Consider the following 262,675-nt stretch of genomic DNA (forward strand, 5'->3'; position numbering starts at 1 on the left):
AGATTGTGGACTGTGCTGCTCAGCTTATGTTCTTCATGTTTTAAATAATTAGATAAGGAGGACAAAAATGAAACCCTTGCAATTAAAAACAAAACAAAACCTTGAACCTAGCTATAATAGTAGCTTTATTATCCCAAGGATTTCTCAAGGTATGAGGGCGAAACCAAAACCCTATTAGTCTCAGATTTTGATGTCGTCCCCCCCAATATCCCAGAGAGCAAAAAGTGCCATAATTACATAGGCCATTTTGTAGGGATGTTTGAGGAACTTGGTCTTTGTGAATTCCTATTCAAAATAATCCGATCCGTTCCTCTTGAACTAATATCTACCTGTCCACATTGTCTTGATGTTCTGAGGTGGTTTTCAGCCATTTATGCATACCAAAGCATCATTAAATACATATTTTGAGAGGAAGAACACATTTAAATGAGTATTTAAATATGTATTTTGAGAGGACCAACAAATAAATAAATCACAGATTGGTAGAGGTAGGTGTCTGTGTGTTGGGTGAATGTGTCTCCACCAGCTAAGCCATTCTCCTGCAGGCCCACATTAATGAATTGTGGCTTCAATCTGCAGGTGCAGAACTTCCTATTCCACCTATTAAACATGTGGTCAGGTGGAAGTGCTGCCAGAGCAAAAGACCATGTTTCATGGTGGGCATGGGCTGAGTCAACCCGGGATCCATTTGATCCTACAGCAGCATCAAGGCCAATCCAGACCAAATTGCTGTGTCATCTCCATGTATAGCAGGGCAGCAAGAATTGGCAGTAGCACCACTGCTTTGTAAAGCCCTGCTGATTGGAAGCTGGGGTTTGGTTACTCCCTAATGCAGAAATGGAACTGGACTGTGAATAGATGCATGTGAAAGTACAGTGGTACCTTGGGTTAAGTACTTAATTCGTTCCGGAGGTCCGTTCTTAACCTGAAACTATTCTTACCCTGAAGCACCACTTTAGCTAATGGGGCTTCCTGCTGCCACCGCGCCGCCAGAGCACAATTTCTGTTCTCATCCTGAAGCAAAGTTCTTAACCCGAGGTACTATTTCTGGGTTAGTGGAGTCTGTAACCTGAAGCATATGTAACCTGAAGCGTATGTAACCCGAGGTACCACTGTAAATAGATTTGTCATGTCATCTACCGTTTTGCAACTTTCAGCTACTTTGTGTTAGCAACTGTTAAGTATTGACACCATGTTCTATTATCAAAATAATTCACCATGTGTGTGTGTGTGTGTGTGTGTGTGTGTGTGAGAGAGAGAGAGAGAGAGAGAGAGAGAGAGAGAGAGAGAGACCAACCAGAAGTTGCTGGACTACATTTCCTATCAGTCCTGCCAACAGGGGTTGCTGGGAGTTGAGATTCAAGATCTGAAGACAACCATGTTGGCTAAGCCAAAGGTTTAGGAAATGACACTCATTGACACTATGTCTTTCACAGATGGTGTTTTTGAAATGGCAGGTTTTAGGCTGGAAAAGCTAGTTAGCATGGATTCTCAATACAGTTCCTCAAGTAAAAACATTTCTCTTTGGTATGGTACCTGAGAAAAGCTATGCACTATAAATCAAGAAAATTACTTTGTACGCAGTATCTTTTCAAATGAATTCTGTTGAGCATCTCAAGAGATACTACAATCCTAGAGGTGAGTTGCCAGGGTAGCACACATATATTCTTAATATATTAAAATATATTGCATTCTGCCTTGAAGCTTCTGGATTGGGCAGACCTAATATAAACATAATGTAATGGTTGTAAGGGGTTACTTGTGCATACGTTGCCTGCTAGTTGTGTCCGATTGCCTGGTTCACCATGCCTTGGCTGACAGCCCATACTCCGTGGCCGGTCAGTCGCTTGCAGAATCTGTCAGTGGGCGTTTCTTGAACCTTTTCCAGCATAAGAGCTGTTTGACCCCAAGTCTCCTCCTATTTTCCCTGCGCGGAACTCTTCTGCGCAAGTAAGGGGAAGGCAGGGGTGTGCCAGCACTCTCTCCACTAGTCTCTGATGCAGGGTCTTGGAGACCAGTCTCCAATTCCTCCATCTCCCTCCCTTCTCTACTGGTGTCGCGCTGAATTCCTTCCCCCCTGCTGGTCCCCTCTCCGGCATCGCTCTGGAGCCCTGCCTCCGCCTCTCACTCTGATGTCAGTTCCCTGACACATAAGGAGTCACTGTCTGCCTCTGGATGCGGAAAGGAGCAGGGCATTGTGCATTTCCTTACCCCAGGAACTCTGTAGAAGTCCCAGAACACAGCCCTAGCTTCGCGCAAACACAAAATTCCACTCTTGTAGGTGATCTCACACTTGCCATTTAATTTCACCGATTATATCAATGCAGCGGGATAGATTTCTGGAGCAGCTGCTTGTGTTTTCCACCTTCAGAATGCCTGGATTTAGTTGATCAGAGCGCTACTGTCAAGGATTGGACTCAAGAGCATGAGAAAGAGGAGGAGGAATGGTGAAGATCACCACCCCATCTCCTGACACTGCAGGAGAAGAGGAACGCAGCGTTGCTTTACAGCAGGGGTTTGAGGGAAGTCAAAGCTCATAGATAGGCGAACAGAAGAGTTGGGAAGTGTTAGAAGAGGAGGGGAACTATGGCGGTCCAGCCAGTTGATGCGCTGCCACTGGAGAGTCTTTCTGATCCCCCCTCTCCCAGAACTCGGCGTTCGTTAAGAGCGCAGGAACAACGGAATCAGACATTTGACCATGAGTAGTCACCGTAAGGGCAGATGCTGCTGCTAGGAAGGAAGGAGGAGGAGCCCAGTTTGGAGCAACGCCATGATTAGGGTAGACAGTGTTCTTTTGTCTCTCTCTGTTATGAATGAATAAACTCATTAAAAAGGACTTATCTTGTTTCTCTGCTTCTTACTGCCAATGGGAAGGAGTAGAATTCCTGAAGCCCTGACAGCTACACACCCTTGTCTATGTTCATTTCTTTTACCATTAAACTCAGACCCTGGACCATGCGCTCTGGTTTCTGTCACAGTGTCCCATTGCTCTAGAAGCAGTTTAGTCATGCTGGCCACATGACCCGGAAAGCTGCCTGTGGACAAACGCCGGCTCCCTCGGCCTGAAAGCGAGGTGAGCGCCACAACCCCAGAGTTCCCTTTGACTGGACTTAACTGTCCTGTCTCATTGGTGAAGGGTAGTGACACTTGCACTTCTTCTGATAGGAAATGCTCTGCGGAGGAGAGGGGCAAAAACGGAGAGGGTCAAGGAAGGTCAGTTACGGGGGACTGAGAAATGTCCCTATTTTCATCTGAGGAATGTTGGAAAGTATGCAAAGGGACACAGCTTTCTGCTTCTCCCAGCACACCTTGCTCATCCTTCATTTTTTCCTGCAAATCCCCAAGACTGTATCTCACATCCCACAAATCTGCTCCACTTCCCAGTGGGGAGGAGTTGCGGTGGACCGTGTGGCCACCCACTCCCCACCAGGGGTGGGGGACTTTGTCCCCCGTTGCCTGGGGGATCCCGGCCATGTCAGAGCCTGGCCAGCCAACCCGTTGGCTGGGGGGGGCGTGGCTGGGGCCGTTTAAATGGAGGAGCGAGCCAAGAGGACTTCCTCTTGGCTCGCTTCCTCAATCACCCGCCCTCCCTCCCTATTTTGCAGGTTAGGCAATGGCCTTGCTAGGGACTTCGGTTGGTCGTCTTGGTTGTCCGAGGGGCCTGGTAGGAATTTTTCCACTTGGCAAATTGGCACTGGCTACTTGGTTTTCGCCTACCTCGTAGCAATTGTCACAACTTTGTTAGGGTTGCGGTTAGGCATTGTTTGACCTTGTGTGGAGGAGGGGAGGTGTGGCCATCACCTGCCCCTTCATGCTTAAGGGTATTCCCTTAAAGGAATCTGGGGGTGTTGATCTAATCCAAAGCCTGGCTGGGGGGCTAAGGCCTTGACACAACCCCGATGGGAACACCAGGGGGAGCTTGAGTTGGTTCGCATCGACAGGGCTCCCCCTACCGGTGGCTTACCCTTACTGGACTTCCTGCACAATGGGCAGGAGTCAGATAATGTCAGGTCGAATCAATGCCTAAGCCAATACCGCTCACATTCTGTAATTCAATAAAGTTGTGGCCAAAATTTGCCCAATAACATAAACCTAATATCTGTGTCCTTGTGTGAGTTATTTCCAATGAGGGGATGGCTGCGGGGTCTCGACACGCAATCCCTGAAGCCCTAACAGTTGTGTGCTGGTACTTGAGCCCCCAGATAAGACACTGCAGTGACAAATAGTGCCATGAGGTGAAAGGTTCCACGTGCCTCTCACATTCAACTTGTGTCAGCTAGACTTGTGCAGCTATGCAAACACCTTGTGTGTTATCACGCAGGTACTACAGCGATCCGTTTTTGGGAAACGAAGCCTCCCTAACGTTGCTGCATGTAAACCTGTGTTACAAAGCTGTTTCTTTAATGGGGGGGAAAGGCTGAAAAGGGTGAGAGAGGTCGAGACTTTCAGACATCTAAGCGGTGGACAGACAGATGAGACCATTTGAAAACTGGGCATACTGTATTGTCCTTGAGAACGATGAGTCATCCCCTACATTTAACAGTGGTATCAGGGCAGCAACGCCAGGCAAAACATATTGCTGAAGGCATGTGAAGGAATAACTTTTCAGCTGAGTGTTTTTGCCAAATGGCTCTGTTGTTCAGGTTATCTGCCCTCATGGTATTGTAAACATGAAGTCAAGGTGGAAATCGTGTTCTTTTTCATTCTATCAGTGAGCGATAGAGCAAGGCAGAAACTGTTTGACAGTGGAAGAGTCTCCCTCAGTAGGTTGTGGGTTCTCCTTCCTTGGAGGTTTTTAAGGCAGAGATTGGATGGCCATCTGTCATGGATGCTATAGTTGAGATTCCTGTCTGTTGGACTAGATGACCCTCCCAACTCTACAATTCTGTGATTCTACAGTAAGACAAGATTGAAATATTTCCCATGCGGACTTTGCCTCTTCAAAGTGTCTAGCACTAGATGCAAAGTTCAAGCTAGGGCAAGCCCACCATTTGACATGGGCTAATTCAAGCACCAGATGACAAAATACCATGACAGGGCAGCAAATTGGTTTATTCAGTGTTATGTATACAGTGGTACCTTGGGTTAATAACTTAATTTGTTCTGGAGGTCCGTTCTTAACCTGAAACTTCTTAACCTGAGGTGCCGCTTTAGCTAAGGGGGCCTCCCACTGCCGCTGCACCACCACCGCATGATTTCTGTTCTCATCCTGAAGCAAAGTTCTTAACCCGAGGTACTATTTCTGGGTTAGCAGAGTCTGTAACCTGAGGCGTCTGTAACCCGAGGTACCACTGTATTTTCATGTACAGTGGTACCTTGGTACTCGAATGGCTTGGCTACTGAACCAATCAGCTCCCGAATGCCGCAAACTCGCAAGTTAGTGTTCTGGATTTGCGAACGTCAGAAGCTGAACGTGTGACACAACTTCCGTGGCTGCAGGAAGCTTCTGCAGCCAATTGGAAGCTGCACCTTGGTTTCTGAACAGTTTCGGGAGTCGAACGGACTCTCGGAGCAGATTAAGTTTGAGAACCAAGGTACCCACTGTATATATTTACCCTCACGGAAGAGGGTCACAATTTGGATTCTCTGCCTCAGGTATCAAAATGCCTTGATCAAACACTCTCACTATATGGTCTTTCTCCCTAAACTCAGTTCGCTTTGCTCACTCAGTTTTTATAGGGCATCTACATGATGTTGTTTTCAAATCATTGCCCTCCTTTATTTTTTGTTCCTTTCAACTTATCTTGGATTGCATAAAATTCAACGTTTTGAAAATAACAGAACAATATCAATTATCTCTACAGCTGTAGATCACCTTAAAATACACTTTACTGTATTCTTTTTTTAAAAAAAAAGGTGTGGCTTTGTTGAGTGCAGTGATATTTTATGCCAGTGAACCTATCTTTACCAGCATAACTTTATTATTGCTTTTTTGGCCAGGCACTATTTTGTCACCATGCTTAATTTTGAATCCACCTTGTAATTAGAACAAATTAAAATGTTAATTTTTAAAAGACAGTATTTAAATAGGCACACGATATAAAAACTTTATGCAAAGAAGTGTATAGTACAGTGGTACCTCAGGTTAAGTACTTAATTCGTTCCGGAGGTCCGTTCTTAACCTGAAACTGTTCTTAACCTGAAGCACCACTTTAGCTAATGGGGCCTCCTGCTGCCGCCGTGCCGCCAGAGCACGATTTCTGTTCTTATCCTGAAGCAAAGTTCTTAACCTGAAGCACTATTTCTAGGTTAATGGAGTCTGTAACCTGAAGTGTATGTAACCTGAGGTACCACTGTACTATCTGCAGATTGATTTAACATTTTTAAACTATCGCCTTTCTGGCCACTGAGATTTTATCCATCTATTTATTTTTGCCCTAGAACACTTTCTGATATTTTACATGGTTTTACGTATAATGCTCTAAAATGCACATGATGGGAGTAATCTATTAAAGCAGAGATGGGTCTTATGTTGTTGAATTCCCATACCCATCAGCCCCAACTAGCGTGGCCAATGGACAGCAGTGATGAGGGCAGGAGCCCAACAATATCTGATAGGCTACATCCTCTATCTCTGTATCACGACTCTCTTACTGTGAAATCACAATTCATTTTAAAGGCTCTTGCCTGATAATGCACAGCAGAAGAAGCCTAGTGGGTGGTTTTATTGCTCAATACTTCTGCGTGCTACCAAAATTCCCACCCTAAGAACATGCTAGGGTGTTATTTAAAGAAGAAATGCCCAAATAATTCTCACTTGACTTGAATGTGTATTGTTGTTCACATTCACACAGCCCCCTCCTACTGACCTATTTTCCTGGCAAACACTAATTACTCATTTCTGTAATGTAACTTTTGGGTGTGGAAGTAGGATGCTGTAATTATATAACTTTCCATGCCAAGGCACTTAGCGGTGCAATCTTTCGCTCACAACCCCAGAAACACAGTTGTGCACTAAGAGAGGCTGATTCTGAGAGTCTGCGGGGACTCCCTTCCTTTGCAGTTTTGGCAACTGAAGGAGATGGCCAAAAGCAGCATGGCAGATCCTTAGTTAGAAAGGAGGCTTTGCATAAAGTAAAAACAATCAGACCTTTTAAGTGTCCCTATAAAGCGAGATGAGAGCCGCAACCCCAGAGTCGGCCCCGACTGGACCTAATGGTCAGGGGTCCCTTTACCTTTACCTTACTTTCCAGGGACAGTCCCGGATTTACAGAAGCTGGCCCGGTTTCTGATTTGATCCTAGAATGTCCCTGTTTTCCTTAAAGGTAAAGGTAAAGGTACCCCTGACCATTAGGTCCAGTCGCGGATGACTCTGGGGTTGTGGCGCTCATCTCGCTTTACTGGCCAAGGGAGCCGACGTTTGTCCGCAGACAGCTTCCGGGTCATGTGGCCAGCATGACTAAGCCACTTCTGGCGAACCACAGAAAAGCCGTTTACCTTCCCACCAGAGCGGTGCCTATTTATTTACTTGCACTTTGACGTCCTTTCGAACTGCTAGGTTGGCAGGAGCAGGGACCGAACAACGGGAGCTCACCCCGACATGGGGATTTGACCTGCCGACCTTCTGATCAGCAAGACCTAGGCTCTGTGGTTTAGACCACAGTGCTACCCACCCCTGTTTTCCTGAGGACGTCCTTATTTTCATTGGAGAAATGTTGGGAGGATATGGAGTTATGCGACACCCTGAGCCAAGGATATAAGTAACTATACAACCTTTAGAAAACATCTGAAGGCAGCCCTGTATAACTTTATTATGTTTTTATGTATGCTGAAAGCCGCCCAGAGTGGCTGGGACAATCCAGTCAGATGCACAGTGCAGAAATAATAAAATTATTGTTGCTGTTGTTGTTGTTGAATAGGATGTCCCTATTTTCATTGGAGAAATGTTGGAGGGTATGCTTTCACTTATTCTAGCCATGGATCTATGTAGTATTGTATGCCTGTCCTTCATCTCTTCTAACTTCTCATTTGACACTCTCAGTTTCCCTTAAGTTTACCCCGTCCCCGCAACACACAAATAATTCAGTGTTTGCCTCCAACAACCTTGGGAGCCTAGTACTGTGGTCTTGTACCATAGCCATACCATGTCTCTCTTCCTCCAAAATAGGCACAAGTCAGCAAGAGATTACGGCCACATGTCTCATAGGCGTATCATTCAGCTAGGTTGCTACTGGCGCTGTCAACAGGGATAATTTAAGCACATACAAATTGGAGGGGACTAAAATAAAACACATCAGGCATGCTTTGTATGCCTCAACACGGATACTTCAGATATATCCAACATCTAGATTGAAATGGGCTGCTTTATTAATTCCCAGTTGTTGGTTTTTGTACCAGGGCCAGTTCTGTCAATTTTTATGGGGTGATCAGCTTTTGTATTATATGGATAACTTGCTGTTTTTCTTGCATCGTATCCTGCATTTTGTATACCCTTTTTTCTTATAAGCTGCCTTGGATCTTTTTTGATAAAGGATTCAAGTGACATTTAACAGCAAATTATTTGCATCTCGCCCGTCAATAGCGAATCATTGTGCATTCGCATAAAAATAGTGAACTGTTATTAGTCAAATAGTTTGATCGCTATTTAGTTTTCTATATTAAATGCCATGTTGCTCCCTTTTTCCTTTGGATGCTGTAATTGCCTTGTTTAAGAATTGAACATTTTATAGTGAGGTGTTCACAGGCGGATAAAGAAGTGGCAAAGCTAGGTCTAAAGGGATTCCATGTGAAGATCGTAAGAAGGGAGACTTCCAGTATCCTCCTAGACCCAAGAATCATGGGAACAGATCATGCCCAAATATTGGTGTTTTCTTTTGTGTTTTATTTCTGGTTTGGGTACCAAGTGTTAGATGTATTAATGCTTAGAGCTGGAGTGGAGTCCGAAGATCAGGTTCAATTTTTATTTTTAAAAAAGGAAATAAAATATAACTGCATTGTAGGATGGATATGTGAAAATATACAGAATTTAATTGCAATATGTATTGAGAGAGGCAGTTATTTGTATCACAGGAAGAGAACAAATTTATATGGCTTCGTGGGGGAGGGGAAGGGAAGGAATGTTGGTGCCAAGGAACCACGAGTGAAACTAAGTTTGTGGAGTTTGTGCAAGAGTTCACACAGTGCTATAAGGGGTTAACACGTTCATGTTTTTGAAGAACGTATCTGAATTTAGTTTCACTTGCCTCACACAACATGCAAGAAAGCTTCTGGATCCAAAGCCACAGTTCACCGTTCTGGCATCCTTATGGTTACTCCAAATTTAACTTCCAAGTAAATGTGTTAATGTCTGGATTCTGCAAATTACGGCAAATGTAGGTCCCTTCCATAAAGATCATACTCTTTGTAGAGGATATAGGCTTTAAGAACTGGCGGAACGGGAAGCCTGTTCATGGACCGCGGCTTCTGTGTCCCCTCCAATCCCATACATTTACGTATTTTCAGGCGGCACAAATGCTTTAGCGGGCGAGGATTCTCTGGAAGACGGAAATGAAACAAAAGAGGGAAATGCAATGGAAAATATGTCCCATGAACTTAGTGACTATCTAGGAGGCAAGGGGAGGGTGATCAGTTCACACTACAAACAACTAGCATAGCACATAGCAAATACGATGCCAGCACAACCTAAAAAATACGTCTATTTAACAATATGTTCAGTATGTTTTTCCTTTAAAGGTCCTTATAGTTAAAGCCATGGTTTTCCCAGTAGTGATGTATGGAAGTGAGAGCTGGACCATAAAGAAGGCTGATCGCTGAAGAATTGATGCTTTTGAATTATGGTGCTGGAGGAGACTCTTGAGAGACCCATGGACTGCAAGAAGATCAGACCTATCCATTCTGAAGGAAATCAGCCCTGAGTGCTCACTGGAAGGACAGATCGTGAAGCTGAGGCTCCAATACTTTGGCCACCTCATAAGAAGACTCCCTGGAAAAGACCCTGATGCTGGGAAAGATTGAGGGCACAAGGAAAAGGGGACGACAGAGGACAAGATGGTTGGACAGTGTTCTCGAAGCTACAAACATAAGTCTGACCAAACTGCGGGAGGCAGTGAAAGACAGAGTGCCTGGCATACTCTGGTCCGTGGGGTCACCAAGAGTCGGACACCACTAAACGACTAAACAACAACAACAACATGTTTTTCCTCTGCCCTCCCTGTCCCTTTCCCCTTGTGTGTTGTTTTTCTTTAAGATGATGAGCAATGCAGGCAGGGACTGTCTTGTTTTAACTGATTGTAATGTAAGCCACTGTGGGAGCCCTTTTTTGGCTAAAGAATGGGGTGCAAATTCTCTAAATAAATAAAATTAATAAATACTGCTGTTTTTGCCACTAATACCCATTTCTTAGAATACATTATGTGCTGCTGTGGCATTAGGGCTTAGGGCATATGTCTTAGCGACTCTTTAATACCTTGCCCATTCATGCATGATACTATAAAAACTCATGATTATGCAGGTCAGGTGAAGCATAGAGCCGGAAAGGGGGGTTTGTCACCTAGTTCAACCCTCTGCAATGCAGGTATATATCAACACGCAGTCTCCCATCCGATCTGAAACCATACCGGACCCTGCTTAGCTTTGCAGATATGCCAGCAGCTTTATCGCTGCACCACTAGGAAGAAAGCAAGCTTTTCTCGCGGCTCACTGCCTTTACCAATAGAGTTTCTAAAGGGCCATATTCAAATTAAACCACATTCACATATGGATTACCACTAGTGCACTGGGATTTCCACCCCACTCATCCCCCTCATGCGCCCTGTCTCAAATCTGCTCAAGGTTTTAGGGAAACTGCAGGTGGAGATCATTCCGTTGTGGAAGGAGAAACCCCTGCACTGATGGAATGCGTACCTTAGCACTATGCTGAATGCAACCCATAATATTTCTTTTCTTTTCCACATCAGGGGTTACAAAGCAAGCTCTCTCCCTTGCTACATCCACTCTGACAATCCCACACATCCCAAGACTCATCCCTCCATCTGAGTTCTTATCTTTTTTTGCTGGGCAGAGTATTACTAGACTTCCCTCCACTATTCTCCTGATTCTTAACACATTTATATGGAAGTAAATCCTCTTTATTCTAAGTAAAAATGCTTAAAATCAGGGGATATATAATCCCTCGGAAATAAATGGGGCTATTGACAGAACGTATTCAAGTGCCCGAGATGCACACTTTTGGATCTGCGAAAAATGTGGTCCAGCTATTATTTACAGAATTCAACAACATGCATATTTCCAAGCCAGGACTGCACATTTACCTAATATCTGCTGGATCTCTGCCCATTCTTTCTGGGTCTCCAGGACAAACTTAAGCTTTGTGCAAAGGGGAACATAATCCATGTAATCTATCAAAATACGAACGATGGGTCCTACTAAATGTTTCATCCAAGGTACGGTGATAAAGTCACAGAACTGAAACGAAATATATCCAGTGTTATTTTTTTAAATCTCCCAAGGTATATGTCCTTGCAATAAAACTGTGCAGAATTCACAAATATATCATGATAAAATACAATGCAATAATCCAAGAACTACGGCACTTTGCTTTAAGAGACTGAAGAGAATTCTAGATTCAGGTAGGTAGCCGTGTTGGTCTGAAGCAGTCAAAATAAATAAATAAAATATCCAGTAGCACCTTAAATGCCAACTAAGTTTGTTCTGGGTATGAGCTTCTGTGTGCACGCACACTTCTTCAGATACACAGAGAATTCTTAAAAGATAAAAATGCCATCTTTAACTTCTACTATTCTGCGTGTCTTTGAGAGATATTGGGATGCTACATTCTGAAATGAAAACAGATACATTATTTGACATATGTTTGTGTTTGCCCTGTGAGCAACCCAATCCACAAAGCTGTTAAACTAGTATTGCCTTTCATACTGATTAACAAGATTAATAAGATTTCCTTTAGCTGCACAGCACTGTTGTAGTAATGTTGATTTCTTATGACAAGAAAAGATGGCAGAGGTAAACAAATCTATCACTTGTTCATATATATTTCCGTTAATCTAGGAACTAATATAAGGTCAGCCAAACACAGGACAGACCTCTTTGCACCTAGCTGGTCACTTCCAGCTTCCACTGATACCACCTTAATATTATTTTACATTTGAGCTATCTTGTGTCTGGGACAGCTTTGTTGCCCACATAGCATTGCACATAATATTGGTGATGTTCCAGCAAAAGTTCTTCCTAGCACCATGCGCCTATTGAATGTATATCATTTGTTCATGGAGTATTCCTTTTACCAATGGGTGATAAGATCAGGTTCCTATGAAGTCAGCGTCACTAAATCAGCTGGCTTGGATTTACGTACTCTGGCCTAAGTGATTTTAAAAAGCTAGACCAATGGGCCCGTGTTATGTACGCATCCCTAAGCATCCTTATCAGCTGAGGAAAGAACACAAAACATGTGCCAACGTTTTCTTCCTACAATAGCCCTTAGCTAGCAGCATCAGCCTCACTCTATACTTGGACTTTGTTATCATGGCTAAAAATAGAGGAAGGGGTGATTATTCATAAAAATCTATCCCCTTTGCTCCATTATCCATTGGAAGCAGGCACTCTAGTAATAGTGAAATGCTTACAATCTTAACTATAACAGTAGCCAATATAAAACCCTAGATTTAAAATGTTAATTAAGAGTAAGGTAAAGGTAAAGGGACCCCTGACCATTAGGTCTAGTCGTGACTGACTCTGGGGTTGCAGCACTCATTTCGCTTTAATGGCTGAGGGAGTCGGCGTACAGCTTCCGGGTCATGTGGCCAGCATGACTAAGCTGCTTCTGGCAAACCAGAGCAGCGCATGGAAATGCCGTTTACCTTGCCGCCGGAGCGGTACCTATTTATCTACTTGCACTTTGACATGCTTTCGAACTGCTAGGTTGGCAGGAGCAGGGACCGAGCAATGGGAGCTCACCCCATCGCGGGGATTTGAACCGCCGACCTCCTGATCGGCAACTGATCGGCAAGTCCTAGGCTCTGTGGTTACACCACAGTGCCACCCGCGTCTCTTCAATTAAGAGTAGTACAGAGCAGAATGGAAAATCCTGGAAGGTGCTTACTGGATTATCTTTAATGACACAAGATGTCCATCCTGGTAACACCTCTTCCTCCGGAGTTGACCATACGAAAGAATTTCCAAAGATGTCCCCATGCATGCAGTCAAAACACAGATCCACAAGGTATCCATGATTCAGCAGCAGCCTTAGCATTACTTCATCATTCAAGGCGTACTGAATAGCGCTGGGGAAATGGGTGTCATTCACAAGGTTAAAGTAGCAGTTGACGTTTGCTCCGTAAGAAAGAAGCAACCTGACGATTTCGTGGTTGCCAGCTCTCACGGCCACGAGGAGGCAGTTGAGAGGGTCTTTATTTGGGTCTGCGCCAGCTTGCAGTAATACTTCGGTGGACAGAATGTCGTTGTTGGAAACGGCAAAGTAAAGCGCCGTTTTCCTTTCGTCATCATAACTTTTAGAAATGTGCTCTGCCAGGGTGGCGTTGACATCAAAACCATTTTCAATGAGGAGTTCCAGGCACTGTGGATTTTGTCCATCTGCCGCCGAGTGCATGGGACTCTGCCCGCTTTTCCGGATTGCAGTTTGGGATGTCACAGAAATGAGGAATTTCAGGGCCCTAAGGGGAGAAAATGAACTTAACGGGGAATCTGAAAAACACAACAGGCTGCCACACTTTTTCTGCCATCAGGAAAGCAACCCTTGTTTCACTGCTGGAACAAGGTGTTGTGCACACTATTATTTTGCTACTTTTTCAGTTGTGGGCTTTATAGTATGTTCTGAGAACTAAAGTCCACTGTGTTAAAGTTATAATTACAGTGGTGCCTTGCAAGACGAAAATAATCCATTCCGCGAGTCTCTTCGTCTAGCGGTTTTTTCATCTTGCGAAGCAACCCTATTAGCGGCTTAGCGAATTAGCGCTATTAGCGGCTTAGCGGCTATTAAAGGCTTAGCGTCTAAAAGGCTATTAGCGGTTTAGCGGCTTAGAAAAAGGGGGGAGCGAAAAAAATCGCAAGACTTGCAAGATGTTTTCGTCTTGCGAAGCAAGCCCATAGGGAAATTCGTCTTGCAAAGCGCATCGAAAAACGGAAAACCCTTTCGCCTAGCGGGTTTTTCGTCTTGCGAGGCATTCGTCTTGCGGGGCACCACTGTATACTTACAGCTTATCACTTGACTCTTTATGGGAGGACCTGTAGCTCACTGAGGTCGTAAAGTTCAGTTCTAGCATTTCCACTTGAAAAGGTCTCAAGGTAGGAAAACACATTTACCTGAGGGTTGGACTTCTGCTGCTACCTGGAGCAAACAGAACAAGACTGGATGGACCCAGTGGTCTACCACACACACACAAATTGTTGGTTTCCACTTAATCTATGACATGGGTAGGCAAACTAAGGCCCAGGGGCCAGATTCGGCTAAGTCGCCTTCTAAATCCGGCCAGCGGACGGTCCAGGAATCAGCATGAATTTACCTGAGTAGAATGTGTCCTTTTATTTAAAATGCATCTCTGGGTTATTTGTGGGGCATAGGGATTCATTCATTCCCCCCTCCCCCAAATATAGTCCGGCCCACCACAAAGTCTGAGGGACAGTGGACCGGCCCCCTGCTGAAGAAGTTTGCTGACCCCCTGATCTATGAAATGGGTGTCTAGCCTACATAATCTTCACTACGGCAGAGGTTCACTGTTGTTGTACTGAAAAAGTGCTCCGGTCTGAGAAGAGGCCTTTCCTGCATTTGGAAACTCTGTGTAGATAACAATACCAATGTATGACTGATGTGGTAGTGCAGATCATCTGTGACTGGAGGTAGTTGTGCCCACACCTTTCCAACAGCACTGTGGATTTCTATATGCTTTATTAGTACAAGGTCAGACCGTCCAAGTGTCCCTATTTTCCAGGGACAGTCCTGGATTTACAGAAGCCGTCTCGATTTCTGATTTGATCCCAGAATATCCAGGTTTTCCTTAGGATGTCCCTATTTTCATTGGAGAAATGTTGGAGGGTAAGCAAGGTTGGGCAGCTTGTGACCAAGGCTCCTCTAGCAGATATGGTTTTTTTAAGGGTGTGTGTGTAAATTTGTAAGGAGAGCACAATAATTCTCAAAAGCCCTGAGGCACACCAAGTTCACGTCTTGTTATGTACTGTATCTACCTGTAACTTGCAGCCTTAAGAAAGTTAGCACAGTGTCTTTCAGTCTAAGCCTATTTTGCAAAGCAGTGGGAATAAAGTGCAATAGGAGTACACTGTAACCAACCTGAGCTAGGCCAGGAAACACATCTTATTAAAGAAAAGCAAGTGATTTTCAGTGAGTTCTATGCAGAGCTATTTTTTTATATAGAAAAGATGTGCAGGAACCCACCATGACTGTCTCCCTTCTTCTCTTAGAATGGCAATGGTGCCCACCTGAGAGGTGCCAGAACTGAGCTCCGGTGAGCTCCAGCTGAAGAAAGTCTTTCTATGCATGTTTACTTAGAATAAGGTAAAGGGACCCCAGACCATTAGGTTCAGTCACAGATGACTCTGGGGTTGTGGCGCTCATCTTGCTTTATTGGCCGAGGGAGCTGGCGTACAGCTTCCGGGTCATGTGGCCAGCATGACTAAGCCGCTTCTGGCGAACCAGAGCAGCACATGGAAACGCCGTTTACCTCCCCGCCGGAGTGGTACCTATTTATCTACTTGCACTTTTGACGTGTTTTCGAACTGCTAGGTTGGCAGGAACAGGGACCAAACAACGGGAGCTCACCCCGTCGTGGGGATTCGAACCGCTGACCTTCTGATCAGCATGTCCTAGGCTCTGTGGTTTAACCCACAGCGCCACCCGCGTCCCTTTACTTAGAATAGTTTTCTTAAAATAGAAGTCCCCTGTTCACTTGGGCTTATTTCCTGGGTAAATGTGCATAGGGTTGCAGCCACAGACTTTAAGCTCATTTGGGCAGGACCCTGGCACCTTCTTTGGCTTATATTATATTGCTATGGTGTCACATAGTGGCACATACGTACCAAAGTACTGTACAACTAAAATCCAAAACGAAAACATTTCTATTCTTTTCCACACAAATATATGTGAGCCAGGAGAGCGAATGGAAGAATACTCACAAATAATGCCCCTCGTACGCTGCTCTGTGTATAGGGAGCTGCCCTGCCTTATTAGGCAAATTACCGTCTCCCCCATATTCCAACAGCAAAGTTATGCAGTCTGGATTGCCACCTCCAGCTGCTTCAAACAATATCGATGAGCCATCATCAGCTGTAGCATAAACATCGCCACCTAGCGGAGGAAGACAAACCAACCATTTAATTCAAAACCAATATTAAGTAAATACTCGCATTAAAAAGGGCAGTAATTTCTTCTCCTGTTTATTATTTTCTGAATTCCAAAATGGCCTCAGAGTAGAACAGAACATTTGAAGAGCTTAAAGAGATATGTTCTTCTTTAAGTGACAATCACTTGCGTTTTAAGGGTGAGCACATTTTTTTTTTTTTTGCAGAATTTGACCACCACTTCTATGCTGACCCATACATCTCAGAGACTGATTTATTTGCAATTGTTATCGGTATACTTGGAATGGAATGACTGCAACTCTTCCAATTTTATATAAGCTAAAATCTTAAATGCCTCTGTGGTGTGCCAGGGAGATAAAAATATTCTTGTGATTCTCTGTTGCAGGCACAAAAATCAACCATAAACAAAAATAAATCTTCGTTATCAAGGTGCTCTGTGATAGAATTGTCACATCAAACTTGGCAATTGCTCATTTGTGTCTTCTAGTTTCCTGTTTCACTACATGTGCCTAGATGATTTACAATTACAGCAATTATTAGGACTGAAATTGAATTTAAACTCAACAACAGTGGGAATCAAAAAGGAAAACATGCAAGCCAGCCCAGGTTAAAACCAGACAGTTGCAAAAAGAATAGTATGTCATATTTAATCAAGGCAGAAACTGTCATGCTACTAGGTTTTAGAGAATAGGAAATGGTTCATCAACGATGTTTGGGTTATTTCATTTTGGCCTATGATCTGCATTAAAATTACATTTTTAAATTACATTTTTATTTACATACCACCTTTCCTACAGAGAGTTCATAGTAGCATGCAAGGTTCCCACCCTCCTCATATTATCCTTACAACAATGTTGAGAAGGAAGTAAGCTGAGACAGTCATATGGTCAAGGTCACCCAGTGAGCTTCACGGCTCTGAGAAGATTTGAATCCTAGTCTCCCAGGTCCTAGTCCATCATTCTAACCACTACAGCATACTGGTCCATGACAGGCATGATGAGCTTTTTATAGGCTTGGGGGTTGGCGGGACCTGTCCTAAAACTTTACCAGAAGCAATGTAATCAGCTTTAATTTGAGGTGTACTTTAGGGGCTGAGCTAAAGGTCGAGAGCAGAGGAAGACGATATATATTTTATATCTTGCTTGCTTTTAAAATACCCCAAGGAGTCTTTTCAGATGAGAAAGGCTACAAATCGAAATTAATTGCGGAACAGTTGGTTGGGGACAGTGCTTCAGTACAAAATACTTGAAAGAGTCCACTGCTCCTGACTATAATGAGGATTCGGGTATAGAGAGCAAAACCAAAGAAATGAGGTTTTGTGCCTATGTGACCTTGTACTTCCTTATACAGCACAATATTTAAACACCTGTGCAATGCCACATCTTAATCTCAGTGTCGCAAATTGTCAAAGCACTATTACTTTTCTCTCTCCTCGGCATTTTATGAACAGTTAGCGTGGTACAAAGAGGAGATTTCTACAGTTGGGTTTTTCCAATTCTTTTTGTATACTGCTCTTACTTGAAGAAATGCATAGATAGATAGATTATACCATTATAAACTCAGACATAACCCTGTGAGGGAAATTCAGTGGCATGCCCAACGACAAAGATGTTCAAGGCTGAGCCAATAACTGAACCCAGGTCTTCCCAGTCTGACCAACACTCTATATCATTACACCAAACTACTTTTTTTTCTGGCTAAATAGAATGACAGGGACATGGGTGGCGCTGTGGGTTAAACCACAGAGCCTAGGACTTGCCGATCAGAAAGTCAGCGGTTCGAATCCCCGCGACGGGTTGAGCTCCCATTGATTGGTCTCTGCTCCTGCCAACCTAGCAGTTCGAAAGCATGTCAAAAGTGCAAGTAGATAAATAGGTACCACTCCAGTGGGAAGGTAAACGGCGTTTTCGTGCGCTGCTCTGGTTCGCCAGAAGCTGCTTAGTCATGCTGGCCACATGACCCGGAAGCTGTACGCTGGCTCCCTTGGCCAATAAAGCGAGATGAGCGCCACAACTCCAGAGTCGGCCACGACTGGACCTAATGGTCAGGGGTCCCTTTACCTATACTTAGAATGACAGTTTGACTCATCTAAGGCAGCTACCTATGTTCCTAAATGGAGTTTAGGCTGGCTAAGCACAGAAGTGGACTTGAATAGATTCGGGCTACGCCCTCAGAGATCCTGGCTAGGTTCTGCTTGTGGACTTCCCATGGGCATGTGGTTGGCCACTGTGAGAACAAGATGCTGAACTAGATGGACTGCTGGCCCAATCCAGCAGGAATCTTCTTCTATTAGGGTTCATTTGAGGTATAGTGATACCAGGGGCAGCCCAAGCCAGACCCATTGAAATCAATGAATGCAAGTTAATCATGACATAGATACCATCCTAGGTTTCTGTTTCCTGGACAGATGTGGCCTGAAAGGAGCCCCTAAAGGCCTTGAAGGAGATGATGATGATGATGATGATGATGATAACAATAGTACCCCACCCATCTGACTCAGTTGCCCCAGCAATTCTCGGAAGCTTCCAACATATATAAACATAATAAAAACATAATAAAACATTACATCCCTATAAAGGGCTGCCTTCACATGTCTTCTAAAGGTTATAAAGTTACTAATCACCTTGACATCTGATGGGAGGGCGTTCCACAGGGCAGGCGCCACTGCCGAGAAGGCCCTCTGCCTGGTTCCCCGTAGCTTCAATTCTCGCAGTGAGGGAACCGCCAGAAGGCCCTGGGAGCTGGATCTCAGTGAAGAATGGGGGTGGAGACACTCCTTCAGGTATACAGGGCCAAGGCCATTTAGGCTTTTAAAGGTCAGCACCTACACTATGAGTTGCGCTCGGAAACACGAGGGCCTTGCTGCAGCATAAACTGCTACCTGTTGAAGTACAAACCCACCTTTATGAATGAGATGCTCCAGCACATCACAGTGGCCGTATTCAGCAGCTACACCTAAAGGAGTTACTCCAAATCCATCTCTTAGGTGCACGTTGCCACCGTTCTTCAGCAGCAGAGCAATGATGTCATTGCGACCCTGTTTCGCCGCTTCGTGCATTGCCGACCAACGTTTTACACACGGCTGATTGACGGTGCAATTGAATTCAATCAGAATGGAAGCCATTTCATACGAGCCCTGTTTTGTTGCTTAATTGAAACAGACAGAAAGAAGAGATGAAACAATTTAGATACAGTGGTGCCTCGCAAGACGAAAAGAATCTGTTCCGCGAGTCTCTTCGTCTTGCGGTTTTTTCATCTTGCGAAGCAAGTCCATTAGCGGCTTAGCGGATTAGCACTATTAGTGGCTTAGCGGGCTTAGCGGATCAGCTGTTAAGCGGCTTAGCTGATCAGCTGATCAGCGGCTTAGCGGCTTGGGAAAAAGGGGGGGAGGGGAAAAAACCGCAGGAACTCGCAAGACATTTTGGTCTTGCGAAGCAAGCCCATAGGAAATTCGTTTTGCGAAGCACCTCCAAAACGGAAAACCCTTTCGTCTAGCGAGTTTTCCGTCTTGCGAGGCATTCGTCTTGCGGAGCACCACTGTATTGTCCTTATTCTGCACTCCTCGCAACCCTACTAAGTTCAATGAGACTTATTCTAACGTAGGTGAGTATAGCAGAGGCAGGAAATCACTTTTGGTCAAGGGGCAAAATCTGATCCCAACCAACCTCTTGGGAGCAGTATTCCAATGATGGCTACAGCAGAGCAACAAAAAAAAAATAAACTTTATGGCCAACGATACATATGCACATGCAACAGTTCCAAAAAGCATGCACACCATTCATCCATATTTGCAAAAGTTCCCTCGTGACCCTCTTACCCTTCCCCCAATCCCTTCATAAAATATATTCAAAATTTATATTGGCAGAGTAGGGCTTCCTCTTTCTTTCTGTACCACTTCTGAGACAGGATATGGGATACGGGGCAGGAATGTACATCCTTAGAAACAGAAGCTTTCTGCTGCTTCTTACCTGGGCATTTTGATGTTAATTTGAAGGGTTTAAAGTACTTGTGGCCTCTTCCAGAGGGGCAAGACCTGTCTTTTTTTCCTGTACAGATGGTTTGTTTGTTTTTTAGGTTTTTATTGGTAGTGTTTATTGTAATTGGTTTTAGTGTTCATATTGTGTGGCATAAAATGTGTTCATTAACATAGCTGTCAACTTATAGATTTGAAAATAAGGGACCAGCAGCCTTGAAAATAAGGGACCAGCAGCCAAAATAAGGGACCTGCAGCCTCACCTGTCCCAGGCACTCCAGTCTTCCTGTCCTCCTGCAGTCTGGTCAAACTCATGCTGGGTAGCTTCGAGAACACTGTCCAACCAACTTTGTAACCAGAGGTTCAACTGAATAGAATCCGAATCACATGCACCACAAGGCCTATGCAGCCTCAACTTAAGATGGCTCCCCGGCCTAGCAAGGTTTGCAGCAGCACGTGCAACAAAATGGCGTCCAGCATTCAAAAACCCCCTCAGCTTGCATTAACTAGCCACACACACAAGGCATGCAAGCTCCACCCCCCAGTCGTTCTTAGACTTCTTATTGGGTGAGCAACACAGCCAAGCAACACAGTTGGAGCCTCCCTCCTCCCTGGCTGGCAGGGAGGGAGGGAGAGGAGCTGCTTCTTTGAAATTTAAGGGACATCATTTAAGGGACATTTAAGGGACATCCATCAATAAGGGACAGCAGTGGGACATGGCGCTGGAATAAGGGACTGTCCCTTCAAATAAGGGACACTTGACAGCTATGTCATTAAGCTGGGGGGGGGGGGAGGGCATTCTCTAGCTGCATGTCCAGTTTCCAGGGTGACCAGCCTTTGATTCTACATGAACTAGCAGCAAGCCCAAACACTGCAAGCCATTAATGAAGCAATTACCAATCAGAAGAGGAGTCTCTCCTTTCCGGTTAGTGGTATTGGGCCAGACCCCCTTTTCCAACAGTGTCCTGACATTTCCTACATGGCGAGATTTGGCTGCCAACGTCAACGGTGTCTCTCCATCGCATGTTTTATATTCCCACATTGCTTTATAAGACGCTAGATTTAATTTTTTTTAAAAAAACAAGCAAACACCTGTATCAATGCCACATTTGTAAAAATGCACAAATATTTTAAAAATTAAACAATACAGTGGTACCTCGGGTTAAGTACTTAATTCGTTCCGGAGGTCCGTTCTTAACCTGAAACTGTTCTTAACCTGAAGCACCACTTTAGCTAATGGGGCCTCCTGCTGCTGCCACGCTGCCGGAGCACGATTTTTGTTCTCATCCTGAAGCAAAGTTCTTAACCCGAGTACTATTTCTGGATTAGCGGAGTCTGTAACCTGAAGCGTATGTAACCTGAAGCATATGTAACCCGAGGTACCACTGTAGCTTGCTTATTAATTTGTGTCTTATGAGAACATGCATGTATTTAATACATGCTTTCATCTTAATCCAAGCAGGCTCTTCTGTACAGCTTCTGGATAAGATCTTGCCTGAGTAGCAAAATGCTACATGAAGGGAAGGGAGCTAGAGAGCATAAATCCTGCTTGTGAGCTTCCCATAGGCAACTTTGCGAAATAGAGTAATAGAAAATTTGATTTGACTTATTTCCATTCATTCAAATGAATCCCAAAGTGGCTTACAAGCAACAACAACAACATGATAGAACATAATAGAACATCATAAATACAGCATCTACCTGTGTTCTCCCTGATGCTGCATGGAATAATGCATGAACCAGACCTTTGAATTTAGTAAGGAAAGCCTCTTAAACTTATTTAAAAGTGTGTGGTCTGTTCATTGCTAGAGGCATAGAAAGAGGCGGCAAACATTTTAAGGCAGACGAAATGGGATATGCAAAAGGGTTTAACAACCACACTACGCTGCTGGTTAACTCTTAGAGTGTTTTAAACACTGCTGGGAGCTCTCTCCTGCTGGAGAGTGTGCAAAACCCCATGTTTTGAATCTAGGCACACAGTCAATACTTTTTGTTAATTACACACACATCTATTTCACCTCCACAACAATATTTTCCATCTCTGCTAACCTGTGCCAACTTACCATCCAAGATTACTTCAAGTATCTGCTGAATCGGCTGAGCAGCAGCTTCATGTAAAGGAAACCAACCTCTCTCATCAGCCTCATCCAAAGCATATTTGTATTTCACATAGTCTTGAAGCTCAGATACTCGACCTCAAAAGAAAAATAATAATCCAGCGTGAAATAAACCCAAAGGCTAACTCCATGAAGAGCAACGGTCATCTTTCAAAACCAGAACATCTTTAAGCTAAATAATTTAGTCAGGATTAATTGGCAAAAAATACAGTGATGCTCTTTTGGGGTAGAAGTCTACAGCCCCACTCAGTAGAGTAGGAGGGTGTCTGTTAAGTTGTGGGTGAACATATCAGACGACACAGCAATTCTTCAAACAGCTCTTGTTTATTCACAGGCCAGAACAGAACTGAACTGAAGGGTTCAGCCAGCCTGCTTATATAGAGCTCCACTACAATGCAACTGTAACCACTTTCTGTAACTATCCAATCACTGAACGTCACTTTCAATCCCTTATTTGCAAATGTGGACCTGAACTATCTACAGTATAACCCCTGCTGGCCCAGGGTGAGAACTTCAGTACATAACAGTGCCCAGATGCAGCATAGCTTTACCACAGTTTGAAGTAATACATATAACCATTGAAGGAGCTCCCTCCCATTAGACTATTAAGTTCTGAGTCTACACTTACCCAACTGCACCACCATTCACAACAATAACTGATGGTAATACAACCATCTTAACAGTGATGTCGTTTAGTACTTGTACCTTCTCTTATAGCAGCTACAAGCTTTCTGTTTTGATCACTGACTGGTAGAAACCTAGTGGAAAAAATGATAGGAGAGACAAGGTATAAATAATATCTCAAGCTTTGGGAGTGTTTGCTGCTATCTCATTGCATATATCTGCTACTTCTCCAGCCTAAATCATTGTACCTGTGGTTCTGGTTAGAGGTACATCTATGTTGAGCAACACAAAAGGACAGAAGCATGCAAAGGAGTTGCTAATTTCTCAGCTCTTGGGCTCAGCATGTTTCCTAATCCTCCCATATTTCAAAAGTGTTGTAAGAGCTGCCAGATGCAGTTGGTTTTGGTTGGGCCAAATAAGGATTGCCTTTGTAAGAACTGACTGAATGCTATCACTCTTCAATAGACTGCATATTCTTTTAGGTTTATTAGTATCCATGTCAAACCATTGAAAACAGGCCATAAATTTAAATTATAAACAACTCCATAGGATCCTACAGCTTACTCTTCCAGAATAACTAGAGATTGTAACCCAACGGTCAGAGGTTCAAACCAATTAGGAGAGATATGGGGGTGAAATATTGACATTCAGGCGCCAGACATTCAGACCTGGGCTGAAAGATTGCTGACATACCTCGCTTCATGATCAGGGGAAGAAGTTTGCTGGCTCCTTGCACTTTCAAGGGACTCCTGGATGCTAAACTGAACAGCATAGCCAGTGAGATGATCTTCATCAGTGCCCTCATTTCCTTCCATCTTCTTGGCTAGGGTTTATGAGCTGTTCTCAAGCCACAAAATAAACGAGAGGTCATATCTTGCATGACTTGTGCTGAAAAGCACTCTAATTGTTTAAGTACAGTGGGGTTAATGGTTAAGCAGAGGTATATAAGAAAATATAGTGTCATAACTCTACACAGTAGTAGGGGAAAAACAAAGTTAAAGAATGACTAGCTCCTATGCCAAAGTGCTCTTAGGCTTCACTTTCCAGTCATCACTAGAATGTACCTCCACATTTAACTAACACTCATATGGCCACCCAAATGAATGATTTTATGTAACCAAACTGATCAACTGTGGCTCTCTAGCAAGACACAAAGCTTCCCTGTTCAGCATTCATGTTCAAGATTTGCACAAAATATGAATTGATAATTTTCTCGGTCCTTTATTCTAAAGTGATTACGTATGTGAGATTCTAAGCTAGCTCTTCTAACTCCATATGTGGAAAAACATCACAATTTATTGTAAAAGGACTTGATGGCTTTCTTATTGGTGGCTGTTTGCTAGGTGGTGGCCCCAAACTGAAAAACTGCTAATAACTTGACACCACACTTTTGGCTACAAAAGGCTAGCATGACAGATGTAAGCACAGAATAGACACACAGACTGATGATTTTGCTGAAATCTTGTATTGCTTTATTCAATATATAAAAGAGAGAGAAAACAATTGAGAGATCCTCCCTCCACCCACAGGCAATTATAGAATGACCTGTTAAAATAAGCAATGAGAAAAGAGATCACATTCAAAAATCCCATGAATTAGACACATTAGGTTAAGCTCACCTGCGACAAAGTGCTAGACATTCAAGGAAACACAGCAGGGTGGAAGACGGTGTTATGTTAATGTTATATTCAATTTTATCTTTTTGGTGATATACTGGTCAAATGATCTGAATTGGTATCATAATGGATTGCGTGGACAGGCGGAGTCCCCAGATCCTGCGCGGTCCCCCCGTCATGTGGAATAACGACTCAAGACAACGTGCTATGGGATTAAATTGGCCACAACTTTATTAAATTTCAAATGTGGGTAGACCTTGGCTCAGGCATTGGGCGTTCTCCCTCCCCAGTCCCCAGCCGGGGACCTAGGGAGCATCAGGGTTATCCAGTGTGTGTGGGGGGGATGGGCCGGCTCTGGAGAACATAAGTTCAAGCAGAGATAGCCGCCCCCGTAACGCCGCCGCCGCAGGGGAGAGCAATGACGACCTTCCGGCGTACGGTCAAAGCCTCCCTTCAGAAACCCCTTTAACGGGGAACCCTGGTATCGCCGCCGCAAAGAGGAAGATGGACAAAAGGATTCCGCCCAAGGCCTGATACTGCCAAAGTTGTGACGTTTTGCTACGGGAAAGGCGAAACCTGCCAATGCAGGGAAATTCCTTTCCGGCCCTTTAACAGCGACCTTAACGTAGCAGCGCCCGCATACCTGTGAAGAAAATTAACTTGCAAAACATGTGAGGAAAATTAACCTGCAACATAAGACATTGACTGAGGGTGGGTAGGGTGGGAGAAGCTCTGGAGCCAAGTGAGAATTCCCAGGTAAAATCCTCCCTCCTTTGTGTGGGCAGGTAATCCCTCCCCCACCTGGCCTGGTCTCCTTGGCAACCCTTTCCCCCAGGTGGGATTGGACAACTGACTGAGGTAGGCGGAGACCTCCAGGTATCCCACCTGAGGGATGGCATAGCCTAGCCTATGCTGTTGGAGCCGCTCCAGGTCTAGGGGCTGCACGCGTCCACGCAAAGGGTGCCCCCCGTTTTAAGCGGGGAGCGGTCATTGTGTTAACAGTTCATAAATTAAAGCATATTTTTAAAGTTCTGCCTTCTAAGAAATTAATAAAGTTCCAGTGGCATAGCACTGGCAGTTTCCTTTGGAAGGAAGTCAATGGAAGCTTATTGGTGCTTTGTAACATTTGCATTTATTTACAAATATACAGGTTGAAAGCACAGCTGAAACATTCCAACAGACAGACAAAGCTCACTGATTACACACCAGATCTTCAGGGAGATAGCCAGCACCCTAAGATGCTTGCAGAGCCCAGATTCTGCTTTGTGTCTCCTCTGTCATACTCAAACTGTGTATTTTTCCATATACAGATATGAATTTTCATACAGAGAATGGGGGAAGGAGAATATTCAGATGAATCATCTCTTCTGACCATCCCCTAGCTTCTTTGGCTCCCACTGAATCACGTCACCAGAATATAATTGGCTATCAACACTATGTCATGTCCATATTTTTATTTATTTATTCGAAGTATTTATATATTGCTTTCCATCAGAAAGTTTGGAAAGCAGTTTACAAAGTGGTACAAAGTGCCTTAGGGCAACCCACACCGATAGCCCTACTCACAGAAAACGGATAGAAAACCTGCTGTTTTGTTTCAAGCTTTTTAAATAAAGAAATAGGCAGCATAATTCCCTTGTGCATTCTCAAGTTATGATTCAGCTAAAAGCTAAGCACTTCAAAGTCAGTAGTTTTTAAGATATTTAAATATTTTTGTTCTCCAAGAGTAGTGTTTTTCCATAATGATTTTTGATGCTCACAAACATCCCTAGCAACCATGGTTTTATTAATATTAAGCACACTGGACAGGTGTTTAATATTATGTGGATAAAAACTGTAAATTGGAGTTGATTAACACATAAACAATCTAAGTGCCCTTAGCTTTCCTCCCCAAAACTGAAGAAGAGGACAATAAGCATGCTGGCTCGGATTATTCAAAGCAAGATAATTAATCGCAACCTATATTTGGATTTATTCCGAGTTTTAAGATACCGCTATAAGGTTAATTGACAATCTATAGACAAAGGGAGCTTCTCACCTTTTCAAAATCTTGCCATTGTTTCATTGGGCCCTGAATTTCAAGCATGCAAGTATAGGCCTTGCAAATGGCTAGGTCATGTGGCGTTTCTAAAATTAAGTACACAGTTGGTAGTTAAATTAAGATCTGACCTTATCCAGCTGAAACACAAGCGGTCTGCAGCCTGCAGGAAAGTATGACACATGATAGCTCCTAAAGCTCATCAAAAGTAATCCGAGGGCTGACTGGTATAATAAGATTATCTGCAACCTGATTGGCTCAGCCAGACCACTTTAAGAAAACAAATGAGCTGTCATCTTACATTAGCATTGTAATCCCAATGAAAGTGATCATTAACATTCCCATTAAGTGTAGTCAAGGGTCGCACCTAGATATCAGATTCTAAAAGCTCTGCTATGGACAGGGGTCCAGTGAATTTGAGGGAACTGAACTATGATAGCCTCAACCATGAGCTGGTATACTTTTGATCTGAAAGCATCTTAACATATGCCTATGAGGCATACAGAAAATGCATCGATTCTACTGGCAGCACTGCTTGGCAAGATGCCCAAACGAAGCTCACCAGTTCATAATGGTGACAGCTACTGTTATCTGTTTATTTCATTTCCCCTCTCAGCATCTGTTCGTTACTAGAAGTACTGCTTCCATTCTGAACAGGAAGGCAGTGAGTCTAGCTATCTTGACTTTCTGCCAAAAACATGGGTCAAGGTGATGTTGATTCTGGTAAGTTAGGGAGTGACATTTAATAGAACGTGATGCACCATGCTTCAAAATTAAAGGCCAATGAAGTTTAAATGATAGCTCAGTGCTTCTTTACAATCATTGACATATCTTTTCTGTGCACCTGAATGTAAATTTCCTTTGGCCTCTATGCTTGTTTTTCCTGTGATATTATAGCTATTCATATTGCTTCCTCCCCTTCTAATTAGTGGGATTTTCAAAATGTGGGAGGACTATACTGTTTTCAGTACAGTAGACCCTCAGGTTACATTACAGTGGTACCTCGGGTTACATACGCTTCAGGTTATAGACTCCACTAACCCAGAAATAGTACCTCAGGTTAAGAACTTTGCTTCAGGATGAGAACAGAAATCATGCTCCAGCGGCGCGGTGGCAGCAGGAGGCCCCATTAGCTAAAGCGGTGCTTCAGGTTAAGAACAGTTTCAGGTTAAGAACAGACCTCCAGAACGAATTAAGTACTTAACCCGAGGTACCACTGTACTCTCAAGTAACGTAAACTTTCGGTTGTGAAAGCAGCAAACCTGGAAGTATTTTTCTGAGTTTCGCCACTCGTCTATGCACAGAAGCGCTCTAATATACTGCAAGCGTGTACAGAAGCGGCGCCTCTGGATACAATTTTTTTGGGGTGCACACGGACCCCTGGAATGAATTAAATTTGTATCCAGAGGGTGCACTGCAATGCCAAACATGCTGACAAGCCCATTGTGCAGCAATGCAAATACAATCCACTAACTGCTAGGCTAGGGATGCGAGTGGTGCTGTTGTCTAAACCACTGAGCCTTGGACTTGCCGATCGGAAGGTCGGCAGTTTGAATCCCTGCGATGGGGTGAGCTCCCGTTGCTCAGTCCCAGCTCCTGCCAACCTGGCAGTTCGAAAGCACATCAAAGTCCAAGTAGATAAATAGGTACCGCTCTGGCGGGAAGGTAAATGGCGTTTCCGTGCACTGCTCTGGTTCGCCTGAAGCGGCTTAGTCATGTTGGCTACATGACCCGGAAAAACTGTCTGCGGATAAACGTCAGCTCCCTCGGCCAGTAAAGGGAGATGAGCACCGCAACCCCAGAGTCCTTCATGACTGGACTTAACTGTCAGGGGTTCTTTACCATTACTTTTAAACTGCTAGGCTAATTTTTAAAAAATAGAGTGGAAAGCAGCTAGGGAAATACTTGTATGGTTGCTGGCTACAAAATAGTTGGGAAGATGTCCTTGTTTAGTTCAGTACAGGATGGTAATTATTAATTCATTTGGTAGGAAGGCAGGCTTCTACAAACAGGTAGCTCTCCTCTTACACAGGGGTTATGCTCCTGGCTATCACGTTTAAGCAAAATCCTGCAAAGCCAGAAGAACCCCTGCAACAGCTCCACCTGCTTGAAGCCAGTGCCCAACTGTCCTTGCCATGCAATGTGAAAAGCTTTTAAATCCCCAAGGCTCTGAGAAGGTTGCAAGGGGGCTCCCACAAGATCTCAGAAAGCCAGTGTTAGAAACTGAGATATGAAAGCTAGCAGCTAAATGGCACCTTGAACCTAGGTTATGGGCGCAACAATGGAATGTCTAGTCACGCTTGTTTTTATAACAAGAATGCAAAGCTGAAAATGAACTGCAGCTGAAATATTGTGTTCATTTTTCACATGCTCTAGTCCTTCCCGTAATATTCTTAATATCTGTTCTCCAGTCCTCAGAGAATAGCTGGAAGTGGGGAGGCAGAAAAAGGTCCGCCTTTCCTTCCATTCTGCAGTTTTAATCTGAAATCTCAGGTGCAGTACTGCACCCAGAGCTCAGAAACTGCTCATGCTAATAAAATTCCCTGTCGTAATATGCGCCTAGAACAATGGGAGTTTCGAACACTTCAGACAGCCCTAGGAGGGCAGAATTTCTCACTCTCCTACTTATATATGCATGTTACCCATGTAAAGCTGGGATCACAGGATAGCTGGGATAGCTCCGTTGGTAGAGCATGAGACACTTCAATCTCAGAGCTATGGGTTTGAGCCCCATGTTGCAGGGGGTTGGACTAGATGACTCTTGTGGTCCCTTCCAACTCTACAATTCTATTATTCTAAGTAAATAAGCGTAAGATGTGCGTTACCTGTACATGTGTGCACACAGAACACAGGAGATTAAACACAATTATCTGAGGTTTTTATTGGAAGCATCTTACTGAGTCCAGTGGGACTTATTCCCAAATAACTGTACCTTTGATTGCAATCTTAGGCCACATTCCAGTAAAAGCACTTGATTATTGAGCTGGCAACAACATGAACGGGGTACGGTGGAAATGCTAATCATGAAATGAAATTTAGTGTGAGCTCCTTATACTAAACTTGGATTTTAACAGGTATAGAACTCATAATTTCAAGCCTTTTCTTTAGCCACTTTATTATGTTGGATCAATATGCAGCGGGCCAACTGGCTATCAGGTGACCATAAACCGTGTTCACCTTATTGCCAACCCACGCGGCACCTTCATATGCAGAAAATTAAGTTTAATGCAAGCATACAACAGATGCAGTATGCTTTAAACCGGGGCAGTGATGGTAGTTTGTGTATGGAGGGGTCAGTCTTCTTTCTGTCAAGCGCAACGTTTCCTTAGCAGCCAGCGATCCCTGTGGGAAGGAAGAAGAGAGAGGAGTTAAAAGCAACCTCTAGGTCTGCTCCAGCTGGACCACTTGCACAACCAACTTTTATTTCATTTTACTTGATTACTTCAGTATTTTGCAATTGCAAACCACCTTGGGCGTCTTGGCAGAAAAGCAGCCTATAAAAGCAACAAGTTAAGTAATGCAATGGTCCTTTGAGGGGACCATGCTGGAGGCAAAAAGAGAGCGCGAAGAACCAAATATGTGTGAACAACCTGAGGGAGAGCAACAGAAATTAGGAATTTGTGCAGCGCTTCAACATATTCAAAGGCACTTTTCAAAACTACCTCAGCCGTCCACCACCGCTATGAAAAGGTAGGGCGGTAGCGCTAGCTCCGTATTTTAGGTGGGAATTTTTGTTTTAAACCTACCGAGAATTTACCCTAGAAATCCCAAACAAATATAAAATATTTATAAATATATATACTGTATATGTATACGTATAAATATAAAATATTTATAAATATATATAAATATGCATATGTATAAATATAAATATAAAATATGTATAAATATATAGAGTGCTATTTTCCTAGAAAAAGAGGTGCCAGAACTCAACATGAACGCCTCCCTCGTTCTTTTATAATGGCAATGGCGCCCACTTGATGGGAGCCGGAACTGAGTTCCGCCTTGAAAATTACCCTGAATATATTGTTTAAACTGTGCGCGCGCGCGACCATTGACCCTCCTTCCGAGCACGAGCCACTCGGGTGCAAAACAACCTCTCCCGCAACACGCCCCGCCCTCTTGGAGAAATATGGAGATCAGCGGGAGGAAACCAACCAATAGCTGCTCGGAGCGACTAAGGCCAAGCGCTTCCCGTTTTAAAACCTTCGCTCTGCGCATGCGCATCCTGGCTTGGTCTTACGGGCATACAGAGATGTACATCTTAAGTCTCTGACACGGAAGCGACCTTGCGCGACGTCTCTGACGCAGAGCCCTTTTGCGCATGCTCACGCGGAGGTTGCCTGTACGCTCCGCCCGCCCTGTCATGTGATCGAAGCGCTGGCGTGCGCTCCTCCGCCCTCGGAGGCATTGCCTTTCCCTACAGCCGGCGGCTTGCGCACGCGCGTCGCCTTCACTGGCTCGCCGGCTTCCGTAGGTTCTCCGGATTGGTCTGTTGTTGTTGTTTTTTGTTGCCCCAGAATCCCTTGCGCGCGGCAGCTGACATATAGTAGCTATGGCCGGAGTCCTGAAGAAGGTGAGAGGGTTGAGGTCGGTCGCGGGGCGGGCGTCGTGCGGGTCCCCTCGTACGGGTTGCTTAACCAAGGGCGAAAGCTCGCTTCATAGGACGAGGGGAGGCTGCTTGTGGCTCCCTCAGTGGGGACGCAGCCTGACCCCTTGGCTGCGAAGATACCAAGGATGAGGCGAACCCTATGCGTGCTGCCATGAACGCGTTAATAATAACTTATGCGTGCTGCCTGTCTGGCAGGGTTTCCCGATGTGAGGGACATAAATGTCACCAGAGACTCATCACTTGGTGTCTTGTGGCAGCTCCCCTGGTAAAAGGGCTGGGTTGTTGTAGTTATCCAGTGCTTTTTTTCTAAAAAAAAATTTAGGGGTACTCTCATTTTGACTCAAGAAAATCACAATTTTATAGTTCAAATCGGGAAAAATAAATACAGTAAATGGACGAAAGGCTGCCATTGGGGGTAGCAATGGAACTGACGATCCACCGCAAAAGAACTGATGATTCACCGTGCTAGAGAAGAAATTTTTTTTTAAAAAAATTAATTTCTTCTCCCATTAGATTCACAAAATGTTTAGGGGTATGTGTACCCCTGTGTCCCCAGGAAAAAAAAGCACTGTAGTTATCCTTTTTTAAACTCTGGTCCATGCAAGTGAAGCTGCTCGCCTCAAGTTTCCAGTAGCTTTGGGGTAATGTCCTGGGTGTGTCAAGGATCAAGATGATCAAGGATCTGGAAACCCGTGCATTGCAATGGGTTTTGGATTAGATGACCCTCGTGGTCTCTTCCAGCTCTACAGTTCTGTGATCTTCCAGTTTGGGATCCCAGCCTCATGAGGAATGGTTGAAGGAGGTGGGTGTCTTTAGCGTGGGAAATAGGAGAACTTCCTGACAGTAAGAGCTTCTTTGACGATGGAACAGACTCTGGGAGGTTGTGGACTTTTCTTCGTTAGAGAGTTTTAAGCAGGTGTCGTGGATTGAGATTCCTGCGTTGTAGTGGGTTGGACTAGATGACCCATAGAATCTACAATTCTGTGATTCTATGATGTGGTGGATGTGTTGCTTGGTGCAGCATCCAAACAACAAAAGCATTTTTTGAGCTTCAGAAACAATATTTTTATACACACGCAAATGTAAAACTCATCTTAAAACGATCCTTAATTAAGGATACTTATTAAACTTATCTATTTTTAAATCTCTGCAGACCACTGGACTAGTTGGGCTAGCTGTATGTGAGGCACCACATGAGGTAAGTATAAAGCATTTGCTCATTTGTAATTGAAGAAAACATGAGGAAAGTATTGCTTACCAGGAGCATATTTCATCTTAATAAGTTGAGATATGAAGAACTGTTTTGACTGTGCACATAGCCAAGAAGTAAATCAGCAGTCTTCCAATAACTAGAGTTTTCCATGCTTCTGAATGTTAAGTTGGCTCATTTTATATGTTGCATTAGATTTATTAAAGTAATTAATCTTAATGTTCTAACTACCTTAACATGCAATTTCTCCAGTATCTTGAATTTGAGGTGGTTAAGATTCTAATAGTTTTGCAGAATTGTTCCCTTTGCTACTGAAGAAAGCTGTGAACTTTATAGTCATTTTTATTACAATTCTTAGTTCACTGTATAGACTTTTATGGTTCACCTTAAATTAATGTTTGCTATCTGATCTTTTCAGCGCCTCCGGGTACTCTACTCAAAAATCCTTGCTGCTCTGGATAGTATGCCCAAAGATGCATCATATAGGAAGTATACGGAGAACATTGTAAATGAGCGGTTTGATATAGTAAAAACAGTAAGTATGTCATACATTTTAAGCATCTCAAATTATATTGTTCAAGTGGCCTATTGTCCCTTGCTTCACTTACCACATTTGCTTTTTGAATGCTGTCCAATAGAGATGCATCATAAACTGGCACTAGTTGCCATGGGACTGGAGAGCTGAACAGAAAGGCCACTCTGGCCTCTCCTATCAGCTGTAAAATCTAGGGCAGCTGGGAGGCTGCACACATACACACACCCTTTCAAGTAGGGTATTAAGGCAAGGTGGTCATCCATTGACCTGAGAAGGAGCAGTAGCAAGTTTGCTTCTCTCAAGACTGCAGAGCTGAAGGAAAACACACTTTGGCATCACCATCATCATTATTATTAGATTTATATACCACCCTTCATCAAAAGATCTTAGGGTGATTCACAAAATAAAAATGCAAGAGGAAACCACAAATAAATAGTTATAACAGAAGCAACAAAACATTAACCCCTCCCCTCTCACCCAAACACTGGACCAGGAACTAAGGGCTACTGGGTGTGTGGATTCCTTGAGGATCATTCATTCAAATGTTTCCAGTGAATTCAGCAGGGCTTATAGGATTGCAGCCTTGGTTTTAGTTTCATCTTGCACTCATCCCAGAAGAACTGTTATAGGTTATACAGTGCATTTGTTTTGTATTGTATAGGTTTGTATGTCTGTGTGTTCTCTGGAGACCAGAATAAGAATAGTCTACTTACCTAATGTCTTTTAGCAAGTTTGTCAATATCAGATCAAGATATACATTTTAGTACTCCATCATAACTTAATTTCCACCCCCCCTTGAATGGTTAAAATACCAACATTATTTATTTATTTATTATACCCCGCCCATCTGGGTGGGTTTCCCCATCATATCTGATGTTTGAAAAGCCTTAACTTTTCCATAAGGGTAATCTGAACTACTACTTGCTTGTTGAATTGAAAGGTTGTGGACATATGCAGCTGGCAACCTATGGCTTCATATTCCTTTTGACATTCTGAGAAAGAACTACTATTCTAGATTATATGCCACTTTTGGAAAATACTCATTGTGTTAGATATAGTTAAACATCAGAGCACATCTGAGCCTTTCACTTGTTCTTGAACTTGCAGGAACCTGATGTGCAAAAACTGGAAAGTAAAATCAATGGTGGACAGATAGAAGAAGTGATTTTGCAGGTAATATCTTCTTTGCAAATATCTAATTATTTAGCAAATATAGTACTTGCCAAATATGCAACTGTTTCTTATAGGCTCTTCTGGGAAAAAAAATGAAAGGAATCCAATTATCTGTTTAAAATGCTGAATTCTGAAAGTGAGACATTATTTTTTTTGGGGGGGGGGGGGTCCTCTGTAAAAAAAATGTAGTCTGTTTGATGTCAATATGGAGACCAGCCTTTACTGCAGCAAAATATGAAATGTTAACTGTCACTATAAAAAAAACCACAATGCAATCCTTTGATTACTTTTAAGTAAGTCTCACTGAATCTCACCAAATATAGTGTTATTATACATGGCAAACTAAATTTTGCTGCTGAATAGAAAAAAAAAAATTCCTAGCAATGTAGCCGATCGCTTAACCTCTCATGTCCTAATAAGGCAGATATAAAGACGAGTGCGACAGCATTTGCTACACTGATGGAACCTTTTCTAACATAACCTTGTCTATACTGCCCCTCAAAACTATGGTACTCTTTGAAATATTGGTAGCAAAAACCCTTATTACAAAAATGTTGAGGCCTGCATACAACTAACTAGGCATGCAATCAGGAGTCAGTGCAAGGACTCCTGCTAGCACAACAGGGAATGATTTCCCCACCCTTTATACCCCTCCCAATGGGCTTGGGGAGGGGGTGCCTGGAAAACCCCCAAAACAGCACGTGGGGGTAGGAGAGACCATTCCATTGGGCTATCTGAAATATTTGGGAGGATGGGACTATTGAAAGAGCACAGTGCTGACTTCCCCCCTTTGTTTTCTCTGTTACCCCATTACGGAGCTCTAAGCAGGCTTTACCAGACTATCTACTGTGTACATTGCTGTTTGGTGCATTGACAGTCAAAAGACTTGGTCAGAAGATATAAAGTGTTTATGTATTCCAGTGCTGTACCAATTAAATTGTTTAATAAAAATCAGTGTCAACAAAAATCTGTATTTTAGTATGTAATTAGTGGATCTAGTGGATAATTGTCTATCTTAGATGCAGCAACTTTGGGAAGGCTGGTTTTTAATTTTTTTTTTTTTTTTAAACAGGCTGAAAGTGAGCTCAGCTTAGCCAGGAAAATGGTGCAGTGGCGACCCTGGGAGCCTTTGGTTGAAGAACCTCCATCTGATCAGTGGAAATGGCCAATATAGTTAATGTTATTTGTAGCTTTTGGAAGTGAAAAAGATGTAATCAAATGTATGCTGGACATGAATGAAAAATATCTTAATTCTACTCCTAAGATTTGTTTGCTATAATTATTGGTTATATATCCAAGTAAGCTGTACTCAAAGCAGACCTGTTGAAATTAATGGCATGTTAGTTCAGTGCATCTTCCCTGAATATGACTAGCATTGATTACAACCCATTAGTTGGAAGATCACTGTGAACTTGCCACCAGGTGTGACTGGTTCTCAACAATTTAACTGTTATAATCTTAAATTCTATAGACACTTGCATGTATGGGAATCTGTATAGGGCATATAAGAACCTTCTTCCCCCACTCTGCCACCAACAACCCAGCGCATGGGTTCCAACCCAGTGCATTCTTGAACAAGCAGATGGGCTAGATGAGCATTTGGAAGAAATGAACAGGCTTCCTGTTCCTTGGACTGCTTTGGTATAGTACCTGTTTGAGTCTCCATGCTTGTGGAAGGGGAGGGAGCGCAACCCCCCCCCGAACTCTCTTATTCCCTGCTGGATTTCTTATGTGCACAGGAGAAAGACTGAGTCTATTAGGTTCTAGAACAAGCTGCTAATAACATAGGCTGTATTGGAGGAGGAGGTCATCCATGGATTACCTCCACTCTCAGAGGAAGAGGAGAAGGGCTTAGTGGCAAAGCATCTGCTGCCTGTTGGAGTAGACAACATTGATCTAGATTACCAATCCCTTGACTCTATGAGGCAGCTTCCTATGTGCCAGAGCTATCTAAGTTTTGTATCCCTGTGGAGGAAGGAACAGTTCTCAATTTCCATGCTGTTTCCATTGGCAGAGCAGAGCTGCCTGCTTTCTCTGGTTCATTAGCCTTTCCCCCCAAGTAATACAGTGGTACCTCGGGTTACAGACGCTTCAGGTTACAGACTCCGCTAACCCAGAAATAGTACCTCGGGTTAAGAACTTTGCTTCAGGATGAGAAAAAAAATCTTGCGGCGGCAGCAGGAGGCCCCAATAGCTAAAATGGTACCTCAGGTTAAGAACAATTTCAGGTTAAGAACGGACCTCCGGAACGAATTAAGTTCTTAACCCGAGGTACCACTGTAGTTGACCTTGTTTTCTTTTCTAGCTTGGGTAGGATGAAAAAGGGAAGCTTTCAGAAGTGACTTGGTGAGTTCATTTTGTGGCATGGGAAGTGGCAGCTTCCCAAACAGCAAAGATTTGCTCCTTCCTATCTTACCAGCCAAAGTGATGCCACCAGGGCAAGAGGCTGCTACTGATGAGTCTGGGGATAGCAAAAACCTGTGCATGCAACAATAAAACTTTTACTCTGTATGACGCGGGTGGGGAGCCTGTGCCCGTTAAATGTTCTTTAAGTCCCATCAGTTCTGACCATTGGCCATGCTGTCTGAGATTGAAAGAAACTGGAGTCCCAACAACATATGGAGGAGCCACCCCTGGTTTTATGCTTTACTGACATTTAAAGCTGATTGCTGCTCGCTTGGAAATATATTTTAAAGTACTGTAATTCTTCAAATCACTGTGACTGAAGAATGCTTGGTGTTAGATGGCACCTGTAAACACAGTTATTTGCTATCTTGTAAAAAATACTGTGTTTTAGAAGGAAAGCCACTAGAGGGCATCAAGTGTAACAGTGTGGTAAACGTTAAATACAGAAGGAAGGGTCACAACTGGATGAAGATGACTATGGTAAAAAGAAACATAAAATCAGTGCAACACAAATGCTCTTGCAAATTTCACCAAGATGAAAAGCCTGTATCCTTGTGACTAAAACTTGAATTTTCTTATTGGCTTCAAGCTCCTTTCCTCACTTTTTGTGAAGGTGGCTAACTTCTTGTGTTAATTTCTGGTATGTTTGAACATTGTTTCGCTTATCAAATATTATACAGTTACCATGTTCTCCATAGCAATCTAAACTGAATTCCATAGAATTCCAACTAGTAAAAGAAAAGAAAGGCAATATAAGAAAAAAACAATGAAAATACAGTTAAATTTGGATCGTTAATGTTCCATCACATGTCAATCACAAATTCACAGGCTCACCGTGGCGTGGGACCACCTGAGTGATGCTACTGGACAGTTGATGGTCCACGGGCCACAATTTGGCAAGCCCTGACATAGAGGGAATAAATGCCATGTAGCTTTCCCGGAAGTTGTATTGTGGTGAACTCATACTCTGCCGTAGTGTGACACTGCACTTCTATGCCCCTTTTAAAACAAAATGAGTGTTTATAAAGGCAGCCAATCATTCAAACCTGTAAAGCTTTTACTTCCAATTTAGTGTGCTTTAAAGTTTAGAATGCAGCTTTATGCACCTAGTCCAAGGTACAAAATACACAGGTGTCAAAGAGGACAGTGCTGCCTTTAGTGTGGAGAGGGATCTTCAAGAGGCGCAGCTGCAAAAACAACTCTCTTATTGGGTTAGTGCTATCATTAGATCAGCTAGGCAACTGTCTGGGATGCAGATCTCAGAGGGCAGCTTTATACCCATTAGTTTTTGTTATATCTTTAAAAATTCTGATATTTTACTTTTATATGTTGAAGCATTTTATCATTTTAAAGTCAATTCATACATTAGAATTAGTTTTTCACAAAATGAGCGTCATCTAGTCCAACCCTCTGAAAGGCAGGGAAAGCTCAGCAGCAAGCAAAGCAAGGTTTTTGTGCGCCTGAAACTTGACACTCTGAAGAGACTTAAACTTTTACATCACAATTCAGAAGATGTTTTTGTGCTAAAACATTTTCTTTTGTATTTGAGGAAGATAATCAAAGGTTGTGGTATAACTTATTCCCCCTCCCCAACATCTTTGTTAAAAGTTAAAAAGTACATAACCATATGTGCACTAAACATTGAGAGAATAAAAGAGAAACAGCACCTGTAGAAGGGAAAGTAAGGGGGGGGAACCCCAAAACTGTATACTTTACAAAATCGTGATTGTACTTCACCAGATCTTAACCTATTACGATACAATACGATATATCTTTATTGTCATTGTCCCATGCAGGACAATGAAATTGAAAGACTACATAACAGTATTTGTAAGAATGGATTCCAAAAACCATTGAATTTGTCCATGGCAATTCTGCGTTTATATGCAACTTGTTCATATGTTGCGAGTTTGTGTAAGTCTTCAATCGTTGAAGGGAGCTGCATTTTTATTTTTCCAATTCATCAGTATTCTTGCACGTTAGAATAAATGGAACAGTTTCAGGTTTTGTGCTTTTTTTCTGCAAGGCATTTTTCTGCAAAAGCATTCTTTTTGGGGTTGTGTGCAAGTAGTGAGCCTTGCCTAGCGCGCAAAATAACAGCCTGGCGATGGTACTGACAGCCCCGCTTGCACCGCACAGCAGTCAAGCGCCTGCACCCTCCACCTCGCCAGCCCCGCTGTATGGAAAACTCCTGGCATGCAAGAGTGTGTCGCGCATGCGTCCCCTTCAGCTACACATTGATTGGCACGCTTTGTCCTTCCTCTCGCGAGAGTTGGCGGCGCCGCGGTTGCTATGGATACGGCGACTCTCCGTTCCCGCTTGGAGGCGGAGCGGGTCGGGCTGATCCAGCGGCCGCTTCGGGGAACTTACGCGAGGACCTAGCGCTACGGTGAGCTCCTCCGCCTTTATTAATGGCGTCATTAATATCATTATCATTATTATCATTATTAACCACCCGGCGTGAGAATAACGCAGAGAAGCTGGAAGGGAGCAGGAGCTGAGGCGGAGCCGCCATGACGTGAAGCTGAGCGCTGTACTACAGTTCCCGACATGCTGTGCGCGAGGGCTACGTTTAAATGGCGTCATGGCGGCGGCGCAAAGCACCTCGGGACAAGTAGTCGGTTGGTTTTGAGCGGGTTAATTGAGCAGCGGGTTTTCCTTGTCCCCTCCCTCCGCCTCACATAAATAATGATGGCTAGCTCGTGTTGCATTCTGGGAGCTGTAGTTCCTGTGCGCGTCGGGCACTAAAGACGTGGTACATGTGATACCACTTGATTTAATTGATGATAAAATAAAAAAAATAAAAATTATAATTAAAAAATAAAGGTGCTGCTTGCTGATTGCTGCTGCTCCTTAAACAACATTTTTCTCTTTTATTCATGCTTAACTTTCCAAATGCAATCATTTCTGTGTAGTCCAAATAGTTTGCATGTGCCCCCTTAAAATGTACCAATGTTGATAGATGGGAGATTAATTTTAATGAGTAGATTCACTAGTTAAGAAACCTAATTTCAATGACAAGTTTTAAAATGTAGATTTCTTTTAAGTCCTTCAGCATAGAAAAGTAGGAGTTGTAACTGGACAAAGAAGAAAAGCATGCTGTTCATTTAGTGTCCATGGGATATGCTCTTAACTAGTCTCTAAAGTTGCATTCTGGAATGTAAAAGTAGTCGGCCCCACAACACAGCAAAATTTTATAGTTCGTGTATGCGTAGTAGGATGAGGTCCATCCACCCAGCAGTTGTGTTGTACAACGGGCAACCAGTTATTCAAGACAAAGGACTAAATGTACTTTTTTGTTCACATTTCCCTGTAAATTATGCTTTCAGCTCATGTGAAGGTTAAAAAGGTGTACTTCTTCTTTCAGGAAAATGGCTGATCCAGAAGAAAAGGAAGGTGGCCTGGCTGAAGCAGAGGCTGAAATGCAAGTTTTAGAGGAAACTTCTGAAACAAACCAAGCAGAAGAAAGTGCCAAGACTATAGGAACTACACAAGAGCAGACAGGTGCAACACAGCAGAATGAAACAAACCTGCCTATGGAGCAGGAACAAGGCCCAGAATTAGCAACACGTGAATTGGGTGAATCTGAGGAACCACTACAGGAGCTGACAGCTACTGAGGAACCAGCCGCTGCAGAGGAACCGGCTGTCATGGCGGAAGTAGCCACTGCTGAGGACCCAGCTGCCACTGAGGAACTAGCCGCTGCTACGGTACCGGCTGCCACTGAGGAACTAGCTGCTGCGGAGGAATTAGTAGAGGGGCCAAGCATTGCTGGGGAACAGGACCAGAATCTTCCTGCAACTGAGGAACCTGGCGTTGCTGCAGAAGGGGTTCAGGAGCCAGCTACTGCAGACGGACTGACAAAGGGTTTGGAAGTGATAGAAAAAGAAGAGGAAGCTCATCCAAAATCCCAGGATGTGGTCCCAGGGTTTCAGGAAGCTATTCTAGAGGTCCAAGATCTTGGTGTCAAAATCGAAACACCTATAGTTGACACAGATGCATCTAATATCACAGTTGCTGCTGATGCTGCTTCTGTTGGTGCTGCTGAAAGTTTTTCTGAAAGGGCGGCTGATTTTGCAGCACATATGCATGCTGCAAGTGCTTTGTTAACAGAAGCGTTAGCATCTGAAAGAGAAGAGTCTGAAGCAAGTACCGAAGAAGCTACTGTAACAGGTGGGCAGTTATCAGATACTTTATATAGCTTCTGCCTTTACTACTAAGAACTGTTACTGATTAGATGATGTTAATAATGTTAATGACTGAAATGCGTCATTTGCTTAGGTCCACTAAAATCACTTCCAGCTAGTGGCTCCTTAGTAAATAATTATTAATAATAATAATAATAATTTATTACTTGTACCCCGCCCATCTGGCCTGGCCTCCCCAGCTACTCTGGGCAGCTTCCAACAGTATATTAAAAACACCATAAAACAGCAAACATTAAAAACTTACCTAAACAGGGATGCCTTCAGATGTCTTCTAAAAGTCAGATAGTTGTTTATTTCCTTGACATCTGGTGGGAGAGCATTCCACAGGGCAGGCGCCACAGCCTGGTTCCCTGTAACCTCACTTCTCGCAGTGAGGGAACTGCAAGAAGGCCCTTGGCACTGGACCTCGGTTTATATGCTTCTTTCCCACAAATTGAGCCCAATGAAGTGTACAAGGAGGATAGTAAAATAAATCAGCAAATAAATCTAAAAACAAAAACTAAACATTGTATAGCAACCACCAATTTACAGAAAAATGACAAGAAAAAAAATGCCGAAAGCTGCATGGAAGAGTCATGTCTTGCAAAATCACTGTGATGCAGTTTGCTGAAGCTATAGAGTAGGAGAATGAATGCTACCATTTGGGTCCCTCAACTGAAAAGGGTCAGTTTCAGGAGCTTGCCAAGCCTCCATGGGTTTGGCAACAAATACTTACATGGTGACCTCAACCAAGTTAGGCTCATTCCTAAATGTGGCTTTTGATATTCAGTAAGCATGCCTAGAATTGCACTGTCAGATTTGTATGTGGGAGAAATAATTATTTTTTTGTATACATGTACTCCAGCATTTGTACAAAAGCTGTCCATATGAGCAAAAGCTTCCCAATTGATTTCAGTGGTCTGGGTCCTGCACACCCCGTGCAAGTGAAATTAAGTTTTGTTCATATCTAGAGACACCACTCTGGGTACAAGGTATATATTGCTGGTGTGTGCATAGAGTAAATTGTTGCTGCTTCTGATCATTATAACAGCTAAAGGATTATACATCATTGTCTCTTTTCTGTATGTTTTTATTTTAAATGGTGTCATAGTTATTATTCTATAATAGCAGATCTTGAAATAATTACATTTAAAAGAAGTAGATTATAACATGTCACATAATCTGTTACATTAAAAAAAAAATTCTACCAAGGCCAGAAGAGAAGGAAAGGTAAATTCAGCAGTAACTTGACTTAATTCATCTAACTAAACAGTACAGTTTTTAGAATCTGTCGTTGATGAAATACAATAACAGATCTTTTGTTTTTGTTTTTCCAGTTCGATTCATGCTACATCCTGCTATCCAGGTTTTCACTAAGTCTTTTAACATTAACCAAACCGTGGAGCAAATGAAGAAGTACTTCGCAGGACGCTTAAAAGTACCACTGGATATTTTACAAATTATGTTGCTAGGTATGTATAAACCACTAGTGAGAATTAGAGTGAGTATTGATCAAGGTTTGCTTATGAACAACAGCAACAGAAAAGTTGTAATTTGCTAGAGAGAGTTCGTATTTTGCTGTTGTCTTATTTAGTTTTCAATTTTTGTTTGGTCTATGTCAATTTGTCTTGATGTTAATTTGAGTCATTCTCATAAAGATAAGTAGTTCCTTTGTTAAACTCTTGCTTTATAATAGACGAACTAGATAGAAGATGGATGTGGAGAAAAAAGCTTTGACTGGGATATCAGTTGGGACAGCATTGCCACAGGCTTCCCCTAAGTTTGGTTGCATTTCCAAAACCATCCTTAATTTTCTTTTCTAAAAAAAGAAAATGTTGATCTTTTTATTTGATGTGAAATATTAATAATCACTGTTTACTTTTAGGGCGAATAACTGACAATAGTGAAACACTATGGAATCTTGATGCTAAACCTTATGGGACCATACAAGTTGATATGTTCTCCCTTGATGAAGAAAACTTTCCCCTTAAAGCATCTAAACTCCTAGAGGAATACTACATGCCTGATGTTATAACTTTTAAAGTGCAAACAGGTAGACAGCAATGTTGCAACTTGCGCTCTAGCTCATTCTGGTAAGGTATTACTCTGTAACATCCTCTGTATAATTTAATAATACTGTTTAATCTGAACAGATGCAGAAACATTTAAGGAAGTAAACGTGTCAATTAAAAGGCCAAATTTTCAGAAACCGTTTTTGGGTGGATATAGACATAAAGAAACAGGCACAGAATATCATAATGCGGGATCACAGACAGACCCCAAAAAACGTCCAGACAAAGGCTATGAAGAGTTCTGTAGGTCAACACAGGTATGTTTACCAGAGTACAAAATAAAGCACTAATATGAAAATAATCGTATAAAGTGATTGGAAAGCTAAGTAGCTTCTAACAAATTAGAATCCTATAATTATATGAGTTGTTTCTTCATCCATTTGTAAATGTGCTTTGTAGTCATTTTAATTTGTCCCATGTTTCTAGGACAGCCTCTCTTTATTATGTGATCATTAAAATGAATAATTTTATTTCTAGACAGTTGTTGAGAGGAAAAAGCTGCAAAATACGAGAAATTCAACTTCCACTCAGATGACCAAAATTGGTGTCTATATTTCAAATGTCACTGACAGATTGATAGAACCAAAAGGGTATGTGACAGCTGATGAATACCATGCAAGAAGACTTCAGGCAGTAAGTACTCAATCCATTGAATTATCATCTTTAACCCAGCAGATTAAAAGACCCTGCAATCCTATTACCTGAACCCACTTACCTGAAGAGAAGTCCTATTGATTAGACACCTATAACATTAAACTGCAAATCCCAAATGTGATAAGTGAAATTTACATTTAAAGGGGACTCACATTCATCTTAATACATTATGAGTCACACACAGTGCTTCAAGTGGAGTTCCACTCACATAACAGGACTCTCTCTTCATCTCCTTCCTTGCACAAATCTTCTTTGGAGGGTCCCCCCGGCCTGTGGAGCAGATTTTCAGGGTGGGGAGGAGCTTGCACCAGTCAGGAGTGGAAGGGGAAATTGGTTATGCAAGTGGAAGTCTGTTCCGTGAACAGAAAAGCAGCACTGGATGCAAATTTATAATCTTTCTTCACCATATCCTGGTATGGAGAAGGCACATAACTGTTTGTTTCTTTTTTGAAATGCATATTCAGTATAAATAGTATCTGAAGCCATTCTTCACTAGCTTTGGATTTGATAGTCAAACAGCAGAATAGTGTGTGTCTCAGAAGTGAATTCTTATCAAGGCAAGTCCGTAGCTGTCAACTTTCTCCTTTTCTGGTGAGGAATCCTATTCGGAATAAGGGAATTTCCCTTAAAAAAAGGGAAACGTTGACAGCTATGCAAGTATATGATAAAGGCTTGTTTAAGGCAAGTGTTAATTCTGTAAATTGTCAAAAGTTTAAAAATGAAGAAAGCTTGCTCATTTCTCCCCACTTCAATGATTCTTAAATTGTGGTCTGTAAATCACCAGTAGACCTTCCAGAAGACCACAGCAATCAGAATAAAACAATCTATGACTTTTCCTGGGCAAATAATGATGCATATGAAATAAAACCCCACCTTTTTCTTTTCATATTTATCATTTTTTTTGCGCTCTGATATGGTTGTGTTGAATATGTGGGATTTGTCCACGATCCGTGTCGCTGAGATATTTGTCAGTCAAGTCGCTATCGCTCAGGGCCTCTTCTTACATTGCAGTCATTGGCCTCAGTAACAAGGAACAAACCCAAATCAACAATGCATATATGGACTTCCCAGCAAGTCCCCCATTCCTCCCTCTCATTCATTATTTTAGTTAGTGTTCACTGTATGGCTCAGGGATGAGGAATCTGTGACACTCCAGATGTTGCTGAACTACAGTTTCCATCATCCCAGACCACTAGGCCACTTTTGCTGGGCCTGATGGGAATTGGAGTCCAACAACGTCTAGAATGCCACAGGTTCCTCAGCTCTGCTAGAGCTGCATTAGATTGCAGAAACCATCTGTTCTAAATCTAGAAGCATTCTAAGTGGCCTCTATACTTGAATTGCTTCCACCTTAAATTGTGGAACAAACAAATCAGAATAATGCAACAAACTGTAAGAGCTGCTTAGCTGTTCTGAAAGGGATCTCTGCTGAACACAGTGGAGCTTGTGTTTAAACATGTTTAGCATTAGTTTCTAAGGGTATGTCTGCCGTTGCATTTCAAAGCTTAATTTCTGCCCATAGTCACAATTTAAACAACCATGTATGCATTACACATTTTAAAGAACTCTTTATAATAAGGGTCAATTCATCTATTGCTTCATTTAAAGATGTGACATTCTGGTTTGTAAATTACTTACTAAGAAAGCTAGCGAATTTGAAACGTATTTTTCTCGTAATTGCCAAAACATATAACAGATGCAGCAGAATATTGCTTTTTTCTTTCCTGCTATCTCCTATTCCTGTCTACAGGTAATTGTGATACAAACATATTTTCGGCGATGGCTAGCTAAGACTTTAGTAAATAAACTAAAAGAAGAATTGCGTTTGAGACTGGAATGGGAAGAACAAGAAGAACTAAGGAGGCAGAGAGAGAGGGAAGAAAAACTGCTAAGGGAGTATAATCGAAGGCTGAATCCTAGAACAAAGGATGATTTTGAATTACTCTATCATGCTTTAGAATGTAAGAGAATGGTGTGTTTTTTGTTTTTGCATTTAAGAGATGCATATTTTTGGAAATTCTGAAATTTGCTTGGTCAAATACAGGATATAACCATTGGAATTTTTCCTGGGAGGTTTTACACCAAACCACACTGGCTATCATGAAATCACTGTTGAAATGGGATAGCTCATGCAGTTTTTCAATAAAACCATTCCAAATGTCCGTTCAACTTCCAAAATGTTTGGAAACTAAAATGCATCCCTGTCGGATGTTCGGCTTCCAAAAGAATGTTCGAAAACCAGAACACTCACTGCTGGGTTCGGGATCCACGGTACGACTGTACAATCAAATTTCAGCTCCCAAACGCCTCCGTTTTGGAATGTTTCTGCTCCCAAATACCAAAAACCCAGAAGGAAATGCTTCGGTTTTCAAACATTTCAGACGCCGAATGGGCTTCCGGAACGGATTACATTTGACAACTGAGGTTTGACTGTAAAGTGTTTTTTCTTTGCCAATGTAGCTGAGTCCAATGTTAACTAATGAAATGAACTCAAGACACTCATTGGCTGCATAGACATCAGGTTTCATGTAAATTGTGGGCTGGTTTCCAGGAGTCAGAATTTGTTTGCTGCTGAAGATGGGGTGTGTCTTTAATTCCCGTGTGAACTGAGCTAGGCTGTCATGTTGCAGAAGCTCTTGGAATGCATGCTCACTTTGTTCTAGGAGAACACCTTGCCTGAAGAAGTTGAGTGTAAGCCTTGATTGACTCATATGCTGCTTCTGGCTTTAGATGGAACAGCTTCAGATTGTGTTGTCTCATATCGCTGCCTTGTCTGCCAATAGTGTAGTCCTGCCCTGTTGTTTGCTTCTATTTCTGTTTGTTGTTGACTGGTTGCTTCCCTGCAGTGGCTGCTTTTCATCTTCATATGGGAGCTTAGTGATTCTAGGAAGCGTTGTTTAACTTGCTAGTAGAACTGCTTTCACATTCTTCCACTGTTGTACTGAATTGCTGAGACAGCGATCCACTGAGTTTACTGTCCTTTGGAGGTTTGCAAAGGGCATGCCTATTGATTACAGTGATGGGAGATTTTTACTTAGGAGATTTTTACTTAGGAGCTTGCGAAATATATAGTTTGATTTCATACCAAAAATGAGTCGTTCTATTAAAACAAGAAAGGCATTAAATAAAACTACACTGTTACCTGGGGTTAAGTACTTAATTCGTTCCGGAGGTCCGTTCTTAACCTGAAACTGTTCTTAACCTGAAGCACTACTTTAGCTAATGGGGCCTCCCGCTGCCGCCGTGCCGCCGTAGCACAATTTCTGTTCTCATCCTGAAGCAAAGTTCTTAACCCAAGGTACTATTTATGGGTTAGTGGAATCTGTAACCTGAAGCGTATGTCACCCAAGGTACCACTGTACATGGTTAACAAAGGGTTGTCCTACTCAGAGTAGACGCGTTAAAGTTAATGCACCTAAGTTAGTAATATTTATTAATTTGAATAGGTCTTCTCTTGAGTAGGACTAGTGTTGGCTGCAACCCAAGATGTCTTGCAGCTTCCTTATCCTTTCTGAAGCTGGTACTGTGTTAGAAAGATTTCCTTCCCATCTCTATGCTTGAGAGAAGGTTGGAGGAAATCTTACTCAGCTCACACTTTACCTTTCCAAGCTAAGAGCTGGAGCACAGGGAGAGATGAAGTCCTGTAGCCATACTGGACCAATGCTGAGGCAATGGTGGACACAAATGCTGAGTGGCTACCAGAGCTACCTAGAATGTGTGTCACTCTGATTATTATTCCCGTGTTGCGGACCAGAGGTTGAGGACAGAAAGTTGCAGGAGGGCATTAGCTCAGTGGAAGACCGCATTTGTATAAGGAAGGTTGCAAGTTCCATCCCCAACATTTACAGGACCAGGAAACTCACCAAATCCTCATGAATAATACTGAGCTGAATGGGCCAATTGCTTGACTCTGAAAAAGGCAGCTTCCTATGTTGGTTTAAAAGTACCTAATTTCATGGCAGAGGTAAAATTCAGACAAATGATTTATGGCTTACACAGCCACTATGCTACGCCAGTTCTCAAAGCAAGTGAAAACTGGTTTGCATATAGAGCTGCAAATTAAACCAGCTCCAAGAAAAATGTTTTGAAAAATCATTTTCCGGAAGCAGGGAAGAGTTTCTTTTCTTTGCTTTGGCTGCCCCCTCGTGGGTCCTCGAAAGCTGTGTAGACTTTGCTGCATTGATTTGAACAGCGGTGGCAGCTAACCAAATAAAAAAGAATAAAGCTGAAATATTCAGTGATAAAAACATGATCTTGATAGCCCTCTCCTCTGTGCTGTTTTTTTATATCCTGGATGTTTTCTTCCTCTCGTTCGATTGAGATACACTAATGGTTGTTACTCATTAGAATGAAAATGTTTGAGGGAATATTCTATAACAGTTTTTGAATTAGTATTTTCCCTGAGCTTTTCAGAAATATGTAGAGAGCACAATCTTGATGATCTGGTGCTGTGATCCAGAGGACATTGTGTTCAACTGGTACATTTGTTCACATTTTGGCTTTGTCGTGAATTCACTTGGGCGGTCTTGGAAAAATTGCTTATTCCTCTTAGTCCCCCATCTGTTAAATGGGAGTAATAACCCACTTCACAGGGCTCGGTGAAGACAAATAAGAAAAGGATTTATCGGGAACTTTGCACAGGTTACGTGCCATGTACCTTGTAAAGCAATATCTAAAGAAAAAAATGCCTAACTAAAAGCTTCTTCATAGGTCTTCTTGTAATAGGGCTTTGCACCACACACTGAATTCTGCCTTCGTATATACCTCAACCACCTTGCAGTGTGTCAAAAGCTGGATTCAGTGCATTGAAGCAGAAGAACATGGCAAGTCTGCTACCCACTGGGAGCAAGTGGCCATTAAAACAGAGCCACTAATACACTATATAACAGCGAGAATCTACCTATATCAGGGGTCAGCAAACTTTTTCAGCAGGGGGCCGGTCCACTGACCCTCAGACCTTCTGGGAGGCTGGACTATATTTTGGAGGGGGGAAGGAATGAATTCCTATGCCCCACAAATAACCCAGAGATGCATTTTAAATAAAAGCTCACATTCTACTCATGTAAAAACACACTGATTCCTGGACTGTCCACAGGCAGGATTTAGAAAACACCAGGCAGGCCCCACAAATAACCCAGAGATACATGTTAAATAAAAGGACACATTCTACTCATGTAAAAACACGCTGATTCCCAGACTGTCCGCGGGCTGGATTTAGAAGGCGATTGGGCCGGATCCGGCCCCCGGTCCTTAGTTTGCCTGCCCATGACCTATATCATTGGAAAGATAACTAATGGTGATAGCAGTGACTTAAAGTCAAAGTAGACCTTGTATGGGAGTTCAATAATTGGAGCTCTTCAAATATTTTTCAAAAAGCAAGCACAGGTGAGATGTGAGATTTTTGTCTAGCCAATGGAGACGGTGGAATACAAATTACCCTCCTGAAGCAGTTACTATCCCCTAAGGAGAAAACACTTGATGCCTGTTTGATTTTTTCCCTCCATGCTTCAGCTGGACAGGGGATTTGCCTGGGAGAATAAGTGCTCCATGACCTCATCTAAATCACTTCCATTCCTTCCAGTGAATCAGTCATTCTAATCATGACAATGGTCGTGAATAACTGGGCAGATGTAGTAACCCACATAGGTAAGCCGTAAGGATCCCTAGATAAAAATATAAATGGAGATGGAGATGTTTATCCAATTTGCAGATGACTTTGTCTGCAAATTAACAGCGCTAGGCGAAAACTGACAAAAAAAATTTCAACAGAGATAAGTATAAAGTTCTGCATTTAGGTGCACCTGGCTTGACATCCATTTGTACATGTGAAAAGGACCCTAGGGCCTTAGCAGATCACAAGCTAAACAAGAGTCAGTAGTTCAGTGCAGCAGCTAAAGAGGCCACTGGATTTCTAGGCTGTGTGGACAGAAGTATAAAGCTCAGATTGAGAAAAATAATGGTACCACTCTGTTCTGCTTTGGTCAGATATCACACAAAGTACTGTGTGCAGTTCTGGGAACAAGAGTTTGCAGAGGATATCAACAAACTAGAACACATCCAGAGATGGGCAACAGAAAAACAGAGATAGTGATGGGCCTGAAGACCAAGTCCTATGATGAAAGATTAAATGTGTTGGGCATGTCTAGCCTGGAGAAGAGACAGCTATTAGGCAATCTAACCAGCTTCAAATATGAAAAGAGCTGTTATATAGAAAATGGAGCAGATTTGTTTTCTTCTGCTACATGGGGAAGGGCTCTGTTGGTTCAGATTACAAGAAAAAGCACGGGCTTAATGTAAGGAAGAGGTTACTGACAATATGAATGAAACAGACCATGGCCTTAGAAGGTGGTGGACTCTCCTTCATTAGGGTTTTTTATGAATCATCAGGAAGTTGGATTACATGACCTTTGAGATCCCTTCAAATTCTGTAATGCTATGATATAAAGAAGTCACTGAACTAGATCCATAAGGCTTCTCAAGCATTTACAGAGCAAAGTAAAAGATCCTGTAATTTAAAAAAGAAAGGCTTGTGAGTTTTATACACCAATAACCACATTAGATGGATTATGTGTGTTGTAACGTAATTAGGGACGCGGGTGGCGCTGTGGGTAAAACCTCAGTGCCTAGGACTTGCTGATCGTATGGTCGGCGGTTCGAATCCCTGCGGCGGGGTGAGCTCCCGTCTTTCGGTCCCAGCTCCTGCCCACCTAGCAGTTCGAAAGCACTCTTAAGTGCAAGTAGATAAATAGGTACCGCTTTATGGCAGGAAGGTAAACGGCATTTCCGTGTGCTGCCCTGGTGCTGGCTCGCCAGCTGCAGCTTCGTCACGCTGGCCATGTGACCCGGAAGTGACTTCGGACGGCGCTGGCTCACGGCCTCTTGAGCGAGATGAGCGCACAACCCTAGAGTCGGACACGACTGGCCCGTACGGGCAGGGGTACCTTTACCTTTACCTTTTAACGTAATTAGCATCAAGGCTACTTGGTTGTAAATGGTTCTGAATGGTCCATGGTAAATCAAGAGCCTTCTGCTCAAAGTGAAAATCAGAGGAACACTGTAAACCCAGTACACTTCAGCACCCCATTTAAAGACTTTCCCCCAAAGAGACAGAAATAAAAGATGCATGCTTAGTATTCCTATCAGATGGCAGTAGCTTTACATTTCTGGTCACATCCTGAAAGAGTAAGTTGAGGGTAATGAATACTGAACTTTTGGATAACCCACATGCCTATAAGACTGATGGAGAGCTTTCTTCATTGCTTCAAGATGGAAGAAATATTATCTTCCCACTTGCCCTGCCTTATTGTTAGAATGCCTTCTTCGGGGATCAACTATAACTATTAGCCTGTGAAAATACAAAATGAAGGGAGAGAGGAAAGTTCATCTCCTTCATTTTGTATTATAATAAAATAGCTATAGCTGATCTGAAGAAGAGCAATACTCGAGAAACATTGGGATTACCATACTTTATTCCATATTCTTTTAGGTGCATGCATATATATATATATTTGTTATGCACCTATGTGAATTTCCATATTTTCTTCTTTTTATCTTGTTATGCTGATTGGGGAGGGAAAAAAGGGCTCCAATAAATCTCTCAAGCACTTGTAGCACCAGGAGGCTCACTGATTTCAATTTGGATAGCTATGCATATAGCTGTCTATATAGGTACCAAAATTAGTTCTTGTTGCTAGAGCAGAACTGTACTGCCAGGAGTAAAATACAATCTAGTCTTCTGAGCCAAAAAAAATTCTGTTTCACCTGAGTAGCTTGAATTTAGCTAGAGTTTATCATACAGTTCACAGCATTGCAGAACTGAGACTATTACATTCTTGTTCCTACTTTAGGAGCTATTAAAAATATGCACATCCCGTGTTTCTGTCTCCCACTGCTGCAGTTTCTTATGTAGAATAATAACATCTTCGGTTCCTAAGGAGATTATTAACCCTGGCACAAAAGCCTAATTGGATAATTTATGGTTTTGCTTGAAGTATTTGTCTCCTTTGCTAATGCTCCCATAATAGAATGCTGTGTTCTCATTTTAATGCACATTGAAAATACTATTATATAGTAAGAGCAGGCATTGGAATGCTGTATAGGATGACGTTCAACAGATGCAGGTTTTTAGTTACAACATTGTAACTGAATGCCCGTATTTTAACAATACAGTTTTTATAAATTTCAGCTTACTCACTTGATGTATTTTAAATAGCTGTTTGTGTAATATATTCAGTGAGTGGCAGTCAATATGCCAATATGCAATGATACAAGATGTAATCTGCTTAATTCTTATGTTGAGTAGGAACCTTGAAAAACGTCAGGGGGTTTTGTCTGTTTTTGTTGAATAAATGTGCGTACGTACATCAGACCTTCTCTTCTTGCATTTCAGTGCCAAAGTGACAATTGAAGAACTCTCTCCCAAAAGAAATTCTGAAATGGCAAAGGACAACTGCTCTCTAGATCTTAGCATGGGTATATCACACAACTTGTACTGGCAGTGACTAATACATTGGACTTGTGTATTTCCACTGCCATATCGTATACGGGGGCATGAGACCCACAGGTGAAAGAACTGCAGGAATTAGTGTGCTTCATAAGCACACACAAACCCTGTAGCAAGCTTTGTGCAGATGCCCTTTTCGCATAGTTTCTCCATCCTTGCTGATCTCTAGTACAGTGGTACCTTGGTTTTCGAACAAAATGTGTTCGACTCCTGGAACCATTCAAAAACCAAAGTGCGGCTGCGGAAGCCGTGCTGGCTGTTCGGCTTCTGAAAATTGTTAGAAAACTGGAAATCGTTTGAGAACCGGCTTCTGGAAATCATTCGAAAACTGGAACACTCACTTCCGGGTTTTGATCGTTCGGGAGCCAATTTGTTGGGAGGCAAGGCATTCGGCTTCCAAGGTACCACTGTACTGTATGTTAAAGACAGAAGCAAAGTGGGCATAAATGCATAGGTACAAAACACCAGCTGGTATTGGAGAGATGCAGGAAAACAGCACACTAAGGCATGCTACCTATGCTCCTAAAAACAGAGTACCAAAATAACAAAGCACAATCCCCTTTCACCGCTGATTAAAGCACCTGGCTATCACATTTCCTATTCATAGCATGTGAAGGCTAAATCAAGAAAACAAGAGTTGAAAAAAAAATCAATAATATTGTCTTTTTGTTGATGTAGTATGGAGGCAAGAGGAGCTTGAGAATATCAACAGCACTCTCACTGGAGCCGAACGGAAGGCAGCTCTCTGTGGACTGTTAGAAAAAGAGGCCCAGCTGATTGCTACCATCGGGAGACACAAAATAAACGCATATGAGGAGAACACGCACCAAGCAATCCTGTCCTTCTTGGAAAAGGTCAGTGAGATAATTTCTGTCTGAACACTGAACGCACCCAGAGTTCAAAAACCTGAATTAACATTTACAAAGTAGCAGCAGACTGAAGAAAAGCACAGTAATTAACTTGACCAGTTGAAGATATGATTTGTGGGTTTCATGCATGTCTGGCAGTAAAATTGGCTCATTAGGTACAGTTATTAAAAGCCTTTTTATATACGCCTATAAAACTTGATGAGTGCTTCTTTTCACCTAAGCACAGAAAAACCACCACTTACATCTTAATTTACTTAATTGTGCCGTCTCATTGGAGATGATGAGTACCATGCCCTGTGCAACCCTCAATTAATGCTACATTAGAGGCACAAGGAACTCAGTGTATTACGGTAGTCTCATTCATACTTCCCTGAATGTACATTCTAAGAAGATTTGCATGGATGGGCCATTCTTAGAGTCTTGGAGGATCCAGCAGTTTGATGCCATCACAGGGAGATATGTGGTATTCCAGATTTTGTGAAGAGTAGCTATTAAGAGTGGTTGTTTGGGGTTTTTTGAAAGACTTGAAATCTGTTGAGTGATGCCAGGTCCTCCCTCATTAATTATGGTCACAATCTTGTTCTCTCATATGGACGGAAGAGTAGAGTGGCACCTTATGCCAATTCCCTCTGTCTTCTGATGATGCTCCCGTGCAGGGTGTATGGCTGTGCTGGGCACAGCAACATGCCAGGCAATTGATGGCATAGCCTTTCTAGGCCTCACTTTTTAAGCATCCTGTAGTCCACTCTTTTCTCCATGCTTGCATGCCTTGGTGAGGAGAGACGCCTGCAAGCCTGAGTCTCAGGGAGAATACTTTGGATACTTCAGGGTGAGGCACTGGAAGGTTTTAACTTGCCATGAACAGCTTGGCAGTGGTATTGGCATGCCCAGAGTGATATTAGCAGTGCGTGGAATAGAAAAGCTGTGCTGCAGTTCCTTGAGTGGATGTTGCTATCTGCACACTGAGAGAGAAGAATAGCAACCCGTCTTCCCCCTTGATCTGTTCTGCTGTATTCGGTATGCAAAAGCTTTTACCAGAATCCATCTGATTGTTTGGATGTGCGTCCATATGACTGCAGACTGTCTAAAGTGGCTTGAGTAGTGATATGATAAGCTGTGATATAAGTGCATGGAGCAGCAGTTGGAGGGCTGCTTTGCTATGGGTGCCCTGATCACCAGAAGCGAACAATCCCTATCCTGCCCCTTTCAAGGTGTTGTGCAAGTGGTCCTTGTAGTGGCTTAAGCTTAGAGCAGTGGCTTAGTAGACTGGTCAGTTTCTGTAAAAATTAGATGGCCATAGACCTCTTTCAATCAAACTGCTGACTTTATAGCTGGATTTCAAGTTTTACGTTGTTATCCTCCATAGTGCTCTACTGATGCAAGCCTTATCCAGCAGTTGTATCCTTCAAAGAGCAGCTGCATCACTCAAAATATGGCCTGAAAACAGGAGGGTTTAATTTCTACTCTGTTCTTATAATTCTGGTTTTGCAAACCAGAAGGGTGGTTTCATCATACTTCACCATACATTTTAGACATAATAAGAATAGGACTTCAAAGGTAGGCAATATCTAATTCATCTCTCCTTTTGAATAAAATAAGATAACCATGAGAATAGTGTAGTGGATAAGCAAAGTTGGCCAATTTATCATATGTCAGAATGGTCCCCCCCCCCCCACAATAAATATGTTAAGTTTACTTACCCACCACCAGATGTCACTAGCAGCCACTATAGTAGAAATAAATGTGGAGGTTTTGAAATTTCAGTATGTACAGCAACACTTCATTTCTCGCCTTTAATGTCAGGTATAGGTGAAGGTATGATGGCTTAGGAAATGCCTTTTGAAGGAAAATGGATATTGAAGAGCAATGTGAAGGAGTGGAGCACTAGAGTAAAGAATAATAACAATTCAGCCACCATTCAGCTGTTGTGTTGTTATTGTTGTTGTTCCAAACTCCACTGGAAGTGCATATGGTGAAAAGCAGATTTTCAATCTGGACGGATTATCATGGAGGCTCTGAACGAACTAGTGCCTCCATGTACTGAAATTTGTACAGTTTCTGCTGCTCAAAAACGGGCTGCAGGTACAGTCACACAAATCATGGTGGGCATATATACAGTCCCTACGTTTTAGTGGTGATTCATGATTCTGGCATTTCCACATGTTCCTAGCTGATGGCCCAGCGCCAGCCTGCTTCTAGGAGATTAGGGATGAAACAACTACTTAACAAGGCTTCAAGGCTAGCAACTGGACCTTGGTACACATTTATTATAGAAGTGAATTCAGCGAGATATTTCATAGAGATAAGAGAAGCAGAAAAAGGAAGTAGCTTTTGGAAATGAAGACTAGTAAGAAGGGGGAGGGATTGGCAGCTACTTGGTTTGGAGAAAAGAGCAAAATGACCCTAATTGTGCAAGCCCTAGACAAATAAGAGGTAAGTGGCTCTACTCTTGGTACTGTAGTATTCTTGGCTTAAGCACGGGAATTACTTCCCTGATACTGGTTTTGAATTTTTTGTGGATCTTCTCCTTCTTGAAAAAAGCCACTTGATTTGGAATGATGCTTTTAGATAACCATTTTCAGTTTCAATGCAGAAATAAAATTTGCTGAAAAGAATTCTGACCTCCCCTCCTTGAATCAAATGTCCCCTCTGACCATGACTTAGGCTTTAGGCACCAAAGAGACTTCCTTGACAAAATTGTTCCATTGTGGTCTTTAAGACCAACTGAAGTCACCAATTTGGATCAAATGTGAATGTGTTGAACAGATATGATGCATGCATGATGTAGACATTAAGGCCAACATCACAATTTACAATTTTTTAAATTTATTTTATATCCACCCTACCTCCAAATAGTAGGAATGTAGCTACATGTGAAGGGATTTAAAATGAGATCTTGGCTGTCATTGGAAAGAGGAAAAAGGGGGTAGTAGGTTATCCACTTTCTGCCAATTTAATATACAGAAATCCCCTACCTCCACAAGCTATTCAATCTCCATGACAGTTGAGAGAATCCTGACAGCTGCTCTAGTAAATGTATGTACTCTGGAAATGAAATGCTTTGGGGCAGTAGTAGGAGAACTGATCTTCCTTCTTGCACTAGCTATTCAATTGAGATCCTGTCCTAAATAGCATCCTCACTAGCCTGAACAAATGGTCAGCTTTGCTAATAGCACCAGATATTTACTCAAAATATTGGTTCATAGAAGTTTTGCTGTTTCCTTCCCTGTTTGTCTTTATTCTCTGCAGTTCTTCATTGCATCTCCTCCTGTCTCTCCCTGCGCAAGTTGTATTCCCCACCCCACCCCCTGGCAACACTCTGTGCAGCTTTCATGTGGTGGCAACTGGAATGCAGTTTACAATAGACCTGCTCTCTGAAGCAATTTAGATAACAGGATTATTGTAATTTCCATGTTGCAGCCAGCCAACTAAAAAAAGCAGAAGACAGCTGGCAAGAGAAAACTGGAGATTCAGAATTTCTTGCACCAGTTTTGAGCATATATCTAAAAAAGCCCAAAAACAGAATTTGAGTATGGATAAAAGGCCTTGAGGGGACACATTCTTTGGCAAAGAATGAACACATTTTATTTAGAAAATTATATGTTCTTATCATAACTTATGAAAATGTGGAGTGAGACCCTTCGTTATACATTATACATTTAGTTTACTATATAAATTAAAATGGCTACACCTCCAGTTTTTATCTAAATTTAACAGAAGCTAAAATGAATAGTAGCTTGTCTCCAAAGAACTCTGGGCAGAGTTCAGCTGCATGTTGGGGTTTTCCATCTATGCATCCCCATTCCATCGTCTTCTGTTGAAAATCTGTCTCTGAAGGTCAAGGAAACCTTTTCACACACTGCTGTTCAGTCCATATGGCTCCTCACCTCAGAGGAGCTAGTAGAAATTGGAGGTCTCTACTTAGCTTAAGGGACGCAGGTGGCGCTGTGGGTTAAACCACAGAGCCTAGGACTTGCCGATCAGAAGGTCTGCGGTTCGAATCCGGAAGCTGTCTGAGGACAAACGCCAGCTCCCTCGGCCAATAAAGCGAGACGAGCGCCGCAACCCCAGAGTCGGTCACGACTGGACCTAATGGTCAGGGGTCCCTTTACCTTTACCTTAGCTGAGAAGAAGCACCTACTGCTTACCCTAGGATCTCTTTTGAGCAAAACCATCATGTTCTTATTTGTGGGTTCTATCCAATGCTTGAATTACTGAGAGTAGACCCATTGAGGTTAGTAGCCATAACTAACTTAAGTCCATTAATTTAAGCGAGTCTACTCTGACACAGGTGGTACTGTAGTCTAAACCACCGAACTTCTTGGGCTTGCCGATTGGAAGGGCGGCGGTTCAAATCCCTGAAATGGGGTGAGCTCCTGTTGGTCTGTCCCAGCTTCTGCCAACCTAGCAGTTCAAAAGCATGCCAGTGCAAGTAGATAAATAGGTACCGCTGTAGCAGGAAGATAAATGGCGTTTCTGTGTGCTCTAGCTTCCGTCACGGTGTTATGTGTGCCAGTAGTGGTTTAGTCATGCTGGCCACATGACCTGTCTGTGGACAAACGCCAGCTCCCTTGGCCTGAAGCGAGATGAGCGCTGCAACCCCATAGTCGCCTTTGACTGGACTTAACCGTCCAGGGGTCCTTTACCTTTTTACCTTTTACTCTGAGTAGAATGTAGTTGGATACAAGCCTATGGTTTGTTTAAAAATAAATAAATCTTAAGCTAGGAGAGCAAGAGGACACTTGCTTAGCTGAATAAGCTAAAACTAGTTGTGTATTCAAACAAAAAACTCATCTGTTAGCATTGGCTTTCAAAAAACCAAAACCCGACTTACTAAAATACAGGCTTAGAACTTAAGCTTTATGGTCCTATATGAAGGATTTGTTTTATCATGCATGCATGGGAAAACAAATTAATAAACCTTTAGTTATGCTAGAGCAACAATCCTCTGTTTCCGATTTTGCTGGAGTTTGCTAGCTCTAATTGAAAGATTTAGAACTTCATAATTTAGACAAGCCTGTTTCCTGTTGGATTTTTTAATCAGTTTTGGCTGCAACCCGTCAGTTCCAATTATCAGCCCTTCATTTAATTATAGAACTAAGCCTGCTAAGAATCTGTCAAATTCTCATTTATGAACTCTTATTTTCTTTTATTTCCCTTTTTTGTGCTTACATAACTTGAAAAAATGGATGAATGCTAACACTCTACAGATTTGTGCTTCCAAGAGGAAACTGGCTGAGCATTTGAGTTTTGTACAGAGAAGAGCTTAACTGAGAATATTACTTCTTGGGTTCGGAATAGCACATAGCATAATCAGCTTTGGAGTGTTTTTTTTAAGGTCCTTTTTAAAGGACCTGAATGGTCAGGGAAGAAGGGGTGGACTGATGAAGGCAGGTGAGAGATTGTTTGGGAGTATATGTAGTTTGTTGGTAGAGCACCTGATTTCATGCAGAAAGTCTTTGGTCCAGTCCCTGGCATGTACAGGTAGAGCCAGGTAAGTCCCTTGTCCCCAAACCCTGAAAACCCACTGCAAGTCAGTGTGGATAATATTCGGCTAGATAGACCCAACCATCTGACAGCTCTTTGTGTTGCTAAGAGTGTGAGAACAAGGAGCAAGCTCTTGAGCTAATCTGGATCATTTGAAGCTTTTTGAGTGGGCAGGGGAAAGGGAGAGAGAATATTGCCACAAGCTAGGATTGGAAATCTCCCCCTACCTACCCATCCTTGCTCAGTTATTCATGCCAGCCTTGGTCTTTGCTGGGAGGTAAAGGCTAGCCCTGGGCTGAGGATTTAGTCACACAGACAAGGGGCTCATTTCTAGGCTTAGGTCCATGCTTTAAAGCTCTTTTATTGAAGAACAACAGGATATTTCAATGCCATCATCATCACAGAGGTGTCTGTGGAGGGGATATATTGATTGAAAATGTCTAGCCAAGCAGATCAGTAATTGGGTTCCTATTTGATGAGCCAACATGACAGTGATGTGGGATTCAGGATTGGAGTGATCATTCTGTGATATCAGGGCAGTGGACAAAGCTGTATTGTGACTTGTGAATATATGTTTTAATATATCTCTTTTTAAGCTCTGTGTCCAAGCACTTCTTTTTCTTTTGCCACAGTGCTTTCCTCACGAAAACCTGCTCTTTGCCACTGAATTGCAGCAAACAGCAATCCACAGAATTGCTGTTTGTTCCGATTCAGTGTTAAAGAGCAGGTTTTCTTGGGGAAAGTGGGGCCAGGGGGAACGCACCCTGGCATAGAGCTTGAAAGCATGGACCTGTAGCTAAAAAGCTCATGGCAAGAGGTAAGTATGGATGGGCTCCTAGAAAAGGAGCATCAAAATTGGGTCATAGGTCTGAGGCTAATATGTGTGGCATTTTTGTCAAACTCTAGACAGCCAGATTCTGAAATCTGGCGGGAGCTGACTGTCAGTCCAAGGGGCGAGAAAAGGGCTTTTTATCCAAAGCCAGCAGGGTTCAAGAACGAACCTTTCCCGTGCATGACATCATCAAGCTTGCACAGCGACGGAAAAAGGACCCAACTTCTGGCTGAAAAGGAATCTATCCTCAAAAAGGATATTGCAGAGCTGAAAAAGGTTTAGAAAGGTTTAGAAAAATGGCAGTATATTCCGGTGGATGGAGCAATTCACTCCCCTGTGATGGGGGGAAAGTTTATCTCCCTCGCTCATAGTACTAGGACACCCAGTAAACTTGGGGGCATCCAATGAAGCTGTATATTTGGGACAGATAGAAAATTCTTTCTTCACACAGCACATGGCTAAACTGTGGAGTTGGCTCCCAGAAGAGGTGGCAAGGGCCACCAACTTGAATGGCTTTAAAAGGGAATTGTGGACAATAAGGCTGTTAGTTGAAGGCAGCATCCCTCTGGATACCAGTCTCTGGGAATCACACTCAAGAGCATTATTGTCCTCAGGTTCTGCTTTCAGGCATCTGGTTGGTCACTGTGAGAACAGGATGCTGGACTTAGATGTGCCTTTGGCCTGAACCTGCAGGGATGCTCTGGTGTTCTTATGGTTATTTGCTCTCCGTTGACTTCCGTTATCTAATGAAGGATCTTTCATCTACCATCACAACCCCTTCTGCTAAAAGAAGGGCTGTGGCTTCAACAGCAGTAAGGCAGACAGAAATTCAGCAGGTACTGTATAAAGTTTTCATCACACTCATAGAATTCCCAGACTCCCAGTGTGGCTTGAGAAACCCAGCCAGGTGGGCAGGGCATAAATAATAAAGTTGTTGTTGTTGTTATAAATAATAAAGTTGCTGTAATAAATAATAAAATGCTGTTGTTATTGTTGTTACATTGTTCAAAGATGAACGAATTGTTTCCATATTTTGAGAATATTGGTGGCAGTCCTGATGTTCGTTCATCTCCATGCATTAGCAGAGTTTATTATGGCGTAATACTGGTTTTTAGTTGTACTCTGACAGCAACCAGTAAATTACCAAGGAAGCTATTGTGTATGGAATGAACAGTCTCTCCCCTCCCCCCACTTCTAATTATTGTTTATCTGGTTTTGTGTTTGTTAGGAAACCTCAATTTGGCAACAAATCTACTGAAATGGACAGGAAAATGTCTCGTTTCAGATAGTTGCACATTTCTTGGGACAGCGGCAGTTCTTATTAGCAGGGCGTCAGATTTGTAGACTCTGTAAGCTTCCTTTGGTCACATTGTAAAGCATTGTCCTCGATTCCTTTCTCCCTTCTAACTCGGCGATTCAAAATGTTTCTCAAGTGTGCAGCCCCCAAAAAGTGGAAAGCATTTGATGGCAAAGTTACCGAGATGGATACGCAGTTCACGCTGCGGGCCAGGGAGCTGCTCGAAATCTACCGCAGCATTAGTATGAAAGACCTTCCGCAGGATGAACGGCTGGATGTGCTGCTAACGCTGAAGCACACGGTGAAGGTATCTCTCTCTCTCAAGCTTTTAAAGAAGCCCTACTGAGATCACACACAGCACACTGTCAATTACGGATGGTTTGCAAGGGCTTAAGGGGTCCCTGCTTTCATCTTTCGACACCAGGGTGCCCACTATATACCGATACTTTTACATTAGCTAAGAAGTGTAAAACCGAAGTCCTAAGCACACTTGAACGTAGCGGGACTTCTCAATCAACCTGTATAGGAGGATTTATTTGCTGCATTAATGTATCCCCGTATTGCCAAGGCAGTTTACAGTTCAAAATATGCCTGAGCTCAATCCCAAACAGCCAGGAAGGAAAATCCCTTTGATTTCAGGAAGCATCGGAGCCAAACTGTACCACACACTGTTCAGTTATTTACAAGTAAATATCGCATGTCTGTCCAATTTACTTTAAGAACCTGGTGTGGTGTAAGGACCTTTAACCCTCTTATTCATGCACACTCTCATAGAGTCATAGAACACAGGTGTGTTAAATAAGTCATATAGTAATAATAATATTTTATTATTTATACCCCGCCCATCTGGCTGAGTTTCCCCAGCCAGTCTGGGCGGCTTCCAATCAAGTGTTAAAAACAATACAGCATTAAATATTAAAAACTTCCCTAAACAGGGCTGCCTTCAGATGTCTTTTAAAGATAGGATAGCTGCTGAAGGGAGGGTGTTCCACAGGGCGGGTGCCACTACCGAGAAGGCCCTCTGTCTGGTTCCCTGTAACCTCACTTCTTGCAATGAGGGAACTGCCAGAAGGCCCTCGGTGCTGGAACTCAGTGTCTGGGCTGAGCGATGGGGGTGGAGACGCTCCTCCAGGTATACAGGACCAAGGCCGTTTAGGGCTTTAAAGGTCAGTACCAGCACTTTGAATTGTGCTCGGAAACGTCCTGGGAGCCAATGCAGATCTCTCAGGACCGGTGCTCTATCAGCTGAGCTATCCCAGAGCTAGCAAGCACACACATGCACTCTCTCACACACACACATACACTGTAGTACCAGTCTGGTCTGGGCAGGACTGTGCTTGATACTGCATTGGGGGAAAGAGCTCTTATTCACTCCAGTCAGTGAACACTTTCTATATATAAACATAGCATAAAATTGATCTGGACAGACAGTTATTTAAAGACAGTGAGATAGGTGTGTGGATACACGATTCCCATTTCCCAAAAAGCTAAGCTTTAAGAAGCCTTGGAGCATTTGCTCTCTCATAATTGACAGGCAATCGGTGTAAGGAATTAAGAAATGATGTGCATGTGATTTGCTAAGCATCTTGCTTGCCTTTGCAGGAACATGACTCTAAACTCACACATGAGATAGTGGAATTGATTGACAGAGAAGCAGACCTCATGATGAGGGGAGTGAAGGAATGTAACTTAGACGGGCTCAGACAAAGAATATGTACATTATTTCTTCAGTATATCAAAACACCACTTTTTAATCCAGAGGTTGCTCGACATCTCAAGGTATTTTGTTCCTTTTCTTCTCTGTTACAGTTGTTTCTTGGCATGCAGCTAAGTAAAACTACTTGCTAAAGAGTCCATAGTCTACCCAGAGGCAGTTGAATTTCTGCATAATGGAGAGAGGAATGGTTTCTTTTTCCTTATTCAATTATTCAACTGAAGACGTTTTGAGAAGGCTGTGCTGTGTATATGAATGAAACCCAGGTATCGCTTCTAAACAGCAGGACAACGGATGCTAACTTGCCCCTAGTTAATAGGAAGAGATCAACATGGAAAGCGGTAAAACAAACTGATAACAGTGGCTAAGAGTATGAGCTGGGAAGTCAAGCTCAAGTTGCACTTTAGACACATAGTCATTAAATTGCCTTAGTCAAGTCATTATTTTCGCAGTCTCTGCCTTCCTTTTATCATATGAGGATAATAATACTGCCAAGGCTGTATGGCTCAAGCATGTTGAGCGATAAATGTTAGTGTTGCCATTGTCACTGAGCTTGAACTTAATTCGCTTGAGATCTCAGGTTCCATAAAAAGGTAAGGTGAACATGTTTACAAAATTTAAGGTGCCTTGCTGAAATCATTCAGATGGCACTCATTTTTATATATCATTTTGATGGAGATGTCACCATTCTCTGGTGATTATGACATAGAACAAGTAACTTTCTGCTGATACAGGCAGATTGGTTTTAGGCCAGAGGCATTTTCCCCCAGCCAGCATCATGAAACTAGAATGGAGAAATGTTGAACAGGGTTATTGGCTACAGCTTTATTTCTCCCCCAAAATTTGGGCTTCTGAGTCATTACATCTGGAGACCAAGGCTATAGGATAGCTATGTTTGGATTTAATACACCTTGGCAGGAATGCCAGGCTCAGAAATAACATTTAAAGCAGTTTTAAGAACATTAGTGGCAACCAGACAAACCAAACTAATTACTTACTTAGTATGCTGGAAGAGCTGCTCATTTGGCACTGAAAATGCCAGACAGGTTTGAGTGCATGAAACCACATTGGAAAGAAATGGGTGCTTCTCTTTCTTATTTAACTTTATTGCACAAAACACACATGAGAGTAGCGTTCTAACCATCTGATAATTTGTATGTGTTTAAAACTGTTTTAAATAAAGTATTTTAAAGTGTTTTTGTCGAAGCAACTGAATGCTAGCTGGAGGGTGGGTTTTATCAGCTTTGCAGCTGATAATTTCTATGTTTTGTAAAAGGTTGAAGGCACTGAAAGTGAAAGGGCACACATATAAAACTGAAAAATGAAAAATATTTCCTCAAAACAAACGCCTGTTGTTATTGGCAAATAAAGAGAAGGACCATAACTAAAATGTGCACTTACTGCTTCTTCAAAATCGTTATGGCAATTAAAAGGAGATCATTCTATATAATTTTTGTAGTAGGTTGCATTGGCAATAAAGGAATAAAGAGATAAAAATAAAATAAATGACTAAACAATGGTTTCTGAAGCCTTTAGTGTTTCCGCCTTCATCTCTTGCTCTGCATCATCTCAAAAACACAACCACAGTAGTCCATATGGACAATTTCATTCTTCTCAAAGTGTTTTTATATAATTTAGCAGAATATTTAGCCCTTTAAACCCCTCCTCACATATCAAACTTCAAAAATATGTTCATAATCACTCGGTTTACTGTATATAATGGGGAAACAGATTGCATTTGACAGGCCGCATGCTGTGCTGCAGCATAATTGTTTTGCGGATATATATTTCTTCAATTTCAAAGGTTTCTATGCATACAGTTGTCAGCGACTCCTGTACTTTGGGACGAGATCTGTGGGCCAGGCTAATGACTGAATGTGGAAAATACTGTTATCGTTCATTAGCTGATCTGTTTTCATTGCAGGTTCCACCTGATCCAATGAGGCTTTACCACAACATCCACTTTTGCCTTGGTTGCAAAAGGTACCTGCCCTCTACGGATTTTGCCATATCTGCTAGTTCCCACACTGTTGGTCGTTGTCGTCTGTGCTGCAAGCTGGATAATGAGGCTCGCCAGAGGGAAGCCTTCTTGAAATACAAACGTATGCTCCGAAATCTCCGAGAATCAGAATTGAATTATAAGGACGGTGCTAAGATTGCCTTCATCTTACAGGTATGCAGAGGACAGAGAATAGTGATGTTAAAGATAATATTTTCAGACAGCACAAAATGGAACAGAGTTTTATATTGTGCTGGCTGTAAGTAGTGGCAGAGCACAGAGGCTTTTACATTACACGAAACTTTCCTTTTCGTTTTGTTTCTTACCTTGATGATAAATCAATTCCTGCCAGTGGCCCGTTTGCAGTTCCCAACCCTTTTGTGACACCAGTTGTGCTATTTCTGCTTCACATATAGACTTGCCTTTGCTTCCACACGTGGGCATGCTACCAAATCCAAGCCTAAACCCAATCAGAGTAGACAGAGATGAACATTTGTGGAAATCTTGAGTCATGGAGATTTTGTATGGTGTGTGTGTGTGTTTTGTTTCCAGAGGCGTTTTGGAGAAAAATACTCATCAAATATGATCTTACTTTGCTACTTTAAGAACGTGAAAGACAACTTAGCAGCACATAAAATTGTATTGTTCTATGTAGTCCTAGAACAGGGATTTTTTGGGTGAGGACATGTCATGCTCCTTCTGGGACAGTTTGCCCACCTTTGGTCCTCACCCAGCACTCAGCTCTCACCTGCGGCTCCTAGAAACATCAGCCACACCCCAGGAAACAGCTTTGACTGGCCAGCTGAACCAGGTGAGGGTAGCCAATGGGTCTCAAACTGTGAGTTAGGGACTTCCTCTACATGCAAAGACAGATTCTGGTGGATTGAGTGGACAAAACCAAGAGTGGGTCCAATGGTCAAGAAGGCGGTTTCTGCACATGCTTTAGAGGGAAGTGGGGGGCAGATGGGACTTGTCAACTTGGGAAGGTAGCCCATCTAGGAGAAGGAAACCGCTGACCCTAAACCTCCGCTGCCTTGTGGGATATCTTCAGGAGAAATCTGGAGAAGAGTCCCGTAGATGATTGGATGGCACCTTGTACACTTCCTTCTGGCAACTCCTACAGCCAGGCTTGTGTCAAGCATATTGCTCTGCTTTCCTTTGGCTGAGGGGTGGGGGTGGGGGGTCTTGTTGTCTAGGCAGCCCAGAACCTCCATATATGCTGCCCGGGCTTGTGTCCCAGGGAGGTCACTTTGATGGTGCCGACACAGCAGTTTGACTTCACCCTGGGGTCACACTCCCTTGTCTCTTGAGTGTGATGGCCTGGGAATCCGATTCAGAGGCTGAACCGGAGGAATCCCAGCCTGCACAGGAGTCCCCGCCTCCAGGGCCGGCTGAACTGGGGCAGGGCCTTGATTCTGAAGTGCCTGCACCTGTGCCGGATCCTCAGGAGATGGGCTCCAGAGGTGGTTGAGGACTCAGTGCCTACAGGTGAGTCTCCCCCTGGGCCCAGTAACCCTTCGGCCTCTCCTGAACTGCAGAGGCTCAGGGAAGAGAGGCGAAGGGATCTGGTTTCACCCAGGAGGAGTGCTCGTCTTAAGGCCAGGAGAGGCGGGTCTCCTGGGGGCCGGGACCGCCCTTGGCCTCAGAGAAGATCTCAGTCAGCCCGGTCCCAGGTTGCGGGAGCAACGTCGTTGTTGAGTACCTGTTCCTGCCCGGACCCAGACCTGACCCTCCAGTGTTCCTGTCCCCGCCCGGCTTCCTGCTTAAGACCTCGCCCCGCTCCTTGTGAACTGTTTCCAGGCTAGTGACCCAGGACCGGACTTTGACTACGCCAATGGTAACCTTCCCTCCAGGGCCAGCACATTGAGACAGACAGATGCCAGCAACAACAGTTCTGAAATAAAACAGCATAACTGCTGTTGTTTTATTAAAACAATAGCTACAAATATAGGGTTGTGTTCAGTTGTATCCCTTACCTTACAGAATGTTCTTTTTTTCCAATGGAGGCTTCCATGCATGGAAGGGAGAGGTCAATTTTTTTATTTTATTTTTTACAAATTCCTCCTTTCTCTTGCATCTCCCCATGCCATGTCCCATTCTGATCCAAAGGGTCCCTCGACCCTCTGGAGCAGAGTTTGGATGGGTGGGGGCAGCAGTGGGGTGGATAATTCCTCCCCCACTTCACAGAAGCAACAGCTGGACCAAAAAGCCTTTCATGAGCAGAGGGACACAATCGGATGCAATCTAGTGCCACTGTTGGAATTTGAGCTGCATCCTACCTTACTTAAGTATGATGTTCTACCAAATCCAGTATGATACAGTCGTACCTTGGCTCCTGAATGCCTTGCGAGTCGAATGTTTTGGCTCCCGAACACTGCATACCCAGAAGTTCTTTGGAACCTGAACGTTCTCATGTGGCTTCCACAGCTTCCAGTTGGCTGCAGGAGCTTCCTGCAGCCATTTGGAAGCTGGGCCTTGGTTTCCAAACGTTTTGGAAGTTGAACGGACTTCTGGAATGGATTCCACTCTACTTCTAAGGTACCACTGTATTCTGTCTGCATCACCCACTCAGAAGAAAAGTGAACAGTAAGCAAGGGAAGGGGGTTTATAGAAGTGGATGAGACATGCTTCACTTTGCCTGTGTTACTTCTTACTCTGCCGCTGCCAAAACCTGCCTCACATTTCTGACAAGCTGCTCAGTTCCTCTGCCATGCCACACTCAGCTGCTGCCTGAGAGTGAAACTTGTTTGCACAGGCACTGACAGAACTCGTTAAATTTCCTATCACCCCAAACCTTTATTGTGGTGGCACCTACATTTTGGAGCAGCCTCCCAGTACGTTTCAGGCTCGTCTTTTAGGTTTCCTTTTACAACAAGCCTTTTCAGTGAATATTTTTATCCCAGTCCTCATTTGTATTGGACTTGATTTTTGTTTTGATATATGTTTTTATGGTTAAATTGCTTGGGGACGTTTTACAGGAAGCAGATTCATAAATGAAATAAAAAATTAAAAAACATCTCAGCATAATCTGCAAAAGAGCATGTTTCTTAAGATGAATTTTTAATTTACTCCCAAGTTTTCAGTTTCTCCACTTCAGGCCTCAGGAGGAAAATGAGGGAAAAGGAAGGGATTCTGTTATCCCCCTCCCCTTTGCCTTCACATCTCTAGGCTCTCTTTGCATTAGTATCATATTACCAGGCCACTATGAGGCTTTCCCTTCCTTTCTGCATTCGCCTTTCTTGTTCTCCTATTATCTCAGTTCTGCTTGGCAATTCTGGATCCCAAAACCACTGAGGCCAGCTTTACACAATGCAGCAGACTTTACAGAACATTATAAGACTGAGTGTCAATGGCACTTTTTTTTTTAATGCTTCTACTATACGGGGGTACTGTACGGGACGCGGGTGGCGCTGTGGGTTAAACCACAGAGCCTAGGACTTGCCGATCAGAGGGTCGGCGGTTCGAATCCCCGTGACGGGGTGAGCTCCCGCCAACCTAGCAGTTCGAAAGCACGTCAAGGTGCAAGTAGATAAATAGATACCCCTCCGGCGGGAAGGTAAACGGCATTTAAGTGCGCTGCTCTGGTTCGCCAGAAGTGGCTTAGTCATACTGGCCACATGACTCAGAAGCTGTACGCCGGCACCATATTGTCAGAAGGGCAATTTTTATGGTCTGGTCAAAATATAAAGACTTATTGGAGAGTAAAACTCCGAGGTGGCTCTCACCGATGGAGGCCAAAGCACGTAAAAGACTCAATATGGAGGCCCACTGGCCTAAATATTGGGAAATAATTGAAAAAATTGGAGATAAATGGAGGTTGCAGAGTATGGAAAAGTTAAAAAACAAGGTGCGAGATTGGTTGCATTATGCCCAAATTCAGGAAGTTTTTAAAGCGGACAAAAAAGTGGGTTTTCAGGAGGAAAAATCGAAACTAGAGACAGAGTTGCTTGAGCCAAAATCTAAGCTAATTTCGAGAATGTACAACTTGCTGCTTAAATGGAATACACAGGATGAGATTGTTAAATCCTCCATGATAAAGTGGGCGCAGGACTTGGGGCATAACATTATGTTTGAAGACTGGGAAAGGTTATGGAACACCGGAATGAAATTCACGGCATGTAGTGCCTTGAAGGAAAATATTATGAAAATGACATACCGGTGGTACATGACCCCAGTCAAGCTTGCAAAGATATATCACCTGTCTGATAATAAATGTTGGAAATGTAAAGAAGAGGAAGGGACATTTCTACACCTCTGGTGGACCTGCCCAAAGGTGAAGGCCTTCTGGGAGATGATACATAATGAACTAAAAAAGGTGCTTAGATTTACCGTACCCAAGAAACCGGAGGCCTTCCTCCTGGGCATGGTAGACCAGAGGGTGGCCAAGAAAGATAGAACTTTCTTTATGTACGCTACTACAGCAGCAAGGATCTTGATGGCAAAGCACTGGAAGACACAAAACCTACCCACACTGGAAGAATGGCAGACGCAGCTGATGGACTATATGGAACTGGCTGAAATGACTGGCAGAATTCGAGACTCGGGAGAAGAAGAAACGGAGGAAGTCTGGAGAAAATTTAAGGACTACTTGAAAAAGCATTATAAGTTGTATGAATGTTAAAAAATGCTCCTTTCTAGGAAAGTACAGCTTCAGTATCGGTAAATTTTTGAATTGGTAAATAAGGCACAACAAGACAGAAGTGGTGTAATGAAATAATTTTATTGTGTTGAAACTAAAAATTAATGGATTTGGATTGAAATGTTTAGAGACCAGATATCACGATAAAATGGAAGATATATTATTATGTTTAAAATAAGTCAACAAATTGCTGAGGTTTTGGATTTACAGAGAATGCAGTGATCGGAAGATGGGGGGAGTCCATTAGATTTATGGAAACATGTATTTGCAATTTGAATTTTGAATATTACAAACCTAATAAAAATTATATTAAAAAAAAGAAGAAGCTGTACGCCGGCTCCCTCAGCCAATAAAGCGAGATGAGCGCCAAAACCCCAGAGTTGGTCACGACTGGACCTAAGGGTCAGGGGTCCCTTTACCTTTGCCTTACTGTACGGGGGAGAGGGGGAACACCTTCCAGTAAGAAATCTGGTCTGTAAGAGAGTTACATTGCAACCTAGGTTGCTCTCTTTGTGCCAGTTTTCTCCGTGCAGGAAGTTTCACATAGGGAAACATTCAAAAATACGATCTCCTACCTGGAGCGTTGAATTGGTTCAGTCCACTCTGCCAGCTCAGGTTTCTGCCACCTTTTTCTGCCACATGGGTAGACTGGGCTTCATTCATTGGCTCTTCCCCATTACTCTGACCACCCCACTTATTTCTGACAGCCAATAAACAAGCTATCATTATCGTTCGGCAAAGTCCTAGGGAGGTTATTCATAAGCCATGATGCGCAGAGGTCAGGCAACTCAAGACAAATGTTATAGAGATGAAAATATTAGCAACAGCTCACATTCTAGATTTTGTTTCAGTGAGAAGGATATGTCCCTTGATTTGCTTGGATTAGATTTCATCTTGCTCTTACCTAGTTGTCATTTTGCTTAGAACTCGGGAGTGATTTCTTTTAATTGGCACGGATTTAAAAATAGACTGCTATCCTAAGTTTATAAAGAATTCTTCAGTCTCTGATTTGTGCCGTGTGTATAACGGAAGGGATTTTATTCTATGGACTGTTATATACTGCCTTACAATGCTGGTGGCAAAAAATATTATTATGATTATTAGAATTTCTAGCGATATTCTTTTATTTAGTCATGGATGTTTCCTCCCATCTTCCACTGCTAGAACTGCTGTGATGCTTGTCATACAGATACAGAACTATTCATGTTCATATTTAGGTTCTCATGGGAAAAATACCCCCCCTCCCTGCCACCCCCCCAAACCCCCAGATTGCCCAGTGAACCTGGAGGTTTTTGTTCTCTGCCTAGCCCACTTTCTTGAGTCATATAGACACATTTGTTCTATAAGCACCTTACTGCAGTGGACTTTTTGCAATCTTTCTAACATCACTCTCTAACCATTTACATCAGGTTTTTGCTTTCATCGTTTTAGCTCATTTTAGCTTAAGTAATTCAGCGTCACACTAACCATGATCGTTCATTCTGGGCAAGCGTTTTGATCACCCCCCCTTGCCCTGTGTTGGTGTTCTGAGGGTTCTCCTGACCCAATTCCCTGAGCCCATTTCAGAAGGGCATGGGCTGAGGAGACGGGGGAAACCCCATTACCCTAGCCACAGAACTTATTAGATAATAGAATCATAGATTCACAGAATTGTAGAGTTGGAAGGCCATGACAGATGGCCATCGAACCTCTGCTTAAAAACCTCCAAAGTCCACAACCTCGCTAGGGAGACCATTCCACTGCTGAACACCTCTTACTGTCAGAAAGTTTTTCCTGATGTTTAGATGAATTGCCCTCTGTAATTTTAAACAAGTGTGCAAATGATTTTGGCGGACATTTCCTGATTGATCTTAGTGGATTTCCAAACATTTATGGCAGAGCATCTTTCCAGAATCATCCAGTATATAAATTACCTTTATTATTCTGTTGCACAAATATGCAATTTCAGTTATTAAGTCAGCAGCCTTTGGCAAATCCAACTTCCAGGCTTTCACATGTTTGAAGCACAGAGTACCTTGAGTTATTTCATTCACCAATATATTGCTATAGCTTTGAATTTAATTATGTGCATATAGTTGAAGGCTTGACAATGTGGATTGTTTATTCTTTTTAAAAAGCATGGACTTGGTGTGGGGCAAGCTGTAAGAAAAAGTTCTGATAGCAAGTTAATAGTTAAGCAACCTGTCAAGAGAGGATACAGAATTTCCATCTGCAGAGGGATCCAAAAATAAGCTTGCATTTTAAATAAATAGGCATGCATGTCTTAGAATAATAGAAACTGTGCCTTATTTATTCAAATAAGAGTCTGAACGCTATTTGAATGTGGCAGTTTTGTAGTGAACCTTATTTCTTCTTTTCTCCCTCCTTACTTGCTTTTCCACTGCAGCTGCAAGACCTGCGCTATATGGTTGAAAATTTCTGGGGTTCTCAGTCAGCTATCAGTGCCTGGGGTGATCTGCATGATCTTGTCATGGTCAGGTGGAATAAATACCAAGAATGGTCTCCCTGGAACACTCTCCTTATCAAAAAGAGCGAGGCAGAGGCTCACCTCAGACTGAAGGATCTCGAAAAGGTATAGTTAATGTTAAAATTCAAAATGTGCTCTGTGTTATAGTGACTAAATTCTGTACGCATTGCACCTCTGCAGACTAGTGAAATGGAAAGCTCTCTTTCATATACTTCATGAGGGTTCAGTATTCCCTAGTTTTTGACTGGCTTTCCCATGCTTCTGGTGTAGAGATGGAGAACGTCAGGCCTGGGGGCCAAATACAGGCCTCACTGTCTGGCTCTTGAGACGCCCCAAGCCTCACACCCTGTGGTAAAATTTGTATTCATTGCTTTCACCCAAGCTGAAAAAGGTCCCCTCAGTTCTAAAGTCTTTGGGGCTGCTTTTAATTGCAAACACTGAGTCATTTCATGTCGCATTAGGGAGTTTTAAAAGAGAATGTTCACCTCTAAATCTAATTTGTAAGATTTTCACATCTGTCGCATGCCCTACTCATCTCAGTTTAACTCTTGCCACTTCTTGCCCTAGTCATTTCTGATACATTCTTCACCAGGTTTTCTTGACTATATTCTTGTTCTGGGAAGTCGGTTTTTGAAAGGTTTTGTGGTTTTTACTTTACTTACAGTGGAACCCTGGTTCTCGAACTTAATCCGTTCCTTGAATCCGTTCGATTCCTGAAACTGTTCGAAAACCAAGGCACAGCTTCCGATTGGCCGCAGGAGCTTCCTGCACTCAAGCGGAAGCCTCGTTGGATGTTCGGCTTCCGAAAAGTGTTCAAAAACCAGAACACTTCCGGGTTTTCGGTGTCCGGGAGCCAATTTGTTTGTCAACTAAGCTGTTCGAGAACCAAGGTTCCATTGTACTTAAAAGCTGGTTCCCCTAATTCAGAGTCCCACGGCAGTGTCCAGCACTCACATGCAGCTCTCAATAATCATGGGCTTCCCATGTTGCTGCAGGAAATTTTATTTTTTTAACAAGTATTCACTGACAGTTCAATCCTTTGTATGCTGTAATGGTTCTAGGGGTTGCTCGTGCGTAAGTTGCTGCCACTCCTGGCTAGGTTACCTGGGTGAACCCTTTTTGTCTGGAAGCCTCTCACCCGTGGCTGTCTCAATCGCTGGCAGAATCCGTCAGTGGGCGTTTCTTGAACTTCTTCCAGCAAAGAAGTTCTTTGACGCCAAGTCTCCTCCTACTCTCCCTGCGCAGAAGTCTTCTGCGCAGGGAGGGTGTGGGCAGCGGAGCACCCATGCTCTCCCCGCTGGTCTTCGGCGAGGAGTCCTGGAGCCCCCTCACCGATTCCCCCTGCTTCCCCCCCTTCTCCACTGGTGCTACGCTCATTTCCTTCCCCAGCAGATGGGCTGCCTCTCTCCCTACTGGGACCCTCTCCGGCATCCCTCTGGAGCCTTCCCTCCACCTCTGGCTCCAATGGCAGTTCCCTGACATATGCTTACTCAAAAACAAGTTCCGTTGTGTCGAGTCGGATGTACTTTCTCGTGTGGTGTTTTGAAATTGCAGCTTAAATTAATCATTTCTCAGTATTTTGAAACCACTCTGCACAAGTTGATTTGCAGTTGTTGTGCACTTGTTCAGAAACAAACGCAACAAGATTATTATTGTGCTTTGTATTTTTTTAAAAAAGTTTATGACTTATTAAATTCTGGGCTTGTGGGCCTGCAGAACAGACATGTAATCAAAATAATAAGGTTAATTAAAATAGATTTAATTAACATTCTTATTTTATTTCAGCTCATTTAATAACCTTGGGTATTTTTCTTCCTTTCAGGCTTATGAGATGATGTTTATCCATAAGATAAGGCACAAGCATATCCTTGCAAGAAACTATTTCTCCCAGTTTCCAGAGCTGGCAGCAGCTTTGCATAGGGATGACAAGCAGACCAACACTGATGATCTTTTAGTAACAAGGTCTTTAACGGCTGGCCCATCCAAGTAACACTCCAAGGATCTACAAGCTTGCTTCTGCTTGAAGGATATACATACAAGTATTCACAGCACTGATTTGTTGTTTGAAGAACCAGTGCAATCTCAAGAGGCAGAAACACTTTTTCTGTCTTTTTCTTAATTGTGCCTTGGCAAGCATGCAACTATGTTAAGAAATGGATTCCAAATAATTAAAGTTCTGCTGCGTTTTATCTCTTTGAAATTTAACTCTGCTTCATATGTAGCCCCATTGGTCTTTACAAAAACCAAGCAAACGCTTTTGTTAAACATTCTTGTTATTCAGAAGAAAAGGGCTGCATTATCCTCCTTATGCAACCCCTAGGGGTAGGGAAATAATATCAGTTGGTTCCTTGATCAGCCTTCGCTTTACTTTACTACCAGTCTTTCAGCTGAAGGAAGCATCACTTTTAAAATCAAAACAGAACTGAGATAGCTGCAATGGATGTTAAATCTGCCCTTCAGCGCAAGGCGCAGTGATCAGTATTATTAGCAAGTGCACAAATTCTGTCCAAACCACTTCCCCAGCATTAAATACTGATACAAAACAGGTTACTTTTGGGGAAATACTTTTCAAAAACCTCCCTATAAAGAACTACACATTTGGTTAAAGTGAATGAACTACTTTAATTGCACACATAGGCCTCCTTGCACCTAGTGGAATTTTGACTGGCTTTCAATGGCTTCATACTATATTACAAACCGTCTTTAAAACTCTCCACATTTTCAGAAGGCAGCATGGAACTGCTGTTCAGGAAACACCAAGCCCAAAGGTACCCCCAGAACTGGCTATTTGGAGTTAGGAAGAGGGGCCTTTGCTGTTGTGGCCTGTTTGGTAGCTAACTAATGCTACATCACCTTTACACATAACCAAGTACAAGTAGTTAGTTACATGCAAGTTATTTGGCATACTTTGAGCTGCTGAATCAAATAATCAGCATGCAGGTACAAACAGGGTATTAAGGAGCAAACTACAGCTAACGGAACTAAGCCACTTGCAAAGAGGAAACCTGATCACTAGTATCTGCTGCCTGTTGCAGAGCTGTCAAGCAGTACCGTATTTTTCGCCCTATAGGACGCACTTCCCCCCTCCAAAAATGAAGGGGAAGTGTGTGTGTGTCCTATGGGGCGAATGCAGGCTTTCGCTGAAGCCTGGAGAGTGACCGACCCCTCTTGCTCTCCAGGCTTCAGGAAGCTGCTATCCACAAGCCTAGGGAGCCCGGCGGGAAGTCTCGCCAGTCTCCCAAGACTTCCGGAGAGCTGCCTGCATCCCAAAGCCCGGGGCGCAATGAGAAGCGCGCTCCAGGCTTCGGGCAGCTCTCTGCAAACCTGGGGAGACCGGCGCGACTTCCCGCCGGGCTCCCTAGGCTTGTGGATAGCAGCCTGTTCTAGGGGCTGGGGTCAGGGGAAGCTTGGGCTTCCCCCGCCCCAGCCCCACGCCTGGGGGGAAAATAATTTTTTTTCTTTATCCCCCCCCCCAAAAAAAAAACTAGGTGCGCCCTATGGGGCGAAAAATACGGTACTTTGTGATCTCATTAAACCTCAATATTTATTATGTGAGTTGCGTTTTGGGGCAACTCAAGAGCAACGCCCTTTTCAATTCCGCCTCCACACTAAGGAAGTCGATAGCATCATCTTCAGTTTTATTCATACAATTGCCATCTGCTCCTTAATAGCCCCCAGTGCTTGAAGTTTATTCTGGGAGTATTATTATTACTTATTGAGTTTACATATCGCCCTATACCCGGAGGTCTCAGGGCAGTTCACAGAAAAGATCACAACATATATAATCAGAATAAAAACAACAACCCAATAACACCCCGCCCCCCAGATGAGTGCACAAATTCTTCTGAATATCAGAGGAGTTCTGTTGAGCTTAAACGTTTTTTGACATCTACTTGGGAGTCACCATGAACCTTTTGGTCAGTCACAGAACAAGGACTTCAAAAATGCTGGCTGTCAGCTTTTGTATACTATTTATACTGAACTGCTAATTGGGGTGATTCCTGCCTGATGTATTCAGAGAAACATCTGGCTTGGAAATGCACAAGTGGAAAGCTGTGTTTGTGCATGCAAAATCAAACCAAAGTCAGTCTTCCATTGGCGTTCAGACCCAATGAAGGCACAGGAGAATACAAAGAACCAAAGTTTCAATGTGTCTTGTATATTGCTTTAAAAAATTTGGCGCACTGAAATGAAATAATCTCTGAATCGAGTGAAGTAAGCGCCAGTTGAGCACATTTACTATAGCTCGGATGACCACCACCACAAATACTTGATTACTGCCACAGAAAACAATTAAGTTATATACATAGTATCTTTTCCTATCTCATTGATTGGACAAAATTTATTCACGCTATTCATACTGCATAAGAAAGTGCAATTGAACCTATCCTTTCCCCTGAAAGATCTTGAGTTAGAAATTTATGCAAAATACAGTGGTACCTCGGGTTACATACGCTTCAGGTTACAGACTCCGCTAACCCAGAAATAGTGCTTCAGGTTAAGAACTTTGCTTCAGGATGAGAACAGAAATCGTGCTCCAGCAGCGCGGCAGAAGCAAGAGGCCCCATTAGCTAAAGTGGTGCTTCAGGTTAAGAACAGTTTCAGTTTAAGTACAGACCTCTGGAAGGAATTAAGTACTTAACCCGAGGTGGTACCACTGTAGTAGTTTACTTTAGTTAAATTTGGCTAAATTAAATATTTATTTAAAAAAGCAAGGCCATGCCTATTGCAAGATTCTGCAGGGGGCCACGGTGCGTTGCTATAGAAATATCTATGTTGACTGTCAGCAAGCTATGGTTTTGAGGCACAACACAGGCACATAACGTAAACACGAATGTTGTCGTCAAAACACACTTTGCAAGAGTTGTTGGTTTCTGCTTGAGATTCTTCCATTTTTGTTCCAGACCAGTTCCCCTGCTTTGGTGTTTAGCAGTGGTCAGCAAACTTTTTCAGTAGGGGCCGGTCCACTGTCTCTCAGACCTTGTGGGGGGCCAGACTATACTTTTGGGGGGGGAAATGAATGAATTCCTGTGCCCCACAAATAACCCAGAGATGAATTTTAAATAAAAGCACACATTCTACCTATGTAAAAAGACGCTGATTCCCGGACCGTCTGTGGGCCAGATTGAAAAGGCAAATGGGCCAGATCCAGCCCCCGGGCCTTAGTTTGCCTACCCATGGTGTACAGCAATGTCACCCACTTCCAGTCAATCATTTGTCACAATCAAATCTTAAGTCTTGTTCAGAGAGGAAAAGGGGTAATATCCAGTCATCGTGGAAGGAAGTACTGCATATTTGCAATGTCAAAAGAGTTGTTTTCAACAGCAAAGTGGACAAGGACAGGATTTCACACTTTCATCAATTTTCTGCAAGATTTGTGTGTGCATCGTCACTGTGGATTTGTGTGCATCTTTGAGCCCCTTTGAAATGACTGAATGTGTCTTTTGATGTAAATAAGGTAAAGGGACCCCTGACCATTAGGTCCAGTTGTGACCGACTCTGGGGTTGCAGCGCTCATCTCGCTTTATTGGCCGAGGGAGCCAGCGTTTATCTGCAGACAGCTTCTGAGTCATGTGGCCAGCATGACCAAGCCGCTTCTGGCGAACCAGAGCAGCGCACAGAAACGCTGTTTACCTTCCCGCAGGAGCGGTACCTATTTATCTACTTGTACTTTGATGTGCTTTCAAACTGCTAGGTTGGCAGGAGCAGGGACCGAACAACGGGAGCTCACCCCGTCGTGGGGATTCGAACCACCGACCTTCTGATCGGGAAGTCCTAGGCTCTGTGGTTTAACCCACAGCGCCACCCGCGTCCCTTTGATGTAAATGGGGATGTACAATTTCTAGGCGCACCTGCTAAGGCATAGCAATTGCTCACAGCAAAGGTCTATGGAGGTGCTTCACTTTACTGAAAGAGTTGGAGTCGGACTGAAATACTCCCAGCTTCCAGTCTCATCAAATCTTAGGCTGAGTAAGGAAATAAAAACAGCTGTGAAGTAAATATATAGGACAGAACGTGGCTGCACTTTGATGATCAAATGTTCAACATAGAACGGAGCATTTGGCCCTAAGAGGAGCACTGAATGGGCCACAGTTCTAGCTACATGGTTTTTACAATTGCCTTTTAGCATAAAATACAGTTTAGGATGTATCTTAGCCAGTGAGATTAATCTGAGGCATGCATGATTGTTGCTAATTGAAAACTTGGGAAGGCTTTTAATTGAAGATTTATAATTGAAGACTTATAATTAATGAACTTACCCCAACGAGTAAGAAGGAAGATACCTTTTTTAAGTACAGGATTCCTATAGTGTTAATATTATGCTAATTGGGTCACACTGCAATCCTATTGAAATTAGCTGGATAGATCAGGCATGTCAAATTTAAATGATCTCAGTGGGACTAAAGCATAGTTAAGTTATTCTGGATCCATTTCACTATTAAAAAAATTATATATAAAAAACCACCTTAATATTTATCTAAAGTGACTCTCTAAATCAAATATGCACTTACTTTCATTTTGCCCTAAAAGCTGATTTCTTCAACAAAGAGCCTGTATTTTTTGTTGCACAGCATCTCAAAAATGCCTCTTCAGAAATGCAGTTAGCAAATACCCATAAATTGTCTCTTTTACAGCAGTAACCACTTTTAGATCTCTAAATTTGTCATTGTACCACACGAATATGGTGTTGATATGTGTTCGCAGTCAAAATAACTTACATCAGGAAGTAAACACTTATACAGCTGGAGAATATATTTCAATATGCAGGAAGGATATCTGTAAAAGAACTGAAGACCAAATAATTCTGAAGATCCTCATCTCTTACCTGCCTTGTCTACCACAGTGAAAGGTTGTGATTAGCGCTGTCAACTACTGGAAGACAAAAATCTGGTACCTGGGCAGGGCCCTAAGGTCAAAACTAGAGGTCAAGGAGCAGATAAAATCATCATTGGCAAAAGATTCCTATGGAAGAGGGGAAAGTAATATTTGGTAGAATTGCTTCCACTTCCTATGTAATTAGGGCAGAAGTCTAGAGAACAACTTTTTCTCTTTTTACCCCACAGAGTTTTTTACTCTCATCCCCTCTCCCACTAATACAAATCAGAATCGCAGGAATATGCAGCTGTACCATACTGGGATTGAACCTGCCACCTTGGCGTTCTCAGTACCATCCTCTAACCAACGGAGTTATCCAAGCTATATGCGGGAGCTATCCAACCTATGGGAAGGAGATTGACCGCGCCAACAGGGCTTGCATAGTTCCTGACCCTACTTTGGACATGGGGGGTCACAGGTCAAGCCCCACATCCATAGTTGCTCCCCACGTGGGTTGGAGTTTTCCACAAGGTTTCCACCATAGACCTTCCCTCGACCATAGTAGGGGATCCTTCAAGGCCAAGGGCCTCTCTGCCAACGTGAGCACCAGCCCCCATTCCCAGGCAGCTCCTGGCCATTTGTAGTTTTGCAGCCTAAGGTAAGCCACAATTCCCAGAATTCCTGGAGGATGTGTGTGCTTTAAATGTATGGTGTGTACACTAGTAGGCAAAATGGTGGAAACCTTTTGGGGAAAGTGCATTTCCGAGGTTTGATGGCTCATAACACCACTTTTCTTGGAGTAATACCATTTATCAATGGAAAGAGAATATAATGAAGAATGTAATGCAACAAAGTTTGTTCAGTTATCTGTATTTTGTCAATAACCAGGCATTGCAAATAGCAAGTAGCTTTCATTCATTTGAATGTAGCCAATGAGCATGAGTGTTTAGAGAGCCAACCAGGTGTTGTTGTTGTTGTTTAGTCATTTAGTTGTGTCCGTCTCTTCGTGACCCCATGGACCAGAGCATGCCAGGCATTCCTGTCTTCCAATGCCTCCCGCAGTTTGGTCAAACCCATGCTGGTAGCTTCGAGAACACTGTCCAGCTATCTCGTCCTCTGCAGGCCCCTTCTCCTTGTGCCCTAAATCTTTCCCAACATCAGGGTCTTTTCTAGGGAGTCTTCTCTTCTCATGAGGTGGCCAAAGTATTGGAGCCTCTGTCCTTCCAGTGAGCACTCAGGGCTGATTTCCTGAAGAATGGATAGGTTCGATCTTCTTGCAGTCCATGGGACTCTCCAGCACCATAATTCAAAAGCATAAATTCTTCAGCGATCAACCTTCTTTATGGTCCCCTTCATAGATCACTGCCTTGCCATGGCGAAGGGGCTTGAATAACTCAGAGAAGCTATGAGCTATGCCGTGCAGGGCCACCCAAGATGGACAGGTCATAGTGGAGAGTTTTGACCAAACGTGAACCACCTGGAGCAGGAACCGGCAAGCCACTCCAGTATTCCTGCCAAGAAAACTCCATGGACAAAGACAACCAGGTGTTATGACCATTAAACCTCGGAAATACATTTTCCCCAAAAGGTTTCCACAGTTTTGGCCACTAATGTAATGCAGAGGCTGTGAGAATAGCCGTGTGACCTGTAAGCACACATGTTGGGTTTTCTAAAGGGTGAAGATCAACAGTTGCTTCCCTTTCTCCCTCTCCATTTTTAGTTCTCCTGTTCAGGCAGAACCCCTAAAGAGGACCAGAGCTTTCTAGCTGTCTAGGGATCTGGTCCAGCAATGGACTCTTAGGGGACGGTTTTTAGTCACCACTGCACCAATGAGTGGTTTTGCACTACAAATTTAAAGAGAAAAAACAGGATTTAGGAGAGGAAATAAAAGGCACTTGGGCAAAAATTGCGAATATATGAAATGAATTTGGTATGTTGTCTTTGTCCTGTAACTACAAACTACAAGGGAAAGGGGGATTATTCTGAGGCACAGAATTTTGGAAAACTGCTGTTGAACTGCATTGTTGTATTGTGGGACATAGGAAGAGCTTTATTGGATTGGACTCTCGGATGGTGTCCCAAACAGTAGCAGACAAAATTAAGGTTACCATTAAGGTTATGGATAATTAAGGTTATCCATAAAGGTTGCCTTTATGGATGTTCTGATACCCATACAGACATGAGATAAGAACTGGCTTCACCCTCCTTCACAAACAATAGGTCACTTAAATCAGTTCTATGTCTTCAGCTGATAAGAGCTTGCATTGTTGTCTTCTCATCGTCGCCCACAGGGAAGGGTGGTGGTGTACAAATATATGCCATAGTTTCAACTTGCCAACATCCAAAATGTGTGACATGAGCTTTTGGAGGATGTGTGAAGGAGAACAAAAATACAAGAATAAACTAGAAATGAGTTGAGTTTAATTTCTGGAACCAAAAAGGACGTCCCTGTTTTCATTGGAGAAATGTTGGAGGGTATGGAATAGGGTGTCCCTATTTTCAGAGAAATGCTGGGTGGTATGTACTTCAAGTAAGAAAACGATTGCTCAGCTGAGCGATTTGTGACCGTAAATGTTAAAAATCCAACAATGGAGAATTTCCGTGGTGTCCCTCTTTCCCTTGATGGCCCTAAGCACGTTCTTATTTTTCTCAGTAGTTAATCCAGCCTTGCCAATGGCTCCCAGCAAACTCTGCTTAAGTTATAAGGTAAAGGTAAAGGGACCCCTGACCATTAAGTCCAGTCATGACTGACTCTGGGGTTGCGGCGCTCATCTCGCTTTATTGGCCGAGGGAGCCGGCGTACAGCTTCCAGGTCATGTGGCCAGCATGACTAAGCTGCTTCTGGAAAACCAGAGCAGCACATGGAAACGCCGTTTACCTTCCCGCCGGAGTGGTACCTATTTATCTACTTGCACTTTGACGTGCTTTCGAACTGCTAGGTGGGCAGGAGCAGGGACTGAGCAACAGGAGCTCACCCCATCGTGGGGATTCGAACCGCCGACCTTCTGATCGGCAAGTCCTAGGCTCTGTGGTTTAACCCACAGTGCCACCCGGGTCCTTGCTTAAATTATAGCTGTGGGAAATTCAGATGAGGTAAGCATGAGCCTACTAACTCAAAGCAAACTACTAACTGCTGCCTCCAGAAAATGTATGTGAAGCCGGATAGAATAACACTTTCCCTTGACGTCAAAGTGATCTGAAAGTTTACACCCACGTTAGACCTGGTTTGCTTTCTCTTGTTATCATACAACAATTCCACCTTTGTTGGCTCAAAACAGTCCTGCTGGAAGCCAGAAGCTTCAGTACCCAGCCGTGTCAAAATCTCTCTTCCTTCCTTCCCCACCTTCTCTGACTGGCTATAGTTTCCTGTTCAAGCGGCAAACCACACACAAACCCTGCCGGCATCATGGCAAGATACAGCGCTGTTTCGTGGATACAACTCATCTGCTTCTCCAGCGTGCTTTGCAAAGGAGTTTTCTCCTTGGATCATGTGCCAATGCTGCTCTGGTCGACACACAGGTGAGACTTTCTGATAAGCCTCAGTACAAAATCGGTCCATTTTAGAACGCTGCTCCTTACCTTTAAAAAAAGCCTAAATCCAAGGCGTGGGAAATTGTGGCCTTCTAGATGTTGCTGGATTCCAGCCCCGCAGCAGCCCCAGCTGGCATGCCCAATGGTCACAGGTGGTAGGAGTTGGGGACTAGCATCATGTAGAGTAGGGGTAGGCAACCTAAGGCCTGGGGGCCGGATGCGGCCCATTCGCCTTCCCAATCTGGCCTGCGGATGGTCCAGGAACCAGCATGTTTTTACATGAGTAGAAAGTGTCCTTTTATTTAAAATGCATCTCAGGGTTATTTGTGGGGCTTGCCTGGTGTTTTTACTTGAGTAGAATGTGTGCTTTTATTTAAAATGCATCTCTGGGTTTTTTGTGGGGCATAGGTATTAGTTCATCCCCCCCCAAAAAAATATAGTCCGGCCCCCCACAAGGTCTGAGGGACAGTGGACCGGCCCCCTGCTGAAAAAGGTTGCTGACCCCTGACGTAGAGGACCATAGGTTCCTTACCCCTAGCTTAAACGGTTTTAAGGCCAGGATATTTGAAGGTCTTAAATCCTTTCCTCTGTGCTTCTGCCTACCTTGACCATTCAGATCCTTAGCACTGTTTCATGTCAAAGGTTTGGTTGGTAGGTATGCAGGAGAGGGGCTCTGCAATGGCATGCAGTCTCTAAGGCTATGCTGAGGGGGAATCTGTTTGTCCCCCCCACCTTGTGCTGATGGCCTTGTTCTAAGACATTTCTATTATGGCACGTTTGATTCTTGAGTCCTGATAATTTAGTATCTGTTTTGGCCAGATCGCTGTCCCTCCCCCACCTCCATTATGATGTGTGTGTTGATTTTAATCTGGCACTACTATTCAGTCACTATATGCACTGGTAAGGTATCAGGTTGGGTAGATATACAGTGGTACCTCGAATCAAGAACTTAATTCATTCCAGAGGTCTGTTCTTAACCTGAAACTGTTCTTAACCTGAGGTACCACTTTAGCTAATGAGTCCTCCTGCCACCACCATGCGATTTCTGTTCTCATCCTGAAGCAAAGTTCTAAACCTGAGGTACTATTTCTGGTTTAGCAGAGTCTGTAACCCAAAGCGTCTGTAACCTGAGGTACCACTGTATATATATTGCCTGGGACCCCATTTGTCCAGGAAATGGTCTGAGCTATAGAATGGCCATATTTTCATCGGAGAAATGCAACAGAACTGGGAGAACTGAACATGTGATTCCAGGAGGTTCTCCATTCTTGCAGTTCTTTCAATATGAGCAAGAGGGGTTCTGGATGCCGTCCAGAACTCCAAGGCCCGTAAGAAATAACTAGATGGGGACAAAATGTGATGAGGAAAGGGGTGTATTGCTTCTTCTTTCTGCCTCTGAAGAAGGACGATTCTCTGTGGAGAGCTCAAGCACAGTGTGTGCTCGCAGTAGGATACGTTTTCTGGAAGAAAACTAATCAATACTTTCTTAGGATTTGTGGGGTGAGGGGCTTGGGTCTGGCACCTTCCATGGGACCCCCTAAACCTGGAACACAGAGGGCATGGCAACATAATTTTATTAAGCTGTATTGACTTGCCTTCTGTGGCACGTTTGGCTGTTAACCAGAATACATCTTCTTAGATATTTTTTCTGCAAAATGGAAATATTAACAACTGTTTAGGGCAATGTGCCCTCTGCTGGTTTGGGGGCCCTGGAAAATGGCCTACTTTGCTACCTGATTCAGCCAGCCCAGAGCTTGCTTGTGTGTGTGTGTGTGTGTGAGTGAGAGAGAGAGAGAGAGAGAGAGAGAGGCACGCTAAGTGCATTTTTTTTTAAAAAAAACTAAGTTCTGTAATTTTGAAAGAAAAGAGTCAATTGGGAAAAACAATGTATTCTGAAATAACACTGCTTATTAAAAATGAAAAAATGCTTTCAAGTCCCCTTCGCCCTTTATCCTTATCTGATAATGGTTGCACCTGTTGTCACCACAAACAGGTGAAACAGGAGCTCTTCTCTGTAGAAATAAGATGAGCTAGAATTAGAAAACTTCAGTTCATGCAGGTAATAAAGCCAGGCTTCTCCCTGAAGAACAGCCAGAAGCTTGCTCCGTGCAGTTTCTTTTTCCCCAATTCCATATTAAAGCCGGTTTATGTTTGTAGTGTGATGCAATCAGGAATCTGTGAACTTTGAATTTCAAGAATCCAACAGCCTGACCTAGGAGGTGTTTGACAACAGGAAGGGGGAGGGTGAAGAAGGTGTGGTTGTCCTTGAAGTATCTCCTCTATTATGGTGTCAAGAAGCTCTGCTGAGATAGGAAATGACTGCTGTGGTTTGAACTGTGATTGTGGGTTGCACAATCATTTCATGCATAGTTTCGATGTGCCCATAAAGCAGGTCTGGACAGAGGGTGCCCATATGTCCTATTTCTATTTGAATACATTATTCAGAAGTGGCCTGTGGTCCTCCAGATTCTTTCGGTCTCCAGCTCTCATTATCCCTGGCCCGCATGAAACATCTGGAGAGCCACATGTTTCTCATCCCTGCTCTGTTTGAAAGGCCATTCAGTCCTAAATCTGGTTCCCTAGTTGGTCAGGGAGTAGATTGGAGCAGAGAAATCTTGTTGGGATAAGCAAGGGAAAATCAACAGTTGAAGACCTGCCAAGATGGCGGAGAAGGAGCAGGAACGGGAGTCTAGAGCCAGGACCCAGGAAGCCGAGAGTCAAGAAGCCAAGGGTCCGAGGATGAAGAAGAAGGGGAGTTTGGATTTGATATCCCACTTTATCACTACCCTAAGGAGTTTCAAAGCAGCTAACAATCTCCTTTCCCTTCCTCCCCCACCAACAAACACTCTGTGAGGTGAATGAGGCTGAGAGACTTCTGAGAAGTGTGACTGGCTCAAGGTCACCCAGCAGCTGCATGTGGAGGAGCAGGGAAGCAAACCCGGTTCACCAGATTACGAGTCTACTGCTTTTAACCACTACATCACACTGGCTCTCATTTTCAGGATCAGGAAGCAAGGAGTCAAGAAGCCAAACTCAGCAAGGCAGGAAGCGTGTTTCTGTGGCAAAGAGCCAAAGGGAAATGCTGACCTTATACCCCTTCCCGGCTCTTGCCACCAGGTGCTGTGAGTTACCAATCAGCCTCACCTGTGCGGCCATGCCTTGCCTCTTCAGAACAAACTTAGGAAAGCCCCAGTCCTGCGAAGCCCTACTGGTCACAGGGCCTGACTCCTGCACACACTCCTGACACTCCCAGCCCTATGGGTGACTCGCCCCACCCCTGGTGCGCCGCCCCAGGTGCCCGAGCAGCTTCCTGCACCACTGTTTGCTAGCCAAACAGTAAAGGTAAAGGGACCCCTGACCATTAGGTCCAGTCATGACCGACTCTGGGGTTGCGGTGCTCATCTCACTTTATTGGCCAAGGGAGCCGGCGTACAGCTTCCGGGTCATGTGGCCAGCATGACTAAGCTGCTTCTGGTGACCCAGAGCAGCGCACAGAAACGCTGCTTAACTTCCCACCGGAGTGGTACCTATTTATCTACTTGCACTTTGATGTGCTTTCAAACTGCTAGGTTGGCAGGAGCCGGGACCGAGCAACGGGAGCTCACCCCATTGTGGGGATTTGAACCACCAACCTTCTGATCGGCAAGTCCTAGGCTCTGTGGTTTAACCCACAGCGCCACCCGCGTCCCTCAGCCATAGAGTAGGTAGGAGCAATTGTAAGGAAGGCCACATGCCTGTTCTTTTGAAATATCCATAGCGTTCAATCAGAGGAAACCTTTGACAGTTTGTATAGTGACAGCCTGCTTTTGTGCCCAGATTGGGAGTGAAAGAAGCTCGTAAATGATTTCCCCCGATTTGACAGTGCCACTCTGACCAATATTTCCCCCTTCCTGCTTAAAAGAGAGATGCGGGCTGTTTTATTTGGCATATGGAATGATCCGGTGAATACAAACAAGGTGAGCTTTCTGACTGCATGGGCAAGAGATTTTTTTTTGAGGAATCAGACATGCTAAATTTGAAGATGACATTTCATATCAGACCATTGTTGGGTTGCCACTCCAAATAAAATTCCCTCGGCTAGAAGTGAATTGGGCTGTCACAGTCATATCACTCAGCGAGATGTTTCGGTACCTGTTTGAAATTCCACTAAAGCAGCCGCTGGTTTTAATTATGTAGCTCCAACTGCCGCCGTCGGCAACCAGAGCATCTTCCATCGGTTTCTAGCAGCTGAATGCAGATCCTGAAATTGTTTTAATTGGGGTATCTGTTTACATGAGACCGAGCAGGAGAGGAGTCTTCTTGTTTGTTGGCCTCCTCCTGGTTGAAAACCATACCAAAAATGATCAAAACTCAACAAATCTGCCACTGTTTGGGCTGATAGATAACTTGTGGACTTGCAAGCTCTAAATGTTTGATTGGCAAATTGTTTGGCTATGTGACTATGGACAGTTGCAGAGTGGGATAGTGATGGTCCTTACCTTTCAGCTGTTTTCTAGATGCCAAGAATAGTATTCTTTCTCCTTTTCTCTCAACTAAAGCAGGTCTGCAACCACATAGATCATCTTTCCTCATCCTGGTGCTTTCAATGTGTCTCTGCCTACATCTCCCATCAACCCCAGCCAGTCAAGCTATGCTCTCAATAGCCTCACCATCGTATGCCCATGCTGGCAGTGGGTCATGGGCATTGTAGTCCACAGCATCTGTCAGGGGTGGATTTTAGTAATCTTTCATGATATGGAGCCATGCAATACAAAAACTTGGCGCCCGCAATATGGATCTTCTCAATTATGGATCTTCTCAATTTTGTATCTTCTTGGCTGGGCACCCTGTGGGGGAGATCACCTGCACCACCCAAAATCTAGAGGGCACCAAGTTGAGAAAGGTTGACCTGGAAATAACAACATGGGGGGGGGGAGGGAGGTTGGTGAAGATTGGTTCCACCATTCGTCTTGAAAATGCAAAACAGTTCTGAAAGAAAACCAATTGTTCTAAGAGAAGGATTCTAAATAGGCCATGAACCCATGAGAAGTAAAATGAGCTGCATTTTAACAATGAATCCTAGCTTTCCAAAAGTTTTCTGTGCTCATATCCCTTCGAATGTAATGTCATTTATTATTTTTGTTACATCTAATTAATTCTGATTCATGTTTCACATATTATTTTTAAATTAATAGCAGATTTTTTTTAATTAAATAAAAAACCCTAGGAAAAATCCATCTGTGAGTATTTATTTCACACAAACTTGTGCTATTTTCACACATTATTTAAAACAAAATAGATGGGTGTTTGTTCTCTACAGAATCATTTTAGGTGGTGTTTATTTATTTCTCTGCTCTGATGTGAACCACGTAGATAATTTACCAAAGCCAAAAATGCTACCGTGGACCCAAAACACCAAAGAGCCCTCAGAGATTTTACTAATTAAATTAAAGGACGAACTTACATCGATTTAGAGAGCTTATCAGATTTATAAAGCCACTTACAGAACCTGTAAAATATAATTATATTATTCTAAATTATATATTTGTAGGACATGCAGATAAACATAATCCCATGTAACCACATAACTAGCTCCTTCAACCTGAAATCTTATACACATTTAGGAGTAGGGATGGCTGAACTAATTTCAGTTTGCCTCAGTTCCCCCCCCCCATTTGTTCATTCTTCAGTGCTGTTTGCCACATTTTTGCATCTGTTTATTTTATTTTATTTTTTTAAAAGAAACCACACATTTTCATGTACATTTCTCCCACTAAACAATTTCCCTATATCTACAGATTTTTTCCAAGCATTTCCCCTCAATATGATGCATTTTATTTGCTTTCTTTTTGGAGAAAGTGTGAATTAGATAGGATGTCACAGAGCAAGCTTGCCTGTAAACCACCCAATTCAAAACTAGCGCTGACTCTTTATGAGCGAAAAATGATCACCACAGACTTGGCTGAGTGTCAGGTTGGCAATCTTGTATATTTTCTTTGGTACCAGGAAATGCTCCCTGTTGTTAATAGGTGACAACAGCATCAGTATTTTCTGATTGTGAAGACCCGCAGGACCTAGTACTGACTTCCCATGTTAGTGGAGCTGTGGCAAGCACCAATGACTCTATCTCATTTTGTGCAATCCTCTACCCCCGTGACAGACATTGTGTACTAGGCCACACACCTCATGGTGGCCATTTTGTGACTGGGATCCTTGGCACCGGTCTCAATTTTTAAGTCTTTATAGCTCAAAGTGATAAACATAATCTCTAAAATGTTGTAAATAATATTTTTATTGTGTAGAATTCAGTAGAGAAGCGGAAGGGGTAGCGGTAAGAAAGCCATTTTCTAATTTATCAACATGCAAGCATCTGCACCTCTCTCTCTTTTACGAAAAGGAATGCATACACACGCACTTCACAAACACCACACACATGTACAAGCTGCTGTGCGAAATTTTCGATCCCATTAAAATAAAAGTAAACAGCCCTTTGAAAAATTAATTTCTTTCAGATCCTTCCAAGACTTGGCAACCACTTTACATGAAGGGCACGTTATCTCAAAGCAGGAGCTGCATGCATTGCTGAAGCAAGCTCTGGCTTCTCCAGACCCCAGAAATGTCGCCTTGTTTCTTCAAGATGCGGTAGGTGTCAGCAATTTGTCTTGTCTCATAGCCGAGGAGTGCAGCTTGTGTCTAATGAGCCGAGATGTCCCCCCCAGCGATCTATGCTATCTTTTTGTTTTTGTTTTTCAGTTTAGTGTGGATGACTTCACACGTTACGCCAGCTCCTCTGGAAATGAGACACCGTTTCGCAATGTTCAGGCAAGCATAACTATCTCATATGGCGTCTCCCAGCAGTTTTCAAAAGCAAAACAAAACAACACCCAAAAGGAATGACAGAGACATTTGCAATTCTGGTAACAGGCTGAAGGCTCTTTCCAGCTTGAGAAAGCAATAGTCGTAAAATAAACTTAAGCACCTGCAATTTTCAGGAAAGTGTTTGAAGTTACCCAAGACTTGCTGTTTCTTCTGTGTGTGGATCTTTGGCAGTGTGGGAGTTCCTCAGCTTCTGAGGGGTGGTTCAGTTAAGGAGATTCTGTCAGGTTCAGGGGAATATTTTGTGAACTAAATTATAGGTGATAACTAAAGGTCGTATTCAACTTAATTTTACTCACGGTAGACCCATTGAAATGAATGAATTTACTCTGAGTTGAATACCTACGTTTCCACTGGAGTTAAATGAATGATTGGTAGAAGAATTCTCATTCCAGCAATAGGGCATATGTTAAAAAACAAACAAACCTGGATGATAAGCAATCTAAATGCTTTAAGGAATGTAGTGATGCTAATTATCCATTGATTTGATGATGCTCACATAGCCATTACCTGAGAGGAAACAGATGGCTCTTTGATCTCCTTTTAACAAAGAGTACTAATGAGTCTGTGTTTTGGAAAATGAACATGTACTGTAACTAAAATACTTATAATCAGGAATGGGGAACCCCAAGCCACGGCCAGATTTCATAGGGATGTATGGATCCGCTCCTGGCCATCAGTTGTACAGTGCGGAGCAGGATTGTAGAGTTAAACAGGGCCACAATGCCCTGCAATGCAAGAAGCTTTCACCCAACATGGGGATTGAACCCATTGCCCTGAGATTAAGAGTCCTATGCCCTTTCAACTGAGCTATCCAGCAATTGAGGCTGGATAAGATCTGTAAGAAGATCACCTGCGATAAATGTCTCAGAGGTTTTGTGTTCCTTGTAAACATGGAAAAAGTAGTCCGTGCATTTTGCAAGTGCATGCAATTTTGGGGATACAATTGCATCCTGAAGCATGAGGCTTTAAATACAGTAAAATAGGACCTGGGCCAGAGAGATGTGGAGATCTGTGTTATCACCTGAACCGCAGGTCACTTCACTGCCTGACAACTGTAAAAATCATCGTGAGAGAATTGCGTGGCGAGTACCCACCTCCCCCCTTGGAAAATAAAGACACAAGACACAGCATTTAAGGTTAATGGGTGAAAAAAGGCCACAACTTTATTGATTGCAGGAATTGAGCGGTATTGGCTTAGGTATTGGTCCTATCGACTAACCATCTTCAGCCTGATTGCTTGAAGGGTTAACCGCCAGCAGGCGGAGTCCTGCTGATGTACATCAACTAGGAACTCCCCTGGGGTCACCACTCAGGGGCGTGCCTTAGGCCCACACCTCCATAGGCTTCGGACAGGGCAACGCCCCCCGGAATCCTTTACCGGACTACCCTTCAATTTGGGGGAAGGTGATGGCGCTTCCTCCCCCCCATTTGCATAACAATACCCTTACCAATGCCGAGGAAGTTGTGACGATTTGCTATGAGGTAGGTGAAAAACCAAATGGCTGGTGCCAAGTGGAAAAAATTCCTACCAGGCCCCTTGACGGCGACCAACTGAAGTCCATTGCAATGTCAGAGAGCCAAACCTAAGGGCGGGCAGGGTGGTAAACCGGAGCAGCTGGAACGAAGAAGAGAGGGAAATCTTCGGCCGCACCAGCCCTAAATTGCCCGGGCCGATTGGCTGGCCAGGGAGATGACGCGCCCGAGGATTCCCCCAGTCTTGCGGGGGCTGTTACTCAGCCCCTGCACACATGGGGAGGGTGTGGAGCCCGCAACCCCACCTCCTCTCCAGCTCGGAAGTGGTTTTGTGAGGCTTCCTTAAAACTGCTAGTATGCCACATCATAGGACAGGACCATTCGTAGTTCTCTCTCTCTCTCTCTCTCTCTCTCTCTCTCTCTCTCTCTCTCTCTCTCACACACACACACACACACAATATTTTAAACACAAGGTTGACTTTTTCATCAACCTATAAACTTCTTGCAAAGCAGCCAATTTTCACACAGAGATTAATTAACCCCCCCGCCAATAAAAACATTCAGAAAATTGTGAACACTTGAACATCTTTTTTGTTTTTTTGTTCAGCTTGATGATGATGATGATTATCGGGTTGTTTATATAATGAAATTGCATGTCAAATTCTTGTTGAGGATAACAGAGTTTATTTTGCATAATGGAGGCTCTAAAAGACTGTAATCAAGCCTATCAGAGTAAAAAAGAAAAAGAAAGGAATCATTCCTGCTTTAATCATCCAATTCATAATTAACTGTGCTTTGTGCTTACTACAGGAACTTCTGAGAACTTCATCATCTTCTTTAGTCTTGCCAGCTGTGGACTGCCAGGCCGTGAGTCACCTTTCAGGGTACCTCCAAGAAACGCTGAACTGGGCCTTGGTAAATGTAGACGGCAAAGAAACATCCCAGCTGATGGTTAATGGATCCAAACCCAATGTGTTTGTCATAAAGCTACCACTGACCAGCAGGTATGAGGCTATTATTATTATTTATTAAATTTGTATGCCATCTGTAGAAATAAGGATGGACGACGCGGGAGTTGGATGCATGTGAGCTGTGCACACCAACCAAGCAAGCAAGCTGCCGGCTAGCTTTGCAGAGCCTCTTTTTATTAGCAGAAATCAACAGTTGGAAACAGTAGTGAAACCACTCTGAACTTAACAAATTTCCAGCAAGGCACATTTCCAGCGTTAGCGATTTACATGTCAAACCAGGTGCTTCCCCCAAATGTTCCCTTGATACTTGATAACAGCTGCTTCAGCCAGTGTGGTGTGGTGGTTAAGAGCGGTAGACTCATAATCTGGTGAACCGGGTTCGCTTCCCCGCTCCTCCACATGCAGCTGCTGGGTGACCTTGGGCCAGTCACACTTCTCTGAAGTCTCTCAGCCCCATTCACCTCACAGAGTGTTTGTTGTGGGGGAGGGAGGGAAAGAAGAATGTTAGCTGCTTTGATACTCCTTCAGGTAGTGATAAAGCGGGATATCAAATCCAAACTCTTCTGGTTCTTCTTCTTCTTCTTCTTCTTCTTCTTCTTCTTCTTCTTCTTCTTCTTCACTTGCTCCAGCCAAGTGGAACATTAAGCAAAGCTTTCTGCGAGGGAGGCAAAGGTCAGAGACTGGGCATGGCGGCTAGACATGCTGTGGCATGTCTTATGCTCAGGTGGGGGTGTGCCCTCATGCTGCACCCACCATCCCCACATCACCCTTCATCCAGAAATCTCAGGGAGGTCACAGCACTCTTGCATGCATGTACAAAACTCTTGTGGCTTTTTATGCAGGCCTTATGTAAGAATCATACATGTAGCAGACTCACTGAAATAAATGAAACTAAGTCACATTTATAGGCGTTTTCTGTGTAGGACTAGCATTGGATACAGCTCATAGATACAGCATCTCCACCCCCTATTGTTCAGCCCGGATGCTGAGATCCAGCTCCGAGGGTCTTCTGGTGGTTCCCTCATGGAGAGAAGAGAAGCTACAGGGAACCAGAAGTGAGCACTCCAATTGGAGAACAGCCTTCACCAAAGGTGTCATGGGCTTCGAAGACACTCAAACTCAGGATGAAAGGGAGAAATGAGCTAAGAGGAAGGCACATTTGGCAAACCCTCACCATGATCAACTCCCACCCAGAAACCTACACTGCCACTGTGGAAGGACGTGTGGATCCAGAATTGGCCTCCACAGTCACTTATGGAATCACTGTTAAGATCGTGTTCATGGAAGACAATCTTACTCGGCGACGAGTGATCGCCAAAGAAGAAGAAGAAAGACAGGGAACCGGGCAGAGAGTCTTCTTGGTAGTGACACCCACCCTTTGGAACACCCTCCCATCAGATGCCAAGGAGATGACTAACTATACAACCTTTAGAAGACATCTAAAAGCCCAGTATACCTGAAGGAGTGTCTCCACCCCCATCGTCCAACCCAGACACTTGAGGTCCAGCGCCAAGGGCCTTCTGCGGTTCCCTAACTGCGAGAAGCGAAGTTACAGGGAACCAGGCAGAGGACCTTCTCGATAGTGGTGCTTGCCCTGTGGAACGCCCTCCCATCAGATGTCAAAGAAATTAACAACTATCTGTCATTTAGAAGACATCTGAAGGCAGCCCTGTTTAGGGAAGTTTTTAATGATTGATATTTTAATGTATTTTTACTCTTTTGTTGGAAGCTGCCCAGAGCGTCTGTGGCAACCCAGCCAGATGGGCAGGGTACTACTACTACTTCTACTACTAGTAATAGTTTATATGATGATGATGAAAGGTTTTGACCACCAGATACTGCCTCCTATGAGGTTCCAAAAGTCCAAGACTGCCGCACGTTATGTTACCACTTCTTTAATTAATGTTAAGGCACTCTGGTTTCTATATCCTGTAGCCCTCCAGGTGAGGTTGGATTCCAACTCCCATCAGCCAGCATGACCTCTGAGCCAGACAACTCCCATCATTCTTAACCACTGGCCATGCTGCCAGGGGCTGTTTAGAGGTGTAGTCCAAAACATCTGGACTACAAGTTGAAGAAAGCTGATCAAGGATTTTGGGAACTATAGTCCAACAAGTTCCAGAGAGTCACAGGCTCTTCCAGTTCTGTGTTATGGTGTAGACATGACCTTTGAGAATCATCTTTCCAAGCTTCCTGGAGATGACGGATATTGAACCTGAGTCCTTGCATATGCAAAATTTATGTGCTATGATTTATCTATGGGCCTTTCCCTAAGGGGAAGAACCCATACCACTGAGGAACAATGTTAGGAAAAACAACAGCCAAACACATTCCATATTATTAAATTTTCCAAGTGCATCATTTGAATAAAGCTGGGAGGCGAGTCATTCATCTTGACTCCTATTGCCTGACACCAAGAAACCCGCAAAAATAAAATAGGTGGCACATTTGCAAATGATAAATGGATTTTTTTTTTAAAAAAAGGAACCCTGAGCAATTCTGCGAAATCCAGTATCGTCTGAGTAAACAGAAAAAAAGATATCGATATAATAAAAATGTTTTAGATGTGCTGTGTCTCTTTCATTATCCGTAACCTCCTAAGGTTCTGTTTACCTGACTTACGCCATCATTTGTTGTATGTTAAAAGTCAGCACAGAGCGATTTTTCACCTTCATAGTAATATGGTGAACCTACCTTCTGAATATTTTATCCTCTGGGACAACCACAGAAAAATGAAAGCACTCCAACCGGCGGGTAAAATTATTGCCTTATCATGTAGAATTATATTCAGAAGACAATTTCATGTCTCACATTTTCTTAAAGGCTTTTTGGAATGACCCCTGAGAATGCACACACACATGCATGTATGCTCGCATATACACAACTCTGAATGGTTTGAGAGTGATTCTTGTGATTTTTATCCAAATGCACCACCTTGCAGTGCAAAGCAATCGCTTAAAAACCTCACCCATGCAAGCAATTCCACAGGTTTTGCCCTCTACCATATCCCAATGCACACGACACACAGATACCATACAGCCGGTTTCCTCCAGAGACACATGTATATCTAACATGCGTGCTGGAATTCAACAACATCCTGTGAGCGCACAGCACAGGATCCTCACCTCTGGCTCCAAGAAAAGGCGGCACAACTTGAGAGAACCAAGTGGCAATTTAATGCATCTTTAGCATGAGGTCAACTTGGCTAAAGTTTGGCAGTTTTGCTCCCTCAAGAAGCTTGGCTAGACCTGTCTAGTTTGGGAGGTATGCTTGGGGATAGTTGCATTGTCCCTTTCGGAACAGCTCATGTAGTTTCGGTGGCATGTGGGGAGGCATGTCAGCGCCAGTCTCCCCTTTACAGAGGACAGCATTTCCATTGCAAGAGTTATCGGGAAGTGCAGTTCTCGATCTAAACTCCAAATATGGTTTAAATGTAGAGAACTATAAGACAGGAGAACAGCAGGGGCCTTGAGGTTACTAATCAACAGGACACCTACCCAGCGGTGGAGGAAGCCTCTCGGGCACCTGGGGTGGCGTGCCCAGGGGCAAGGCAAACTGCCCATAGGGGCGGGGTGAACTGCCCATAAGGATGCCCATAGAAGAAGAAGTTTGGATTTGATATCCCGCTTTATCACTACCCAAAGGAGTCTCAAAGCGGCTAACATTCTCCTTTCCCTCCCCCCCACAACAAACACTCTGTGAGGTGAGTGGGGCTGAGAGACTTCAGAGAAGTGTGACTGGCCCAAGGTCACCCAGCAGCTGCATGTGAAGGAGCGGAGACGCGAACATGGTTCCCCAGATTACGAGACTACCGCTCTTAACCACTACACCACACTGGCTCCATCCCATAGGGAGGGACAGGATGGGCAGCGCCCATAGGGACGTATGGGGCACATGGCACCTATAGGGATGGGACAGGGGTGTGGCGTGTCATGGGGCGTGTCATGGGGCCTCAGTTGTCCTACACCTGGGGGTAAGAGGCAGTGGGCGGACAGCGTAGAGTGTCACGGTCCAGTTTACAGGTGGTCAAAGTCCTGGTGGAGGACGTCCGGACCGGGGGCAAGATGGTGGGGTGGGAGCAGGAACGGGAGTCTGGAAGCCAGGAGTCAGGAAGCCAAAGGTCAGAGAGCTGGGAATCAAGAAGCCAAAGGTCCGAGGATCAGGAAACCAGGAGTCAAGAAGCCCAAGGCAGGAAGCATGTTGCTGTGGCAAAGAGCCAAAGGGAAATGCTGACCTTATATCCCTTCCCGGCTCTTGCCACCAGATGCTGTGAGTTACCAATCAGCCTCACCTGTGCAGCCACGCCTTGCCTCTTCAGAACAAATTTAGTAAAGCCCTAGTCCTGCGAAGCCCTACTGGTCACAGGACCTGGCTCCTGCCCACACTCCTGACATAGGGCCCGTGGGCACCGGAGACACATGGCTTGGGAGTGCTGCAGGCCCCACAGTGAATGCTGCCCGCCATTTTGTCACCCCCGTCAGTGGTGAAACCCGGGGTGGGCTGCACCTATCACACCCCCTTTCTACGCCCCTGCACCTATCTGTTCAAGGGCGACATCATGGCCCCTATTTTTCTTGGACTAGATAAACTAAAATTACGTATTATGCAAGATACCTAGATTGCATTAAATGGCACTGTTGGACTACCTGAATGGACTTGTTAATCTAATATAGACATTTCTGCCTCCCTGTCTTGCTCTTCAAACATGATCTCTCATTATAGGCTGTCCTATAGGTGTTGTCAATAGTCACATTACGTAAAGTCATTCAATGGAGGCATAAATTATTGAGTCTGACAAGGATCTGATTATCTGTCTTATCCAATACCAGCTTGTTCTTCTGTCAGTTTACCCATCGTTGGATTTGTTTTTTAATCAGCTTTTCCTTACTCAACAGCAAATTACCCTGAAAACATTAGGTCTCTTAGGAAGGCAATCATTGTTAATAACAAATCTAAGTTTTAAGGGGCCAGCCTAAACACAACACATTCATTGTTTTTCCCCGTGGAAAATTTTATTAAATTTTTAAACAATAAAACAAAAATTGCAAGGCAACCATTTCATCAAAAACAAGAAATCTGGTATAAACATTTATATCCAGTTTATATAATTTATGGGTTGTGCAACTCTTTCTACAATATGTTATCCATAAGAGTTATCAATGTACATATCCTCTCCACAGGCTTTATTGAGATAAGGGGGGAGAAAAAGATCCCCCTTATTAACATATGCAAAAAAGGGAAGCCATATGTTGTCAAAATTGCCATTTTTTGTTATCCCTTTCCATACCCTCCAACATAAAACAAAGGAAAATCGGGGTGCGCTACCTTTCATAGCTCTTCTATGTCACAATGTGGCATGAGGGAAAAGGTTAGCCGCTCTTCCCAATGCCATGGTCCCAATCTGGATAATCCCCTCCCCTCACTAAATAGCCTTGGGACCGTGATGTTGGGGGCGGGGGTCATTAACCCTTTATCTCTCGCCACTGTCCAATTCCCATTTTGTATTCTCCATTTTGCAATCTCTACCCAAGACAACTGGCATCTTTCGGAATTAAATTAAACCGCTGATTGAATATTAGATTTCCAGCCCTGGAGTTATCCTTGCATTCTATATGTGATCTGATTTTGCAGCCCGCCCCTCTTTCTGGAATACTGTTCCCTTACTGAGTCCCCTGGATGCTTCAGTTTGGAACATGCCCTGTCTAGCAAAGCTAAAATCCTTAATTATTTTTTTTAAAAAAACCCCAGAGCTACCGGTAAGTTGTCCAATTGTTATATTTCTGTGCTGTTCTTTTTTCTTTCCTGTGTTTTCATTTTCATTCAAATCATAGTAGTATTTTTCTTTCAACTGCAAGTGGTAGGCCATGTCAGTATTCTTCCCCTTCCAACATTTTCATTTTCTTTCTTTCTATGTTTCCCATGTAGGACGAATGACCTATCCACTCGAAAGGAGCTCCTGGAAAATGGTAAGTGAAACAATCCACAAGTGATCCAGGTTGTTATTAACAATTAAGCATGAAAGATCAGCATTCAGGGGGAAAAGAGGCTTTCATGCATATTCCCTTGCTAGAGAAGGAATAACGTGTACAAAGTGAACAGAGATCTAGTTGCAGTGGATCCACTGTGATCCGCACCTACTCTGTGGATATGTGTCCCATAGCTGTCAATGTTTCCCTTTTTTACAGGGAAATTCCCTTATTCCGAATAGGATTCCATGCAGGAAAAGGGAAAAGTTGACAGCTATGATGTGTCCTCAGATACCATGGTTCTTATAAAAATCCACTAAGTTCTCCTTGGGGTCATATGCCAGTTGAGTTCAATAATAAACAATTGTACTTTTATTTAATTAATTAGTACATCAATATCTCCATCATAGAGCTCAAGGCATGAAACATTACAGTTTCCCCAAATTCATGGTCAATGGTCAGTGATGTCAGACGTTGTAGACCAACAACATATGGAGGACAACATATAGAGGAATACAGATCTCCTCTTATTGTAAAGGATTTTTTTAACCACTTCATGTGTTATCACCCCAGTTCACATGTCAACCAGATTCATATCTTAGCAAAAAATTGAGCTGCCTGAATAGTATTTGGGCAGTGCTGGTGGTCTGCCTACATCATCTAATCTTTCCCTCACTTCAACTTACTTTTTAATAACTTTCAATAGTCACTAACCCTCTGGACCTTTTCTGAAACATTGTTTTGATCGGGGAAACTTAGATGTCTTACTTTACTTTTGTGATTTGCCAAGTACATTGTTTAACGGTTAATATTTCAATATAAATGAGCACAGACACTTCTTTACTACATGAGAATTGTTGCCTTCCAAGATATCGTAGCAATTTTGGGTGAACTTAATGACATTGTTAAGCAGTTATAATAAATTTTATGTCTACAGACAAAATAATTGGAGAGTATACTAAGTCTTTGCAGCAACAAGGAATTGAGTCTGTGGCCATTTATACAGCAAGGCGACCTTCAAAGGTGAGTACTTTCCAGAGCCTAGAGTCCTCAAAGGTTTGTCATGTGGTAAGATAGCAGAAATAGTGTTTGATTTTCCCCATTTCACAAGTGTTGTGTTCGCTGTATATTACTACTAATGTTCTGCCATAAGGATTAGGCAACTGTTATGTTTTGGGTGAAGGGACAGTCCCCACGTCATAACTTCAAACAAGACACAAGATTTGGTAAGAAAAATGAAATAAGATGGGTTATGTTTTTACACTAGTAGGGTTATTGGCCCCTGGAGTGCTCTCAGACAGAATAACAGATGGCTTCTAATGTGCGCACACAGCTGTGTGGAAGCAGGAGCTGCTCATTCATTTAAATATTGTGGAGACAACCATTCACTCATCTCCGTATTGTAATGCGGCATTTTATGAAGTTAATTGGTTAGGCCAAGGCTGGGCTCCTTGATGGATATCCTCCCATCCTTCTTTACCATTGATGATGATGAGAGGTGAAGTTCAACAACACTTGGAGGACCAAAGATCCCTCAGCCTTGAGCTGCGCCCTGATCCTGCAGAGCTTCCTGTGCTCATTATAATATGCAGAATTCATGGATTTAGCAACTTTCTCTCACCCCGTTTTTCACTTGTCCTTCTGCAAACCTGAAGGTTTCCCAAAGCCTGCTGGTACCTCCATTTTGTACATAGATGGTGCTGTTTTGTTTTTCTACATAAGGATACAGACTCGGAGTGTTATTAACAATTTGTCTACAGCAGCCTTCTCCAACCCAGTGCCCTCCAAATGTTGGAGGCCCTAGCCAACATGGCCAGGGGTCAAGGATGATGGGATTTGGAGTCCAATAAAACTTTGGAGTCCATCAGGTTGGTGAACTTCAAAACCTGCAATGGATAATCCAAAGTGACACACAGTACAGTGGTACCTCGGGTTACATACGCTTCAGGTTACATACGCTTCAGGTTACAGACTCTGCTAACCCAGAAATAGTACCTCAGATTAAGAACTTTGCTTCAGGATGAGAACAGAAATCGTGCTCCGGCAGCACAGCAGCAGGAGACCCCATTAGCTAAAGTGGTGCTTCAGGTTAAGAACAGTTTCAGGTTAAGAACGAACCTCCGGAACGAATTAAGTACTTAACCCAAGGTACCACTGTATCTGGTTCCAGAGACCTAGTAGTCTCTTAGCAGAAATCTCTCAAAAAAGGTTGGTGGTCCTTAATTTAAGTGATACTGCAATGGACGGAAACCAGAACCTTCATTCATAATCCATTACTGATGTACATATTTTATTTCCCCTTCCGATTAAGGCATTGTTCAGTGCCTGAAGAATTGGAAACGCAAAATTAAACTTCAAGTCTTTGGTTAAGTGATCTTAACTGAGCATCACAGACCTCACAAATTTTACGTGCAGCTGAGGTCAAGATGGGCATGAATCATCTAATTAGTGGGTCAAAGATAATGGATTAATTCCAGAGTAACAGAGTAGCATCATGGAGAGCTGGTGAGGTGACTCTCTGTAGGCTCTTTGAATATACTGCGAAGAGTTCTGCAGGCATATATCTGCTGCTGGTGATATTTTCCCCAGTAGTTTGATATGAAGGTGGCGCTGTGGGTTAAACCACAGAGCCTAGGACTTGCCGATCAGAAGGTCGGCGGTCTGAATCCCCGCAATGGGGTGATCTCAGTCCCTGCTCCTGCCAACCTAGCAGTTCAAAAGCACTTCAAAGTGCAAGTAGATAAATAGGTACCACTCCGACGGGAAGGTAAACGGTGTTTACGTGTGCTGCTCTGGTTCGCCAGAAGCGGCTTAGTCATGCTGGCCACATGACTCGGAAGCTCCTTTGGCCAATAAAGTGAGATGAGTGCCGCAACCCCAGAGTTGGTCACGACTGGACCTGATGGTCAGGGGTCCCTTTACCTTTACCTTTAGTGTGATATGAGACACCCGAACAGAGCATTCTGAGGGTTGATTGAAGCGAGGGTTTAAAGCGTCTTCATCCCTCCAACAGGCCCCAAGATTGGGATTATCACCTACATCAATTTATAGCTGTCATAGTTAATTTATTAGCTTCAGTGGGTGTGAAATTTTAAAAATGAGATCTTATGGGGCAAATAAGAAAATCCCCACCTCCCATCCTGGTCAGCATGACAGCCAATCTGCCACTTCCCTTCCCTATGTACCCCTTTGGTTTATTCTGCTGATCAGTATAATTTACCGTATTTTTCGCCCCATGGGACGCACTTCCCCCCCTCCAATAATGAAGGGGAAATGTGTGTGCGTCCTATGGGGCGAATGCAGGCTTTCGCTGAAGCCTGGAGAGCGAGAGGCATCAGTGCGCACCGACCCCTCTCGCTCTCCAGGCTTCAGGAAGCTATCCGCAAGCCTTGCGAGCAGCAACCTGCAGCCCCGGCGAGTGTCCGCAAGCCTTGCGCACCCAGCGGGAGGTCCTAGAGGGCCTCCCCATGCTTCGGGCGAGTGTCCGCAAGGCTTGGGGTGGCAGCCCCCAAAAAACAAGGTGTGTCCTATGGGCCGGTGCGCCCTATAGGACGAAAAAGACGGTAGTTCTCAGTCAAAGGTGGGTGGGGAATCTTGACTTCAGCCCCATTGATTTCAGTAGGAACTATTTGCTTACAATCCTAAGCATGTCTGCTAAAAAGTAAGTCTTATTTAATTCAGTGGGGCTCATGCCCAAACAGGTGGGGTTAGGATTTCAGCCCTAGTTTGGCTCCAACAGATGCAAGGGTAATTCATCTACTGTTATTTTCAAAGCATTATAAGTGCTGCAGGGGGGAAATGAATGCAAGGGAGACAGACGAAAGGGAACAAGGCGTCCCATTCATCCCCCAGCTTTTTTTTCTGTTTTCCTCTCCATTTGAGCACTGCTTTACATTAAGAAACTAAATTTTAACTTGTAGCTGTAGACAATATACTTAATTATTTCCCAGCTGGGTCAGCCAGAATCCTACATGCAAAACAAAGCAGAATTTAAAATAATTACAGCAGAACTGCTTCAAGCTGGCTGAAGCTAGCTGTGCGTTACTCTGGGGAAAGCAAACATCAGTTTGACTAGATAGTAGACGGAACGGCACAGAGACTGTGAAATATGCTTGTTAGTAGTGTCTTGTTATTCATTCTGTGCGATAGTCCTATATTTGGTAAAAGGAAGAGCACTAGTTTCTGCACTGGAATTTTGTTGTTTGTTTTTCTGAAACAGCATCTCTTTTGATTTTGATAGTACCTTGGTTTTCTTACAGTGATAAAGGGGGATTTTATGCCCATTATGCCACCGTACTCTTATGAAGGTTAGAGACAAAGTGTACACAAATGGGTAGGCCAGCAATGACATTTGTTCTCATTTCCTAGCATGACACCCGAAAAAAAATCCAGAGCGGATACTAAATTGGGGAATTTGTCTATAGCAAGGAGAAGGTTAGAGACAAGGTCTGCTTCCAGATGAGGGGCTCTTAGGTGTAAGCTACACACAGGATTGCAATAGACTTTCAACACTTTCTCCAGGAGTGGGGAATCTTTTTCAGCTCGAGGTGCACATTCTGTTCCACGACAGGAAAACTGGACAGGAAAATGAATGTAAATTGGAGCAGTAGGCTAGTTTGTTGTTGTTGTTTAGTCATTTAGTCAGGTCCGACTCTTCGTGACCCCATGGACCAGAGCACGCCAGGCACTTCTGTCTTCCACTGCCTCCCGCAGTTTGGTCAAACTCATGTTCATAGCTTCGAGAACACTATCCAACCATCTTGTCCTCTGCTGTCCACTTCTCCTTGTGCCCTCAATCTTTCCCAACATCAGGGACTTTTCCAGCTAGTTTTATACATACTCAAACAGCCCTCTCTGTCCAGGGCTGCCTTCGGATGTCTTCTAAAGGTTGTATAATTATAGTGGTACCTGGTGTACATCCCACTATGTTCCGTCCACACCAATGGGTGTGATTTAGGCTGTATTCTTTGAAAGCACTATGAAACCACTTCAATCAGCCATGCCTTTGCCCAAATAATCATGAGAACTGTAACTTGTTAAGGGTGCTGAGGCTTGTTAGGAGACCCCTATTCTCCTCATGGAGCCGCATTTCCCAGAGTTCCCTGGGAACAGGGATTGGTTGCTGAGCCACTCTAGGAATTGTAGCTTGGTGGGTGGGGGGGAGAAGGGTGTCCCAAGAACTCTCCGCACCCCCAGCAGATGACAAACCCAGGGTTCTTTGTGGGACTGATTAAAGACTGATTATAGTGGTATCATAGTGCTTTCAGTGAATGGTGTGACTGTGGCCTTAGTTGCTTTGAAACTCAGCACACTATAGTCATTGCTGTGGGTGGCATTTTATGACACCCCATCACAGATGGGAGTTGTAATTCAGCAGCATCTGGGAGGTCAAAGTTTCCCCACAACTGATGTACACCTGACACACATACTGTCATACAGGTGCAGAGTTTGATCACAGAATCTACTGAACTTAATAATAATTTTATTATTTATACCCCACCCATCTGGCTGGGTTTCTTCAGCCACTGTGGACGGCTTCTAGCACATATAAAAACATAATAAAACGTCCAACATTTAAAATTTCCTTCTGATGTCTTCTAAAAATAGTGTAGTTCTTTATCTCCTTGACATCTGCTGGGAGGGCATTCCACAGGGTAGACGCCACTGTTGAGAAGGCCCTCTGCCTGGTTCCCTGTAACTTCACTTCTCACTGTGAGGGAACTCCCGGAAGACCCTTGGAGCTGGACCTCAGTGTCCGAGCTGAATGATGGTGGTGGAGACACGCCTTCAGGTATACTAGGACGAGAGCTGAAAAGGTCAGCAGGAACTATTTGAATTGTGCTCGGAAACGTACTAGGAGCCAGTGAAGATCCTTTAGGACCAGTGTTATATGGTCCTGGCAGTCACTCCTAGTTGCCAGTCTAACTGACACATTCTGGATTAGTTGTAGTTTCCAGGCCACCTTCAAAGGACATTTGCACATTGCAGTAGTGCAAGCGGGAGATAACCAGAGCATGCACCACTCTGACAAAACAGTCTGCAGGCAGGCTGGTAGAAAGCTTCCGTGGTACTGATAGACAGCTTCTGTGGACACAGAGTTGACCTGTTCCTCCCTGGACAGCTCTGGGTCTAAAATGACTCCCAGGTTGCGTACCTGGTCCTTTAGGGGCACAGTTACCCCATCAGGATCAAGGAGTCCCCCATACCTGTCCCCCAAAACAGTATTTCTATCTTGTCAAATTCAACCTCAATCCATTGGGGGCTGGGGTTGCCACTGTGATTCCACTCCATCTGAATATACATGGTTGTCTGAACCAGGTTGCAAGGTATTCCTGAAAGAATAGTATGTGGTTGTTTGGCCAGGTCCAGCTCATAGTAAGCATGCAGAACAAGAAAAACCCAGACTGGAATGCCTCCGGATTCCAGTATTGAAAAGAAAATGATGGCATTGCCTCATGACGCATGGTGGAGCAAAACTTTAAGCACTGCAGCCAGGCGCTGAAAGGGCATCAGTATTGTGAGGTTTTCACAATATTAAATAACGATTCGATCACCTGTAGACAAAGATGACATTCTCACAATGCAAAATTGCTTGGAAAAGTCATCGTGCTTTCTGCACACCAAGATTAAAATCTTGAGCACGCTGGCTCATGAATAGGCCTCGTTGGAGGCAGCAGAACTTCCTTCTGCGTAAACAAGCTTAGACTCAGGTCACCAAAGTTGTTAACACAAACCATGCTCCCCCCACAAAAAACCCCCAGGGAAAAAAGCATGAGCTTTCCCTCAATACCACACAAAATTCTGTTTTCAAGGAAGTGATGAGAGGCACTATGCGTAGGCATGGGTGAAAGGATGTACTTCCCAGACCCCCCACCTGAGAAAAGTCGCACTCATTTATTACTGCAGCAGTTATTTTTTGCAGCTTTACACAGTTGCAAAGCATGTACAAGCCATGGCGTTAGCCAGAGAGGCCTCTAATGATTTGTTACCGGCTGTGATCAAAGTCATCCATGAATGTGAAAGAGTGCATTTTTCAGAAGGAGCACATTTCCTGAAAGTTTCATTTCATCTTTGCGAAAAGTCAAAGAGCCCATTCCAGTTTCAACAAGTTAAGCTGAATCCTGTTTTGAAAATACGGTGCCTGCTGTGCACTTGTAAATGCAACCACTGCCTCAATTTTCTCTACTTTCTTCTTGTGAATAGGCTCTAATCTAAGGCTCGCCAGCATCCTCCTGGCTCGTTGATCCATACAGACTGCTGCAATTTCATTTCCTTGTGGCTCAAGTCCTCTGCTTTTATGGATGTGCGCTCTCACCTAAATGCTGATTCCTATACATTGCCATGCCAATCATGTCTTTCCATGCAACAATCTTTTTCTAAAAGGGTATCTTCCGCAGAATCTGGAGTTTTTAAGGCTACATATTGTTAGCTTTAAGACCATACGTACATTTTTTTGAAGGGAGATATCAATCTTTAATTATTATTTTCTTTCATATTTCAAATGCCCTTCAGGTTCAGCGTGTATATTTTAATGGTACAAAGAGGTAGGCTGTAGGAATAAGAAGACAAACTTTGCATTCTGTTTGGCTAAGCAAAAGGAAATTGCAAGTAACTACCTGGAAGACATATACCTCTCTCTGTTTTAGCTGTTCAGTCCCCAGTTCCCTCACCACAGTAAGCCACGGTTAACTTATCTGGAATATTTTGCTTCTTTCCACTGGTGCAAGGAGGAAACAAAACTGATCCCTGGATTAGTCTTATATCCAAAACCACTGGTTTTGATTTGTTTCACTTTAACCAACAACAATCAGTTACAAGCCCAAAACAAGTCTTGGCTCTAGATCATGGTTTGTTGGGAGAACAGCAAACCATGATTCCTGAATCAGACACAATGCTAAGCCACTTTGTTTCTTCCCATCTCTAATGGGAAGGAGCCAGTTGCACATGACTGGCTTATGCAGTATAAGTAGGGATTGGTGAATAGGTCAATATCTCCCAGTTTCTCCTTTTTCTAACCTTCACTTCTCCACGTTTCTGTATCAGCTTGCAGTTTTTGTTTTGGAAGGAAAAAGATCTCATGAACATTCACCAGCATTTTCGTGTGAATTTCTCCTACTGTACTCGAATCTGCATGCGATTTCCCTGACTATACACATTTTTGCAAACCAATCTCCTCTAAATACATATTGCCTTTTTGTATGCTATTTTTAACTACTACATGCGTTTATGTACACACTTTACCATAGCATATGCGCTTTTCCACACACTACTTGGCTGGAGAACAGCATTGCAAAATTCAGATAAGTGTTTCGCATTCGGATAATAATTTTGAAGGGTATATGTGTGTTTTGAATTGCAAATGGTTTCAGAAAATGCAGACTTGGTAAGTTTACCTTTAAATATTTCTTCCCCAACTCTAATCTGTTAATAATAATAATAATAATAATAATTTATTATTTATACCCCGTCCATCTGGCTGAGTTTCCCCAGCCACTCTGGGCGGCTCCCAATCAGTGTTAAAAACAGTACAGCATTACATATTAAAAACTTCCCTGAACAGGGCTGCCTTAAGATGTTTTCTGAATGTCAGGTAATTCTTTATCTCTTTGACATCTGATGGGAGGGCGTTCCACAGGGCGGGCGCCACTACCGAGAAGGCCCTCTGTCTGGTTCCCTGTAGCCTCACTTCTCGCAATGAGGGAACCGCCAGAAGGCCCTCGGCGCTGGATCTCAGTGTCCGGGCTGAACGATGGGGGTGGAGACGCTCCTTCAGGTATGCAGGACCGAGGCCGTTTAGGGCTTTAAAGGTCAGCACCAACACTTTGAATCGTGCTCGGAAACGTACTGGGAGCCAGTGCAGATCTCTCAGAACCGGTGTTATGTGGTCCCGGCGGCCACTCCCAGTCACCAGTCTGGGACATGCCCTCATGTTCAGAAATCACCATATATAAATTCTCAGCCAATATCCCTCCTCATTTCCACTTCCAGCCTTTCTCATTTCCCAAGCTGTTCTTGTATTGGCAATGTTTATTTTTTACAGAGATTTTTTAAAAGTCCTTTCAAATACAATGCTTGGCAGAGGCATTCTTTCAACAAATTTAGTGCTATATTTCATTTTCTGGTTACCTATTAATTCACCTATCCACCTATAACCCCCAGACAATGTCATGGGGGCACATGACTAGTAGTGCATGGCAGTTCTCAGTTTTCTGCATATATTTCAAAGACATTAACTCCCATCCCCTAGTTTTTGCTTTCAGCTAGCTAGTAACATCCAATAATTATATACAGAGAGATGAGTAGGTATTAACATCAGTTTCCATGGAACTAAGTCAGAGACGTTTTTCCTCACACGCTTTTGTTGCCCATATTTTTCACTCCTGTGCAGAGCTGCCAGTAGGCCTGAAAAGACATGTCTTTTTGTGAACTGTTTTGAAAGGTTTTGTAACGTATAAATCTCCAGTTGTCATTCCATTTATTCTGACAACCTCCAGTGCTTTGAAAGATAGGCTACATATAATTTGGCCATCTTTAACTATGCCCTCTCTCAATTTTAATATCCCACTTAAGGTGTTATAACTGTTGCCCCTTTATCAAAACTCAAGGAACCACTAGAAAGAAGGAAAGATATAAACTACGCCATAAAATGGTCCCTCTTGTTCATTTTTGCATTTATTGCCCACTCTGTGAATATTGTGTCTTCATTAACCCTCAGAATAGAAGCCAGAAATTAGTGTATCATCAATTCCTGTATCATCATGATTTCATCTGATCTCAACAGCAAAGAAAAAGATAGCACCAAGAATGCATAGCCATTGATTTAACGTGATGAAATAAAAGAATCTCCCTCCACATGTCTTAAAGGACAAAATGCTCTAAAGGGATGTAGCATTTAAAATGAAGGCTTTATAGTAGGGGTTGAAGACAAATCCAGTTCAGTTTGCTTTTAGAGGTGAGCCTACAAAATTCACACTTTCTGAAACGAGACACAAAGCACAATCCTGCAACATTCTCGCTTCCATGAACTTTGCAGTTCCTTTTTCCAGCCTAGTAATGTGTACAAAATCCCACTAGGGTAAACTGTTGAGATTTCTGTTCCACCTTAAGGAGCAGACATGTAGAACTGTTGCGTGTCACATGTCTGTTTACATTCCAGCACAGCTTGCTGGGAACTTCCATTGTGTGTATAGCTTTTCCTTTTCCTAGTCTTTCTGAGAAGATGAAGAGAGAGATGACATGTTTCTTTGTCCTGATTTATGATTAATAAATCTGTAGTTATAGTATGCTTTCACAAGCCTCATGCTTATTTTGTGTGCGCAGTTCGATCTGCTGATAGTGTGCCCTGGCATTGAAGCCTGGGTCACTGATTTACGTTGGAGCAGAGGCCAATGGGTCTTTGCAGCGGACGGCTAGAAGGAGATGGCCCAGCTGGCCTCCTAGCCCTCTGCATGTTGACATAAACATGTATATATTAATAAAAAGGGCATATAGTTAGGGAACTTGTTTTGTAAAAATGTGTATATCGGGGGGGTGCACTATAATGCTGGCAATTTTTCCTGAGGAATAATAATAATTTAAAAATTGCAAACAGATGTGGAAGTGAATTTGGGATTAGAAAAAAAGAAGCCGAGAGAAACGTAAGTTGACAAAGTAACCCATGCCTACTTCGTAGCATTTCAGAGGGTTGCATGAAATCAAATTCTTTTTCTTACTTTTGCAAAATAATGCTAATCATCCTCACTAGTTGTCAAATGGGGCTTCAGTATTGAGATGCATTGGGTTCACCTGCCTATGAAGAAAGCAGTGGTGGGTTTATAGACAGAGAGAGCACCCCTCCCCAGATATCTCTCTCTCTCTCTCTCTCTCTCTCTCTCTCTCTCTCTCTCTCTCTCTTTCTTTCTTTCTTTCTTTCTTTCTTTCTACCTGCTCCCAAAACTCTTTGCGGACAAGTGATGCATATGGAGCTCAGGCAGCAGTGAAAAAAAAACATTCCCAAAATGACTGCATTTCATTTCTGTATATTGCAGCCACAGGAAGGCTCCATCAGGACCATAGTGTATGGGTTAAGCCTTTCCTTCCCTGTGACCATAATAACTAAAATGATTGCCTCTCAAAGTTATTATTCCCTTCCCCCAGAAATGTTTGCTCCTAAATTTGCTGACGATAACTCATGTTTGAGCAGCAGCAGCATATTGTGGCTTTCAAATGGTGGTAGTAGTTTTGTGCAACAGCCGGGTTGTTCTAGAAGAGCCATTGTATACTGCAGCTACAGGGAACCGAATCTGACTAGAGCCTTCGCTCCTCCACTCCCTTGAGTCGGGTTTGACCTACCCACCTGTCTATCACCTGAGGTCACCACGACACCTATTTGTTTTTGCATAGCACTGTGCACAGAAGTCCGGATGATCGGCTGATAGTTGATCATATATGATCATATACATGTACAACTACCAGACTTTTAGAAGATATCTGAAGGCAGCCCTGTTTAGGGAAGCGATTAATGTTTTTTTTTTTTTAAAATAATTTTTATTAAGGTTTTCCAAATTAAAACAAATAAAATCCAATTCATAAACTTTTTCCAATATCCAGTACTTCCCCTCCCCACCCCCTCTTGTGTTCCAAATCTTCCAAAAAAGCAATGATATTCAACAAATTCTTATTCCCAAAATACACTCATCATCAATAACTCAATTTATCCAAATTTCCATCCCCTAAGGTCGACCTATTCCCTTCCACGAGTTCCCCCCTTTCAGATATAATACAGATGAAAATAGAATAAAAACAAACAATAATCTTACAACCTTTGGATTCCAAATTTCCCTCCCCTCTTTCCCTGTTGCGTTCCCCCTATCCCTCCACTTCTAGTGTCTTCCTGATGAACCCACCTTTCACTAAACCCACATCCCTCTGGTTCTTTACCGGTCTTTTTTTTTTTAAAATGGCATATATTAAACTTCTGGCATTTTTAAAATTACAGATGTCCAATCATAGAAGGAGTCTATCAAAGGGGGCCCATTTCTTCTATCCAGATTTTTATATCCAGGAGTATAAACTCCAATTTTATATCCATAAGCTTGTCAAATCTGGATATCCCAAATGTTCCCACATTCTGTCCAGTTCTTGTTGTTTCCTTGTTCTTGTCAATCACTCTCCTCCTTTTTACTTCCCTGTTCCCTCACAGAAATGTTCTTTTTCCAAAGGCTTCTAGTGTCTCTACAGAGGCTTGTTATTCAGGAGCAAAACATTACATCATGTTCCTTTCATTTTTCAACAGATTAATCCATTGTTTCCAGTAAAGTGTAGGCCTCTGTAGACAAAATAATGTTCCATTTCTGCAGTTTCCCAGGAGATTAAAAGTTCTATCCAACTGTTCAAGTTTCCCGTCGAAAACACATGCAATGTCCCTCAGCTCCTCTAGGTGGATTACAATAACAAAGTTCCCTTCCAGATCACATCCGCCAGTCCAAATAACTTATAAATCCTTATTTGAAACAATTTATCTCCAATTTATAACAAATGTAGCCGGCAAAGTCCTCATAACAAAGTCTCAATTTCATTCTTCCGTTTTGACAGCTCTTTGACAGCTGTCAAAACCTCCGTTGTTCTTCTCCAGGCATTTTCACGAATCGCTCCAGGGATTCCGGGGGGGTTACTTTTTAATACAAATTCCACTTTTCTCCTCCAGCTCAATCTTATAAATTTCCCTCGCGAAGTTGCTAGTTCGGCAAGATAAGGTTCTTCTCGATCTTAGTTATCCAGTCCTTTGTTTTGGCTCTTCTACAATTCGGGGGGGGGGCTGACTTCCTTTTTTCCACCTCCCCCGTTCGCTCCAAATTCTAAAAATTTATCCCTCTTTTTAGTCCATATTCCAATTACTCACGGGTTCTTCTTTTGGGTCCAAATTTTCAATAGAAGAAGTCAGCGCTCTCCGCCGGATGGCATGCGGCTGCGCTCGGCAGGGATAGCAGAGGACTCAAAGCACCACGGTCCTCCCCGGCACCCGATCCGTAGCCTTTAAAAAGGCTCCTTCACGAATCGAGAGGGCGCTGACGGTGCCAGCCGAGTCTCCATGTCCACGGCCTCCGTGGCCGTGGTTTTTAAGGGTCCCCGCATCGCCGGTGCGGTAGGACCCAGCCCCTGCCGAGCAGGCTCCCTCCGGAGCTCGGAGGGAGCCCGCCATTCGGCGATGGCGCCGACCCGGAAGTCCGGGAAGCGATTAATGTTTGATGGACTATTGTATTTTAATATCCTGTTGGGAGCCGCCCAGAGTGGCTGGGGAAACCCAGCCAGATGGGCGGGGTATTAATAATAAATAAAGTATTTATTTATTAGATGTTAAGTGTAGGGCAGGTATTTGTGGCATGGCCAAAATGGCCAAAATGGCCTCTCGGGAGTAATCATAAAGTTTACCAGATCTATGTGCATTGGTGTCCTCCTCTTCTGAAGAAGCATGATGAAAACTGCAGCCATGCTATGTTGTGCAGCTTAAATTCTGCTAACTTCACTGAGCAGCTTGTGTGTGGAATTCCAGCCAGCACCGCTAGTTAATCAAAAGTTTGCCCGAGAGGCTGCATTTATCCCTTTGTAATCAAATAGCACAAATCAAAAAGAAGATTAAGCCCTGATTATTGTCATACTGTGCTTTGAAAATAAATTTTAGTCTACCATTGTCTGCCTTGTTTTTGTGAAATCAAAATTACTGATTGCCAGCACAGCAGTAATGAAGATGGCAAAGAAGTACCGCTTATGTGTTACCCTGCGAAATGATGATTTTGACATAGTGAAGAACATGCAGAACTGCGCCTGGAACCTCTAGTTTGGGTACCTAATCATCACATGCACTGACAGCGATTCAGCAATGACCTGAACAGAGCTGCCATCTTCTCCAGTTGCTTGAGGGGGCCCAACATGACATCCTGTCATCATGCTCGTGATGTCATGTGATGTCACAAGGAGCCAAGGAGCAGAACTGAACACCCACTGAACATTGAGGGGGTCCAGCCCCCTGAAAAAACACGAGGGGAGGGCATGAGCGAAAGATTCCCAGAGCAATCCTATATAGATTTAGTCAGGTGTCAATCTCACCAAGTGCAACTGGGAAATGTACGCAGGATTGCAGCCTTAGAAAGGAAGGGGATAAATAAAGACAAGATTTGGAGTCTGAATGGTGCAGTCTGAAAGGTGCCAGGTACATTCTGCTTTAGGCAGCAAAATTCCTTGAGCAGGCACTATTTTATCTGGATAGGTTCAAATAGGAAGAAACAGGCATCTCGGTATTGCATATCCAGTTGGAGTGGCCACATAAACACTAAACTCTCTCCCTGACTTCCAATCAAACACACACACACACACACACACACACACACACACACACACTATAGGACGTTGTGCTAAGTATTGTGAACATTACTTTCACAAGATGAATTCCTCTATCGTCCTCTCTGCTGCAGCCAATCAGAAAATTTAAGGAGAAAAAGTTTGTGTAGGGATGCAAAACACTTGGATTTGGCAGGAAAGTGCCCTTAGCAGAAATAGCCAAGAATTTAATCTCCTGCTTATTGAAACTTCCTGCATAATCCGCACAGCTTTCACTTTTTCGAACGACTTGTTCCCTTAGGTTATACCTGTGTTCAAGGAAAAGTTGTGTTAAAACTTGCTCTCATTCTCTTATCTGGGTAGCTATTTAACCAGACTCTTCGTACTCAGCCAGGATTACTCAGTGCTAGCTATTGCAGAAATTTAAATATGCATCATATACATTCACACATTTGCCAGGGATCTTATTTTAATCTGGTTACATGGCTACTCACTTCACTTTTGCATGCCATATAATTCAATAAGAAGAAGTTTCATGTAAATATTTTATGTTTAATTGTTTTATTGAAGGGTGGGATACTTCTGGCTAAACTTTGCTAGAGGAGTTGTGGTGCAGCTTTTGGATTCCTGAAAACCTGTTCTTGACTTCATTCTTTCTCCAAAATCAAAGTATTCCCCATAGCTCAGTCATCAGTTCCTCCTACAAAATCTTATTTCTGTTATTAGCATTATGATTCTCCCCAGACAACGTGCTAGCCCCTTAACATTATCCCTTAACATACAGACAATTGATTAAACACAGTATAATTTAGTCTTCATAACCTTTTCCTTGTGCGAAATAAAACGGCTACACTTTGGGAGGAAGAAGAGAGATTAATTTTTTTAATTAAAAAGTGAAATCCTTAACGCTTTTCTTTGCGATATATTGCTTTCTTAAAGGGAACGTTTTCTTCCTTAAAATACCACATTCTGGCAATAATAGTTGCAACTGTTGTTGTTGGCACTTGTCTGTCTCGAGAGACAATGGAGTGCACCTGCAGGGGTGAAAAACTGCTGTATTAATAGCACCAAAGTGACCTCCCTGAGGCACAAGTCTGGGCAGTGCATATGGAGGTCCTGGGCTGCCCAGATGTCAATACCCCCACTTTCGGCCTTGCTGATGTGATCCAAAGGAAAGCAGAGCAATACGATCGGCGGTGGTGTAGTGGTTAAGAGCGGTAGTCTCCTAATCTGGGGAACCGGGTTCGCTTCCCCGCTCCTCCACCTGCAGCTGCTGGGTGACCTTGGGCCAGTCACACTTCTGTGAAGTCTCTCAGCCCCACTCACCTCACAGAGTGTTTGTTGTGGGGGAGGAAGGGAAAGGAGACTGTTAGCCGCTTTGAGACTCCTGAAGGGGAGTGAAAGGCGGGATATCAAATCCAAACTCTTCTTCTTCTTCTTCATGTGAACTGCCAGCTTTGACTAAGTATCTGTGTTTCACCTCAAGGTTTTGCTTTCTGCTGAAATAATCTGCAGAATTCTCTTTTAGGTACCAGTGGGACCTGATGTAGAATGGCAGAGCAGAAGGCACCTAATGTCTGTTGAAAAACAAGAAGCTAATCTGTATGCCCCAATAAATATAACCAATGGAACAGGCCCCAATGCCACGTGCATCCTTTTTTATGCCACAGATTTAAACTTTACAGCCGATGGCACTGTCATGAATCTAACCCATCGCACATTTGAATCTCACGAAGTGGATACCAGCAATTCCATTTGTTCGGGGACCAATGCCACGTGAGTAGCCTGACTTTCACTACTAATTGTCTTTCATGGTACATTGACTGAGAAAGCTGATTTTTTTTTTGTTCCCAGATAGCATTACCATTTAGCTTAGCCAAGACTTGAAATCAAAGTCCTAGAAAGATCAGATTAAGGTACAGTCATGAAATTGCATAGCTCTCATAGCTTTGGTTATCTCTATTCTTATGCATTTTAAGTGTCCAGAATGCTTTACAAGCCTTCTTATTAATTTACTCCACGAAGTAGGCTATTAACTACTTTGCAGCTGGAGAACTGAGGCTGTCAACTTGCTAAAAATTAGAGATCGACAAGCTTTCCCCAGCAAATACCTTTTTCAACCCCACTGACAGCCAGCCTTGCTCATTAAGATGTAGACATTTTTGGTACAGCCTAAAGATATAAAACTTACAGTTAACGGATTTTCCCCCCTGTTCAGTTTTCAAGAGAAACAGAATTTTGGGAGGAAATGATAGTTTTTCAACATTTTACAGATCAAAAGTGACTTTCCTGCATTAGAAACATAGTATATATTATGTATAACTTGATTTGCCATTAAATGACCATCTTTGTAACATTTAAAGCACGGTTTATTCGGACAATATTTACAAGTTGAATTAATTCCATTCCATTTTGGTTACAAATGGAACTACAAGCTGTAGGACTGGAAAGAACCTAGTCTCTCATTGGTTTTACCAGTTCATGAGGAACATGCAAAGCACAATAGAAGCAGGAGAAACCATCAGAATTATAGGAAAAGGAAAAGGAAACAATGTATTTCTTTGGGGAGGGGAGAATAATTCTGAAATACTCAGAAAATTATTATGTCTCCTCCAGTGTTCCATAATGCATAAAGCATTTATTTCCACAAAAGGGTCTGGAAAAAGGAGGGGAAAAGCACCTGGTTTGTCTGCAGAAAGTCCCAGGTTCAGTAAGGCTGGGAATAAAATCTGCTCCTGGAGAACAACTCCCAGGTAGTGAAGACAATACTGAACTTGATGGACCAATGGCCTGGCTTGCAATATTTTTATGTAGTAAACAGTTGTTGTTCACCTCTATGGGAACAAATAAACAGGGCATGGTTTTGATGGGGAGAAGATCTATCTAACCCCCCCTGACCACAGGTGGTCTGCCCTAATGGGATGCTGCAATAGGGATGCTCAGGCCATTGTCTGTACCTCTCTCATTCATTCTCACACTTGGCATATGTGTGGAAAGGCTGTATGCAGATACTCACCTATGTCAGTATCCTATGTATTCCTGTGCCATTCACAGGAATCGTATCGTTATTATTTATTAATTTTCTATACCACCCTTCATCTAAAGATCACAGGGCACTTTACAATATAAAAACACAAAAATGCATGCCATAATAACAAACAGAAACAATACCTCCCGTCCATATATATCATAACACTGTAGGAATGACACCTGTGTCAATGTTGGCTTCATTTTGTTGATGTGGATTTGGTACCTCAAACGTCGCCATCCTCTAAAATGTGGCACCTCGTATTCTGAGCTTTTTGAAACCAAAACCAGAATTCCACATGCATTCTGATACGCATCCAAACCTTTGTATGAATTGTAGTCCTTATTCAGTGGCGTTGCGTCCTTTATTGTGCCCGGGGCACGTGAATGCACCAGGTGGGTCCAGGGGCTGGGTGTGGAGGGTGGACAAAACCCGCGGAACCATCCGAACCCTAGCCGCTGCCAGTGCCAGGTGGGCATGGGGCACGGAGGGTTCTTGGGGCCACACTGTGCTGCCGCCCGCCCACCAGCACAGAGGGAACCTGGTTGACCGATGTGGGCCAGGGGTGCAGCAGCAAGACTGGGATCTGGGGCCCAGAGACCCCCAGTGGCAGGCAGGGCAGGGATTGTGAAATTCAACGTCCGGTACGCTTCCACTGCGACTCAGTGTTATCGCGGCATTTAGCAGAGACTGCGCACAGCGGTGTGTGTTCTGTGTGGAGATATTTCAAGCATGCAGAAAAGACTCTGTATGCAGCTTCTTTCCTAATCTAAGAAGCGTTTATTTACAGCAGCAATTAATCAGCAATCCGGGAGAAAACAGCAACATGCTGGCTCTTTCAGTCGAAAGTAATCTCACATAACAAAGCAGACAAAACCCCCGTATGTGGGCACACCCCCCCCCCCAGCATCAGGACGCACACTCTGAGCTATTAACCCTATAAGCTCTGGTTCTCCTCACAGGGATCCCTGTGTGGGGGTACCTGACTCACACCTTCTCAAAACCATGTCCCCGAGGCTACAACCCCCTGGCCCTCCCCATGCTATGCCCCTGTCCTTATTCATATCAGTGCAAGAGCCAATTGTGCAAAGAAATCTGTACATGGACTACCCATTCCTTTTGGTTCAGCCAAGAAATACCATGCCTTAAATCTCGGGCCGTCACAGCTTGTCACTCCTCAAACCAAACACAGTGAGCAAGCCATTCCTTGTGTTCCATGCTCAGATAGGTAGGTCAGATAGGTAGGTCAGTGGTAGGGTGTGCAGCTAGATCACAGATCCCTGTGAAGCCGTGTGTGTGTGTGTGTGTGTGTGTGTATTCTTCTGAATTCTTCTCTTATGTCAGGGAGCCTGTGCATTACATTGGCCTAGGCCTGTCATTTCCCATTGAAACAAGGAGCATTTCCCTAGTGAATAAAGAGGAGCGTGAACTTCAGAACACACAGGGTACTTTCCCTTCGAAGTACATACCGTATTTTTCACTCCATAAGGTACACCTGATCATAAGGCGCACCTAGTTTCTAGAGGGGGAATTCAAGAAAAAAAAATATTATTTAAAGGGAGCGCTGAGCAGAGCCTGTATGCATCCCAGGCTCTGCTCAGCACTCTCTTTCACAAGCCGCATAGTGGGGGCTTTTCCTCGAGGAGGGAGAAGGGCAGCCCGTCAGAAGCCCCCACCTCCCACAAAAGCCCACAGGAGCCATGCACCCTTTAAAGAGAGCACTGCTCTTGGGGGCTTTTCCCTGAGGAGGGAGAAGGGACTGACTGGCTGCGTCAGTCCCTTCTCCCACCTCGTAGAAAAGCCCGCAGGAGCCGCTCGCTCTTTAAAGGGTGTGTAGCTCCTGTGGGCTTTTCTATGAGGTGGGAGAAGGGACTGATGCTGCCAGTCAGTCCCTTCTCCCTCCTGGGGAAAAGCCCCCAAGAGCCGCACGGAGCTTGTGTGCGGCTCTTGGGGCTTTTCCTGCCTGCCTTCCCCCTGCATTCGCTCCATAAGACGCACACACATTTCCCCTTGCTTTTTAGGAGGGAAAAAGTGCGTCTTGCGGAGTGAAAAATACTGTATCTCCTTCCAGAGAGCTGCTATTTCAGAGCGAAAAACACTGTAGGACCTTTTTGTGCCCCATTTCCAAACTCTTTCTCATCAAGCCAGATTTGTGTCCAGATCCATTATTTTCATGGAAAAGAAGAAGAAAGCTAATAAGCAGTTCAGCTTGTATGTATGCATGAGGTGCAAAAAAGAGAATTGTGCCAACATATAGCTGCTTCTTTTGTTTTCCTTTCATTGTTCCTTTCCAAGAGAATAATTGTGCATGACTTCTATTCATCCACATGTCTTCTCTTACTGCCGTGCTCTCTCCTTGCCTGTGCCCTCATTTTATTCAAATGTCTTGGTCCCCACAACCACCACCACGATCAAAACTCCCATTAACATTAGGTGAGGCAATAATTTCATTGTAAGGTGTCGTTGCGGGGAATCCTTGCCACCACTTAAATTTAAGTGAGCTGTAAATAACGCCATAGATCAAGGTCTTCAATATAGTCCCCCTTTTGTTTGAAAGGGAGATAAGGAAACAGCTTTCTGCTCTGCAATATTTTCTGCTCTGCCATCTCTTTGTCTTTACCTACCAATTTAGATGTGCTCCTATTTTTTAAAGAAATAATGAAAAAGGTTCATATGAAAATTATATGATGTAACATTTTCTTGCATTTCTCCCTCCTCCCCGACCCCCTTGTCAGGTTGTCGTTAAAATACACCAACCCTGTGAAGGGCATTGAGAGTCTGGAAATCAGGTATGCTTATGAATTGATTTACTTACACAATTTTTAAAATGAATGTTGAGGTGCTTTCCACTTACAGAATGGGACATCCTCTTATCTCTCCACAAGTCTACAAAAACCCAGGTAAACAGAAACTAATGGCGATAGTCTACCCACTATTGCTTGTATTCAAGTTTTATTCATGATTAAGACTTGTGATGATTAGTCCAAATATCATTGTACCGGTTGTGGAAACATGGAAGCAGGGCTGTGAGGAGGACAGTGGGTGTCTGCAACGGAGCCGGGTGATGTAGCGTACAAACAAATGCCCTGTATACCTGGAGGAGCATCTCCACCCCCATCATTCAGCCAGGACACTGAGGTCCAGCACTGAGGGTCTTCTGGCAGTTCACTCACTGTGAGAAGTGAAGTTGCCGGGAACCAGGCAGAGGGCCTTCTTGTCAGTGGCGCCCTCCCATCGGATGTCAAGGACATAAATAACTGTATACAGTGGTACCTCAGGTTACAGACGCTTCAGGTTACAGACTCCGCTAACCCAGAAATAGTACCTCGGGTTAAGAACTTTACCTCAGGATGAGAAAAGAAATCTTGTGGTGGCGGAGCAGCAGCAGCTGGAGGCCACATTAGCTAAAGTGGTACTTCAGGTTGAGAACAGTTTCAGGTTAAGAATGGACCTCCAGAACGAATTAAGTTCTTAACCTGAGGTACCACTGTACAACTTTTAGAAGACATCTGAAGGCAGACCCATATTGGAAATTCTTTAATGTTTGATGTTTTCTTATGTTTTTATATGTGTTAGAAGCTGCCCAGAGTGGCTGGAGCAACCTAGCCAGATGGGTGGGGTATAAATAACAAAATTATTACTACTACTACTACTACTACCCAAAGCCAGCGTTTCTTCTTAAATCACTCTGAATAAGGATGTATTTCACTTGATGTTAGTGCCTCTACGTGTCTTGGGTCTTCAACCCTGCCTCAGAAGGTGCCTTAGCAAATGGATTATACGGTACTTCAGGGAAAAGACAGTTTGGGATTGAGGTCAAGCTAGAATGTCTGGCCAGAAATTTGTAACAAGTAATAAAGACCATCTCGGGTATGAGTAAAGAGAATAAAACGGAGATGATTTCAAATTAAAAAGCTTAAATCTTTCCTCACTGCGGTTCAGAGTGCTATTAACCGGGCAGCGAATGGTTCACCAAAGTAAGCAATGCCGTATCACAGCCTCTTCCACTAGAATAGCCTCAGGCACCGGGCCAAATGAAAGACTTGTCATCAACACAATACGATCCTGGGAAAAATAAGTAAAAAAAACTCCTCTGCTGACAGACAGGAGAGCTTGTCCATTGCACAACTCACATTGCAAAAAGTATCAAGAGCTGTAAACAGGCTCCTCTAGGCTGGAAAACATGATTATTGTGTTATTTATTACACATCCGCTCTAGCTACCTAGGCTTCCAGCCTGCTGGCCAGGGTGGGGTGGGGAAGCAATTCCATGCCCCTACGTGCTCAATCAAGTTATTCCCTTCACATTTAACATACAGTACATGCTCCTCTGTTTTCTGTTAAGATAAACTTATCATCCCATTTCTTGATTTGGTATAGACCCTGATAATTTCAAAACAGTTGGTGGATTGTGCTTTATTGCATACAATCACATCAAGTCAGTTGAAAAATCCCCCCAAAAAAACAGAGAAGGGGAGAAATGCAACAGCAGCTGAATCATGCAACCGGTGCTGCATGTCTTAGGAATAAAAGAAGTTGCCTTATAGTAAATCAGACTATTTGTTCATTTATCCTACTATTGCCTGCTCTGACTGGCAGTGCCTATCCAGGATCTGAAGGCAGAGGGCTTTCCCAGCATCTCTTACCTGAACCTTTTACTAGAGGTGCCTGGAACTGAACCTGAGGCCTTTGCATCACCACCATTATTATTATTATTATTATTATTATTATTATTATTGGCACCATCCAGCCAGATGGGCAGGGTACAAATAATAAAGTTGTTGTTGTTGCGAAACTGCAGGATAGACGACAATAAATGGGAATCACGTGGCAAGGCCAAAATTGTGCTGCAGTTCTTGCAGGCTTATAAAAGGAGTGCATAAGTGCCGTATTTTTCGTTCTATAAGATGCAGACCATAAGACGCACCTAGTTTTTGGAAGAGGAAAACAAGGAAAACAATATTCTGAATCCCAGAAGCCAGGACAGCAAGCAGGACCGCTGCGCAGCGATACCGCTTGCTGCCCTGGCTTCTTGTTTGGCCGCACGCAGCCTTTCCCGGGCAAGGGGAGCTTTCATTCCCTGCCCGGGAGAGGCTGCACACGGCTAATGCTCCCCCAAGAGCCGTGCTCCCTATAAAGAGAATGGAGTGTGTGTGCGGCTCTTGGGGGCTTTTCCCCGAGGAGGGAGAAGGGCTGCCATTCTCCCTCCTTGGGGAAAAGCCCCCAAGAGTGGAACACACGTTCCACACAGCTCTTTAAAGTGAGCGCTGAGCAGAGCCTCCCGCCTGTATTCGCTCCATAAGACGCACACACATTTCCCCTTACTTTTAGGAGGGGAAAAGTACGTCTTATAGAGCAAAAAATATGGTATTTTCCTCTTATGTTTGGTTCATTCCTGCCTCATGCACATTCTTTCTTGTGCTCGCCTCAATGGCTTTTCAATGAATTTATCCATATTTGTATCCGTATTCACACATGGCCCTTTCCATTAAGGAACAGAAGCCTCTTTTCTTCTTCCCAAGGAGAATCAGCTTGTTCCCTTCTCTCCGTTGCCCGTCAGCAGAAGGCTCAAACCCAGAAATTCTGTAGCCTCTCTGCGAGTATATCACAGTATGAACCACTGAACTCTACTCTTGTATCCTTCATTTGCTGCGGCACGCGAGACAACCTTGGGGGTCTCATTTTCGCTGCTAAGCCGAATGGCACGTTTGAAGAGACATCTCTTAAACCCAAATGCGCCTGCTTAATCCTATCTCACGACCACCCAGTAATTCCTAAAGGAAAAGATGCCACGGCAGAATGAATCGATGCAGTCTCTGTTTCTCCTTTCTCTAGATTTTTGATGACCAACAAGAAGTACGTAGGCTCTGCTCGAGAGTGGTTCACTTTAGATTTTGTTCACATTCAACAAGACAACAAGGAAACGGCTATATTTACTGCCCCTTCCATCTCTGGTCCTGCGGAGTATTCATTCCATTGCCAGCTGGTGGGAACAAGCGACCATTATGGGGCAACGTTGACTCCCAGCAATGCTGCAGCGAAAGAGTGGCAGGTTGTCATCTCTGAGTTCCAGGTGAGTACACAGTGAGTTTCAGAGGCAATTCTATCAGCTATTAGTTTGCGGTCGGAGGTCTGCCTTACCACTTACTTTCCCCTTCAACCCTAAGAGAAAGTTTTAACCAACACTCTTTTTTGGATCCCCAGTAGCGTGAAGATGAAATATTGACAGGGTTGGGGCAGCCTATAAATGGGGAGAACAAGGAAAAAATAAGATTTTCCAGAAAGCCATCCATAGAAATCAACAGACCCGCACCAATCATTATCAATTTTTTATCCAGTCAAACAACTAAGCAAATTCTACAGTATTTTTCCGTGTATACGACGTTCCCATGTATAAGACAACCCCTATTTTTGGAACCCTAAATTAAGAAATCAATATTTTAAACACCCAATATCACCCAAACTTGTTGAGTTCTCCCCCTGCAAAATTCGCAGAACGAGCATCTGAAGCTCTGGACCGTATTTTTCTGTGTATAGGATGCTCCCTGTGTATTAGATGACCCCCTATTGTGGACTAAAAAAAAAAAAGCAAAAAAGATTTTCTTATACATGGAAAAAGATGGTATTTTGCCACTTCAGTGAATGGGGTCATTTTTGCAAAGGAATGATGAGTGAATCATGGCTTAGTAATAGAATATATCCAATATACATGAAAAGCAACAATCTTTGTCAACTTAAAAGTTCTTGGGGTGAGCTCCCCGCTCGAGATTCTGGAAAAGTGATGGCACAAGTCAGAATTCTTTTATAAAGACCTTGAAAAATCTTCAGTGAGTTACAGACAAAAAGAGAATATTGTTTTATAGGCTTTTCTTGCTTGTCAACAACAGGATGTGAGGTGGCACATCTTTATTTTATGAGTGGAAGACAACTGCCCCCTACCACTGCTGTGGCAAAATATAAGCAAGGATATTGCCAAGTGCAGAAATTACAATAGGTATTTTTAAAAACTAGAAAGGCACATTGAGACAGTCAAACTTCCAGACCGAAACTTCAGAAGAGACATCTCAGACTGGCGTGTTGCGGGTTTATTTTATTCTTTAAAAAAGATCAATATTGCTGTACCCTGCAAACATTGTCTTCCCACCTTTAGCCTCCTCAGTCTGTTTCGGCTAAAGTGTTTTAGCAACATCAAAGCCTTGATACATGCTTCAAGCACTTTGGCACCGAGAACGGTATCGAGTCTGTATTATTTCATAGCCTCTCAATGCTCTGTGGGAGCCATAACAACATTATGCAACCTCACCATTTTGTCAGCCAGCCAGCCAGATAATGTGTGTCTTCCCTTTGCAACTTTTGCCTGAAGCCTGAAGAGAACAGACCCTCCATTTTCCATGGACAGTCTCGGATTTACAGAAGCTATCCCAGATTTTTATTAGATCGCAAAATCTCCCGCTTTTCCTTAAAGGTAAAGGGACCATTAGGTCCAGTCGTGACCGACTCTGGGGTTGCGGTGCTCATCTCGCTTTATTGGCTGAGGGAGCCGGCATACAGCTTTTGGATCATGTGGCCAGCATGACTGAACCGATTCTGGCAAACCAGAGCAGTGCACGGAAACGCGGAAAGGCCCCCCCCCAAACACACAGAATGGAAATAGAGTTGCTAAGCTGTGAGTAAACACTCAGCCTGCTTATTTCCTACCCCTGTTTGAGAGGTGCCTTAGCTCAGTGGGAGACCCCCAACTTTGTGTCAGATTCCAAGTTCAGCCTCAGGCATTGCCCTAAGAAGTCTTCCTCAGATAGAGGAGACCTTTAGAAAATCAACGGAGCTGGGTTCAAAGGGCAGCTTGAACTATCACTCTGTGGGACTGTTTTGTTTTGTTTTCGGTGGAAGAAAAGTTGTTTAGCTACGTGAAGGTGGCCTAGCAATGTCTATTTGCAGAAGTTAATGGATGTTGCTTTGCCGTTCTCCCCAGGGCTGTATCCTTAGAATACCCCTCGATTTTCCATCGTTTTAACTTATATCTTTCCTATGCTTCAACAAACAAGATGGGCGTGTGGTTAATGAACACATTGTGAGTGGACATGGGACATAAAGTACAGATTCCTGGCGGCTCAATCCTCTCCCCCACTCCTTCTCTTTTGCAGATTCAAGCGTTTAGCGTTGAAGGCCACAAATTTTCCTATGCCAGTGACTGCACAACCTTCTTCACCCCTGGAATTTGGATGGGTTTGGTGTCCTCGCTAGTCTTATTGCTCATCCTGACCTTTGGGATCCACATGATTGTGAACCTCACAACCAACAATAGGTTTGATGACCCCAAAGATCAACCTCTGTCAGTCCCGCAAGGAGAATAGCAGATGTGACATTTGTCACGTGGTTGGGCCCTGCTGCACAAGCCATCTTCATCATCATCATAGCCAGCTGCAGGGCATCCAAACTGGATCAGGTCCATGATGGGGGTGCTACTCTAATCCTTTTCTTCATTGTATTGAAGGACATCCTTTCCGTCTCCTTCCCATGGGAGAAAAGTTCCAGTAGCATCAAACTGGAGATTTTTTCCCATTGTGAATAGCAGTTGAGAGCCTCCAAATCTGATCAGACCACAGCATGGGCAGGGGGAAAGGATTAAAGGCCTACTCTTCTTCGAATCATAGAACTGTAGAGTTGGAAGGGACCCACAGGGTCATCTAGTCCAACCCCCTGCGATGCAGGAATCCTGCTCACCCCCATTCCTGGGTGGGCTCAAACCACCAAACTTCTTGTTAACAGATGCACTGACCCTCTGTGCCTCAGGAGAGCTCTGTCATGGCTGCAACCCAGCTAAGCCCTCCTACACCAGCTAATTGCACACCGGGGCTAACCATGTGCAACATCTCAGTATCATACCACATTAAACAGTCATGGCTTCCACTAAATAATACTGAGAGGTGTACAGCCATACCTTGGTTCTCAAACAGAATCCATTTCGGAAGTCCGTTTGATTTCTGAAAACATTCAAACACCAAGGCACGGCTTCCGATTCGCTGCAGGAGCTTCCTGCACTCAGTCAGAAGCAGCGCCGGACGTTCGGCTTCCGAAAAACGTTCACAAACCGGAACACATCTGGGTTTGCGGCATTCAGGGGCCAAAACTGTTGAGTACCAAGGTGTTTGTGAACCAAGGTATGATTGTAGTTTGTAAAGGGTCTGAGAGTTGTTAGGAGACCCCTATTTGCCTCAGAGAGCTACAATTCTCAGAGTGGTTTAACAGTCAGTCCCTCTTCCCAGGGCATTCTGGGAATTGTATCCCTGGGAGGGGAATAGGGCGTTTCCTATCAATTCTCAGCACCCATAACAGTTCCTAGGACTCTGTGGGGGAAGCCATGGCTGTTTAATGTGGTCTAATCTGTTTAATAGAGACACAGGTGGTGCTGTGGTTTAAACCCTAGCCACTTGGGCTTGCCAATCGGAAGGTCGGCGGTTTGAATCTGCGTGATGGGATGAGCTCCCATTGCTTTGTCCCAGCTTCTGCCAACCTAGCAGTTTGAAAGCACACCATTGCAAGTAGATAGACAGGTACCGCTGCAGCTGGAAGGTAAACAGCATTTCTGTGTGCTTTGGCTTTCCTCACTGTGTCTCGTTGTGCCAGAAGCAGTTTAGTCATGCTGGCCACATAAGTCAGAAAAGCTGTTTGCAGACAAACACTGGCTCCCTTGGCGTGAAAGCAAGATGAGCGTCACAACCCCGTAGTTGCCTTTGACTGGGCTTAACCATCCAGGGTGCCTTTACCTTAATGTGATATGAGACTGCTTTAAATGCATAGTGCATGTACTTAGGAGAACTGTGAACTTCAGCTGTATTAATGCAGGAGGAAGCATCGACAAAATCAATAAAAGGTGTATGCTTTTGTGGCAATGAAATCTTTTCCTGAAAACAGGAGGCTTTGGCAGCAGTGTTTATTCTGTCAGCTGTTCATTACTTCTTTTTTAATCACTGCCTAAATGAAAGCCCTCAGGTAAAGCAGAAAACAGCCACAGATGTTGCCAGACTTTAAGAAGACTGGTAGGTGCAGCCAGGAGCTTCACAAATGATTAAAAAAACAAAATACTATTTTGGATACAGTTTGCTAAATAAAGCTTCATTAAGAAATTCCATATCCTTGAGACATTTTTAAAGGTGGGATAAAAATGTTTCAATAAATAGGAAATACTTTTTTCAATAAAAAAAATCAAGCGTTTCCTCCACTAGATAAAGTACAGAGAAATGATCCTCAGATTAAACAAACAAAGGAACGGAAAATATTGCCAAGTTTGGCTCTAAGAGAATATAATTAGTGCATGCTATGCATCTACTGGGACAAGGGTGGTGCTGTGGGATAAACCACAGAGCCTAGGATTTGCCGATCAGAAGGTCGGCTGTTCAAATCCCTGCAACGGGGTGAGCTCTCGTTGCTTGGTCCCTGCTCCTGCCAACCTAGCAGTTTGAAAGCACGTCAAAGTGCAAGTAGATAAATAAGTACTACTCCGGCGGGAAGGTAAATGGCATTTCCGTGCGCTGCTCCGGTTCACCAGAAGCGGCTTAGTCATGCTGGCCACATGACCAAGAAGCTGTACACCGGCTCCCTCAGCCAATAAAGCGAGATGAGCACCGCAACCCCAGAGTCGGTCACGACTGGACCTAATGTTCAGGGGTCCCTTTACCTTTATGCATCTACTAAATGGCTTGTGCATGAGAAAGTTGGTCATACCTTATACCCACCCACTCAATTATTATAAAGAATAAACCACACATTGCACTAAATACATCACATGCGACTGTGTTTTTTATTTAATTTATTTAATTACAGATGTGGTTTTCAGAGGGAGCAGCATGTGGGGAGGGGAGTTTAAAACTTTCTCTATCTAGTTGTGATCCTGTCAAAAAATGGCTCCCTTCTGGCTTAGAAAAGAAGTTCCCATTGGCCTGCAGGGGAGCTTTTATTGCTGGGAAGGAAACCGTTGAAACTGTTCTTCTTGCATACTGTTCTTCTTGCATCCTAGTTGCTCGCTGCATAATAAAAGTAAATTTAAATGGAGATTTCCACAACTGGGCTTTGTCCTTAACGATTTTCCTTAGCATATTTGCTCTATGCTGAACCTGTGCTTAATGTATACTGAAAATTCTGGCGTAAAAATAAAGTCATAAGTATCATAGTTGATTGTGTTTTCATGGCTTTGCACACCTTATTGTGAGTTGCTGCGAACACTGTCAGTAGAAAGAGAGGATAGAAGAGTTTCAAATGAATGAATCGTGCAGGTGGAAAAACCACATCTCACCAGTTACACGGAGAACCAGGTTTTCTTAAGTGAATGTAGAAACAAGCCCTGTTAGGTTGTTCAGATTTTTGTTAAATAAATGTGAATGGGGCTGAGGAGCATTGCAGTGGAAGATAATGTCCCAGCTATGCACATTCCATCCCCATGTGTATATTGGACTAAGCAAGACCTTGGCTAGATCATCAGGAGTCCTGCCTTTGCTAGACATATCTATAGCACACCACTCTCCTATATGACTGGACCTAATGGTCAGGGGTCCCTTTACCTTTACCTTACTCCTATGTGCATTCTCTCAATGTGCTTCTGAATGACTGAACAGAGATGATGATGATGATGAATTTCTTTTCTTTTTTAATTTTTATTTATACTTTTCAGGTTTATACATTTCATTAATTTTACAATCATTTTAACATTTCAAAACTTGACTTCCTTCCCCTTCTTCCTGCGGTTCCTTAAAGTTATTTTTTAAATACCTTCTGCATATCCAAATTCATTTAATTTGCTCATTTATTCATCTACTTTAAATATATAGTCTCATGAAACTGCAGGTTATTACAATAATCCTGCCCATGTTTTTATCTGTTTGCAATTTATCTGTAAATATTCAATAAACCATTTCCATTCTTTTATTTTAAAAGAAGTTTGTTATCTTGATTTCTTATTCTTCTGGAGAGTTTCACCATTTCTGCATATTCCGTAGGTTTTTGTATCCATTCTTCTTTTGCTGGGACTTCTGCTTCTTTCCATTTGATTATGATGAATTTCAGCAGCCTAAACAAGTTCTCTGACCAGTTTACACCAATGATAGAAATATAAAGGGTTGAATCTAGTGAAATTGCCCAGTTTGCACGACATAACTTTCCCTCCCTCTCCTCCCCATGTGTGTTCCTCAGATCTTTTCTGAAGGTCTCCCCAAGCATCTAGAGCAGATGAGGGAGAGGAGAGGGAGAATATCTGCTGCAGATGTTATTGTGCGAACTGATGACTACACAAACGGATGACTTTGTCGGGTACAACCCAAAGTACAATTCCCACTAAGAGTTAATCTATGTCACAGTTGTAAACCTCTTTAATGATTGCTCCCTCTTCCCAGGTGATCCTGGGAATTGTAGTTCTGAGAGAGAGGTGTGTGAAGGATCTGGAAGAAGAAAAGCCCAGCTGACTTACCAAAATACAACTGTCAGGATTCTTTTGGGGGAAGCATAAAGGGCAAGTTGAATGGAATTAAACCAATTTATGTTTTGAAGCTCCCCAGGCTAGGTAAAATCAGTTAGAGTGAGAAAAAAATACAACTAATATCAGCAGAGAACAATTAAAGGTAGCATAAAACCCAAAGGGAACTATACTGTATATACTCAAAACTATACTCAAATAAACAGGGTCAGCTTAAAGGAAAGGAGTAGTGATTTCTGGCTGAAGTGCATAATTAGTAGTAGTAGTAGTAATAATAATAATAATAATAATAATAATAATAATAATAATACAGTCGTACCTTGGAAGTCAAATGGAATCCAGTCGACTCCTACAACATTTGGAAACCAAAGTGCGGAAACCACGCCGGATGTCCGGCTTCTGAAAATTGTTCAGAAACCGGAACACTCACTTCTGGTTTATGATCGTTTGGGAGCCAAAACATATGAGTTCCAAGGCGTTCGGCAACAAAGGTACAACTGTAATACTACTACTACTACCACTACTAATAATACCGTGGTACCTCGGGTTACAGATGCTTCAGGTTACAGATTCCGCTAACCCAGAAATAGTACCTCAGGTTAAGAACTTTCCTTCAGGATGAGAACAGAAATCGTGCGGCGGCAGCAGCAGGCCCCATTAGTTAAAGTGGTACCTCAGGTTAAGAACAGTTTCAGGTTAAGAACAGACCTCCGGAACGAATTAAGTTCTTAAACCGAGGTACCACTGTAACAATAATAATAATATGGCATTTCTTTTACCTCACCCATCTGACTGGGTTGCCCCAGCCACTCTGGGCAGCTTCCCTCAAACATATGGGGGAGAAGAAGAAGAAGAAGAAGAAGAAGAAGAAGAAGAAGAAGAAGAAGAAGAAGACAGAGAGCATGAAATGCTGCTCAAATCAGGGCTGCCTTCAGATGTCTACGAAAATGAAAGACAGCTCTCCCCTTCAGGTTTCTCTTTCATCTGACCTGACAGGGAGAGAAAGAGGCAGGCGACATGTCTGAGTGGCTTGAGCGGGTTGTGTGCTCTTTAACCTGACCATTAAAATTCCACATCCCACACAACCTGTCATTAAAGCTTCAGTGGAAACTCGCCAGCCCATGCTTGTATTTATTATGCATCAGCAGAGCTGTGTTTGTGAGAGGCCTGCAAAGTTTAGGCAAGGTGCAAGTGGCTGAAAAGTATACTGTGCTGTGTAATGGGATCTCCTAAGAGTGTGCTTTAACCACTGCAGATTTGGAAGAGCCTGGTTGGACACTTCCACTTGTTCCGTGTTTAGAAAGTGTAGGTCCAAGCAGTTTTCTGCTTGCCTTGCTCCTTTCCCAGGGAAAACCCACTCTTTGGTGCTAAATCGGGGCAAATGTCAATCTGGAGAAAACCCACATTGCTGTTTGTTCTGACTGAATGCCGAAGAGCAGATTTCCCTGGGGGAAAGCAGCGGGAGTAGTAGTAGTTACAACAACAACAACAACAACAACAACAACAACAACAACAACATATTTATACCCTGCCCATCTGGCTGGGTTTCCCCAGGCACTATAGGTGGCTGCCAACAGAATATTAAAAACACAATAAAACATCAAACATTAAAAACTTCTCTCAACAGGGCTGCCTTGAGATGTCTTCTAAAAGTCAGATAGTTGTTTATTTCCTTGACATCTGATGGGAGGGCGTTCCACAGGGTGGGCGCCACTACCAAGAAGGCCCTCTGCCTGGTTCCCTGTAACCTCACTTCTCGCAATGAGGGAACCAGCAGAAGACCCTCAGAGCTGGACCTCAGTGTCCAGGCAGAATGATGGGGGTGGAGAAGCTCCTTCAGGCAACATCAAACCATCTAGACTTGGGTTATCCACATCCCTACCTGTAGGTGGCACACAAATAACACCTGTTATGGATACCTAGTTTATTATGCAACGTCTCCTGACAACGTTTGTCTCATGAGCTCAGGTTTGACAGAAGAAGAAATCCTGCAAATAACCAGCTCGATCTGACGTGGAAACCTCTGCTGAGGAAGATGAGGCAGATCTTGTGCAGAGCATTTCCTGAGATGTATCTCAAAATCAAAGATGGCAAGAAAATGGGGGGAATGTAGCGGCTGATACTCAGTGGTGACTGGAGCCTGCTGGGTCTTGGTAGGATGAAAGGCATGGAGCCCAACTGCAGGTGGTGCCAGAACCAATGACAGCAGACACCAACAAATTCTCATCTTGTCTCCTTCCTTCTCCCTGCTGAGTTCTAGAAGGACAACACTGAGACTGAGAAGAAGGAAGCTGGCAGGTGGTGCCACCTACATGACTGTCTGTAAGTAAGGAGGCATGCAAGTTGACGCTGGCTTAAAGCAGATTGTTCTTGGTGGAGCCGCACCCCACTCATCCTGCTTGGCCAACCTTCAGTGCTGGTATGGTGAATAAGGATGCATTTTTTATCTTGTTTTTTTGAAACAAAATATCTGCTTCAGAAGATAGCCTATTCTCTCCAGCAATGTTGTCTGCGATACCCACCTTGGAAGAATGGCAGATGAAGGTGATAGACTATATGGGACTGGCAGAAATGACTGGCAGAATCCGAGACCAGGGAAGAGAGACAGCGGAAGAAGATTGGAAGAAATTTAAGGACTATCTTAGGAAACATTGCAAAATTAATGAATGTTAGAATGACGTTGGTTTAGAAATTATGTGGTTCCCAGCTGTAATGGTTTAAGTAAATAGAAAAGAAAGGTTAAAAACTAAATGAAAAATAAGGGAGAGGATTTGCTGAATTAATAATTAGAAATTGGAATCCAGAAAGGGGAGGTATGAGGAAGTCGGAGAAGTAAGGTATAAGAAAATAAGGGAATGAAATTATACTTGATTTTTGTTTGTGTTTGTTTGTATTGTTGTTTTGTTTTGTTTTTATATAATTTTTGAAACCTTAATAAATATCTATTTTAAAAAAAAGCAATGTTGTCTGCGAATAGTAGAACACTTGTAGAAGCTGAAGACCAAAACAACTAAATATTAACTACTCTCATCCCTTCTGCATGATGTACAGTAGAAGGAGTCTGTGCATCTACAGTGGTACCTCGGGTTACATACGCTTCAGGTTACATACGCTTCAGGTTACAGACTCCGCTACCCAGAAATAGTGCTTCAGGTTAAGAACGTTGCTTCAGAATAAGAACAGAAATCGTGCTCCGCTGGCGCGGCTGCAGCAGCAGGAGGCCCCATTAGCTAAGGTGGTGCTTCAGGTTAAGAACAGTTTCAGGTTAAGTACGAACCTCTGGAACGAATTAAGTACTTAACCCGAGGTACCACTGTATTTAGGGGGCCGAAATTAAGAGCCTTTCCCATCGCTAGTTGGCCCTAGGATGGGGGAGCGCAAAATGAAAAGCAAAACGTATCGGACCCCGTCCGCTTACAGAAAACCACAAGCTCAGGGTAACATGTAAACCATACCCTCCAATGTTTCTCCAATGAAAATAGGGATATGTTGTTGTTGTTGTTGCATTTATACCCTGCCCATCTGACTGGGTTGGTCCAGCCACTCTGGGCTGCTTCCAGAACATATAAAAACATAATAGAACATTAAAAAAAAACTTTCCTATACAGGGCTACCTTCAGATGTCTTCTAAAGGTTGTATACTTACTTATTTCCTTGGCTCAAGGGTCACAGAACTCCATACCCTCCAACATTTCTCCAACGAAACTAGGCATGTCGTAAGGAAAAGCAGGGCATTCAAGAATCAAACCAGAAACTGGAACAGCTTCTGTAAATCAGGTACTGTCCCCGGAAAATAGGGACACTTGGAAGGTCTGTTAAACTAAGGGCCCCTTTAATTACAGTGAGTATAAATAATCTTTAAAATCCAAGTAATCAACTTGAATTGCTATGTGGATCACGGCCAAAACAAAAAACAAAAGAAAAAAAACACTCTGATCCCTTTTGCCTCATTGTCCAGAGCACTTGCGTTCTACAGTGATCAGAGTAAATTGGGCACAACATGCCATTGCCTGTTATGAAGTCAGAAGCTGAAATGAAAGATGTACTTGTTCAGAGAAGTTGACTTTGGGAGGAAGAGAAAGAAAATGGAGCAACAACTTACCAAGAGGTGGTTCCCCCTTGTCCTAGTTTGCCTCTTCCACGCCTCTCCCTTGACACATAAACCAACCTCCTATTTAATCTCTCTTCCTACGTGGTGGAGACTTCCCTCAAAGACAGCCAAGGCAGAAGCACCTGCTCTTGGTTTACTACTCGATGAAACTCTTTTCATCACAGAACAAGCTTCCCTAGACACTTCATAAACCTTCCTCTTGGATCTAGCTCCAGATTGGGTCGACTCCTTTGCTGGTAAGTTTCTGAACTCTCTCCCCTATCCTGCGTGGCTTCAGTAATCTGAATCCCAATGGCTTTCCTATCTACGGTCTTTTATGAGCTAGGAAAGGTAGTTTGCTTTGCATTTTATAGTCCCTTTATCTAAAATATCGATTTTCTGCAAAATAGTTATAAGCGGTTGAGTAAGAGCCAAGAAAGTTGTTCCAACTTCGAAGTGTTTCTGTTCAACAGTGCAATCTGAACCCTGCTTACACAGAAGTCATGGGGCTTTCTCCCAGGTAAGGGGAATTAGGATTGCAACTAAAACTCAAGATCTCTAAGGGAAGCATCTTTTAAGATCAATGGTCATTCAGCTTGAGCACAAAGAGGGTGCATGTGCTTGGAAAAGAACAAAAGAACCCTGTTTTCCTTAATGAATGGTGCTTAACCTTGCAGAGTTGCTTCTGAAACAGGCTGAAGGATTCATAAAGATTTATCGTGAGCAGGGTGAAGGTGAAGCACTGCCTCATATCTTAAAAGCTTCTCCAAACTGGAAATGGCTGCATTCCAGAATGCATACCCTGCAACAGTCCCGGAAAAAGCGGGACATTCTGTTTTCCCCCGCAAGAGCATGGCGGCCATTTTGAGCTGAGAACTTGCCCCCCAAAAAGCACTTTTTGGGCGGCCACAAACTTGTGTGGCACCCCAAAAACAGGCATTTCAGGGGATTTTGTGTGTGTCATGTGACTTCTGCAGACAGGAAGATGCATGTCCCAGTTTTGGAACTCAACATGTTGGAGGGTATGAGATTGTCCATTTCTAATTGAGAAAGAGTGAGCAGAAACTGTTGACAGAGGTTATAAATCTTTGTCCACTACCTCTAAAATGGGTAGAGCCCTTTTCAAACTCAGAGATCAGAGTGGTAAGCATTTTATGTGAGAGTTCCTTTCCTGGCCCCACCCTGTTCCGTCTCACCATGCCATTTTTGTGATGCGTTTAGTGGCATTTTAAGGTTACCTCAGGGTCGGAGCCGTGTGCAACTGCAGGTCATTCAGACGCACATTAACAAGTCATTGTCTATATTGCAATGGAGGAAGCCACACAGCAGCGGTGTGGAACTAAAGGCCTGGACCCTCAGGCCATGCCCTCACCAGGCCATACTCCTTCCCTCAGGTCACAACATTCCTCACCCCTGATCTGTACCTTCCTTTAATGCTTTCTTCCTTGAATGTTAAAATGTGTCCATGAACTATTGTAACGCCTATTCCTTTCCTGGATGAAAGTGGAGGGGTGTTTGTAGCTGTAGAAATCTCCAGCATGCAGCCTGCCATACGAAAGTAAGAGCCATATCCATTGCTACACTCACTTTTGTCTGTGGTCAAACCCCCCACCCCACAATTGCCTCAGGCCCTGGCTACAATGGGCCTGCAATCCCCTGAGAGTTCAGTTTAGTCTGTGGCTGAAAAAAGTCTCCCACCCAGAGCAATCTAAAGATAATTCCAAAGATCTATGTCTTTTAATGCACATAGATGAATGATTGAACTAAGGGCTAAAGGAGAGCATGATAATTTATATCCAATGTTAGGTAAAGGTAAAAGGTTTACGGACCCCTGGATGGTTAAGTTTAATCAAAGGCGACGATGGGGGTTGTGGTGCTCATCTGGCTTTCAGGCTGAGGGAACCGGCGTTTGTGCACAGACAGCTTTCCGGGTCATGTGTCCAGCATGACTAAACCGCTTCTGGAGCAACAGAACAGAAACCAGAGCGCATGAAAATGCCATTTACCTTCCCGCTGCAGTGGTACCTATTTATCTACTTGCACTGATGTGCTTTTGAACTGCTAGGTTGGCAGGAGCTGGGACACAGCAACGGGAGCTCAGCCCATCATGCAGATTCGAACCGCCGACCTTCCAGTCCCCAAGCCCAAGAGACTCAGTGGTTTAGACCACAGTGCCACCCATGTGCCTATGTTAACCCTACTCAGAATAGATGGATGGATGGATGGATAGAAACTTTATTTGCAGTAGCCTATTGCCATAGCAGAAAGATAAAATATATTGGGGATAGAGCTAAATAGTTAGCTACTCAGAGTAGACCCAATGACATTAATTGGCACGATTACCTTAGGCCCATGAAATTCAACTCTGATTAATGAAGAAGTTCTCTCTGCCACCTTTGGGAAATGTCCACATAAATATTACTCTGGAATTAGCTTCCGTGGAATGACTGGGCTGGCAAGCTGCAGGGCGGATTACATTTTCAAGTACCGCATCAGTGTAATCATTATGAGGCACACACACTTACATGGCAATTTCACTGCAATCTGCCAGAAACCCTCCAGCTCAAGGCAAGAACAACCTTTCCTTATCACCCATATTCCTTAAGAACATGTTTGCTAAAAAAAACAAACCAGGAAACGGATGCTGAAAGGCAATTAAAATTTGGCTGAGCATATGCCTACATTGGATCTGACAGTTCAAAGCTGAGGATTCAGGAAGAAGTTCCGAAAGAGAAAACCACAAGGCCTGAAATCATTTTGATATAGATGTGTCTTTGGCAAACCCAGTGCTGTTTTTCTAGAAAAAGAGGTGCCAGAACTTGCCATGAACGCCTCCTTTGTTCTCTTATAATGGCAAAGGAGCCCACCTGAGAGGCGCTGGAACTAAATTCTGGTGAGTTCCATCGGAAAAAAATACCTGGGAAAGCCCATGACTAAGATGAACGGGAGATGGGACTAAGCAAGCCTTAAGTCAGAGATTACTGTGAGAATGGTGAACGGTGGCTATTGAGGAACAAATGCACCTGATAACAGCTCTCTTTTTTTGGTACAATTAGTGGTTAGGTTAGGGAACTTGTGACCTTCCAGGTATGTCAGGTTCCTGTTCCTATCATTTCATTAAAAAAAAATAGATGCATTTCTATACTGTTCCTTTTTATTTTAATAAAAAAATTCCAAAGAGGTTTAGAGCTTACATCAAAGAATCAAATCAAACAATCAATCTGAAATTCAAAAAATACAGAAGGAAATCAGATACAGAGCATAAATTCAAAGTGACATAATTAACAGGAAACTAAAATGTTATCTTAAAGATTTCAAAATAAGATGTAACAAAGGAGGTCAAGCATAGAATACACATTTAACACAACTAGCTTTTTTAATGTTTGATGTTTTACTGTGTTTTTTATATGCTGAAAGCTGCCCAGAATGGATGGGGAAACCCAGCCAGATGGGCAGGGTATAAATACTACTACTACTACTAAATAGACTTACATTTGTTGTCTGTTGGCCTCCATCTGACCTGGGAGACAATGGGAGAGTGCACATTTTGGGGTGAAGAACAAATTTATGAAAAGTTGCAGTGTCATTTGTGGCTGTAGAGACCGGGGTCAAGTACAGAATACACTTTAAATGCACATAGTTCACCCAAAAAACTTAACAAATATTTCAAAATGAAACATTACTAAAGGAAGTCAGCTATAAAATACCCATTTTAAACAGCACAATTAACAGGAGAATAACAGATTATCTTAAACACAGAACATATCTGCAGCTGCTGCCAGTGGTGATTCGTGGTGGGCAGTGGCTGCAGAAGTTTGGGCTCAAGGACCTGGGTTTACACTAAGAGACCTGGTACCTGGCGGAGTAGCAGAGGGAATTCAGGGTGATGCTAAGAGTTGCACGTGGCATGTCACTATTTGCTTGCTTGCTTGCTGCCCATCTGACTAGGTTGCTCCAGACACCCTGGGCGGTTTTCAACAAATCAAAACACCTGACACAGTAAAACATCAACCATTAAAGGCTTCCTTATACAGAGCTGCTTTCATATATCTTCTAAAAGTTGTATGGTTCTTTGACATCTTATGGGAGGGCGTTCCACAGGGCAGGCACGACTACCAAGAAGTCTCTCTGCCTGGTTCCCCTTAACTTCACTTCTCGCAGTGAGGGAACTGCCAGAAGGCCCTCAGAGGAGGACCTCAGTGTCTGGGCTGAGCGATGGGGGTGGAGATGCTCCTTTGGGCATACAGGGATACCTTAAACAGGTACATCTCCGTTCAGCCCGGACACTGAGATCCAGCGCCGAGGGCCTTCTGGCGGTTCCCTCATTGTGAGAAGTGAGGTTACAGGGAACCAGACAGAGGGCCTTCTGGGTAGTGGCGCCCACCCTGTGGAACACCCTCCCTTCAGATGTGAAGGAAATAAGCAGCTATCCTATCTTTAAAAAGACATCTGAAGGCAGCCCTGTTAATGGACGTTTTTAATATTTAATGCTGTACTGTTTTTAACACTTGATTGGCAGCCGCCCAGAGTGGCTGGGGAAACTCAGCCAGATGGGTGGGATATAAATAAATTAATAATAATAATAATAATAATAATAATAATAATAATAATAATAATTTCAACAACTCTGTACATTTCCCCTCCCTTCACAAAGCGTGTTCTCCATAGCAGAGAGCACGTGTTGCGGTTGGGGAAACAGGCCACCCTGCAGTGACTAGGCAAATTTGGTGAGGAACCCAAGCCTTTAAGTGGTTAACATTGGGTTGCTGGGGAGCTTTGATTGTTGCCAATTTGGAGGAGGGGTCAGAGTCTTTAAATACAGGGGCCAGACATAGGACGTCCTCTTGGCCATTTTGCACCGGATCACCCACCCTCCCTCCCTTTTATAGGGTGGTTTTTCATGATCGCTTGACCTTGCTATGCCTGTCATGGGGTCGTTCGCCTTGGTGCGGGGGCCTGGTAGGAATTTTGCCATCTGGCTGATTGGCTGGTGCCATTTGGTTTTTGCCTACTGTGTAGCAAATCGTCACAACTTGTAAGGCTGGCGGTTAGGCATTGGTTAAATTGGTGCTTGGAGGGGTAAGTGCCTATCCCTCCAAATGATGCGGAAAGGGAAATCCGTTAAAGGAATCCAGGGGCTTGCCATTCTTTTCGTCCTTGTCTCCGGAGTTGGACTTGGGCCGTGCAAGCCCCACCGGAACATGAGGGTGAGAAGTGTTAGTCTGATTCCCAGCTTCATTTTCTCACGCTGGCTTCCGTTGGTGTCCGGAAGGGCCAGCTCTGTCCTTGAGGGCAAGGACAGATAGTCATAACCAATGCCTAAGCAACCACTCACATTTTTTGTATTTGAATAAAGTTGTGGCCAAAATTATGCCAAAAACCTTAAACAAAAAATCATGTGTGAAGTGTGAATTTTTGGTGGGTGGCATTGTGGGACTCAACACGCAACCATAGGTCATACCACTAGCATGTCCACTGCTCCACTTGCCCAGTTCCCCTGGCCCCCTGCCCATCCCTGCCATGCAGCCCCCAAAGGGTTGCACAGAAGGGCTGAAAAAGGTTCTGCAGCTCTGATATGACTATAACCATGCAGCGTATCCAAAAGCCCCCGCTAGAAATACAGGAGCAAAAGAATTCAACAGGGAAAAGCCAGCAGCCAGCTCAATAAAAGATGAAAGCGTGGCTTTAGCAGCAATACTCATGTAACCCTCCAAGCTAAATAATAAGCAAGGCTACCGCTTTCCGACATCAATGACCCATCGTGTCACAAACCCTTCCTTTCTTTTAAATCTATTTTTCATTGAGGAGTAAGCGTTCTCTTCTCCAGCATTAGAGGTTTAGAGTGAACAGCTCCTAGTTCCCCTTTTACTGTAGTTACACAGTTAATAAGTTGGAGGGCAGCTTTAAAGCTTAGCATGCCTTGGCAGTTAAATGCTTTGGCCATGAAAGTGATATTGAATTTGTACGATTCTAGTAGGACTGAGACTTCTGAGTTCTTCAGTACAGAAGCTGACAAAGGGAAGGAGTGGAAACCAACTGGGGAGAAGGTAGAAGTGGTGTCCCTTTTTTGGGAAATGCATCCTTTTCAAATACTTCATAGGAAAAGCTTTGAATTGAAATACAGCAGGGCTTCCCAAACTTAGGTCTCCAGCTGTTTTGAGACTACAGTTCCCATCATCGCTGACCACTGGTTCTACTAGCTAGGGATGATGGGAGTTGTAGTCCAACAACAGCAGGAGACCCAAGTTTGGGAAGCCCTGAAATACAATGTTTGTTAAAATACAATGGACTGGATTTAATAGTGCCGATAACATAATGAATGGCTCTTTAGTTATACAGTGGTACCTCTGGATGTGAACGGGATTCGTTCTGGAGCCCCTTTCGCATCCTGAAGCAAACGCAACCCGCGTCTGTGCATGCGCAGGTCGCAATTCGCCACTTCCCACATGCGCATGACGTCATTTTGAGCGTCTGCGCAAGCGGTGAAACCTGGAAGTAATGTGCTCCGTTACTTCTGGGTCGTGCGGAGCGCAACCCGAAAATACTCATCCCGAAGCTACTTCAAACCAAGGTATGACTGTAGATGAAATCCTTTAGTGGAAAACCCTCTTTGTGTTATGAAATACAGTAATCCCTCCTCTTACACACATTTGACTTGCAGGATTTCAACCATACGTGGTTGAAGGTGGGCTCACTGGCGGAGGAAGAGGGGAGTGGGGGGAGCGCCCCAACCCCGGCAGCGCGATCCCGGTGGGGTTCCATTGTGGCTGTCCCCCCACCCACGCTGGTGCCACGCCCCCGCAGGCAGCGCGCCCCACCTCAGAACACGTGCCCCGCCCCTGTGGGTGACATGCACTGCCCCTGGGACACACACAAGCCCTGCCCCCGTCTGCTTTCCGCCCCCGGTGCTGGAGCATGAATCTCCGCCACTGGGTGGGCTGGTTGGAATGGTACAAGTCAACTTGCAAGTGAGTTGGGGAGCTTGAAAGCTCTTGAGGGCACCTGCTACAAATGGAGTTTTTAAGTCCTCTGCCTTGCTTGCCGGCTCCGGAAGGCTCTTGTGAGATCTCATGGGACAATTTGACTTCATCAGAGATCTCACACCTTCTAGAGCTTGTGCACCAAGCAGATCTAGCCTCATCAAAGCAAGGCTTTTTGTGCCAGGTCACCCAAGCAGCCCCAGAATCAAAAAAGCTTCTTCAAGCTCCTGGCCTTGCTTGCTGGGCGAGTGTCATGGACTGGTTAGATGCAGAGGATTGGTGGGAGGAAACAGCTGGTGAACCCCCAAAGGAAGAAGGCACAGAGCCCAGGGATTGTTGGTGGGGGACTGCTAAGTGGTCAGAGGGAGAAGGATGGGAAGAGGAAGTGCCAGAAGCTGAAAAGGTAACATGGTTTAGCTAGCTGGGAGTGTTTGCGTGTTGAGTCCCACAGTGCCACCCCCAAAAATAATTCACACTTCACACTTCAATTTTTTGTTTAAGGTTTTTGGCATAATTTTGGCCACAACTTTATTCAAATACAAAAAATGTGAGTGGTTGCTTAGGCATTGGTTATGACTATCTGTCCTTGCCCCCCAAGGACAGAGCTGGCCCTTCCGGACACCACCGGAAGCCAGCGTGGGAAACAAGTATTGGGTGAGAAATGAAGCTGGGACACAGACCCTCACCTCTCACCCTCCACGGACAAAGACGAAAAGAATGGCAAGCCCCTGGATTCCTTTAACGGAATTTCCTTTCCGCATCATTTGGAGGGATAGGCATTTACCCCTCCAAGCACCAATTTAACCAATGCCTAACCGCCAACCTTACAAGTTGTGACGATTTGCTACGCAGTAGGCAAAAACCAAATGGCACCAGCCAATCAGCCAAATGGCAAAATTCCTACCAGGCCCCCGCTCCAAGGCGAACGACCCCATGACAGGCATAGCAAGGTCAAGTGAGCAAAACCACCCTATTAAAGGGAGGGAGGGCGGGTGATCCGGTGCAAAACGGCCAAGAGGACGTCCCATCGTCTGGCCCCTATATTTAAAGCCTCTGACCCCTCCTCTGAATTGGCAACAATCAAAATTCCCCAGCAACCCAATTAACCTCTTAAAGGCTGGGTTCCACCAAATTTGCCTAGTCATGACAGGGTGGCCTGTTCCCCCAACCGCAACACGTGCTCTCAGTTAGGGAAAACACGCTTTGTGGAAGAGAGAAGTCCAGAATCAGAATCAGAGGCAGAAGCTGAAGCAGGAGGTAGGTTGGAGGGAAGTAAAGAGGCAGAGTTGAGTCAGGCTGGTGAAGAGTCATGTGTGTCTCCTCATCTTGCTGCAACAAGCTCCCTTCCCCCCTGACTCCCAGAATCAGGAGAGGCACAAAATGGGAGGCACAAAGACAAGCACATGGGTGTGGGGGGTGTACATGTTGAAAATATTATTTAAATTAAAGCAAATATTAAAAATGGCATTTCAGAAAATCACTATTTACTGGGAGGAAGACAACAAAGAGACAGGACGACAAAGGTGCTTCTTGTCTAACTTGGGGTACCATTTGGTCTGGGGATGGTGCTGAATATTGACATACAGCTGCACATCTGTGCTAGTGATCTTGCTTATATCCCTGTTAGACCTTTGGTTCCAATAGCTCAGGAGTGTCCAAGCTGGTGCATTCCAGATAGTTTGGACTACAGGCCCTATTAGCCCTGCTTGGCAAAAGCTGCAATAGCTGATGTAAATAAATCAAGAGTTTTGATAACCCTCCACAGCAACAGAATAAATTGGGGTCAAATACAATGCCACCTTTTGTATATCCACATTTTTGTGGCTACCTCCAACTCTTGGAACGAAAGCTGAGGTAATTCGAACCTTGTTGATGGAAGTGAGAGTGCTGCCAAGATACACGTTCGATCTTCTATGCTTCCTTATTAGATTACGGAAAGAAGTTGCAAATAATTACTATGCTTCCTAGAAGGGAAGAAAGAGGAGAGAAATTATGGTGATACAGTGGTACTTCTGGTTAATAACTTAATTCATTCCGGAAGTCCATTCTTAACCTGAAACTATTCTTAACCTGAGGTACCACTTTAGCTAATGGGGCCTCCTGTTGCCGCCATGGTGCTGCCGCATGATTTCTGTTCTCATCCTGAGGTAAAGGTCTTAACCTGAGGTATTACTTCTGGGTTAGTGGAGTCTGTAACCTGAAGCGTTTGTAACCCGAAGCATTTGTAACCCGAGGTACCACTGTACTTGAAATATCAAGAGGTTGCAAAACCTCTTGCTTCTCTTTTCATGAAGTTCAGGCCATCTGTCAGTGTCCAAGTAAGCTATAAATGTGGTTTGATGAGATGTCTGGTGCAGTCCACAGATGATTCAGACAGATGAACCAGAAAAGCAATTTGGTTCTTAGCGATGTGAAGCTGAGGCTTCGTATAGACGGAAGAATGGGAAGATAACATTGAACTGGCATTGCGAGCAGCCAGAATCAGAAAGCAGGCAAGGAAATCACCCACCAGTGTAAATCTGTGATGGGAGAAATTGCACCAGTCAAAGTTACACCACCATTAAAGGTGAAGGTGCCTTCCTTTGAATTCAACAAATCTGTTTAAAGAATGTGCCAGAAAATCCAATGTATTAAAGGAAGCACGAAAAGAGTCAAATGAGTTTTTGACCAGTCTTCCGAGTTCTGGGAAAATGCAAAGTAATCTGAATACTGCACAGGGAGAGTTGCATTATCTTACCATATACTGGTTTGCCATTCTGGTGCGATCAAATGTACCAATGCGGCTCAGTGGTAGAGCATATTCCTTGCACACAAAGATTCCTCAGTTTGACTCCTGGCATATCCAGGTATGGCTGAGGTAGACCCTCCATTGAAACCCTGGAGAACTGTTGCCAGTCTGGATATAAATAATACTGAACCAACAGTTTGACTCCATGTCTCCACGTCATGAGTTCAAGCCCGATGTTGGGCAAAAAAAAAAAAAAAAAAAAAATTCCTGCACTGCAGGGGGTTGGACTAAATGACCCTCACGATCCATTCCAACTCTGCAATTCTAGAATTCTAAGATTCTAAGGCTGCGTCCTACGTTCTTAGAGTTGCTGCATTTCACAATTCAAGAAGACAGGAAATATTTTCATGTATGTGACAACAGCAGCACGGATGCTATTAGTCCAGAGATGGAAAGAAGACAAAGTGTCTACCAGAGAGGAATGGCAAATTAAGCTGTTAGACTACACCGAAATGGCAAAACTGACCGGAAAGCTCAGGGACCAAGAATACAAAAAATTCAAGAAAGAATGGGGGAAATTAAATTATTACTGTAAGCAGATGAAAACATTAGCAGGATTTTAATCTCGCTTGAAATGTTACAAATACTATGGACAATATGGATAGATATAAAATATAGACTATGACATAATATGCAGTTGAAAACGTTGACATTAGAACCCATGGAGGGGATGGGGGGGGGAGTCTCGAGAAATATCTTTATATGGATATGTATTTGGTTTATATCTGTAAAATCAAATAAAAATGGTTTTTTAAAAAGAAGAAGACAGGAAATAGACAGTGCAGGCTACCCAGGCTGTTGTAGAGATTGGGTGCCAAAGACAGCCTTGTTTCTTTTCCCCGTTGTGGAAAAGATGCCTTCTTCTGAAGATAGTTGTTGCTGTTTAGTTGTGTCCGACTTTTCGTGACCCCATGGAGGTTAGCTCAACCATAGGTGCATTCCTGAAGAGGTAGCACCATGTACTTCTAGATGGCTTAGAAAGTTTTGGTCTGAAATCAAAGCGTCAGAAACAGTATGGGAACATAATGAGACATAGTTAAAATAATGGGTAGAAACAGCTTATTCACTGAGCTTTGTAGTACAAATTAATCCATCTAAGATAAGGTGGGAATGCGCAAGAATTCAGATGCTTGCTCAAAGTGAAGGAGCCTTTGAGTGCTTTCCAGGTGAAAAGTGGTGAAGGCTTCAAAGACATTCCAAAGGTGGAGACTTTGACCACAATCTGAGCTGCCTACCTCTGCCACTACCTTCCGCTTTCAGTACCCAAATTTATCCTGAGGGATTGGGAGGAAGCACTAGAAGGAGCATAAGAGGAGGCCAATCCGTGAATCTGGGATCATCTAAGGAAGCAGAATGGCGGGATACTCAAGATAGATTCAAAGGAAGAGCTTCTTTATAAAACACATAATTAAACTATAGCATTTGTTATCTCAAGGTATAGCAATGGTCGCCATCTTGGACAACTTTAAATGATTAGTCAAATTCATGGAGGATAAGGCTTTCAGTGGCTGCACAGCGTGTCTCTGAATATAACTTGCTAGGGTGTATGATTGGGAGAATGCTGTCGAGCTCTTGGTCTTGCTTGTGGGTTTTGGATAGGGCTCCATTTGGCCACTGGGGGAACAAAACACTTTCCTAGATGGACCTTAGGTCTGATCTAGCAGGTTTCCTCTTATGAAATCACTTTCAGATGTTTTATAGGAAGCATTTCATAAATGGAACCTAAATAAATAATAAAAATATTCTTATATCATTTTCTCACTGGGCCTTTTCTTGCCTGGAAGAAGAGGTAAGGCATAATCTCAGGCCTTGATGGAGCACCTTTGTCTACCAGGGACTGAGATTAGGACTACTGCTTGCTCCATCCATCATTTATGCCAGGAAGAAAGCCCTGGAGGAAAGGATGCACATAAATTTTCTGCCAGGAATTTTATAACTGGTTGTCCTAGTCCAAGTCTCTGGTTGAGCCCTGAGACTGTACACTACTTCATCTTCCCCTCTGAGCTCCTAAGTAAGGTTCTGTAAAGGACTGGTTGAATGGCGAAGAGCAGTGGGAGACGCCAGCCCAAGACCCCCCCCCCCCCGGATGACACAGACGAAGAAGACTTAGACCCAGGACAGTGGTGGTGGGACACTGAGGACCGGTCTGCAGAAGAGACAAGCTGGGAGGTGATAGAAGCAGGAAGTTTCAGAAGAAGAAAGCCATTCCAGGACAGGGTTGGGTGCTGAGGGTCACAGTGTGAGTACAGAATCTGACAAGGAGGAGTCAAATACTGCTTCAGTTGCTCAGCAGCTGCACAGCTCCTCTTCAGCTAACTCTCCTCCTTCACTGACACTAAGATCACATTGCTGAGCCAAACAGGCCCTGAGTGGGATCCTTTCCCCTCACCAGAGTTTTTGGCTGCTTATGAGGAGTCCCGAGGGAGAGGACTAGAGAGGGAAGGAAGGAAGGAAGGACCAGATGCCAGTCCAGCAACATCTTCAACTAGGGCAGATTAGCCTAGATGAACTCTGCTGCGTTTTTACTTTTGTGAATAAAAGCTGGTTGCACATCACGTCTTGAGTCCTCTTCCTGACCTGTGGATGAAGCTTCATTCTTGACAGCCCCTTGACAGATTCTGGGCATTGGGACAGAGGATGCAACAGCAGTTTGTGAGCATGACGGCATTGCCTTGCTGTTGCTCACAAGTATTTGAGCGGGGGCGACTAACATATGTGAGGATGCTCCCGCCTGAATATTCACAACCCCCATAAGATAAGTATGCCTGCTCCCACACCGCTGTAATGGTCCCTACAGTCCCACAACAATGTCTCAGGGGCACCTCTGCCCCACTGCCCTCCGTGATCCTTACTTCTAAGTAATGCATTTAGAATCAAACGTCTTTCATATATCCTTTGGCTGTGAGGCCGCTGGTTCTTTGCCACACATGGCAAAACACTTGCTATTGACTTTAGCAAACACCTGCTCCTCTCCCTTATGCAAGATCAGGTGGCAGAACAGCAGTCCACTGGAAGCTGAAGCATAAACAGTTATGTTAATATTTCTGGCTCCTTCACCCTCCCTTTCCTCTTTTTGATGATCTAAGAGCTTAGAGTGGCCTAAGAGCTTAAGAGTCTGTCGCTCCAAAGTCACCAGGGGACACAGAGCAGGCGGGAGAGCTGCCTAAGTACCCTTTATACTCCCTTCACACAGGGATAAAGCTGCTTGGTTGCTTGGGAAATAAAGGTCAAAAAGTTTAAGTTGTGTTATTTCAGACATTTCCATGGCAACAGGCTCGAACAAACGGGGCCTGAATGCAAAACTGAGGCATTATTTTAAACACAATATTAATGGTCCATCCCCCCATTTGCAGTGTAATGACGTCCTTCTTTCAAGAATGTGCTCATTGTTGCAGCATTTGGGTTCCAGAGCTGGGCTTCAGTCTTAAATCCTGCAGCCCATGGGTCCAGCGACAGTCCCAGATTTACAGAAGCCATCCCGGTTTCCTGGAATGTCCCGCTTTTCCTTAGGACACCCCTGTTTCCATTGAAGAAATGGTGGAGGGTATGGAATAGGACATCCCCATGGCTTTTTTCCAGCCAGAACTCACTAGAACTCAGTTCTGGCACCTCTCAGGTGGGCACCATTGCCATTATAAGAGAACAAGGGAAGCTTTCATGGTGAGTTCCGGCCCCTCTTTTTCAAGAATAATTGCACTGAACATCCCTATTTTCATTGGAGAAATGTTGGAAAGGAACACCTCTATTTTCACTGGAGAAATGTTGGTGGGTATGGAATAGGATGTCCCTATTTTCATCCGAGAAATATTGGAGTGTTTGGCCAAAACCAACTTTCTTCCTGTAAGATATCTTTCCCCAATCTGGTGTCCTCCAGACTACAAAACTCCTATTGTCCTTCACCAATGGCCATGCTAGGTGGAGCTGCTTTGGAGTTCTGTTCCTAAACATATGGAAGGCACCAGGTTGTGGAAACTCATTGGATGGGACAATCGCTACTGAGGAGAAAGTAGCACTGTGTGGGTGAGGAGTTACTAATTTCTTGACATTTCTGTTTAAATAAGCTGTGCCCAGCCTAGACAGCAAGCTCAGAATCTGAGATCTTAACCAAACAATATGAAAGGCTAGCAGAACTTCTCCACCCTCCAAACCCCAATTTGCACCCAATCCAGCCTTATTTAGCCCCAAACATACTATCTGCAATTTTTTGTAACTTACTCCTCCAAACCTGTGTTTCCTCCAAAGTCTTTGCCTATCTTCCCCCATATTTTTGTTTGTTTTCCTTTTTAACATAGATTACTTATTGACCCTACTTCAGCCATTGTCACCTGGAAATAATCTAATCTCTACAATGGCAGAGAAGAAGCACGAGGAAACTGAGATGGCCATGGATAGGGAGTTACAACTTGTTAGCCAGCCTCTTGACATAACACCTTGTGGAAACAACTTTTACATTATTTCTACAATGTGGCTAGGTTTAAACCAGTGCTAATGCTGCTGCTGTTCTCATTTCCTTTCTTTCAGTTTTCTTCTCTCTCTTAATATTAGTTAAATTTAGAAAAACTGCACTAACTGAATATATCTAAGTAAATGGGTAATGGCAATCAATTTTCATTTTCTCCTTGGTGACTGAGATGGGCAGATAGCACAACAATGTTCTCAGAATGCGCAGACATGCCAAAAAGCGAGCAGTTAGGTCTTCTCCATTCTGATTCTCCTTCTTGTCCCCCTCCCAAACTATTGTGTGAATTAGTCAATATAAGCTGCAGCGATAACTTGAGTGGGAATAGATTATGACAGCTTTCACCAACCTAGGACTGTCTAAATCTGTGGTTCTCACAGGGGGGCAATTAGATTTTTAAGGGGGGCAATTCGAGAATGAGTTATTAACAGTTAATGGCCTTTTAGGCTTCCTCCATGTGAATAGTTCACTTTTTGGATAATAAGAATTATATGTCACAGGGGGCGGGTGTCAGGATTTTAGAGATGCTTAGGTGGGGCATGGCTGAAAAAAGGTTGGGAACTACGGGTCCAAATGTTTCAGTCCGCAATTAGTCACCTCTTTCTGGGCTGTACAACTTCAGAATTTAGGTGGGGTCTGCATGATTAAGTATTTTTCTTTATAGTTTAAGAAAATTATTCCCTGAACTCAGAACCATAGCTATCAACCGTCCCTTATTTGGCGGGAAAGTCCCTTATCACAGTGGCTGTGTCCCACTGCTGTCCCTTATTGATGATGTCCCTTAAATTTCCTGGGTTTCAAAGGAAGCAGCTCCTCTCTCTCCCTCCCTCCCTGCTGGCCAGGGAGGAGGGAGGCTCTAACTGTGTTGCTTGACTGTGTTGCTCACCCAAAAAGGAGTCTAAGAACGACTGGGGGTGGAGCTTGCATGCCTTATGTCGATCAAATCAGCTGCGTTGCCTGGGGACTCGCCTTTGCTCAGTGCTTCCCAGTAGAGAGGTGACGGTGGTTTTCCTTGCTGCATCCCCTTTGCCGGGTTGCTGCGCTGTGGGAACCACCGCTTGAGGCTTCGTTTGGCTGCTGGCTGGGCTTTCTGCCTTTGGCTCGGAGGGGCTCAGAAGTTGAACATACCTGTGCTGGGAAAATCCCTTATTTTGGCTGCTGATCCCTTATTTTCAAATCTGTAAGTTGACAGCTATGCCCAGAACACCTGATAAAAGGGAAAGGCTTCCAATCTAACTCTCCCCTCCATGCTGTTTTTTTAATATGCGGGGATTGTTTTTTGCCCTTGGGTGAGCTTTCTATCATGAGAACCTTCAACTGCAGTCAAAGGTGGTGTGTTCCAGATAGAGCTTCACTATAACATCTGCTGTTTCTGAGATCTAAATCCAATGGACAGTTGGTCCTTCTCTAGCCCATACGGGGAAGTTCACACATTTTTGTTTTCTGTGTGGGCAACATACAGAGCATCTATCATGCTACTCACATCTTACGTAGGAATGAAATGGTACAACCATCTTGGGTTTTGTTTTTAGTAGAAAAATCATTGTTTTCTGTTCTTGTCGGGAGGTTCAAAAGGTCAGCCAAGGAAGACTTAAGGGGTGGTGTAAAAGCATGCCTATTATGGGGAACTTAGACTTAGAAAAACTCTTATTGCCCTTCTGGTAGGCTGAGAGGTTAGGTTGTGTGTGTGTGTGTGTGTCTGTGTAAAAAAGTGTATATAAGTGAAGCTAGCAAACAGAGACGGTTTCCTGGGAATTCAAGAAAGCATTTTAAAATCCCAAGAAGAAGCCAGGACAGAGAGCGTTACAGAGACATCAGACGCCAGGGATAAAAGAAGTTGAGCCAGAAGCTGCACTGCTATTAGACTAGGATGAGCTAAAATTGTGTTATTGGCTTAAGCAGGAAAGTGCCTAGATAGAAAAAAGGATTTTTCTATGCTACTTTCATATCCAAATTGCTTATTAGAGTAAACTGTATGGAAAGTACCTTCTAATCTTATGTTTCTTTCTTTCTGTTCCTTTTCTCTTGCTTTCTCTTTCTTCTCTTTCCTTTCCTTGTCTTTTCTTCCTTCTGACTTTGTTCCGTCTTAGAGGCAGAGGGCCTTCTCGGTAGTGGCGCCTGCCCCGTGGAACGCCCTCCCAGCAGATATCAAGGCAATAAGCAACTATTTTACTTTTAAAAGACTACTGAAGGCAGCCCTGTTTAGGGAAGTTTTTAATGTTTGGTGCAGTATTGGTTTTAATATTCGGTTGGAAGCCACCCAGTGTGGCTGGGGAACCCCAGCCAGATGGGCAGGGGAATAAATAATAAATTATTATTATTATTAAAGTAGCTATTTTTTCTCAGTATATTATAAAAAAGATCCTTTGTAATGGGAATGTGTTTTTGTACATCTTTGAATCAGTATCGATAAATACATTTTTTAAAAAAAGAAAGAAAGAAAAGAAGAGGAATTTCAGATTTCTGCGAGAGGGAATTGACCGGCAAAGTCATTGTCCCAAAATATTGTGATAAGCCATTATCTTTAAAAAGAATGATTACCAAACTGCGTGGATGATACGGTCTTTGCTGGCTTCCGGTTACAGCAGCCAGGAACTGCAACCTCTATATGATACCTTATTACCTGGTATCGGCAGTAGATATCTCCATCATAAAACCTGTATGTCAACTTCCCATTTTGACATTTTGCTGACCACTGTCAGTCGACGTAATTAAGTTGAGCTACCAGGAACATTGATCTAACCCAATATGGCAGCTGACATGTCGCCCAGCTATAATCCAGCTCTGAAACAAAAAAAAGTTTTGGCTCAGACTCTCCCCAACAGCAGATCCAATTAAACTAAGGGCTGAAAAATGTTCCATCAAGTTTATACCTTTTCTGAATTTTGCTGTGATTAAGGGAACATTGTTCTGTTTCCTGTTTATTCATCCTTCTTTATTACCTTTCCCCTCATGAACTCCTGATTACTCAACACCTAAAGCCTCTAATATGCTTGTGTTGTTTATTCCCTTTAATTTGTTAAATGGTCCACTGCTTTTCAGGCAATGAATGTGAAAACTCAGTCAAAGCCACCCAAGAATTGATGTGCATTGCTTCTTTCCCAGCAGAGACTGGATGGCTGGCCAGATCACAGAATTTTAGGGACCCCAATGATCATCTAGTCCAAACCCTGCAATGCAGGAATACGCAGCTACCCCGTACGGGGATCGAACCTGCAACCTTCATTATCAGCGCCACGTTCTAACCAACTGAACTATCCAGGCTGACATGCATCAGGTAGCTTTCTATCAGGTTTCATATTGTCGCTCTTCCACATTAATGGAACTTGTGTTGTTGTTGTTTAGTTGTTTAGTCATGTCTGACTCTTCATGACCCCATGTACCAGAGCATGCCAGGCACTCCTATCTTCCACTGCCTTCCGCAGTTTGGTCAAACTCATGCTGGTAGCTTCGAGAACACTGTCCAACTATCTCGTCCTCTGTCGTCCCCTTCTCCTTGTGCCCTCCATCTTTCCCAACATCAGGGTCTTTTCCAGGGAGTCTTCTCTTCTCATGAGGTGGCCAAAGTATTGGAGCCTCAGCTTCAGGATCTGTCCTTCCAGTTAGCACTCAGAGCTGATTTCCTTCACAATGGAGAGGTTTGATCTTCTTGCAGTCCATGGGACTCTCAAGAGTCTCCTCCAGCACCATAACTCAAAAGCATCAATTTTTCGGCGATCAGCCTTCTTTATGGTCTGGCTCTCACTTCCATACATCACTACTGGGAAAACCATAGCTTTAAGTATATGGACCTTTGTTGGCAAGGTGATGTCTCTGCTTTTTAAGATGCTGTCTAGGTTTGTCATTGCTTTTCTCCCAAGAAGCAGGTGTCTTTTAATTTTGTGGCTGCTGTCACAAACTGCAGTGATCATGGAGCCCAAGAAAGTAAAATCTCTCACTGCCTCCATTTCTTCCCCTTCTATTTGCCAGGAGGTGATGGGACCAGTGGCCATGATATTCGTTTTTTTGATGTCAAGCTTCAAACCATATTTTGCGCTCTCCTCTTTCACCCTCAATAAAAGGTTTTTTAATTCCTCCTCACTTTCTGCCATCAAGGTTGTGTCATCTGCATATCTGAGGTTGTTGATATTTCTTCCGGCAATCTTAATTCCGGCTAGGGATTCATCCAGCCCAGCCTTTCGCATGATGAATTCTGCATATAAGTTAAATAAGCAGAGATATATAGCCTTGTCCTACTCCTTTCCCAATTTTGTTCCATATCCAGTTCTAACTGTAGCTTCTTGTCCCACATAGAGATTTCTCAGGAGACAGATGAGGTGATCAAGCACTCCCATTTCTTTAAGAACTTGCCATAGTTTGCTGTGGTCGACACAGTCAAAGGCTTTTGTTAATGGAACTAGGTGCTAATAAAGCCATACCAAAGGCTGCCACTGAAAATGACACAAACAGCCTTCATGTGTTTTTCACATTTTGTGTCCTTTCCCCCTTCGTTCAGCAGCAGTAGTGCTGAAAAAACCATTTCAACTTTCCCTGTGATTTTATTATTTCCCAATTGCCCTCTGCGCATCAAGATGGGCAGTATCAAAACATCCCTCGTAGCTCATGTTTTGTTTTGTTTTCCAAGCTTAAGGCATTCCTCATATGATACGGTTCAGTGTACTATATCAAATAATGAATGAAACAGGGAGTGAAAGAGCGTTTTATCTAGTAAGATCGCAAACATTGTTCAAGTGCGTGGAACATTTCTCTTGACCCATGAGAAAAAGGAGGCTGTGCAAACTGTCCTTGATTTAGCCCTAGCAGCCACAAATCTATTTTTTTCTCCTTTTGTCTGTTTAGTACTGAAATGTGCTTGGATAGTGGCTGTTGAGTGAAATATGTAGACAATTTCCTTATGTATCATCAGGCTAATTTTTCAAGAATTGTTTTTTAGCTGTACTTTTAGATTGGCCATGCGTGGATTCATATATTATTTTTGTCAGGCCTTGGAGTCAGGCCACACCAAAAACCTGATTCCAACACAGAGCCAAGCCTGATCAGCAGCATCTCCTGAAGAGATTGAGGGGAGTAGCAAACTTAGATGGTTTGATCTTATAGGGCAAGGTTTGCCAGTACCTCCAACAGCACCCACGAAAGAAAAGATCCCCTCAAAACTCCACGAGAGCCTGCTTTCTCTTCCTGCTTGGTTTCTCTTTGACCAGACTCAGCCTCTCCTACATTGAATTATGACCCTCAAAACATGATAGATGATGCCCCCCCCCCATGATGGGGCAGCAATTAAGGCGGGAGGAATGCCCACACTATTTTGTGGTCCTGTCTCTTTCCCTGCTCTTTCCAATGTGGCAGCCATTTTGTTTTGCGCAACACACACTGCATGGCAGCCATTTTGTGACTGGCACCCACAGGGGTGCCAACTTGAATAAAAATGGGGGGCAGGTAAATGTCGCCCTGCATAATGTGGCATGCACACAACATTTGAATGGCAATGGCCATCAACTGGGGGGGGGGGGAGCTGTTATGTATTGAAGTGCTCACCCTGGCCACCAGGGGTATTGTGTATATAGTTTTCACTCATGTTCACGTCAGTTAATTTAGGCGGGAAACCCTGGGTTGTTGTTGTTACAATGTTGACAGCCGGCTGCCTATAAAAGCAGGCTGGCTGAGCTGTTCAGTTCAGTTCAGTTCCAGCTTACTTATAAAGGACTACTTGGAGAAATCTCTGTGTCGTCTGCTTTGTCAACCCACTACTTGATAGGAGCCCTCTCAAATATTTTATTGGGGTGAACGGACAAAGGGTCCTCGGCCCCTAGGAGTTGGCTCCTATGGGTGCCCATGGTGGTTTTCTTCAAAATTCCAGCTGTGCCAGCTGGTCCCAAATGGTTGGCGACCCCTGTAGGTAGATTCAGGTTGGTCTTGATTAGTCCATGGGGTGATCTGCCAGTATGCAGGCTGAGGTATTATTGGCCGTATTCTGCTTTGGCGTCACCTTTGCACTGCAGCACTTAAGCAGCATTTATGCTGTGAAACAGAGCAGCTATTTCACAACCTTCCCCTCGCCCCCAGTAAGTCTATTGCATTTTCATTGCTGGGAAGATGTGGTTTGACTGTTGGAGCAGGCATTGTCAGGGGAGGCTGTCTGGTGTGTTGGGTGTTAAAAAGTAATTTGACCACTGCCAGAGGCGGCTCTTTGGCCGTAAAGCTTGTTTAAAGTTCATCTAAGTGTGGCAAACATTCCTCTCTGCACTTTCATGGGGTTTGGAGAAGAAGGGGACCTGCAGTAATAAAACAGAAAACAAGATGTAAAGTCTAGCTTCTGCAGCATAGCATTTTGTGAGCAAACAAGTCCTGGAATAAACAGGATGCGTTAACATCTCTCACAGATTTTTTTGTCCCTGTTGCCGAGCGTTTGTTTTCTTCAAAATTCAAATCACACTTTAGACAGGGACACTTTTGCCATGTGGAAGCTTAAAACTTTTACATCTCCATTTGATGCACATCTGTTGCGAAAATTGCAGGCGAGGACTCGGGAATGAGAAATGCAGAACGATTTTGGCCGTTTGGAAAAGTCGAAAACCAACTGGATTTATTGTTTGGCCTCTGCATTGCTACACCTGGGAAACATCTAGTGTAGGAACGTGTGGCATTCTGGAAATGGGTGACAAGCTGATCAGTGCTATATCTCACTTTAAGACCTTGCAGAACAAAACAGCCTAATTGTGATGGCCATCTGAAAAACAAACAGTCAGCTCTTGTGCCTTTTTGCTATCCTCTGATGAGGTCCAGCTCGCCTACCAACCTCTCTCTGCTAAACAAATATTACAGGAAAGCAGATTAGGGCAGGTCTGTCTGGAGAATTCCTCAAGACCAGCACTCACTACATAAGTTGATAATCTGAAATTTTGTACACTCTAAGTGTCCTGATTTTCCAGGGACAGTCCTGGAATTACGCAAGCCATCCCAGCTTCTGATTTGATCCCAGAATGTCCTTATTTCCCCTGCAAGTGCCACCCCTGCCACAATTAGAGAAGAGGGTGAGCTGGTGCTTATTCTGAATGGTGGCGGTGAGGGAGCTTCCTGTTGCCTGTGCATGGTTGCTGCTGCCGCCTCCCCACAACCTTGGGCAGTTCATGGCAGACTCTGGAGAACAGGCAAGAAGAGTTTGGATTTGATATCCAGCTTTATCACTACCCAAAGGAGTCGCAAAGCGGCTAACATTCTCCTTTCCCTTCCTGCCCCACAACAAACACTCTGTGAGGGGAGTGAGGCTGAGAGACTTTGAGAAGTGTGACTGGCCCAAGGTCACCCAGCAGCTGCATGTGGAGGAGCAGGGAAGCGAACCCAGTTCACCAGATTATGAGTCCACCGCTCTTAACCACTACACCACACAGGCAAGGAGGAGACGATGCACCAGCTCTGAGGGGCAGGCAGAGGGCAGGGTCACTCTGGCCGGTGACAAAGGGGGAGCAGAGTGGAGCATGAGGAGTCTTGATAATTTATTTTTAAAATGTTTGCTGAGTCCATGTCTAATCTTGCCCCTTTCTAAAATATATTCATTGGTGTGCATTTTTCTTTTTATAATTTGACCAAACCGGTCCTTAAAGACCTACATTGGCTCCCAGTACGTTTCCGAGCACAATTCAAAGTGTTGGTGCTGACCTTTAAAGCCCTAAATGGCCTCAGTCCAGTATATCTGAAGGAGCGTCTCCACACCCATCATTCAGCCCAGACACCGGGGTCCAGATCCGATGGCCTTCTGGGGGTTCCCTCCCTGTGAGATGTGAGGATCTGAGGGAATGTGAGGAAACCAGGCAGAGGGCCTTCTCAGTAGTGGCTCCTGCCCTGTGGAACGCTCTCCCATCAGATGTCAAGGAAACAAAACTCTCTGACTTTTAGAAGACATCTGAAGGCAGCTTTTAATGTTTGAAGTTTTATTCTGTGTTTAGTGTTCTTTTGGGAGCTGCCCAGATCATAGCTGTCAACTTTTCCCTTTTCTTGTGAGGAATCCTATTCGGAATAAGGGAATTTCCCTTAAAAAGGGGGAAATGTTGACAGCTATGCCCAGAGTGGCTAGGGAAACCCAGCCAGATGGGCAGGGTATACATAATAAAAAAAATATTATTAAAATACAATCGGGATTATGAGGTTTTCTCAGAAGAGTGGAGGGTGCTGTGTCCCTGACAGGAAATGTTCTGCAGGAGGTGGGGGGACAGCAAATGCAGGGTTGAGCAGGTCAGTTGGGGAGGGCAGAAATGTCCCTATTTTCAACTCTGGAAAGTTGGAGGGTGTGAAATTTGTCGATAAAAGAGCATGCAAATATATTCACAAATAGTTCCAAAGGTTAGTCTTGCTAAGCAAAGCTCCCCCTCAGATGTGCACGTATCTTTTGACATTGATCTTTTCAGAGAGATGTTGGCAAGATACGCTTGCTCTCACTTCCTGGATCTGTGAAATCTTGCCATTCCTACTGCAGATGCAGTCCTTAATGTAAAACCCATTTCCGGGGAAAATATATATATTAAGGTTGCTGGCGATTCCCAGCAATGAATCATGCTGAGAGTTCCTTGAGGGGCAGTTATCTTTATTGTTATGGAATAGAGGAGGACACACGTGGATTATTTTGGCCACTAAGGCCCCTTTTAATGGCAGTATATATCTGCCAGGGCCATTAACACATCACACTGTAGTCTCTCTAGCTTTATTAGAATTAACGAAGTGATCCTATGGAGGGGTGAAGATTGCTTGGTGGAGAAGCTGCCAGTTCATAAGCCCTGCCAGCTCACACCAGCCAAGGTTTTTAAAGCATTGATTTAAACCAAGCACATGAACGTGAAAAGATAGTTTCTCCCAGTTTTTCATTTTTTTCTAGTCTTACATTAAGTTCCTCACATTTCTGCATCGGTCTTGGGAAAGGGAAATTTACATTCTCATGGAAATCTGCCGCATTTTAGTGCACATTTTCCCCAATATACCGTATTTTTCGCCCTATAGGACACACTTTTTCCCCTCCAAAAATGAAGGGGAAATCTGGGTGCGTCCTATGGGGCGAATGCAGGCTTTCGCTGAAGCTTGGAGAGGGAGAGGGGTCGGTGCGCACCGACCCCTCTCGCTCCTCAGGCTTCGGGAACACATCCACAGCTTGGCAGCCCTGCGGGAGGTCCTGCAGGGATGTCTAGTCTGTAGATAGCAGCCTGCTTCCCGGAGCGTCGGGTGCCCTGAAAGCAGAGCGCCCGGCACTTCGGGAACACATCCGCAGCCTAGGCAGCCCTGCTGGAGTTCCCTGCAGGGCTCCCCACGCTGCGGATAGCAGCCTGCCGCCCGACACGAGGGGCGCCCTGGAGCAGAGCGCCCCGCGCGCCGGACAGACATCCGCAGCATGGGGAGCCCTGCAGGAGTTCCCTGCAGGGCTCCCCACACTGCGGATAGCAGTCTGCCGCCTGGCGGGCGGGGCGCCGTGAAGCAGAGCGCCCCTCGTGCTGGGCAGACATCGGCCAGTCCCACAAGCTCGGGGGACAGCAGGGAGGCGCAGCGCCGCCATCCCGCTGTTCCTCGACCTGGTTTGGTTTCCCTGACCTGCTTTTGGGGGGGAAATAAAGGGGGGGAAATTCCTTTATTTCCCCCCCAAAAAATCTAGGTGCGTCCTATGGGACGGAGCATCCTATGGGACGAAAAATATGGTACATGTTAGTTGTATTTTAAATACATTTTTATTAAATTTTCACTTTAAACAACAAACAATAAATTTCCATATTCATCTACACAGCTCATTTTCCACAGGACTGCTGAGCAATGACTTCCCTCCCTCCTGGCCACAGGCTTTCTTTTTCAATCTACATCTCTCAGTTTCCTCTCCTTTCCACAAATCCATGTCGTAAGATTTATTTCAGTCCTGCTAATGTCTTCAAACTCCTACAGATTACTTATGTAGTCAATAAATTTACTCCAATCTCTTTGGAATTTTGATTCTTCCTGGTTTCAGATCTTACAGGTCAGTTTTGCCAGTTCCGCATAATCCATCATCTTCGTATGCCACTCCTCCAACGTTGGTAACTCCTGTAATTTCCACTTTTGGGCTAATAAATTTCTTGCCGCAGTCGTTGCATACATAAATAGGCTTTGATCTGCCTTTTGCAATTTGCAGTGGGGGTGGGCCAATATACCCGTTAGTTAATGCAAATTTGCCTGATGTACACATTTTTGCAAGTAATTTACTTAGCACAATGCGTTTTAGGTGTTGTTTTTCATGACTATATGCATTTGATTGGGTTGGAGAACTGCAAACACCAAATTCAGAAGAGTGCAAATTTCAAAGAATAGCTGTGCTTCATCTTGCACATTACTTCTGAAAGTGAGAAACAGGTAGGTTTGCATTAAAATCTGAATGGAACCATATATCTCCCCCATCCATAGCATAGGTGCATCTAATGAAGTTTGATGGCCATCTGCCATAGATGGGTTAGCTGAGATTCCTGCATTGCAGTGGGTTGGACTAGATGTCTCTTGCGTCCCTTCCAACTCTATGATTCAATAATAATAATAATAATAATAATAATAATAATAATAATAATAATAATTTTTATTTGAATTTTATTTGTTGCCCACCCTCCCCAGCCAAAACCGGGCTCAGGGTGGCTAACACCAAATATATAATACAGTGGTACCTCAGGTTAAGTACTTAATTCGTTCCAGAGGTCCGTTCTTAACCTGAAACTGTTCTTAACCTGAAGCACCACTTTAGCTAATGGGGCCTCCTGCTGCTGCCATGCCGCCGGAGCACGATTTCTGTTCTCATCCTGAAGCAAAGTTCTTAACCTGAGGTAATATTTCTGGGTTAGCGGAGTGTGTAACCTGAAGCGTATGCAACCTGAAGCGTATGTAACCTGAAGTGTATGTAACCCGAGGTACCACTGTACATTAAAAACACAAAATCAAACAATTGGTTAAAATACAGTTCTAAATCACATTTAAAATCAGAATAAAATTAAGTGGGAGTCCTCAAATCACAACCATAGGGGTAAGGAAATGTTCACCAGGAAATGAATAACTTACCCTCAGAGTCCATGCTCAGCTCATTCTTTCTCATGGCCTGATTTGATTGGGAAACTAGGAAAGCAAGGCACAAACTGGCAACAAGTCCCTGCAGCAACTTTGTCCTCACATCTCCCCAAACAGAACCAGACTGGATAACTTCAACCATACCATCAAGGCTCATTCAGTTCCACATCTGTCAGTGTGATACTCCATCATCTGTCAGAAATACCCGTCTACTCTGTCTATGTTGATCAACAGGACAGGCTTTATGCAAGATCCTAATATGAATGCACACAGGCCAGACATTTTTTAAAAAGATAATATTCAGAAAACTGTGACATGGCATTTTGCTGGCGGCCTTGACATCACCATCATTCAACAACAGCATCTGAAAGGAGAGCTCCAGCATGAAACCACAGAATTGGTATTCATTAGCACTTTAGATATGATGGAACTGGGGTTCAGAAGAGACTTTGGCCACATTCTCAACAAACACTTAAAGTGCTATGATACCACTTTAAACAGTTATGGTTCTCCACCCCAATAATTCTGCGAGTTCTGGTTTGCTTATACATTCACTAATTTTATACATTTCATTAATTTTACAATCATTTTGACATTTCAAAACTTGACTTCCTCCTCTTTCTGAGGTTCCTTAAATTTATATTTAATATATTTTGCATATCCAAATTAACCTATTTTGCTCATTTATTCATCTTCTTAAAATATATACTCTTATGAAACTGCAGGCTATTACAATAATCCTGCCGGTGTTTTTATCTGTTTACAGTTTATCTGTAAATATTCAATAAACCATTTCCATTCTTTTATAAAAAGTTTGCTATCTTGATTTCTTATTCTTCTGGTAAGTTTTGCCATTTCTTCATATTGCATCAGTTTTTGTATCCATTCTTCCTTTGCTGGGACTTCTGCTTCTTTCCATTTTGGGGCAAGTAACATTCTTGCCGCTGTAGTAGCATACATGAATAAGTTTCGATACAATTTAGGTAGTTCTGTCCCTATAATTCCCAAAAGAAATTAAGAATTACAGAGCTACAATTTCCATTTTAACAGTCAATACCTCTGCCTGAGGAACAAGGGGGAATTGTCACCCTGTGAGTGGAATAGGAGGGCCTCCAAACGACTCTCAGCACCTTTAACAAACTACAGCTCCCAGAATTCTTTGGGGGAAGCCATGATTGTTTAAAGTGCTATCATAGTGTCTTAAATGTAAGGTGTGAATGTGACCTAGGAGTTAATCTGGCTTTGAGGGGTGGGAAGCATTGTCCCACTTTAAGCATTTCAGTATTGATTTTGCTAGGACTATTTTGTCAGAAATAGCTCAGAATGTGTCACACTGAGTGCATTCTCCCTGCATGTATAAACATAATATGTAAAGGTAAAGGTAAAGGAGCCCTGACAGTTAAGTCCAGTCACAGACGACTGTGGGGTTGTGGCGCTCATCTCGCTTTACAGGCTGAGGGAGCCGGCATTTTATCCGCAGACAGTTTTTTCAGGTCATGTGGCCAGCAGGGCTAAGCTGCTTCTGGCGCAACGGAACACTGAAACCAGAGCAGCGCATGGAAACGCCATTTACCTTACTGCCACAGAGGTACCTATTTATCTACTTGCACTGGCGTGCTTTCAAACTGCTAGGTTGCCAGGAGCTGGGACAGAGCAACGGGAACTCACTCCATCACGGGGATTTGAACCACTGACCTTCTGATCGGCAAGCCCAAGAGGCGCAGTGGTTTAGACCACAGCACCACCCATGTCCGGCTAGGGTACAACCTTTTTCCTCTAGTCTTACATATGGAGGGGATTTGTTGTCATCTAGAAGCACCCAGATGTGAGAACACACACCCAGTCTGAAGTGGTGCAGTTCATGCAGAGGTTAACTTTCCTCATTGAAAATCAGAGCAGCATTTCTGAAAGGCTCAGACAGCAAACATGAGGATATTTCCATGTATTTTGCTCCATGCATCACTACAGTTTTCAAAGATATAAAAAGGGACGTGTTTTTTTAAAAAACACACCACTGCAGAAATATTGAGACGGCTTGGTAGAAAAGTTTTTTTGTGGTTTCAGATATATGAGGCCACAAAATTACTGTTCACCTCACCAGATGGATGACCTGCTCAAATTATGTTGGGGTGAGGAACATAAAAGGCTTTCCAGCCTTATGACAGCTCATATCTGACCTCCTAAGGCTTTTGCCCCAGACAGCAGAGCTGCCATGTGGTAACTTATCTATGGCCAGCTGTTCTGGGAGAAAGAGGTGGCTGGGAGACTTCTATTATTATTATTTCCATAGCCCTAGATGATTTTCGGGGGATTTGAGAGGGATGGCTCATATGCCAGGAATTATTGCCTCAGAATCCCCAAAAGCCAAGCCAAAGATTTAAGATTCCTTTCCAACACGTTCATCAGATCTGTTTGGGCCTCTTCCCCTCCATGAAAATATTTTTGCATGTGGGATGATTTACTGTTCAAACCAGCTGAGGCTAACTAGATGCAGTTGCCATCTGGCCAACTTTAACCCAGCCTGAAATGGACTGTGTGTGCTTGTTTTAAATCTTCTGGCTGCATCTTTTAAAAACAGAGGCAGAAGAGACAACCTATCTGTAGCTCATAACCACCGCTTATGACACATGTGAGCAGGGCCGGATTTAGGTTTGATGAGGCCCTAAGCTACTAAAGGTAATGGGGCCCTTTCTATGTCCAGCTGTCCTTGTAAACAACCAATTGTGACTGGGTTTTTTTTGTGTTGAATGTATGCTATATTTAATTTATGTACCTAATAGGTATCTAAAGCCATTCACACATAACAAAATATGTACCGTATTTTTCGTCCCATAGGACGCTCTGTCCCATAGGACGCACCTAGTTTTTTTTTGGGGGGGGGGAAATAAAGGAAAATTCCCCCCTTTATTTCCCCCCAAAAAACCAGGTCGGGGAAACCAAACCAGGTTGGGGAACAGCGGGATGGCGGCGCTGCACCTCCCCGCTGTCCCCCGAGCTTGTGGGGTTGGTGCTGGGGAGAAGCATGCTTCTCTCCAGCGCCAGCCTCCAAACCAGGTTGAGGAACAGCGGGATGGTGGCGCTGTGCCTCCCCACTGTCCCCCAAGCTTGTGGGGCTGGCCGATATCTGACCGGTGCAGAGGGCTCTCTGCTTCAGGGCGCCCCGCGCGCCGGGCAGCAAGCTGCTATCCGCGGGCTCCCCAGGCTTGCTGATAGCTTCCTGAAGCCTGGAGAGCGAGAGGGATGGTGCGCACCGACCCCTCTCGCTCTCCACGCTTCAGCGCAAGCCTGTATTCGCCCCATAGGACGCACACAGATTTCCCCTTCATTTTTGGAGGGGAAAAAGTGTGTCCTATAGGGCGAAAAATACAGTATTTTATCAAAGTGCATCCAGGTTTTTTTCTTTACATTTTTTGGGGCCCCCAAGAGAGTGGGGCCCTAAGCTATAGCTTGTCTAGCTTATATGTAAATCTGGTGCCTCATGTGAGTTGAAAAGGAAAACTAGCAGATCAGCTTCTTTCCAAACCTTTCACAATAAATCAGTGGGATGGATTCACATACCTCAGGCGTGGTTCTCCAGGTGGTGCCAAACTACAACTCCCATCATGCTTGGCAGTTGGCTGTGCCTGCTGAGGCTGATGGGAATTGCTGTTCAGCAAAACCTTGAAAGCCAAAGGTTTCCCCCAACTGATATACCTGCTTAGGGGTAAGTTCAGTCTTGTCGGTGGCATCTGTCTGGTGTGCGCCTCCAGGAATGAAGTCAAACCACTGTGCTAGTAGCACCAAAGTGGCCTCTCCAGAGTGCAAGCCTGGGCAATGTGTATGGAGGTCTTGGGCTGCCCAGACAACACGACGCCCCCCTCCAACCTTGCTGATGTGGTCCAAAGGAAGCAGACCAATATGTTTGGCACCAGATTGGCTGCAGGAGTTGATGGAAGGAGACATACAAGGTGCCATCCAACCATCTCTGGGACTCCTCTATGGATTTTTGCAGGGCTGTCAGCCAATGCCCCCAAACAGTCAAAAATGAAATCAATTGAAAAGACTTTCAAACATGAGATAGACAAGGGTCCTTGATGCCACCAAGGGGAGTGCCTGAAGGTCTCATGGGGTTCATGGATGCCACAATGGGGGTCCCATGTATATAAAATGAACTAGTCCACATACCCTGTCCATGTTTGAAGTGATCTGTCTGTACTGCTATAAACCAATGCAAGCTAAAGCAATTTGTGATTTAGGGTCATCCTGCCAGTTTAGAAGTACAGACCAGTCACAGTTACAGATAGGTAGCCGTGTTGGTCTGCCATAGTCAAAACAAAAAAATTTCCTTCCAGTAGCACCTTAAAGACCAGTCACAGCTCATACCAAGAACTAACTTAGTTGGTCTTTAAGGTGCTACTGGAAGGAATTTTTTTTGTTTAGACCAGTCACAGAATATGAGGAAACCTTTATAAGAGGTGAGGTTCACAGGGAGCCCTGCACTTAGAGAGGCCAATAAAATTCCAGTTTGCTCAGACAGATTTTCCATTCTACGGAACGTGGCTCTTTGCACCTTCTAAGAGCAAAAGGTAGAAGGCAAAAATATATTTGTGCATCTGGGCTTCAGTTTGGCTCATCACTATTATTACCACAGGGCTCCTCACCGTTTCAGTGGAATTATCTGTGCAAGGAACCTGTATAAATAATTCCTCTGAAAGCACGGGGAAGCTGAGCCTATTAATGACTCGCTCAAGAAGATGAGCAGGAAGTCAGCCAGAAAACCTGTATTCCCTGTCTGTTCTGTGATGTCGCCCACGAACCTATAGCTATCTCTGTGTATATCTCTACAGAGGGAGAAGCTGCATTGTGCAAGGCTACACTTGAGCAAATGTGAGTTTCATTAATGTGCAAGCACAATGCTAGATTGTGCAGAGATATAGGGAATGCTATTCCAGGAATGTCTCAGGAATGACTCCCAATCATTCGCCTGAAAGTCTCAGCAGAGCTACATGCATGCAAGTTCCTGTGCATAGTTCAGGAACTATAGAAAAATCAGTATCTCTCATTGCTTGTACAGTTTTATTTGAAAAGACTCAGTTTCATATCTTGGAAATAGGAACAGGGCTTGCAGTCCAAATCCATCTCCCCTGAATTCTCTGAAGGTCTATCTGCTCACCCAGGAACAATTTCACTGCACTTCCAGGCCACTAAAAGTTTGTGCAGATGCCTGAAATCTTCATGCACAAGCTTTTTGTACACCCCCTGCTTTAGATTCTTTGTTTTCATTCCCCATGATTGCAAATTACTATCTAATAAAAGAGTCCTCTCTAGGTTTCCAAGAACTGAAGCATTGGCAAAAGGAACCCATTCATTTTCTATTCTGTTTTGACACTCCAAAATTAATGCTGCTATATCAAAATTATACAGAGAAACCTGTTACACAATACATTGCTGAGTTCATTCATTGTGACAGCAAGTAAAACAGCTCTGGAGAGAGAAAAGAGCAGTGTGATCTAGGTTACAGTCTCTGCTTTGCATAAGCAAGATTTCCCCCCTCTTTGGTGCCAACTTGTTTGCACAATAGCTCAAATTGGTACAGACAGCCCATTAGATTTTTCATATCACCAGGCTAATAGGAATCTAACTTTAGAAACCATTTTATAATCTGGGGGATGGGGAAGTGCATAGTTTAGTCTAGACATTTTCATTACCTGTTGACAATTTATACTAGCCACAGAATTGTGATCCTCTAAAAAAATATTTTGAAGGCAACAATCTCTTTATTTTCCTACATTCTGCTATAGTTGGCTGCTTGGGTTGGCCTATTCCAAGAACGGAAATGTTCTATGAATGATATGCTGTGATTTTCATTCCCACATCCCGAAGCACATTACTGTACAGGTTTAGCACTGGGAGACTAATGCAACAACAAACCATGTAGCAACAAATTGTTACAAGGAAAAAATACTGTTACAAGAACAAACACTTCCTCCTTCCATTCTGCCTTTCTTTGAACATAAGGGGAGGAGTTTAGAAGCTTTTGGTTCTTGTTTCTGGTAGACTGCTATTTTGTTCAAAGTGACAAACTATGGTTTCCACTAACTTTTCCATAGTTTGCCTTCAAAACCAGATTGCAAACCATGTTTTGATCCTGATTTGACTCCTAGCTTGAGGGTGACCAAAGGTTAGCACAAACCACAGTTTCCGGCACTCTGATGAAATGGCAAATTAGGAGGCGAACTAATCACTCAAACATGAAGGAAGGGAAAGAGGAAGAATGAATTATTTGAGCTCTAGCCTTGCTACTAATCATTCTTAGAATAGTGAATCATGGCTTGTCTTTATGTCTGAATTAAGTGTGATTTCCCAAAGTAACTTTGTTAAGCAAAGCCATTCTTTTAGTGTAATTCTATGTACATATGTACATGAGTATATAATTTTTCAACCAGCACACTAGAGATATTTCCTTTAGAGGGATGCAGATAATCACTAAGCACATGCATCTATTACCATGACTAAGAAAACATAAATCGGAAATTCTCATTGCAAAATACTTTCTCTTTCACCTTCTTCAGATATTCTGATGGTAGTCAAAGCTATGAGTTACAGCTATGAGTGATAATATAGGAAGAGCCAAAATGTTGCATAGAGATCCCACATCACCATGGCAGAAGCCTTGGGCAAAAGACATGTTTGCTGCCGATGGCACAACCACCACCCACATTAATTAGAAGATACCAGTAAGACATGCAACAAAGTGTTGCAGTGTACCTCTGAACAAGGAAGGATTCAAAGAGTTTCCTCTGTGCCAGTAAGAGAGCAGGAGTATCTGCTTGACCTGGTGCTCAGGTTCAGATACCTTCACAAAGCAGGGAATCATCCCCCCATGTTGTAAGGGTGTTTGAGGTTGGGTAGCAGCAAGGAAGATTTCCCCATAATTCTCTGAACTGCGGAATCTGCTCTGGTCTCAGGTAGCCAAAGTTCTACAAGGGCAGTCACTTTCTATCTTGTGTGTGTGTGTATTTGGCCACTTATGGTGGCTTGAATTTTATCTACTTCTTCATAACTGAGGGTTCCCCTGGTATGTTGTGCCTTGTATGACGCTGGCTTTCATCTCATAGTGACTGGCACAGGCCACTCAAGTTCAGTGCTGGAGTAATGTTGACATACCCTCCCGTATTTCTCCAATGAAAATAGAGACCTCCCCTACGACATTTCTCCAATGAAAACAGGGATGCCCTATTCCACACCCTCCAACATTTCTCTGGCAAAAATAGGGACACTCTAAGAACAAGCAGGACATCCCGGGATCAAATCAGAAACCGGGACGGCTTCTGTAAATCCAGGACTGTCCCTGGAAAATAGGGACACTTGGAGGAGCTGCCTTAAATATCTCTCACATAAAACAACTAATTTTATTTTGATAGGAATCTTAAACACTTTTGAATTTATCCATAGAGATGAAAGATCTGGGAATCAAGTGACCAATTCAGGCAAATATAACTAGTAGTGATGGCTATCAACCTGGATGACTTTAGAAAGGATTAGACAAATTCATGGGAGGACAGGCAGGCAGTGGCAACTAACCCTGCTGGCTATGTTCTTATGGCTCAGTGCTAGCTACACCAGCAGAAAAAGGGTAGATGATAAATTGACAAAACTGCTGCGCAAGTGTTGGCAGCGGATCGATTGACAGCAAACGTGTAAAACTTGGAGTGCCAGCTTCACCCGCTACAATATGATCAGGGGATGTTAAATATTGTCAAGTATCAAAGTCAAACAACAAACTGAAATATCATCAGATGTGCTATTGCTATGAAATATTCAGGGAATATCCTGCAAATGTTTGAAGATGCAGAGAACATCTGGCGAATGTTTGACATCCTGGTTTGCAGAGAGAGTTTGGGGAAGCAAATTCATTACAGCTGTGGGCTGGGAGAGCGTAACATGAAAAGTGACTGTAGGTGTTTTTCGGTTCACACCAAAACTGAGGGAATGGTGTTTAAATACTGCCAGCAATGGCTGGATCTACGCTGACCTGTTTAACGCTATTTCCCATTACTAGAATATTATTAGATATGTTGTTCTAAAACATCACAGGGCATACTTGTTAAATAAAATGTCTTTTACCTTTTCCCTCCCGTCAAATGTACCCAGCTAAGATTCTCCCCCTATAGTGTGGGCAGGGTGGTCCCTCCCCCTACCTGCCCTGATCACCTTGGCAACGCCTCCCCAGGCGGGATTGGGCAACTGGCTGAGGTAGGCAGAGACCTCCAGGTATCCCACCTGGGGAAGGCGAAGCCAAGTCTGTGCTAATGGTGCCGCATAGGGTCCAGGGGGCTGTGCGCGACCAGGCAAAAGGCCTCCCTCGTTTAATATGGGGAGCGGTCATTCCCATTATTAGAATAATATGAGATATGTTGTTCTAAAACATCACAGGGCATACTTGATAATTAAAATGTTTTTTACCTTTTCCCTCCCATCAAATGTAAGTAATACCTGGCCATCCCATTTCCCAAAACAATGTTTCTTTCCCTGCTGCTGGTCACTGGTTGCTCTGCTCCACCCTCTGATGTTACATTTTAATCCTCCCTCCATGTTCAAATACCACAGGAGAGGGGTCAGAGTTTGAATGCAGTAAAGAAAGGTAAAACACTACATAGGGACATATGAGCAGTGTTTCACCAATATAGCTGCATAAAACAACAACAACAACAACAACAACTTATTACTTCCCCCAGCCACTCTGGGTGGCTTCCAACAGGAGATTAAAAATACATTAAAACAGTGGTTCTCACCCTGTGGGTCCCCAGATGTTGTTGGACTACAACTCCCGTCAGCCCTGAGCTCTGGCCTTGCTAGCTAGGGGTGATGGGAGTTGTAGTCCAACAACATTTGGGGACCCACAGGTTGAGAAAGGCTGCATTAAAACATCAGTCATTAAGCATTAAATTTATTAAGCATTAAACAATAAAAAGGCAAGGTAATAACGTATTGTGCACCTAAAAAGAAGGGCGTCATGTGTCCATGCACATTAGCAAAACCATTCCTTAACCCCTCCTTAACGTTAAAAACCATGAGTGTAGACCCACCATATATACAGTGAAAACATTGTGGCTTGGATGCATGTTGAAGGAACTGCATGACTGTGTAAAACAGCTAGTGTAGATTCGCCCAGAATGGTACAACATGAGGAAGGGACTTTGGGTTATTGATGCTTGTGGCATCGTTCAGAGCCCTTAATACACTGGAGAATAAAAGAACCTGTCCACCCCCAATATTGTTAGACTAAAACTTGCAACATCCTTGGCCCATGACCTTTCTGGCTGGGGATCACGGAAGTTGGCAGTATGTGTCTGAATATCAGTTGTTGGGAGGGTTCTCTTGTGCTCAGGTCCTGCATGTGGGTTTCATGTAGTCACTGTGAGAACCAGATGCTGGACTAGAAGGACCATTGGCCTGATCCAGCAGGTAATAATAATAATAATAATAATAATAATAATAATACATTTATTTATACCCCACCCATCTGGCTGGGTTTCTCCAGCCACTCTGAGCGGCTTCCAATGGAATATTAAAATACAACAACCTATTAAACGTTAAAAGCTTCCCTAAACAGGGCTGCCTTCAGATGTCTTCTAAAAATCTGGTAGATGTTTATTTCTTTGACATCTGGTGGGAGGGCGTTCCATAGGGTGGGTGCCACTACCGAGAAGGCCCTCTGCCTGGTTCCCTGTAACTTGGCTTCTCGCAGCGAGGGAACTGCCAGAAGGCCCTCGGCACTGGACCTCAGTGTCCGGGCACTTATGTTCTTACGTTGAAATCTGAAATCATCCGAAAGACCACTTGTATGATCTGTCCTGAGCAAGACTGGTCAGGTTAAGATGCTAATCCTATTAGCCTCACACTTGTCTGGGTCACTGCAAACTACTGCAGCACAAGGAAATGGCTACCCTGGCTGAAATGGGCACTTAATCAGATTAATTTACTTTTTCACTTCCCACTGCTTTTTGTACACACTGCAGTACATTGTCTTCAGAGGAGCACGAGAAGTTCAGCAGTACAAAAGAAAATTACATCAGCGGCTATGGTTGGCAAATAGTCGTGGGTCAGTGAGGTTGCATGTTTGCAGGGTAATTAAAATCTGGATCAGCTGGCAGGCCAATCCAAAGTTTGATGACTGAAGCACAACTGATTCTTCAGTGGACTAGCAAGATGAGGAAATCTGCAATGTATGACTGAGGGTGGGGAGAGTGGACTAGCAAGATGAGGAAACTGAAATCAGCTGACTGGCATCTCCATTAGTTTGGGGTACTTGCCAGGGATGGTTTCTGCAGTTTCTTTTTCTTTTTCTAGTTGTTGAACAAGGTACATACGCAACAAATCTACATGACTCCCACATTTAAAAACTGCAAAGCGTGAAGCGTTTCAAGGATTGAAACCCGATATAATAATTAATTGCACAGATGCCATGCTTCATGGGACTGATGAGAGTTATAGTTCAGCGGCATCTGCAGGACCAAATGTTCCCCACTCCTTATTAAGGCATGTCCAAAAACTTTGTCAGACTCTTCTTCAGGCTGGATCAAACATAAATACGAAGTGGGCTGTGGCCTTCTGGGTCAAGTGCAATGGAGTGCATGTGTGTGTTTCTTGGGGCATGGTAGGAAAAAACCCCTCAGAGCATGCCATGGCGTTGTTTCAGAAATGTAAAAAATGCCATTTCAGAATTAGAACAGAAAGTTGCCTTCCATGACTGCAGAGAATTTCTGCATTGGGATGGGATTGCGATATATGTGTGGAAGGGGCCCATGCCACAAGTTTGTGTTGTCTGAGTCCCTAAACTACGACTCCCATCATCTCTGACCATTGGCCATACTGGTTGAGTACAACAACATCTGGAGGACCACAGATTAGCCCAGGGTTTCCCAAACTTGGGCCTCCAGTTGTTTGTGGACTACAGCTCCCAACACTCCTGACCATGGGTCCTGGCAGCTAGGGATGATGGGAGTTGTAGTCCAAAAGCAGCTGGAGACCCAAGTTTGGGAAACCCTGGGTTAGTGGGTCCAGTTTCATAGCCTGGCTCCAGGTCTGAGGGGGTCTTAAGCAATGTCTCCCTCTCCGCCTCTTCTGTCAGTTGGCTGTGGTAGAATCATAGAATCATACAGTTGGAAGAGACCACAAGGGCCATCGAGTCCAACCCCCTGCCAAGCAGGGTGAGCAGGAACATTCCTGGCTGCAGTGACAGTATTCCAAGCAGTGTTGGGTACCTGGGTTTAGCCACCGTTTGATTTCCTGGCAACTCCTAAGAAGTTGAGCGTGTTGTGGGAAATGTGACTCAATTCGGCTGCAGGAAGAGGGCAGAATAATGGGGCTGCACCTCCAGGAGGCTCTGGGTGCTGATGCCAGCCCTATTCTTTCATCATAGCAAGACAATTCCTGCACATCATGGGGATATTTTGATTGACTCAGCATTTCTGCCATCATAGCATGCTTCATACATTACTCAGACAGCTGAACTCTGCACTCCCCAGGCTAGAGTTAAAAATGGGAACTGTCAACAGGCAGCAGGGTGAGAAAACACATATAGACATGGGAAGCAGCTAAAGACTGCCACATTATTATTTTTCATAGATAAAAAAAGTGCAGAATCGCACACACCGGCCAGTTTCTGTTTTGACTTGAAATGTTCATTTTGCGCTTCTCAGAAGTACATAAAGGCAAGAAGCGGGCAGGAGGAACTCTGGCCTGTAATGGCGCCCACCTGAGAGGTGCTGTGACTGCACTCCGGCACAGGTCACAACACTGTTGTGGTTCAGAGGCATCCAAGAACACTGAGCTTAAATTATCCCTTTCTCACTGCTCACAAGTAAGGAGGAACACCGGTATGGTGCTATAAGAGTACGAAGCAAGAGTTCTGAACATTTACATTTCAGTTCAATTTCCACTGTACTTCTGAATTTAACCAAAGTAGCTTTGAAACGTGAACAACCCCCTCACGAAGTCTCAGGACTCAGAGAAAGCGTGTTCTCCTTCATGGAGAGCACGTGTTGCGGTGGGGTCTGCTGAGCCACTCCTCTGTTACCAGGCAGGATCTCTAAAGATGGCCTGGGGCAGTGATTGGTTCACTGGGTTGCTGGGGTAAAAGTTATGTTGCAATTTTGGTGGGAGGGGTAAAATGTTTAAATACTCTGCACGCAGCCTGGAGCTTTCTCTTTGCTGCGTGCAACGGAAAACCCGCCCACCCGCCCTTGAGTAAGGGGTTGTTGCATTGACCTTGCTATGCCTGTCATGGGGTCATCTGCCATTGGGGCAGGGGCCTGGTAGGAATTTTGTCCATCTGGCTGATTGGCTGGGCCATTTGGTTTTTGCCTACTGCGTAGCCTACTGCGTAGCAAATCTTCACAACTTGTAAGGTTGTGATTAGGCATTGGTGACTCAGCTCCATTTCTCCCTGACTTGCTTTCCCCTGCACTGTCTTTCGGTGGTGCCCGGAAGTCAGTTCTGTCCCCAGGTGGGGGGACAGATAGTCTTAACCAATGCCTAAACAACCACTCACGGTTTTGTATTTAAATAAAGTTGTGGCCAAAATTATGCCAAAAGCCTTAAACAAAAATTAAGTGTGCGTTGTGAGTTATTTGGGGGGTGGCTTGAGGACCTCGACACGCAACACACGCCCCACCCAGCTTGTCTTCAGGCTTCATGAAAGGGCAGGTGAAGAAGAAGGCTTCTCAACAGGGCCTGGGTGGGTTCCTAGATCTCCTCCTGGTATAACGGAAGAATAAAAAAGAGTGCAGTCCGGATAGAAAGTATTTCATATCTTCACTGGGATAGGCACCTCTTATCTAATGGTAAGACACTAAAACAATCAAGAGCTATATTTATTTTTAACTTGGCTTGACTGAAGGCTCTGTTGCAAAGGCTAAAGGTGATAGTTTGGAGAAATATTAATCAGACACTTCTACTTAAGGTTCGATCTCTCTTTTCCCTTTTGGTTTATGGTTTCCACAGAAAAGAAGAGCCTGCAGCCCACCGCAATGAAGGTCATCAAAACACTCTTGGTCTACCGACGTTTTCTCCTCATCTTCTTCACTCCCCTCCTGCTTCTCCCATTGCCTCTCGTCATCAGAACCAAAGTAAGTGAATAATAACTGCTGCCCTACATTTTTATGTTCCCAAAGCCTAACTAAAATGTTTCATCTTCCTCTCAGTTATTTTTTCCTTCAGATTGGTCTCTTCACAAAACTCTGCTGCGCGATACAGATTGAAAGTGATTAAAAAAATCACAGAGAATCTTCCGCAAAGTCTTCCTGGTGTGTTCTTAGCAGATAAAATGGATAGGCTGTCACCCAGACAGTTTTAAATATTTTAAATATTTCACTTCCGTACCAAACCCTGGGCACTGTCAGGAGTATAGCTTTAGTGTGCTTTGTCATTATAGATATGTACAAGGTGTCAAGAAGATCTATCTTTTAATTGCCTTTTTAATTTGAGAGGGAGAATCTGTGGCTAGCTTTATGGGAGATATAATTTCAGTAATGACAGTTACTTGCTGCAGTATTTGGAGAACTGGAACAAGAGAGGGAATGTCAACATTCCCAGCTGAATGGAATGAAATAATTGATAGGCTGATGATCAGTTACGTTCTTGCTATCATTTGCTCCATTGCTCTGCATTATACATTTAAACCGGTGTCATACCAGTTTAAAAAATTGTGAGGGGCACATGACAGTTGTGCTGCCAACAGATTAAGATCAATGTGTGTGGCAGCTTCCACACAGCAACTAGTCATGAATCTTTCGTGCGTTTTAATAAAGGATCCCGTACTTGCACGTAAATTCAGTATTTCACATTAAAGGCCTTCGTGTTGACTAATCACAGAAGGCCAAAGTGAGCAGAAATTCATTATTTCTTTGTCACCGGAGAAACATGGCCTTTTATCTTGCTGCCTCATCAAGACATATGTCAGAAGTTAATGGTATTAATAGGTGAAGTATTGACTCCACAAAAGGCAAAGGGAAAACTCTCGTTGATTTCAATGGATCTGCCGCCTTTCATCTTCTTCAGAAATGGTGCCAATTTTGATGTCAGTGTACTTTCACAGAGCTACTCTGCCTACAAATACACAGAATTGTGCCCCCCCCCACTCCCCGCCCCTCATTTAGGGAGGAAACAAAACTCTTGTTACTATTGTGTGGTTTCTTGTCCTCATTCAAGGTCATGTTCAAAGGAAGTATTTCTTTTCAGAACAGAGAATAATAGAATCTATGCAGATTCAAAGATGAACCTATGACATCCAATTGATTCCATCCTCTGTTGTAGCTCACACCACTTATAGATAGATACATGTCCTCCAGCATCAGTATGTGATATGTATTGTCTGGCACTAAGATACACACCACTGGAAAGCAATATTTATTTTTAAAGGTATGTGATAGTTGTCCAGCAGCACGTATGCTGATCTATACACAGAACCAGCATACTTCAAAAATCAACACACATCCTGCTTTAACATGATAATGCACATCTAAATCTGTGTGAAGCAGAGAATCCAATTCTATATTTGGGGAAAACTGGTGTTGTTACGTTGTTTGTGTCTCCAGCCACTGATTGAAATCATCTTAAGTCGAAAGAAAATATGACTTAGATGCTGTTGACAGGCTAAGCATGGATGCTTATAAATGGCAGCCACACCTAGGCTGGAGTTAAAACGTTTGGGTCTTTTTAGGTTACCCAAAAGATGGAAATTGGCAGGTATTTACGTACAACATGGCGAATGAAAATCGGGGTTCTTAAATGCACAGGGGAACCTACACAAGTAGCGCAAGCTCCCTGCTACAGATGGTCACCTCCCAAGTCATGGAGGACAACCAGGAATGCGACAGGAGAAATGGGATGGATATTCTAATCCTTGCACCATGTGATGGAGGAACAGAGAGAGCCAGAGAGCGAGTTTCTATTAAAGGGGCCTACCATGAGCAGAACACTGCCCATTCTTGTCCATTGGAAAGTTTTCCCCACTCTGTTTCTGATTGTGGCAGAGCGCAGGGGAAATGAATGAGGAGATTTGTAAAATGGACGACGTTCAAGCAAATTCACCCTTAGCATTACTTTACAGTACAGCAAAGTTATGGTTCATAGAATCCCAGTGCCGTTGCCTTACAACTCAACACACAAAAGTGTGTAGCAGATTTCAGGGCTGGTCACTGTTTGGCCCCTCGCTAGAATTATGTGTGAATGATTACAAAGGAAAGGGAATGATTTTGAAACCTGTGAGACTCCAGCATCTCACAGCATGGCTATAGCTGACTTTGACTTCACATCTAGGACAATATTTGAGATAAGTTCACAGATGGCCTTTCTGTGTTCTCCTTTTTCTTCTTTGGCTATGTAACTGTGTGAGAATGCGGTTGAATATGAAAAGATTTGATGAAATAAATCACAAGCAATAAAAGTTAGAGGTGAATAAATTTCTCTTGTTTACAGCCTTGTTGAAACGTAGCCCTGCCTAAGAGATGGATAATATAGTTTCAGGCACAGAGAACTAACTTTGCTCAATCAGTTATTTTAATGACTAATCCCGGTGCTAAACTTCCCACCACCATAGGATATGTGGAATATGATCCTTTGAGGCATTCTTCAAATGGTGAAGAGAGACTGGCTACAGAACCTTTAATATGTATATAATGTGTCTCGGCTTTGCCTTGCTTGCAGTTGGCTTATGACTTTAATGTTAGCTCGAGCTGGGTAATAACGTCTTCCATGGTTATTACTCCATGGCAAAATCTATTCTGGATGACTCAGAACATTAAAAAGTAGGCAGAGCTGTCCGTCCCAAGCTATTGCTCCATCACACTCATGCCACACAGCTGCAGAGAAATCAGTTTCCCAGGATGTTAAACAGCTCTTGGAAGCCAGGTGATGATTGGATTGGAAAGATACATCATTAGAAGGGCGATGATCAGATAGAAAATGTTGCAAGCCATGAGGCTGCAGGCCACAACCAATTATGAACCCAGCTTGAAGAAGAAGCTCCCAGGTGACTGTGGGTGTAAATCATAGTTTCCCAAATGTGGGTCTCCAGCTGTTTTTGGACTACAACTCCCATCACTCCTAGCTCGCAGGACTAGCGGTCAGGGATGATGGGAATTTTAGTCCAAAAACAGCTGGAGACCCAATTTTGGGAAAGCCTGGTGTAAATGAAGAAGGCCTACATATAAACTGGATTTAAATCAATGAACTTTTGAGGTTTCCAAACACGCAGTAATCTCTTAAACTGCAGAGCAGGACTAGTCACTGTGATGCCCTCCACATGTTTTGACAGCAACTTCCACCATCTCTGACCGTTAGCCATGAGGCTGATGGGAGCTGGAGTTTACAATATCAGCGGGGTACCATGAGTGCTTGTAGTCCAGAAACATCTGGAGGGCCACAGGTTCCCCATACTTGTTCTATGACTTCTCCCAAGTGGACCCTTCTTCTTCAGGAGATCTTTGGTGATGACATCTCTTGGCAACATGAATGGTTCTACACTGACTCTGCACTACCCACCAGGCCTGTTGCTGCTTTTGCTCTTGAGGTCCAGCTGGTGAACAGCAAGAAATAGTGGGGGCAAGGTAGAGTGCATACGGTGATCAGAGAGGTTGTTGGGGGCCAGGTGAGAGGTTTATGAGACCAGCTTCTTTGACTTGTCATAGGACAAGAGCAGGTTCTTTCAGGTTGCCAGCCGGGGGTTCTCTGTGGGATTCCATGCCTCTTCCTCTGAGGAAGTCTCCCCAAGGTCCTAGTCAGACAGGACCCTGACATTTGTGGGCAGGTGTGGAGGATTCCCTGGTCCTGAATGGGGTAACTGTGCCCCTGAAGGACCAGGTGCACAGCCTAGGAGTCATTTTGGACTCACAGCTGTCCATGGAGCCACAGGTCAAATCTGTGTCCAGGGCAGCTGTTTACCAGCTCCATCTGGTACGTAGGCTGAGACCCTATCTGCCTGCGGACTGCCTCACCAGAGTGGTGCATGCTCTGGTTATCTCCCGCTTGGACTACTGCAATACGCTCTATGTGGGGCTACCTTTGAAGGTGACCCGGAAACTACAACTAATCCAGAATGCGGCAGCTAGACTGGTGACTGGGAGCAGCCACCGAGACCATATAACACCGGTCTTGAAAGACCTACATTGGCTCCCAGTACGTTTCCGAGCACAATTCAAAGTGTTGGTGCTGACCTTTAAAGCCCTAAACAGCCTCAGTCCAGTATATCTGAAGGAGCGTCTCTACCCCCATCGTTCTACCCGGACACTGAGGTCCAGCAGCAAGGGCCTTCTGGCGGTTCCCTCACTGCAAGAAGCCAAGTTACAGGGAACCAGACAGAGGGCCTTCTTGGTAGTGGCACCCTCCCTGTGGAATGCCCTCCCACCAGATGTCAAACAACAACTACCAGACTTTTAGAAGACATCTGAAGGCAGCCCTATTTAGGGAAGCTTTTAATGTTTGATGCATTGCAATATTTTAATATATATTTTTTGGAAGCCGCCCAGAGTGGCTGGGGAAGCCCAGCCAGATGGGTGGGGTATAAATAATAAATTATTATTATTAATAATAATTATTATTATTTGAGATATTTATGCAAGGATGGCCAATGTAGTACCTCTCAGGTGTTGTTAGAATGCTACTCTTCGTTATCCCTGACCACTGAAAATTCTGGCTAGGGCTGATGGAGTTGTGATGAAGCTGGCTACCCTTATGTTTGTCACAATCAAGATTCAAGGCCAATGAATTGGCCCAAACTGTCGTATCTCATGAACAAACGTACCTGTGATGTGGAGTGTGCATACACCTAGCAATCTTTTTACACTATATAGCAATGCATCTCCTTTGCTTCTGCCCTGCACATAGACTCAAGCTGCACCAGAAGTTCGAAAAGATCTTGAGAATTTTCCTCCATTATTTCTGCTGTGGTTCTGTGGACCACCAGAAGGTTCATTATGGATCATCAATGGTCCACAGAATTACTTTTTTATGACGATCAGAGAGTTGATGCAGATTGTAAATGTGAGGAAGTGATAGACATTCCATGCACTCTGATATCGGATGGATCTGTTGGGCCTCTTTCCACCTGCCGCATCAGTAAAATAACAACTCAAAATGTTTCACAGTCAGAAAAATGCAGAGAAAAGCAAGATTAAAGATATGGCAAGTTTTCCACACGTCAAAGCTTCTTCAAAATAATTTTCACTAGATTGGAATGAACTGAAAAGGGCACTTTTCAACCATATGAAGAGGCATTTTTCTTAACCTTTACTTAAGAGAGAGAGAGAGCTATAGCAGATATATCTTAATATCAAATGTTCATCATTTAAAGACGTTTACCATCTGCATTTTTGTTGTTGTTGTTTCTTTCTTACTCCTCCCTTCTGCACCACTGCTTGGCATAACAAGCCCGTTGAAAGGTACTGGGAAAAGCTTGATCAGTATTATATGACAATTATGGTTGGTCCTAATAAGGTTTCAATTACTGAGGTATGTGGAGAAATTGATGTGATCTATCATCTATCTATCATCTATCTATCTATCTATCTATCTATCTATCTATCTATCATCTATCTATCTATCTATCATCTATCTATCTATCTATCTATCTATCTATCTATCTATCTATCTATCTATCATCTATCTATCTATCATCTATCTATCTATCATCTATCTATCTATCTATCTATCTATCTATCTATCTATCTATCTATCTATCTATCATCTATCTATCTATCTATCATCTATCTATCATCTATCTATCATCTATCTATCTATCTATCTATCTATCTATCTATCTATCTATCTATCTATCTATCATCTATCTATCTATCATCTATCTATCTATCATCTATCTATCTATCTATCTATCTATCTATCTATCTATCTATCTATCATCTATCTATCTATCTATCATCTATCTATCATCTATCTATCATCTATCTATCTATCTATCTATCTATCTATCTATCTATCTATCATCTATCTATCTATCATCTATCTATCTATCATCTATCTATCATCTATCTATCTATCTATCATCTATCTATCTATCATCTATCTATCTATCTATCTATCTATCTATCTATCTATCTATCATCTATCTATCTATCATCTATCTATCTATCTATCTATCTATCTATCTATCTATCTATCTTTCTATCTATCTATCTATCTATCTATCTATCTATCTATCTATCTATCATCTATCTATCTATCATCTATCTATCTATCTCTATCATCTATCTATCTATCTATCATCTATCTCTATCTATCTATCATCTATTTATCTATCTATCTATCTATCTATCTATCTATCTATCTATCTATCATCTATCTATCTATCATCTATCTATCTATCTATCTATCTATCTATCTATCTATCTATCTATCTATCATCTATCTATCTATCTATCATCTATCTATCTATCTATCTATCATCTATCTATCTATCATCTATATCTATCTATCTCTATCTATCTATCTATCTATCTATCTATCTATCTATCATCTATCTATCTATCATCTATCTATCATCTATCTATCTATATCTATCATCTATCTATCTATCATCTATCTAATCTATCTATCATCCATCATCATCTATCTATCTTCTTTGCCCTACAATGCAAATGAGGGATTTCTCCAATGAAACAGATGCAATAGATGGGGGAGAGAAGGAGTTATTTGGAATACACAAAGACAGTTTGCCCCTCAAAATATTTCCTGTGACAAGTCATGGAGGCTATACATTCTTGATAAGAGCACAGCATGTCTGGGGGAGGTAATCGCATCCCTAAGGAGTTCTTAAGATTGTGATGAATCCAGCACAGTAGGGTTTAAGCATCCCCAGTGCTTGAGTAAAAATAAACTCAACCTGAAATTGTCACTGCCATATATGTGCTGGCTGGATGTTTTGTCTGAAACTTCTGTTGAGCAATCAAATGGGAAAACAGTGTGCAATGATTATGTGTCAGCAGCACAGCAAGTTGGCTGAAATAGCGTGGCTTTTTATTCCTCCTCTTGAAAGCTGCTCTGCCACGGTGCACCTCAGACCCTTCTTACATGACCTTGAGAGAGCCAGTGTGGTGTAGTGGTTAAGAGTGGTAGACTCATAATCTGGTGAACCGGGTTCGTGTCTCTGCTCCCCCACATGCAGCTGCTGGGTGACCTTGGGCCAGTCACACTTCTCTGAAGTCTCTCAGCCTCACTCACCTCACAGAGTGTTTGTTGTGGGGGAGGAAGGGAAAGGAGAATGTTAACCACTTTGAGACTCCTTAGGGTAGTGATAAAGTGGGATATCAAATCCAAACTCCTCCTCCTCCTCCTGTTCTTCTTCTTTTTCTTCTTCTTGGCAGCCTTGCTTGGGTAGCAGTAGTCTCAGACCACGCAGCCACACAATAAAATGCTGCTGTTTAGGGGTGGGAAATGATGTTCATTCCCTTCTGGGTAACCTTCCCAGGGCCACATCCCTGTGGTGGGCAGAGTCAGAAGCCCAGGATATGTCCCTATTTTCACCAGAGAAATGTTGGAGGGTATGGAACAAGGAATGTAATTTTGCCTTATAATCGGCTAGTTTCTACAGAAACTTACACACCATTTCCTCCAACTAGGCAAACAAGAGCCACGACCCAAGTCCAAGGGTCCATTCCAGCCCGACAAATAACGCTTTGCGGCAACCAAATAACGCTTTTACGGCAACCAAAGGCTTATCTCTTTACTCTCCTGCCACAAATGGAATGAAGCCTGAGGGAAAAGTTCCCAAAGGGTGTCACCAAAAGGTTCCCAAAGGGTGTCACCAAACTACCCATGCATAAGGAACTCAGATGGGCTTCTGTGTACAGTGGGGGGCTTTCAAATTTCAGCGGTCCCTTGTACGACGCCAAAATTTGGTGCCTTCCCCACCTCTTGCCTTCCATTCTAAGCCATTGTTGTGGGGAATTTCCTTTCTGGGTGAAGAGTAAAGAAATAAGTGTTTACAGTAGAATCACCTTCCCCCATGCCTGTTATTTAATCAACCAAAACTTAACTAAACACTGCACGTTAAGCACAATGTGATGCGTAGTTTGGCCAAGACTCAATTTCAGTTAATAAATATCTTGACTTCCTTTTCTTTTTCTTTTCTTTTCTTTTCTTTTTGAAAGCCTTGGTCTCTAACAATCCACATTCCCAGATTCTGCACACACACACACACCCGCTCTGGCAGATGATCAAAATCAATTTTGCATTTAACTCTGTGTTGGCTTCTGCATTTCATTTAAACATCTTGACGCAAAATGTGGGGAAATGTCCCGCTAATCCAGAGATGGCTATGACAGTCTGTATGGTTGTCCTCCACACCCCACCTTAAATAAATGAGTACAGATGGTTCAGGATCAGTAACTTTCATATTGATGTGCTGATTTGGTATTAATGAAATATATATGTTAATGGAAAACTCATACCTGGCACAGATTTTTCTAGATTTGTGTGTTTGGCATGGATGTGGCTTTCACTAGATGAGATTCTGTGCATGGGATCATCGAGTTCCAATGTCCCTGAATCTCAGTAGAAAATTCCTATTCTAAAGGGAAAGAAGGAAATAATTATTTTTCCAGCTGTATCAGCTGTACCAGCAACTGGACTGGAAACATACCCTCCAACTTTTTTTTGATGAAAAGAGGGACATCCCAAAATTTATCTGATGAGAATAGGGATGTCCTAACATCTTTTCATATCGTTTTAAAGTTAAATGTAGATGTTTCATTTTGGGTGAAAATATTGCTAATTCAAAATAAGGCTATGCATGAGTGTATTCACAAAATATTGTGACATTCACCCACCAGTGGAATCGCCAGTCTCCTCACAGAGAAACAACCCCCGTTTCTCGCTATTATTGTTCTGAGGTATTCAGGTAGGTGGCAGGTGTTGTGTTTCCCACCATGTTCCTTCAGAGGAATCTGAAGTAACATTTTTTTGGCCATAAAAGTTGGGTGGAAGGAGAGTGGAAATGGAAATATAGCTTTTGGCAAAGCGCCAAGACTCTTTGGACAAAGCACAGTCTTCCACCTCACGGGAGGGCAACAAAGGAATCCACTTTATTCCATTGCTCTATCTAGCTCAGTATTGTCTAATTGGTTTTCAAGCAGAGGTCTTTCGCTACCTGGTCCTTTTAACTGGAGGTGTCCACCATCGAAACCGGAACCTTGAAAGCAAATGGCCATGGCAGATAGCTATTATTTCGTTCTTCAGGTGATCCTTCTTGGAACATGACTCAAGGAACAGAAGTTTCTGCTATATCAGCAACACTGTGAATGTGACTTGGGAAATCTCTGGATTCTAGTTGAAGAGGAGAGTCTCCCCATTATATCTTATCATCCTTTCCAGTCAGGGGTTATAATGCTTTCTGTCTGATTGCTCATGTTGTACTACAGAAATCTGAATCTGATTTTCTTTCATTCTATTTTCTCTTTTCAATTCTAGGAAGCAGAATGTGCCTACACGTTATTTGTGGTGGCCATCTTTTGGCTCACAGAAGCATTACCCCTGGCCGTTTCGGCGTTACTTCCTGCTTTAATGTTCCCATTGTTCGGAATTATGGCTTCCAAACAGGTAAATTTCCTGTTGTTGTTCTTGTTGTTGTTCCTTTCCTTTCCCTTCCACTACTCCAACTGCCCATATATTTGGTGGCCCAAACATCAAACCATTTGATTGCTTTATTTGCTTTCTTTAATGGTGAATTTATACAAATCCTAATGCCTCAAGGCCTGGGACACATTCAAAGCATCCCTACTGAGCCCATTCTGGTGGGCTGGGGAGACTGGTGCTGTCTAGAAGTACAGCAAGGGAATCACAACCACTATGCCTCTTGCTACCACTTTGAAACACAGGAGAAAACAGTAATGAAACCTGAAACTTGATTTCACATCCCATTTGCCCCTGAAACCTGATACAATCTGGGCCAAAAGTTCAGCTTTTCCAACTTTCTTCCAAGCACTGGCTACCACTCCCTTTATGGATACGGCCTGCTCCTTTGCAGAACCCTTTCTGCACTGGAGAAATTGGTTTCATTGCCTTCTCATTCTTCTGAGTTTCTTATGGCCCATCACCAAGCTGGCTCCCACCTCCACCAACTCCCATTAGGCCCATCCAAGTCCAACTGTTGCACCAGATTTGTAGACATCTTGACTGGGCAAAGCTGGAGAATACGGAGAGGTGGTTGAACTCCATATTTTGGGTTTGCTGCTGGGACAGAGAGATGGTGCTAGAATCCAGGTGTTCCTCAGCATGGTGCTGTCTATGCCCCCCCCGAAACACACCCCATGTTTAATTTTAGTTTAATTTTATTCCTCTAGTAACAGCAACTCCTGGTTTCAAGAGCAATCGTGAGGATTGAAGTCCCTGTTGTTTCTCTTTATACATCTAGCTGGCTTCATTCGTTTCGATTTTCCTCCACAAATTGTACAGCTCATTATTTTCCTGAGATGGAATCATGGTAGCTAAATAGCGCACATTTAGCTAAACAAAATGAATTTTGCTTTTAGGTGGCATCTGCTTATTTCAAAGATTTTCATCTGCTATTAACGGGAGTGATTTGTTTGGCAACGTCAATAGAGAAATGGAATTTGCACAAGAGAATTGCCTTGAAAATGGTGATGCTGGTGGGTGTTAACCCTGCATGGTATGTAGCATACTGACAAAAGAAACTGATATACTGAAAACCCCTTTGGCTCTGTTGTGCAAGTAGACTTGCCAGCTTTTTTCTTCACCTGTCCTTTATAAAACTGCACAATAAGAAGAAATTCCGCAGATGCTACTCTCCCCAGCACTGTAGCTCCCTGGCAATAATAGAAGCTTCACCTGTTGGAATTTTCAGAGTTATGTAATTGTGATTGGAGCACAACAATTCAAGTAGCAACTTTTGGGCAGGTTGGGCGGGTTTGTGTGCAAAGTATCACAAAGTATATTTTGTGTGTGTGGGAGGAGTAGAGGGGCTGTTTCCCCAGATGCAAAATTTTGGGTGTGTGTGCAAAATTTCAAAAGAAAAATAAACTGCTTTGAGGGTGTGTTTTTTAAACCAATCAAGTAGTGTAAAAATTCCATGAACTAAACAATAACAATAAAATAAATGGCCACCACTGGTCTCCCATCCCCAGCTTTTCTCTCACTGCTGGGCAGACCCTTCCCCACCTCCATCACTGCTGCCCAGCCCTGACAGGAACCACAGGAACCCTAACCCTTGCCCCAGGCACTAGCAACCCATGCTACACCACTGCCATTTAGAAGCCATAATTACAGTTCTATTTGGTTGCTAAAGAGATTTGCTAAGGCTAGCCTTTTGCCAAAATTGAATTATACATATCGTTGGGATGAGAAGACGAGTTTTACACGAAACACTTCTGTTATTGGCAATAGTGGCGCACGGCTCAGAACAAAATAGCAGATGAATTTGTGAACAGCTCTGACTCATACTTCTTAATGACTGGTATTAAGCAACTGAGAGATCTTTTGTACATTATCTCATCATTAGTATTCCATCCAAAGCTGAGGTAGTGCTAAGCAGTTTTATTGCAGACAGATAAGAAGACTAAGCCCACCCCTTCCACCCCCCCCAAAATATTGCTGACAGCTGTTACAAACGAGAAGACAGGAGAAATGAAATATCATGTTGTGCTCCTTTTTATTGTTCGTAAGGGGTCAGGTAGCCCCTGTCAATCCAATCAGCAAGACCAAAAGCAGTTTGCCAGCATTGCAGGCTTTCTGGTTCTTGAATTGTCAGATGCTGCTGTGATAGGGGAAGCAAGGAGTTGTCAGTTTCTCACTTGATGATGGTAAATTAGCACAGTTAGGGAAAGCAGAATGGGTGAAACGGGAGACCTCAGTGAACCATGAAGACCCTGAGGACCATGCTTGTGTGTACATCCCTGCCTGCAAGACTGATCACAGTTTTGGTTTGGAGTATCATTATTTCTTCACCTAATAAGATCTCATCATGATTGTAAGGTGCCAAAGAGCTAAACCTGGCCATTAGGAGTAGCTAGAAAGCTAAGATAGGAGATGGGAAAGAGATGATGAAGCCACCCATTCCGCAAATATGGAATCCACAAATATATCTTACCTAACCTCTTCATCAATAGTCTGGCTGGTTTCACAAAATGCAGGGAGAGCAGAGGGAAGCCAGAGGAAAGCCCAGCACATGAACAGATCAAGGCTGATTTCACAGTGTGTGTGTTTTCTAAGCCCACAGCAAGATGTCAACAGTGTTGTGAGGAAGGTGTAGACTGTTGCTCCAGATTTTGTCTCTGCAATTGAACGTGCCCATCAAATGATGAGTGGATTACCTTGGTTCCACCCTGTTCTCTCATGGATTTGCTCATCCTTTCCTCTGATTTAACATGGGCATTTTCTAAAATTAATTCCGGAACGGGCATAGTTTGCTGAAGCTTTATTTTCCTTCCATTTGTCCGCCTCGCTTTTCTGTCTTTCTTACTGATCTGCGCAAGCAATCCAATGGATGAGCACCCCTTTTCACTGTTTTAGCAATATGCACAGGTGGTGGGTGGGGTGAGAATTAAGAAGATTAAAGAACCAACAGAAAGAAATTAAAACTGTGGCAGGCGAAGCATTTGCAGTGGCCTCTATGGAGCCTGAAAATAAAAATAGAAGATGGCAGCTTCCTTAGGCATTGGTGGGGCTTGCAAACTAGACCAGATGATTCAGAAACCCAGAAACCAGAAAGAAATTTGGATGGGGAGAATTTTGTAAGCATGCCTGCCTGCCACCCAGTGGTCACCTGGCCTCCTGTAATAATATATTGTACTTTAATACGCAAACACTGTTTTTGTTTTTAAAAAACAAGAACAGCATAATAATTATCCTTATTACTACTTCATCAGACAGGCCACTGATGCCATTGGGTTTAAAAGGGAAAATGAAGACTGAGAATGTTTGTTATCTTCACCGCTTGCAAAGTCACCTGTGTGGCAGACAGAAGTTTAGCAGAGACTCTCCTCCCTGCAAGAGAGGGGAGTGGTTGTGGCCGGGAGCCGGACTCTGCCTCAAGCAGGGGGCGTTTGCCCCCTGCCTCCCACTCACCTGGCTGGTGCCCACGCCCTCGGCCAGGCACCCAACCAAGTGCCTTCAAGTGGGGGGTGTGTACAGCTGACCTTCTGATTGGCAAGCCCTAGGCTCTGTGGTTTAACCCACAGCACCACCTACGTCCCTTAATGTTAAGAATACTGGAACCCTAAAATAAGCAACGGTACTCAAGAGTTGCCTCAGACTTGAACCAAGAAGCAAGTCAAGCAACAATTCCATTAATTTAATTAATTAATTTCTGCATGATGTTTAATGGCATGCAAAATATGCAATGCTGATGTTAAATAAGCTAGTGGCTCCATGCAAATTCCTCCTACAGGTAATTTTTGACCTTCCAAAAGTACCCTTTGAGCTGGGTGTTATCCCAGTTGCACTGATACAGCAATATTATCTGGACAGATAAAATGTCAAGTTAAGATAAGAAAATGTTTTCTATCACTTTCTAAGATGATTGTTTTTCACTCTTTATAGCTGCTGTCCCAAAGCAGGTGCTCTTTCTGTTATGGGGCTCCAACTCTCATAATTCCAAAGCATTGTTTATGCTGGCTGGTGCACATCGGTTTTTATTGCCCAGCAATATCGCAGGCAGAGGAAGGCTGCTGTGTCTGTTCAGCCAGGTTATGTCATTTCATGTCATAGTGTCATTGAAGCAGCAAGTAACTTGAGATGTGCACCCAAAAATTCCCTGCAGAGTCAAATCATAATGGGATGTGATCCAAGAGGGCAGCCTCCTTTTCATTTGATAAATAGCAAGAGATTTTGAGGAGAATATCTCAGATCATGTGGGTGTCTTATCCATTTCTGCTCAGAATTTACATCCAGTTTACCTGGGCCAACAATACTGAAACCTTTCCTAGTGATAAATGAAGCCATCTGTATGGATTTCAAATGGTCGTAGGCAGAGTAGATGAAGGGAAACTGAGGTGAAATAGTCTTTTGGAATCCGCTTTAGAACAGGGATCATCAGTCAGTTTTCAACCCGCAAATCTATTGGGGATAATTTTACACTCTTGGGTACATAATGATCATTTGAATGCTGGTTTATAAATTGTTTGCTATCAAAAAGAGATTGCAATAAAGCAATTCCTTTATTTCCCCTTCTTCTTTTCTGAAGAATTCTTTTTCTTCTCTGCAGGCAGTTTCTGTCTCTCCCCCTCCCCACCTTTATTTTTTAAAAAATAAAAATCAGTTTATTAGAATCTCCCATTCCACTATAGGACTGGCTAGCCAACAAGCACATTCATATATTCAGTGAGGTTCCCGGTTCCTGTTCAAGGCCCTGGCCCCTAAAGATCACTGGGGTCACTCTCCCACAGAGGCCAGACTGCTTCTAACCTCCCCACAAATGCCCTACTACCATCATCTACTGAATTGCAGAGACAAGTAGGACTCTGCTTTCAAAAAGCCCAAACCAGCATATGCGATGAGAAATGGCTTCCTAGAATCCCCCATTTTATGTATATAGGGGGGAAAACACAGAACAAGGCATTGCTGCATGCAAAATAATAAATAATGCTTCTATTTAACACCTTTGCCCAGGGATGCAGAGCATGCAGGTGTAGCTGAACTACAGCTCCCATCATCCCTGATCTTTGGCCATTCTGGATGGGGCTGATGGGAGTTGGAGTCCAGCAACACCTGGCAGGCCACAGGTTCCCCATCCCTGACAAAACAAAGCACACTGACTTCCCTCTTCAGCAGTTATCCTGACCCACCAGTCTTTTCTCCTCTCTCCTTCCTATCCACTCACTCCTCTCTTTATGCAAAGTCTGGGGAGCCAGTGTGGTGTAGTGGTTAAGAGCAGTAGACTCGTAATCTGGTGAACCGGGTTCGCTTCTCCGCTCCTCCACATGCAGCTGGTGGGTGACCTTAGGCTAGTCACACTTCTCTGAAGTCTCTCAGCCCCACTCACCTCACAGAGTGTTTGTTGTGGGGGAGGAAGGGAAAGGAGATTGTTAGCCGCTTTGAGACTCCTTAAAGGGAGTGAAAGGCGGGATATCAAATCCAAACTCCTCCTCTTCGACTGTCATTCTCAGATGACTTTCTCCACCTCTTACTCACCCTGACTCCACTCAGCATCTCAGCATCACATTCCACTGCTGTAAATCATCCTTGCCTTCATTCTTTTGTTACATACACACAGCAGTAGTGTATTTCCATGCTCAAAAGAGAGGGGGAGGAGTACGGAATTTGCCTTCTTAGAAGATGTTTACATCCCCTATCCTTGCTTATGAAATCCAGTCATATCCAGATACCTTCTAGAATTTGCAAAGTTGCCTTTGCCTAGTTCTAGAAATTACAAATCCCATTAACGACTGGATTTCATAACCTTATTCCGAAAGTGGAAGAAGCAGGGACAGGTGATCTGCCAATTTCAGCTCCTTTGTGTTTCTCACTTTTCAAATCTTAAGTTCAGTTTACATGATGAGTTTGTATTATATTTAAAGTATGACTTTTTGTATGCCCTCCTTACATACTTTTTTGTGTGCGATTTTGCCTAATTTCTGCATTTTTGCCATTTCCCCTGATAGTTTTTTACTTATTAATAATATACCCCGCTTTTCACGTCATTTAGGTCTCTAAGTGGCTTTTAAAATTTATTTTTGCTAAAAAACAAAGAAGTATGAATTTTTTGGTTGGATAAATACATCATTTGGAGAAGCGAATGGGTTGGATTTATCCCCCGTTCCTGGAAGAAGCAAGGATGTTGCCTCTGGCAAGATTTTGCTAAACTGGCAAAAGGCTGAGAGCTCTGTTCCAGACCAAAGTTTTTGTAGGAGGATTGAAAGTGCCTCAAATTTATTTGCAGGACATTTTGACCATCACATTCAGAACTTCAGAATTACCATTAATAGTCTATGTTTAGTCTGACCTTAAAATAAATAAACTGGTTCAATTGGGCTCATCTAGAGCATTTTACAATAATGACTACCATCCATTTAATAAGAGGTAGGCATAATAGGCAGAAATTATCCAGAACTGAAATGTAACCTGATCACAATTTGGTGCCCCTATAATATAGGAGCAAGCAGCTTTATTTCAGAGGAGACGAGATTTCATCAGCCAGGATGTGGGTCGTGCCACCCAAATAACTTGTAAAGTCATTTTGCATTTTTCAAGGAGCCTGCCCTTACCTGAAGTAATCATTAACATTTATGCAATGCTTTCCATCCACACCAATTCCAAAGGTCTCTGCAATCTTTGTAAAAATTATCCAATCTAGGACCACTTGTTACGAAGTAAAAATGGTGTAGGTGATGCATGTACCCCGTAGTCGTTTCTTACGTAGACAAGGTTGTGCTTTCACAAGTTAAAGTTTGACCAAATCATTTTTCACCATCTCCAGCACTGTGCTGTGGGAGCAACTTCAGCGAAGTATGCAAGGTTACCAAGTTGGCAGCGTCAAAGAAATGAGTATCCCATTTGGAATGGTTTGGGGCACATGGAATTGGCAGTGAAATCTTGGTGAGGAAATAGGAACGGATACTAATCTATCTAGAAGACCTAATAGCATTGCTGAAGATAGCTGATCCCTTTAATATCCACTTGAGTCTCTCCTGGTATGTTCACCCCCTAGATAATAAGGTGGAGAGCCTCCTCTTTGGTAGCCCCAGGCTGGTGGAATTCTCTTCCCCTGGACCAGTGTGAAATTTCTACATTGCAGACTTTTGGGCTGGCCCTGAAGACCATCCCCACACCCCTTCCAAGATTGATGTTTATTAGATGGGTACTGGTCTGAGTTTTGCTGTTTCCAGGGGTGTGTGTCTCTGTGTGTGGAGTGATTGTTTAAAGTTTTAAAATGATGCTCATTTTCTTTTGTTGTTTTGGAAGTTTGCCCAGAGAAGCAGCCTAAAAATAAAATAGAAATGGCTGGAGAATCTTTCCAGAAAAGGCTTGCTTGGATGGGGGTGCAGGGAGGAGAGAAGCTGAAGCAGCAGAGAGCAGGCAGGAAGAAAACAAAATAGAAAGAGAAACTTATACTGGGCTAAAAAGATAAAGGAACCCCTGACCATTAGGTCCGGTCATGACTGACTCTGGGGTTGCGGCGCTCATCTCGCTTTATTGGCCGAGGGAGCCGGCGTACTGCTTCCAGGTCATGTGGCCAGCATGACTAAGCTGCTTCTGGTGAACGAGAGCAGTGCACGGAAACACCGTTTACCTTCCCGCAGGAGTGGTACCTATTTATCTACTTGCACTTTGACGTGCTTTTGAACTGCTAGATTGGCAGGAGCTGGGACCGAGCAACGGGAGCTCACCCTGTCGTGGGATTCAAACCGCCGACCTTCTGATTGGCAAGTTCTAGGCTCTGTGGTTCAACCCACAGCGCCAGTGGGCTACAACAACCATAAATCCTAGTCATTGGCCATGCTGGTTGCGATCATGGAACTGCAGCATCTTATGAAGGCTACAGATTCCCTACCCTGTTACACAGCAAGAACATGGAGTTAGTGAAAGTATAGTTCCAAGTTGCACATGTGGAGTGACTATTGCAAAGGAATGAATCAGGGCACTGGTTTGGGGAGTAAAGTAGATCCCCATTTAGCACTGTACTGCTGCCACACATACAATTGGAAACAGAGTGCAGGTTCTGTGCAACTGTTTTTCAGTGCCTACCTGTGTGGAGATAAACTGTCTGTTGGTTAGGTAAGAAAACATGAGCTTACCTGGAAGGACTTTGAGCCGGCAAGCTAATTGGGAAGCTGATGAACTGAACTAATTTAGGATGTTCTAATGAGACTTGTCTAAGTAGCCATGCATTCTACACATCATAAATCATGAAGACACAGCCCTGGTCCCAGAGTATCGAAATATACGAGAAGAGTCCATTGTACAACCTGCTGTCCTTCGAAAAGGCTTTTTCACAGCAAAAAAACAAACAAACCATCAATTGGTGAAACTACAATTTTTGTAAATTTTAATTATTGCCTTTACCAGAATGTACTCCATAACTATGCAGTTAGTTGGGGTGTGATCTAGGGCATTTTTACCAGAGAAAGTTTACAAGGCTGTTTCTGTTATTGTCTGAATAGATTGAACCATCTCTCCTAAAGATGAGCTCCATGGCCTGGTCCTTTGAGGTCTTGTCATCCATTTTCTTTGTAACAGTGCCTCCCTGCAGATGTTACTAAGCTAAAATTCCCAGCAGCCAATGGCTAAGGAAGATAAGAGTTGAAGTTCAGTAACATCTAAGGGCCAAAGGTTCTCTACACCTGCCCTACACCTTATTATGTTTTTCCTCCCATTGTTGATTTTAATTGGATGGGTGCATAATCTCTGGTTCCTGAGTAAGGAAGGGCAAAGAAGGTTATTCTGGAGCTTGACCATGTGAGCATAGGGAAGGGTTGTAGCTCAGTGAGAAGCACATGATGCAGAAGGTCCCAGGTTCAGGAAAATACTCTGTCTGAAACCCTAGAGAGCAAATACTAGCTACTATAAACACAAGACTGACTTTGATGGACCAGTGGTCTGACTTGAGATAAAACAGTTGTGTCTAACATTCCCTTACAAGACTCCAATGACACTGGAGTGGCTGAAAATGCTGTGTTAACACATGTATGTTGCAAGGAACTTGATAACCCTGCCTCATTCATCTGTCGTGTGTGTGTGTGTGTGTCATAGCAACTGGTGGGCCTGGAGTACTGTATATTATTTACCCCTGAATCAACTTTCAGCTCAGTATAGCCTGTTGACTAAAGTAAGTAGCACAGGTGTGCTGTGTCTGGATTTATTTTCCGGGAATTATTTACTTGTGTATGTATTTTTACACCACCTTGCATATAGCATCCCAAGGGAATGCACATCAGAAGATGGTTGAAGGTATTTTAAAGGAGTTAAAACATTTAAACAGTAATAACTTCTTCAAATAATAATAATAATACAGCAGCAATCTGGGGCAAATTAACATTAATCAGGGACTAAGCATCAGTGGTGATAGGACCCGGGTGGCGCTGTGGGTTAAACCACAGAGCCTAGGACTTGCCGATCAGAAGGTCGACGGTTCGAATCCCCATGACGGGGTGAGCTCCCATTGCTCGGTCCCTGCTCCTGCCAACCTAGCAGTTTGAAAGCATGTCAAAGTACAAGTAGATAAATAGGTACCGCTCCAGCAGGAAGGTAAACGTGCGCTGCTCTGGTTCGCCAGAAGCGGCTTAGTCATGCTGGCCACATGACCCAGAAGCTGTACGCTGTACACCGGCTCCCTCGGTCTATAGAGCAAGATGAGTGCACAACCCCAGAGTCGGTCACGACTGGACCTAATGGTCAGGGGTCCCTTTACCTTTTTAAGCATCAGTGGAAGCCTGAGAACACAGTTAAATATTTGAAAGGCAGCAAAACTCCACCCGTGGGTGGCACATGTCTGAGCACAAGTGGTTCCACATTGTAGAAAACTTCATTTGGTAGCAAACTGGAAAGCATGTTAACTCAAGCTCTTTCATGAAGATGACAACAACTCAGTCTCATTCTGATGGCAAAGAACCATTCCTTTGTTTTAAGCTGAGGGCTGATTGTAGAGTAATACATGGAGGTGCTTCCCATTTCAGGCTCACCCTTGGCTTCATGATCAGCTGTGCCTTCCTGTCTATGTGGCTTAGCAACACCTCCGCTGCTGCTATGGTGATGCCCATCGTAGAGGCAGTGGCTCAGCAAATCATCAGTGCTGAAGCTGAAGTGGATGGCCTGGAAATGACTCACGCAAATGGAGCCACCAATCACGCGTTGGAACTCGATGGTACGCAGGGATGTTGGGCGTTTTCCACCTTTACCTTCCCTGGGGAAAGACCAGCTAAACTGAAGCCCTCAAATTCAACTTTTCACCTCTCTCCCTCTCTCTTTTAAAATAGAAGATATTGATGAATGCAAAGCAATTGGCTGGAAAGAGAAAACAAAGCAATTTAATGGGTAAAATTTATTTTTGATCACGTATATTATATCAGTTTGCTCAAGCACAGCAGATCACTTATAAACTCTGCATGTTTCTTTTTTCCAGATACAGCAACGGGTCTGCTCATGCGGTTCACACTGTGTGCAAGATTGAGAAGGGAAAGGTACTTCATAAGCAATCGTGGCATTTTAATTTTGAAATTATGGTTTGATATCAGCCTAGTAGGTCAGGGTCACTAATTTCTCTAGGTCCACTGACACATTTGGGTTTTTGAGAGAGTGCTGTGGGCACAACCCTCTCTGGTCACTTCTTTCAGGTCCAACAGAATTAATTTGAGCCTTGAAAAGCACATAAAGCTGAAAGAGGAAACGAGAAAGAGTGCTACTCTTCCTTCCAATTTTTGGGTTGCAGCAACTGGTTTTCTCTTCAGGTCATTCTCTTCAGAAGGATGAGCTGAAGAAGAGTCCCTGTAGAGATCCATTTCATACTGAGCAGCCAAAATATTACCGTATATTGTTGTTTGCCCTTTTGGCCCACTCAGATGCATAACTTGTTTTAATTACTCCGGCTGAGATTCTCATTCTTTTGTTTTTATATTGTTTTATGTCCTTTGTCCGTGTCGGGCTGCCAGATGATTTTAAACAATGATCTCTTGCAAGAGGGAATCAGAGTCTCATAGAAGATTGTGGAAACTTTTCAAAACATAGTGTAATGGGTGCCCCTTATTACAGTCTCCACTGCTGCAAAATGGTCCTTAGTTATAAAATCCTGATTAGACATCTCCCTTTTTATGTAGTTGAATTCCAACTATGAGAAATGTTTTGCTGGCTTTCCAAATAACTAAATAATAATAATAATGTAGGTGGTCTTGTTGGTCCACTGGACAAAAACCCCCAAAGTCTACACATTTATTATTTCTTTATTAAAATTATTAGTATCCTGCCTTTCGGGTAATCTGCAATATGGTATAATACAAAATTGTGAGTGAGCTTTTGAAGTCTCCAAATTAAAGAAAAGGATGCAGCTAAGCCACGTTGATGAAATCCAAAATCTACAGGGTGGTAATTAGGGACAAACAAAATGCCAATAAGTCAGGAGCAAATGTTAGAACTTGCTCATGACTTTGTGACTTTTCAGTTGGTCCTAAGAAAGGTGTTGTCATACTATAGGTTTTGTTGGGTTTGGCAGGTTTCTTGAGCCCTGCCTGCTGCCCTTGTATCCCCAGCTGTTAATCCATCCTGCTAATGGTTCCTGCTGCAATATTCTCCACTGGTTTCTGCGTCCATGTTCTTCCTCGTCTTATGGGAATATTGCCTTAAACTGAGCCAGAACCTAAGTCCATCTAGCTCAGTATTGTCCACACTGACTGACAGCAGCTCTCCCGCCCTTCCTGGAGTTTCTGGGGGTAGAATCTGCAATTTTCTGCACGCCAAACCATTTCCCTCCCACTGAGATCCTTCCCCTAGATCTTCCTCCTTGGACTCAGTTCACCCCTGGCCCTAGTCTGACTGTGAAGTTGCTGGCAAGTCTTGGAACAAGAATTGTGGTGCAATTTGTAACTCTGCTTTGTAATGATTACTCATGAATTCTTATCTTGAGACTCGGATCAGCTTCATTAACCCCTGGCTCCAAGCCATCCCCCTGTAACTGGAGTCTTTAAAGTGCATCATGGATGAAAAAGTCGTTCCCTGACACGTTTCAGTAAACGGACATGACAGGGAAGGAGAAATGCTCTAAACCCAACTAATTATATGAATTCATTTTCAGAAATCCATGTTTGGTTGAAGTTCTTAGCCTGGGGGCTCATCCACACTTTTCACTGGGCCCATATTTTGATTGTATTGTGCCCTGATTGATTCCCCTGGGCCTGAGAGCTTTTCTCGTTGTTGCGCCTTGTGAAAATCTTACCTGCTGAATTGAAGCTCAGAGAAGGAAAATCCTTCCCTGAATTCTTTGCACATCTGCTAAGTTCTGGTTCAGTGGGGTTTTCACAAGGCACAGCTGTGGAACGATGAGAAAACCTCTTAGACCCAGATGAACTAATCGGCACATGATGTGATCAAAATGCGGATCAAACAAAAGTGTGCATGAGACCTGGGACATTAGTAGTTGAAGTCTGGGGATAGTGGTCTTAAAATTGTGTGTCCACACATTTTCCTCCCTCTCTTTTTCTCCCTGCACTCCAGGCTGCAGGGACCAAAAGTACAGCATCCACGAATGCCTACCTAAGAGATCGATGCATTTTTTCTTTTAAACGTACACGTCTGCCGCCATTTTGCTACAACCAAACCTGTCCCACCACCTGCAAACATGACTCTCTTCTCTTTCTATTTACCAGTATTGTGGTGTGAAAACCTGCGCATCAGACAGACTTTTTAACAGACCTTAACAAATATTTGATCCCTTTGAGATGCCTCATAATTCAGTCCCCATGTGAGATCGTTCAAATAAAACAAGAATGGGTTGGATATCAATAACTGACCCCAAAGCTCAGACCCAAGAGAGATGTTGAGCTACAGTGAGCTAAATTTGCCCCAAGAACTTCCAATTAGCATGCATGTATTTGAGATGTCTTATTTTGAGTGATGTAGTTATTATTTTTGAATGCATCACCGAGCATTTGAGATGCAGCAGAGGTATGTCAATGCTTCACTGATAAGAAGTATGTTTCAAGGCTTTTTTTAAAAAAAGGATATCCCCTCCTCCTGCCCACAGGTCAACCAAGTTGGGCCTGTTCTCATGAGGTCTATGGGGTGGTGGGGAAGCCATTTCGCTGAGACTTCCAGCTACATGGGTTCATAATAAGGCCATCTTGAGGAGTTGCAAGCATGCGTAGGATTCAGCCCTGGCATGCCACCACTACACCCAAGCCAATGACAGATGCTCATGGTGACAGCCTCACACCACTCAGAGAGGGAAGAATAAGCCTTCTATGGTGAATATTTTTTCCATGCTGAATGCAGATTTTCATCTCCTGTGAGCGTTTTCCCACTACCTGTGCTGGAGCCCAGCACAGTGAGACTGTTCGTACGGATGAAGAAGAATTTTATAAAATGGCACGGTTTAGAAACTCTCGCTCTCTCCTAGCTCAATAATCCACAAGGCATTCTGAGCCAAGCTCCCTTCCATCTTGCCTCTGCTCATTATGGCTCAGTGTCAGCATCTTCCATCTGCCTCTTCCCCTTCTTCTGTCCTCTCTCATATTTTCACAAACTTACCAAGTCGAGAATATGGAGGAGGGGAAAGAGCAGCTGAGGCTGCTTCTGTTTCTGCAGGCCAAGCTGTTCTTGCCAACTTGAACTCTAGGATGTATTATTTGCTATTCTTCCTGATTCATCAACCAGGAACAATAACAACAAGTTTGAAAAACCTACAGGCGCCAGAAATACACCAAGGGTTATTTCAAAGAGTTTTCACTCTACAATGTGTTTTATTAAAACCTCCAAAAAGATTTGCAAAAATCTCAGCCCCTTCAATTTCTGAACAAAGATGGGCAGGTTTCACATGTCACTAGGCGAAAATGAAAATGTTTACTGTTCTTTTCATTTATTATTTAAGGAGACTCCAGAACCAAGTGATACCGGAAGAAAATACCGAAACAAAAGGGACCACATGATATGTAAAGTCATGTGCCTGTGCATTGCCTATTCATCAACTATTGGTGGACTGACAACCATCACAGGAACTTCAACCAACTTGATCTTTGCTGAGCACTTCAACACGTAAGAAAAGAGACAAAACAAGTTCTTCTAAATCTGAAACCTGTTTTTACTTCCTTCCTTTTATAAAAGCACTTCAGACAACAACTGGGAATAATAAAAAAGCAGTTTAAAAGATTGACACATACATAAAATCAGTTCAGATCCAAGGCAGATGCCAACTGGGTTGCGTGTCAAGACCCTCAAGCCAACCCCCATTAGAATAAAGTAATACACACAGACACAGAATTTTTGTTTAAGGTTATTGGGCACATTTTTTTGGCCAAAGCTTTACTGATTACAGGAAATGTGAGCGGTATTGGCTTAGGCATTGGCAAAAGACTATATCGGACTCCTGCCTCCTTTGCAGGAAGTCTGTAAGGGTAAACCACCCAAAGGGGAGCTGCTTGGGGGGAACCCGCCTGCATCTCCCACGGTGTTCCCAGAGGCCTGGCATGGCCCTAGCCCCTCAAGCGGATTTCGGACAAGATCCAGGCCCCAGATTCCTTTAACGGAATACCCTTGGACAATGGAGGGGCAGGCGATGGCCGACCTCCCCTCCCCCACTCAACTATAAGCCAATGCCTAAATGCCAAACCTTACAAAGTTGTGAAGATTGCTAAGAGGTAGGCAAAAACCATTATTATTATTTTTAAAAAAAACACCAAGTGGCCAGTGCCAATTTGCCAAATGGAAAAAATTCCTACCCGGTCCCCGTCCCAAGACGTGCCACCAACCAAAGTCCAAAGCAAGGCCGGAGGACACCTAAATTAAAGGGAGGATGGGCGGGTGTTTGGCAGCATGAAGCAGGTGCTTGGCACACATCGCACTGCCACTTTTATACTTTCCCCCACAATCACCCTGTTTAAATTGATTGAGCAATAGCCCTGGGTAATCGTGGTGCCACCCCGGTGTGAGGGCAATAGCTCCACCCATGCCAAGGTGGGGGAACTGGGTTGAGGGCCTGCCCACAACCAGGACCATCTCTTAAGATGATCCCACATAAAGTTTTTATATCCCAATCCAGCTTTGTCCCCCAAATATACTTAAGAGCCTACCCATGTGATGGTACTGTAGGTTAGTTGACCTTATTACTGCTGGGTCACATAAATCTCTCATAGATTAGCTAAACATTCAGGCGAGTCACATGATGATGCTCTTGCAGTTTAGCTGCCAACAACACTCCACTACAACTTCCACTTTACAAATCAATGATATTTTAACTGTGCAGTAAACAAAGAAGCAGAAGGCCAGAGAATTTCTGAACCACAATCACTATCTATCCATCCATGCTCTATAAAGAATTCCAAGCTTTGCAATTCCATTGTCTTTGTCCTTGATGTCCCAATGGTCAATATCTATCCAGAAATTTTAAGGCTCATCGTTATTTCAATGGGAGACATAAACACACGCTTAAATTCCTCCTGCTGTAATCAATGGAACTTAAAGTATTCAACTTTTGCTGGACTATGCACTGTTATTTCCATTGTAGATGTAGTAAACTGAAGCTGAGGGGAAAGGAATTTAGACTCAAAGATCCTTGTCCAACCCCCATGAACTCACAGGACAATACAGCATTCAAATAGACACAATATTACAGCTGGAACACTTCACACAGGCCAGAAATGCAGAATGGGGAAAAAAGGAAAATAATGTCTAAAAACATTATTCTGCAGGTTTGCTCTACCTCCTTTTAACAAACTCATTGAAATCACCGAGGCTGTCTTAGAAATGTTTTATAATTATAAATGATGGTGCCACAGTTTTGCCCCAAGAAACTTTTCTCACAGCTGAAGATATATGATGTCTAACTTCATGCTATTTCTGAGGCAACTGCAATTTTTACACTTGATACTAATTGACAACAACCGCAGTATCAAGGATCATTCTGTCAGTTTCACTCTGCGTCCCAAATACGTCTAATCTGTTAAAGCGATTTCTAGTTGCCTGGAATATTGTCTATCTGCCACCTGTAATTTGCTAAAAATTGCATCATCCTAAACTACATTTTACACAGGAGAATATATCATAGTTACTTTAAAGCAAATAAAATAAAAGCATACATATAATCAAATAAGCAAGGACACATTAAAGCCTTCAAACTTCATTACATGCAAGGCAAGGGAATAATAACCATACCAGAGGAAAACACATCTCCAACTAATTACCTATGTGATTCCACCCTGAACAACTAACAGTGCAGGCTTTCTTCTGAGGAAGCATGCCAGGAATTGATCTACAAAACTCTTTTTTGTTTATAGATGGGCATTTTGTTATGATCCCTGGGTTTGATTACAGCTCCAGGATCATCTTTGCACTGACATGCAACACCATTGTTTTTGTTGGAGATCATAAGAGCTGCTTTGCTGGATCAGACCAAAGCCCAGTTCAGAGTGAAAGCCTGGTTTTTTCTTCCTTGGAGTCTCCTGTGCATGCCATAGAATCATAGCATTGTAGAGTTGGAAGTGAACAAAAGGGCCATCTAGTCCAACTCCCTGAATGACCGCTCCCCACATTAAATGGGGTGCGCCCTTTGTGTGGTCGTGCACAGCCTCCTGGACCCTGTGCAGCACCATTAACACAGGCTTGGCTTCGCCAGTTGCCCAATCTCTCCTGGGGAGGCGTTGCCAAGGTGGTCAGGCCAGGTAGGCCTGTCAGTTTCCAACTCCTGTCAGTTTAACATAGTTTCATTCATGCTTTCCCACTTCTGCATCAATGTCACTTTCACGTGTTTTCATTCATAAATTTATGCCCTCCCGCTTCTGCATCCAGCTCTAATTCCTCTAAAAAAAAAGAACCCTCCCCACAAAACTATGCCTATTTGTATGCATTTTATTCCCTCTGCCTCCACAAAATAGGCCTTTCCCAAAACATGCATTCTCATTTAAAATGTATATTTTTATATACACCATGGAATTTTTTTTTTTGAGTTGAGCACCATCTCGCAAAATTCAGAATTGCATGAAAGCTGAAGGATTACTGCATTCTGAGCTGCATAATAGTCTAGGAGGTGTGAGTCAAGTCAGTTCACTTAGAAAATGTGGACTGAACCAAATCCCCGAGTCTTCCTAGTTGCAGCCGGCTGCCCATGGTATCTTTCAGAATCTAATAAACCACTTGAGTGAAGTGAAATGAAATGTGCAAGGAAGGAGAAAGGGAATCATAGAAAGCAGCTGAATTGGAGCCAGATGACGCAGCAACATGTGAAAAGGGCTATGGAATGCATACTCTCCAATATTTCTCTGATGAAAATAGGAGTGTCCTATTCAGGTATAACAACAACAACCCGCCCATCTGACGGGGTTGCCCCAGCCACTCTGGGCAGCTTCCAACATATATAAAAACACAGCAAAACATGAAACATTAAAAAAAACCTTCCCTACAAAGGGCTGCTTTCAGATGTATTCTAAAGGTTGTATAGTTACTTATTCCCTTGGCTTGAGGTTCCACAACTCCATACCCTCCAACATTTTTCTGATGAAAATAGGGATGTCCAGTGCTTTTTTTATTTTTAAAAAATGTTTAGGGGTACTCTCATTTTCCTATTCATATTGAAATTCTCCCCCTCAATGAGGTCAAACTTAGATTCACAAAATGTTTACGGGTATGCGTCCCCCTGCTTCCCCCCAGGGAGGAAAAAGCACTGGGGTGTCCTAAGGAAAAGGGGACATTCTGGGATCAAATCAGAAACTGGGACAGCTTCTGTAAATCCAGGACTGCCCCTGGAATTAAAGGGGAGACTTGGTGGGAATGTGAATGCCCTCACAGATTCATCTAGAACTGACCTTGCCGGGCTTTGGGTGCCAAAGTACACATTGATCCAAGCCTTTGACCAAACTGGATGTGGATTTGGGTAGCCTTCCCGCTCTGGCTTGCACTGTTGTTCATTGTGATGATGAGTGTACTGCTTTATTGGTTTTTTGTGCCAGGATTTTATTGTGCATTATATGTTCCTGCTTTATCCTGCGCCCTGCTCTGAGATTATTTTTTAATGAAGAGTGAGCTAAAAATCCCCTAAATAAATAAAGGGAGGGACATAAAACATAAACACAAGCCAATCGACGGAGGGAACATGACAGAGCCCAGAGTAAAGAACTATCAAAAGGCATTAATATCGTCAGCTTTTCATGTTACAGCTGCTCCTCTAGGCTCCATTTGGTTATGATTCAGAGTCACTCTCCATGGCGGATTTGTGTGTTAATCTAACATAATATACAAAACCTTAAGAATGATCTTAAGATAATGAAAGCCCCGTTGCAGAGCAACAATCTTATCCCCAGGTCTGTCCTAATAAGCTTGGTCAAGGTCAGTACTGCAGGTATAAATCACTTAAATTCAAACATTTATTAATGCAGATTGCATGGCAGCAGCCATGAGGAAGAAGGTGGAGATAGAAGGGAGCTGTTAAAACAGGTTATGCAGTCTTGTTTTTGTAGGATCCTATCAGTGTGATAAGGGATGCGGGTGGCGCTGTGGTCTAAACCACAGAGCCTAGGGCTTGCTGATCAGAAGGTCGGCGGTTCGAATCCCCGCGATGGCGTGAGCTCCCGTTGTTTGGTCCCTGCTCCTGCCCACCTAGCAGTTCGAAAGCACATCAAAGTGCAAGAAGATAAATAGGTACCGTTCCGGTGGGAAGGTAAATGGCGTTTTCATGCACTGCTCTGGTTCGCCAGAAGCGGCTTAGTCATGCTGGCCACCTGACTGTGGACAAACGCCGGCTCCCTCGGCCTATAGAGTGAGATGAGCGCCGCAACTCCAGAATCATCCACAACTGGACCTAATGGTCAGGGGTACCTTTACCTTTACTATCAGTGTGATAGTCCAAATCTCTAAGGTCAAACAGATCATCTTCAAAGTGTGTTTTTCTTGGGCAAAGAGGCTGCCTGAACAATCCTAGTTTGGCTATTATAGTTACTTAAGCTTACGCTGCAAACCATCTTCATCATTGGGTAGCACAGCCTCTGTATTTTCAAGTACACAGGGCCAGTGAACCTCCTGATTTTGGGCTGGTGCATTCATCCCCACAACATGTTGTGCCTTCGTTTTTCACACCGTGATGAATATTTTCTCCGAATGCTGACACCTTTACTGTGCCCTAAAGGACTTTAGTTTTTGCTAGATCGGGAGGACACCGTAAATCTCTGATCCCACACTGCGAAAGCACATTTCAGAGGAAATGTCAAGCAGTAGGAGTGTTGGCTTGAAGTCACATCGGAGTAGCTTTACCATTTCAAACATGAAACGGTGAGCAATGAGGAAGGAAAGCAAATTATTTTCCCACCCCCATACCCAAGGAGATGTCACTCGCTTTGGCCACCTAGGCATTCACACAGTAAGGTTGGGCATGATCAATGGGCCTTGTTACCAGGCCAACTAACGACAGTGAAATGAGTTTTTGTTTCATTGAAGGTGGAAATAGTATTAGCACAGGCCAGACTTTTTCTGTTGCAGCCAATTCTCACAGCCCATATCATGGAAGCTGCAGCCTGACAGTGGAGGCTTTCAAGTTCACCTTGGTATGCTGGGTGATTTTGGCATTCCGGATGACATTACTTTTGCTATCTGCCCTGGGAGAATCACATACAGATTCTCCAAAGGAGCAAGGTCCCATCAAAGAAATTGCCTTGCCTATTTTGCAGCTCTTAAGTCAAGTCTGACACCTTTGTCCCATAGAGAGCTTAATAAAATCAAACAAAGCTCTTGTCTTAATGAAACCTTTCCTCATTATAAAAACTCTTTATGTTTGTTAAGCTGCGCATCTGTATCTGACTTTGACATGTGGCAAGTTCAGGCTACTGCTATGCGGAGAGGGTTCTGTCACTCAAGGGAACTTGCAATGTGTAACTTGTGTCAAGGTCCTTGTTTATACATCCCTGCCTCAGGAGGTTACACTGCAGATGTTAAGAGAACTGTAAAAGACAGTCAGCAACATATTTTCTACTTTGAGCCCCATCCACACTATAAATTTAAAGCACTTTTATACCACATGGTTGGCCCCCAATCATCCTGAGGACAGTAGTTTGTTAAGGGAGCTGGGAGTTGTTAGAAGACTCCTATTCCCCCCCCCCATAGAGCTATCTAATAATAATAATATTAATAATAACTTTATTATTTGTACCCTGCCCATATGACTGGGTTGCCCCAATCACTCTGGGCGGCTTCTAACATATATAAAAACATAACAAAATATTACACATTTGAAAGCTTCCCTATACAGGGCTGCCTTTAGAGTTCTTCTAAAGGTTATATGGTTACTCATCTCCTTGACATCTGATGGGAGGGCATTCCACAAGGTGGGTGCTGCTACCGAGAAGGCCCTCTGAACTTCAAACTGTGGTTTATAGATTACTTAATTAACAATTACTTAATTATTAAGTGGTTTGTTCTGTTACATGGATAAGGTGGAGGAGGCCTTTTGTAAAATGCTGTAACATTAAATGCTGTCAGTTGAACATTATACTGCTCAATTAACTGAGCTCAATCAATTATGTACATGGAAGCCCATTGAATGTGCTTCATGGTCCTATTTATCATAGTACATTCAGCATTCATTGGGTAGTTTCTGATGACTAAAGCTAATTCCCTTAGCCAGGGTGGATCAGGAATTCATATCATCGTCTGGACTGACTGATGTCTAAAAGAGCTATGTGAGGGCTTTGTGACAGAGTCTTACCCAATTATTTTGGGGTATAGCGATTGTGATATAATGGATCGCTTCATGCTCCCTAGTTGATTTGATTCCCACCACTTGGTGACTGCAGAAGTCAGTGCAAGGGGAATGCAATCCTAGTTATCTGGTAGCAAACAAGAGCTCTAGACCAGCAGTATGATGACATAAAGAGAGTAAACATCTCTTCAGTCTCTCAGTTCAGCCTCCATAAAGCTGAAGCGCCTCACACAATAAAAAGCTTAGACCATATTACAAAGAGGTAATGGAGGTAAAACTCTGAACAGGATATGATCCACCAGTTGATCCATTGGTTATATTGCGTGGTTAAGTCAAAGACGTGATCTTATCAGTGGATATGGAACTGGTAATGTGCTGACCACCGCACAAATAGCCATATGCTATGGCTGAAGAAAAGATGGTGACCCAACATCAGTGTCTGGGTTACGAAGCATATAGTGGAGCTTTGGAATGTTCTGGTGTAGTAAGACTCAAGAAAATATCCAACCTTGAAACAATGTCTGGTTTTTCAATGTTTATATTTTCCTTTATATATCTATGTGTATATGCACATCTTCCTTGTGTGTATTTATCATGTAACTTTGCTCATATGATGGAAAAAAAGAAAATTGCTGTCATTATAAGCCCTATTTGAGCATTCACTTCCTTGATGTGATCATAATCATGTAGCAAAGAGGAAAACTGGCAAGTCCAGCCCTTCACTTAAGCCTCACATTCCCCAACTGTACAAGCCATTTACAAGTTGAAGGGCAGACTTATGGAGTAGGGAGCCTCCTGTACTCATGCAAATCTCCCTCATGATTGAGAACCTCATCCGAATCCCTATCATGTAGTACAGCCTTTGTCCATCTGGCTACGGAAGATGGGAGTTGTAGTACAAAACTTCTAGAGACCACCAGGTTGATGAAGGCTGAGGCAGCATATTATGAATAGCTCTTGGGGAACAGGGGAACATATTATCATGGCTTTGAAACCTTCCATAAAAAGGGGGAGACCACCAGCTCCACCCAGTGTCACACTAGGTACCTGTGGTACTAATATGTCTCCCTCTCTTAAAAGGAAGCCATAGGAAGTCAAGCAGTGAGATCAGGAACTCAGTGACACAGGGCCAGTGAGTTCACACTATTGTTGTTAAATGTGCAATAATGCCATTGTCATTCAAATCTACATTTGAGGTGAAGTCATATTCCATCTTCATTTCCTGATAGAGCTGGTTTTCATATCTAAAACTGGACAGGGTGTGTGTAAGTGTATCAATACTTCAGCCCATCCCAGGGATCCTGTCTTAACTGGTATCTTGCTTTTCAGATGCAATAGTGATGTCTTAACCTCAGTTTCTTTCTCATTTTTTATTCAGGCGGTACCCAGGTTGCCAGTGCATCAATTTTGGAACCTGGTTTATTCTTTGCATCCCCATCACTCTTATTATACTGGTCCTTTCCTGGGTTTGGCTCCTGTGGCTTTTCCTGGGTTTCAAGTAAGTATAAATGCCCAGTGCAATCCATGTGATGACAGACGAGGCAAGGAGAATAGTATACTGTAGAAAATCATTTCATATTTTAGAACGAGAATGGGTGGCTTCATTCATGAAAATTCACCAGCAATTACTAGAGGCAGACTTTTACTCATGAAGGCCAAAGGTAGCCTATGTGGTTGTGAACTTCAGATGTTGTGAACTACAACTCCCATCTTTCTGATCATTGACCATGCTACCTGGGACTAATGGAAGTTGGAGTCTGCAACATCTGGATGGCATTACATTGGCTACATTTGGCTGCTGTGACCCTCCAATATGGCCAATTATGGGAACTGGAGTCCAACAACTTTTGGAGGACACAGGTTCCTCATCCCTGTAGTGTAGAAATAGGCATGCTTTTGGAAACTCAAAACCAGCCCAGTCCAAAATAATATTTGCATGTGGACTGATGGTGTTCATCATTCAGGACTTCTGCATATGCAACCCACACTCATAGGGTGAAACCTTCGGGTGGAAAAGTCCTATTGTATAGCTGCTACAGTGAATAATCTTCTCAATGCTCTGGGTTGATAAGGTTTATCCCTCAAGTAAAGGGATAAAGATAGAGTTAGCCTGAACCCCAAAGAGGAATTCTAATTCCCAATACCGTTCCCCAAAAAGATGTGGTAATGGAACCATGGTTTGCTCACAATTCAGCCTTATGCTGAAGTGGGCCAAACATTTATATATTGCTTGATTGTAATTAAGCATCAATAAGTCACAACAAATGATTTATCGTAAGTGACATTCATCCTAACAGCTGGAAGTTGCATGACTGCTTTTATTAATAAATAGCATAAATAGCAGGAGAGAACTGGTATCTGAATGAGGAACATATTAGAATCCCCTGCCCATCACACCACAGTCCTGATTTACTAAACAAACAAACAAACAAAGAAAACGATGTAACTGAGAGTTGCACAGTTAATATCACATCAGATTTGACCTTCAGCATAAGATTGCTTTCCCTTTTCACATACAAATCACTAGGTGGTATAAATAATTTCCCCAAGAATAGAGAGCATATTTTCCAAGATTTTCTGCAGGGATTTTGCTTTTGAGGTATTCAACATGGTGTCCACTATCATTCCTATCATCCCTGTTCATTGGCCATTTTGGCTGAGGGTAATGGGAGCTAGCTACTCTCGTTTATACAAAGGAAGCCCACCTGACTTCATGCCATTTACTGTCTCTGCTATAAAGTATGTGCACCAAAACACCAAATTTGCCAATACATTACAGTACACATACCATACATGATACTATGGTTTGAAATAAAGCATTACGTTTCTGAATTACAAGGCATTGGTTATTTCTGTTCCAAGGACTGTGGCTTGGATCCAGAGAGATGTGTAACCAGTTCCTCCTGCCAAAAAGGAGCTTTGAACTGCATTTTCAAAACAGATCCCCACATAGCAAGCCTCTTTTGAAACAAAACAGAATCTCCAAAGCAATTTGTGATACAAAATGGAGGGGAGTCGCCTCCTGGTCAAAGGAAGGGAGCCAAAAAAATCCCACTGAGCTCAGGCCTTTGGATCCAAGCCACAGGAAGAGAAACTCATACAGTACTTTAAATGTAAAACACCCCTTTACTGGTTATTCTTATTTCCATTTTAGTTTCAAAGAAATGTTCAAGTGTGGCAAGGAAAAGTCACCCAGGGAACAAGCCTCCGCACAGGTGATTAAAGAGGAATACAATAAACTTGGACCGATGAGGTAAGACAGACGGCTGAACCACAGGCACAATGTTACAATGATGTCAAAGCAAACATACTGAAAGGGCAATGTTGACACTCGCTGTTCTTCTGTTGCAGCTACCCAGAAATCATCACCCTTGTCCTCTTCATTCTCATGGCCCTGTTATGGTTCACTAGAGACCCTGGATTCATCTCTGGCTGGGCTTCATTATTTTCAGCGTAAGTTTATAAGCATCATTGTCCAGTTTTGAGGGGCTGGCATTATCTCTTGCTTGCAAACGAATCCGTGTTGATGGTCTTGAAGATTTGTTAAGCTATCGTACTGGATGTGCTGACAATATCTGACTCCTGAGCCAAGGAGATGTAACTATCCAACCTTTAGAAGACATCTGAAGGCAGCCTTGTATAGGGAAGGGTTTTTTAAAATAATAACAATAATAATAATAATAATAATAATAATAATAATAATAATAATAATAATAATATATTTATACCCCACCCATCTGGACGGCTTCCAACAGAATATTAAAAACACTCTAAAACATCAAACATTAAAAACTTCCCTAAATAGGGCTGCCTTCAGAAGTCTTCTAAAAGTCAGATAGTTGTTTATTTCCTTGACATCTGATGGGAGGGCAGACGCCACCACCGAGAAGGTCCTCTGCCTGGTTCCCTGTAACCTCACTTCTCACAGTGAGGGAATTGCCAGAAGGCCCTCAGAGCTGGACCTCAGTGTCCGGGCAGAACGATGTGGGTGGAGACACTCCTTCAGGTTAAAATGCTTTATTATGTTTTTATATATATTGGAAGCTGCCCCAGAGTGGCTGGGGCAACCCAGTCAGTTGGGTGGGGTATAAATAATAAAGTTGTGGTGGAACAGGACATCCCTATTTTCATCGAATAAATGTTGGAGGGTATTCAATGCACTGAAACAGCACCACAACAAAAGTGGCCAGGGCCAGAATTGGCAGTGGGGGGCTATCCCATATTCTCTCTTGTACACACACACATTTATACAGCATGCACACATACAGACTCCCCTGAGTAACAGAGTAGGAAGAGCTGCAAAATTGCAGAGCAGTGAGGAATTTGCAGCAGGCCCGAATTAGACATTGGCTACTCCACATTCCACACATGCATGTACATGCTCACATACACATATAACACACAGCACAAACACCACACAGAGGTATCACCCACAAAGAAAAAAAAATCATTTTTAGGCCACCCAGCACCACCACATTTTCAGTAACAGTGCCTACCATTTTTAACCGAGTCAGCCACAGCTATGGTGGTTATATCTAATATCTGTTTCAGTCTATGCCATTCCCACTCAGCCTCACACCTAGTGCACCACTTCTCACGAGGACAGATTTTTATTTATCCATAATGAACCCAAAGCACCATTATATTTCATTTTTGAAAACCCAAGAAGCTGTACCTCAAATAATGAACAGCGATGTGTGCCTAAGGCTCCAATCTGTACGTGGAAATCAGTTCTACTTCAAGTTAAACCTATTTGGGGTTGGAGCATAAATCACACCTTCAAATATCCTCAGTTCTTGTCTCCTTGTAATGTTTGCTTGGGTAACACACATAACTTCTTCAGTTGTTTCAAATACCTGCTGTTTAGATATTACAGTCATTGGGCAGGACTGTTTTTGAGTGCTTCTGTGAGGAAGTTGCAGTACCAAATTTATCATTCCTATATATGTAGTTTGACTGTACAGTGGTACCTCAGGTTAAGAACTTAATTCGTCCTTGAGATCTGTTCTTAATCTGAAACTGTTCTTAACCTGAGGTACCACCTTAGCTAATGGGGCCTCCCGCTGCTGCTGCGCCGCGGCTGCATGATTTCTGTTCTCATCCTGAAGCAAAGTTCTTAACCCGAGGTAATATTTCTGGGTTAGCGGAGTCTGTAACCCGAAGCGTCTGTAACCTGAAGCGTATGTAACCCAAGGTACAACTGTATTTCTTGCACTTACTGAGGACTCAGCTACGTTAGTCAAAAAGCAGTGTTTTGAATGAGTTGCAAACATGCAACACCAGATGGCGCTGTGCGGCACAAAACTTTTCTGTGCGATTTTACATAGCATTTTTTACCTTTTGTTATAACGATTTAATTTATGACTTACAGTATTTATAGCAGGTTTCTCCCCCCCCCCGACTCCCATGTGTAGATTCACCCTGAGCTGGCAGACCCTATAGTGCTCAAACATATTTGCTGTTCAGCATAACTTTCCAGGCACCTGGCCTGAAAAGGGTTTAACCTTTGAATAAGAGGGGAAGGCTTCAACAGTTTCCTCTTTTCTGCTCCTTCATGGCTGAAACTTTTCTCAGCTGAGTCAAATGATTGGCTGGGGAAAGTGGCTGAGGCAGGATATAGCACTTTGCCACAGAGAAATAGCTCCAATTGTTCTTCTCCAGCTGGGCATTTTGATATTTGCTATATTGTCGGTCAGGGCAGACGCCAATGAATAGCTCCATTACCTCAAGAACTTCTGTCTGCGAAATAGAACTTCCCCTCATACTTCTTTCCCCATGTACATCCCCCATGCTCCCTAAATACATTCTGGGTTTTTTGTTTTGTTTTTTTAAAAAAATATTTATTAACAGTTTAAAAATTACAAAAAGAAGAAAAAAGAAATTAAACAAGACAGTACAATACATTACAAAAACAAAAACATTACGTAAAACATTGAATTAACAAAACAAAACAAAACAATTAAAAACACATCCAATAATTTTAAAGTCGCTGAATATTTGAAACGAAACTTGTTTATTCTAATTGGAGTTGGGTTTTCCCCCAACCTTCCGCAGCAGTTCTGGGCAGAGGGCAGGGGGCACAAGGAGAGGGACGGACAAACAGAAAATAATGTATTTTATGGCTTGTTTCTTGGAAGCATAGAAGATTGCCTCCGTTTGTTGCCGTTTATTGCTACGCATTCCCTCAGTGGGCAAACCCATCTTCTCTTCAGTTTGCAATTGCTGATTCTCAGGCCTAGCAGAATGGATTTCAGCACCTGTTGCCATCTTATTTCTAAGTATCAGTGAATTATTTAGGGGCCATAAAAAACCTACACAGACTGGCGCATTGCAATTATTTTATCTTCTATCTTAATTTCTGCTAAGTAAGAGCAAAGCAGTATGGGAGGTGTACGATCCTCACCTCTTATAAAGCAGAGCCTTTAGAGAGAAGTCCTAATGATTTATTCTGAGATCGAAGAAGTCACTGACTTGGTCATCTCACATAACATTTGTAGCCTACTATGGATGCGAAAAGCTCTCATGGTAAATGGGCTTTAACAAAACAGATGCTGCTAATATGAGAAAAGCAGATATTTATTATTGCAATCTGTCCATTTTTACCGTAATACACACACACACACACACACACACACACACGATCCTTTGGACTCTCCGCCAATGTTTTCCCCAAGTCCATTTTCATTTGGGACTAATAGTGAGCATGTATCATTCTACTTTAAAATAAACCATTTTAATAGCATAATATATCCAGCCTAACCTGATAAAATCAGAAGCACTTAATTATAATGCTAGGGCATAGTCTGAAGTCTGGTCCTGGGCAGTGTTTGAGTTGGTATTCACCCAGAAAGCACATGTTTGCAGCCTTGAGATCCATTATAGATGGGGAATAAATGCAAGAGAATAAATAAATGATGCCAAGATATAACAAATGGACATTTCCTTTCTTTCTCTTTTTTGCTGTTTAGATTTTGTTTGCATCCATATGCACGTGGTTACATTTAACATTTTTAATTTTCCTCAAAATATCTAAATGAGCTTTTCATTTTTGAAGGTTTTATTAGCCTCATCATGTAAATACACTTTGTATTTTGTCTGCAAGCATGGAAATGGAAAGTTCATTCAAGTGTTTGGCATGTTTCCCTATATTATTAAATCTGATTAAGAACATCACACACAAACATATCGTTTGCTGATTTCATTTTTAAACATTATTTACATTTACTCCTGTAAAGCATAGAGTTACCATAGCAACACTTGAGATGGTAAGAACCTGAACAGAATAGTTCACGTGAGGCTTGCCACAACTCCTGTTTCTTGTGGGCATTTCAGATTAACTCATTAAAAACAAATGCTTCGGCTAACTTTATGTCACTGCAATAGACGCAAGATAATATCGCCAAGGCAACTATCTGTAAACAAACAATAAACGCCCATAAGATGGCAAAAGTTAATTTGTTTGCAAAATAGGTTTTATCTTAAATAATTGCAAATGCAGTAAATAAAGAGCCCGCTGGTAATATATCAGTGGTTCGGTGTTCGTTTTTCTCTCTTTCCAAAATAGATTTTATCTTAAATAATTGCAAACGCAGTAATAAAGAGTCCACTTGTGGTATATCAGTTGTTCAGTGTTCGGACGTCGCTCCAGTAATCCGACGTTTCGTCCCCAAAAGCTTAGTCATCAAGCTTTGTAGTAAAAAATATACAGTGGTACCTCAGCTTAAGAACTTAATTCGTTCTGGAGGTCCATTCTTAACCTGAAACTGTTCTTAACCTGAGGTACCACTTTAGCTAATGGGGCCTCCTGCTGCTGCCGCTGCGCGATTTCTATTCTCATCCTGAAGCAAAGTTCTTAACCTGAGGTACTATTTCTGGGTTAGTGGAGTCTATAACCTGAAGCATCTATAACCTGAAGCATCTGCAACCCGAGGTACCACTGTACAAAAGAAGACATTATATAAATGGCTTAAAGCAGGGGTATATCTGTCCCCATTAGCATGTTTCCATCGGGAGCAACATAGAAAGAGGACGATGTCTTTCAGTTTGTTAACCCTCTTGAAGGTTGCATTTCATCACTTCTGTCTCCTGTTGAGACTCAGATATGGAAAGGAGGAGGTTTTCGACCTCAAGCCAGCGTCAACTATAGCTATATTATGGGATGCGGGTGACTGTGGTCTAAACCACTGAATCTCTTGGGCTTGCTGATCAGGGTGAGCTCCCGTTGCTCTGTCCCAGCTCCTGCCAACCTAGCAATTTGAAAGCATGCCAGTGCAAGTAGATAAATAGGTACTGCTGCGGCAGGAAGGTAAACGGCATTTCTGTGCACTCCAGTTTCTGTCACGGTGTCCTGTTGTACCAGAAGTGGTTTAGTCATGCCGGCCACATGACCCGGAAAGCTGCCTGTGGACAAACACTGGCTCCCTCAGCCTGAAAGCGAGATGACCGCCACAACCCCATAGTCGCCTTTGACTAGACTTAACTGTCCAGGGGTCCTTTACCTTGACCTTTACAGCTATATTACCTGCACAGGTGTTGAGTTCTTCTGGAGAGGTTATTCTCTCTAGCCCACCCAATCTGATCTCAAGGAATGCCCTTCTCAGTAACACTACTCAGATAGGGATTCCCTACCAAGGAAGGCTCATAATGACCTTTCACCCATAGGCGACCCCTCATTTATTTATTTATTTATTTAAATAAACCTCTGGCCACTGAGGTGACTTGCTTTTCTCAGCTGTTCCGTGCTTTGGTCTCATATCTTTTGCTTTTATTGTCTATTAATTGCCTGCCCTTTTTTCAGAATAAAACCTGCTATTATTTATGTTTATATGGTTTTATTGTGCTATTGCTGGGTTATTTATTGTTAGTCAAATTGAGCATTATTTGTAAATGTGGAAAACAAAAACAAAATAGATTAAGCATACTTTGGTTGAATTTAAACTACGTTCATGGTGAATTCATGCTCTGTTAATCATTGCTATTTTGAAATATAATTGCAAATTGGCATATCATTTGAAATTAATGTTTGTGTAGTTATTTTTAAAGGGAAGTTTTAATCTCCCTTTCTGCTGGATCAGTGCCACCCTACTAGACCATGGCTAGTGCAGTTCATCAGTTCGCACTGCCAATGGCAAGGAATTATGGGGAAACATGCCCCACAATATCTGCAGGGCCACATGTTTCCCATCCCTGCCAAATAGAAATTTAACGTGTTTACCGTCACCTCAAAATATATTTCCAAACACTGGTAATGTCTGATATTATTGCTAAAGAATCAGAATTTTCTAGGGTGATATTTGTGGACCAACTGAAACATTGGCTCTTTCCCCAGATACCCAGGATTTGCTACGGATTCAACAGCTGCCTTAATGATTGGCCTCCTCTTCTTCATCATTCCAGCAAAAACATTGTCTAGAACTTCAAATGGAGAAAACAGTTGAGTATACATCTCTGACTTTTTCCTCTTTAGCAGAAGTATAAAGGCTCGTCCACACTTCTGCTCATCCTGTGCCTAGAAAGCATGGGTAGGAGCAATTGCCCCCTGGCCTCTCTCCCTTTCCCAGGGAAAAACCTGCTCTTTAGCGATAAATTGGAAAACCCGAATTGCCATTTGCTCCAATTGAACACTAAAGAGCAGTTTTCCCTGGGGGGAAGTAGAGAGACAAGAGGAAGTGTGGATATAAACCCTAAGTTAATATTATAACTGAGAGCAGATTATAGCATAGTGATATTTTGAGCTTCTTTTCAAAGCCATCCAGACTTCTGCTGTTGGATGGGTGGGCTTGAATCATAGAACTGTAGAGTTGGAGGGACCCCGAGGTCATCTAGTTCAACTCTCTGCAATGCAGGAATTTCAGCAGAAGCATCCATGACAGGTGGCCACCCAACCTCTTCTTAAAAACCTCCAAGGAAGGAGAGTCCACCAACTCTTATGGGAGTCAGTTCCACTCTTGAACAGCTCTTACTGTCAGAAAGTTCTTCCCAATGTTTAGTTCTTGTAACTTGAAGCCATTGGTTAGAGCCCTACCTTCCAGAGCAGGAGAAAAGAACTGGCTTCCAGAAAACAATTACAGGCAGAATCCTGATGCATCCCAGGCTCTGCGTACATTGCAGAGCAGACATGGAGCATATAAAAGGTAAAGGGACCCCTGACCATTAGGTCTAGTCGCGGATGACTCTGGGGTTGTGGCACTCATCTCGCTTTACTGGCTGAGGGAGCCGGCGTACAGCTTCCGGGTCATGTGGCCAGCATGACTAAGCCGCTTCTGGCGAACCAGAGCAGCACATGGAAATGCTGTTTACCTTCCTGCCACCAGATAAATAGTGGTACCTATTTATCTACTTGCACTTCACATGCTTTGGAACTGCTAGGTTGGCAGGAGCAGGGACTGAGCAACGGGAGCTCACCCTGTCGCGGGGATTCGAACCGCCGACCTTCTGATTGGCAAGCCCAAGAGGCTCAATGGTTTAGACCACAGTGCCACCTGCATCCCATAATATAGCTGTAGTTGACACTGGCTTGAGGTCAAAAACCTCCTCTTTTCCATATCTGTGGTTTAGACCACAGTGCCCTTTTTCTCATAAGCATGTAGAAGAGAGTTCTTCATTCATTTTCCATGATGGTTACCATTTCCAACACAGGAAGAGCCTGCTTGATCAGGCCAATGGCCCAGCTGCTCCAGCATCCTGTTCTCACAGGATGCCTGTGGGGAGCCCAAATACAGTACTCTCCCCATACGAACCAGCTCCTGCAATGCAAAGGCTTGAGGAAGTCAGATGACTCAGAATAGCTCTGTGTGAAACAGTAGTAGAAAGACAGTGCAATGGGCTTTCCCTCCTCAGATCTTTACAGGCATTCTTTTTTTTATTATTCCCCTCCTCTAGTTGTTTTTGATTACACTCCACTGATAACTTGGAAAGAATTTCAAGCCTGCATGCCCTGGGAAATTGCCATCCTCGTTGGTGGAGGGTTTGCGCTGGCAGATGGCTGCGAGGTAATACAGATTTTTGCAACATATTCAATCAATAATAACAACAACAATATTCTTAAGCTGTAGCTGGTTTGCAAGAAAATTGCAGAGGAAGAGCTGAAAAGTTGTCCGGTGTTATTCCACTAGTAATATTTATCTTCTAATGGAACAACAGTTAAGCGAGAAATTGAAAGGAATTGTTGTTCGAGAAGTTAGGGGGAATTTGGAGGGTTAGTTCCTTTGCTTGGTAAAATGTTGTCTCTGAAAACGGTTTCGTTTTGACTGTTATTATCATTAAATAGATTTCTAGTCCACCTTCTGGAGTGTGTTGCTGCTTGCTACAAATCCATAAAATAAAACATTAGCACGTCAAGATTTAAAACAGCTGTAAAAACAATTGGCAGCATTAAAACAAAACTGTTCTTAAATATGACCATAAAATTACCCAGGTGCGGACCAGGATTTAATAAAAGAAAAATTATGCACAGAAGTGTGGTGTGCTAAGCCTTATTCAATAAAGTAAAGAATAGTCTCAACTGCTTTGGGCAAACAGCTTTGGCTGTTTGGAGCTTAGAGGACCATCTCCTATACCGAGGGTGACTAAGTTTCACCTTCTGGATGTTGTTGGATTCGACCTCCCAACCAGCCCCAACTAGCCTGACTAATGCTCATGGAACTTGTAGTTCAGCAAGCATTTGGAGGGTTTGTGCCTTGGTCCTACAGCATGTCATCTTCTCCTGAAGATGAGTGCGTGTAGCGTGGACTTTGTTGTGGCCTCTTGCTTGGACCATGAGCACAACACAAAGGTAGCTTCATAAGCCAAGATGATGACAAGCTTCTTGCACAAACATGTAGCCCCTCTTCTCCCAGTTTACTTCTCCCTTTCTGCAACTAACCAAATAGGCCATGAAGCCATAGTCAACCATAAGTATAAATGGGAACTATGGCTAATATGATTTGTGCTTATGATGTTTTCAGGGTGGTTACACACTTGCAATACCATCTGCTCCTGCAAAATGTTTTGGGGCAGTGACTGCTGCTTTTTTGCAGTAGTGCATGTCCCATAAAGGTAAAGGTAAAGGGACCCCTGACCATTAGGTCCAGTCGTGACAGACTCTGGGGTTGCGGCGCTCATCTCGCTTTACTGGCTGAGGGAGCCAGCGTACAGCTTCGGGTCATGTGGCCAGCATGACTAAGCCACTTCTGGCAAACCAGAGCAGTGCACGGAAACACCGTTTACCTTCCCACTGGAGCGGTACCTATTTGTCTACTTGCACTTTGACGTGATTTCGAACTGCTAGGTTGGCAGGAGCAGGGACCGAGCAACGGGAGCTCACCCCGTCACGGGGATTCAAACTGTCGACCTTCTGATCGGCAAGTCCTAGGCTCTGTGGTTTAACCCACAGCACCACCTGCGTCCCGCATGTCCCATAGTTTCCTTCTAAAATCTGTTGACTTTTCTTCTTCTTCTTTGGCTATCACTCGCAGCCGAGTAAGATTGTCTTCCATTAATGTGGTCTTAACAGTTTGTCCATAAGTAACTGTGGAGGCCATTCTGGATCCGCACATCCTTCCACAGTGGGGACATAGGTTTCTGGGTGGGAGTTGATCACAGTGAGGATTTGTCCTCCATGCCTTCCTCTTAGCTCATTTCTCTCTTTCGTCCTGAGTTTGTGTTTCTTCAAAGTCCATGACGCCTTTAGTGAAGGCTGTTCTCCAGTTGGAGCGCTCACAGGCCCATGTTTCCCAGTTGTCTGTGTTTATACTACATTTTTTAAGATTAGCCTTGATAGTGTATTTAAACCTCTGTTGTTGTCCACCAGCATTGTTTACCTGTAATTATTATTATTTATTATCATTATCATTATTATTGTTATTATTATTATTATTTTATGATTTATACTCCGCCTATCTGACAGGGTTGCCTCAGCCACCCTGGGCAGCTTCAAACACATATAAAAACATACAGTAATCAAACATTAAAAACTTCCTGCTAGTTCTGTAGTGCAAGAGTGCCCATCCAGATGGAAATATTGTGGTAACATTGGGAAAGCATTGCAGAACTAATAAAACAGACTCCACCATTAATGCACTATTATTCTGTCAAAGGCATGTTACAGAATACATCTGCAAACAACAACAACAACAAAAACACACACAAATACCAATCTGGAGGGCCCTCTTTTGAACACTCGCCTCAACTCTTTTGTCAATGGTTTGTGAATTCAGACACAACAGCAAACCAAAGTTGGCACAAACTCACCAGCTTCAGTCTGTAGTTTGATATCCTGTTTGGCAGCCCCTCACAAACCAACAATAAGTTCAGACATAAGACTGAAGCATGGTTGACCATGAATGCAGCTTACTCATACCCATGGTTGTGCTACTCAGAAACCTCAATTAGTTGACTGTCTCAATTAGTTCAATGGGACTTACTTCATAGTAAATGTGTATAGGCTTTCACCCATAGCCATTTATATCAAGGGTAGTCAGATGTTGTTGGGCTATAACTCCCATCTTCTATGCCCATTGGCCATGTTGGCTGGGGCTGATGGGAATCCAACAATAGCTGGATGGCACTATGTCGGCTAGCCCCAATTTACATCGTGATAATGTACTAACTTCCAGAAGTTGAGCATCTTGGCATGCATTTAATATGGAAGAAAACACACTGAGGGAGCCTGGAATCCTATTAGAGTTCAGTTACTTACAGGTATTGATCCTGTGTATTGATAGGCTAACAGATTCTGCAAATGCCGTACTTGTGAAAAAATATGTATGCATTAAATTACATTGGCGGATAACTGTGCTAACGTTCCTTTTCACAGGTCTCAAAACTCTCAGAGTGGATAGGAAGTAAATTAACTCCTTTGGGATCGCTGCCCATATGGCTGACTATCCTCATTTCATCCCTGATTGTCACCACAATAACTGAAGTAGCCAGCAATCCTGCCACTATCACAATATTTTTGCCTATCCTAGCCCCACTGGTGAGTTTGGTTTGCCCATTCACAATTAAAGTGGTTAAAGATAAGTAAAAAGTTGGAGTTTCCACCCTTTCAAAACATGCTCTAATTGGGTGTCTGTGTGTTTGACTTAGTGAGCTGGGAATATCGAACCAGAGAGTGGTAGTTTAGTTAATTCTAGATTAAAGAGTATGATGTTGTGTATAGGTGTTCTATGGAAGCAAGGAAATAATAATAAAAGATGCATATTTCCTATGGATAGCAATGCATCGAATATAAAGCATCAGTAATTATGTCCCACTGCATTCAAAGAAGCATGTGTTCCAATGCACAAACAGTGATACTGCATGGATCTTTATGTGTTCAGGGATGCGGGTTTCTTTTCTGCGTGCCTGTATTCACTTTGCCTCTATAAATCCAATGTTATTTTTAAAGACTTTAAATCCCACAGATCATAGGATCATCGTGGCTATTTTAGCTATGGGCTCTTGTAAGGTGCTCTGCTTCTCAGCCTAGTAAAATGGAGGAATGTATGTATATGGGTTCAAGGTCCTTTAAATACTTCAGTTAACATTATGTGTTCATGCAGGGAACCTGTGGACCTGCAGATCCAGCTCCTGACAGCCCCAGAAGCCATGGCCAATGGCCAGGGGTGACGGTGGATGTTGTAGTCTAGCACCACCTGGTTCTCCATGTCTGCTTTTGTGATCGCAGCCTTTGGTTCTAGCTTGCATTTTAATTCTGACTGTCTCAGATATGTGCTTCTTTCCGTGAAGGTGAACCATGACTTTCTGTTTCCTCCTCTAACAGGCTGAAGCCATCCATGTGAACCCCCTTTATATATTGATTCCTTCCACCCTCTGCACTTCGTTCGCGTTCCTTCTACCTGTAGCAAATCCGCCCAATGCCATTGTATTTGCATATGGTCACCTGAAAGTTGTTGACATGGTAAGTCGAGGGCAAATAACACACACCATGCTGACGTCTTTTGTAATAATAATAGCATCCTTTTCCAGCGTGCTCAGAACCCTTATTATACATCATCTCTCTTATTCTTAAGGAAGTAAGAAGAGCCCAGTAATCTTATCTTGTCCAGTGTCTTGCTTTCCACAGACACCAACCAGGTGGCTCTAGAAAGCCCATGAGGAAGACCTGAAGACAATAGTCCTTTTCTATTGTTGCTGTCCGGAAACTAGTATTCAGGTTCTGCACAGCCATCATGACTTTCAGCCACTCATACACCCATCTGTCATGAATTTGTCTAATGCTCTTTAAAAACCATCTAGGATGTTTACTGTATTTATTTACACATACTGTATCACCTTTCCTCTAAGCAACTCTAGGCAGAATACATGGTTCTCCCCAGTGGCTTGCGGTCAGTGGACTAGGCTAGTCCCCTAAAAGTTCCCGGTAAATCAGAGTAGAGAAGGAGGTGCGATGCTCCAAGGGGATCCAAAAGCCCTCCTGCCACCTTCTCAAAGCCTGTCCTGCTTTGGGAAGGAGGTGCGATGCTCACATGCAACATCTCCTCACCACCACCACAATTGCACTTGCAAGCTGGCACCTCTGACCCTGTCAGGGAACTGCCATCCAAAGAACCGGAGGTGCAAAGGCTCATTGAGGTTGAGAGAGAAGTAGCAGCGGAAGAGGGAACCAGTAGAGGGCGAGCAAGAACTCCAAGGGAAAGTGAGTCGGAGGGATGGCTCAGAGACGCTTCCAGCGAAAACAGTGGGGAGGTCTCAGGACCTCCTATAGGGACACCCACTCCTCGCCGGAAACTGTCACGCCGAGAGTCCAGAAGACGTGTTTCCGTTAAAGAGCTTTTATGTTGGAAACGATTCCGAAAGCAACCACTTTCGGATTCTACTAGCGATTGACGCAGCCATGCTGGAGGGGCTCCGTCACAGGCAGAGGTTTGAAAACCTGATCAAACTCTGAGGGACTTGCATTTTACACACAAGCAGCTCATCATCCCATCACAGCAATCCGAAAGTCTCCGAAAGCCAGCTTGTGCAGGGAGAGGCATCATGAGCAACCCAGCCGGAAACGGAGGAGCAGGAGCAGCTGGAGGGGGTCCAAGCCTGGAAGAAAGGTACAGGGCGTTGGAGATCCAGCTGGCGCTGCAAACGGCGAGGCTTGAGGAGAGGAGGGCTCAGGATGCAGAAAAGGGAAAGGAGAAAACCACCCCGCTCGCCAGAAAGGTGCCAGGATTGGTGCAGAAATTCGGGGGGGATCCCAGGAACTATCATGCCTTTAGAACAGAGATGCAATACGCTCTCAACCTGCAGTTTGATGACTTCCCCGACGAGGAATCGCGAGTGGCTTTTGTAATTGGCCATCTCGAATCGGGGGCGAAGGACTGGGTTAGACCCCTGATGGCAGCGAATAATGAGATCCTAAAGGACACGAGGAAGTTTTTTCGTGCCATGGACCTGATGTTTTCCAGCGACATTGAGCAGGGGGTGGTGCGAAGGCAGTTAAAGGCTTGCCAGCAGGGAAGCCGATCTGTCCGTGAGTACTGGACTGAGTTTACTATGCTGATTCATAAATTGGGGTGGGACCTATCGGCGGAACCCATCCAGATGCTTTTCGAAGAGGGGCTTTCTTCGGCCGTCAAAGATGAACTTTCCCGGGGGCCCAGGGCGGAGTCTATGGATCAGCTGACCAAATCTGCGCTGTCCATAGGAGCGCGCCAGGAGGCGAGGGCTTTGGAAAAGCGGGAAGGGAAAGGAGACCGTTGGAGGGAGCTCCGCATTCCAGACATTCCAGAGCCACCTTTCCCGCCGGCAGAGCCGATGGAAGTTGGAACAGCGCGGGCGCGCGCAGTTTCAAATCCCAGTGAAGGGCGGAAGAAGGAGGGAAAGAGCACCAAGAGATGTTATCTCTGCCAACAGCCAGGGCACTTTGCCAGAGTCTGCCCACAAAGAAAGGAATGGCAAGGGATGGCAGGAGCTGTTGGGGAAAAGGAAGAGGAAAGCAAGGAGCAAGTAAAAGCCAACGCCTGGCTGCCACCGTCGGGGCACAGCAGCCAGGCCAAAGAGCAGTGAAAGTGCCCACGCCGGAACCTCCCAGACCTGCTTTAGTGATAGAGGTGTTACTAGAATTGCCAAACGGACACCCACTAAAGATCAAGGCGCTTTTGGATTCAGGCAGCTCCTGTAATTTCATGAGTAAGGAGTTTGCAGCTGAGCACCAGATACAGACCATCCCTTTAAGTAACCCCTTGCAGGTGACTACGATTGACGGCAGAGAGCTGTTGGGGGGAGAAGTTAGCCAACAGACTGTCCCGATGATAATGAGGGTGGCAAGGCACACCGAACGGATAGCGTTTAATGTGGCCACCTTGGGAGGAGCTCCCATCATTTTGGGGATGAGCTGGCTGGCGCTACACGATCCGCTAGTGGGCTGGCATCAGAGGGTGGTCTCCTTTGGGTCAGCGCATTGCCTAGAACACTGCAAGGAGGGGAAGGTTCCGGGAGGAGCCAGAGTCACCCTAGCCGGGATGGAAGTAATGGACAAAGGGAAGGTGCCCCCGCAATACGCAGATCTGAGCAACGTATTCAGCGAAAGGGAAGCAGACAAACTGCCACCGCATAGACCCTTTGACTGTCAAATCAACCTACTCCCTGGGGCCCAACTCCCAGTGGGCAAGCTGTACGCCATGTCAGACAGGGAGATGCAGGAGCTGAGGGAGTTCATTGACAAAAACCTGAAACGAGGTTTCATCAGAGAGTCCCGAGCGGTGGGGGGCAGCCCAGTGTTTTTTGTGGACAAAAAAAACACAGATAAGCCGAGACTTGTGTGTGACTTTAGGGCCCTGAATGCAGTGTCGGAACCCCTGGCTTTCCCTATGCCCCGAATTGATGACATTTTGACCAGGGTAAGGAAGGGAAAGATTTTTACAAAGCTGGACCTGCGGGGGGCGTACAATCTGATACGCATAAGGAAGGGGGATGAATGGAAGACCACCATGTTCACCCCTTTGGGAGCCTTTGAATACCTCGTTATGCCCTTCGGTCTACAAGGAGGCTCCGCGTGCTTTCAAGCTTTTATTAACCACGTTCTGGGACCTTTGCTCTACAAGAATTGTGTGGCCTTTTTAGACGACGTGTTGGTGTATTCGGAAGATGAGGAGCAGCATGTGAGGGACGTTCGAGAAGTGTTGGGCAGGCTGCAAGCCAACCAGCTGTGGGTGAAACTGGAGAAGTGCCAGTTTCATACCAAGGAGGTGGAATTCCTGGGGTACCGCTTGTCAGACAAGGGATTGGCCATGGATCCAGGCAAGGTCCAAGCGGTACTGGAATGGAAGACACCGAAGACCAAGAAGGATGTGCAAAGATTCTTGGGGTTTGGGAACTTTTATCGGAAGTTCATCAAGAACTTTGCCCACTTGACGGCGCCCATCACCAACTGCCTCAGCAGCAAGAAGAAATTTGTTTGGACGGCAGAGGCGGAGCGAGCATTTGAAGAACTGAAAAGGGCTTTCGCCTCGGAAGAACAACTTCTGCATGTGGATTTACGAAAACCCATGAGAGTGGAAACCGATGCATCTGACTGGGCGGTAGGGGCGGTACTTCTTCAACCGGGGAGGAGTACGTCGGAGTGGAGACCGTGTGCCTTCTTCTCGCGGAAGCTGAATAAATCCGAGAGGAACTACACGGTGTATGACAGGGAACTACTTGCCATTCACGAAGCGTTCCGGAGGTGGAGACATTTATTAATTGGGGCACAACACAAGGTGCAAGTGTGCACCGACCACAAGAATTTAGAGTATTGGAGAACAGCTCGAGTGCTCAACCAACGACAAGTGAGATGGGCACAGGAATTCTCCAAATTCCACTTTGAAATTTGTTATGTGCCAGGCCCAGAAAACGTCAGGGCGGACGCGCTCTCACGCAAACCAGAGTATTGGGAAGGGGAGGGGGCGATCGAAGAGAGACATGTCATCCCTGAGGACCGCTGGGTGTGTGGGGCGGCGCTGGTGGGGCAACGAGAACTGGTAGAGGAAACGGAAAATGATGAATATGCCCAGGATAAGCTCAGAGGTCTCAGGGGGGAGGGCGAGAGCCCCGGAGGTTTTGAAGAAAGAAATGGGACATTGTATTACAAAGGGGCACTGTATATACCCGAAGGTGAATTGAGGGGGAGAGTACTCAAGCAGTTGCACGATAGCCCCACGGCGGGACATTTTGGGCAACACAAGACCATGTGGTTGGTTACCAGGGAATTTTGGTGGCCCAAGGTGAGGGAAGATGTAAGGGAGTATGTAAGAGGGTGTGACCAATGTCAGCGAGCCAAAGGGGAAAGAAGGGCGCCGGCAGGGTTATTAGAACCATTACCCACACCAGAACGGCCTTGGGAAGCGGTATCAATAGATTTTATGACGGATCTGCCGAAGTCCAAGGGGAAAACAGCCATCATGGTAGTAGTAGACCTGTTAACTAAGATGTGCCACTTTGTAGCATGCTCACATGCAGTCACAGCGGAAGAAACAGCGAAGTTGTTTGTAGAACACATCTTTAGGTTGCACGGGGCTCCCTTGAGGGTGATCTCAGACCGCGGCAAACAATTTACTTCCAGGTTCTGGAGTAAGCTCATGAGCTTGCTGCACGTGGAAGTCAATTTTTCAACTGCCCGGCACCCTGAAACCAACGGGCAGGCGGAAAGAGCAAATGGCATTCTTCAACAATATCTGAGGTGTTATGTCAATGACAGAGAGAACGATTGGGTCGAAAAGTTGGCGCTGGCAGAATTTGCCTACAATAATGCGGAGAATGTGTCCACAGGGATGAGCCCCTTTTTGGCTAATTACGGGTGTCACCCCAGGGCATTTCCAGGGGAAGGAGGGGAGAGATGGAGCGTCCCAGCGGCTGAACATTTTGTAGAAGAGATGGAAGCGATCCATCATCAGCTCCAGCTCAACTTAGAAAGGGCCAAGGCACAATATAAGAAGCAGGCAGACAAGAACAGAAGGGAAGGTGAAACCATAAGGGTGGGGAATCAAGTGTGGCTGTCAACCCAAGGGTTGCCGTTCAAAGGGGGTTGTAAGAAATTGAGGCCCAGAAGATTGGGACCCTTTGAGGTCATTCAGCAGGTCAACCCGGTGGCTTTCAAACTCCGGTTACCCAACCACATGAAATTGCACCCAGTGTTCCACAGGTCGTTACTGTCACCATACAGGGGGGGACGTGAAGGGGAGCACATCAGGGGACCAGCCTTGGAAGAGAGGGAACGCCGCAACCATGTAGCGGAAATCCTCGATTCCAGGTGGAAGGGAAATCAGGTGGAGTATTTGGTGGCGTGGGAAGGGGAACCGGAGTCAGAAAACACCTGGGTGATTGCAGAGGAAGTCAATGACGAGGTTTTAACAGAAACGTTCCACCAAAGATTCCCGAGGAAACCTCAGCCGGTAGCAAGGTTTAGGAGGGAGTATTTCGGCACCACCGACGAGGAAGAGGAACTGGAAGGGTTCGCGGAGTCGGAGTTGGAAGAGGGAGTGGACTCCGATGACGAAGAGTACCGAGAGACCAGGGACAGCAACAAGTGGAGGGAAGTGTTCGAGACTTCGGAAGATGAGGGAGGTTCTTTCAGGGGTTTTACCTCCTCACCGCCCGTAGGGGAGGAGACGGGAGGGGGTGAAGGGGGCCCTGGAGGGGAGGTGGATGTCAGGGAACTGCCATCCAAAGAACCGGAGGTGCAAAGGCTCATTGAGGTTGAGAGAGAAGTAGCAGCGGAAGAGGGAACCAGTAGAGGGCGAGCAAGAACTCCAAGGGAAAGTGAGTCGGAGGGATGGCTCAGAGACGCTTCCAGCGAAAACAGTGGGGAGGTCTCAGGACCTCCTATAGGGACACCCACTCCTCGCCGGAAACTGTCACGCCGAGAGTCCAGAAGACGTGTTTCCGTTAAAGAGCTTTTATGTTGGAAACGATTCCGAAAGCAACCACTTTCGGATTCTACTAGCGATTGACGCAGCCATGCTGGAGGGGCTCCGTCACAGGCAGAGGTTTGAAAACCTGATCAAACTCTGAGGGACTTGCATTTTACGCACAAGCAGCTCATCATCCCATCACAGACCCTAACTGTTCCCCTACGAAAAATTTCCACTGCGTGCCACTGTTTCTCTCGTCCTCTTGTCACAACAACTCTGTGAGGTAGATTAGGCTGAGGTTTAGGCAGCCCAAGGTCACTCAGTAAGCTGCATGGTTGGGTACAATTTAAACTCATGTCTCTGTGATAATAGTCCATCACTCTGATCCAGGGGTGTGCAACCTTTTTGGCTCTGTGGGACATCCTCTCTATCACATCCTTGCCTCATGAGAGACCTAGTGGCTTGTCTAAAACCACCTGATGGGTTTGTGACCACTCTGAGATTTGAACCTGGAATTTTCTAGTTTGCAGATTGTAACTGTGCGAATTGTGATTTTGCAAAATTTCTTGATCAAATTGGGGCTTTCTGTTTCAATTGTTTCTCTCCTTACCCTCCCCCCTTTCTTTTAGGTAAAGGCCGGTTTGGGTATCAATATCATCGGAGTTGCTGTTGTCATGCTTGCTGTCATGACATGGGGCGTGCCCATGTTTGAACTCAATACATATCCTAGTTGGGCACCTGCTATTGCTAACAGAACCGGACTTTAAGAATGGAGTAGCAGCTTCTTTTTCTCGATCCGCCTTCCCATGCTGTGCTTCTTGTTTACTCTTCCCAAGGATCGACACATCTGCACTGAAGATGGTAAACCAGGACTCTTGCAGTCTCGATACTGCAATGGCAAGCGAGTCTGTGCAAGTGTCCCATCAGTTTGGATTTCACTCATCAGGGTTGGGAAGTTTGCAATGGCGGTTACGCACATTCATTATGAATGCTGATTGGCCCCTGTTTTTAGGGTCACCAAATAATGTAGGTTTATGACTATAGGGGTGCTGGGATAAGAGCGTGGTGGGTGGGTGGACAGATAGCTGGATCAATAGATTTTAAAATGCTGGAAGGCCATTATTTCAAGGTTATGGCCAATGTGTCTTCCAGTCCCAACATGTGCACTGAAGCATTCTATGCGTGCCTTATAAGTCAGAGCTACATGATCACTTCACGTGGAGCATGTTGTGCCATACACTTGTTCCACGTAAGCCTACTTGCCCGGGGATGGTTGCTGCTGGAATCTGATAGGAAGATCTTTTCCAAGACGATCAATGAACGACTGAAATTTCAGATGATCATGCTGTGGGAAGAACTACCCATCGGCCAGAGAAGAGGCAGCTTGCCTATCTGCCTCCATACCACTCACGGCTGCTGGGTTATGTGGGTTTGGGAATCACGTGTGTGCTCATTGCAATCTATTTTAAACTATTTTAAATGAGGAAGACCTAGGTGTGGTAACTAGCATGTTCTGCACTGGAAGCTAGACACAGTACCCAGTCGTGGGCATGAGATGATGAGGGAAACCATCATGATCCAATGGGGAGTTTATATATTATTATTTTAAAACCAGAAGAGCTTACCACATTGTATTGATTCTGTCTGAATTAGCTCTGCCAGAATCAATCATAGTAATAATTGTGCCAAAGTGTGAGACAATAGGATCCTTATTGCTGTATTTCTTGAGCTAAATATTAAGCACCTTTTCTATTATTCCAGGGGTGTGGGACCTCTTTTAGCTTGTGGGGCACATTCTGCTATGGGTAACATGTCAGTGAAGGGGGGGAGGGGGCCCAAAGTGGGCACAGCAATTCATGCGACACTTACCCTTGTACTTGTAGACTACATTCCAGCCACACAAAAGCCAAGTAGGGTAGGGCACACATACTGTACCTATCCATCACCTGCCCAGGTATCATTTTTTAGACTGGTTCCCCTCTATTGCCTCCATAATGATGGGAAAGGGCTGTTGCTCAGAGGCAAAGGCATACATTACTCACAAAAAGTCCAACCTCTTTAGCTAGGTTTGGAAAAGACACCTGTTTAAAACCCCAGAGAATAGAAAATATCGACTTGGTCCCACTTGGTGTAAGGCACCTTAGCAGAGATGGCTGTTCTGCATAGCATTCATATTGTAGTATGTGGGGACATGGGAAATGGGATTGTTGGACCAGATCGATCCACTGTTAATGGGGCGGGCAGCAAAGAGAAGTGTAGCTTTCAATACACGAGGGTGTTGGCATTGCAGCAGATGTGAAGCTTCTCTGGTCTGAGGCTCTGCTCACCTGGATCAGAGTCAGAATCAGGTATTTTCTGCAACAAAGATGTGGTGTGTGGAATAATGCATGCATGATGTGAATATTTTTATTTTTATTATTGTTATTGCTGTTATTATTATTATTATTACATCTGTGTACACCCTGACCTCACTGTTTGAGAAGACGTGGTTTGAATACTGTGGACTCAAACTGTTTTTAATCTTGCAACTCTCCAGGCTAATTTGCACCAGGTAAAGGAGTTCACAAACAACAGGAGCCCTTTATCATTGTCATCTTAGGTCACATCAGAAAGTCCTGTTGCATCACTTGGGCTTTTATAATGGACCAGACTTGCAACTTGCGATGGGGAGGATTTTCACAGACTGTTTTGTTTGGGTATGATAGTGTTTTATGTGCCATTTTACCTTTATGAACAGAGCAAATTATAATTGACAATAAAAGTGGAAATTCAAGTGAGATGTGTTGTTACATGTCGTTAGGGTGTTGTGTATTATTATTACTATTATTGTGTATTCTCCTTCTTTATTAAATTTGTTTTCTGCCCTTCATCCAAAATCACAGGGCAATTCACAACATAAAAATACATAATGGGACACAAAATGCATAATAAAAACAAGAACCAAAGCAAAAACAAACCAATGAGTATAACCCCATCAGAAGCAGGAAACCTCCCATCCATTTGGTCTAGGGAACCACCCACTAGCAGTCTTGTTTGGAATGAGCTTCAGTTTTTGGTTTTTTGCCCAGTCTATTACTGAGGCCAAAAAATGGTCCAGCACAGCCACTGCCACACCTGTAGGTGTAGAAGAGAAGAGTTGTGTGTCATCAGCATATTGCTGACAACGTACACCAAAACTCCAAATAACCCCACTCAGCAGTTTCATGTAGATGTAAACAGCATAGGGGATGAAATTGAACCCTGAGGAACACCACACTGAAGGCTCTATGGAGCTGAAGAGCACTCCTCAATCATCACCCTCCTAAAATGGCCATCCAAGTAAGACTAGAACCACAGTAACTTGGACAGCCGCTCCAGAAAGATATTGTGGTCGATGGTATCAAAAGCCACTGAGAGGTCAAGGAGAATGAACAAGGACACATTTCCCCTGTCTCTTTGCCAAGAGAGCTCATCATACAGAGCAACCAAAGCAGTTTCCATGCCTAAACCCCAATTGAAATGGATCTAGAAAATCAGTTTCCTGCAAGGGTGGCTGGATCTGGTCCATGACCACACCACTATTTTGCCCAAGAAGGGGAGACTGGCAATCCATAATCAGATCATGGATGACAGAGGTCATACTCTGAGTTGACCTGGCACTCAGCAACAACAACTGCAGACCTGAGAGCTGGCTGATAGAACAACCGCAATTCCCCAGATTAGAAGAGGGGCTGTCACACAGCACAGTCACTGCCTTACCCAGCCTGCCCCACCCCTACCCGCACCATACCTCCCCTTGCCCAGAAGTACTGCGGTCAAGGTTACCTCTGATCTCCTCTCTTCCCAGGAACATCCTACATCCCTTAATGTAAAAACAACTAAAACCCCAAATTTAAAAAAACACAAGTTAAAAGCAGTTGAAAAACAATTTGAAGAAGAGTTTGGATTTTATATCCCGCTTTATCACTACCCGAAGGAGTCTCAAAGCAGCTAACAATCTCCTTTCCCTTCCTCCCTCACAACAAACACTCTGTGAGGTGAGTGGGGCTGAGAGACTTTAGAGAAGTGTGACGAGCCCAAGGTCACCCAGCAGCTGCATGTGGAGGAGCGGGGAATCGAACCCGGTTCACCAGATTACGAGTCCACTGCTCCTAACCACTACACCACACTGGCTCTCATTTGAAACATTTTAAATTAAAACAGGGCAATTAAAACAGCAAGCCCCGAACAACAATGCCCTGTAAACCCCAACCCAAGAGCCTGTTCAGCCACCTAAACTTTTTGCAGTTGGAGTCAATCATGGCCAGGGGTGCCAACTTGAATAAAACATTGTAGGGGGATAGGTAATTGATCACATGACACAGTGCACACACACCATTTGAATGGGAAAGCCCATCAACTTTATGGCCCCCTCAAATGTTTTATTGTGGGAACTGATGCCCCCACGGCCCCTAGGAGTTGGCTCCTATGGTCAGGGCGCCACCTTCTTAGGCCCGGTGGAAAGGGCCTGCAGAGCAAGACAGCAGATCCTCAAAGACCCACAGTGGGATGGTATAATGTCAACTGTTTTTTTTCCCCTCCTGCAAATTATTTAGCTGTATGTTTATTATTGTTGTTGTTTGTCTAGATAGTTCCTGGCAGTGAAAAATATAAGCAGATCTCTCATCTCTTGAGTCATCACCCAAATGAAATCGCTATCTCAACAGGCAATCCCAGTGAGCAGAATTTTAAACAAATAACTGCTGATTTTTTTGATTTTTTTTTTAAAATGAGATTTGTCTGGCAGGGGAATAAAGTGTCCCCAGCTGACATACTGTCTTGCAAGATATACAATATATTTTCAGTGTTCCATCACATGAAGATATTTCCACATACATGGGCAACCAGGTATTTTCCTTCCCTGAAACAAATGAAATAAAAAGTGGATAATGGTTGTCAGCTCACACCCTTAATGAGAATTTCAACACGTATTGCTTTTAAGCAGCTTGTGAAAGATGGAGTCATTTGTATGGTGGATTTCTCATTTAGGTTTACTATCTGACTAATTTGGAGGCTTCTTTCAATCCAACTGATGAACTATTAACACGCCCCAGAAGATCAGAGACATACTTAAATATGTCCATGATACATTTGTTAATGTTTCCCTCGGTCTCTGACATTAGGTTGCGTGGCCTCAGCAGAAAGTAGGGCTTTAACGTAGGTCTGTAGGCTCCTTTATAACCACTCTGATTGCTTACCCATATGGGAGAAATAATTGAGGCTCTGATGCTATCTCATTGGGAAAGGACAAATTAAACCACCATGATCAGCCACTCAGTTCTATAACTTCACAACTCAGTCCCTAAGCCGGTAAACTTTACTGAGCAAAGACTAGATTTTAGATCAATAGGGAGTTTGGTACTCAGGAAAAGGTCAGCAAAGCTTGAACTGAAATTGCAATAATCAGGGCTGCTTCCACACTGGGCATCAACTGTGCAATAGCTTTCTCTTCTCTTCTCTTCTCTTCTCTTCTCTTCTCTTCTCTTCTCTTCTCTTCTCTTCTCTTCTCTTCTCTTATGTCATTTTTCTTTCCAGCTACCCTTGACCTTAATCACCTTTCAAATGCCTTTAAATACCGAACTGTTTTAGATCAAGAATTTTCATGCTTGCCGCTATTATTTCCCTCCCAATGCTTTCACAAAGAAAATGGACATTCGAACATACAACTGAAGTCATGGAAAACTCATCAAGCTTGCAGCCAAACACCAGCTCACGTTTAGGCTGATGAATATGAGGAACATAGAATTGTCAGAAATGACGGCTGACATATACTGCCCAGTTCTAATGAGTCAATTTGTACTGCAGCTTAAATAAAAAAAAAAGCCAAGCCATTAAATTTGTTGGAAAGATAAGAGAAAGAAATTTAGTAGTGGAGGCAGCATAATCCAAGGAATTTTAAGTTGCAAGTTGCACTCTGCACATAATTGTGTTGGAGACACAACAGAATCTCTTCTTCGGGCTGTCATGCAATGTTCACCTCCAGCTTCACAATTCAGACCTACAGCAGCGTAATGAGAAACTATGCCAGGGTACACCAAAGGCACATGCCATATTTTTACACATGTTTGACGGTGTAGCAGCAGCATTTAAAGGCGGAAAGGGCAGGACTGTGCAAAGCTGGTAATAGGTCCAGGCCAGATGGGAAATGTAAACCATATTTCAGTAATATTTACCAAAGGGTCCCCCTTTGCCTCTACTAGGGGGACTTAGAGTAGGCCCCTTCAAAACTGTAGGCCCATGCCAGTTGGCCCACCGCTCCCCCTCCATTCTGGCCTAGGGGAGAGGAGAACTTCCCAAGGGACAGCTCCCCCTCCATTCTGGCCTAGGGGAGAGGAGAACTTCCCAAGGGACACATGGCTGCTTCAATTTGACTATTCAAATGAGCCATCCATTAGTGGATCAAAATGGTGTTATGACATATCTGTGATGGACGAATGGGTAGAAGAGACTCACCAGGGAGCTATATGTTAACAGGAAAGGAAGCATACCCTCCAACATTTCTCCAATGGAAATAGGGACGTCCTATTCCATAACAATGATAACAACAACAATAAATAATTATACTATTTATACCCCGCCCATCTGACTGGACTGCTCCAGCAACTCTGGGCGGTTTCCAGCATATATAAAAAGATAATAAAGCAATAAACATTTAAAAACCTTCCCTATACAGGGCTGCCTTTAGATGTCTTCTATAGGTTGTATATTTGCTTATCTCCTTGGCTCGGGGGTCTCATAACTCCATGCCCTCCAACATTTCTCCAATGTAGGGTAGGGCACAAAGGTCCATATAGTTAAAGCTATAGTTTTTCCAGTAGTGAGGTATAGAAGTGAGAGCTAGACCATAAAGAAGGATGATCGACAAAGAATGGATGCTTTTGAATTATGGTGCCGGAGGAGACTCTTGAGAGTCCCATGGACTGCAAGAAGATCAAACCTATCCATTTTTAAGGAAATCAGCATTGAGTGCTCACTAGAATAACAGATCCTGAAGCTGAGGCTCTAATACTTTGGCCACCTCATGAGAAGAGAAGACTCCCTGGAAAAGACCCTGATGTTGGGAAAGATGGAGGGCACAAGGAGAAGGGGACGACAGAGGATGAGATGGTTGGACAGTGTTCTCGAAGCTACCAGCATGAGTTTGACCAAACTGCGGGAGGCAGTGGAAGACAGGAGTGCCTGGCATGCTCTGGTCCTTGGGGTCATGAAGAGTTGGACACAACTAAACAACAACAAGGAAAACCAGGACATTCCGGAATCAAATCCGAGACCAGGATGGCTCTTGTAAATTTGGGACTGTTCCTGGAAAATAGGGACACTTGGAGGGTCTGCTTCCAAATCATCACACACTGAATCAGGCTGCATGCCACGTTCCCTTCTTGCAAGAGCGAGAAAATGCTGTTAGAACCAAGTCTCTCAGCACATTAAATTCCCAGTCAGTGAAATAAAGTGACATCTCTTTTTTTCTGTCCATTAATTTGTTGTTCCATCTGTGTCATGATGAAAAGTGCAGGTTTTTTTTTTTTTACTTAACTGCTTCAATTCCGCATTTACAAGCATCAAGCCCTACTTTGACACCACTAGGACATTTAAGGAGTGTTTTCGTGGTGTTAGTGTCGGCAGAACATTAGAAAGCAAGAGGGCAAAATGGATCAAATACCCATAAAGCATTAAAACATCACGATGGATAATAATGCAGAAAGAAGAAAAGCTTTCATGTGATCGAGTCTTTTGCCTGCTGTAGAAAAAGGAGTCAACTTGTAGCCCAGAGAAATCTAAAAGACCGGATGCAGCAACGATAGGAAATATATCAAAGTTTTCATTTGTGCAGAATTCAAATGAGGAAAAATATCTTGCTGTACATGGCAAATTCCCAAGTGGGACAGGTTCAACAGTATCTCAATAATTCAAAGCCCTGGAATATTTCAGGTTAGATCAATGTGAAATGAACAAGGCTCTGTTAATTGCCCACCTTGTTAAAATTGTCCATAGGAAATGTAGACCTTTAAAGTGGATTTGCTTTTAAGGCTGGCATAAATCAAATGGTGGCTTTTTCTTATAAAGGAAAGGCCTATATTATGTGGGATCTGGGGACCTCAAGACCAATGGCTGCTACATGAATAAAGCTGTTTTTTTGCAATCATCCCAGCTATCTCGTGTCAGCGGCAGCGGGGGATTTAAAGCAAGTGTACATTTTTAAAACAAACAATAATAATATCCAGAGAAGCCCTCCAGCCATCCCCACTTGTGAGCATTAGGTAAGTAACAACCAGGGACTGGCATTCTCACATGGAGTGCCCCTGCTTTGAAACTCCCCACACTCCATGAGGCTGCTTGCAGACCCTCCAAGTGTCCCTATTTTACAGGGACAGTCCCAGATTTACAGAAATCCCTCTCAGTTTCTGATTTGATCCTGGAATGTCCCGCTTTTCCTTAGGATGCCTCTGCTTTCACTGGAGAAATGTTGGAGGGTATGGAATTATGCTGCCACCAAGCCAAGTAAAGGTAAAGGAACCCCTGACTGTTAGGTCCAGTCGTGGACAAATCTGAGGTTGCGGCGTTCATCTCACTTTATTGGCCGAGGGAGCTGGCATACAGCTTCTGGGTCATGTGGCCAGCATGACTAAGCAGCTCCTGGTGAACCAGAGCAGTGCACGGAAACACCGTTTACCTTCCCACTGGAGCTGTACCTATTTATCTACTTGTACTTTGACTTGCTTTCGAACTGCTAGGTTGGCAGGAGCAGGGACCGAGCAATGGGAGCTCACCCCATCGCGGGGATTCGAACCGCCGACCTTCTGATTGGCAAGTCCTAGGCTCTGTGGTTTAACCCATAGCACCACCCGCATCCCACCGAGCCAAGTAGAGAAGTATAAATACAACCTTAAGAAGGCATCTGAAGGCAGCTCTCTATAGGGAAGTTTTTTTAAAAAATGTTTATTGTTTGATTATGTTTTATGTTGGAAGCCACCCAGAGTGCCTGGAACAACCCAATCAGATGGGTGGGATAGAATTAATAAAGTTGTTGTTGTTTTTGCTGCTGCAGCTCAATAACACTTTCCTATTTTCATTGGAGAAATGTTGGAGGGTATGAAATTAGAGCAGGACTCCTGCACCTTTAATGGCTGTGTAGGGATTTCATCAGGTGCAGCTTGTTATGCTGAAATTTTACACAGCTGTTAAAGCCAGAGGAGCCCTGCATTCTTTTTGCATCTGGCTGCCTTAGAGATGGCGGAAATTGTTCTGCAACAGCCACCGACTTTGCCTGCTTTCCTTTCCCTGCCTGCTGTAGAAGAAGGAGCCTACTTGTACCCCAGAGAAGAAGGGTGAGTGAATGGTGCCATTTTGAAACTTTTAAAACTATAGGCTCCATCTACAGTTAGAGACTGGGCATCCTCAGCTTGGAGCAAATAAAAAATGCATAAATGCACCATAGGAGCACATTATTTGCTTTTTCTGGACGTTTCTTTTCTTTTCTTTCTTTCTTTTTTGCATCTTTCTTGTTAGCTGTACCAAGTGCTCGCTGTCCCTAAGCATGAGACAATAACATTACATTATTTAAGAGAGCATTATCAGGATACAAACCCATCTCTGGGAATAAAGGTCAGTAAATATATTTGGGTCTTTGTCTGCTATCTTGCTGACATTTTACTATTCTCCATCCTCCCCCCACCCCCACTTTCCCTGAGCAATACACAAAAACACAAACATTAATTTAATGGCCGCCTTTGCCTTGGGTAATACTACTGATGTCATGTAGAGAGAATTCAAAACAACTGGTTCTTCTTATTAGAAGATGTAATAGAATACAGTGGAGCGGCAGAAAGTGATAGATCCTTAAATTTTTTATTAGCGGTCATTTCACTCCATGAGATTTGTTCTCATTTATCGCTTTTTAATCTTCCCTCTCCCTTTCACCAATTTCACCTCAACGCTGTTCCTTTTGCAAAAGTAAGACTTGGGTAACCTGACCTGTAACCGCTTACCTAGAAGACAGCTCCATTCCACAACGAAACATATTTCTGAGTAAACATACCTAGAATTGCATGATTTATTGTGTTTTTACTATTCTGTTGGGAGCTGCCCAAAGTGGCTAGGGAAATTTGGTCAGATAGGTGGCATATAAAACTTGTTGATGATGTTGTTGGTAGTGTGTAAGCTCCTTGAGGCAGAGATCCTGGGCCTTTTCCCAAGCCCCCTTTTGCATCTGTTACTCTATGTAAATAGACATTTGCATCCCCTTTAGCATTTCATGGCTGCTAACAGGGACACACCACTCTTCTCGTTGCCTCAGGAGCAGGGCTTTTTTTTCAGCTGGAACTCTCCGGAACTCAATTCCGGCATCTCTCAGGTTGGCACCATTACAGTGGTATCTCGAGTTAAGAACTTATTTCGTTCCTGAGGTCCGTTCTTAAACTGAAACTGTTTTTAACCTGAAGCACCACTTTAGCTAATGGGGCCTCCTGCTGCTGCCGCCGCACCATTGGAGCACGATTTCTGTTCTCATCCTGAAGCAAAGTTCTTAACCTGAAGCACTATTTCTGGGTTAGCGGAGTCTGTAACCTGAAGCGTATGTAACCTGATGCGTATGTAACCTGAGGTACCACTGTATAAGATAACAATTCATGGTGAGTTCCGGCCCCTCTTTTTCTAGAAAAATAGCACTCTGGCTATCATTATGTGGCCAAAGCAGCACCATGCAAACAGGAGGAGGAGGCCTTGGCAGGTTCCGTGTTTTGTGGAAAGTACATACAAACCAAGTAAGAAAACGCTAAGGTGGGGATATCTATGTACAGTGGTACCTCAGGTTACATACGCTTCAGGTTACAGACTCCGCTAACCCAGAAATAGTGCTTCAGGTTAAGAACTTTGCTTCAGGATGAGAACAGAAATTGGGCTCCGGTGGCAGGGCAGTAGCAGGAGGCCCCATTAGCTAAAGTGGTGCTTCACGTTAAGAACAGTTTCAGGTTAAGAACGGACCTCCGGAACGAATTAAGTTCTTAACTTGAGGTACCACTGTATAGAAATCTATGTATCTAGAAATTCTATGTATCTATGTATAGAAATATAGTTACACGCTATCACTGTCTGGTTAGAGACAGCAGAGTATCTTTCTTTCAGAATGATGCCATTCCATTGAAATCTGTTTGACAAATAGCACAGTTCCTTGATGTCACCGTTTGCCCACATTGTTGGGATTTGCAGGATACTAAGTCTGCCGGCTTCAACAGGATGATGCAATACTCTGTGAAGTGCTGGGTCAGAGTGACTCAGCAGGAATGTGATTGGCTATCACCTGTTTTAAAAGGAAAGCCTGTTCAACAATAAATGTGGTTGTGGTGTTGTTGACCTGTGGTGTGGTTGTGTTGTGGTGGAGAGTATTCGTTTGCCTTAAGGAGCAGGTACTCTGTATGGACTGTTTTTGTAAATACTTGTATATAGCTCACATTAAAAAGACTGCACTGAAAAGAAACCTGGGACTCTGAGCATTTCTGCTAAAAGCGCCGTGAGGAATTCGCGACACACATTCCCCCATATTTTGATCTGGCAGCTACAACCGGAAGACATCCGAACTCTGACATGCTTCTAAGAGCAAGAGCATGGTACAAATGGCCTGCCTTGAGTCTTTTAAATGCCACTGTTATTAATCAAAGCTGCTAAGTAGTAGACTGGAGACGGATAATTAATGTGCTTGTCAGGACAGCCGTGTGTACCTATCAGAGTCTTTTTATAGGCTAATATTTTAAACAGGGAAGGTTTTGCATTGAAACTCTTGTGTGGCTTATTTAATCACCCTGAAGAGGCATGTACAGATGGTAAAGTAGCAATACACCACTTTCTGAGACTTGAGGACGGGGATGGGGGCTACCTCTGAAGACGCTTTGGAAACTTAAGCTGGTGAAGAATTCAGCAGCCAGGTTGCTTACTGATGCAAGATGGTTTGAGCATGAATTTGGAATAAGAGAGATATTATTTGCTCAGTTTGGATTCTCTTCTTTCCTTCAGATTTATAAACCTGCTATAATGTGGTTTCAATATGGTATTTTATTTTTATTTTTTTAAAAATCATCTTGGTTGTGTTACAGAACCATTTCAGAAGAGAAATGCCAAGAATTGGTATTTTCCCCAAGTGGTCCCATGACTGCAGGCTGCTCTTCACAAAGATCTACTCTTCTGTTTTTTTTGTCTGAAGTTTTGAGGCAGCTACAGTGCAGTTTATTCTTCCCTGGTTTTGATAGGTTTTATGCTGTTTCTGGTTATATTGTATTCCCCATACGCCTTTCATTGCTATGTTCAAGTTGACCCCTGATCTGATTAGATGTTCACCTCATAATCTCAATTTGGGACCTTAGCTGTGCTCGGTAATTATCCATGGAACTAATTTTCATAGTCCTGGATAATTACAGCATGCCAGCTCTTCAGTGTGACATTTGTAATCCTATCATACAGCCTGCAGTACATTAGAGTCATTTGATTTATATTTATTGCTTAATATGCTGCTGCTCACTCCTTTCACGGGTACCTAGACATTTCCTAATAAATAATACTACTAATAATTTATTATTTACATGCTGCCAATCTGGCTGGGTTGCCCCAGCCACTCTGGGCAGCTTCCAATAAATTAAAGCACAGTAAGACATCAAACATTAAAAACTTCCCTACACATGGTTCCCTTCAGAGGTCTTCGAAAAGTCAGATAGTTGTTTATTTCCTTGACTTCTAATGGGAGGGTGTTCCTCAGGGTGGGTGCGACTACTGAGAAGGCCCTCTGCCTGGTTCCCTGTAACCTCACGTCTCGCAGTGAGGGAACCACCAGAAGGCCCTCAGAACTGGACCTCATTGTCCAGGCTGAATGATGGGAGTGGAGACACTCCTCCAGGTCAGTTGGTCCAAAGTGTTTAGGGTTTTAAAGGTCAGCACCAACACTTTGAATTGTGCTTGGAAACATACTGGAAGCCTATGTCGATCATTTAGGACTGGTGTTATAGGGTCCCAGCGGCCGCTCCCAACCAGCAGTCCAGCAGCCACATTCTATATTTGTAGTTTCCAAGTCACCTTCAAAGGTAGCCCTACATACTGTGCATTGCAGTAGTCCAAGCAGGAGATAACCAGAGCATCTACCACTCTAGTGAGACAGTCCACAAGAAGGTAGGGTCTCAGCCGGCGTGGTAGCTGATAAACAGCTGCCCTGGATACCGAATTGACCTGTGCCTCCATGGACAGCTGTGAGTCCAAAATAACTCCCAGGATTCTTTAGGGGCATAGTTACCTCATTCAGGAGCAGGGAATTCTCCACACTGCCCCCTGTCCCCCAGAAACAGTACTTCTGTCTTTTTTTTCCCCCACATAATTTTTATTATTTGTTATTAATGCACATCAATAAACAATAAATCAAACAAGACAACACAAATACAATGATTTCACATCCTTTTCATAACTTCTCTTTTTTTTGTACTTCCCTCAGCTGTTCCGTAAATCATCCGTATTCATCATTTTTAAAACGCATTCCATAGATTTGTATTGACATTTTTAAAGCTTTTTCCCTCTTATTCCCTTTAGACAATACTCTTAGCTTTTTTACAGTGCCTCTTTAAATCCCTTAAGCGTCATCTGTCCTTGACATAGATGTTCCAGATACTCTACATATTTCGCCCAATCCCCGATGATTTTTTTGTCTTTTAAGTATCTAATCTTCCCTGTCAATTTGTCTAGCTCTGCGTATTCCAACAATTTTATTCTCCAATCTTCTATGGTCGGTATTTCTTGCTGTCTCCATCTCTGGGCCAGTACCACTCTTGCGGCTGTGATTGCATACCTAAAAAATTTACAATCTTCCCTTTTTATCTCCTTTCCCAGTATTCCTAACAGAAAGACTTCTGGCTTCTTTTTAAACGTGTATTTTAATATCTTCTTTAACTCATTGTATATTTTCTCCCAGAAGTCCTTCACCCTCCCACATTCCCACCACATGTGGTAGAAAGTGCCCTCTTTATCATTACACTTCCAGCACCTAGGTGCTGAAACAGTACTTCTGTCTTGTCAGGATTCAACCTCAATCTGTTTGCCGCCATCCATCCTCCAACCGCCTCCAGACACTCACAAAGGATGTTCACTGCCTCCACTGGTTCCAATTTAAAACAGAGGAAGAACTGGGTCTCATCCGCATATTGGTGCACACCGAGCCCAACCCCACTGATGATTTCTACCAACGATTTCATGTAGTTGTTGAAAAGCATCTAGATGATTTGCTGAGCTTTCTGATCTGTTGCTGGGGAAATTAAGCCCACCCTTTCACCCATTGGAGTGAGTGGGACTTTCAAATGCAAGATTGGATCATGTCCTCAAAGAATTTTGTGTTGCATTGTTGAAAGTCGGAGACTAAAACTTCTTGATTTGTAAGAATATTTATTAAAGTTTTCAATAGTGGTACAATAAAAATCAAAAAGAAAAAAAGAAAAGAAAAATAACAAAAATACAAAAGTGAAAATAATTAAAAGCACACAAAATTTCCATTACTTATTTCCATTTACTTATTTCCCAGACCTCCTCATACCTCCCTTTTTTGTATTCCAATTCAGATTTTTAGTTCAGCAAATCCTTATCAATAAATTTTAACCTGATTCTAAACCTTATTTTCCATATTCTCTTAGGGCATTACAGCTGGAAACCACTTAGTTTCTATCCAACTAAAACTTCTCAGTGTATGAAGCAAAAGTATATATTTACAGCTCACTTTTTCTGTATTGTAATAGAGCCCACAGCATTGACAGTGTTACAGTGCAGAGGCGCAACAGGAAATCAGACTGGATCTCTGGAGACAGAATCCATAAATCCATTGATATAATGGAGGAAAGACATCTATGTTTTCCCAGAATTGTGAGCTATAATTTTAAAAGTAGGCATGACTCATTGCATTGCCCATTTCTCCATGTTAAGAGAAAGTGCTGATTTTACCATCACTTTTCTGTCCACTGCAAAGATTAAACTCCATTCTAGCTAAAGAGACTTCTAATTGTGTTCCTCGTGCCCAGGTTTTACAATGTGAAAATCATATGATATAGGAAAAATGATATTTTAAAGAGCGAAGGAGCAGAATTGAGAGCACATTTTAATAACCATCTGCCCCTAGCTTCAGAATCGTCCAGTCACGAAGACATAAAAAAGATATATAGATATAAAAATTAAATCTGCCAGCTCCCATTGTTGATAACCTTGCCATGAGCTCTTTTTCTGAAACTAGCCGACATCAGTTCAAGGGAGGGAAAAGGAATGACATAGTAGTTAGGCTCACTGAGCTCTCTCCTCCATCAATCTGTCCTCAAAAAGAATAGTTAGAGCTGTAAAAGGTGAAGAAAAGGGTCAGTGAACCTGCATACCCTGGCCCAGTATACCTGAAGGAGTGTCTCCACCCCCATCATTCAGCCCAGACACTGAGTTCCAGGAGTGCCATCTTGCCCTCAGGATTGTGGCGGCTCACCACCACAACACGGATGTGCGATGTCTCACACACACATGCCTGCACACACACATGCGTGCTGCCAGCTCGTTTTCCTCCTCTACGCAGCCAGTGGGGCACCCTGAAATATACTCGGAGTCGAGAGTGGATTTCATGCTCTTTATTCAGCTCATAGTGGTGAGGAGGAGGAATGGAAATTTCCCCAGAATGTCTGCTTTATGTACATTGTTTACACAATGGGCCCCACGTGATTGGCTAATTCCGGGATTCACCTGTAGGCCAATCAGGTTGGGGATTCACTTCCACCTGGAGCTGGATTGGTTGGCTCCTGTGGACCAGTCAGACTGCTGCATCCTGGACCCTATTGTTCTAGGACCAATCAGATGGCTGCATTCTGAATCCTATTGTTCTAGGACCAATCAGACTGCTGCCTTTTGGATCCTATTCAACTCAGTACATAACACACCATTTTCTGCAGTGAGGGGCTTAGATGTGGAGGCACACATCCACACCCACACCCACACCCACCCACCCACTGGAAAAAGGTGCCTCATAGGCTGGTTGCTGAGGGCAGAGCTGAACTGCTTCCCTCTGAGGCAGCGCCACTACTGTCTGCCGGCTTTTCTCATTGACTTCGTGGGTGCCCAGTCCCCACAATTATATTATTGTGAGTGCCCCGGAACCCACAGCCCCCTCGAGTTGGCTCCCATGCTGAGGTCTACCTCCAAGGGCCTTCTGGCGGTTCTCTCACAGCGAGAAGTGAAGTTACAGGGAACCAGGCAGAGGGCCTTCTCGGTAGTGGCACCCACCAGTATTGTGAAGCTTTTAATGTTTCACGTTTTATTATGCTTTTATATGTGCTGGAAGCCGCCCAGAGTGGCTGGGGAAACCCAGCCAGATGAGTGGTGTTTGTGTGTGTGTGTGTGTTGTGGTGTTGTTGAATAGGACATCCCTATTTTCATCGGAGAAATGTTGGAGGGAATGAGGACGGTATATAAATCATGTAAATAAACAAATACAATGCAACCTTGTATCTTTCCTCCCTTAGTCTGTGCCCCGTAGTTGGGTCTGTGAATGTGCTCTTTTTCATCCCAGATTGAATCCCTTACTCTGCATTTTTCTAGACATTTTCAGATCTTATTTCCAAGAAAGCAGTTGACATTTTCTTTCTTTTGGGGGGGGGGGAGGGGAAGAAACATGAAAGAAAAGAAATTCCCTGAACTGCCAGAATGCAACAGTAGGAGGTAAGGCTTCAGCTGTCTGTTTGCTTCCTGGCATGCAATTTTAATTAAGGAGTCAGCATGCATGCCACACAAGCCCACAGGAGCTGGGAGCTAAAAATGAACATGATCAACGGCTAGGAAACATTAGGGACAGGGACAACAATGAAGTGTTATGTCTCAGGTGCCTAATATAATGTATACAAGTCCAAATAAACAATAGCTATCATGGCTGGTCTGGGGAGCAAGATAAATGGCCTGACAAATGTACTTTATTTCACAAGCTACAGCTATAAGGATATTGATTATTGGCCGGAAGGCAGCGTCTGAGAGGCAGCATCATGTAATGAGTCAGCCTGGGCCAGGGAGAACTAGGTTCAAATCCTGCTTCAGACAAGAAACTCCTTGGGTATCCTTGAACAAACCACTCTGCCTTAGCTTAACTTGCTTTACAGGGGCGATGTGAGCACAATATGGGAAACACCTATGTATTCCCTGAATTCCATGGGGGAAGAGTGGAATGCAAATGTAAGTTTTTAATGTAACATTATACATTCATTTTGGGACACGGGTGGTGCTGTGGGTTAAACCACAGAGTCTAGGACTTGCCGATCAGAAGGTCGGCGGTTCGAATCCCCGTGACGGGGTGAGCTCCTGTTGTTCAGTCCCTGCTCCTGCCCACCTAGCAGTTCGAAAGCACATCAAAATGCAAGTAAATAGGTACTGCTCTGGCGGGAAAGTAAACGGTGTTTCCGTGCGCTGCTCTGATTCGCCAGAAGTGGCTTAGTCATGCTGGCCACATGACCCGGAAGCTGTATGCCGGCTCCCTCGGCCAATAAAGTGAGATGAGCGCCACAACCCCAGAGACGGTCACGACTGGACCTAATGGTTGGGGGTCCCTTTAACTTTTTAAGATGGTGTTAAATCACCTCCAGTAATTTCTTTCAGACACAGACACAGACAGACACACACAGACACACACACACACACTGCATCTCCCCCCCCCCAGTCACTGGTGTAACGAATCTCTCCTCTTTTCACAGAGCCAAACAACAAGAGAGAGGGGTAAAGGGGGAGAGGGCTGGTTCAATATCCTGAACTTTCCATGAGCATTATTAATCATACAAACAGCCTTTCCCAAGGGTATTGGGGGGGGGGGAGGGAACCTTTTTCAAAAATGGGATGACTGGCTGTTGTTTTCACCATTGGTGGAGTGATCAGGCATAGCTTTGGGATGGGAGCAAAGGAACGTCTGCACCTGCCTCCTTTTATATCTGCTCACATCAGTCTTGACGGCCTTGTGCTAAAAATACCTTGTGAACAAGAAACAAATTAATCGGATGCGACTTAAAACGGAGAGCGCCCAAGTTCAGGGGCAGAAGCAGCAAAGGAAATCCTACGTCATTGCATTCCCTATCTCCTATAAAGGGCAATTAGGAGCAAGACTGAGTTTAAAATGTGTAGGTTAAACAAATAGAAAACAAGACAGTGGGATGAAGAAGAAGTATACAGAGCTTTTGCATTAATTTTGAATCCAGTGCTGTAGCTTGTGGTTGGGATGGGCAAACCTGTCCATTTTGAGTTCTCTCAGTTTCTCATTTTTCCTGTCTTCAGTTTTCCACATTTCCAGTTCACTATCAATCTATATATTTAGCTCCTTGTGAAAATTCACCAGCATTTCAGTGTGAATTTCTACAAATACGCGAATGCTTGCCTGCAGTTTTGCCCAATGCCCACATTTTTGCAGAGCAATTTTCCATAATATACTGAATTTGTTTTGTCTGTTGTGTTCACTTAAAACAGGCATTTTTATGAACACCCTGCCCCAGTATGCACATTTTTCCTAGGTATTTCTTGGCTGGAGAACTACATTTCAAAATGCAGCGAATTTTGAAGGAAGTCTATCTTTCGGTTATCATATTGTTTCACAAACTGTGATTTAGGCAGGTACTCCTTGAAATGCGATTTGAACTGAATTTCTCCCCATCTCTTATCCATTGTGTTAAGTTGTGGGTGAACATATTAGATGACACAGCGATTCTTCAAACAGCTCTTGTTTATTTAAAGGCCAGAACTGAACTGCACTGAAGAGTTCAGCCAGCCTGCTTATATAGAGCTCCAGAACAAAGTAACTGTAGCAACTTTCCAAAACTATCCAATCACTGTACGTCACTTTCGATCCTTCATTTGCATACAAACTATCCAATCACTGAACGTCACTTTCGATCCTTCATTTGTATAACTATCTACAGTATCCCCCTGCTGGCCCAGGGTGAGAACTTCAGTACATAACACATTGCTAGACTGCCTACTTTGCAGGTTTTATCACCTAGCACTTTCAGGTGGGGTCATGATACACAACTCAAAATTAGATGGATCAATGGTTAGATTCATCACAAGAAGAGAAGTAAATGTATTGTGTTTCTCCCATGTTGCTATTCTGACAGTAAACAGAACTGGTGATCTGCTTGACAGCAAATATGGATGAGAAGTTTCTCTTTGTCATCCAAATGTTGCAAGCCATTCCCTTCACAGTCCAGGGTTCAAGTTTTGGTTAGAATGTGCTCCATACATCATCTTCTCAAGAAGTCAGACCAAGTGAGGTGATGTATTTATTTCCAGTTCATGCAGTGTAGTCCTGGCATTTGGCTTTAGTGCTGGTCTTCCTCGGTCCTCATAATTGCCTGAGATAATGAAAGATAAGGAACAGAGAGGCATGGTGTGAGAAAGAGAAATGACAAATAATAATAATTAATAATAATAATTCATTATTTATACCCCGCCCATCTGGCTGGGCTTCCCCAGCCACTCTGGGCGGCTTCCCAAAAAACATTAAAATACTGCAATACATCAAACACTAAAAGCTTCCCTAAACAGGGCTGCCTTCAGATGTCTTCTCAAAGTCTGGTAGTTGTTCTCTTTGACAACAACTACCAGACTTTTAGAAGACATCTGAAGGCATCCCTGTTCTAAATTTAGTGTTCTAAATATAGTTGCTTCTCTGCAATGTGGAGCCAAACTTGGGGTTGTGTTTTTGCCTTATCTTGTCAGACTTCTACTTCAGTTACTACTTCCTTCCTTCAGACCCTCTTGGGTGTTAAAATCAGCAGAGGGAGCCTTCTTGGTCGTTTCAACCCCTCAGAAGTTCAGCGCATGGCAGCTTAGGAGTGGGAATTTTCTGTGCCAGCCCTAATGTATGGAATTTCCTCTCCACAAAGGTGTGTCTGGCACCTTCATTGTTTAGTTTCCATCCTGTGCTGAAGATGTGCCTCTTTAACCCTGGCCCAGGCACAAGCAAACTCGGCCCTCCCTATGTTTTAAGACTACAACTCCCATTATCCCTGTTAGCTAGGGATGATGGGAGTTGTAGTCCCAAAACATCTGGAGGGCCGAGTTTGTCTATGCCTGCCCTGCCTAAGACACCAGAGATATGTAAATAGAGGAGCTGACCAATTCTTGGCAGCAATTTGTTTTAAACTGTTTTCGATATTGTATTCTTAAATTCCTGAAACCCATCCAGGTACGTCAAGCTGGAGGGAGCATAAGAAATCAAATCATCATTATTGCCATTATTATTATTTTGAAAAGCATGTTCCATACCAAAGAGTGTATCAGTAGGGTTTATTCTTCAGGAGAAATCCACCAGTTATTCATTCACAGAATTTGTTCATTGCTGCCAGCAAAGGAAAGACTCCAGGCACTTCAAAACAATAAAAAAAAAATACCACAATTGCCACAAATCCGCTGTTTAAAAATAATACTGCAAGCTAAAAGTGTTGATCCACAAAAAAATAATAATTTAGAAATAAAATACTCTTTGCCATTCTTAGCAACAGAACGATCCCTAAGATACAGCCAAAATGGCCACAGAAACCACAATGCTAAAGCTGCTGCCCAAGTTCCTGAGAGAATAAAAATTTCTTCGTCTGCTGCCAAAATAATGCATTGACTCCAGGTAAGCATCCCCAGGGAGAGTATTCCAGAATGATAGCCTGTGGGATCTAATTCTGATGCTTCTGCTGCCTCAGATGATTCTGCTGTGCTGAATTCTGAAAAAGAACATAGCAAAAACATGAATATACTCAGCGATACTGAAAGCTGAGCTTATGCACTTCGTAGTTGAGGATTTATTCCCCAAATATGTGTCAATTCTGAATGTGTGTGCTCAGCATTCATCATGCTAGGGGGTGGCATTTGACTATGTTTTACTCAGAATTAGACCTATTGAAATGAATGGGCCTCGTTTAGCCATGGTCATTAACTTCAGTGGGGTGAATACCACCTTAGGTTTCCAAAGCTGGTAGCCCAGGACAAAAGTTGATTACTTCAACCCCTTACTCTTGACTGAAATGGTCATTGATTGCTGGAACTGGCCTGGAATTTTAAAATGGAAATGCATTTACAGAACCAATACTTTAACTCTGAGGCAATCAATTGGCTTGATTGCCAATTGATTGCTTGGGAATGCCACATGCTGTTTTGGGGTTGTGTGTGGATCTGTAACAGCTCTTGTTCCAGCTTGAGCCCTGCTACCAAGAGACTTTGTTAGAGATTCCAGAAAGGTTCATGTTTCATGGCTGCCTATTTTCCCTGGAGGCAATGTGATCAGTCAGGGTCCTGAAATCCTCCTGGGCCATTCCTGATCAAATGAACTGGCTTCTCTTACTCCCAGGGATTTTTTTCAGCCAGAATTCAACTCAGTTCCAGCACCTCTTTTTCTAGAAAAATAGCACTGCTTACTCCCATGCACTGAAATTCTCAGGCATCGTTATGAGAACAAAACACTGAGAACTCTCAGAAGAAAAGCTGGATATTTTTCAAGCATTTGACAATGGTGTTCACAATGTGCAACTAATTACCACCCAAATTGAGGTTATTTTGCAGATTGCTAGACTGGACAAGAAAGGTTTCTGCCATCCTTTCCTTTCCATTATATGAATCTATTTTTTCACTTTTTATCTGCATCATGTGTAAGCTTCCACACCTATAGGCGGAGTGGCGGTGCTGCATGAACCCTCTCTCCCCCCCCCCCTCTCTCTCTCTCTCTCTCTCTCTCTCTCTCTATATATATATATATATATATATATATATATATATAATGTTCCGTGTTGTTTCCCTACCAGCATCTATAGCCCCTTTCTGCCTCTGCATCATCTAGGGAGTTTATTTGAGCAAAGCAGTTTCCCCTGAAGCAGACATACAGCAGACGTACACAAGGGGCTGTAGGCAGGAAGTCAGGGCCAACAAGTCATCCCCCCTTGTGCCATGAAAAACATGGGGGTGGGAAGAATAAATGAGTAGAACAACAGTTTTAAAGAGATCTCTTAGAACCGGATTATTGGTTTTAACTTGGAGGGGTCTTAGGTAGCAGCAGGAAGCAACTACAGTGGACGCTCAGGTTGCGAACGTGATCTCAGAGGGATGCACGTTCGCAACCTGTAGCGTTCACAACCCATGTCTGCGCACACACGGGTTGCGATTCAGTGCTTCTGCACATGTGCAATTTAGTGCTTATGTCCATGCGCGACCGCCGAAACCCGGAAGTAACCCAAACCGGTACTTCCGGGTTTTGGCGGTCCGTAACCTGACACGGGTCCAGAATGGGACGCGGGTGGTGCTGTGGGTTAAACCACAGAGGCTAGGACTTGCTGATCAGAGGGTCGTGGTTCGAATCCCCGTGACGGGGTGAGCTCCATTGCTCAGTCCCTGCTCCTGCCAACCTAGCAGTTCGAAAGCACATCAAAGTGCAAGTAGATAAATAGGTACCGCTCTGGTGGGAAGGTAAACAGTGTTTCCGTGTGCTGCTCTGGTTCGCCAGAAGCAGCTTAGTCATGCTGGCCACATGAGCCGGAAGCTGTACGCCGGCTCCCTCAGCCAATAAAGCGAGATAAGCGCCGCAACCCCAGATTCGGTCACAACTGGACCTAATGGTCAGGGGTCCCTTTACCTTTTTAACCTGAAAAAATGCAACCTGAAGCGTCTGTAACCCGACGTATGACTATACTAAAAAAAAAACCCAAAACAATCACCACTTTAAATAGTATGGTCGTCTTGTGTTGCTGCAAATGCTGATGTAACTCATTTGCAGTATCCAATCAACGTCCAGAAAGAGAGGGTGCAATGGAATGCCCCCAACTGGAATGTTTTGATGTTAATTCGCTGAGCTCCCCATAAAGGACAGGAATCTGACAAGGAATATTGATGTTCTGGAGGTACATGGGTGAAGTGAGCTCCAGGATTTTTTCCAGAGCTGGAATAATCCTATTATCCATGGGAGTACCCATAACCAGACAGATGAATGTGGCAATGTGGAAGCTTTCGAGTTTGTTTATTTTATATACCACCCTTCATCCAAAGATCTCAGGGCAATTCAGAGGATAAAAATACAGAACAGAAGCAGGAATCAATAGAATAAAAACATAACAATGCCCCCCTCCCACAAATACATTTAAAAGGGCATAGAATATTAATCAGCCCAAGGTCTGGTTGAAGAGGAACACTTTGCCAGGCGCCTAAAAATGTATAATGAAGGCACCAGACAAACCTCCCTCAGAAAAGCATTCCCATACCCTCCAAGATTTCTCTGATGAAAATAAGGACATCCTATTCCACTCCCTCCAACATTTCTCTGATGGAAATACAGTGGTACTTCAGGTTAAGAACTTAATTCGTTCCGGAGGTCCGTTCTTAACCTGAAACTGTTCTTAACCTGAGGTACCACTTTAGCTAATGGGGCCTCCCACTGTCACCGTGCCGCCACCACACAATTTCTGTTTTCATCCTGAAGCAAAGTTCTTTAACCCGAGGTACTATTTCTGGGTTAGGGGAGTCTGTAAGGTACTATTTCTGGGTTAGGGGAGTCTGTAACCTGAAGCGTCTGTAACCCAAAGTACCACTGTAGGGGCATCATTCCACAAACAGGGAGCCGCTTGTGTTGCCATCCCGCTGATCATGGAGAAGGCACATGAAGAAGGGCTTGAGATTATTATTGCAGCATCTGGGTTTATTGATATGGAAAGAGGCAGTCCTTGAGGTCTTGTAGTCCTGGGCTATTTTACTACTGTTTGTGCCATATTAGAACAGAGGACTTCAGAGAATGAGACTGGTTCACTATGACTGATCCTAATAAACTGTGTGTTCTGCCATGTATTGCATGTGTGTGTCCATAAGAAATTATTGCATCTGGCTACATTTCATAGAATCATAGAGTTGGAGTCCAACCCCCTGCCAAGCAGGAAACACCATCAGAGCACTCCTGACATATGGTTGTCAAGCTGGGGGCTCTGTTTGGGTTGCATGGCTATGAACTCTCCTTTGCAGCATATTGGGGTTGTCCTGCTGAGCCCCTGCACTTAAAAAATTGTCACTGCGCCACCAATTAGGAAGGGGTGGCCACTCAGAGCATTTTCATGAGCTACTACATCTATCAGCTTGTACCTAGTGTTTGTCTTGTGTCAAAAACAGTTCTGAGACAAGGCAACAATTATCAGTCTGTTAGCGATTACAAAACAAGTGGAGGCAAGTCTGACTTTATTTCAACGGTGTCCGAAAGCTTTGACTTGGTGGAATGAAAATTGCAATCACTGGTTCTGTAATGAGACTTCATAATGTTTGATCAGGTGCGCAGTCTGGGAGTCATTTTGGACTCACAGCTGTCCAGGGAGGTACAGGTTAATTCTGTGTCTAGAGCGGCTGTCTACCAGCTCCACCTGGTACGCAGGCTGAGACCCTATCTGCCCGCAGACTGTCTCGCCAGAGAGGTCCACGCTCTAGTTATCTCTCGCTTGGACTACTGCAATGCACTCTACATGGGGCTACCTTTGAAGGTGACCTGGAAACTGCAATTAATCCAGAATGCGGCAGCTAGCCTGGTGACTGGGAGTGGCCACCAGGACCACATAACACTGGTCCTGAAAGATCTGCATTGGCTCCCAGTATGTTTCTGAGCAGAATTCAAAGTGTTGGTGCTGACCTTTAGAGCCCTAAATGGTCCTGTATACCTGAAGGAGCGTCTTGATCGCCATTGTTCAGCCCAGGCACTGAGATCCAGCAGCGAGGGCCTTCTGGCAGTTCCCTCATTGTGAAAAGTGAGGTTACAGGGAACCAGACAGAGGGCCTTCTCGGTAGTGGCACCCGCCCTGTGGAACGCCCACCCTTCAGATGTGAAGGAAATAAGCAGCTATCTTATCTTTAGAAGACATCTGAAGGCAGCCCTGTTTAGGGAAGTTTTTAATATTTAATGCTGTATTGTTTTTAACACTCGATTGGAAGCCGCCCAGAGTGGCTGGGGAAACTCAGCCAGATGGGCAGGGTATAAATAAATTATTATTATTATTATTATTATTATTATTATTATTATTATTATACCAAGTCAGATTTTTTGGTCCATAGAAACCCAGTATGGTCTACTCTCAGGCAGAAGTATTTCCTGTCACCCTGCTTCCTGAATTTTTTTAGCAGACATTGAACCTAAGACCTTATGCATTCAAAGCATGTGCTCTACCACTGAGTTTCAGTCTCATCCCTTCTGTTCTTTGCAGTCCCTACCTCTTCAAAGCACCTTGAAGGACAAGAAATAAACAGATCTTCAAAGCCCCTTAACTCCTAATCTAATATTCATCTAATATTAAGTAGAGGAAGAATGCTTTCAGTTGCACCTGCTTCTACAAATAGAAGTAGAGGAGCTGCCCGCACAACAAAATAACAACAATCTCAAGCACACATCAATAATCTTTGCTCTCCCATTCATTTGAATGGGCTTTGGCACCCAAATAAAAATATACAATGAACTTTAAACACCTAAACACCACCAAGCTGATAAAACTTAAATTGAGTTGTGCGCATTGTTTTACAATGTGTTTTTTACATGTGGCATAATTAGAAATGTGGCCTATGTGGTACATAATGATAAAAAATGCAATTAAAAATGAAGGTACACAAAACTTTTTTCAAACAAACAACAATTAATCTGGTATTGTGGGGAGGGGGGCTGTTGTTGTGTCTGTCTTCAGCAACCGGAGTTGTCAGCGTTTAATCTTAGATGCTATTTTGTGCCTTAAGAAATGAGAAGTAGAATTCAGCAGGCAGGATGCTCACCAGGGCAAGATGGCTTGAACATATAGCACCAATCCTGGCCTAAGTGCACTGGCTGCCAGTTAGTTTCTGGGTGCAATTCCAAGTGCTGGTTTTGACCTATAAAGCCTTAAGTGGCTCAGGACTGCAATACTTACCGTATTTTTCGCTCTATAACACGCACCTGACCATAACACGCACACAGTTTTTAGAGGAGGAAAACAAGAAAAAAAATATTCTAAATGAAACAGTGGATGTATGATTTTTGTGGTTCATGCTGTGGCCACAGACATGTGATCTGACAGTGAGTTTGGGGTAGCCCAATACAAAAATCCTGAGGATCCATGTGGATCCGTGCTTTGTAACCACATTTTAAGTGGGGAGGGAAGGAAAAACACTCAAGGGACAAGGAGCACACGGGGGTGTGGAGAAGGATGCTGCAAATAATGCAGGAGAGGCTCCTCTCCGGCTTTGCTCCTTTAAAACTAGTAGGCTCTGCTTCTCTCCCTCCTCCCCGGCAAGAAAACCACGATAGTAACCACTCTGAGACAAAAATTAGGAAAAATTGCGACCAACACACTCCCCCAACAAGCGCAGTGAGGTCAAAACACACAAACACACGCAGAGAGAGAACTGGCCCTAAAGTCGCAGGGGCGCAGGGAGAGTGAATGGAAGCAAGAGAAGGAGCCCTCAGACACAGAGAGACACACAGAGTGTCAATCCTAAAGTCGCAGGGGTGCAGGGAGAGTGAACGGAAGCAAGAGAAGGAGAAGGAGCCCTCACAGACACACACACACACACACACACACACACACACACACACACACACAGAGTATCAATCCTTAAAGTCGCAGGGGCGCTGGGAGAGTGAACAGGAAGCAAGAGAAGGAGAATGATGCCTCACACACACACAGACACACAGTGTCAATCCTAAAGTCGCAGGGGCGCGCAGGGGCGCTGGGAGAGTGAACGGGAAGCAAGAGAAGGAGAACGATGCCTCACAACACAGAGACACACAGTGTCAATCCTAAAGTCGCAGGGGCGCAGGGACAGTGAAGGGGAAGCAGGAGGAGGAGAATGATAGCTCAAGCACACACACACAGCCCCTACAGTGGCTAATCCAAAATCGGACAGCAAAAAACTGCAGGCAGGAACAGAGAGCACGGGGTTGTTTTAAAGCAGCCAACCCCACTCTGCTTCTCTCCCTCCTCCCGGCTAGGCTGGCTGAAAAGCTTTGCTGCTACTTAGCAGCTCAGTGGGGAGGAGAGAGGGACATAGAGGACGGGGTTTTAAAGCAGCCAACCCCGCTCTGCTTCTCTCCCTCCTCCCCGGCTCCGCTAGCTGACAGGAGCCGCTTACACTCGCTTTGCTGTTTCAAAGCGAGCCAAGGACTCCTCACGACTGCAGCAAATTCCCCCGCCATCTGTAGGCATTCGCTCCATAACACGCACAGACATTTTCCCTTACTTTCTAGGAGAAAAAAACTGCGTGTTATGGAGCGAAATTAACGGTAGTTCAAAGTTCGAATTAGTTCTAAGTTCTAACTCAATCTTAGAGCTATGAACCAATATGAACTTTGAACTAATTCAAAGTTAGAGCTTCGAGCTAATTCAAAGTTAGAGCTTCGAACTAATTCAAAGTTAGAGCTTCGAACTAATTCAAAGTTAGAGCTTCGAACTAATTCAAAATTAGCACTTCGAACTTCTCTCTGGAGCTTTAAAGCACAGACCAATGCCTGGAAAGAGCAGGGCAAAAGGCAAGTCCAAAGTGACACAGTGAACTGTTGCAGTTTCTTTTATCTCACCTTATTAAACCACAATACGTACAAGCCTTTTCCTCATGTATGCAGCCTCTTCACTCCTCCCTTTGCAGTGAGCTTCAGTTTTAAAAAATAAACCAGGAAGCCTTCAGTTAACCAGTTTCCCTTAAGCCAACTGCAAACTATGGCTTAATATCCTTTTCGCTCTCTGCAAACCTTTTAAAAAAAGCTTGTCCAGAACTGCATATGGCTGACCAATCGCTGTTTAGCCACCTCCCCTTCTATAATTATTATGCAATGGGCATAGCTGCTTCATTAGAATCACTCTTGCTTTTTCTGCAGCGCACAAAGGAAAAGATACCATGCAATCAGTGCTCCTAGTGATGTAGCTAACAATAACCCTTTTCTAAGTTAACATTCGAATAACACTGATAACACTTTTATCTGCTACCTTTTGTAGCATCTATTGTTGTTTCAACTTTCCATCCCTTACTGCAATGATACTACTTACTTGATAGTTGAAATTAAACCATGGGGTGTTTTTTAATGATCTAAATAGCTTAAAATTATATTTCCACAAGCTTTAGGTTTCCCCATTTATAACTATCGGTATTTTTATATTGCTGCTTCTGCGGTGGTTTTATCAGCTGTGCTGATGTTTTATGGATATTTTTAATGCTTGTTTCAGGTTATTGATGGATAGGCAGACAGGCTGTGGATGAAGGGATGGATAGTTAGGGAGAAAGAAAATGGCTTGTGTGAGGTGCGAGTGTGGTTGCTCACGAAGATAACAGCCAGGACTCCGGCCTGTCTTTACAGCTTTTATTGAGTGCAAAAACTTATGTACAGTGCAGAAGTCCAAAAACCACGTCTGCCTTAATCGCTAGCAGATTCCGGAATTGCCTTCTTCCTGTTTGCCCTCCAGCATAGAAGCCCAGGAAAAACCCCTCTCCGCCTTTTCTCCTTATGTGAAATTCCCTGGCGAAAACAACAACAACAACAACAACAACAACAACAACAATTTATTTATAGCCCGCCCATCTGGCTGGGCTTCCAAAAAAATATTAAAATACTGTAATACATCAAACATTAAAAGCTTCCCTAAACAGGGCTGCCTTCAGATGTCTTCTAAAAGTCTGGTAGTTGTTGTTCTCTTTGACATCTGAAGGGAGGGCATTCCACAGGGTGGGTGCCACTACCGAGAAGGCCCTCTGCCTGGTTCCCTGTAACTTGGCTTCTCGAAGTAAGGGAACCGCCAGAAGGCCCTTGGTGCTGGACCTCAGTGTCCGGGTAAAACGATGTGGGTGGAGACACTCATTCAGGTATACTGGGCTGAGGCAGTTTAGGGTTTTAAAGGTCAGCTCCAACACTTTGAATTGTGCTCGGAAACGTACTGGGAGCCAATGTATGTCTTTCAAGACCGGTGTTATGTGGTCTCGGCGGCCACTCCCAGTCACCAGTCTGGCTGCCACGTTCTGGATTAGTTGCAGTTTCCAGGTCACCTTCAAAGGTAGCCCCATATAGAGCACATTGCAGTAGTCCAAGCGGGAAATAACCAGAGCATGCACCACTCTGGCGAGGCAGTCCGCTGGCAAATAGGGTCTCAGCCTTCGTACCAGATGGAGCTGGTAAACAGCTGCCCTATGCGACGGAAGCGGCACATCCACTTCCCTGGGAGAGGTACCTTGGCTCCCCTCAGCCTGACTAAGCCTTTGCAACGTCCCCCCTTTCTGTCGTCGTCCGTGTCTCCTGAAAGCTCCCCCTCCCCAAACTCTGATGAAGTGCAGCTGCTCAACAGAGGAGGAGGCTGTCTGTATGTTCCTGTCTCTCCCCTCTCCCCTGAAAGCAGACCCCTAACCGCTTGGATTCAAAGATTGCAAGATGGGATTTTATTGACGGGCTTTATTTTTCTTCCTTCTGAAAACTCTGGTGCCTACAAAAAAGCATCTCTTGAGGGTCACAAGTCAGAACCCGCAAACATGCACCCTCCTTGCAAGCCTCTTCCACTCCTGTGCTTTTTGACTGCTCCAGTTCAGCAAATGGAGCCAAGCTACCCTTTCTTTTGGGGGGACGCAGGTGGTGCTGTGGGTTAAACCACAGAGCCTAGGACTTGCTGATCAGAAGGTCGGTGGTTCGAATCTCTGTGATGGGGCAAGCTCCCACTGCTCGGTCCCTGCTCCTGCCAACCTAGCAGTTTGAAAGCACATCAAAGTGCAAGTAGATAAATAGGTACCACTCCGATGGGAAGGTAAACAGCATTTCCGTGCACTGCTCTGGTTCGCCAGAAGCAGCTTAGTCATGCTGGCCACATGACCCAGAAGCTGTACGCCGGCTCCCTCGGCCAATAAAGTGAGATGAGCGCCGCAACCCCAGAGTCGGTTACAACTAGACCTAATGGTCAGGGGTCCCTTTATCTTTACCTTTTCTCTTTTTTAATATTTGAATTTTTATTTAGACTTTTCAACTTTATACATTTTGCTAATTTTATACATTTCACCAATTTTATAATCATTTTGACATTTCAAAACTTGACTTCCTCCCCCCCTCTTTCCTTCAATTTGTTTTTAATATCTTCTGCATATCCAAATTAACTTAATTTGCTCAGCTATTCACCTTCTTTAAATATATACTCTTATGAAACTGCAGGTTGTTATAATAATCCTGCCAATGATATCTCTTAGGGAGTTCAAGCAAAACTCAGGGATGGAGAAGACAAGTGAATTTCAGCGTGATAATGGTCTGTCTGTCACTTTGCTTTGCTTTGCCTTTCCTTCCCTATTAACATTGGGTGCAGGGAGATGTGGACCACTGAAAGGATACAGACTTTTTGAAATAAATGGATAGACTGCACTTCCTTTCTTTACTTCCAATGGGACATTTGGTAATTAGTCTGGAATTGACAGAACTATGTAATTAAAAATACTGTAGAACCCAATGTGCCTGATAATACCCTGAGAGATCTATTCCTCCTTCTATTGGGCCCATTAATATAACCATCTATTGCTGGGTTCTGTCTAACTAGTCTATAATTTAACTTACGGGAAAAGCATTAAATTGAGCTTCACAAAGTGTCTCTCTACACCCCCCCCTTATGCCTATGCTACAAGAACTTCACCTAAGATTTAGAGTGCTAGGACTGCACAGGCCCTTAGAAAACTTCTATAGAGTTTTCAGTAATGTGAATAAATACATAAATTTCAGTTTCTGGTGCCTTCATGGAGATTCATGTTTCCTGCATAAATACATCCTTTGATTTCCCAAATGCTTCTCCAGAATAAATGTGTTTCTACATTTCTATGTGTCAGAATTGAAAAGGGACTCATCACCAACTGCAGGGAGAAATACTTTATTTTTGGTACCCTCAAATGCCTCAAAGATGTATTTCTGCATTGACACAATTTTACAACGTAGGTCTGTCTCACCTGTTACTGGGTAGCCAATTATTCAGCAATCTAATCCAATTGCATTCACTTAAAATAAAAAGCCACATCATTTGTTCTGTGGTTTCTCATATTTTTCCCTTCGTCTGCCACTTTCCCCGTACATTTATATGTCACTCGATACCACCTCGCCAAAACAGCAGCCTTCATTTTAGAGCATCAAAATAAGATCTACTGCGATTAGAATAAGTTCCATATTCACGTCGCAAGCAGTATGGCCATCCATGAAGTTTCCCTTGCCAGACCTGAATGTTCCAGCTGCCATTTTATAATAGGATCTTGGTAGCACTTTTGCAAGTCATCCAGCCATATTACTGGTCCAGAAAGGCAACATTACTGGCAGCAATACTGCCAGTAGGATACCACTCAGATTCGATAACCTAAATATTTTCATCATTCCCTTGACATAAAGCAGGCAGATCAAAATCTCTGCTATACTGGCAAGTCTTCAATAGCCCATTTATGTCAAAAGGGTATCAGTTTTCACACTGAATACCAGAAAATTCAAAATAACACTTGATATTTAGCATGCTTATAGGTTCATAGGAAGCTGACTTAGATGTACCCATGGCTTGACACAGCCTAACTCTGTACTGTCTACACCAGGGTTTTCCAAACTTGGCTCTCCAGCTGTTTTGGACTACAACTCCCATCATCCGTAGCTAGCAGGACCAATAGTCAGGGATGATGGGAATTGTAGTCCAAAACCAGCTGGAGACCCAAGTTTGGGAAACACTGGTCTATACTATAGTGACTGGTTGCATGTCCTAGGGTTTCATAATAATAAGAAGTTATTATTTATACCCCGCCAATCTAGCTGGGTTTCCCCAGCCACTCTGGGCGGCTTCCAACAAAACACTAAAATACAATAACCTATTAAACATTAAAAGCTTCCCTAAACAGGGCTGCCTTCAGATGTCTTCTAAAAGTTTGGTAGTTATTTTTCTCTTTGACATCTGGTGGGAGGACGTTCCACAGGGCGGGTGCCACTACCAAGAAGGCCCTCTGCCTGGTTCCCTGTAACCTCACTTCTTGAAGTGAGGCAACTGCCAGAAGGCCCTCGGCACTGGACCTCAGTATCCGGGCAGAACGATGGAGGTGGAGACGCTCCTTCAAGTATACTGGACCAAGGCCGTTTAGGGCATTAAAGGTCAGCACCAACACTTTGAATTGTGCTCAGAAACATTGTTGTTGTTGTTGTTTAGTCGTTTAGTCGTGTACAACTCTTCGTGACCCCATGGACCAGAGCACGCCAGGCACTCCTGTCTTCCACTGCCTTGCACAGTTTGGTCAGGCTCATGTTTGTAGCTTCGAGAACAGTGTCCAACCATCTCGTCCTCTGTCGTCCCCTTCTCCTTGTGCCCTCCATCTTTCCCAACATCAGGGTCTTTTCCAGGGAGTCTTCTCTTCTCATGAGGTAGCCAAAGTATTGGAGTCTCAGCTTCACGATCTGTCCTTCCAGTGAGCACTCAGGGCTGATTTCCTTCAGAATGGAGAGGTTTGATCTTCTTGCAGTCCATGGGACTCTCAAGAGTCTCCTCCAGCACCATAATTCAAAAGCATCAATTCTTCGGCGATCAGCTCAGAAACGTACTGGGAGCCAATGTAGGTGTTTCAAGACTGGTGTTATATGGTCTCGGCGGCTGCTCCCAGTCACCAGTCTAGCTGCCACATTCTGGATTAGTTGTAGTTTCCGGGTCACCTTCAAAGGTAGCACCACATAGAGAGCATTGCAGTAGTCCAAGCGAGACATAACTAGAGCACGCACCACTCTGGCGAGACAGTCTGCGAGCAGGTAGGGTCTCAGCCTGCGTGCCAGATGGAGCTGATAAACAGCTGCCCTGGACACAGAATTGACCTGTGCCTCCATGGACAGCTATGAGTTCAGAATGACTCCCAGGCTGTGCACCTGGTCCTTCAGGGGCACAGTCACCCCATTCAGGACCAGGGATTCCTCCACACCCACCCGCCTCCTGTCCCCCCAAAACAGTACTTCTGTCTTGTCAGGATTCAACCTCAATCTTTTCAGAAAAAGAGTCTTTTCTCCTGAAGATGCCAAGGAACAACCTAGGAGACACTTTGGGGTACCACTAAGCTATGGCCATTCACAAATAAATTCCCATTGCAGTGTTTAACTTCTACACCCAGCCCAGCACTCTGATAAAGATGCAAGTTACACCCTCCTGGTGGGGAAGGGGCAAATACTAATAGCAAACTTGTTCTCCAAACGTGGATCCTTGTATAGTCAAGACAGTGCCATCCACACACAAGAGGGAGCAAGCTTGTGGGGCTCCTGAAGTTTGCAGAAGTACACAAAATATTTAGGACAAGGAAACCCTGGGGAAGTAAGCCAAAGAATAGCACAATGAGGACTTAGCATGTTCAGTGAGGATGGAAGGATGGCTGTTGACAAGGGAATTGCCCTGAAATCTTCAGATGAAGGGCAGTATACAAATTTAATAAATAAACAAATAAAAATAGCTGTCGGGGCTAGAGTGGGGTATCCTAATGGAAGGTATGCTTGGCCAACTGGAACCCTGAGTTGGTGCACTCCATGCTCCAATATTTTGTCAGCAGTTTCACTTGAAAGCTTTCTATTGTTGCAAGATTTTCTGCAAAGTTCTAGTCTCCTCATTTAACTATTTTGAGGATTAAACCCAGCATAATTCATAGGAGGTCAATTGCATGTCGAGGCCCCATGACCCCCCCCCCCTTCTTCCCTAAGGCACAAATAACTAGGCAGCACGCGGAATATTGGTTTGGGATCAAATAAGGCCACAACTTTATTGGTCACAGCTGGGGTAGGCAACCTAAGGCCCGGGGGCCAGATGTGGCCCAATCGTCTTATCAGTCCGACCCGTGGACACTCCAGGAATCAGTGTGTTTTTACATGAGTAGAATGCGTCATTTTATTTTAAATGCATCTCTGGGTCATTTGTGGGGCCTGCCTGGTGTTTTCACATGAATAGAATGTGTGCTTTTATTTAAAATGCATCTCTGGGTCATTTGTGGGACATAGGAATTCATTCATTTCCCCCCCAAAAATATAGTCCGGCCCACCACATGGTCTGAGGAATGGTGGACCGGCCTACGGCTGAAAAAGGTTGCTGACCCCTGGGCTATAGGCACTAGAGTAAGGAACTTCATATCTCAGTCCAGCCCATCTGCTGATAGTGTCACTAAGGGTAAAGCCAGCCAGAAGGGATGACCTATGACCTATGTCAAATCAGGGTGTTCCCCAAGTGGTCCTCATTGGAGGAGTGGTATGGCCCTAGTTCCCTCTGGGCATCAGACAGGACCCACTCCTCTCAAATCCTTTTAACAGGAAACCCTTACACATGGAGCGGCTGGTGGAGGCTACAACCTTCCCTCCAACCAAGACCTAGGCTTACCCAATGCCTATCCACCAATCGACCCTTTTCTATTGTTATACGAGCACAATTCAAAGTGTTGGTTCTGACCTTTAAAGCCCTAAACAGCCTCGGTCCAGTATACCTGAAGGAGTGTCTCCACCTCCATCGTTCTGCCCGGACACTGAGGTCCAGCTCCGAGGGCCTTCTGGCAGTTTCCTCACTATGAGAAGCCAAGTTACAGGGAACCAGACAGAGGGCCTTCTTGGTAGTGGCACCCGCCCTGTGGAACGCCCTCCCACCAGATGTCAAAGAGAAAAATAACTACCAAACTTTTAGAAGATATCTGAAGACAGCCCTGTTTAGGAAAGCTTTTAATGTTTAATTGTTGTTGTTTAGTCGTCTTAGTTGTGTTTGACTCTCTGTGACCTGTCCGTCTTGGGTAGCCATGCATGGCATAGCTCATAACTTCTCTGAGTTATTCAAGCCCCTTCAGCACGACAAGGCAGTGATCCATGAAGGGGTTAATGTTTAATAGGTTATTGTATTTTAGTGTTCTGTTGGAAGCCGCCCAGAGTGGCTAGGGAAACCCAGCCAGATGGGCAGGGTATAAATAATAAATTATTGTTGTTGTTGTTGTTAGATTTTCTGCAAAGTTCTAGTCTCTAGTTTAACTTGTTTTAAGGATCAAACCCAACGTAATTCGTAGGAGGTCAATTCTAGAAGAATAAGGTGAGATGTTAAGTCCTTCCAAAAGCAGTGGTCTTCCCATTTTGGATGCCATGAAATCCTAATACAAAACATGGTAGTATCGCAATTTACGGAAACGGCTTCATCACTGCTCTTTTCTGAAGCAACGCTGCCCATTATATAGATGCCACAGATGTTCCTGACCCATCTGTGTTGTTTTTCCCCAGACCTACTAGCAGTGAACACATTCACAGCAGAGCTCCTCTGTATATCTAATTTATAATTTCTCCTCCTCAGACATCTGGAGAATTTTATCAGTGTCTGTGGTGTCAGTGCAAATTACCACCTAATAGCTCAGAGCTGCCCGCTAGGCTGATCTACCATGACTTGCCTGCAGTTTGCTTAACGGGGATTTTGTGATAAGGCAGAGTCTAATCTGCTCTCTTGCTCTTAAAAGGTGTTATCTGTGCCATGGGAAGGCTGATATTGTTGCTTTATGATGCCTTTAGCTCTCTTCCAATTTGGGCTGTGGGAGGGAAAGGAGTGAATTGTTTCCTGAATTCCAGTCAATTGGGCTGCCTGCTGGGCCACCATTTTGAGGTTTCAGTCTCAATTTTCCCATTTAATGTAACCTCAGATGTCTGTGCGATCTCGTTGCTGGAAGGCCCAAAGAATCTTTCCTTTCAAAACTTTCCTTTTGAAAAGTTGTATATTTGTGTTACCAATTTGCAGCCTGAGCCCCAGTGCCTTCTGGGAGTTGGTTATGGGTGACCCATGTGAACATAGCACCTCAAGAGACAAGACTTGGTTATTGAAAGGAGACTCAGGGACTCTGAATGTGGGCTCCAAGAGGGAGAACAGGTTGTAGAAAACTAAAGTTGTCTTCAGATGCTGCTTTCTCTATGTGAGTAACATGGGGCGCACGCAAACCCAATGCTCATATTAACATTTGCATCACAACAAATAGCAATGCCAACTTTTGCGCTTTGTTCTTAAAGAGCCAGAGAAACACTCTAACAAGTCATAGACAGTTGCAAGAACTCTTCTCCCATTGGTGGCTAGCCTATCTGCAGAGGAGACCCTGCTCACGATTCTACCACCAAATATAGCTTGTAGGGTGGTACTTCTTTGAGGGATGTTGGTGGTACTGTGGTCTAAACTACTGAACCTCTTGGGTTTGCCGATCAGAAGGTAGGCAGTTCTAATCCCCATGACAGAGTGAGCTCCCATTGCTCTGTCCCAGCTCCTGCCAACCTAGCACACCAGTGCAAGTAGATTAATAGGTACCGCTGTGGCGAGAAGGTAAACAGTGTTTCCATGAGCTCTGGCTTCCATCACGCTGTTCCATTGTTCCATTGTGCCAGAAACAGTTTAGTCATGCTGGCCACATGACCTGGAAAGCTGCCTATGGACGAACGCCGGCTCCTGCAGCCTGAAAGCGAGCTGAGTGCAGCAACCCCGTAGTCAACTTTGACTGGACTTAACTCTCTAGGGCTCCTTTACATTTTACCATTACTTCTTTGAGCAGCAGGGAAAGGTAGCAGGGGAAGAGTTGGCTGTGGGTGCCCCAGAGATTATAGGAAAGGGTGATTTTGCACACAGGGGTAGGGCTATGTTTGGCATTACCTACAGGGAGAAGGCCCACCCACATCTGAAGTCAGCCCTGTTTAGGGAAGTTTTTAATGTTTGATGTCTCACTGTGCTTTAATTTATTGGAAGCCGCCCAGGGTGTTGGGGCAACCCAGTCAGATGGGCGGCACATAAATAATAAATTATTGTAATATCATTATTGGCTAAAGTCAATATAGGTCTGTTTCTTAATGTGTTGGTTTTCACCAGCTGGGTACCAGGCCTGTGCACATTTATTCCTAATATTAAAGTTTTCCATTCTGGTTATGATCAGCAATCATTTTCCATCTTACCAACGAAGCAAAGCCCATTATATGAAAGCCCAGCTTCCATAATTATCACATTTACCATGCGCAAGAAGCTTGTCAGCAGTTCTGAAATTTTTCATAAGTACAGAGGAAGAAGATGTAGCAGATTAGCTGGATGTCAATTACTGAAAACTCCAATTAAGATTTCTGGGAGATGAAACCCCCTTGGGGTAGAGCAGTCCCACATTGAAGTAAGGCTGATCATCAGATAGCTCAAGTTTCTTCTGAAGAAATGAATCCTCTGAGACAATGAAAATGCATAATGAAATGGAAAGTTACTCATTCCACTGCAGTCTGGGATGTTGAAACTACATGTGTAAAATATCAACTCTTTGATGGTTGAGTTTTGTCCCAGAGAGGGATGGGGCAGAAATTTGATTTGGTCACTGTGGATTTTGGGACGTTTCTTAGGGGTTTAACAAATCTGCTTTTATTTTTGTAGGTAAGATTAGGTGCTAGCAGCCCGTCTGTCATCTTACACAGGTGGCAGTGTTGTCTAAACCACTGAGCCTTTTGGGCTTGCCGATCAGAAGGTTGGCGGTTCAAATCCCTGTGACAGGGTGAGCTCCCATTGCTCTGCCCCAGTTCCTGCCAACCTAGCAGTTCGAAAGCATGCCAGTGCAAGTAGATAAATAGGTACCACTGCAGCAGGAAGGTAAATGGCATTTCAGTGCGTTCTGGTTTCCATCACGGTGTCCTGTTGTGCCGGAAGTGGTTTAGTCATGTTGGCCACATGACCCAGAAAGCTGTCTGTGGACAAATGCCAGCTCTCTCGGTCTAAAAGTTAGATGAGCACCACAACCCCATAATCGCCTTTGACCGGACTTAACCGTCCAGGGATCCTTTACCTTTTTAAAACTATCATCTTAAGTTGTATGAAAAGTGCTGCTAGACTTTGGAGTGGAAGGCCTGTTGAAAGTACAGAAGTGCAGATGTTTGTTCTTGACCTTGTTCTTAGGTAAGGGAGAAAAATTGTACTCTTCCCACCTAGAAATTCAACCTGTATATTTTTGTTTCTCATTTTTCCAGTCATAAATTTAGTATTCTACATTTCTGCATCAGTTTGTGATTTTTATAAATAAATAAAAAAATCCTCATGGAAACTTTCCAGCATATTTTAGTGTATGTTCCTCCTAACATACAAATTACTTTTATGAAATGTAGCCCAATATACACATTTTTGCAAGTAATTTCTCCCAATATGACAGAATTCAACTTTGTACTATTACGAAAGTTCTGTCAGCCGAAGCATTTCAGCGAGACAGAATAATCTCCCCTCTCCTTCTGCACTCTGTTCTGGTGCTTCTCCTGTTCTCCCCCCCCCCATAAGCCAACTTTGAGAGGTATAGGGGGTGTGGGAAAAGAGGGAGGGGAGCCCCATTGCATTAGCAGGACTCATTGCATTGTACACATTATATGCTTTGAAAACTGCTTTACAAAATTCAGAGGACGGTGGATTTTGAAATATAGCTGTGTTTTGGTTCGTATATTGTTTCTGAAAGTGTGAATTAGCTAGGTTGACATTAAAATTCTAACTGAACCAGAGTTATTTCCCATCCCTTGTCCCCCCCCCAAAAAAAAACTGTTGGGGATTTTATTTCTGCATCTGAGGAAAATCAGTGAAATGGTTCCCCCCCCCAACCTCCCCCAAAAGGGTAGATAATTTTGGGTTCGGTTTGGAAAGACCTCTAACTGGAGGTGCTAGGATACTATGATACCACTTTTAGCCGTGATGGCTTTCCCCAAAGAATTCTGGGAGGTGTGGTTTGTTAAGAGATGTAGGAGATCCCTTTCCTGCTCACGGAGCTACAATTCAAGTGACTGGTTGTTAAATTGTTCTAGGAATTGTAGCTCTGGGATCTCCTTGGGGTTGCCTAACAACTCTCAGCACCCTTAACAAACCACTTCCCATAATCCTTTGAGGGAAGCCATGACTGTATAGTAATAATAATAATAATAATTAATAATAATACAGTGGTACCTTGGGTTACATACGCTTCAGGTTACATACGCTTTAGGTTACAGACTCCACTAACCCAGAAATAGTGCTTCAGGTTAAGAACTTTGCTTCAGGATGAGAACAGAAATCATGCTTCGGTGGCGCAGCGGCAGCAGGAGGTCCCATAGGCTAAAGTGGTACTTCAGATTAAGAACGGACCTCTGGAACGAATCAAGTACTTAACCCGAGGTACCACTGTAATATAAATAATAATTTATTTATACCCCACCCAGCTGGCTGGGTTTTCCCAGCACTCTGGGTGGCTCCCAACAGAATATTAAAAACATGACTAAATATCAAACATTTAAAACTTCCCTAAACAGGGCTGCCTTCAGATGTCTTCTAAAAGTTTATTTCCTTGACATCTGATGGCAGGGCATTCCACAGGGCAGGCGCCACAGCTGAGAAGGCCCTCTGCCTGGTTCCCTGTAACCTCACTTCTTGCAGTGAGGGAACCACCAGAAGGTCCTCAGTGCTGGACCTCAGTGTCTGGGCAGAATGTTGGGGGTGGAGACGCTCCTTCAGGTATACTGGGCCCAGGCCGTTTTGGGCTTTAAAGGTCAGCACCAAGACTTTGAATTGTGCTCGGAAACGTACTGGGAGCCAATGTAGGTCTTTCAAGACTGGTGTTATATGGTCTCGGCGACCACTCCCAGTCACCAGTCTAGCTGCCACATTCTGCATTAGTTGTAGTTTCCGGGTCACCTCCAATGGTAGCCCCTTAATGGTATCATAGTGCTTTAAATGTGTGATACGAATGTGGCCTAGGTCTTGCATACTGCTAGAACTGGATTATGTCCTCTTTGTATAATAATGGTATAGATGGGGCAGTTCAGTAGATCATGGTTTGGTTGGCGGGCAGAATGCATGTTAAAATATGGCAATAAATTTCCAACCCCTAGGAAGAAGGAGACCTGAAAATAGCCTTAGAACTCCAGCCCCCAGTGGTATTTTAGACTAGGAAATGTGTGTGTGTGTGGGGGGGGGTTATCCACTGGGGTTACCACCTACTTGAAATGCAGTCATATTCCACCACTATTAAGATGTTTAAATGTATTTTACTTCCAGAGAGAAAGAAATTGCCCATGTTGTTTGAAATGTTTTATGGGTCTATATAGACTATTAATAGCTCTGCCAAACTCCCAGAGCAACTTTTCCATTATATATATTTTTTTCTTTTTAATAAAACTTATGAAAGAGGTCCATAATGGAAGAGAACATTTCAGCTAGCCCTTTTGCTGGTGATATATTACAATAATAGCCTGTAGGAGTGACATGCAGCCTTTTTTTTTAACAACAACAAAAAGTCTTGCAATGAAATAGAATAGCGATGGCTGCCTGGTGAAAGATAACCCCCCCCCCTTTTTTTAGGCTTCACTTTTTAATATATAAAAAATAAAAGTAAAAAGTAAACTTCAAGGTTGAAGGTAATAAAAAGGGAGCTGAACTTCCTAATATGTGGATATTATCATCTTAAACCATAAATTTAATACTTCACACCTCTGAAGCTGAAAGCAGTGCCTAAATCACTTTTAGATTAATGGAACTTTAATTACCAGTGGATGTGCTGTTTCCTTTATTTTTGAAAGAAAAAACCCTTCCAGTCAACATATTTTTTTCCATCCCCACGGTTTCTGTCATTGCATATGTGAAAATAAGTTATGAGAATGGTGTCAACAAAGAAACCGCAAGCTAATGGTCCGGGGAAGTAAAACCCTTACGTTTACAACTGAAGGTATATGGAAGGTGGTTATATTTAGGTGGTGTTCGGTTACTTGTAGAAATGGTGGCACAACTCCCCTCCCCCCCCCGAAGGTCATATATTGATTTGTAGTCCCATGGACTATTCAGAAAACCACCGTTGTGCTTCTCAGTTTTTCTAATATCGCAAAAGAAAGGAATACCATCTCTTTTTGAAGAGAAGTGGGAAAGGGATCTATCTCTTAATCACGGTCTCTCTTGTTGGTCAGTTATTGCAACAGAAAATACCATCTGAACCAAGAAGATTGGGAACAAAGGAGAAGTGCTGGAACTATAGGCTTGATAACTTTACCCTGTGTGGCTTCAACCTGTGGGTTAATTCTTGACATCATTCACCTACAGCAAATGCCACACTTCTCCGTATCCCATCCTCGGTGTTATGTAACTGCTGCCTTGACTACAGCATCTACTGAAAAAAGTAGAAGCTGAAATGTTTTGCTTTAAGAACTTCCCATCTCTAGTACTTTTTAAAAGGGGTACTCCAGGGTACGCAGTACCAGCACCTCTTCCTTTGTTATTAAAAAGTATGGCACTTACTGTAACAACTTCATGGTGAGTACATGCATTCTCCTGGTATGTCCCACAGAGGACCTTACAGTCTTCAAACAAAAACATCTTGGAGATCCTGGGCCACAGGGAGGTTATGCTGGCCTCAACCAGAGCTAGGGCTTTTTTGGCCGTGGCCCCGACTTGGTGGAACGCTCTGTCACAAGAGACTAGGGCCCTGTGGGAATTGACATCTTTCCACGGGGCCAGCAAGACGGAGCTGTTCCACCAGGCCTTTGGCCAAGGCACAGTCTGACTCCCTCCTTCTGTAATCCTCATAGAACTCTAGCCCAATGGTTGCCATTAATTTGAGTCTGAATTGATTTTAGAATGTGTTTCAATTAATTGATTGTGATTTTATGTAAACGGTGTTATTTTTACTGTTGTTAGCTGCTCTGAGCCTGGCTTCAGCTGGGGAGGGCGGGATATAAATAAAATTATTATTATTATTATTATTATTATTATTATTATTATTATTATTATTATTTAATTACAGGCACCATTTTTCTAGAGGGGAAGCCCTGCCTGTCTCTATTATATTGCCACCATAGTTTGCTAAGCCATTTCCAAATCAAAACGAAGGTGAAGGAGAATCACATTTCACTACATTTCTATCTCCAATGTGGAGTCATTAGAAGTGGGGAATCAGCAGGATAAAACTGCTGCAAAAGTCAGTTCTGAATGGTGCCATCTGGCTAGAACCAATGTCATTTCCAAAATTTCCTGAAGATGTTTTGCAGCCTTTCTGAACATATATGTATATATCCAGGTTGTTGGGGGCTTTCTAATAAAGGGGAGGGTGATGAATGGGCTCGTATATGAGGCTTAAAAATAAAATAAAAATAAAAAGGCAGGCAGCCCACCTAAATCTTGACACAATCTCATGAAAAAGCATTGGACTTGATAGATCTTGCATGTGCCATGCAAATGGCTTGTCAAGGCCCCAGGCTTCACAGGTCCCTTATATAATAAAGAGACGGACACGAGTATTTTAGATTAATGGGATAAAATAGGCCACAGCTTTATTGGTTACAGATGTGAGCAGTTGGGCTTAGGCCAGTGTTTCCCAACCTTGGGCCTCCAGATGTTTTTGGCCTACAACTCCCATCATCCCTAGCTAGCAAGACCAGTGGTCAGGGATGATGGGAATTGTAGTTCAAAAACAGCTGGAGGCACAAGGTTGGGAAACACTGGCTT

General features: G+C 43.6%; 5 protein-coding genes and 1 long non-coding RNA gene across 9 annotated transcripts; 4 read left to right on the forward strand and 2 right to left on the reverse strand.

Moving 5' to 3' along the window:
• Nucleotides 1–2,972: 2,972 nt before the first annotated feature.
• On the reverse strand, nt 2,973–27,134 carry ASB15 (ankyrin repeat and SOCS box containing 15). Of its 4 annotated transcripts, XR_014172540.1 has the most exons (11): nt 26,653–26,781; nt 23,692–23,835; nt 23,080–23,132; nt 22,321–22,452; nt 21,155–21,313; nt 19,186–19,431; nt 16,099–16,270; nt 13,055–13,625; nt 11,250–11,403; nt 9,183–9,473; nt 2,973–3,173 (listed from the first exon to the last, which is right to left on the reverse strand). XR_014172540.1 is itself a non-coding variant. In XM_081928852.1 (10 exons), the coding sequence occupies exons 2-10, from the start codon at nt 23,811–23,813 to the stop codon at nt 9,301–9,303; spliced, it is 1,782 nt and encodes a 593-aa protein (XP_081784978.1). In that variant the 5' UTR covers nt 23,814–23,835; nt 26,784–27,134; the 3' UTR covers nt 8,887–9,300. The 4 variants fall into 4 exon arrangements, 3 of the variants coding, with proteins under 3 accessions (XP_081784978.1, XP_081784977.1, XP_081784979.1); XM_081928852.1 differs by lacking the exons at nt 2,973–3,173; nt 26,653–26,781 and adding an exon at nt 26,784–27,134 and having other exon boundaries at nt 8,887–9,473; XM_081928851.1 differs by lacking the exon at nt 2,973–3,173 and having other exon boundaries at nt 8,887–9,473.
• A 3,968-nt stretch (nt 27,135–31,102) lies between these two features.
• NDUFA5 (NADH:ubiquinone oxidoreductase subunit A5) lies at nt 31,103–35,445 on the forward strand. Its single transcript, XM_081928867.1, has 5 exons — nt 31,103–31,228; nt 32,418–32,462; nt 32,893–33,009; nt 34,117–34,182; nt 35,255–35,445. The coding sequence occupies exons 1-5, from the start codon at nt 31,208–31,210 to the stop codon at nt 35,354–35,356; spliced, it is 351 nt and encodes a 116-aa protein (XP_081784993.1). The 5' UTR covers nt 31,103–31,207; the 3' UTR covers nt 35,357–35,445.
• Nucleotides 35,446–38,753: 3,308 nt separating this feature from the next.
• IQUB (IQ motif and ubiquitin domain containing) lies at nt 38,754–73,481 on the forward strand. The gene is made up of 13 exons (XM_081928834.1): nt 38,754–38,977; nt 39,956–40,761; nt 42,113–42,247; nt 42,661–42,828; nt 42,929–43,104; nt 43,325–43,480; nt 45,252–45,462; nt 52,683–52,858; nt 60,626–60,796; nt 62,092–62,268; nt 64,128–64,376; nt 71,228–71,413; nt 73,131–73,481. The coding sequence occupies exons 1-13, from the start codon at nt 38,769–38,771 to the stop codon at nt 73,296–73,298; spliced, it is 2,988 nt and encodes a 995-aa protein (XP_081784960.1). The 5' UTR covers nt 38,754–38,768; the 3' UTR covers nt 73,299–73,481.
• A 7,736-nt stretch (nt 73,482–81,217) lies between these two features.
• On the forward strand, nt 81,218–122,620 carry LOC309379590 (V-type proton ATPase subunit S1-like; the record flags this gene model as incomplete). The annotated part of the gene is made up of 10 exons (XM_081928870.1): nt 81,218–81,643; nt 88,147–88,276; nt 88,388–88,456; nt 90,797–90,990; nt 96,883–96,923; nt 97,861–97,946; nt 112,768–113,015; nt 117,003–117,056; nt 120,102–120,339; nt 122,411–122,620. Exons 1-10 carry the CDS (start codon nt 81,531–81,533, stop codon nt 122,618–122,620), a joined length of 1,383 nt encoding a protein of 460 aa, XP_081784996.1. The 5' UTR covers nt 81,218–81,530.
• An 8,288-nt stretch (nt 122,621–130,908) lies between these two features.
• Nucleotides 130,909–223,006, forward strand: SLC13A1 (solute carrier family 13 member 1). The gene is made up of 16 exons (XM_081928850.1): nt 130,909–131,079; nt 169,089–169,213; nt 178,566–178,694; nt 179,627–179,763; nt 188,723–188,910; nt 189,023–189,080; nt 189,169–189,226; nt 192,622–192,785; nt 200,807–200,926; nt 202,583–202,681; nt 202,780–202,881; nt 208,757–208,860; nt 210,310–210,419; nt 213,224–213,385; nt 214,172–214,309; nt 220,859–223,006. The coding sequence occupies exons 2-16, from the start codon at nt 169,115–169,117 to the stop codon at nt 220,994–220,996; spliced, it is 1,806 nt and encodes a 601-aa protein (XP_081784976.1). The 5' UTR covers nt 130,909–131,079; nt 169,089–169,114; the 3' UTR covers nt 220,997–223,006.
• A 15,726-nt stretch (nt 223,007–238,732) lies between these two features.
• LOC309379591 lies at nt 238,733–240,965 on the reverse strand. The gene is made up of 3 exons (XR_014172541.1): nt 240,525–240,965; nt 239,213–239,608; nt 238,733–238,913 (listed from the first exon to the last, which is right to left on the reverse strand). It is a non-coding gene; the product is annotated as an uncharacterized lncRNA (long non-coding RNA).
• Nucleotides 240,966–262,675: the final 21,710 nt, after the last annotated feature.

The sequence above is a fragment of the Podarcis melisellensis genome, assembly GCF_964234715.1.
Source record: "Podarcis melisellensis genome assembly, chromosome: 10".
NCBI classification, from domain to species: domain Eukaryota; kingdom Metazoa; phylum Chordata; class Lepidosauria; order Squamata; family Lacertidae; genus Podarcis; species Podarcis melisellensis.

Bases quoted from the DNA above. Each gene is read 5' to 3' on its own strand.
- ASB15 (XM_081928852.1), bottom strand. From the start codon at position 23,813: ATGGAAGGAAATGAGGGCACTGATGAAGATCATCTCACTGGCTATGCT. The intron at 22,453-23,079 runs GTACAAGTACTA...TTTTCTTTTGAG, and splicing joins TGTAGCTGCTATAAGAGAAG to GTCGAGTATCTGAGCTTCAA. The intron at 19,432-21,154 runs GTAATTGCTTCA...GTTTCAATTAAG, and splicing joins AGAGACTCCTCTTCTGATTG to CAACAAAACAGGGCTCGTAT.
- NDUFA5 (XM_081928867.1), top strand. From the start codon at position 31,208: ATGGCCGGAGTCCTGAAGAAG. The intron at 31,229-32,417 runs GTGAGAGGGTTG...AAATCTCTGCAG, and splicing joins TGGCCGGAGTCCTGAAGAAG to ACCACTGGACTAGTTGGGCT. The intron at 32,463-32,892 runs GTAAGTATAAAG...TGATCTTTTCAG, and splicing joins TATGTGAGGCACCACATGAG to CGCCTCCGGGTACTCTACTC.
- IQUB (XM_081928834.1), top strand. From the start codon at position 38,769: ATGGAAAACTCCTGGCATGCAAGAGTGTGTCGCGCATGCGTCCCCTTC. The intron at 42,248-42,660 runs GTATGTATAAAC...GTTTACTTTTAG, and splicing joins TTTACAAATTATGTTGCTAG to GGCGAATAACTGACAATAGT. The intron at 43,481-45,251 runs GTAAGTACTCAA...TCCTGTCTACAG, and splicing joins ATGCAAGAAGACTTCAGGCA to GTAATTGTGATACAAACATA.
- SLC13A1 (XM_081928850.1), top strand. From the start codon at position 169,115: ATGAAGGTCATCAAAACACTCTTGGTCTACCGACGTTTTCTCCTCATC. The intron at 200,927-202,582 runs GTAAGTATAAAT...TTTCCATTTTAG, and splicing joins TGGCTTTTCCTGGGTTTCAA to TTTCAAAGAAATGTTCAAGT. The intron at 202,882-208,756 runs GTAAGTTTATAA...CTCTTTCCCCAG, and splicing joins TGGGCTTCATTATTTTCAGC to ATACCCAGGATTTGCTACGG.